The 288,358-nt window shown below is 32.6% G+C and overlaps 10 protein-coding genes, 1 non-coding gene and 3 pseudogenes across 13 annotated transcripts; 2 read left to right on the forward strand and 12 right to left on the reverse strand.

Annotated features, from left to right (window-relative positions):
• Window positions 1–20,545: 20,545 nt before the first annotated feature.
• On the reverse strand, window positions 20,546–22,454 carry LOC130820324 (maturase K-like; annotated as a pseudogene).
• A 3,968-nt stretch (window positions 22,455–26,422) lies between these two features.
• Window positions 26,423–26,510, reverse strand: TRNAS-GCU (transfer RNA serine (anticodon GCU)). The gene has a single exon. It is a non-coding gene; the product is annotated as a tRNA-Ser (tRNA).
• A 1,758-nt stretch (window positions 26,511–28,268) lies between these two features.
• On the reverse strand, window positions 28,269–29,792 carry LOC130820333 (ATP synthase subunit alpha, chloroplastic-like). Its single transcript, XM_057685671.1, has one exon. It carries the CDS (start codon window positions 29,790–29,792, stop codon window positions 28,269–28,271), a length of 1,524 nt encoding a protein of 507 aa, XP_057541654.1.
• An 82-nt stretch (window positions 29,793–29,874) lies between these two features.
• On the reverse strand, window positions 29,875–31,352 carry LOC130820342 (ATP synthase subunit b, chloroplastic-like). Its single transcript, XM_057685683.1, has 2 exons — window positions 31,102–31,352; window positions 29,875–30,284 (listed from the first exon to the last, which is right to left on the reverse strand). Exons 1-2 carry the CDS (start codon window positions 31,244–31,246, stop codon window positions 29,875–29,877), a joined length of 555 nt encoding a protein of 184 aa, XP_057541666.1. The 5' UTR covers window positions 31,247–31,352.
• Window positions 31,353–31,404: 52 nt separating this feature from the next.
• On the reverse strand, window positions 31,405–32,308 carry LOC130820351 (ATP synthase subunit c, chloroplastic-like). The gene has a single exon (XM_057685694.1). It carries the CDS (start codon window positions 31,932–31,934, stop codon window positions 31,689–31,691), a length of 246 nt encoding a protein of 81 aa, XP_057541677.1. The 5' UTR covers window positions 31,935–32,308; the 3' UTR covers window positions 31,405–31,688.
• Window positions 32,309–41,635: 9,327 nt separating this feature from the next.
• Window positions 41,636–58,070, reverse strand: LOC130820355 (beta-D-xylosidase 1-like). Of its 3 annotated transcripts, XM_057685716.1 has the most exons (8): window positions 57,650–57,787; window positions 53,954–54,071; window positions 53,790–53,877; window positions 51,468–51,637; window positions 51,262–51,359; window positions 49,431–49,781; window positions 44,313–44,726; window positions 41,640–42,636 (listed from the first exon to the last, which is right to left on the reverse strand). In XM_057685716.1, exons 2-8 carry the CDS (start codon window positions 53,977–53,979, stop codon window positions 42,035–42,037), a joined length of 1,749 nt encoding a protein of 582 aa, XP_057541699.1. In that variant the 5' UTR covers window positions 53,980–54,071; window positions 57,650–57,787; the 3' UTR covers window positions 41,640–42,034. The 3 variants fall into 3 exon arrangements, with proteins under 3 accessions (XP_057541690.1, XP_057541699.1, XP_057541682.1); XM_057685699.1 differs by having other exon boundaries at window positions 41,643–42,636; window positions 53,790–54,071; window positions 57,650–58,070; XM_057685707.1 differs by lacking the exon at window positions 44,313–44,726 and having other exon boundaries at window positions 41,636–42,636; window positions 53,790–54,071; window positions 57,650–58,070.
• Window positions 58,071–67,274: 9,204 nt separating this feature from the next.
• Window positions 67,275–70,299, reverse strand: LOC130820374 (uncharacterized). The gene is made up of 4 exons (XM_057685726.1): window positions 70,117–70,299; window positions 69,486–69,587; window positions 68,780–68,860; window positions 67,275–67,737 (listed from the first exon to the last, which is right to left on the reverse strand). The coding sequence occupies exons 1-4, from the start codon at window positions 70,286–70,288 to the stop codon at window positions 67,424–67,426; spliced, it is 669 nt and encodes a 222-aa protein (XP_057541709.1). The 5' UTR covers window positions 70,289–70,299; the 3' UTR covers window positions 67,275–67,423.
• A 12,281-nt stretch (window positions 70,300–82,580) lies between these two features.
• LOC130810125 (uncharacterized) lies at window positions 82,581–83,594 on the forward strand. Its single transcript, XM_057676081.1, has 2 exons — window positions 82,581–82,707; window positions 82,879–83,594. Exons 1-2 carry the CDS (start codon window positions 82,581–82,583, stop codon window positions 83,592–83,594), a joined length of 843 nt encoding a protein of 280 aa, XP_057532064.1.
• A 32,715-nt stretch (window positions 83,595–116,309) lies between these two features.
• On the reverse strand, window positions 116,310–159,123 carry LOC130810141 (putative beta-D-xylosidase; annotated as a pseudogene).
• Window positions 159,124–159,973: 850 nt separating this feature from the next.
• On the reverse strand, window positions 159,974–177,257 carry LOC130810149 (beta-D-xylosidase 1-like; annotated as a pseudogene).
• Window positions 177,258–186,954: 9,697 nt separating this feature from the next.
• On the reverse strand, window positions 186,955–189,545 carry LOC130810158 (uncharacterized). The gene is made up of 4 exons (XM_057676120.1): window positions 189,392–189,545; window positions 188,745–188,846; window positions 187,497–187,577; window positions 186,955–187,271 (listed from the first exon to the last, which is right to left on the reverse strand). The coding sequence occupies exons 1-4, from the start codon at window positions 189,543–189,545 to the stop codon at window positions 186,955–186,957; spliced, it is 654 nt and encodes a 217-aa protein (XP_057532103.1).
• A 15,683-nt stretch (window positions 189,546–205,228) lies between these two features.
• Window positions 205,229–210,272, reverse strand: LOC130810169 (uncharacterized). Its single transcript, XM_057676131.1, has 3 exons — window positions 210,213–210,272; window positions 207,007–207,012; window positions 205,229–205,711 (listed from the first exon to the last, which is right to left on the reverse strand). Exons 1-3 carry the CDS (start codon window positions 210,270–210,272, stop codon window positions 205,229–205,231), a joined length of 549 nt encoding a protein of 182 aa, XP_057532114.1.
• A 12,344-nt stretch (window positions 210,273–222,616) lies between these two features.
• Window positions 222,617–225,249, forward strand: LOC130810182 (uncharacterized). The gene is made up of 2 exons (XM_057676156.1): window positions 222,617–222,748; window positions 224,740–225,249. The coding sequence occupies exons 1-2, from the start codon at window positions 222,617–222,619 to the stop codon at window positions 225,247–225,249; spliced, it is 642 nt and encodes a 213-aa protein (XP_057532139.1).
• Window positions 225,250–267,400: 42,151 nt separating this feature from the next.
• Window positions 267,401–273,624, reverse strand: LOC130820244 (acetate--CoA ligase CCL3). Its single transcript, XM_057685542.1, has 3 exons — window positions 273,307–273,624; window positions 269,920–270,504; window positions 267,401–268,564 (listed from the first exon to the last, which is right to left on the reverse strand). The coding sequence occupies exons 1-3, from the start codon at window positions 273,511–273,513 to the stop codon at window positions 267,668–267,670; spliced, it is 1,689 nt and encodes a 562-aa protein (XP_057541525.1). The 5' UTR covers window positions 273,514–273,624; the 3' UTR covers window positions 267,401–267,667.
• Window positions 273,625–288,358: the final 14,734 nt, after the last annotated feature.

The following is a 288,358-nucleotide window of genomic DNA, read 5'->3' on the forward strand; positions in this document are numbered from 1 at the left end:
GGATATGATGTTGATGACAACAACATAAGTACTAATTAACTAATTAACCAACAAGTATATAAAGACATTAGCAAATAAAATTAATTTTTAATAATCCAAATAAACTTTATGAAATTAAATAAATAAAAACAAATTTTTAATAACCAGGAACATACCCTTACTATCAAATGGCAATCATACAAAAGAAATTCAGCCTGGTCTACATACATGTAACTAACAATTGGAAATTGAATACAAATACAAGTTAATTAAGCATTATAATATACTTAATTATAATAATTAATTGAATAAATTAAGATTTGGCATGTCTTCATTCCGATAAAAATCAATCCATGGATAATTAAACATCAGGCAACCAACAATTATTGCGGTCATTTTGGAGACAACATTGACCGAATTCAACATTGTTTTTTAGAATTTGGTCGCAAAATTGGCCTTCGCAACAATCTTCAATAAGGTATGATGAATTATTAATTGCTTTGAATGGAATTCTACATACATTTCCTTTGGTTAAGCATTTCCCTTTTGCCGCACGCTTCAGTTCTTTGGAATCTACCATTAATGTTCTTTCGGGAACTTCATTCGTAATATTCATATGATTACCATTTATTATAACTTCCGTTATATTTTGCACATTATTTATTATTTCTTCTGGCATCGGCTCTGCAAGTTTTAGAGCATTACAACAAATCAACACAAATCCCATTAATTAATCAGATATTTAAGTCATAATTTATTTGTCTTTTGTTTGGAGAGGTTCATTCGTACCATGACATTATGTCACAGGCGGATGCAAGTCCTAACAATTTTGTTGGAAATACTTTATATATAAGAAGATTCCACACCATTAAAATATATGAACTTTCCATACAATACTTGGTGGTTTAGGGAAAGGATAACATAAACAAGTGTGTATACAAGTGCACCGATCACACGGATGCCCTATAGGTATGTCCACACAGGTGGGCACGTGAGGTGATTAGGTGCTGAATTGTCACGGCTTCACAATTGTTCATTGAAAGCATTTATTTTTTATATTAAATCATATACCAATACTAATACCAATACTAACATGTGTTGGTTGAGTTAATTGAAATTTGACATATTTTGATTTTATACTCTTTCTGTTTTAGTATTTTTGTCCTATTTATTTTTTGATACTATGTGCAATTCACTCTTATTTTTTATTTTATTCTTAACCTATAAGTTAAAATATAATCAAGTAGGTTTTTTTTGATTCGTTTGAACGCTAAGATTATTAATATCAACTTTTTTTAAATAATTTTTAGTTATGCACCATTAGAAATATTAAGACTTAAAATTTACGTAGGATTAAGAGTTCTTTTGTGATCACAAAGTAGATGACTTGATTTATCAGCTAATCACATTCTTGTTTCGTATTACCAACCATTTTTATTTATATCTAAAGTTTACCTGCTGTTGGTGATGTTGGTTGTGGAAGACATTGTGCTGCAGTGCATTTGAATTCATCCATTGTTTTGTATTCTGGAATTTTTGCAATTTTTTTATTTAATAATAAAGTTTATTAGAAAAAGTAGAAATTATAAGCATTAAAAAAATAATATGATATATAAATTTAGTAAAAAAATATGAATACCGCAATTTTTAAAAAAATATTTTAATAAAAACAGTTTTATTGTGTGGAGCCATAACCATTAATAAAGAATGTATAAAATAGTACAGTTGATATAAAACTAAAAAAAGTTGCCAAATGCCAATTATTAATACTTTCTTTTTTTGTCATTGTAATTATTTTACTTTTTTGATTCAAACAAGTTGAAATTTAACTGTTAATATCTTATAAATTTATTATTAATTATGTGATAAAAATATCATAGATTAATTTGTATTGATATACATTTTTAAAAAAAACAATTTTTAGAAACGCATAATTTTATTTATTTAGGGCTAGTAAAGAAATACAAAGCATGAAAATACAGTAAAAATTAAAAATTTAAATAAAAAACCAAATTTACCTGACAAGATTTTTTTGTATATAGGTTGGCATGCTGTGTGTGAGTCGTTTATGCATTTTCTCTTTTTATTGAATAGAGCTTGTGGACTTAGGCCTTCATTGCCTTCATTAATGTCATTGGGAAATTAATATTGTCATTTGGAAATTTAGCATTAATAGTCGCTTTCAAGTTATAAGTTGAATTGATCTCAAATGTATATAGTTTCAAACCGCCAATTGTTAAAATTGTTATGTTAGACTTAACTTATAATGAATGCAAGCATATTTAAGAAAAATATGAGCTGCAAATACTTTATCGTCAGGGAAATACTATTTTAAATTCATATGATAATGGGAGGAAGGATATAATAAGTTATAAAGTGTGTACACCATCTTAAATTCATCGATGTAAGATAACCAATTTAACAACAATCAACAAAAAATAAATAAACAAATAAATCAACAAATAAATAAAACAACATCAACGCCTATGAGGACCTTGTGTTTGCATAACAAATATACGACAAAGAAGAATAACTTTAGAAGATAAGAACAACAAATAGAACAAATCAAAATGAATAATAAAAACTTATTTAAAAAACGGTGAGAATAGACAACAAGCGAAAAGAAAAGAGTAAAAATTGAAATACAGCATAATAAGTGCTAAATTTACCTTTTGGCATGCATGATGATTGTTTTTCGTCTAGGCAAATGAAATATGGACTCAATTCAGGTTGTCAACGAACATGTACAACAGCATAATAATATACATTAAAGTATAAAAAATAATCTATACTAATTACAATTTATCAAGGACAAATATTAGCAAGATACGCGGCAATCTTGTCTTTTAATTCGCGCATCTCAAAGGGCGTGTTTCCCTCGAAATGTCGTTTAAAACCTATAATATAATATAAAAATAAAAGATTAATATATAAACATTAGATTTTACCAATAATTATTTAAGAACGTAACAAATACTTACGGCATCTATATTTTCGACTCCAAACTCCTTCATGGATTTTACAATATCGTCCATATACTTCAGCGCGTAGTAGCCACATTCAACGGAAGAAGAAGGTTGTCGAAAGCACTAAGAGAAAATAGATGTTAGTGTCAAAAACGGTTAAAAACGCATAAAATGGCAACTTAACACGTAATTTCTAGCATATGACTACAATTTTCAATTCTAACCACTTCAACACATTAATATATACCAAATAGTGTTGTGTGCCAATTTTCGTGCAAAACAAACCAAGTTTGAGCTACTTTACGCGCGACAGTTCCAAAAACGGTTAAAAACGCATAAAATCGCAACTTAACACGTAATTTCTAGACTATGAATATGATTTTTGTTGGACCTCTTGAGTTTTGATGATGACTACACTTTAGCAAATATGTGTTTAGAGATTTTGTGCAGGTCGATATCCGATTAATTGTGATCGTTGATAGTACCTATGGCTTAGTTCATGAGAATATACATGTCAAAAGGTTTCAAGAGATGTTAGAAGAGTATATCACGTGGGATGTAAAATGGAGACAGGAAGTCTACTGTTCCCAGGTTTGATGTTCTAGCAAGTTGGAATTTGGAGACAGCGCAGTGTTCCCAAACTGAAGTCAATTTGCGTTAGCTAATAAATTCTATCTTTTATTTTTTAGTTAATGTATTTAAATTAATTGGTTGCATTAGTTTATTAAAGTTAATTGGCAAAAAGAATTTTTAAAATTCCTTACGTGGTGGTTTCAAGATTAATTCCTTATTTTTAGGAGATAAACTTGGATCTACTAAAAAGTAGGAACAGCAGTTAGGTCTTAATTATTTTTGGATTTTCTGAAAAATAATAAAATTAATCTTTTCCTAAAAATAGTAAAAATAACCATTTTCTAAGAATTAGTCAAAAGATAACCGTTTTTAGAATTAGTCAAAAGATAACCGTTTTACTAAACCGTTTTCTAAAAATAGCATGAAGTTCCAGCCATTAATTTGGGGAACAGGAATTACTACTGAAGAAACTGCTACTTTAGGGAACAGCGGTTATCAGGGAACAGCGGTTATCAGGAAATAGCGGTTACTGATTGCCTTAACCGTTTGTTTGATTTATTCAAAGGCTGAAGTATTAACCGTTTTGTGATTCATTCAGCATCATTCATTGATCCATGACTAAGGATAACGGGTTGGAATATTTTTCTATTTTTAGAAATTTATTTTATTATAAATAAGCTAACTAGCTCGGTTTTTTGAAAGGAAAAAAAACGCATGCTTTAAGAGAAAAATAATTTTTGCGTTTGATTTTGAAATTCTACAAGTAATATTTTGTGCTTTTAAATTGCCAATTAATTCATAATATTTACTTGTGCAACTCTTTGATTTATTTTAGAGAATTTCTATCCTTTTTGTAAGGGATTTTGAGAGTTTATGTAATTAGACTCGGGTGAGTCTAAGGGGGAAGTTAGATAGCTTTTAGTGAAGCTAGAGAGGATTAGCTTATTGTAAAGCTAAGTTTGTTGCTTTGAGTAAAGCAATTAGAGAGTGAAGAGTTGGCCTAGTTGTTTCGCTTCGAGTGAAGTAAGGTGTTTATTGTAATTGTAACTAATTGCCTTAAACATAGTGAAGTTGTTAGAAATCCCAAGTGGTCGTGGTTTTTCCTTTTGTTTAGGCCCAAAAGGTTTCCACGTAAAATCGTGTGTCTCTCTTATTATTTTGCTCTTAGTTTAAGCTTTATTTATTTTGAATAATTCCGCAAAAACAGGGCACAATCGCTTAAACTTGCAACAACAACAATTCACCCCCCCCCTCTTGTTGCTGTTCCCGTTCCTAATTGAATCAACAATTGGTATCAGAGCCCTGTTCCCAGAAGATCAGGAAACCCTGAGGGCAGATTCTGGTGTTCCCGAAAAATGTCAATTATGAACGAGCGAATGGAAGAAGGGTATTCAACTCAAAGACCGCCAATGTTCGATGGAAAATTCTATACATACTGGAAGAATAGGATGGAGATCTTCATCAAAGCGGAAAATTATCAAGTTTGGAGAGTCATAGAAATTGGAGATTTTGAGGTAACCACTACTAACTCCAACAATGAAATTGTTCCCAAACCTATAACCGAATATGAAAAAGAAGATTTTCAGAAAATGGAATTAAATGCTCTTGCTATAAAATTACTTCATTGTGGTCTTGGACCAAACGAGCATAATAGAATTATGGGGTGCAAATCCGCTAAGCAAATTTGGGACCTGCTTGCTGTTACCCATGAGGGAACAAGTGAAGTAAAACGGTCCAAAATTGATTTGTTAATGTCTGAATACGAGAGATTTGTTATGGAGCCAAGAGAAAGTATCCAAGAGATGTTCACTAGGTTCACCAACATAACAAATGAGCTTGTCTCTCTTGGAAGAATAATTCCCACTGATGAACAAGTAAGGAAGATTCTTAGGAGCCTTCCTCAAGATGAGCGCTGGAGGGCCAAGGTTACTGCTATACAAGAGTCCAAAGATTTTACAAAGTTTAATCTAGAGGAGCTGGCTGGTTCCCTAATGACACATGAATTGCATTTGGGAACAGCAGACAGTTCTAGGAACAAGGGACTGGCTCTGGCAGCGGGGGAACAGGACGAATCAGAATGTGATGAAGAAGAGGCTGCTTTGTTGGTACGAAAATTCAAGAAGTTCTTCAGGAACAGCAGGTATGCAAATCAAAGAAACAACAGAGAAAGAAGAACAAAAAATCTTGAATGCCACAAATGTGGAAGTACCGAACACTTCATCAAGGATTGCCCAACATGGAAGAATGAAAAGGGCAAGGGAAAGACAAGAGATTCAAGAAGACCGTTGAACAAAGAAAATTTTAACAAGACTGACTTTCGTAAGGCCATGATTGCTGCATGGGGAGAAACTGAAAGTGAGAATGAAACTATTGTTCCCGAAGAAGAGGAGACAGCTAACCTATGTCTCATGGCTACACATAAAGGCAAGGAGAAGCAGGTAAATATTTCTAATTCATTTTCTGACCATTCATTCAATCCAAGTAAAAATGAATTAAAAGAGTTGTTAAAAGAGGCACAAGTTAAACTTGAAAATTGCAATGATAAGTGTCTCAAGTTAGAAAAGGAACTTAAGGTAAGCAAAGACCATGTCTCATACATAAACACCTTTAGACATGATGTCCAAAACAGATTTTTCGGTTTGTTGGACCAAAATATAATCCTAAAGGAAAATATGGAGAGACTTAAGAAGGAAAATGTTATTCTTAACATTGAGCTATCGCAATACAAATTATTAGGCTTAAATGAGGAATTGATAGATGCATCTACCAAAGATTTATGCAATGATTTTCAATATTTAAAAATGAATTCGGAATCCAACCGTAACAACAATAACAATCTTGAATTAAATTCAAGAGAAAAAGGGAAAATCAAAATAACTCCCAAATGGATTCTAGATGCTAAAAGTAAGAAATCACAAGGCCTAAAATATTTTAAGAATAACAAAAGTAAGAAAGCTTACGTTGATCTTCCTAGAGACAGGTACTGTACCTTCTGTGGAAAAGCTGGCCATCTGAAGGAACAGTGCACCAAAAGGGAACAATATACTGTCTCTAACAGAAACTATGTCGATAACATTCAAATTGATAAATATGATTCATGTAAGATCGACAAGGAACCCAAGAAAGTCTGGGTTCCTATAATTAACAATTAATTATCTTACAGGTCCAAGTGAGGGGGAACAGCTCATGGTATCTCGACAGTGGGTGTTCCAAGCATATGACGGGTCACAAATCTAAATTTCTCTCACTTGAAGCCTATGATGGGGGAACAGTAACCTTCGGTGACAATATGAAGGGTGAGATAATCGCCAAAGGAAAGGTTGGAAGGTCATGTTCCCACGCCATTGATAATGTATTTTTAGTCGAGAATTTGAAACACAACTTACTCAGCATTTCTCAATTTTGTGATAAGGGTAACTCTGTAAACTTTACTTCTGAAAAGTGCATTATTTCTAGGAATGACACTGGAGACATCATTCTTGAGGGAAACAGAAAAGGGAACACTTATGTAGTGGATCTGGACACTGTTCCCAAAGCTAGTCTAACGTGTCTAAGTGTTATAGAAGATGACCCACTTCTTTGGCATAAGCATCTAGGTCATGCTAGTTATTCATTGATTAATACATTAAGATCTAAAGACCTAGTTAGAGGACTACCATCTATAAAATTCCTTAAGGATGAAATATGTGATCCTTGTGCCAAAGGAAAACAAGTTAGGTCATCTTTTAAACCAAAGAATGTTGTGACCACTTCAAAAACGCTTGAATTATTACATATGGATTTGTGTAGACCTATGAGAATACAAAGCCGTAGTGGCAAGAGATATGTGTTTGTTATTGTTGATGATTATAGTAGATTTACATGGACTTTATTTCTAGTTAGTAAAGATGAAGCCTTTAATGAGTTTGTTTCTTTCGCTAACAAAATACAAAAATCTACCAATAATCAAATTGTTCACATAAGGTCAGATCATGGTAAAGAATTTGAAAATTCAAGTTTTATGAGTTATTGCAATGAACATGGAATAAGTCACAATTTTTCCGCCCCTAGAACACCACAACAAAATGGTGTTGTAGAAAGGAAAAATAGAACTTTAGAAGAAATGGCTAGAACTATGTTAATTGCTAGTGGTTTACCTAGAAATTTTTGGGCCGAGGCTGTTAATACTGCATGTTATATTTTAAATAGAGTATTGATAAGACCAATCACTTCTAAGACACCCTATGAACTGTTTAAAGGTGTTAAACCAAATATTGCCTATTTTCGTGTGTTTGGATGCAAATGTTTTGTACATGTTAATGGAAAACGGAATATAGGTAAATTTGATGAAAGAAGTGATGAAGCAGTATTTCTTGGCTACTCATCTCAAAGTAAGGCATATAGAGTCTATAACAAAAGAACAATGGGTGTGGAAGAATCCGTTCACATAATTTTCGATAAAACTAACTTTTTGTCAAGTGAACAGGATACAAATAATTTTAAGATAGGTCTTGCAAATCTAGAGGAAGATGATGAAGAATTGAAAGTGCATGATCAAGAAACAGCTGGTGAACAGCCGGTTCCAGCAGAAGCAGAAAGTACTGATCAAGTTCAGGAACTGCCAGAACATCAGGAACAGCAGACTGTTCCCAATCCAGCTGTTCCCACAGATGAGCAGAACAATCCAGTAGCTGAACAGAATGTTAATCAAGCTGATGAACCAGAACATGCTACTGTTCCCACAAGAGATTTTGTGCCAAAACCTTGGAGATATCAAAAATACCATCCTCTTGATTTGATTGTAAGTGATTTGAATAAAGGAACACAAACTCGATCTCAAATGAGAAATTTTTGTGCACATTTTGCGTTCCTATCATCACTTGAACCCAAAAATCACGAAGAAGCTCTAAAGGATTCGGAATGGGTCATAGCCATGCAAGATGAATTGAACGAATTTGAAAGGAACAAAGTATGGCATTTAGAACCCAAACCAAAACACAAGAAGGTAATTGGTTTGAAATGGGTATTTCGAAACAAACTAGATGAGCATGGAATAATTGTAAGAAACAAAGCAAGGCTCGTGGTCAAAGGGTACAATCAACAAGAAGGTATTGATTATACTGAGACATTTGCTGCAGTAGCAAGGTTAGAAGCTATTAGAATTTTAATTTCTTTTGCTGCATTTATGAACTTTAAATTATATCAAATGGATGTGAAATGTGCTTTCTTGAATGGTTTTCTTGATGAAGAAGTTTTTGTTGAACAACCGCCTGGCTTTGAGAATACCTCGTGTCTTGATCATGTCTATAAGCTTGATAAAGCTCTTTATGGGTTGAAACAAGCTCCAAGGCAATGGTATGAAAGACTATCAAAGTTTTTGATCCAAAATGACTTTATTAGAGGTAAAATTGATAAAACCTTATTCTTTAAGAATAAAGGTTCCAATATATTAGTTGTTCAAATATATGTTGATGATATTATTTTTGATGCCACAAATGAATTGCTATGTAAAGAATTTGCTAACCTTATGAGCACTGAATTTGAAATGAGCATGATGGGAGAATTAAATTTCTTTCTTGGTTTGCAAATTAAACAAACTGCTAATGGTATCTTTATTCATCAACAAAAATATATAAAAGAACTTCTTAAGAAATATGGCTTGAATAACGCTAAAACCAACCATACACCCATGGCTACTAATGTAAGATTAGATGAAGATACAAATGGAACAAATATTGACCAAACTATGTATAGAGGCATGATTGGATCTTTATTATATCTCACTGCTAGTAGACCCGATATTGCATTTAGTGTTGGTCTATGTGCGAGATTTCAATCTAACCCTAAAGAATCACATCTAACTGCAGTGAAACGTATTTTGAGATATCTAAAGGGAACAGATGATTTATCATTATTTTATCCTAAAAGTGATGTCTTTGATTTGAAAGGCTTTAGTGATGCAGATTATGCAGGAGATCTTGTTAATAGAAAAAGCACGTCAGGTATGGTACAATTTCTTGGCTCATGTTTAGTTTCGTGGAGTTCCAAGAAACAAAACACTGTTGCATTATCAACTGCTGAAGCTGAGTACGTAGCAGCAGCAGCTTGCTGTTCCCAAATGATATGGATAAAGCAGCAGCTAAGAGACTTTGGTATTAAGTATGCATGTGTTTCTATTTATTGCGATAATACCAGTGCCATATGCATATCCAAAGATCCAGTGCATCACTCACGAGTAAAGCACATCCATATTAGGCATCATTTTCTTAAGGATAATGTTGAAAACAAAAATATTATTGTTAAGCATGTAAACACTAATGAGCAAATAGCAGATATCATGACCAAACCGCTTCCAAGGGAACAGCATGAGAAAATGAGATTGGAACTTGGCATGATCAAGCTGCATTAAAGGAAGTGTCATATATGATTCTTAGAGACAAAATAAAAATTGAAAATGATCAATCAACCACAATAAACTTGATTGAAAGATCAATTATCGAAAGGATCAAGTACGCATTTTTTAAAGGTATATACTTTGGATGTTCTTATGATTGCATGATTATTTTGATCAAACGGTAGTAGCATAATATTATCATTTTCTTATTATAAATATATAATAAAAATAAAAAATAAATAAAATAAATAAATAAAAATTTTTTTTTTCCAGCATTTTTTTTTGGAAGTAGGAGTTGAGTCATCATAATTCTTCACTCGTTGTGTTCCACTTTCATAATTCATATACATATGCATCTATTGAAAAACTGCCTCAGCCAAACTGGTTCAGCAAGCAACGTCATTTCATTCAGTATATTTACTCCCTCACGTTCCATCTTTCATTTCATAATCACTACCCTTTCTCTTTCACTCAACCCTAAACCGTCATTCTCTCCATTTCTCTTGCTCTTCTCTTCCAAAACTTCCATGAAAATCAAAAACCAGAACCCTAAAATGAAGCAACCTGTACCTCTTCAAGTCATCTACCCACCTTCTCACACTCCTAAGCCTGAGTCTTCATCAAAAGAACAGGAAGGAACCCCCATCTCCCCGAAAATACATGCAAGCAGTAAGAGATCAAGAGGATCCAAGAAACCTCCAACACGTTCTGTAAAGAAAATGAAGGTAACCCACTACTTAAACGCTGAGGAACTTTCCAAAGAAATGTCAGTTGGCTTTGGCCTTGACAAAGAGTGGTATGAGACTACAAACTTTCCTCAATTTCACAAAATTCTACAAACTCAACATTGGGAATCACTCATGTGCGATTACTGCTGCAATCCCATTTACCCAGAAATTATGCGTGAGTTCATCTCTAATTTTTCTATTCATGATGGAGTTTGTTCTAGTTCAATTAAAGAAATTGAAATTGAATTTGATAGTTTGACGTTAGGAGAGTGGCTAGGAGTGCCAGCCACTGGTTTTGATGTTTACTACGTTGGGTCTAAAATTGCGTTTTCTGGAATTGATGAGAAGGATGTTTGGAGATGTTTAGGTGTTAGGCAAAAGAGAGGTAAAGTGAGTCACAATGTTTTGTCCCCCTTACACAAGTTACTCTACAACATTGCTCGAAGGTTTATTTTACCACGAAATTCAAAACGTAGTGAGGTAAGTCTTCGAGATGCCACTTTGATTTACTGTATGGTGAACAATATAAAGATTAATTTTCCTTCCTTGATGATTTCGCATTTAAATGATTGTATAGCCAAAAGATGTATGGTAGGCTATGGTGGTTTGTTGTCCTGGATTTTCTCCAAATTTGATGTTCCACTTGGTGATTATAATTTTCCAATGGGTCCCAGTAACATGATAGGTGCAAAATGTTTGAGCAATTTGCGCCTTCAATTAAATGAGGAAGGGATCCTTGAAAATGCTGTGGAACAGGTTGAGATTGATTCTGATGATGAGGAACAGGAGGAAGAGGAGAAGGAGAAGGAAAAACAGGAGGAAGAAGGGAAGGAAAAGGAGGAACAGGAGGAACAGGAGAAAGAAGTTGAAAAGGAGGAACAGGAGAAAGAAGGAGCTGGAGTTAAGGAACAGGAGGTTGTTCCTTCTGATAAGGAGGAAGAAGACAAGGGGATGGGACCTGAAGTTACTCTTGATGATGAATCTAGGGCTGAACCCAGTCATTTTCCCTCACCAAAGCCAACCACTCCACCATCCCATCATTTCCCATCACCACCACCATCACCAACACCAAGATCACCACCACCTGTTCAACCGTTTCAAAAACAAAGCTTTGATCAGACAACCATTCCTACTGCTCCTTTATACTCTATTCTCCTTAAGCTTGATGATTTGCAGGATCGCTTCTTCAAATTTCAAGATGAAATTCGTGTTTCCTTAACCTCATTAGCTGACCAGATGACTCAAATGGAGGCTCGTCTTGGTGCTAAATTGGACACAGTGGAGGTGGAAACAGAATATATTGATGAAGATGCTCCTGCTTCCTAGTTCTCCTTTAATATCTTTTATGTTTCATTGCTACTATCTCTGTCACCAAACAATTTCTTTGTCTTTAGTACCAGCTGGGGTACATATCTTAAACATTGTTAACTTTGTTGAACCTTTTTACATATGCTACTAACTGTTAGGTTTGATTAGTCATTGCTTATCATGCTTGCATTCATTGTTATTGCTTTTTAATTTGTGCATCCTTATTCTCTCTTTGACTATAACTATATGTTTAGTGCTGTGGTTTGATTGCTTATCTTCTTTTTGAATGATGTCAAAAGGGGGAATATTTGGCACAAACTTAAATAATGCTTGAGCATGTTTGAGATCTAGTTAAATCTATTATGTTGGACTTATGGATTAAGGTGCTGGTTTGGTTTCTGATGTTTGGTTTCGGATGTTTGTGTTGCTAGCTGTTAGTTGTTGCTCATTGATATTGAAACTAGGTTTTCTATTGAGTTAAGGATAATTTATGCTGAAATAATATAAAGTTGTTGTTTTGATTATTTCTAGAGTAACTTGTTTCATGACATTTAGTTAAGAAGAGTTGTTTTGATCTCTAACATACTCTTCAACATTGGTTTACTCTATTTTGTTTTTAAGTTTGTTTGAAAAGTTTGTCATCATCAAAAAGGGGGAATTTGTTGGACCTCTTGAGTTTTGATGATGACTACACTTTAGCAAATATGTGTTTAGAGATTATGTGCAGGTCGATATCCGATTAATTGTGATCGTTGATAGTACCTATGGCTTAGTTCATGAGAATATACATGTCAAAAGGTTTCAAGAGATGTTAGAAGAGTATATCACGTGGGATGTAAAATGGAGACAGGAAGTCTACTGTTCCCAGGTTTGATGTTCTAGCAAGTTGGAATTTGGAGACAGCGCAGTGTTCCCAAACTGAAGTCAATTTGCGTTAGCTAATAAATTCTATCTTTTATTTTTTAGTTAATGTATTTAAATTAATTGGTTGCATTAGTTTATTAAAGTTAATTGGCAAAAAGAATTTTTAAAATTCCTTACGTGGTGGTTTCAAGATTAATTCCTTATTTTTAGGAGATAAACTTGGATCTACTAAAAAGTAGGAACAGCAGTTAGGTCTTAATTATTTTTGGATTTTCTGAAAAATAATAAAATTAATCTTTTCCTAAAAATAGTAAAAATAACCATTTTCTAAGAATTAGTCAAAAGATAACCGTTTTTAGAATTAGTCAAAAGATAACCGTTTTACTAAACCGTTTTCTAAAAATAGCATGAAGTTCCAGCCATTAATTTGGGGAACAGGAATTACTACTGAAGAAACTGCTACTTTAGGGAACAGCGGTTATCAGGGAACAGCGGTTATCAGGAAATAGCGGTTACTGATTGCCTTAACCGTTTGTTTGATTTATTCAAAGGCTGAAGTATTAACCGTTTTGTGATTCATTCAGCATCATTCATTGATCCATGACTAAGGATAACGGGTTGGAATATTTTTCTATTTTTAGAAATTTATTTTATTATAAATAAGCTAACTAGCTCGGTTTTTTGAAAGGAAAAAAAACGCATGCTTTAAGAGAAAAATAATTTTTGCGTTTGATTTTGAAATTCTACAAGTAATATTTTGTGCTTTTAAATTGCCAATTAATTCATAATATTTACTTGTGCAACTCTTTGATTTATTTTAGAGAATTTCTATCCTTTTTGTAAGGGATTTTGAGAGTTTATGTAATTAGACTCGGGTGAGTCTAAGGGGGAAGTTAGATAGCTTTTAGTGAAGCTAGAGAGGATTAGCTTATTGTAAAGCTAAGTTTGTTGCTTTGAGTAAAGCAATTAGAGAGTGAAGAGTTGGCCTAGTTGTTTCGCTTCGAGTGAAGTAAGGTGTTTATTGTAATTGTAACTAATTGCCTTAAACATAGTGAAGTTGTTAGAAATCCCAAGTGGTCGTGGTTTTTCCTTTTGTTTAGGCCCAAAAGGTTTCCACGTAAAATCGTGTGTCTCTCTTATTATTTTGCTCTTAGTTTAAGCTTTATTTATTTTGAATAATTCCGCAAAAACAGGGCACAATCGCTTAAACTTGCAACAACAACAATTCACCCCCCCCCCTCTTGTTGCTGTTCCCGTTCCTAATTGAATCAACAATTTTCAATTCTAACCACTTCAACACAATAATATATACCTAATAGTGTTTTGTGCCAAGTTTCGTGCATAACAAACCAAGTTTGAGCTACTTTACGCGCGAAAGTGACAAAAACGCTTAATAACGCATAAAATCGCAACTTAACACGTAATTTCTAGCATATGACTATGATTTTCAATTCTAACCACTTAAACACAATCATATATACCAAATAATGTTGTGTGCCAAGTTTCGTGCATAACAAACCAACTTTGAGCTACTTTACGCGCGAAATTGACAAAAACGCTTAAAAACGTATAAAATCGCAACTCAACACGTAATTTCTAGCATATGACTATGATTTTCAATTCTATCCACTTCAACACAATAATATATACCAAAGAGTATTGTGTGCCAAGTTTCGTGCAAATCTGATACAAATGTGGTTGTATGAAATAAAGATACCAAAGGAGCCCACACAAGGCTGCATACAGAGCTCACGACACAGCAGCAAACTAGTGATCAGACCACCTTGCACGACACATGGAGACTAAACTTATGCATCCAGGACCTAGGCTAAAGTGGAAATGGAATCTCGGTACTTGGATCTAGCTATCAAGGTCCTTAAACCATTCTAACAATCCCCGTGGACTCAAAGAAGCTGAGCTGAAGGAGGGCTGCACACAAGGCTGCATACAGACCTAACGACACAGCTGCAAACTAGTGACCAGACCACCGTGCATGACACGTGGAGACTAAACCTATGCATCCAGGACCTAGGCTAAAGTGGAAATGGAATCTCGGTACTTGGATCTAGCTATCAAGGTCCTTAAACCATTCTAACAATCCCCGTGGACTCCTAGAAGCTGAGCTGAAGGAGGGCTGCTCGACAGTTTGCTAGATCACAATTGTCTAAGTGTTTGTGGTTGTTTCGTGTTCTTTTCATGATCATTTGTAGTTTTTGTCTGTGTCATTAATCAAAACTTCCGCACAACATTAATCCTTGCATAACCAAGGCCTTAATCAGCCCCGGTTTCGCATCAAAACCAAGTTTGAGCTACTTTATGCGCAAAAGTGTTAAAAACGGTTAAAAACGCATAAAATCGCAACTTAACACGTAATTTCTAGCATATGACTATGATTTTCAATTCTAACCACTTCAACACAATAATATATACCAAATAGTGTTGTGTGCCAAGTTTCGTGCATAACAAACCAAGTTTGAGCTACTTTACGCGCGAAATTGACAAAAACGCTTAAAAACGCATAAAATCGCAACTTAACACGTAATTTCTGGCATATGACTACGATTTTCAATTCTAACAACTTCAACACAATAATATATACCAAATAGTGTTGTGTGCCAAGTTTCGTGCAAAACAAACCAAGTTTGAGCTACTTTACGCGCGAAAGTGCCAAAAACGGTTAAAAACGCGTAAAATCGAATTTGTGTACCTTTATTGCTGTCCATTTTGGAAATGTTGCTCTGGATGTAGATCCCATTTGTCCACGCACTTTTTTCATTGTGCTGAAACGCATGGGAAAAGTAATACTATTTATATATCTATATAACACTTAATTAAATCAACTTGGTAATATAATTAATATTACGTACGCATTCAACAACGCGTTGAATTTTGTGTTACGAGGCGGGCTTTGAGGTTTTTGTAATGAGTGGAATACGTGTACAGTGTTCGTTAAAGGACATATGACCAAAAGTGTCCAATGCAAACTACAAATGCAAATTCAAAATCAACAAATTAGAGATTAGGTGACTTTAAAAATCAAAAGATAAGTTCAATTTCAAAAATAAAACTTACTCTTCCATATATGGAGCCAGAATGAACGTGTGTTTAGATGCAAGAGAATTAGTCAAAGCAGTCTGAATGTATGCTCTGACGTCATCTGGATCATCTACACATATACTACCCGAAATCGACTCAGGACAAAACCATCCAATTTTTATTGGAGGTTCGCAAGAATTTAGCTCCTCGTAAGACGCACTAAACTCACAAATAAGAAAATGTTGTTAGTAATTCGGTTATAAAAACAATTAAACAACAATGCCTAACTTGTAAGATAATGAACATCACCTCATGTAAACATGGAAAAGAGCTACGTTCAGCATCTCTCCTCTCAAAAATTGCCCGATGTCACTAGGACCAATAATTACAAACGGGCTCTCTAAAAAAGCAGTATTGCTCCTTCAGCAGGTTCAGAATGAGTGGGCCCTCCTCATTTATGCGAGATGCACATAAGAGCTACGTTCAGCATCTCTCCTCTCAAAAATTGTCCGATGTCACTAGGACCAATAATTACAAACGGGCTGTCTAAAAAGCAGTATTGCTCCTTCAGCAGGTTCAGAATGAGTGGGTCCTCCTCATTTATGCGAGATGCACAATAATGCATCCATTTGCAATCTTGAGAGAGATCTTTTAGCTCCTCATCAGTCAAAATTGGAGTGCTTGGCATCGACTTTGACCCAGTCGACAACTTTGCTGAGGAACCGACCTCTCTCCAAGATCCCTTTGGACTCTTTTGCTATTTCAATTTATACAATTAGATTAGTGTTAGCATGCAAATAAAAAACAAAAGAATATAAGGTACAAATGATTCATACCATGTTAGTGAATCGGACCCAAGCATATGGCCATGTGATGAAACTACCTAGAGCGTGTGAGAGTTTCTCAAGGCTCCATGCTGGCATTGGAACCGGGAGTGAGAAATCTTCAAACCCCTTTACAATAGTTTCCACGGCCACACTGATGTGGCCACTTGAAATAGGCATTGAATGCACTGTTTGGCCCTCTTTGTTTGGCTGGGCCACACCATATGCAACCACAGTTAAGTCGCCATCACTAGCAACACCTAACTGAGGCAGCAAAAGAGAACAAGGAATCGTCTCCTGAAAATTGTGTCGTTTAGTATAATAAGCATCATAATAAAATATTAAAACGCGTTGCAGTTTAAATTAATAAGTGCTTATATATTTAAAAACTATGTACCTGTAGCACTGACTCTAGAGTTGGCTCCGGATTTTGAGCAACGGAGTTTATGTTCTCCGGTGTGGGGTTTTCCCCTTCAGGGGTATTATTAATGAGCTGGGGTGCTACGGGGTTAATGGGCTCGGGTTTGGCTCGACCGAAGCGTTAGGATCCCCATGTTGAATTTCCTGATCCTCGACAATCAGGTTTGCCAAGTCAACAATGGGTGCTCCCATCTTCTGCAACACGGCGGCCAGCTTGGCGAGAACATCCTTCATAATCTCCACTCGGAGGGTTGCTACTTCATCCCGCAGCGCCGTTCGGGATTGAGTAGCAACACACTCTTTGCCGAATGCCTTCTGTAACCCCACGCGGACGCCTCCTTTTCCGACTACCCGCCCACTGTGGTCTTTCCCTAAGACCATATGCAATGCGTCAACATTGCCTCTTGGGGTGAACTCCCCGTAGCTTCTTTTTCCTTCTAGCCCATCTGTTCAAATAAAAAGTGACATATATAGCAATTAGTATAAGTACATCAAAGCCAAAGAATACAAAACAAATCAAGAATATACTTAATAATTTCAAAACTCACCACAGCATCAGCAACCTTCTTCGTTCTCGGATCATTAATGGTAAATTTACCACTTGCATCTCGGGAATGAAGCCCACAATACCAATCACGCACCCGATCTCCAGCAGGAGTATTCACGGATGCGGATGTAGTCGTAGAAGAGGGCGTGGATGAACTTTGATTGGGGTATAAACCCGCATCCACCCACTCTTTTCGGACCTCATCATACGTTTTCTGGCCCAAGCGATGGTAAAACTTCCTTTGGCTTGCAGAATCAGAAGCTTTACCACGCTTTTCCTAATTAATCAATAGAAATCGAATGTCATGTATTAGTTTAATGACTAAATCAAAAGAAGTAATTCAAATTGGTAAATCATAATATAATATGAAATACTTACAACTTCTATGGGAGTTGTTCTTTTGGCAACAAAGGCCTCCCAATCCCTCTTCGATATGTGACTCCATATTTCATAGGGCATCTTCGAAGGTGATTGCTCTCCACCTTCGTTTCCCGTTTTGACCTTTTCGGTCGTACGGGCACGCCTCTTCGTAATCCAGCCAGTTGCTAGCTTGGATTTGAAATCTCTGAATCTTTCAGCAACAGCTGAAATAAACACATTCTTCTTGTCTTCATCGCTCTCAATGTGGAAAAGATTCTACAAAAAAAATTTATATTTATTACTGTCAATCAAATTAATTTTAAAATGAAACTAAATGAGTAAAAATAGTAAAGTTGCTTACCACAGTATCATTCCATAGAGAGTTCTTCAAACCCTCTGGAACCTCATTCCATGCGTGCAATATGGAAAGCTTGCGGATACATAGACCCACTTGTTTTCCATATTGCCTACGCCATTTTCCGCAGGGTTGACCCAATGCATTGTATTCCAAATGCATGGGTTCTGTGACTTTGAGGTTTTTCGTAGGACCTCGCCCTTTTCTTTTCTTACTGGTAGTGGGAGCATCCATTGGTGGGGCGTCTTCAGTCTCAAAATCATTGTCAATCGGTGGAGCGTCTTCAGCCATACGCTCGTATCTCACAATTTCGTCCTCTTTGCTGTCATAACTACGATGCTCAATATCCGAGGTCTCAATCTCGGGGACAATTTCATCTCTATATAGATGCATTGTATATCAGTACCTGAAAGAGTATGAATAGAAATATATTAGAACATAAGCTAAGTAATATTAAGAATATGACTATGATTTACAATTCTAATATATTCAACACAATAATATATAACAAATAGTGTTATGTGCAAAGTTTCATGCAAAACAAACCAAGTGCCAAAAAAACTTTAAAAAGCTTTAAATTCATACCTTGTGAATCACTTAATTCAAATGTATTCCTTCCGTGTGATCTACACGCATATAACCAACATCTACATCATCTACATCATCTTGATCCACTGATTTTGGATTAATAAAGGGAGGGGAGTCTTCAAAAGCTTCATATTCTTCCTCATCCTTAACATCACCTATACCAAGGATGCTTCTTTTTCCCAGTACAACAATAGACCATTTTTTATCAGACGGGTCTACAATGTAGAATACTTGCTTGGCTTGTGTGGCTAGTATGAATGGCTCCTCACTATCACGCAAACGAGTTAAGTCTACAAGAGTGAATCCACAAGGGTCGTCATTTTTTATGCATCGTCGATTATTATCTACCCACTTACATTTGAAAAGACCAATATTGAAAGTAGAGTAGTCAAGCTCCCATATTTCATGTACCCGCCCGTAGTATACCAATTTAGCATCAACCGGCGCTTGATCCTTCGCACTCGCGTAAAATGTAGATGACGCCAAAATAGAAACCCCACTATTTTGTATATACGATGACTTCTTATCTTGACCCTCAGTCAAAAATGTGAAGCCATTGACATCGTAACCCTCATATTTGTTGACATCATCACGAGGACCAAAAGCTAACCACTTAACAATTTCGGATACACCCTTGAGTTCTTCGCAGATTACTCGATTATGAAACCAATTAATAAACGTCTTATTATGCAACTGCATCAATGCCCTATCCCTTTTAGAAGGATGTTTTGCGCGCAATATATCAAAATGCTCACTCAAAAAAGGATGAATTTCCGGAATATGATGCAATACATACAAGTGTGCTTGTAGAAGGCTTTCTCGAGGAGGTGTGACCGATTTGGAGCCAATTGTTCCTTTTCCCTCAAGCCTTCCTTCATGTCTAGAGGTGGGAAGTCCAATAGGTTTTGCCATGGCCAAATACTCAGCTATAAAGTTACTAATCTCATCGCTCACAGTGCCTTGAATCATACTCCCCTCGGGTTGTGCTGGATTCCTCACCTTGTATTGTAAAACACCCATGTGTCTTTCAAAAGGATAACACCACCTTAAAAAAACTGGACCCAAAAGCTTGATCTCACGAACGAGATGGACAATAAGATGAACCATTATGTCAAAGAAAGAAGGTGGAAAATACATCTCAATCTTGCATAAAGTTACAATCACGTCGAGTTGAAGTCATTAAGTTTAAAGGGATCAAGAACTTTACTACAAATTGTGTTGAAGAACGAACATAGCTCGGTAATAGCATATCTCACATGTTTTGGCAGTATTCCACGGATTGCAATTGGTAAGAACACTTGCATCATTACATGGCAATCGTGAGATTTCATGCTTCCCAACTTCAGTTCACCATTTAGGCTTACAAATCTCTTCATGTTGGATGAGTACCCAGACGGAACCTTAATGCCATACAAACACTCACAAAATGTCCGCTTCTATGCTTTGGACAATGTGTAGCAAGCTGGAGGGAAATAAACTTTGTCATTACTCATCTTCTTCTTACTGCTACCAACTTCATCAGCTCTATTTCTTTTCTTAGTCACCTTAACATGTGCCCACAACTCCGGACGAAGACCCTTACATTCAAACCAATCTAAGTATAAACATTTCGGTATAGAAATGAATGAATAATATTTTTTATCTTATACCTCCATTCATTTAGGTATAATTTCCATTCCATTTAGATAGTCTTATAACCAAAATCATTCATCATTGGCCAAATTATGAATACAAATAATATCCAAATACCAAACACGCCCCCTATAGACTCCTGATAAAGTAGAAGAATCTCTTGGTAAGATCAAAGAAAGGACTTTTTCTTCCGCCGTAAAGAATTCTTCCAAAAATTCTGAACCTAATCTTTTCAAAAAAGCACGTACAGTACTTTATGTTTACGAGACAAAGTTCTAGCACAAGAAAGTCGAAGTATATATTTTATTCGATATAAACTTTTTTTTCTTGAAGAGCCACTATAATAATGAGAAAGATTTCGGCATATACGTCCAAATCGGTCAATAATATCAGCATCGGATAAATCGGTCCAGACCGACTTACTAATGGGATGACCTAATCCATTACAAAATTTTGCTTTAGCCAACGAGCCAACCAGAGGAATAATTGGAACTATGGTATCAAACTTCTTAATAATATTATCTACTATAAATGAATTTTCTAACATTTGACTCCGTATTACTGAAGAATTGAGTCCCACATTTGAAATAAAACCCATAAAGTCGAGGGAATAGTTTGATAATTGATTGATATAGATTCTTCTTGGTTGAGACCACACAGAAAAATGTCATTGCCAGAAAGCAATAAAGTAATATTTCCATTTATACATCAGAAAGGATGTCCCTTTTGAAGCCAGAAGGCATTTTCCTTGATACCGAACATAATGCAGAAAAGGTTCTTTGAAAAGCCATAGGATAACCCCAAAAACCTTAACTTTGACTTTTACTAGATATTTTAGCTTTCCGTAAAAATGGATTCGTTCAAGAAGGGCTCCAAAAGACGTTGATCGTAAATAAGAGGATTGCTTGCGTAGAATAACAAAAAGGGATTCGTATTCATATACAACAAGATTATATAGGAACAAAAATAATCTTCGATTCCTTTTTGAAAAAGGGGAAATGGATTCTTTTGGCCGAATAAGACTATTCCAATTACGATACTCGTAAAGAAAGTATCGTAATAAATGCAAGGAAGAGGCATCTTTCAACCAATAGCGAAGAGTTTGAACCAAGATTTCTAGATGGGCAGGGTAAGGTATTAATATATCTAACACATAATTTAAATGTAAGAATTTGTCCTCTAAAAAAGGAAATATTGAATGAATTGATCTCAAATTTTTAGATTCTACTATTTCTTTTCCTTCTAGGGACGATATTAATAGTAGGGAAAATGGAATTTCCACAATGACTGCAAAACCTTCTGTTATCATTTGGGAATACAAATTCTTTTTGTGTTTGTGCCCAAAATTTTCATTTTGGTTCGAATCATTAACAGAAAGAATAAAATGATTCTGTTGATACATTCGAGTAATTAAAAAATTTTCCAATTAGTAAACTGTATTTCTTGTCGATCGCATTTTCCAACAAAATCAATTTATTTAAAGCATGATCATATGCAAATACATAAATATATTCCTGAAAGATAAGTGGATAGAAAAAGTTATGTTGCCAAGACCTATCTAGTTCTCTATGTCCTTGTAATTTTTCCATTTCAATTTAGACCGAAAACAAAAGTAAAAATAGAGGGTTTCTTGGATTATCAAATGATACATAGTGCGATACAGTCAAAACAAGGCATTTTATTACGAAAAAATGGATACCCCGGAAACGGGTAAATGCATCCGCGGACTTTTCTACCTTTTTCCATCTAATTGGTTTTTTTCTTTTTTTTATAAGATAAAAGATGGTTAGAAATCCTTTATTTTTTCAACCCAATCGCTCTTTTGATTTTGGAATTAAAGTATTTTATCAATATACTCTTTCTTCTACACATTCATTTCCATCTCTTTAATGGTAGGATTCACTATAAAAAAACAAAGGATCCACTCATGGGAGAATCCTTTCCCGCATCAGGCACTAATTTTTTTTAACGTCTAATTAGATCGGGAAATCATTCAAATTATGAAGATAAGCTCGTTGTTCTTTCTTTCCTCAGAATTTGAACCCTAGGGCTCGATCCATTTATTCAATCGACCCAACTTTGCTTTGAAGTCCTTTCGTTCCCTTCCAAAAATTCAAATAGAATTTTGTACCAATTTGGTAAGAATGAAATATTCTCCGAATTTTATATTTTATATTGATACGACATGCTCTTTTTTCCATTCATTTCCGTTCAAGATCAGTCGTGGTCTTATAAACTAAACTCTACCGATGATGTAGACGAATTCCTTGCTTCATCCGAATATGTAAAAGATTGTAGCCGCACTTAAAAGCCGAGTACTCTACCATTGAGTTAGCAACCCGAAAAAGAGATATGTTATGTAGATACAATCGAGATAAAAATAAAATGAATTGGAATCAAAACTTTGAATTAGCAAGAAATCAAAACAAAAGTTGCTAATTGAGTCAGAACTTAAAACCAACCAGATCCGATGACAATACAAAAAATTTTTAGAGAAAATACATTTTTAAAACAAATATTCTCCTTTTTTTGGATACAAATTATATATCGCAAAAAATTCAACCTATTTATTGGGCGGAAGACAGAAAGAAACCATTTCATTTTTTTTATTTCATTATTTATTTTGACTTCAAAATTGAATTATATTTGTTCAATATACTCTTGTCAATATGAATATTAAAAAAATTTAATTACAATTTTAAGTACAACGTAGAAAGAAAAAAATGCAAATGAAATTCAAAATACAACTTTCTTTTTAATTTCTTTTTAGAAGGAGAAATATATATAAATAGAAAATAGAATAATATATTTTACTAAATATATATATATTTTAAGATAATAATTATTATTAACGTAATTAATATTATTAACGTAATTAATATATAAAATATATAGAGAGATTTTCGTTAGTTATTAGTTAATAGAATAATTTTATTATTATTATTTATAGTATTATTAATATTAAAATTATAGAAATATGATATTGTATATATCGTATTTTAAAAGAGAAGTACAAACAAAAGGGAAATATATAAGAAAATTTTTGTGTTGGATTGGCACTACATAAAAAAAAATAGACAGGACGAGAATAAGGAATAAAAAAATTCTACCAAACTACCACCACATTATCTTTGTTTTTTAGTTCATTAAGTGAACTTTGTTTGATTAAGGCGAAATTCCTTAAAAACCTCCGCCCTCTTGAAAATATCATAGACAGTCTCTGTAGGTTGAGCACTTTTTTCAAGAAAATCTAGAATAGCAGGAACATTTAAATAAGTTTGATTTTTGATCGGATCATAAAAACCCACTTTCTGCAAATCTCTTCCCTCTCTTCGGGACCGAACATCAATTGCAACAATTCGATAGACGGCTCATTGGGATAGATTAGATCAACAATACCCCCCCTGGAAACGTATAGGAGGTTTTCTCCTCGTACGGCTCGAGAAAAATGATTCAAGGTTTAGGTATATAAATAATTAAATAAATCCCTAAAATACTGAAATGAATTAAACTACGAATTTAATCCTTGTCATTTCTTTATTTCCTAAAAAATCATTTGTATACTCATAACTCTTAAATAGCTCAAAAGAAAATCCTTTGGCATTTCATTTAATGAGCAGTCTCAAATACCCTTTTGTCTCATTTAGAATCCATTTGAATTCGGTATTCTGATCCAAATCCAATTATTGCGACAATTAACAATTAAAAAGGGTATTTTCTTGTTCCGGAAATCTTTATCTTTTTTTTTTGAATCATTGGGTTTAGACATTACTTCGTAGATTTTTAATCCTTTCAAAAATGGCAGCAACATGCCTTTTTGTTATTTCTTTCTATCAAAAAATCAAATCATACGAACGGCGGATTCCCCACGATATATATCGAATAAGGTCTTATCAATTCCAACAAAAGATTTTCTTTTAGGATTTGAAACTTTTTTTTATTTTAATCCTTTCGATTTCTCTGTCAAAGATATCCTTACGAAGTTGTTAAAACTTATTGATTAACACTAACCCTAGACCCTTCTCTTTTCCCTTGAGAAATAACTCAATACTTTACTACTCGAGCTCCATCATGTACTAGTTCCATTACATCCGAACAAAAAATGCAATGCCGCTTCGAGTGGAACAGAGCAAAGGATGTCGAGTCAAGAGCATCCTTTCTTATAGAATAGAATGATGGATATAATAATCCACACCAGATCATGTCCTTCAAGTCGCACGTTGCTTTCTACCACATCGTTTCAACCGAAGTTTCACCATAACATTCCTCAAATTTGGAACCGGTATGCGGTTGATTCAATTATGGAATCATGAATAGTCATTGGTTCAGTCAGGACAGTTAATACATATATATTATATGGAATATATCTTAAGTTATTATATTATTTAGTAATGGAATGTTTATTTAGTAATGGAATGTTAATTTTTTTTACAATTTACAATACAATAAAAATAGCGATGACATCGCTAAGCAATCAAAATCTATCTTTTTTTTTGAGTTTAATATAATAAAAATAATCAATAAAAGAAATCGAAATTGAATAATATATTAGATTGGTATTAGATTGGAAAAATCCAAGTTCGTTTCCAGGATGAAGCAAAAAAAACTAAATTAACTTCGTAACTTCTATTTCTATATTATATATGTCTATATTATATATGAATATTTATAGAGGATGTATATCTGATTAAAGGAATACTTTTTTTTGGAATTCAAATTTGATGAAATGTGAAAAAAAAAAAGATAAGATTCATTTTCGTTAAAATCATTAGTAGTTAGTAGAAAGAATACAATTCTATTTTAAACCTTATAAACAGAAAAATACAATCTTAAATTACATATATTCTGGGACGGAAGGATTCGAACCTCCGAATAGCGGGACCAAAACCCGATGCCTTACCACTTGGCCACGCCCCAATTCGATTTCTATTCAACATTAATAAACCCTAATATTGTTATTGATTGTTCGTCAATTCCAGCCTAACTATCAAAACACAAAAAATCAACTTGATTCTGTTGTTAGAATTTTGACACGTGTAGATATAGAATTCAAATGAATTTATTGATCATTACACAGAATTCCATTAAGATATTGTATGAAAGTAAAATTTCTTCTATTCTCCATTGAGAATAGAAGGTTTTTTGATTGAGTGAGTAAGTTAAAAAAAAAGAACGATTTTTTTCTTCATTTTTTTTTATATCAATAACTCAACCAAAATGCAATAAAAAAAAATGTCTGTTATGCTTAATATCTTTAGTTTGATCTGTCTTAATTCGGCCCTTTATTCGAGTAGTTTTTTCTTTGCCAAATTACCGGAGGCCTACGCTTTTTTGAGTCCAATTGTAGATTTTATGCCAGTCATACCTCTACTCTTTTTTCTCTTAGCCTTTGTTTGGCAAGCTGCTGTAAGTTTTCGATGAGATCTTTCATCTTGTCCTAAAAAAATGAATGATTTTTTCGAGAAAAATTATTCTAATATTAGATAAAAATTCTTTTAATATTAGAATAATAAATATCATTTCAAATTCTATTTTATATTATAGGATATATGGTATAAAAATAGAGAATCTATTCTCTTTTTTCCAAAAAAAATAATCTTGGAGATTGTGTAATGCTTACTCTCAAACTTTTTGTTTACACAGTAGTAATATTTTTTGTTTCTCTTTTCATTTTCGGATTCCTATCTAATGATCCAGGACGTAATTCTGGGCGCGAAGAATAAGACTAAAAAAGGGGTTATTTGCTTTATTTTTCATCTATCTTTTTTTTTTTTTCAAAATAGAATTATATATAATTCTATTTTGAAAAAAAAAGATAGAATAAATTCAAAAGAGAAATCAAATAATAAGATTTAGTTATCAATGGAAACGGAAAGAGAGGGATTCGAACCCTCGGTACGAATAACTCGTACAACGGATTAGCAATCCGACGCTTTCGTCCACTCAGCCATCTCTCCCCGTTGAAAATAGTAATAGTCAAATATTAAATAAAAAATTTTGAAAAATTTGAAAATTATGTAAAAAATATGTAATAAACTCAAATTAATTAGACTAAAATAAAAAAATTCAAAATATATATAATCTATATATAACCAAAATATATAATATATATATATATAACACAATATTATATATAACATAATATATATATACAAAATATACAAGTTGTATTGTGTAAGACAACATTAAGTACAAGTTTTATTTGAAATTTTCATAATTATATTAAAAATTAAAAAGAAAAAAAAGACTGAATATTTAATATTAATTAATAGAAAAATAGAATATTTAATTAAATACTTCTTCGCCCGAAAGGGACTTTTTTTTGATTCCCACGGCCTGGCCTGATCAATACCTCGCCAGGCCCTTTTTGTTTTAATGAATTCTAGGGATTCTATAGAATAAAGAAAATGATTTAGTTGATAATGATCATAAAAATTCCTTCAAGAAAAAATAGAACTTTTTTTTTTTTAGTTATTTAACTATAACTTTTTAAAATCTGATTAAAACTCATAAAATCCTCCTACAAAAAGTGTCAATACTCTAAATTTCATGATTCTTTTCGAATCCTGTCTTGATTACATCCAATTTCAGTGTTCGACAAAAGTTTTATTTGGATACAATAATCCAACTGTAGCGGGTATAGTTTAGTGGTAAAAGTGTGATTCGTTCTATTAACCCCTTAATAGTTAAGGGGTCTACCGGTTTGATTACTATTCCGATCAAAAACTTTATTTCTTAAAGGAATTAATCCTTTCCCTCTCAATGAAAAAATTGAGGAAAATTATACATTCTCGTGATTTGGATCCAAAACTCAATTATATTAGAAAGTGGAATTTTTGGATTATGAAGTTACGAAACATAAAATTTTGTTGAATTGGATGAATACTTCCAATTGAATGAGTATAAGGAAGAGATCTATGGATAAAGATAGAAAAAAGGGTTTCTAATCGTAACTAAATCTTCTAGTTTTTTATAGAGAAGCAAAATAGCTATTAAATGATGACTTTAGTTTACTAGAGGCTTCAATCAACATATTTCTTTTTTTAGCTTAGCTCGGTAGAAACAAAAGAATTTTCCTTAGGATTCTCTCAAATAGAAATAGAGAACGAAGTAACTAGAAAGATTGTTAGAATCGCCTCTTCTAGAGGGATCATCTAGAAAGTAAGTTGTTTTGAATTGAATGCATTCATGCCAAAAACTGACATAGATGTTATGGGTGATTTTTTCTTTTGTAATTTTATTCCCGCCTTAGATTAGGGTCTGGGAATTGCTCCTTTTTCCATAAAGGAGCCGAATGAAACCAAAGTTTCATGTTCGGTTTTGAATTAGAGACGTTAAAATTCATAAATCAATGTCGACTATAACCCCTAGCCTTCCAAGCTAACGATGCGGGTTCGATTCCCGCTACCCGCTCCATTCTGTATTAATTAATGCATCATTGAATTAAATACGCAATTCAAACAAAAAATTCACATCTCCCATCACATACAATCTGATTCTTTTTTGGAAACACAAAATAACAAAAAAATCCGAAAAATCGGAATGAAAAGCATCCATAGTCTAATGGATAGGACATGGGTCTTCTAAACCTTGGGTATAGGTTCAAATCCTATTGGACGCAATTTATTTCCATATATTTTTTTAAGATATCCATGTGAAAAAGGGTATTTTCTTTTTTATTTAATAATACAAAAAATTCAGAGGGATGGATTTCTTTACGCTTGTTCCTGATGTCGAAAGCGTTCCATCTGTTCTTGAATAGCTTCTTTTAAAAGGGCTTCTGCGTCTTCAGTAAATGTCTTGGTAGAAGATATAATTTCTTGGAACTCTGGTTTATTAGTTTTTACATAAGTGCGTAATTCAACAATAAATTTCCTTACTTGCTCAAGTTCTAATGAATCAAGATAACCATTCGTTCCGGTATATATAGTCAATACCTGTTCTGCGACCTTGAGAGGAGCTGATTGGGGTTGTTTCAGTAATTCACGTAATCGTTGCCCTCTTGCCAACTGATTCTGAGTAGCTTTATCAAGATCAGAAGCAAATTGGGCAAAGGCTTCTAATTCTGCAAATTGGGCCAGTTCCAGTTTTAATTTACCAGCTACTTGTTTCATAGCTTTAATTTGAGCTGCGGACCCCACCCTAGAAACAGAAATACCCACATTAATTGCTGGTCTGATTCCAGCATTGAATAGATCGGCGGATAAGAATATTTGTCCATCTGTAATGGAAATTACATTCGTAGGAATATAAGCCGAAACATCTCCTGATTGGGTCTCGACTATTGGTAAAGCAGTCATACTTCCTTCACCTAAACGAGAACTTAATTTAGCGGCTCTTTCCAAAAGTCGTGAATGCAAATAAAAAACATCTCCTGGATAAGCTTCACGACCAGGCGGTCTTCGTAATAGAAGAGACATTTGGCGATAGGCTTGTGCTTGTTTGGAAAGATCATCATAAATGATTAAAGTGTGTCGTTCACGGTACATAAAATATTCCGCCAGCGCCGCTCCGGTATAAGGAGCCAGATACTGTAATGTAGCGGGGGAATCCGCTGTTTCGGCTACCACAATAGTGTACTCCATTGCTCCCCTTTCCTGGAAGGTAGTAACTACCTGCGCCACAGAAGATGCTTTTTGACCAATAGCTACATAAACACATATTACATTTTGTCCTTGTTGATTAAGAATCGTATCTGTGGCTACGGCTGTTTTACCAGTTTGTCTATCCCCAATAATTAATTCTCGCTGGCCACGTCCTACAGGGATCATTGAATCAATAGCAATAAGTCCGGTTTGAAGAGGCTCATATACAGAACGTCTCGAAATAATACCGGGAGCGGGAGATTCAATTAACCGAGATTCCGAAGCCGAAATTTCACCCCTACCATCAATAGGTTTAGCTAGGGCATTTATAACACGACCCAAATAAGCTTCACTCACAGGTATCTGAGCAATTCTTCCTGTTGCTTTTACAGAACTTCCTTCTTGTATCAGCAAACCATCACCCATTAATACAACACCAACATTATTGGATTCCAAATTCAAAGCAATGCCTATTGTCCCCTCTTGAAATTCTACTAATTCACCTGCCATTACTTCATCAAGACCGTGAATACGAGCAATGCCGTCACCTACTTGAAGTACGGTACCGGTATTTACAACCTTTACTTCTCGATTATATTGTTCAATACGTTCACGGATAATATTGCTAATTTCGTCTGCTCGAATGGTTACCATGAGTCTTTCTTAATTCTTTATTTCTTTCTTTTTTTTTTATTATTGGAAACAAAAAAATAATACCTACAATCGAATAGAAGGACTAATCGGTTATTTCGTTCATCGCACCAAACATGCCAATATTAGCGTTGATGGTCCGTAAATGTAATTCGTTGTTTAAACAACTATTCAGAGTTCCTAGAGCTCCTTGTAAGGCTTGTTGGAAAACCTGTTGTCGGACTTGATTAATCGCTTTTTGTTGTTCAAACTGAATGGTCTCATTTTTGTAATTTTCTAATTGTTCTAAAGTTTTATAAGTTGAATTAATCAAATTTATTTTTTCGCGTTCTATTTCAGAATATCCATTCACTCGAAACTGATCCGCTTCCATTTCGACTTTTTTTAAACGAGCCCTGGCTTTTTCAAGCTGTTCAATGGCTTTTCCGCGTAGTTCTTCTGAATTTCGAATAGTACTCAAGATTCTCTGTTTTCGATTATCTAATAAATCATTTAATGAAAGTAGATTATCTTTCCATTCATTTCAAAACGTTCATGATCCCTTCCCGAACCAAACTTGAATCTTTCAATTCATTTGGCTCTCACGCTCAATTACTTCAATTATTTCGGGCAAATTTCCATACCTTTTTTGAATGTAATGAACCTATCCTCTCTTCTCTGGTCATGTTCCACAAAAAATGGAAACAAATCACTAATCAAGACTAGAATATTTGGAGGACTCTTCTGACCCAAACAAAAAAATAGAAATATATTTATATATTTTAAGTATTAAATATAAGTATTAAGTAATTGTCAGCAAAGTTGTTTTTTTTCTTCAAATCCAATTTTTTTTTACTTTATACGTAGGTCGTCGACTCAGCCTTTGGCATTTATTTACTTAAAATATATTCTTAAGTAAATAAAAAGGATAAACCTTTTTCCAATACCAATAAAAAAAGAAAAAAAGGATTCAAATCTTTTTATCGACATGAGTGTTATATATCGAAAAATTTATAACGATTTTTAATTTAAAATACGTCTCGGTATTAAGTATCAATATAATGGTAGTAAAGAATACCCTGCTGTGCTTCAACTTCAAACAATTTAAGCTTTAACCATGTTAATGGTCCTACATTATTGGTTAATAGAGAATCAAAGTATATTTTCCAACAAATCACGAAATGCTATGGTTCTTACATATGATTTCTTTATTTATTATTGATTCAGAAGTCATTCGTGAAATCATGCACCTTAGAATTTCGCTTTAATTATAAAGACAAAAACAGGTACAGTTGGTTGAATCCAACCTATTTTTGAAATAAACAACCCGCACACACTCCCTTTCCAAAAAAAATCAATACATCAAGAACTACACTTAGATTTATTAGATTTGTTGCTAAAATATCGGTATTAAACCCGAAACTCCCGGCGGATGGCCAGTGACCCAAGAAAACGAAAGAATCGGTTACATTTTTCATATGATCTCCTCTTATAAATAAACTACAAAAATCATTGTATTATTTCACTTCGTTGGTACTTAATAAATATAAAATAAATAAAAATAGTTTTGAAAAATTATTTTTTATTTATTTTATATTGAGATTCTCTAATTTCCAATAAGAATAATACTTAATTTTTTGGAATAGAATTCTTAATATTAATTAGGTACTAGGTTTCATGCGAATTGCGAAATACCTCCTTTGTTGCAAGACTTCGCCTTGGAACTTACGAAGGGGAAGGAAGGAAGAAAGCGAGTGGGTAACACTAATTCTTCATCCTCAAATAAGTCCTTCCCGTGGGTTATTTTCGCAACGAATGAGTAATTGTGTAGGAGCGATATTTTACTATAAATGTGAAAAAGCAACCTGCAAATCCAAGACTATAAAAGAAATATGTATTTATATTATTTCTTTTTTGAGATTAAACAAAAGGATTCGCAAATAAAAGCGCTAATGCTACAACCAATCCATAAATTGTTAAAGCTTCCATAAAAGCTAAACTAAGTAATAAAGTACCTCGTATTTTTCCCACTGCTTCGGGCTGTCTCGTAATACCTTCTACAGCTTGTCCTGCAGCAGTACCTTGACCAACTCCAGGTCCAATAGAAGCAAGCCCTACAGCCAATCCAGCAGCAATAACGGAAGCGGCAGAAATCAATGGATTCATGATAAGTTCCTCACACACAAAAAAAAGAAATGGTTAATGATACAATCAACCAATGCATTAGGACTTAATTATTCCGTTAGTAATATTCATCCAGTCGAAATAACTAAAATAAAAACGCCAAATTGAAATAATAAATAATAATATTATTGAATCATTCGATCATTAGAAAGACTTAATCTTTTTTTAGTTCCTATTTGTTGAGTCTTTCTGAATTAATACAACCCGAGTTTTCCATTTATTTTTTCTAATCATTAATCATTCTTCGATCTTTTTCGTTATTTGATCTGTTTATTCATTCAATTCGCAGTCCTAAACAAAACGGAAGGACTTCAGTTTGGTATCCGAAATTTAAGAAATTTAAGTAAGGCAAATGAAATATTCATTCATATATAACTTGCCAATCTCTAATATAAAATATACATATGTTTCTTCAATAACGTAAGCACGGCCCTAACATCCTTTGTCTTACCCGGAATGTTCATGAGAGTCCCGAGTATGGCATCGCATACATTTTTCTCTATATGCATAACGTCAAGACAATGCCTAACCTGTAGATCTCTCCAATATGGAAGCTTCCAAGAGATTGATTCTTTTTTCCATAATCGGTCTTCACCCCACTTGCCCCGTTTTACCAAATACAGTCTCAACTCCCTTAACCTGTTCATAAACCTCATAACCGGTCAACGGTCGACGAGCTACACGGTCCTCAACCTCCCCGTTGAACAACTTCTTCTTACGATGTTGGTGGTCTCGTGGGAGGAACTTTCGATGGTGCATGAATACGTGTTTGCACTTAGGAATCCACGTGGATTCCATGTCATTGATACATATTGGGCATGCTTTCTTCCCTTTATTCTTATACCCCGATAAGTTGCCATATGCCGGAAAAACATTAACGGTGCATAAAAGCATTGCACGCAAAGTGAACTCCTCATTAGCATATGCATCAAACACTGAAACGCCTTCATCCCACATCTTTCTCAAATCCTCAACGAGAGGTGCAAGATACACATCTATGTCATTGCCAGGTTGTTTAGGATCCAAGATAAGATGCGAAAGCATTATGTACATACGCTTCATACACAACCAAGGTGGCAAATTATAGATCACTAAAAGTACCGGCCAAGTACTATGTTGAGAACTAAGATTGCCGAATGGGTTCATTCCATCCGTACACAGTCCGAGCCTTAAATTACGAACCTCATCCCCAAAAGTCTTATGCAACCTATTAATACTCTTCCACTCCGGAGAATTAGATGGATGTGTGAGCAAGTGACCTTTCTTCACCCTATCTGCATGCCACCTCAAATTTAACGCATCTTTCTTTATAGAAAACAAGCGCTTGAATCTAGGTATTATTGGAAGATACCACAATACCTTAGCCGGGGGCCCTTTAGCATCCCGAGCCCCTTTACGCTTGTAGCGCGATAACCCACACGTAGGACACTCTTCTAAGTTCTCGTTTTCATTCCAATACAACACACAATCATTCGGACACGCATGAATCTTTTGGTACTCTAAGCCGAAAGGACACATGAGCTTTTTGGCATAATATGTCGACTTTGGAAGTTCATTTCCCTCAGGAAGCATCTCACCTAACGCTTCTAATAACATTGTGAAACTAGCGTCACTCCAATTGAACTTTGACTTAATGTTGAAAATTGTCAACACTGCTGTTAGTTTGGTGAACTTTGTACATCCAGGGTACAAAGGCTTTTGAGAAGCCTCTGTCAACAAGTCAAAAACACGAGGACTTTTTCCTAACTCATCCTCGACTCCCTCCATCATCTCATCAACACGATCCACATCCTCATTGACATTCTCTTCATTTGTCTCATACCCATCAACATGATCTACTACATCCTCATTGACATCGGCCACATTATTGACGTCCTCAACAACATTTTTCTCTTTGTAAACTCCCTCCTTACCATGCCAAACCCAAACATGATATTGAGGCCTAAACCCACGTCGAAGTATGTGCTCCCTAAGGATATCAACACTATCTACCTTTGATACATTGCCACAAGTGACACATGGGCAATAAAAACCAACTCCCCCCGTCCTAACTTGATGTTCAACCGCAATACTACAAAATTCTAATACGCCATCAATAAATTCCGACGATTCAATGCTTCCATACATCCAAGAACGATCGTTTGTCATCCTAATTAGTGTGATTAATTGATTCAAAACAAAATTAATACAATTTTTAAACATATATACTTAACGAACTCTAACTAACCAAAAAATTAAGTAATAATCGTTCATTTAACACTAATTAACCCAAATAATAACACAATGTTTTTAAACTGTCCAAATGATGTTTATTGTAGTAACCATAATTAATATTTATATATATTAACAACATATAAAAACAATAAAAATAAAATCACATTCATAAACTTAGACAACTAATTAACATTCATATCAACAACTCATTCATTTAACCATAAACAACCCTAATTAAACCTAATTTACAAACTAGAAAAAAAATTACGATAAATTTAAAACTTAAAAACCACACACATTCATAAATAAAATAAATTGCTTAAAACTATAACAAAATATGATATATATATATATATATATATATATATATATATATATATATATATATATATATATATATATATATATATATATATATATATATATATATATATATATATATGATAAATTTAAAACTTAAAAACAACAACAAGATACACATTCATAAAGTATAACAAATTTAAACCTAATTTACAAACCACACACAAACCACATTCACAAATAATTACTAAATATGCAAATAATTAATTAACAAACCACATTTTTAACTAAATTACTAAATTCGTGAGTTTTGAAGATGAATTTTTGTCTTTTATTTTTGTGATATTAATTGATTTTTATGGGTTAATGACGGTAAAAAAACTAGAACAAAGAGGTGATTTTTAAGGCATCATGTATGTTATTATTATCATTATGCCCCGTACATCCCATTCACATTAAGTATGATTGAAGAATGATGATGATGATGAACAAGAACACAGTAGAAGAATAGTAGGGGTTTATGAAAATTTGAAGTTTGATGATGAACAAGAACAGCAGCAAGGATTTACCTTCAGAAACCATTTGTGAAGATGAACAGCAACAAGAATGATGAACAGCAGCAAATGACCGTTTGTGAAAATGAAGATGAACACAAGAAACGAACACAAATCTTGATGCTTAATCTTATACGTTTGTGAAGATGAAGAAGAGGAACGAAGCAAATGAAGATGACGATGAAGCGTTTTTTCAATGAGGAACAAAGCAAAGTACTGTATAAATGTATTTGAGAAGGGATTTGTGAATTAAAAAGAAACTGGCGGGTTTTAAAAAAAATTTGTCCAATGGTCATTTGTTGCGGTTCAAAACAAAACCGGAGCAATTAGAAATTTTGTGAAGGGTTATTTGCTGCGGTTCAAGCAAAACCGGAGCAATTAGCATTTTCATTAAGAGTTATTTGCTGCGGTTTAATCAAAATCGGAGCAATTAATATACTTTTTAATAGTTATTTGCTGCGGCTGTGGAAAAACCGAAGCAATTAATACAGTGTGAAGGGTTTTTTGTTGCGGTCAATTGGAAAACCGCAGCAATTAGAATATATTTTTTTTTCTGATCCATTTTCCTATTTTTTGCTGCCAATACACAAAAACCGCAGCAAATGATGAGCAGCAAATACATTTTTTTTCCACTAGTGTAGTGAGTCACATAAATAGGCATAAAGCGATATTAAGCTTTAAAATTAACGTTTGCTAAAGTTTTATGTGTAAAAACTTCAAGGTGGAACACTTTGGTAAACCTAAGTATTACCGTGTGAATGTTTTTAAAAATTTTGATTACCACGTGGAATTTCTACAAATTATAATGAGAAGTGAAATCTCTTTAAGTTTGACTTGTGGCAATCCAGCGAAGTTGGAGTTGTTTGCATGTTTAAAACTTTGAAACTAAGAGTTCACTAAATATTTGAATATCTAAAATAAAACAAACTCAAATATTCAGTGATAGCAACGTGGACGTTTGCAAGGGTTATTATAAAAATTTGTCAAAATCTTTTTAGCCTATTTAAACCTACAAAAATCTCAAATTATTAGTATATTTTGTGAAGATAATTTGAATGGTTGATTAAGAAAATACTTTCTTTGTTTTTTTTTACTTTGACTTAGTCAAATTAATGCAACTTTAGATCATTAATCATCTTAGAAATAATTAATAATTATGTAATAAAGTGTATGTGTCAGGATCAGAAACCCTAAATCATGGTTAAAAATAATTGTTAATAAATCTTTCAGAAGCAACAAAGTGGAACCTAATTTAGAAAAGAAACTATATTTTAACAGAAAGGGAATCAAAGAGAGAAAAAAGGACGGTGCATTACATCTACAGATCACTCAAATGCTAATACCAAAGGGTTACTTTTTCGATAGTGGGACACGTTTCACACACTAAGGAGGGTAATTCTAATTAGGGCAGTAAATGCACCGCTAAGAGACCAATAATAAACGCGACGCGCCAGTAATTGTTTTAATCGAAACAAAGTGGTATTTTTGAAATTGCTAAAGATATTTGCTGAGGGTATTTGGGACATTCCTTGACAGCCTAATAATGGGCCATAAATACTTCATTTATGCCATAAATAAGGAAACAAATTCTCTACAAAAAAGTACAACTTAACTCAAAGCATAAGAATTGCAATTTATTACTTGTGCATGAATAAGAACTTATCCATTAAATTCCATTGATCTTCAAAAGATAATTTGAAGATAAAGAACATTTATTGAATAAGACAAGGTTTTATTCATTAAATTCATAGAAAAGGCACACGATAAAAAAAGGCGATAAGCAATAATCCACATTATTGGGATTGTGCACTTGGAAGGACTTGTTAGACACCTTACATCATTAACGCAATGATTGTGTATGCTCCTAGAAAATCATTCCGGGCCTTCCTAACCCTTGTTGGTTGTGTAGGTTATTAAGGCATTTTAAAGAGTGATCTTACTGCAAGATTTAGCTTGATCGCAAGAACATACCTCTAATTCAACTTAAACCTTCGCTTAAGGATAATCCTTGGACTACTCTTGACTTAGTTCTTAATTAATTGTGTCTCATAAAATACAAGAACAAAAAGTATCATTAACAATATAAATTAATATATAGAAATATTTTCATTACTATAAATTTATGAACATATAAATTCATATATTTAGAGCTAGTAATGATCAAATTAAACATTTTTAATTTAAAAACTAAAGTAATAACAAAAAATAATGGAGAGAGTAGGTTAGATTCCAATCCATAGCATGTAAATGTGATGTATTCTCTATGCGTATATAGCATTTGGACCGATAAATTGAACCATATTGGTTCAGATCTTGGTAGCTTTGCATAAGTGGAAGAATGGACGTGTAGCATATTGTAATTGAACCATGTGCATATGCATCTTCCAAGTCATGTACACCTTCTAAGCACAATTCAGCCCATGATTCAGCAATTGAAGATACCTATGAAGATGTAAACCATGTAACAAATAATAAACATCACAAGCAAGAGCATCCCCACTGAAACCAACATACAGAACAAATTCTGACATCAGAACAACACAGCAGCACAACCAGCGAACAGCCCACCTTGCATGACACGTGGAGGCCAAACTTGTGCATCCAGGACCTGGGCTACAGTATAAATGGAATCTTGGCATGTGGACCTAGCCATTAAGGGTCAAGAACCCTATTAATAACTCACACAACTCTCTGAAATCTGTGTGCAAGGTCGTGTAGTCAGCAGCTGGTTCGAAACAAAACAGCACTGATCTTATGACTAGCTGACCTTGTGAGCCTTGGCCTGAACGTACCTTTTGATCTACGGGACCACCAAGGGTAGAAATGGAATCTCTACACTAGAAGCTTGCTACCAAGACTCTTAGTGGCCATCATCAACCTTGGGAAGAGCACACGAAAGTGGGTGGAAGGTCGCCTGGTCAGCAGCCCTTCTGTCAGAATTTCAGAATACTTTTGTAGCTTGTTTTTATGTTTTTAATGAAGCACATGTTGTGCACGTGCTCCATATGACCGTTAGTGGTAGTTACCTTGCGTGTATTATTCATTCCTTGCTTTACTCATGTATCTTAGGCTTATAAATAGAAGGTTTGATCAATGTAAAAATCAAGTTATGAATGAGAATGTCCTAAAATTCATTAAGTGAATTTTCTTTCAATTGCTTTGCAATTGGGTTACCTTGGGCCAGTTTTTCCCATCCTTGGTGTACGTGTTCTTAAGCGTCCTACATCACCCTATCCATAGATGCTGTTAACTCCCTTGCAGATCAAAGGAGGAAGCGTAGAGTTGAGTGATAAGGAGTCCGGCAGTCCGGTTCTTACACCTATTCTTCGTGTCAGTTTCTTGGAATATCCCCTTGTGTTTTTGTATTAAATCCCATTCGTGCGTAATTTCTTCAACCACCACGCGTACATGGATCATTAATTAAAACGATCTAGATTGTGAGCGCATATCATTTGCAGAGGCAGAGCAAATTAATTCGTGCTCCAATTTATTTATCATAAATTTTTAAACATATGACCTTCTACAATAAAAATAGGGATTTTTAAAACCAAAATAAAATTTAAAAGTAATGGATTAATGAAAAATTATAGAAAAAGCGTAAAAGTTTATAAAATTTAAAATTAAGAAGTAAATATTGATTATTTTTATATTAAGTTTGTAATTATTATTGTTTAACGAATGAGTGAAAAGTAAATAATACTCCCTCTGTTTTCAAATGTTCTTCCTATTCACGTTTTTTTGCAAATCTCAAAGCAAACTTTAAAATCAAATAATTTTTTAATTGTGAGTTTTTAAAAATTCTAAAAACTTCATATGTAGAAATTATACATTGAGAAGAATCTAACAAGATCCCACGTGAATATGTTTTTTTTATAGATCGATGAGAAATCGTAGTCAAAGTGTGACACTAAAATTCGTAAATTCTATCTAAGAAAAACATATATGAAAACCGAGAGATTATAAGAGAAGGTATTCGGGAGTTAAAAAGGGTTGCTTTAGAAATAAATAAAAGAAAAGAGAGAAATAGAAAGTATTGAATAAGATTTGATCCTATTCTCTCTTGATATGTTGAATAAAACTCCAACCAACTACTCTATCTCATTAGTACATAATATGAATATGATTTATTTATATAAGGCTCTTCAGGTTTAGGGGCTCAATGGCGAAACATAGTTGGGGGCAGGTCGGATCGTGGGGCTCAATGGCCAAATTTTTTCAGAGTACAATCGGGGTTTTATATTTTTATAATTTCAGTCAAGCAAATAAAAGAAACACAATAAAAAGAAGAAAATAATTGAAAAAAATAATTTTACTTTGAATAAGTGATCACTTGAATCAATGAGAACTCATACAATAAAATAATCAATTATGAAGATAGTGAAAATAAGATTTTGTAACAATATGGGCAACTAATATCTTGCTGATAGTTTTGTAATATACATTGAGAGACAAAAAGCAAAGACATATAGTGTCAATAAGATTATGAATGATTTTAAAGCGTTAAAAGAGCGTTGAGTTTTACTTTGATTAAAAATTTACATTATGACCTTTGATTGTATTGATTGGCCATATTTTGATCGAATTCAATTTTGTTTGATAACTCCCTTTAATATTTTGTTTAAATTTCCCCGCATGTCACTAAGCCGCCGCTGATCATTTGTCTCAATGATCTGTTAATCCCATTTTCTCTATGGACTCAACACTTACTTTTATGCACTCTTTAATGATTAGTTAGGTGTATATAGAGGTGCTTATTCGGGTGATCTGGTCGGTTTTGGACGGGTGTCATTCGGTTTGATTGAATTTCGGATCGGTTATTAATCAGATGCGTGTTACGGCGGGTCACATTCGGGTCGAGTCGGTTAGTCATGGTTTGGTTAAAGATTAGTTATTCGAGCTATAGCGTTTGCATCAGTTCGGTGTCGGTTGAAGTTTGAGTCGAGTGTCAATCGGTCTCGGATTGTTATCGGTTAACAATTGGTTCGGTTTTATCGGGTACAGATCGGATCCGGATATTTTTTTTCAAGTAGATTTCGGCTACGAGTTACTAATTACTATCGATCGAGTCAATGTCACATTAAGTTGCTAGTCATTTTTTAATTCATGACAATATTCTCTTTACTTAAGGGAAATAGTTAAAATGCAAATCAATAAGTAATTATTACTTTCTTACTTTTACTTGTTTGACTGTAAATTAAAATTAATGTTCTATTATTTTTCATCCAATTTGATTAAAAATAGTTTATTAGACATTAATCATTGATTATTTACTCTAAATATATTAAATCATGTATTTTTAAAATTTAATTTATGAAATACCTATCGCTTTATGAGATTAACTAATTAGATGATTGAATATGAGTTGATCATACTTCTATGTTAGAAATTGGTTCATGTTTACAACAGTTCGATTAAAATTGGTTCGGGTTAAGTTGGTTATAGCCAGGTTGAGTTCGGTTTCGAGCATGATACGGGTCGGATAGGACTCAGTTCGGTCACTATTAGGTTCGAGTAATTTCAGTTAACGGTTACATGTCGGTCATAAAAATCGGTCGCAGTTCGAATTCAGTTTCCCATTTTCGGTTGTCAATCGGTTCGGGTAGTGTCGGTTCAATAAATCTAAAAAAGATACGCATTTTCGAGTCGGATAACTTTCGGTTTCGGGTTGGATTTTCGGGTCGGGTCACATTTCAACAGCTCTAGGTGTATATAAAGTTTCACTAATTCTTAATCAAGATGGTTTTATGGTGAGACAATTTGTATTGGGCTGGTCCGATACATATTTTTTGTCTTAAAGTGATTAATTATAACGTTAAAGCGATCACTTATAATTTTAAAATAATCACTATTTTTAGTCTTAGAGTGATTACTCATACCCTTAAAACGATCACTTATGATCTTTAAGTAATCAATTAAAAAATGGACCAATTATATGGGACTGTCTCATAAAAGACAAGCCGATAAAGTTTTTGTGTTGAGGAATTAAACAGGAGTAAATTCTAAGGATACTTCAAAATACTTTGCCAATAATAATATTTCTTTTGTTCTAAAAGACACGTTAAATTGCATATTATCTCTTATAATAAACCAATAATATTATGATTATATGATTTCTGAAATTTTTATGGGATATATTATTTGGCGCTACCTTTTTCATTTTGTTGTTATTTTTCATAAATTGAATCTGTAATATTGTCATAACTTATTTCATACTTCTCTCTAGTTTCTCTTTAAAAAACGCTCTTAACTAAAATTCAACATGAAAACAATATGAATGATAAAATTGATCACCAAACCGATTCGGTAAATATTGATTTCAACTGGTACATCAATTTTCGTGATAAATTGAATGAAAAAAAAAGACAATTGGAAGTTGCACAAAACGTTCAATTGGGCCTAGGTCAATTAAACCCAGTTTAAGTCACGTATTTTGTGCGATTACTATCTGTATTTTTTATTATTTTTTATATTCCTTGGATTATTAATTTTTTTATTTAAATCTTCCTTATTAATATATGTAAAATAGGTTTAAAAACTTATGTGACGATATAGATTATTCAACCAGATTTATTATAGATAGACAATTAGAATCAGTAGATGAATTACATGTTTGGGGGATGAAGTTGCAATTGAAATCAGTTTACAATTACTCATGCGTAAAAAAGGGTCGTTCTACTATTAGTTTATATCTACACTGTCATCGTAGTACAACGTGATAAGTTTAGATATCAATTGGATGATTTAGCTAACACCTCTCTCTATAAACTACAGACTTGTAACTCTGTAAGATACTCCTTGAATAATTTAAAGCATCATTCCAATTAGTTATTTTCAAATTGTTATCAAACAAAGCAAACCAAACTAAAAATCACATTTTCTGTATACTTCTGAATAATGATTCTATGTATAGCACCAGGTACTTCACCTTAATTAGTTTATCAACACTTAGCTTGTGGCAAACTTTAAAAATATATAATTTCCTACTAGCCTTAAAATTACCATATAAGATCTTAATCAATTTCCTAAATCAACTTGAACAGAAATCTGATGTTTGAGATCATACCCAATGTGAATTATATGTTCACCCATTGAGATTCTTCTAATCCCAAATTCATCTGCCCTACTAAGATGCTTGCAAACGTGTAAATTCATCCTAACTCGTTGCTGCGAACCCGCCGACACGTGGACTTTCTCGAACCCAATGAGGTGCTTCTCAGTTGACTGGGCCCCATTGGGTGGGGTCGAGTACACGAGGACGGTGTGGGACCCGTCCATCTTACCCATATTCGTTACATCAATGTGGAGGCTTAGGGAAGGTGTAGAGTCACAATTTGTGTGTAACACCCTTATGGCATTGTTTGTGTGCAATTTAGAAATATTTGTATTAGGAATTTGGTTTTTAAGGGCTAACATCATTTTTGTTGGTGCTTGTGCCAAAGAGTGAGTAAAGCTAGTGTAACTTAACCCAAATCCAAATGGGAATACAACGGGCCCTTTATAGAAACGGTATGTTCGGCCCGGATAACCTCTTGCTGGGTTGGCCCGCATTGCAAGGTCTGCCATTGAGATTTTTGATACATAGTCTTGTGGATACCATGTCATTGGAAGCTTTCCTCCTAAAAATAAAATTAAACATATAGAATTCAACATAATTATTGAAAGTTTAAAAATGGAAAAAATGGTAATTTACTATCACAAATTCTCTGCTGAGGCTATCTTACTATGAGATAACTTTAATAGGTCAGCCAAATTATTTTTAAAAAAATAAATTTTCTTCAAATGAAAATTCAGTTTTTATTTTTTTAGTTTTTTTTTATTACTAATGAGCCTTTTGCATGGACCAAACTCACAGTGAGACGGTCTCATACAAGACTCACAGTATCTTTTTAAACCAAACTACTATAGTAAGATTGTACAAATATTTATTTATTTACAAAACTTTAGTATAAAATTTAAAATTATTGACAATTACTAATCAATATTTATTACTTTGTGTTAAAGTTAAACTATAGATTATATTTAGAGATCAATTTTTATTTTTGAATATTATATTATCTTTAACTTTTTTTAATTTATTAAAAATTTTATAGCTTCAATTTTATAATATAATAATCAATAGCTGAGATTATGTTGCTATAGTCATTGGCAGACAGAGTAATAGGTGTGAGAGCTTTTCAGCATCAACATAAATTATAAATTATACTTATACTCAAAGGAAAAGTTTTTAAAATTTTTTCATCTTGACTACCATGACCCCTACATTTTCTTGATTTTGTCTTATTATTATAAATAATAATTCTGGAGACCTCGTAAGAAAAATATAATTAGCTGCTGATTGCATTAATTTTATGGTCCATTTGATTAGTTGTACTAAATAGTGGTAATGAAAATAATTTATAGTGTAAAATTTATCAAAAGTTATATATCATTCCCATGATAATAAAACTTCGATCAAAAAAAGTTTTTTTGTTCTATATCATTCCCATGAAGAAAAAAAATTGATTGGAGTTGGACAAGCATGACCATCAAGGTAGCTAAGAAATTTTCAACTAAAATTACACTAATTTTTCATTTTCATAACCACCGTTAGGGGTGTTCAAAAAAACCCGGTTTGTAAAACCCGACCCGGATTATCCGGTATCCGGTTTACAAAATCGGATAATTAACCTGGTTTGTCAAAATCAGGCATCTCGGACCAGGTATTCGGTTTATAAACCGGGTATTTGGGTTGGATCCGGATATCGATTTTAGTAAAACCGGGTACTCGGTATTCGGTTTTCTGATATTTAAAAAAAAAATAATTATGCTTATTCTTAATATATCTAATATAATTAATATATTATAATCATTTAACCCTAACAAAAATTAAATGTGTTAAAATTCAAAGTAATGTGTTAAATTATATTCTATTATTGTCCTTAAATAATATTTCAAACGGCGTATTTCAAAATACATTAATATTTTGCATAATTTAGCTCCAATTTAAAAAAAAACACAATTTTTTCTTAAAAAAATCATGTTAGCGACCCGGTATATAAAAAAATAAAGAAAAAAATGTTAAAAGAAATAAGGAAAAAAAACACAATTTTTAGGAAACAATCAAAATCGGGTATCCAAAATCAGGATATCCGGTTTAACCTGGTCGGATCCGGGTCACAATTTTAGGTACCCGAATTGGAACACCCCTAACCACCGTTAATTACTACCTACAAAACGGTCTATTAATGATTTGGTTTTAAAAGTCAATCATTATAAAATTACGCCCCACAAAAATGGAATTAGTAAAACTAACCTGGATTAGTGGTACCAAAGAGGACATCAGCAATAGCAGTACCACCTGCTTGACCAGGATAACCTATCCACAAAATGGCACTTATCTTTGGGTCATTTTTAGCAAAGGATACATCAACAGGCCCACCACACATCAAAACCAAAATAGTTGGGCCTCTAGAAGCCATGGCCACCCTTGAAATCAATTCTTGTTGGTGGCCCGGTAAAAGAACAGACTTTCTGTCTAGGGCTTCGGCCTCAATAGATTGGTCCAGGCCCATTACTAATACTGTTGCATCCGCGTGGGTTGCTGCTGATATTGCTGCCCCAAATTGTTGGTTGCTATTGCAAGCTACACCTATGCATCCTGCTTCATGTATTGTTTTTGCGTATCTTGATATGCCTTGCAATGGAGATGTGTATCCACATGCCACACCTAAAATTACATCAACCACAATGTTTTTATTTCACAATTTTATTAAATTTTTGTAGTTCTGTTTCTTTGAGTTTGTCACACTTTTCTTTTTAGTTAGGGGGTGTTTGATTCGTAGCTTTTTCATTGGTTTTTTGGTTGGCTTTTGACTTTTGTTTTGTTGATTTGTCAAACATCTAAAAAAACTGTTTGGTAAAAAGCCAGCTGTAAAGCTCGCTTTTAAACCAATATTAAAAAGTTCTCCAGCTAACTCTTTTTGTTAGCCTATTGGCTTGTTGGGCTCACTTTTTCTCTAAAAAACAGCCAACAGTCAATACATAATTTTATTAAATATCGTCATAAAATGCTGGCATTTTCAGCTAGCTTAAAAGCCAACAAAAACCGCCAACACTTCCAACTGGTCAAACAAACCAACCTAAAAAGCCAACAGCCAACAGCTAACAGCCAATTGCCAAACACCCTCACTATCTTTTAATTTTGTAACTTTTTACTTTATGAAAATGCCCCACCACTTTAATTAGTTCTCATCAAACATTTATGTTATTATAATCTTATCCATACAATTTAAATGTTTTCAACACATTGATAATGTTTGTGCCAACACCCTTTATCGCAATTGCAAAGGGATAGAGAGAGTACTTAAGGAAGGTTGACAGCATGCAGAGGCAGATCTAATGGGGGGTCAACGATGTCAACTGACATCACTTAAATTTTGAGAAAAAAATTAGTATTATAGGTCATGTTGGCTAAGTTGGTGAAGGAATGGACTTTTAACCAAGAGATCACAAGTTCAAACCTCTCTAACTTAATTTATTTTGGCTTTTTCTGATTTTCATAATAATATATCCTGGCCCACATTCCCATGCTAGCTGACTATCATTAATTCCTTTTGTAAAAAATATCAGTATTTTTCTCTGCCATTTTCCCACCCACTATTTCAATTTCAAAATCCAAAGAACCAAAGTTAACTTCCCTCCCATTTGAACACTGAACTAACGAATAACGATATTCAAGAAGCAACAACCGCCCGTAGCCGAGTTGCACTGTAGGCCTGTTGCAGCAGCGCCGGCCATCTTGACTCAATCAGACACCGGCGGCAATCAGTGGACTAGGTAAATAAATTAGGGCTTTCAAGTTTATCCTTTTTAATTCTTAATTCTATTTGTAATTTGTTTATCTCTAATCAATTTATTTATGAGTTTATAAATTTATCTATTTGTTTAGAAATTAGGGCTTTTATATTTATATGTTTATCTAATTAGATAAATTAGAGTTTTTAGTTTTATAATTTTCTTAATAATGATTAGGTAAATTTAGGGCTTTTAAAAAATTAGGGTTTTTTTAAAATTTTTTTTTTAAATTTTCTTAGCAATTACTTATTTAACAAATAGCAATTGATAATTTCGATTAATTATTTAGATAGTTTAAACTTTAAAGGTTTTATAATTGTGATTTATTAGTTATTTAGTATTTTAGTAATTTAGTTTAAAAGTTCAAGCGTGAATTTGTGATTGATCTATTTGATCATGTTATTACAGTTCAAATGGATAGGTATTTTAAAAAATTATCTTTTGGTTGTCGATTGTCAATACTAGTTTAAGATTCTAAAATTCACCAACTCCCCCAAGAGGAAGCTAGATCGCATCAACAACATACCCCTTCTACTCAAAAACGTAGAATTGATGTAAGTGTTCTTCCCTCTGATCCTGCTGATAGATGGCCAATTTCAAATTATGATGTGAATGATCGCAATGAGGTAAGAAGAGCTTATAGTCAAAGAGGTCCCTATCAACCCCCACATGATACTTATCCCCAAACTATATTGTCTGGATACGCACGTCGATTTAACAAGTCTTGGTATGATAAGTATTCTAATTGGTTAGAATATAGTCTTAAGAATGATGCTTGTTATTGCTTGTGTTGTTATTTGTTTGCAACTAAAAGTGAAATTGCAAGTCACTATGGAGGAGACACATTCATTAGTAAAGGTTTGAGACTTGGAATAATATCAAAAGATCTGATAAACATATTGGGGAACCGAATAGTATTCATAATCAATGTGTGAAAAGATGTGAAAATCTTATGATGCAAAAGCAATCCATACAAGTTGCTTTTCACAAACAATCAGATCAAGCTAAAGTTGAATATTGAAATCGTTTGAATGCATCCGTGGATAGTGCTAGATTAATTTTCTATTCAGGATTACCTTTTTGAGGTCATGATGAAAGTGAAACATCTAGTAAGAAAGGTAATTTTCTTACTTTCTTAGAGTTTTTTGCCAAAAAGAATGAAAGTGTTGGTAATGTAGTTTTAAAAAATGCTCCTGGTAATAATCAAATGACATCTCCTTTGATCCAAAAAGATATTGCCAATGCTTGTTATAAAGAGACCATTAACGCTATTCTTGAGGAACTTGGGGATGATTATTTTGCTATCTTAGACGATGAATCCCGTGATGTCTCTTGTAAGTAACAAGTGGCTCTTGTTTTGAGATATGTTGATAAAAGGGGTTTTGTGATGGAGCGTTTAGTTGGTCTTGCCCATGTTACTAGCACTACTGCTGAGTCACTCAAAGGAACAATATATTCTATGCTTGCTCAGTTGTCTTTGAGTCCATCTCATATAAGGGGGCAAGGTTATGATGGAGCAAGCAACATGCGAGGTCATATTAATGGGCTAAGGACTTTAATCCAGAATGATTGTTTATTTGCACATTATGTACACTGTTTTGCTCACCAACTTCAATTGACTCTTCTTAAGGTTGCACACAAACATGTTGATGTTGAGCGTCTTATTGATTTAACCAATCTTGTATTGAATACTATTGCTGTTTCTTATAAACGTAGAGATGAGTTTTGACAAAAACAAGCTGAGATGGTTGAAAAAGCCTTATCTGAAGATGAGCTATTAACTGGAAAGGGTTTAAATTAAGAAGTTGGTCTTCAAAGACCTGGGGATACTCGTTGGGGTTCTAATTTTAAAACTTTCTCCAATTTCATTCAAATGTTTTCTCCAAAGTTAATGTGCTTGATGCTCTTGTAGTTGCCGGAGATGATGATATAGCTAGAACTCAAGCTATTTTGGATGGCATACAAATTTTTGATTTTGCTTTCATGATTTATTTAATGAAATTAGTATTAGGGATCTCTAATGAACTAAGTCTATCTTTGCAAAGAAGAGATCATGACGTTGTAAATGCTATGTCCTTGATTAGTACTACTAAGAGGCGATTTCAAAAGACTAGGGATGAAAGATGGGAATCTATGATGAGTGAAGTGAAATCTTTTTGTGTACAACATGACATTGATATTCCTAAAATGTATGAGTTAGCCCCTTTACGTGCTCGAGGAAAGTCGAAACGCAGACTCTCAGATGTGATAAATGAGCACTATTATCGTGTTAATGTTTTCTACACGATTATTGATATGCAAATGCAAGAACTTGATTGTCACTTTCCTGAGATTAGTACAGATTTACTTATTGGAGTTGGTTGTTTGAATCCTGCTAGTTTATTTTCTGATTACAACAAAGAGAAGGTATTCAAAATGGCAAAGTTGTATCCGGATGATTTTGATTATTTTGCCTTAGATTGTCTTAGTTTTGAGTTGGATACTTTTATTGATAATTTCTCTACCGATGAGCGGTTTTCAAGCTTAAGTACTCTTGGTGAATTCTCCAAAACATTAGTTCAATCTGGTTTGTATAAGTCTTGCCCATATTTTTATAAGCTTTTGAAGTTGGCGTTTATTTTTCCAGTATCTACAGCAACAGTTGAAAGAGTGTTTTCAGCAATGAGATTATCAAAACTGAGTAGCGCAATAAGATATCTGATGAGTTTTTAAATGATACTGTTGTAACTTATTTTGAATGTGATTTGTTTAAAAATTTGTCAAATGATGATATTATGCGCCGTTTTCAGAATATGAAAACTCGGCGTGGACAATTACCTTAATCAATTCTTGTTTAATGTAATTTTTAACGCAATTGATTTAATTTTTTTTTCAATTATCGACATCCCTCGTCTATTTTCTGGTTCCGCCCCTGACGACATGTGCAACATACTCGACTTTACAAATTAACCCAAAAATTAGGAAGCCTCATGCACTATAGGATACATAGTAAATTTTTTGTATTTTAAAATAAAATAAAGCAACTTGTAGAAGGATTTAACATAAAAAGAATATGAGGGGTCAAATATTAAAAATGCACTAGGTCTTATAAATATCATAAATTCTTGTGAGAGACGGTCTCTTTGAGAGACTATCTCTAATTGGGCCGACTTATTATATAGTTTTTTAAATATTGTAAGTAGCCATTAAGAATGATGTAAGTAAACATTTAAGATATTGAAAGTAGGCATTAAGGATACGGTAAGTAAGCATTAAAGATAATACAAGTAGGCATTAGGAATACGGTAAGTAGACATTAATCTTTAGTGGGTTAGACTTGAGATACGTCTCTCAAGAGACTAGTTGAATAAAAAATTTGGTTGCATTTAAAATGGTGATAGTGATGTATGGTGAGGAAAACCGTTACTTATTGGGCAAAATTTATGATGCTAATGGTACTAATTGAAATACTTCTTTTCATGTTAATTTGTGTAAATAATAAGAGATAATAATTATGTTAGTTGGGCTAATTCAGCCCATGTATAAAAATTATCTCACGATAAAACCGTCTCACACAAGCATTTATGTAAAAACTTACCGGCGTAGTTTCCGATCATGGTAACGGTAGCATCAGCATTAGGCCCAATAACAGCAATAGTAGGATGTTGGTCTGCGGACAACGGCAGTGATCCAGGCCTGTTTTGGAGAAGAACTATTCCTTGATGAGCTGTCTGAAGGGCCAGATCTTGATGGGCTGGAGTGCAAACATCTTTTGGGCCCAAGTTTCCAAATGGTTGAGCTGATGGTTCACCATCAAACATTCCTAGTCTCATTTGGACAGTTATGGTGTTGGTCAAGGCCTGGTTTACATCAGCTTCTGTCAATAGTCCTTTCGTTATTGCCCCTTCGGTGTGCACTGCTAAAAAGGGCCCACAGTCCAAGTCTAAACCTGAATTTAAAGAAAAAGTTATGTATTCACAAACAAATGTATTGGGTTATTAGAGAAAAATCAATATACTTTTAAATGTCCAATTACAACAGACTTTCCCTCAATACTGTTAAAGTTTGCGAGATAACATCGCTACTTGAGATAGCGTTTTGGTATTTAATCCAAACCGCTATCTCAGATAGCAGTTTTGTTTGGCTGATTTTTCTTTTTTATAATTTTTATTAATAACCAAATCACTCGTATAATGAATATCTGTGAAAGAGCAAACTGTCATCTGAGATGGCAGTTTGTTTTTCTTATTTTTTTAAAAAATATTGTCTATAGCAAATCACCATCTAAGAAAGTCATTTGATTTTAAATACAATCAAATCGCTTTCTCAGATGGCAGTTTGGTAAAAAAATTCTTCCAGCCCATTCTACGTGGACGGTAACATGGAAATTCAGTTTTTCATGGAAGTAGGATGGAAAATAAAATTCCAATTACTAACATTTTTGTGAGCAAAGATTTCAATAACAATCAGCTAAAAAGAAAAGGGAAATTTGCAAAGAAACACCTTTTAAAACCCCTTTTTTGTAAAGAAACATCTTTTATAATTTTTTTTTGTAAAAAAATACCTTTTAAGAGACTTTTTTTTAAAATAGACACCTTAATTCAATTTCCGGTGGCTTTTGTGTAATTTCCGGCGTTGACTATGCCTGTTGACCTCCAAAAATTTAAAAAGATTAATTTTTTTTTATATTTTTATATTTTTATTATTAATATTTATTTTTTATATTATTATTATTATTATTATTATTATTATTATTATTATTATTATTATTATTATTATTATTATTATTATTATTATTATTAATTTTTTTTTAAAAAAACTTTTAAAATTTTTTTTTGTTTTTGTTTTTATTTTTATTTTTATTTTTATTATTAATATTATTTTTTTTAATTTTTATTTTTATTATAATTTAAAAAAAATTTAAAAAAAATTAATAATAATAATAATAATAATAATAATAATAATAATAATAATAATAATAATAAAAAAAAAAAGTAAAAAATATAAAATAACAATAATAATAATTAAAAAATAATAATAATAATATTAAAAATAAAAATAAAATTAAAAAAACAACTATAATAATAAAAAAAAATTTTAAAAAAAAATAAAAATAAAATAATAATAATAATAATAATAATAATAATAATAATAATAAAAATAAATAATAATAATAATAAAAATATAAAAAAAATTAATCTTTTTAAATTTTTGGAGGTCAACAGGCATAGTTAACACCGGAAATTACACAAAAGTCACCGGAAATTGAATTAAAGTGTTTATTTTAAAAAAAAGTCTCTTAAAAAGTGTTGTTTTACAACAAAAATTATAAAAGGTGTTTCTTTACAAAAAAAAAAAGGATTTTAAAAGGTATTTCTTTGCAAATTTCCCAAAAGAAAATAATATATTAAATCGAATATAAAGCTAACCCGCTTTGATAGTGTCCGCAGCTGCTTCCTCCGGTGTGCGAGTGTAATGTTGAGAATCGTACATTACACCAACTGAGTCACAATCCGATACAATATACCTAACCCAAAATTAAAAAATCAATATTTAAGAAAGGAGTACATAATTGGTTAAAAGAAGATAATAAATAATGATTGAAACTTATAAAGGAAAATAGTGTATAGTGTACCCATTAAGGCGCCACTGGCCACGAATAGTGTTACGTAGTAGATCAACATCAGCACAAGTAGGCTTGCCATTAACTTGGTTGTAGGAACACATGACACTAGCAACTTGTCCTTCTTCTACACATGCTTTAAAGGGCACATTGTATGTGTCCTCCAAGTCTTGCTTACTCACCTATCCACCCGCCCCCATTTAGATTGTTATTTTTATTGTTTAAATAATAAATAAAAAAATATTGATTTCCAATAAGTAATTTGAAGTAATTTAGTATATCACATTTATAAAGATACACTAGGTATGATTATGATGATGAATAATTTATAAATATACTATTTCGTTTTGGCCGTTTTGCCCAGTTGCTTTTTGGCTAACACAGAGATTAAGAATTTAGGTAAAATAAGTTAAATTAATTGAATATTTAGAAATAAAAAGGAAAATATAGAGAGTAAAATAATTGGGTTATATTCCAAAATAAAATTAAAGAAAATTTATTTAGACAAAATAATATATAAAAAAATGTGGGAAATTGAGTGAGAGATAGGAGTATATTATTATAGGCATCATATATCAAAATCAAATAAGCAAATATTAAATTAATATTGTCAATGAAGATTTATCAAGATGATTAGATTGTTATTAGAAACATTGCCCTCGTTGACCAATCATAAAGAAAAAGTTGTATACGAAAGTTGATAATAATATAGTCGTAGTTCCTTATACTTATGTCTAATCAATTGGTTTAACAGGTTCAATCATGTATCTGCTACGATAAATGATTATCATGATTTTAAATTTTCAAAGTTAATATACTCATTGTTACATTCATTTTGCAACTAACAATTTAGTAATCAGTAATAATTAATGGTAATGAGAATAATTAGTAGTTTACGAACATTTCTGTAATATGTATCATGATTACATATTTTCATTATAAATTATAATGAAAGTTTGATTATAAAAAGTTTTAGGAAATTCCATATAGTGACCTTGAGTTTTTAGTTTTTCCACATGCAGGTAGACAATAAATCTACATGGTGACACTGAGCTTCTAACTCTTTCATTTGCTAAACAAAATGTTAAATTTTTAGTTAAATTAAGTATTCAATTTCGACTGGATTTCGAAATATGTGGCCAATGAATTAGGTGATTACGACGTCTATTTTTTGAAAAAAAAAGGTCATTATGTTTGGGAAAATAGCGTAAAGTTACCAAAAACACTTTTCTTTTGTCTACCATGTAGAAACGTTGGAACCTTAAGGTCATCATGTGGATTGAAAAAAATATTTGCCTACCACATGGAAAAGCCGACAACTCAAGGTTAACACGTGAAATTGCCTGAAAGTTTTTTTGTTCAAGTTTTTTATTACAACCTAGTATCATATTTTCAACGGTAATGCATTGGAAGAATTTTGTAAAGAAAATGAGATTATACGTTATACCAAAATAAGCATGACTATTAAATTTATTAAGAGATATTTCTTTTAAAATTACACTAACTATTTATTAATATTTTCACCATTTAATATCGATTATCAGATAAATCGATTCAGCTTTTTCAAGTTATATAAAATAAGGGAGACTAGGAATTGAAGGTATGAATATTGTTGCGTGGAAGAATTGTAGATAAGATTAGCAAAATTATGAAGATTATTATCCATGTTGCGACTTGCATATCCTCATGCTTTTAAGTCCCATCATTTATTTTGAGGTATTACACTTTACATTAATTCTTTAACTTTTCGTTCTCACTTCCACATCACCAACGTAGCAATTTTCTAATCCATTTCTTGGGAAGTTGAAGTATGTTTCAAGTAATAGTATGTACTACTTCCTACGTTCTAAATTACTTGTAACATTTATCTATTATTTTTTATTTGTTATTAATTTTTAATCTATAAGTTAAAATATAGTCAAGAGAGATTGTATTTGATTCGTCTCAATGTAAAGATTATTAATATTAAATTTTTATAATTTTTTATTATACATTATTAAAGATATTAAGAATTAAATTATACATTAACTGCATAAAAAAGCAAACGTTATCACTAATTTGAAACTAAGAAAGCATCTTACGTAACTTTATCAAATTGTATAAGTCGTCTACCAATGATGAATGGGGCTCAATGGCTGTTCTATTTTGACTATGTCATTGACTACGAGTAGTGTTGCTTAATTCCCGTAAATATTTGTTGTAGGAACTTTATTAGAGAACGGAGGGCCTATATATTAAAAAACAATCAAAAATAGAAAAGAAAAAGAAAAAGAAAAATCAAAGTAATAAAATAAAAAAAGAAGAGTATTAAGTGGATACATAAAAAGGACTTACTCGAGCATTAAAGTGGTAACGATCAATGCCATTCCAATTATCAAGATCATAAGCAGTATAATGCTTGCAACAAGCAGCAACCTTTAACCTGTTCTTATTGTAATGACCTTGAAGACCTTGAACATAACTAGAAGCATATTTGGCAGCTAAAAAAGGGTCCTCACCAGGAGTTTCTTGGCCTCTTCCCCATCTTGGGTCTCTAAATATATTCACATTTGGACTCCAATATGTTAATCCTGCTGTTCCTCCATTATACATTGCTCTTGCTTCATCTGATACCACCTGTTTCATTTTAAATACAATTCAATTCTAACCTCAAATCATTATTTGTACTCTTCTTATATTCTTCTTTTAATATTACTTTGTCTTAAAATCTACTGCTCTCTCACTTTTAATTAGTTGCAAAATTTTTAAGAAAAATGTTGATACTTAGTAATAAATGAATAGAGTGAATAAATTATATGGATGAAATAAATAAAAATAAGTTAAAATATACAAATGAGATTAAAAGAAAGTAATGGGTCATTCTCTATATATAGAAATGACGCAAAATGATAGAAATCGACAATCTAAAATTAAAAATAATACTCCCTCCGAACCATTATAGATGTCCCATTTTCTTATTTGGCAAAATCTTTTTAGTTGTCCCATTTCTATTTTTGTCAATCTTTTTTTACCTGAATATCATTAGTTCACACAAGTAAATACGAATATACCCCCATATAACTTACTTATCCAACTACTCTTCACTACTTACCCTTCACTGTTTACCCTTTTTAATGGATCCCACATCATTTTTAATAACCGTGCCCAAGCAAATAAGACATCTATAATGGTTCGGAAGGAGTACTAAATAAGAGAGACAGAAGGTAGTAATTAATTCACATAGAAGGCTACTAGTATGCATTTACTTGAGAAATACACTTATGAATGGTAACATTATTCAAATTGATTGACATAGCTATTTTAAGAGTTTAGGAGCATTTTTTCCGCCCTTTCCCTTGAGAGGTTATGGTATGATAGCTCCACTATCTTTTTTCTTTTAAATTTTAATTTTATGTGGGACATTGGACTGATAATGATAATCATGATTATAGTCAACTTGAAATGAAATATTTATTTGAAAATGAATGTTTAATTCATTTACAATTATGAAAAATAAAAAAATATTTTACTATATTATAACGAAAAAAAGCTAAAAGCTTAAAGATTATATATGCTACACATGTATACTCATTCGAGTTTATCATCTTGCTACTATTATTGGATATCAATACCAATAAAGTTCCCTTTTGATGAGAATTGCAAATTTAAAACTTAATGTCCAATTATATGCACTTAATGGGGCCGAGAGAAGCTTAGTACCCTTCTAATCCTCTAGTTCCAACAAGATAATTAAATTAAGTTAGTTAAAAATTAATTAAGAGTAAAAAGCCATCAAAAAAATAGATTTTTACAAATACTTTCTCTGGTTTTTTAATTGTTATTACATTTCTGTTTTTCACTTTATTCAATACACGATTATAATCATTAATATCTTTAATTTTATATAATAAAAAATTCTAAAAAGTTAACATAATGAAAATTTGCATTAAGACGAATAGAATAAAATCCCACTTGACAGTAATTGCTATAAAAACTGTAGTAACTATTAAAATGTCAAAAGAAGTATATAAGAATGAAAAGGATTAAAGATGATTCAATCATAAGAAATATAATAGCATTTGATGCATATGATATGGTGGGGCAACATAATTATAAAGGATTAAAAAACGAAAGCAACAAACAAATAAAGAACAGAAAAGGATAAGTTGAGCATGCTATTTCCATCCTCTACGCATCATTTATATTACAACTTCAGCCCACATGCCTGTCACTATTTGCCAATTTCCGCCAATTAAAGGTGCCCATAAAACATTTGTTTCATTCTATTCTCCACTTTTCTCAATTTATAGACTATATATTCTTAGGAAAAGACAAAATTCCCTTGTTCAAATATTTTTCATCTCCTATTCCTTTTACTTGGAAATTTTAAATATTATATAATAAAAAAAACAAGTAATATTAATTGTTAGACCATGATTAAACAATTAAACGGGAAAAATAAAAAAAATGGTAAATGTACCAATTGGCCACTCATACGTTCATGCAAGATATTATATGATGTGCAAAATTTTTATACGACTAAAATATCTTGAAGAAGCATATACTTTTTAAAAAGTAAAGGCAAAATTGACATTGTAAATATGAGATCTTTTTTATTTAAATTGTAACTTAAATATTTCCATCAAGTGATTCTAAATCAAGTTTTTTTGGGCAATCAAAAATGAAATATTTAATATATTGCATGATTTTAATTGGCTGAAGTGTACAACAAAAAATAAGCTAACTAGTGGAGCATATAGAATTATTTTTTTAAATGAAAAGGAAAAAACCGACATTATGAATATACTTTCTCTGATTTTTTTTAGTTGCCCTCAAGTACACTTTTACACGTCTTGATACATTAATTCAATCGTTAATATCTCTAATTGTATGTAACAAGAAATTATAAAAACTAAAAATCAATTAAATTCACATTGAAACGATTCAAACAAGATCTCATATTACTATATTTTAACTTATAGATTAACAACAATATGAAAGTTAAGTGATATTGATGAATAGTGTTAAAGTACATATATTTGATTGCCAGTGAATAAAAACTGAAAAAATATAAAGTAAATTTATTGTTAGGATAATGAATAAAATACCAAAGAAAATGATACTCCTAATATGTTACACTATTATACCTTCAAATTAGCTATTGAAAATAGAGAAGTGTCATTCTCTATTACAAACTTAAAGAAAGTAAGAAAGTGAGGGAGTAATTTATTGGTTAACTTCAATAATGTTTGTCAAGTTTCCATGAGTCACGAGCACTGCTTTTTTGTTATTTGTTTTTAGCATTAGAATGACTTTTCAGTCATATCTGACGCTATTTTTCTTCACTATAAGTCTACAACTACCCGCTACCAATTGTGGATTACGTGAATGTGACTACGTGAGTGTCTATGTTGCAACTTGCAACATTTTTCATCCCTAAATTCTTTAGTCACTCATTAACTATAATTAATAGTATTTGTTTTAATGCTACAACTACTACATTCTCTTATTCATTTGATAACCAAAACAAATAATCTATCTTAATTAATATTTCTTTAGTGAACATACTTAAAAACTTTATATTTTTTTAATATTTATTTACAATGTTTATTATTGAGATAATGGTAGATTGTAATCTTCAGACAATATTAGCTTTTTCAGAAAATCAAATATTGAGATAATGAATTTTCTTATAAATCCAGATAAGCATAACACTAATGTTATGACATATCTTGTAGTTTCAACTATCAGCTAAAGTTTTTAGCAGAGTTAGACAATTTAAATTGAAAATAGTCTAAGTCAAAGAACATGCAAATCAAAAACTTGTACCTTTCTTTTACTCAAACATGTACAACTTAATTTTGATTAAGCATGCATCTTTGACATTTAGTTGAATCTAATAGACCATACACACATTGATTTCCGATGAAAATACTAAATGTCTTTTTTATCTAACAACTAAAAACATTAATAAATTTAAAACCCGAGAAAACATTTAATCCATAAAAAATACTTGTCTAAAAAAAACTTTAAAGAGTATTATATACAAATATATCACAAATATCTAGCGTGAAACCCGCATATAATAATAATAATAATAATAATAATAATAATAATAATAATAATAATAATAATATTGCCAAAACATTAATATGAAACAAAACAAATTCACAAATTTTATTTTATTTTTTCTCTTTGTGTGTTTATTATCTTACCTCTCCAATAGCTTGCCAAAGAGTGGCATTGAAAGAAGCTGCGGAGGTGATGACTTGAGGAAAACTAGTAGCGCCCGGGAAAGCCCCTTGGAACTTGGTTCCGGGTCCCACATCGGATACTCCATGTAGAGCCTCCGACCACCACTCGTAACCTTGAATTCCAAATCTCGGCACTCCCGCTGCATTATTTACTAACAACCTTATTTTTTCTTGTAAGTTCAACCTTCCGATAAGGTCTTGAACCCTTACTTTAATCGGGAGGTTGACCTTACAGAAGCGCATAGACCTTGTTAGCCCATTTCTTGGATCACAAGCAAATGGGGCGCGGGCTTCTGCACTTAGAATAAGACAAAGGAAAAGAAAGAAAAGAAAAAAGTAGTTTCGTGACATTATTTTTTGTTGATTTAGAAATTTGGGTGTGATGAGGAAACTTGGGGAAAAGGGAGGGATATTTATAGGATAAAGTTGCGTAGGAAAGGGTGGAAATGATAAAGAAATCAGAAGTGGTTTGACGGCCCTATTTGGTAATCAGTATTAAATGTTAATTAACAATGTTAGTGAAAAGATAGTGTAATTTTGGTAGGTATGTCTTGATAAATTTAATGGTCATGCTTATTCACCTTCAACAATATTATTTTATTCATAAAATTCATTATAATGCGTTACCATTTGAACATGTGGTATTAAGTGGTAATAAAAAATTGTAAAAAAAAAAATATATTATAATCATACTTTCATTACCATGAAATAGCATTATAGTCCCTCCGTTTCTAAATGTTCTTCACATTTACTTTTTGCACAGTTTTCAAAGTAAATTTTGAGCTTTAATATATGTAAATATGCATAATAAAAAATTACAAAAAATATATAATAAAAAGTATACATTAAGACGAATCTAAATCTTACATGGATATATTTTATAATCTATATATGTCTTAAAATTCTTAATCAAATTTCTCTCTCCAAAATAAAATATTCTAAACGAGAAGAACATTAGGAAATAAAGGGAGTATATAACATGAAAATTTAAAATACAAATCATTTATATTACCATACCATTTAATTAGTACCGTTAACCAAACGGACGCAAGGTTATTGATGATTGATTTTCCACGTATTTGAGATAGTAATAATAGAAAGATATGAATGGAGGATGAAAAGAGATTGCAAGTTGTGAAAGAAAAGGAAGTAATGATCGAGAAGAGAATCAGTGAGAAAGTGAGGTTAATGAGTGAGACAATATGACACGCAGTTAGCAGTTGTTATGATAACTACTCTTAGTTTTTTAAGTAGGACAGAATACACTAAATTTGTTAGCACCTTTCACTTTTGGAGTACATAGTAGTCCAATGGAATAGTGACTTATTCTTATTTATTCTCTTTTTATCTCTAATAGTCACGGATGTTAAACAAAAATTTAGAGGGTTATGGATTAATGTTAATGTAAAATATTATATATGGCTAAAACAAATTTGTGTGATCAAATTAAAGTAAAATCTTTCAACCAATTAAAAATAATTAGACAGGGATCAAGCCGTTCTAGCTGGCCGATTAAAAGATGGTACATACTTGGTGGGAGCTATTAGCTGTATCTGTTAATTAATTTGAATATTTGAAAATATTAATTGATTTGTTAGTTGTTTAATTTAGTTGTCATATGGAGCTTTTTTGGTAAAAATTAATTTTTAATTGCTGATTAGATGTTAGAGTATAAGTGTGTAAAAAGCTATGTATACTCCCTTCATTTTCATATGTTCCTCTCAATTAGTGTTAAACTTTTACTATGATTTCTCATCGATTTATATGAAAAAACATATTCATGTGAGATTTTAATAGATTCGTCTTGATATATATTTTCAAAATATCAACTTTTTAGAATTTTTGAAAACTCACAATCAAAATTATTGACTTCTAAGTTTGCATTGCAGGATCTATACAAAACGTAAATAGGAAGAACAAATGAAATCAGAGGAAGTAAAAGATAAAACAAAAGGCTACCTTTAATTTTTACGTTTGGCTTAAAAGTTAGCTTTGGACGGTTTGAATTTTATTTGTTAAATACTTTTTTGAGTATTTGACCTAACTAAAGAGTTATAAAGGTAAGAAGTCAACCAAAAATTCAAGACAAATTCTCAAATAATACAATATCATGGTGAAATCATCTCCATTAGGCTAACCCAATTAATATATATTTATAGTCTCATAGTGATTACTTATAATTTTAAAATGATTACTTATAATCTTCAAATGAGCCAATTATAACTTTAAAGTGAAATCTTAAATTAATCACTTATAACTTAAAGTAATTATAGTGTGATTAATTAGAAGAATTGGTTAATTATATGGGTCCGTTTCATGATGATCAAGACGGTCTTATAGAAGACTTGCGTGCTGAAAAACCCAATAAAAAAAAACCAATCAAACACACTTATGGTCTTTCTTGCTCAATAAACACTTTTATCCGACAACAGATTTGACAGAAATGATAAAAAGTTTAAAATAATGTAAGAATCAAATTCATCATCTTATTTCTGAGAGTGAGCTCTTAGGAAAAGAATTGTGAAAAATATTGGACACAAATGTCAAATTCTTGGCCCATCTTTTGGAGAATTTATATGCATCTAGACCATTATGTCATTATATGGTTGTAAATTTATTTCAAGATTCATCAACTAACCAAAAAAAGGAATTTGTTGGATGAATTATTTGGCCGCGTTATTGATCCTTTATACTTATAAGGTAACCTACAATGGAGATGGCAAATATAGTGACTAGTAAGCCATCATATTCTACCACCAAAATTCACACATTTAAGTTTATGAGTAAAAAGGAAAACAGTTAAGCATCAATTATCAATCATCAATCATAGGAGTAGTATGTTAATTAGCATGGTATTCATATAAATTTATTACAACTTAATTCTATTACCATAAAAACTTACTATCAAATCCTATTGAAAGACAATGATAGAGTATAATGAAATTTTATACTATAAATCATTCTCATCACTACCATTTAGTACCACTGACCAAGCATACCATAAGCGTATTGAAATTCTAGGTTAGTTCATATATATGCTATCACGTCTATTCATACAACGAGAAACTTTTGGATTAAAAGTCTGGATACAACTCATACTTTTATCATATTTGGTGTTAAATATTACTGATTAATCGAGATACAAATTTGTGATTATATACATTGGTTTTAATATCATATTAAATATTCATTTCAACAAAAAATATTAAGCTTTAAGATTGAAGTCTCACAATATAAGTTATATGTTCTTTTAGGTTGAATTGTGAGTTTGAATCTACTAACAGATGATTAAAATTGTATCATTATATGGCAGTTAGTGCCATTGACTAAGTTTCTAAGGACATGCATGCATGCATGATCATTATTGTCTCTAATATTATTTTATTTATTGTATCAAATACAAAATGGTGACGGTCACGGACGAGAAAGTGAGAGCATCATTTTCAAGGAGAAATGACGAAGAGCATTGACTAAACAGTCCTACGTAATACTCCTTACAAATGTTCTTGCTCATATTTATCCATTATTTTTTTAAGAGTAATTTAAAAGGTACGCGATAAAATGAGAATAACAATATGGAAATCACAAATTTTTAAATTAGACATGTTTTATAGTAAGATTATTTTAATTGGACTAACTCGTGTTACTACAAATAATAGTGTTAATTATGACATTTAAGGTATTAATATCATGTCATTAATCAAATGTCACCAAAATACTTAGTGACACTTGTAGGAAGTGTCATAATTTTGAGATTGAAATATTACGATGATATTCTAAGAATAGTGACATTTTGATGAAGTGTCAAAAATATTGTGTTATAATTGAACCTTTGTTATAGTGTGTATATTTAGTGTACTGTTCAATTTATCACTTATAAATTTAAAGTGATTAATTAGAAAAATGAGATAATTGTATTAACTTGTCACATAATAAGATGGTCTCGTACAAGACAACCTGCTTTGTAATTTGTATTTGGAGACCACAATATGATAGGCAAAATTTGTACGCCTCCAATGACTATTACTTTACATGGTAATTTGCACCTTTATAAAAGTTCCCATCCGAAGAAAATCATCTTTAAAATTTGGACCAGCAATGCTAATTCTTTAACAAGGAATTAAAATTTCATATATATTCGCTTATTCAAATTTTAAGTGAAGAATTAGATATCACTAATGCTGAAAATATTGTACTCTTGTCACATTTTCGTTGATTGTTTCTTTTGAATTTATGAAAATATGGTTTTCTTTTAGCTTTTACAGTAAAATCTTTACGGCCCGTTTGGTACATGGTATTAGAGGGCGGTAATGGTAATAAAATTAAGTAATGAAAAATTTGGTTGTTTGGATGCCTTCAATGGTAATGGATGGTAATAAAATAAAATAATGAAATTACCAAAAAGGGGCATTTTTATTACCATCAAACAACCTGGTATTAGGCGGTAATGGTAATGAAGTATTACTGTGGTAATAAAATAAGGTAATGTTGTTTCGAGCCGAAAAAAAAATAATGAAGAAAAAAAGGTAATGTATATAATTATCTAAATAAATATTATTATTAAAAAAAGAATCATTAGATGGAATAATTTAGATACAATAATGCTTTTAGATACAAATATACAATAATGAAACTAAGAGTCATTACCATTTTTTATTACTAACAACCAAATACAATCAATGGAATATTATCTTCCATTACTATTCTTTAGTCATGCACACCAAACAAAGGAATCTTTATTACCAATTCTCATATCCATTCCTTCATTACTATTGCCATTACAACATTTCATTTCCATTACTTCATTACCATCAACCAAACGGGCCGTTAAGTCAATACTTATATTCAAATTGTAAATATATCGTACTCTTGAAGCAATTTAATTATACTAGAGTAGTTATGTTTCAAATTGAATACTTCAACAAGAGGAAGCAAATATAATGTGCATCATCATCGTATTCAGTGTATTGTGTTCATAGAAAACTATCATCTGGATTTTTGAAGGGAATTTAGGAATGCAGCAACCCATACGCATAAAGCAGGATGTGACAATAAAGTCCCCTGGCTCGAACGAGATCCTCAGAATGGTAGGTTCCTGCAACAAAAAAAACTTAACGAAATCGAATCTATCAGCTTACATCTTACTATACAAGCTTGACCCTTAATCATAAAACTAGCTATAAATAAATAAAATACATGTAAATAAAATAAAAATAGCTTGATAAGTATTCAAATGATGACATCACAGAGTTTTACTAAATGAAACAACATGTTATAATATAAGTACATAGCATTCAAAAAGATTTTATTACATTGAATATTTCAAAAATAATTTTTTCATCAAATCAAATATGTATTTAAAAACATTACCTATTAATGCATGATTTGGTAGCAACTAAGTACTTTACACGCAATAATTTGATTCTGAAATATAAATTATTTTATATATAAATATATGTTTTTTATCATATAAAATATTTTATCTATTTATGAATGTGAGGTTGTTTGATAAATAGCAGTTAACGTAAATTGTTGTTTGAAGTTGTTAGTTGATTTTGTCAGCTTGAATTATTTGCTTAAAAGTCACTTGTTCCAGAAATTTCAGTAAAAATTATGTTTGTTGTTGGTTGTTGGCTATTTATTAGATAATAAGTAGGCCACAAACTAAAACTCAATTAAAAAAGTTAGTACTATGAATAGCTTTTTAGTTTTGGCTTATAGCTTATTTTCCAGCTCGATTAAAAGTTATTTATCAAATATTTTTAAAACAGTTTAATCTTGTTTATATATGATCTGAACGCGAATCCGAACCCAACTCAACCAAATATATTTCACCAGGCATACTAAATTCACAAATTCCTGTATGAGACGGTCTCATCATAAGATATGCCTCATACTTGATGTAATAGCCCAATAATAGAAATTTTTGACTTAATGAACTTATTTTAAGATCGTCTCACCTTGAGACGGTCTCATATAGGACAAGTTGTACTAAATTTAATTAAAAATTGAAGAGTTTAGTGAGCACGTGAAATGTGGTGAATCTGAGCCCCAAACAAATTTCTATCACGGTTTATTTTTTTTCCCCACATAATTTGTAGCATCTGAGCATATCTCTGACTCTCATGGACCATGGTAACTACGAGGGACGAGAAGTGAGAATGACATTACGTACTAATATATTATATAAATAATTTATTATTCAGATTTCAATATTAAGATTTAGAGAAGGTTTTACTTTTACTCCATCTAAGTTCCGCTCACATTAAAGCATTAGTAAAAAATATATTTTTGCAAGAATGAGTTTAAAAATTACAAATCCAATAGGGGCTTGAAATGGGTAAATGATTAAATTTTTAGTGATAAATTTTGAATATATGTAGTTAAATTAATGTGTTGGAATAAAATATTCAATAGATAGAAATATTTATGCAACATAATAAAAATAAATTTCCATTAGGCTTATGCTCGTCCAATCCCAATGAATTTATAACACAGAATAGTAGCACATATATTAAAAATTGTTTGGACTATTAAATTGTATGGATACAATCAAAAGTAAAAGAAAATTTATGGATAAAGATTAAAGTAATGGTAGAATTATTATCCAAAATAAAAATATTGCAAAATATCAGTGATAGATCCAGAAACAAAAAACAAGTGATATTAAAGATTTAAATTTAAAAATTTACTTTTAACAAGCTTTTCATAAATGTAATTGTATATACCGAGTCTTGGTATTCTAAAAACGACACATAATATCAACTGTTGATAAATTTAAATTAGTAAAAACACAATCATTTATGATGGGAGTTAAAAGAGAGACATTAGTTTACAATAGGGGAAGCAAGCACTATTAAGAGATCGTCTTTAGGAAAGACGGCTTTCAAGAGTCCAGCCCAATGTATTTTAGGTTTATTTAAATAATAAAACTGATGCTTTACATTTCACAAGCGCATGTGAAAGGGAATGTGATGTTGAAAAAGACAACAATGGTGGAAAATAGTAATGTTAAAGAATACATTAATGTCTATTGTTTTTGAAGAAGACAACAATGGTGGAAAACAGTGACGTTGATAAAGACAACAAACATCTGATTTTTTTAAATTAAGCTTCATCAATGGTGGAAAACAGTGAAGTTGAAAAAGACAACAATATCTACTATTTGGGAAAAGGTAAAAAAAGCAATTGTGGTTATAAATTCATATATTTAGGAATATAACCAAAGATAATTGATATATAACTATGAACATTTGACAAAGGTTGACTGAACAAAAATTTTTCTAAATTTATGAATATAATTCTGTTTTTTTACCGTACTATGTGTTATAGTTGTAATAATAATACAAAAGATTGTTTATAAGTGATTATAAAGCAAATTGCTAACACCCTATTCTTGGTACTATAGCATACTCATGGTAGCATACTCTTCTACTCTACTGGTTTAGCCACGCGCAATAACGTTTCACTCAATAAAAAAGGTTACTTAAACATGAAAAGTTACTTTAGCCTCACATATAAGCGTGGAAATTGACATTTTTAAGTGTGAAAAGATGCAATCTTTTTTATAGTGTATATGATTTTTTATATTTATAAAAAGCGTTGAACCGATTGTCCGATCTACCCAAAGTTGAACTGTTAGGAACAACCTCATCTATCGTCAAGGAACCATCTGGAATAGCCTAGAATCATGATAAACCTCGTTTTTACCTTCTATTTGGGCATGATATTTATTGACTATTCCTTGGTTTCCGTGCATTTTCATTGCGTTTGGTTGGTGTTATGCTCTTTTGTAAGGTGGCATGTTTGTTGCTCGTTTTTGCAGAATGATCATCTATTTTGGAGTTTTAAAGCATGCTAGTTTGGTGGTGACATGGATCAAAGCTGAGGAAAAAATGAGGCTAAGAGGTGGAGAAAAATCCAAATCGAGCAAAGAAAGATGCATCATTTATGGAAAGTCAACTTAAGTGTCGATGGAGGTCAACTCACTCAGATTTTGGTGCATATCTTTATGGAAGATAAAGTTAGATTTGTTAGCTTCGAATCGACTGGTCACACGTCGAATTTAGAGTTATAACATAAGAGATAAAGGTTTTTCAAAATGACATGCCAAAAGAGAAGGAAAATCGTCCGATTGATCCATATAGACCGACCAATCGATCTTATGAGGGTGGTGTTCCAAAATGTTCGTGAAATTTACATTGGAGATCGATCGATCGATCGACCCAAGCGGATACACCTTGCATTTGTGATACACCTTCCCGCGAATTTTATATAACATGTACCTTCCTGGCCCAATTTCAGTAATGTTCAAGCATTAGGTGGCGATAAGAAGGCAGTAGCAATTTTCTAATTTTTAGCTTCTTCTTTCCATTCTCTCCCTTTTTACACTTATAAACCCTAGCTTTTTTTCTTAATTTTCTTGCGTTAAATTAAATTTTTTCAATAAAACATTATTTTATAGATTAATTTAGTTAATTACATTTATTTATTAGCAATTGTTGGTAATTATATCAAGCTTTCAAGCCATAATCATGGAGGTTGAGAGTTGATTTTTTGTGGGTTTTTATATTTTTGTTCTCCAATCGTTTTCATCGTTTGCAGGTATCTTCTAATGCTTCTCCTTAGTTATTATTGACAGTTTGTTCCTATTTTTGTGCTTGTTTGTGGTTTTCACCATTATTTCTCAATATTTGTATTATTTTTGTTCTTGTGTTTGTTGATCATTCAATATCTAATTTCACCATTATAGGGTTGGGGTTAACTCCACACTTGTTATGAATTGATGATGATGAAACTTTAGTTAATTTTGGGTTGATTAAAGGCTTGGGGGGTTGTTCTACCCATTGGCTAATGATAGTTATGATTGTTTCAAAAGTACCAACGAGGGTTGGATTTTGAGTAATCTGATCTTTTATTAATGGATTGAATCTCGCATCCACCCTCGTATCTAAGTGCTTTATCCCCCTACTACTAGAGTAGGGAAGAATGAGAAAATAGCGGACAATTCATAGCCCAAGCCCTTCATCTTCACTCACGAGAGTGAGGATGGTGAAGAGCTTATAGAGGTAATCCCAAGCACGATCAAGGAACAGATTGCTGCCCTTAGTACAATTTGCTACCATTTATGACTCTTAAGTACTAGTGTATATCCATCGAATAGTCATCATGAATGAGTTAACCCCACTCCATCTTTATCATTGATTGTTTAGCCTTCTTTTTATATACTCTTTGTTATTGTTTGCAATAAAAAACCCTTTTATATCTTGACTAATTGGTTATAAGTTGTAGGCTTCTAGGTAATTGTAGTTTCTCTCTCTTTAAAGACCCTTCTCGAGTCAAGGGACTCTTTGACCGCACTCTCCTCTATAGGTATGAGCTGCCGTCTTTCTTCGCTCTTCAGATCCTGACCATAGTTTTCTATAAGTGAGATACACCGGGTATGATGATGATGACGACAACATAAGTACTAATTAACTAATTAACCAACAAGTATATAAAGATATTAGCAAATAAAATTAATTTTTAATAATTCAAATAAACTTTATGAAATTAAATAATAAAAACAAATTTTTAATAACCAGGAACATACCCTTACCATCAAATGGCAATCATACAAAAGAAATTCAGCCTGGTCTACATACATGTAACTAACAATTGGAAATAATTAAGTGAATAAATTAAGATTTGGCATGTCTTCATTCTGATAAAAATCAATCCATGGATAATTAAGCATCAGGGCAACCAACAATTATTGCGGTCATTTTGGAGACAACATTGACCGAATTCATCATTGTTTTTTAGAATCTGGTCGCAAAATTGGCCTTCGCAACAATCTTCAATAAGGTATGATGAATTATTAATTGCTTTGAATGGAATCCTACATACATTTCCTTTGGTTAAGCACTTCCCTTCTGCCGCACGCTTCAGTTCTTTGGAATCTACCATTAATGTTCTTTCGGGAACTTCATTTGTAATATTCATATGATCACCATTTATAATAACTTCCGTTACATTTTGCACATTATTTATTTCTTCTGGCATCGGCTCTACAAGTTTTAGGGCATTACAACAAATCAACACAAATCCCATTAATTAATCAGATGTTTAACTCATAATTTACTTGTCTTTTCTTTGGAGAGGTTCATTCGTACCATGACATTATGTCAAGTCCTAACAATTTTGTTGGAAATACTTTACATATAAGAAGATTCCACACCACTAAAATAGCGCGTTATGAACTTTTCATACAATATTTGGTGGTTAATCCTCCAACTGCTACTATATGGTTTAGGAAAAGGATAACATAAACAAGTGCGTATACAAGTGCACCGATCACACGGATGCCCTATAGGTATGTCCACACAGGTGGGCACATGAGGTGATTAGGTGCTGAATTGTCACGGCTTTACAATTGTCCATTGAAAGCATTTATTTTTTATATTAAATCATATACCCATACTAACATGTGTTGGTTGAGTTAATTGAAATTTGACATCTTTTGATTTTATACTCCTTCTGTTTTAGTATTTTTGTCCTATTTACTTTTTGATAGTATGCGCAATTCACTTTTAATTTTTATTTTATTCTTAAGCTATAAGTTAAAATATAATCAAGTAGGTTTTTTTGATTCGTTTGAACGCAAAGATTATTAATATCAACTTTTTTTAATAATTTTTAGTCATGCACCATTAGAGATATTAAAACTTTAGTATATATCTTGACAAAAACCCAAATGAAATAGGACAAGAAGTCACTGAAATGGAAAGAATACAATTTTTGAAAGTGTGTATGCAAGTGTTTTCTCATTACGAAACCTAAGGTTTTATGATATGTTTTTTTTTTTAAATTACTCCGATCAATGCGCCACTCTTTGCTTTCATTAAATTAAAATTTAATTATATTGAGAGTTGATTGAGTTAAATGGAGAAAATAATAAATGAAAAAAACTTAATTAGTTTGAAGTAGACTAATTATAATGTTATGTAGGATTAAGAGTTCTTTGGTGATCACAAAGTAGATGACTTGATTTATCAGCTAATCACATTCTTGTTTCGTAATACCAACCATTTTTTAATAATTAAAGTTTACCTGCTGCTGGTAATGTTGGTTGTGGAAGACATTGTACTCCAATGCAATTGAATTCATCAATTGGTTTTGTATTCTGGAATTCTGCAATTTTTAGAGCATTACAACAAATTAACACAAATGATATAAACATCTTTTTTAGAAGTACTTAATTACCATTAACAATATTTTTCCTTATAATATACTCTTTCCGTCTCTATACATATTCTCATACGCAATATTCATAAAAATTAAGAAATATTAAATATTTAATAATAAAGTTAATTAGAAAAGTAGAAATTATAAGCATTAATTATTGATATAAATTTAGTAGAAAAATATTAATACCACAATTTTTAAAAAAATTATTTAAATAAAAATAGTTTAATTGTGTGGAGCCATAACCATTAATAAAAAAAGTATAAAATAGTACAGTTGATATCAAACTAAAAAAAGTAGCCAAATGCCAATTAATAATACTTTCTTTTTTTGTCATTGTAATTATTTTACTTTTTTGGTCAAACAATTTGAAATTTAACCGTTAATATCTTATAAATTTATTATTAATTATGTGATAAAAATATCATAGATTAATTTGTATTGATATACATTTAAAAAAAAATAAGTAATTTTTAGAAACGCATAATTTTATTTATTTAGGGCTAGTAAAGAAATACAAAGCATAAAAATACAGTAAAAATTAAAAATTTAAATAAAAAATCAAATTTACCTGACAAGATTTTGTTGTATACAGGTTGGCATGCTGTGTGTGAGTCGCTTATGCATTTTCTCTTTTTATCGAATAGAGCTTGTCGACTTAGGCCTTCATTGCCTTCATTAATGCCATTGGGAAATTAATATTGTCATTTGGAAATTTAGCATTATTAGTCATCAATTAGAATAAGGAGAAAGTATAAATTGAATTGATCTCAAACGTATATAGTTTCAAATTGCTAATTGTTGAAATTGTTATGTTAAATTTAACTTATCATGAATTCAAGCATCTGATAAGGAAAATATGAGGTGCAGATACTCTATCGTCAGGGAAATACTATTCTAAATTCATATGACAATGGGAGGAAGGGTCTAATAAGTTATAAAGTGTGCACACCATCTTAAATTCATCGATGTAGGATAAACCAATTTAACAACAATCAACAAAAAAAAAAAGATCAACGCCTATGAGGACCTTGTGTTTGCATAACAAATATATGACAAATAAGAGCAATTTTAGAAGATAAGAACAACAAATAGAACAACCCAAATTAAATAATAGAAACTTATTTAAGAAACAGAGAGAATAGACAAGCGAAAAGAAAAGAGTAAAAATTGAAATACAGCATGAGAAGTGCTAAATTTACCTTTTGGCATGCATGATGATTGTTTTTCGCCTATGCAACTGAAATATGGACTCAAGTCAGGTTTTGGAGGTTCTTGAAATACAGCATCATCTAAGAGAGGAATGCAACTAATTAACTCAAATGCAATGAAGAAGAAGAGAGCACCAAACATGACTTTCTTCATTGATGCCATTTTCTAATTATGATTATTGTATGTTTAATTAATTAATTAGCAATTTGATTAATTTTAATTCACTATTAAGCTTGCTATTTATAATGGTTTTCCATAATAATAAATCAATTGTGTTATAAATAAAGTAGTGTTAAGCCTCTTACTTAATTAGTTGTTACATAATGTTCATCACGTTTAATACAACCCTGGCCGGCCTAATCTTTGTTAATTAAAGTATCAACTTAATCTAATTATCAATACTAATCATCTCAGCTAGTAAATTATATTGTGGACTTTTATATTTTTGTTTTATTAGGAGATAATATTGTTTAATAAGAAAAATATGTTTCTTATTCTACGTTTAGAATTAGTCTTAGAATAATTCTTTTATGATCCAAAATTTATGGAAATCCAGTCTAGTATTTAATATTACTCTTTCAATTCTTTAAAGTTGTTTTCATTTGTCATTTTGTGTCGTTTCACTTTTTGTTCATGTGATAATGTAGTGTGTAACGGAGTAATTACACTAGTGATTACCAAATTCTCAAATCAGAATAATTCTCATAATGAGATTATTTTTATTAGACTGACCCGATGTACACTTTTAATCTTAAATTGATAACTTATAATTTAATGTAATCACTTATAATCTGCCAATTATAACCTTAAGTGCTGGCTTTATATAATTTTAATTAAAGTCACCCAATACAAATTTTCAGTTTTTTAAAAATTTGCCAATGTATGCAAAAAGTAAAGTAGAAAAACAATAAGTAACGCAGGGAGTAATAGATATTAACATTATCTAAATAAAATTTATTGGAAAATCCACGTGGTAACCCTAAGGTTTTGGGTTTTCTATATGGTAATCAAAACTTTAAAAAAATTCATGTGGTAACTCTGTGGTTTACAAAATTGTTCCATCTTTGAATTTGGGAGAATAAATATGATTCGGATGAAAGATGGTAGAGTTAGGGTTTATGTTTTAGGATAAAAGGTTGAAACTGATAGCATTTGAAGTGATGAGTCACATAAATAGACAAACAGCAGTATTAAAGCTTTAAAATTAACGTTTGCTAAAATTTTATGTGTAAAAAGATCAAGATGAAATACTTTGGTAAATCTAAAAATTAACGCGTGAATTTTTTTAAAAATTTTGATTACGACCTCGAATTTCTACAAATTATAATGAGAAGTGAAAATCTCTTAAGTTTGACTTGTGACAATCCAGCGAAGTTGGAGTTGTTTGCATGTTCACAAAATATTTGAATATCTAAAATAAAACTAACTCAAATATTCAGTGATAGCAACGTGGACGTTTGCAAAGCTTATTATAAAAATCCGTCTAAATCTTTTTAGGTTATTTAAATCTTTGTGAAGATAATTTGAATGGTTGATTAAGAAATTACTCTTTGTTTTTTTTTTTACTTTGACTTAGTCAAATTAATGCAATCTTAGATCATTAATCATCTTAGAAATAATTAATAATTATGTAATAAAGTGTATGTGTTAGGATCAAAACCCTAAATCATGGTTTAAAATAATTGTTAATAAATCTTTCAGAACCAATAAAGTGTAACCTAATTTAGAAAAGAAACTATATTTTAACAGAAAGGGAATCAAAGAGAGAAAAAAGGACGGTGCGTTACATCTACAGTACATAGGTCACTCAAATGCTAATACCAAAGGGTTACTTTTTCGATAGTGGGACAAGTTTCACACACTAAGGAGGGTAATTCTAATTAGGGCAGTAAATGCACCACTAAGAGACCAATAATAACGCGACGCGCCAGTAATTGTTTTAATCGAAACAAAATGGTATTTTTGGAATTGCTAAAGACATCTGCTGAGGGTATTTGGGACATTCCTTGATAGCCCAATAATTGGCCATAAATACTTCATTTTATGCCATAAATAAAAAAACAAATTCTCTACAAAAAAGTACAACTTAACTCAAAGCATAAGAATTGCAATTTATTACTTGTGCATGAATAAGAACTAATCCATTAAATTCCATTGATCTTCAAAAGATAATTTGAAGAAGATAAAGAACATTTATTGAATTAGACAAGGTTTTATTCATTAAATTTATAGAAAAGGCCCACGGTAAAAAAAGGCGATAAGCAATAATCCAAATTATTGGGATTGTGCACTTGGAAGGACTTGTTAGACACCTTACATCATTAACGCACTGATTGTGTATGCTCCCAGAAAATCATTCCGGGCCTTCCTAACCCTTGTTGCTTGTGTAGGTTATTAAGGCATTTTAAAAAGTGGTCTTACTGCAAGATAGTGAAGATAGTGAAGAAAATCAATGAGAACTCATACAATAAAATAATCAATTATGAAGATAGTGAAGATAAGATTTTGTAACAATGTGGGCAACAAATATCTTGCTGATAGTTTCGTAATATACATTGAGAGACAAAAAGCAAAGACATATAGTGTCAATAAGACTGTCGGTGATTTTAAAGCGTTAAAAGAGCATTGAGTTTTACTTTGATTAAAAATTTACATTATGACCTTTGATTGTATTGAATGGCCATATTTTAGTCGAATTCAATTTTTTTTGTTAACTCCCTTTAATATTTTATTCAAATTTCCCCATAGGAAAACTCTATGCAATTGAGCATCCCCGCATGTCACCAAGCCGCCGCTGATCATTTGTCTCAAAGATCTATTAATCCCATTTTCTCTATGGACTCAACACTTTACTTACTTTTATGCACTCTTTAATGATTAGTTAGATGTATATAGAGGTGTTCATTCGGTGATCTGGTCGATTTTGAACGGGTGTCCTTCGGTTTGATTGAATTTCGGATTGGTTATTATTAGATGCGTGTTACGGCGGGTCACATTCGGGTCGGGTTGGTTATGTTGTACGACAGCGGAAGCAAGGTCGATGAACAACAATGAAAAAACAAGAGATTCAATGCAAACAATAAGAAAATGACACAAGAAATTAACGTGGTTCACTATCAACGTGATAGCTACATCCACCGGCACCGAGAATAAACTTTTCACTATAAACAAAGAGATTACAAGATGAACACGAGAAACCAAAACAATGGCTCTCCAAGCTTTTTCTCTCTTAGTTTTCCTCACTTTGTATTTTTCATTGCATCCTCGTAGTGCTAACAAGCGAGGTATTTATAATTAAACCAACTTGAAAGACGGTTTGGGCTCTAACTAACCACAAATAACCGACCACATATAAAGGTAACCGTCCCAAAAGACGTTTCCCGTGAAAAGAAACTTCAATTACGCGACCCGTGTAAAACTACGCGAGCCGCAGAGTGAGATCGGAAGCAACTCTGCGCCCCGCGGAGTATTACGCGCCTCGCGGATCAAAGCAGGAGCAACTCCGCGCCCCGCGGAGGTATCTATGACCCATTTCCTCTTCATCCCATATAACGACTTGTTCGAGTCACTATATTTCAACAATCTCCATCTTGACGAGAACATGTAGTCAACCACTACCTCATCAAACCATACTGAAGCATAACCATTCTCAAGCCAAAACCACTACCTTCTCTACCATCATTACTAACTGTTCATCAGTCCATCCGTTTCTAGATCCCGACGTAGACGCCGCACTCTTTGGGATCAACGGACGCAAAATCTACAATTGCTTTAATAACGCCTTCATCTTAATCTGCCATAGCCCAAAGCTATTCTTCCCATTAAATTTCTCAATCCTTATTGTAGAATCTCCTACCATTGTTTCCTTCAAAAACTCTTCCTAGGATTAAACTTGAGCTCTGATACCAATTGTTGTGCGACAGTGGAAGTAAGGTCGATGAACAACAATGAAACAACAAGAGATTCAATGCAAACAATAAGAAAATGACACAAGAAATTAACGTCGTTCACTATCAACGTGATAGCTACATCCACCGGCACCGAGAATAAACTTTTCACTATAAACAAGGAGATTACAAGATGAACACGAGAAACCACAACAATGGCTCTCCAAGCTTTTTGTCTCTTAGTTTTCCTCACTTTGTGTTTTTCATTGCATCCTCATAGTGCTAACAAGCGAGGTATTTATAATTAAACCAACTTGAAAGACGATTTGGGCTCTAAGTAACCACAAATAACCGACCACATATAAAGGTAACCGTCCCAAAAGACGTTTTCCGTGAAAAGAAACTTCAATTACGCGACCCGTGTAAAACTACGCGAGCCGCAGAGTGAGATTAAAAGCAACTCCGCGTCCCGCGGAGTATTACGCGCCTCGCGGATCAAAGCAGGAGCAACTCCGCGCCCCGCGGAGGTATCTCTAACCCATTTCCTCTTCATCCCATATAACGACTTGTTCGAGTCACTATATTTCTACAATCTCCACCTTGACGAGAACATGTAGTCAACCACTACCTCATCAAACCATAGTGAAGCAAAACCATTCTCAAGCCAAAACCGATACAAAGCTCAAGCATAAGCCATACATCCCGACAAGTCTCCAACCAAGACCCATCCCGATAAGTCTTCAACAAAGACCCATCACACACTCGTTTCCAAGTATAACAACTCATAACGCTCAACTAGCATCACAAGCTTACTCATAATGCTCCATCTGCATCACGAGTACACGAGGCAAGCTCCACCTTGAGGTTGTGCACAATCTCCACCTGTGAGCTCCCTCACACCGCCCCTAAGGGCCTATGCTAATGAATCCAACATAGTAAAGAATCTACTAGGACTGTCAGACCATCCTACCTTCTTTACCTCTATCTTCATGTACGTGCATTCCGAATGAAATCTAACTACACTGTGCTTCTCCCAAACATTAAGTACCTGATCACTAAACACACAATCGTAGTACACAAAAGCCAACCAAGGTTGATCACAAAGAACCATCACCGAGATCAAGACATAATTAAACTCAGCGAACACAACCCAAGCTTCAACCGATGTAACAAAGCACTTAATATCATTCCCGTACATAAGAAACACAACAGCTGATCCAAGCAAACCGTAGAGAGAACAAATCTCTACCTGCCAGTGCCCCCACCCAGGTTGAGTCACAAACCTGCAAATGACACTTCTGGCATGCGCAAAACAAGTACACATCACAACATACTTCAAACACCGAACCATTAATCTAGACATGTAGACCGACTTAGTCTCAAAATGAGGTGATGTAATTGAGCTAAGTAACACTACCGGTCCATACAACAGTTCCCACACTCTGCTCATGCGTAAAGTCATAGCAAACCACTGCGCCCGCTCACTATACTCTACTACGTGCTTATAAGTTGGTCCAAGTGACTCCATAAAATTGGCTACCAACCTTGCCAATCCCACAAGGTTCAATGCATAACCTTTCACACTTATAGCAACCAAAACAACACTCCCTACAACCAACCTATTAGACTTCTCGAGAACACATATAGGCTTTTCGTGAAACCCTTTAGATCGGCGGAATGTTCCCTGTATTGACTCCTTTAAACTATCCACAGAGATTAAGATAACACCAAAAATCACAGTCAGAGGGATACCTGGGGTAGCATCAACATCATCAATCTGGGGTCGAACAGAGATGGATGAGGAGTTAACCTCATACTCCACCTCAAACTCTGTACCACTATCTCCATAACCAGCTGCTGCAAAATACACAACAACACACCAAAGCCCTAACAAGACTCCAAATATGAGATAGCACGATACCCTACTGAGCCACACCACACACATACTAGGCACCTCTAATCCCGTGTGTAAACCCCGATCGAACAAACTAATCCAGTATCTACTCAATAACCAAGTATCAGAGAGCATGCATAAGACTCTTCCTAACAAGGTCCAATTTGCTATTCCTATAACACCGTCCTGCAATGGTGTTATCCCATAGGTATGATTCCACAAAATACCTAAAACACAGAACATAACAAATCCACAAAACGAACTATCCAAATGTAGCCAACTAACCATCTTACCATACAAGTGATCATGAGCTTCAATGCTAAGCTCACACCCGTGTTTAAACCCAAAAACCCAACGCTTGTCTTCCTCAAGGTAGGCATCCTTGACACATGTAAGACGATTCTCAATGGACAATTCTAGCCCTTTACTTTCACCCGTATGACCATGCCTATCAAAAATCGTCATCTCTTAGTGACAAGTAGAAGCACTAACAACAGAACTAGGCAGCGTAACACCCTGAAAGACATACAGGGATTTCGCCTTGACACCCTTAAGTATCAAATTCGAACCCTTAAAGAAACTCACTTCCCCATTGCTAAACTCACCCTTGAGCCCCAAATCATCTAAGGTCCCAAGCGATATCAAGTTCTTCTCCAATGCAGGAACATGCCTCACCTTAGTCAAAGTAACCCTTCTCCCATCTCTAGTCCGAAGTCTCATGGAACCAATACCTAGTACTTCACATGGAGTACCGTTAGCAATCGTAACTGAAGCCCCAAAACAAGACTCATAAGTATCAAACTAGTCCTAACGAGGACTCATATGGAAAGAACTGCCAAAATCAAGAATCCAGCTATCAACCAATTTACTAGACTCAACACAACTGATTAATGCTAAATCTTCCTCCGAATCATAGCTCTTGTTCTGTTTACTTTCGTCTACTATGGCATGAGATTTATTCTTTAATTCTGGACATTTAGACCTAAAATATCCTGATTCTTGACAGTGATAACATATTATGGTCTTAGTGTTGCTAGACCCATCTCTACTATTACAAGTATCCGACCTAGCACCGTTACTATTGTTAGACCCCTTATTCTTTCTAGAATTTCTACCCTACCTAACAACTAACCCACTGCCATAATTCTCATTATCACCTGTCGCCTTTTGACGCAACTCCCTAGTATAAAGTGCTGCCTTCACTTCTTCTAGGGTCAATGAGTCTTTTCCAACCACAAAAGACTTCACAAAGTTTTCATAACTATTCGGTAGAGAAACAAGCAAAATTAACGCTGCATCCTCATCATCTATCTTAACTTCTAAATTACGCAAATCTAGTAAAATAGAATTAAGATTTTCTAGATGATTCCTTAATGGCATACCTGACTGCATCCTGAGGCTAAACAACCGCTGTTTCAGTAGTAATTTGTTGGTTAAAGATTTTGTCATGTATAGTGACTCCAATTTAACCATAATTCTGCGACCGTCTCCTAATCAGCAACCTCCGTGATGATACGATCATCAAGACTTAGTAAAATGGTAGGATGAGCCTTCTCTTCCATCACTACTAAGTGTTCATCAGTCCATCCGTTTCCAGATCCCGACGTAGACGCCGCACTCTTTAGGATCAACGGACGCCAAATCTGCAATTACTTTAATAACGCCTTCATCTTAATCTGCCATAGCCCAAAGCTATTCTTCCCATTAAATTTCTCAATCCTTATTGTAGAATCTCCTACCATTGTTTTCTTCAAAAACTCTTCCTAGGATTAAACTTGAGCTCTGATACCAATTATTGTGCGACAGCGGAAGTAAGGTCGATGAACAACAATGAAACAACAAGAGATTCAATGCAAACAATAAGAAAATGACATAAGAAATTAATGTGGTTTACTATCAACATGATAGCTACATGCACCGGCACCGAGAATAAACTTTTCACTATAAACAAGGAGATTACAAGATGAACACGAGAAACCACAACAATGGCTCTCCAAGCTTTTTCTATCTTAGTTTTCCTCACTTTGTGTTTTTCATTGCATCCTCAAAGTCCTAACAAGCGAGGTATTTATAATTAAACCAACTTGAAAGACGGTTCGGGCTCTATGTAACCACAAATAACCGGCCACAAATAAAGGTAACCGTCTCAAAAGACGTTTCCCGTGCAAAGAAACTTCAATTACGCGACCCGTGTAAAACTACGCGAGCCGCAGAGTGAGATCACAAGCAACTTCGCGCCCCGCGGAGTATTACGCGCCCCGCAAATCAAAGCAGGAGCAACTCTGCGCCTCGCGGTCTTCTACGCGCCCTGCGGAGGTATCTCTGACCCATTTCCTCTTCGTCCCATATAACGACTTGTTCGAGTCACTACATTTCAACAGGTTAGTCACGGTTCAATTGAAGATTAGTTATTCGAGCTATTTGGTTTGCATCAGTTCGGTGTCGGTTGAAGTTCGAGTCGAGTGCCAATTCTCGGGTTGTTATCGGTTAACAATTAGTTCTGTTTTATCGGGTACAGATCGGATCTGGGTATTTTTTTTCAAGTAGAATTCGGCTACGAGTTACTAATTACAATCGATTGAGTCAATGTCACATTAAGTTCCTAGTCATCTTTTATTTCATGACAATATTCTCTTTTCTTAAGGGAAATAGTTAAAATGCAAATCAATTAGTAATTATTACTTTGTTACTTTTACTTCTTTGACTGTAAATTAGAATTAAAGTTCTATCATTTTTCATCCAATTTCATTAAAAATAGTTCTTTAGACATTAATCATTGATTATTTACTCTAAATATATAAAACCATGTATTTTTAAAATTTAATTTATGAAATACCTATCACTTTATTAGATTAACTAATTAGATGATTGAACATGAATTGATCATACTTTTATGTTAGAAATTGGTTCAGGTTTACTGCAGTTCGATTAAAAATTGGTTCGGGTTAAGTTGGTTATAGCCGGGTTGAGTTTGGTTTCGAGCATGATACGGGTCGAATATGACTCGGTTCGGTCACTATTAGGTTCGGGTAATTTCGGTTAACGGTTACATGTCGGTTATAAAAAATTGATCGCAGTGCGAATTCAATTTCCCATTCTACGTTGTCAATCGGTTCAGGTGCAACTTCGGTTCGGGTAGTGTCGATTCAATAAATCTAAACAAGATACGCATTTTCGAGTCGGATAACTTTCGGTTTCGGGTTGGATTTCCCAGTCAGGTCGCATTTGAACAGCACTAGGTGTATATAAAGTTTCACTAATTCTTAATTAAGATGGTTTTGTGGTGAGACAATTTGTATTGGGCTGGTCCAATACATATTTTTTGTCTTTAAGTGATTACGTATAACGTTAAAGCGATCACTTATAATTTTAAAATAATCACTATTTATAGTCTTAGAGGGATTACTCATATCCTTAAAACGATCACTTATGATCTTTAAGTAATCAATTAAAAAATAGACTAATTATATGAGACTGTCTATTGAGACAAGCTGATAAAGTTTTTGTGTTGAGGAATTAAACAGGAGTAAATTCTAAGGATGCTTCAAAATACTTTGCTAATAATAATATTTCTTTTGTTCTAAAAGACACGTTAAATTGCATATTATCTCTTATAATAAACCAATAATATTATTATTATATGATTTCTGAAATTATTAAGGGCTATATTATTTGACGCTGCCTTTTTCATTTCATTGTTATTTTTCATGAATTCAATTTGTAATATTGTCATAACTTATTTCATACTTTTCTTTAGTTTCTCTCTAAAAAACGCTCTTAACTAAAATTCAACATGAAAACAATATGAATGATAAAATTGATCACCAAATCGATTCGGTAAATATTAATTTTAACTCGTACTTGAATTTTCGTGATAAATTGAATGAAAAAAAAAGACAATTGGAAGTCGCACAAAACGTTCAATTGGGCCTAGGTCAATTAAACCCAGTTTAAGTCGCGTATTTTGTGCGATTACTATCTGTATTTTTTATTATTTTTTATATTCCTTGGATTATTAATTTCTTTTTAAATTCTTCCTTATTAATATATGTAAAATAGGTTTAAAAACTTTTATGACGATATAGATTATTCAACCAGATTTATTACAGATAGACAATTAGAATCAGTATATGAATTACATGTTTGGGGGATGAAGATGCAATTGAAATCAGTTTAGAATTTACTCATGCGTTACATAAGCAAAAAAAAGGTCATTCTACAATTAGTTTATATCTACGCTGTCATCGTAGTACAACGTGATAAGTTTAGAGATCAATTGCATGATTTAGCTAACACCTCTCTGTATAAAATACAGACTTGTAACTCTGTAAGCTACTCCTTGAATAATTTAAAGCATCATTCCAATTAGTTATTTTCAAATTGTTATCAAACAAAGCAAACCAAACTAAAAATCACATTTTCAGTACACTTCTGAATAATGATTCTATGTATAGCACCATGTATTTCACCTTAATTAGTTTATCAACACTTAGCTTGTGGCAAACTTTATGGTATATAATTCCTACTAGCCTTAAAATTACCATATAAGATCTTAATCAATTTCCTAAATCAACTTGAACAGAAATCTGATGTTTGAGATCATACCCAATGTGAAGTATATGTTCACCCATTGAGATTCTTCTAATCCCAAATTCATCTGCCCGACTAAGATGCTTGCAAACGTGTAAATTCATCCTAACTCGTTGATGCGTACCGGCCGACACATGGACATTCTTGAACCCAATGAGGTGCTTCTCGGACGACTGGGCCCCATTGGGTGTGGTCGAGTACACGAGGACGGTGTGGGCTACCATGACCCCTACATTTTCTTGATTTTGTCTTATTATTATAAATAATAATTCTTGAGACCTCGTTCAATTAGCTGCTGATTGTATTAATTTTATGGTCTGTTTAGTTAGTGGTACTAAATAGTGGTAATGAAAATAATTTATAGTGTAAAATTTTATGAAAAGTTTTATATCATTCCCATGATAATGAAACTTCGATCAAAAAAAATTTATTTGTTTACTAATTTTCGTTACCACCTAATACCACCTCTCCAAATGGTACTGCATTAGAATGAATTTTATGAAGAAAATAAATTGATTGGAGTTGGACAAGCATGACCATCAAGGTAGCTAAGAGATTTTTCAACTAAAATTACACTAATTTTTTATTTTTATAACCACCGTTAGGGGTGTTCAAAAAAACCCGGGTTGCAAAACCCGACCCGGATTATACGGTATCCGGTTTAAAAAATAAGATAATTAACCCGGTTTGTCAAAATCGGGTATTTTGGACCAGGTACCCGGTTTATAAACCGGGTATTCGGGTCGAATCCGGATATCGATTTTAGTAAAACCAGGTACCCGGTATCCGGTTTTGTGATTTTTTTTTTTGAAAAAAAAAATTAAAATGCTTATTCTTAATATATGTGATATAATTAATATATTATAATCACTTAACCCTAAAAAAAATTAAATGTGTTAAAATTTAAAGTAATGTGTTAAATTATATTCTAATATTGTGCTTAATAATATTTCAAACGGCGTATTTTAAAATACATAAATATTTTGCCTAATTTAGCTCCAACACAATTTTTTCTTATAAAAATCATGTTTTCGACCCGGTATATAAAAAAATAAGGAAAAAAAACACAATTTTTAGGAAACAATCATAACCGGGTATCCGAAATCTAGATACCCGGTTTAACCGGGTCGGATCCGGGTCACAATTTTAGGTACCCGAAAAAGCGGGTTCCCGGATTTTCGGATCTGGGTCGATACCCGGTACCCGGTTTTGAACACCCCTAACCACCGTTAATTACTACCTACAAAATGGGCTGTTAGTGATTGGTTTTAAAAGTCAATCATTATAAATGACGCCCCAGAGAAATGGAATTAGTAAACTAACCTGGATTAGTGGTACCAAAGGGGACATCAACAATAGCAGTACCACCAGCTTGAGAAAATTTGAATAAAATAAGATGTTTTAACAACTTAATTCAAAAAATAAGCTTCGTGAAAATTTAATTACCAAAATAAGCATCCGTACATCCAAACCTAGCCTTGGAGTAAGTCGCTGTTACTAACAGCTACTTAAAAAAAATTTTTTTTAAGTCGCTGTTAGTAACAGCGACTTAATGAATTTTAAGTTTTCAATTCTCAGTTACTTCCTTATTCAAACCTACGAGATTAAGGAGTTGATCAGTTAACCTTAAAGTTGTTGTTACTAACAGCGACTTAAGGAGTTGACTGGTCAACTTCCTAAGTCACTGTTAGTAACAACGACTTATGACTTTTAATTTTTTTTTCTTGTCTTTCGTTGTTAGTAACAGCGACTTACTCCAAGGCTAGGTTTGGATGTGCGGACGCTTATTTTGGGAATTAAGTTTTCATGAAGTTTATTTTTGGAATTAAGTTGTTAAATAATCTTATTTTATTCAAAATTTTAAACCAGGATAACCAACCCACAAAATGGCACTAATCTTTGGGTCATTTTTAGCAAAGGATAGTGCTAGATTAATTTTGTGTTCAGAATTAGCTTTTCGAGGTCATGATGAACGTGAAACATCCAGTAGGAAAGATAATTTTCTTACTTTTTTAAAGTTTTTGCCAAAAAGAATGAAAGTGTTGGTAATGTAGTTTTAAAAAATGCTCCTGGTAATAATCAAATGACATCTCCTTTGATCCAAAAAGATATTGCCAATGCTTGTTATAAAGAGACCATTAACGCTATTCTTGAGGAACTTGGGGATGATTATTTTGCTATCTTAGTCGACGAATTCCGTGATGTCTCTTGTAAGTAACAATTGGCTCTTGTTTTGAGATATGTTGATAAAAGGGTTTTTGTGATGGAGCGTTTAGTTGGTCTTGCCCATGATACTAGCACTACTGCAGGGTCATTCAAATAAATAATATATTTTATGCTTGCTCAGTTGTGTTTGAGTCCATCTCATATAACATGCCAAGGTTATGATGGAGCAAGCAACGTGCAAGGTCATATTAATGGGCTAAAGACTTTAATCCAGAATGATTGTTCATCTGCACATTATGTACACTGTTTTGTTTACCAACTTCAATTGACTCTTGTTAAGGTTGCACACAAACATGTTGATGTTGAGCGTCTTATTGATTTTATCAATCTTACATTGAATACTATTGGTGTTTCTTATAAACGTAGAGATAAGTTTCGACAAAAACAAGCTGAGATGGTTGAAAAAGCCTTATCTGAAGGTGAGCTATTAATTGGAAAGGGTTTAAATCAAGAAGTTGTTCTTCAAAGACCTGGGGATACTCGTTGGGGTTCTCATTTTAAAACTTTCTCCAATTTCATTCAAATGTTTTCTCCTATAGTTAATGTGCTTGATGCTCTTGTAGTTGCTAGAGATGATGATATAGCTAGAAGTCAAGCTAGTTTGGATGGCATACAAACTTTTGATTTTGCTTTCATGATTTATTTAATGAAATTAGTATTAGGGATCTCTAATGGACTAAGTCTATCTTTGCAAAGAAGAGATCATGACGTTGTAAATGCTATGTCCTTGCTTGGTACTACTAAGAGACGATTTCAGAAGACTAGGGATGAAGGATGGGAATTTTTGATGAATGAAGTGAAATCTTTTTGTGTACAACATGACATTGTGATAAATGATCGGTTAATGTTTTTTGCACTATTATTGATATGAAAATGCAAGAACTTGATAGTCGCTTTCCTGAGATTAGTACAAATTTACTTATTGGAGTTGGTTGTTTGAATCCTGCTAATTCATTTTCCTATTACAACAAAGAGAAGGTAATCAAAATGGCAAAGTTGTATCCCGATGATTTTGATAATTTCTGTACTAGATGAGCGGTATTCAAGCTTAAGTACTCTTGGTGATTTCTCCAAAACATTAGTTCAATCTGGTTTGTATAAGTCTTGCCCACATTTTTATAAGCTATTGATGTTGGCGTTGACTTTTCCAGTATCTACAGCAACAGTTGAAAGAGTGTTCTCAGCAATGAAGATTATTAAAACTGAGTTGCGCAAAAGATATCTGATTAGTTTTTAAATGATACTGTTGTAACTTATTTTGAAAGTTGTAACTTATTTTGAAAGTGATTTGTTTTAAAATTTTTCAAATGATGATATTATGCGTCATTTTCAGAATATGAAAACTCGGCGTGGACAATTACCTTAATCAATTCTTGTTTAATGTAATTTTTTAACGCAATTGATTTAATTTTTTTTTTTCAATTATCGACATCCCTCGTCAATTTTTCTGGTTCCGCCCTTGACGGCATGTGCAACATACTCGACTTTACAAACCCCAAAGTTAGGAAGCCTCATGCACTATAGATACATAGTAAATTTTTTGTATTTTAAAAAAAATAAAGCAACTTGTAGAAGGATTTAACATAAAAAGAATACGAGGGGTCAAATATTAAAAATGCACTAGGTCTTATAAATATCATAAATTCTTGTGAGAGACGATCTCTTTAAAAGAATATCTCTAATTGGGCCGTCCTATTATATATTTTTTTAAATATTGTAAGTAGCCATTAAGAATGATGTAAGTAAACATTTAAGATATTGAAAGTAGGCATTAAGGATACGGTAAGTAAGCATTAAAGATAATACAAGTAGACATTAGGAATACGGTAATTAGACATTAATCTTTAGTGGGTTGGACTTGAGATACGTCTCTCAAGAGACTAGCTGAATAAAAAATTTGGTTGCATTTAAAATGGTGATAGTGATGTATGGTGAGGCAAACCGTTACTTATTGGGCAAAATTAATGATGCTAATATACTAATTGAAATACTTATTGGGCAAACCGTGTATAAAAATTATCTCACGATAAAACCGTTTCACACAAAAATTTATGTAAAAACTTACCGGAGTAGTTTCCGATCATGGTAACGGTAGCATCAGCATTAGGCCCAATAACAGCAATAGTAGGATGTTGGGTTTGCGAGATAACATCGCTACCTGAGATAGTGTTTTGGTATTTAATCCAAACTGGTATCTCAGATAGCGGTTTTGTTTGGCTGATTTTTCTTTTTTATTTTTTTTATTAATAACCAAATCGCTCGTAATGAATATCTGTGAAAGAGCACACTGTCATTTGAGATGGCGGTTTGTTTTTCTTATTTTTTTTAAAAATATTGTCAATAGTAGATCACCATCTAAGAAAGTCATTTGATTTGAAATACAACCAAACTGCTTTATCAGATGGCGGTTTGGTAAAAAAATTCTTCTAGCCCGTTTTACGTGGACGGTAACATGGGAATTCATTTTTTCATGGAAGTAGGATGGAAAATAAAATTCCAATTACTAACATTTTTGTGAGCAAAGATTCCAATAACAATCAGCTAAAAAGAAAATAATGTATTAAATCGAATATAAAACTAACCCGCTTTTATAGTATATATATATGTATATATATATATATATATATATATATATATATATATATATATATATATATATATATATATATATATATATATATATATATATATATATATATATATATATATATACATATATATATATATATATATATATATATATATATATATATATATATATATATATATATATATATATATATATATATATATATATATATATATATATATATATACATATATATATATATATATATATATACATATATATATATATATACATATATATATATATATATATATATACATATATATATATATACATATATATATATATATATACATATATATACATATATATATATATATATATATACATATATATATATATATATATATACATATATATATATATATACATATATATATATATATATATACATATATATATACATATATATACATATATATATATATATACATATATATATACATATATATATATATATATATATATATATATATATATATATATATATATATATATATATATATATACATATATATATATATACATATATATATATATATATACATATATATATATATATATATATATATATATATATATATATATATATATATATATATATATATATATATATATATATATATTGTAACATCTCGGAATAACTCGGGTCGTACGAAAAGAGAAAATGACCTTTTAAAAACGAGACAACTATAATCCGAGTCAAACCGGAATGTCAGAAAACAGTTTAAAACGGTTTTGAAGTTAAGGAAAACGTGCGGATCGAGTTCTATTAGCGTTATTATGAACTACTAGATAATAAGAAATTCTTAGCAGCGGATAAGAACGAAAAGTTAAATCTACTTATTACAACTTGAGAACGAAAGTCGCCTCATAAAAACCAAATGTTCTTTAAACTAAATTTTGAAATTCTTATTAAGACTTCTCTACCCTAATAATTTATTTCTTCAAGGGACAATCCTCACTCCCCAGACCTGCAACTTAACTTACTGCTAGTCATTGCCCAGATAGGTAACAACATCATCGCAGGGTCGTTAAGACCAAAAGTACACGTCAGCAAACGTCGCATACCAAATAAATAATAACATAAGAGAAAGATTTAATTAATTAACTGACAATTCACAGAACCTTACGCTTCGATCATGCTTATTAAGAATATCTATTTTCATGTAAAGGTTAGTCAGCCATACTGCTGTACTATCCGGCCATACTGCCGGTACACTCCAAACTCCATAAGTGAGACAATACATTAGGGGGAGCTAACCCCTAAGCAAGTCTCTACCATAGACACTCGCCTTACTTCGGTGCCTATGGTTAAGTATGCATACCCCCGCGGTGGCTCATAATGCCCTCATAAACCGCGAGTAATTCATTTCCACCAATTGACGTCATACTACGTCCACTTTAAAGTTAGTGAGGTCATACTACCTCTGCTTATCAAACAATGTATAAAAAAATTATTGATTCGAAAGATAACATTATCCGTACTATATATCCATGCTTTACTTTTGTATACCATTATTATATGATACATCGGACTAATGCGAACCACACTGCGTGTACATACCTTAAGCAAAATAACCAACTCGCAAGCGTCTTAATCAATTCCCAGTCACGAATCGACTTCCTACAAGGTTCAATCGTATTCGGGAAATAAGCACACATACACATTTTCCTCAAATCATCTATAGCACACATATACAATCACATCCATACCTAGAATACTACACACAACATGAACATCCATCACATACTATAACATGGTAAATACACAAAACAGGACAGCCTATACAATCTGTCCAGAAACTCAACTTAAAACTGTCAAATTAAAAATCCGACTTCACCGTTGCGTCCGGAAGGCGTCAAAACCCCCGGGTACCAATTTTCATAATTTATAACATATTATAAGTATTTTTAACTTAATTTCAAAGCCAAAAATGCTCCAAAAACACATTTTTTTCACCATTTTCAAAACCTACGGGATTTCATTTTTTTATCACAAAAATATAAATTTCAATGCTTTATTTCCTATTAAATCTAAACAATAAAATTTACATAATTTTCATGATCACATACAAAAATAAATTTTAATTAATTATATATTTTTTTCCTCAAAAATAATTCTTTTTGCACAAATGTACACACACAAACACATCACATATATACATGTATATTTCTCTACCAACATTATAAATTTCTTCTTTTAATCAATAAAAAAAATAAAAATAAATTTCCATCACCACATACATTTTTTATATGAGCAACCATTTTTTTTTATGTATATATATATATATATATATATATATATATATATATATATATATATATATATATATATATATATATATATATATATATATATATATATATATATATATATATATATATATATATATATATATATATATATATATATATATATATATATATATATATATATATATATATATTTTCAATCATTCATCAAACAATTCTTCACACACATGTAAACATATCCAAAACCCTAAAAACCATACATTAATTTAGATAGAAAAACATCATACTTCCACACATGAATTTTAAATCATGAACAAATCATAAACTATAAAATAACACACATAAAAATCATAGAAATTTAAATTAAAACTTAAAAATAAAAACTAGATTAAGAATTAATCACAATTGCTCAAGAACAAAACACCAAAATTGATGAACCAAAAGGAGGATTAGGCGTGGGAATTTGAGGGTTTAGGGAGTGTTTTTCTTACTTGCAATGGCTTGGAATGAAAAGATGTAATGAAAATTAAGAGATTAGGTAAATAAGGCAATTAAGGAAAATTAAGGCAATACTTATAGAAGGTAATAATTCCTTGATCTTTCAATCTTCCTAAGAAGTTACTAATCCTTCTTAATTCTCCATATGGCCGGCCAAATCCAATCACCTTCCCACTTTAATTTTTTTTTGTTTTTTTTTTAAAATTAAAGATAGATTAGGAAAAAGGTTTGGACTTAAAATGGTTTTAATTGCCTTAAAAGTTGAAGTCTCATGATTTAATCTACTAACAAAATAAATAATATAAAGAAATATATTTTTCTAAAAAGAATAATAATAATAAAAATAATAATATTACTAGCAAATCATTTAATATATCGGGAAAATATCGGGGTGTTATAGACTACCCCCCTTAAAAAGGTTTTGACCCCAAAACCTCAACGTACAAACATAAACACACAACAATCAAACACAAAACACACAACAATCATACACATAAAAAACGACAAAACAAGCACACAACAAAAGAAATAGATCAAAATAAACCTCAAAGCGCACAAAATTCTACCGCTTCCTACCCCCCTTAAAAAGTTACGTCCCCGTAACTTACTAACCTGAGGAAAAAGATGCGGATACTTTTCTCGCATTGAAGCTTCTGTTTCCCAAGTTGCCTCTTGTGACCGATGATTTGACCATAGAACCTTAACCATTGCAACATCTTTTCGCTGAGTACTGCGAACCTTTCTATGTAAAATCTGAACAGGTTGCTCTTCATAGGTGAGGCTTTCATCAAGTTCTAACGGTTCCGGGTCTAAGACATGCGAAGAAGCCGCAACATAACGTTTTAACTGGGAGATATGAAAAACGTCATGAACTTTACCCAGCGCATTAGGTAACGCTAACCGGTAAGCTAACTTCCCAATCCGCTCCACAATATCATAGGGGCCGATGAAATGCGGGCTTAACTTCCCACGAGCACCAAAACGAACCACACCTCTCATCGGAGACACACGGAGTAGGACTTTGTCGCCCACTTCGTACTCATCAGGCCAACGTCGGAGATCGGCGTACGATTTTTGTCTATCCTGGGCTGCCTTCATTTTATCGCGAATTAACTTTACTTTCTCAGTCATTTGCACAAGCATATCAGGTCCTAAGGTGACAGATTCAGTAAAATCATCCCAACATACAGGACTACGGCACTTACGACCATAAAGTGCTTCAAACGGAGCCATTTGAATTGTTGCCTGATAACTGTTATTATAAGAGAATTCCACTAAATCCAAATGTTCATCCCATGAACCTTGCCATTCCATGGCTATTGCTCTCAACATGTCTTCTAGTATCTGATTGACACGTTCAGTCTGACCATCCGTCATAGGATGAAAAGACGTACTATGAAGAAGAGTGGTTCCCAAAGCCTGTTGTAATGACTTCCAAAAATGTGACAAGTATCGAGTATCACGATCGGAGACAATAGTACGAGGTATTCCGTGATATCGAACAATGTATCTAATATAGGCACGAGCAAGTTGTTCCATATCCCACTTACAGTTCATCGGAATAAACCTTGCAGACTTAGTAAGCCTATCCACAATCACCCAAAGAGTATCATTACCAGCCTTAGTTCGTGGCAACCCTAACACGAAATCCATAGATATGTCATCCCACTTCCAGACCGGGACTTCTAGAGGTTGCAGTAACCCAGCTGGTCTTCGATGTTCACTCTTAACCTTTTGACACGTTAAACACTTGGAAACAAAATCAGCAATATTCTTTTTCATACCAGACCACCAAAACATGCATTTTAAATCTTGATACATCTTATCCCCACCAGGATGAACCGAGTATCTAGAATAATGAGCTTCGTTCAATAATTTTTCCTTCAAGGAGTCACACCCATCCGGCACACACCACTGTCCTTTAAAACGAAGACTACCGTCCTCATGAATTGTAAAACCTTCAGCTTTCCCTTCACTGATCTGCTCCCGAAGTTTTATGAACTTTGGGTCTTCCAGTTGCTTAGCCATAATCTCTTTGAAAAAGGTAGGTTGAATAGACAAGGCACTCAACTTGGCTTCCAATTCCCCTTCTTGGATTATCTCCAAGTTCATTTCCCCAAACTCCTTACACAACTCCTCAAAGGTTATTAACGCTGAGACTGAATGCCTCGATTTTCTACTCAAAGCATCAGCGACTACATTCGCACGGCCTTCGTGATAGGAAATCTCCAAATCATAATCACTGATAAGTTCTAACCAACGTCGTTGGCGCAAATTCAACTCGGATTGAGTGAACAAAAATTGCAAGCTTTTATGATCCGTAAAGACCTTGCATTTAACACCATAAAGATAATGTCGCCAGATTTTCAATGCGAAAACCACAGCCGCTAACTCCAAGTCATGTGTTGGATAATTCACCTCATGAGTCCTTAGTTGACGTGAAGCATACGCCACCACCTTTCTATCTTGCATTAAAACACAACCTAATCCATGTTTGGAAGCGTCACTGTAGACAGAGTATTCCAAGGATGGATCAGGTAAGGTCAACACAGGGGCTGTAGTTAACTTTTCCTTCAATAACTGAAATGCCTTCTCACACTCTTCAGTCCATTCGAACTTCTTTTCCTTCTTCATCAATGCTGTCAGTGGACGAGCGATGCGAGAAAAGTCCTTCACAAAACGACGATAGTATCCTGCTAATCCCAAGAAACTCCGGATATCTGTAACATTCCGAGGTGTAGACCAATCTCGAACAGCTGCTACTTTTGCTGGATCAACGAAAATTCCTTCCTTAGAAACAATGTGACCCAGAAAAGCCACTTGTTCTAACCAAAATTCACACTTCGAAAACTTAGCATACAACTGATTCTCTCGCAAAATCTGCAAGACTATCCTTAAATGCTCTCGATGTTCTTCTTGGTTCTTGGAATATACCAAAATATCATCAATGAACACCACCACACACTTATCGAGGTACGCGTTAAAAACCCGATTTATCAACCCCATAAATACTGCGGGTGCGTTGGTCAACCCAAAAGGCATCACGGTAAATTCGAAATGTCCGTATCTGGTTCTAAAAGCTGATTTACTAATATCCTCCTCCTTGATACGTAACTGATGATACCCTGACCGCAGATCAATCTTGGAAAAGACTCCTGCCCCTTGCAACTGATCAAAAAGATCATCGATCCGTGGTAACGGGTACTTATTCTTAACAGTGACTTTATTAAGTTCTCTGTAATCAATACAGAGACGCATCGTTCCGTCCTTTTTCCTTACAAACAACACTGGGGCTCCCCAAGGCGACACACTAGGTCTTATATAACCCTTCTCTAACAACTCCTCCAATTGAACTTTCAATTCTTCCATCTCCTTTGGGGCCATTCGGTAAGGAGCTTTTGAAATTGGCCCTGTCCCAGGGATTAAATCAATCGAGAGGTCCACGTCCCTTCTTGGCGGCATACCAGGAAGTTCTTCTGGAAAAACATCCCTAAAATCACATACCACTGGAATGTTCTCAAGCTGCAACTCCCGCTCCCCTACTTTACTGATACTACACAGAAACCACGGTTGCCCTTGCTTGATTAACTTCCTGACCTTTATTGATGATACGATTTTTATCCTCGGTCCTTTAGGAAGACTCCTATATTTAACCTTCTCCCCCCTAGGTCCACTTAAGGTCACTGACTGTTCTTCACAATCTATTGTCGCTTTGTATCTACTTAGCCAATCCATCCCAAGTATTACATTTAAATCATCCATTTCTAGAGAAAATAAATTACTTGGAAATTTCACTTTCCCTATCTTAACCGGCACTTCACGAAACAACGTATTACATTGAAAAGTCTCCCCAGAAGGAGTAGAGACTGAAAAAGATGTTTCCTCGGGGTTCTCCAATTCTAAATCCTTAACTCTATACTTTGAAACAAACGAGTACGATGCACCAGAATCAAAAAGTACTTTAACGGATTTTGTATTAATACAGAACGTACCTATGACCACATCCGACGCCTGCGCTGCCTCCCTCGAGTTAACTGCCGAAAGCCTGCCGTCGTTCTGGGTAGAAGTAGCAACACCTCCTTGATTACCACGTTGGCTTGAAAAGAAATTCTCGTTTCTAGCATTTCCCGGTCGTTGCTGAACACCGGAGTTATTTCCCGAAAACCTTGGGTTTGAGGCACTTCCTAAGTTTCGGCCAAAACTTCCACCATTATGATTCCCCCTACCAGCTTCATTACTACTCCGTCCTTTAGTGATTCTTTGTTGTTGGAAACCTCTATGATTTCCCCCTTGCAACTCTTGTTGTCCTATGCGAGTATAACACTCGTACATTCTATGGCCCGGCTTACCACAGTAAGAACAGTCCACTAACGCACCCCGGCAGTCCCTTCCTGGGTGATTCTTTTGACATCTCCTACAGTTGAAGATTCTTTCCTTCCCATTACGATCATACAAAGGCTTCTGCATTCTAGCCTCTAGTCTCGAATTTCCCCCATTCTTGCTGTTTTGACCAGAATGGAAACCATTCTCCTGAAAGCCTCCAAACGGTTTGTGCTTCTTAAATTGATTTTGGACTTGATTACTCGCATTCGTATCATTCTGAAACACGGGTTCTTTTCTCTTCTCTCCGCTATGGCCCAACTTCTCTTTTTCCTTCCTGATAACATTTCCAATCTGCGCAGCTCTCTTGTATAGCTGGTCTAACGTATCATATCTATCAGTCTCAATGTGTTTTTGGATCTCATATGATAGACCTAACTCAAAACGCTGTATTTTCTTTCCCTCAGTTGGGACATCATCAGGGCAAAACTTCAAGTATTCCATAAATTTCTGATAATATTCATCTACCGTTAGGTTTCCCATTTCGAACCTAGCAAACTCATTTGATTTGTCCTTCCTAACATGAGGCGGATAAAATTGGTCCCTTAACGCCCCCTTAAAACCTTCCCAGCTTAATTCACCGTCGTTTTCGGTTATCAACCTCATCTTACTATGTGTCCACCAATAGTCAGCGTCTTCCACTAGGAAAAACGCGGCTTGGTCAACCATGAGCTCAGCAGGACATCTCACCACACTAAAAAGCTTGTCAAATTCTCTCAGCCAGTTTTCCAACATAGAAGGTTCACCTTTTCCGCTATAAGTCGAGGGTTTACTCTGGGCTATTCTCTTACTAATTGACGAAGCCTTTTCCTCCAAGGATTTCGGTCTCGGATTCCTTGCACCAGCTAGGGCCTTCACTAGGTTTCGAAGCACGCGATCAGAGTTTCCTCTTGGCACGGACCTTTTCAAAAAGGGTGGCATGATGGCAGGTATACTGCATTAGGTTAAACAAGGTATGTAAATACATTACTACAGCGTTCGTGGTTAAGGAGAAAAACTCATTCTGTTATAGTTCTAAAATAAACAAGGTAGTAGCCCCAAAGGAAAAAGGGTTGAACAATGAGTCTATAATCAAATCTATTTTTTTTTTCCATAAATACAATACTGAATCGATTCTACTTACTAATGTTAAACTTTAAAAAACAAAATTCAAATTCAAAACAATAATACCATATAATTCCAATCTAAAAGAAATAATTGGGTCTAGATTCCCACATAATCATTGTTCAAATACTACAAAAGTCCGAGAGAAACAACCAAATCATTTAACCAACAAAATTGTTCACAATTATTCTACTAAGGGACTAGACATACGAACTCGTACACATGCATAATCAAATAAAATAAAAACAATCAGGCAAATAAAGGCGACGCATCCATACGGTCCCGATCCTCCATGTATTGATCAGGGTCAAAATCAGCATCATCAGAGTCATCGCTAGACGCGCTATCGGAATCAGAAGGGGTTCCTACAGATAAGGAATCACTCATAGTAAGTCGCGCTACGGAATCAGAAAGCTCTACAATTATTGGCTCAGGTGGTTCCTCCTCCCACATCATGATTTCACTCTCTTCCTCACTCATGAGATCCTCTCGCCTCACCGGCCAACCGCCTAGAATAATTACCCCGCTATCATTATCACTCAACATTCCATCTCTATCAGCTAGTTCCCCCTCCTCATCAGCATTATATCCATCCCCTAAGTTATCCTCATCAGGCTCTTCTACCACTCCTAAAGAATCCTCCTCCATGAATTCTCCCTGCTCCTCATCAGAATTTCCTTCGAAATCCTCCTCAAATTCCTCTTCTGGGTCCTCATCGGGGTCCTCCTCCGGGTCCTCTTCTGGATCCTCCTCGGGATCCCTCTCGAAATCCAGCTCATCGAAGATTATAAATGGCACTGAGTTTGGGTTTACTACGGGAATATCCTCCTCATTATTATCTCTCCTTGCCCCACTAGGTTCTGGAACGTCAACTCCGTCCCGACCCTCAGTTTGCACTGCTCTTACCCTTCTGTCAATCTCTAGGTGAAACTGGTCACTCCTCTCTTTCAGTGCAATCATCTCCTCCTCCATTATTCTTTCATACACTAGTTTGGACTTTTTGTAGATCATTTCCATTCGTCGGGTGTAATCCAAATCACTTTCCCCCTCTTTTCTATCCCAAATTCCCAGAGCATCTATTTCTGCCCAAGCTGGGGCATTAACTAAAGCTCTCCAGGGTTCCTCTCGGGTATTAATTCCCTCTTCGGCCGGTCTTTTTCCTTTATCCATGAAAGAAAGTAATAATCGAACTTCCTGATTCACAAAGAAAGAAAACAAGACAATTAATTTCTGAGATAAGACAAAGATAGATAATTCAGAGCATCAGAGATATAAACACAAAAATCCTATCATGCACACATCAAAGTTATCCATAACATCATACTTAAAGACACCAAGCACAACACATCATATCCCCTTAATGTCTACCCCTTTTTACTCTCGTCAAATTTTTTTTTTTTTCTACGTTAGTCTATCAGTACAGATAAATAACACTAAATAAAACTCCCGCTCTGATACCAGTTGTAACATCTCGGAATAACTCGGGTCGTACGAAAAGAGAAAATGACCTTTTAAAAACGAGACAACTATAATCCGAGTCAAACCGGAATGTTAGAAAACAGTTTAAAACGGTTTTGAAGTTAAGGAAAACGTGCGGATCGAGTTCTATTAGCGTTATTAAGAACTACTAGATAATAAGAAATTCTTAGCAGCGGATAAGAACGAAAAGTTAAATCTACTTATTACAACTTGAGAACGAAAGTCGCCTCATAAAAACCAAATGTTCTTTAAACTAAATTTTGAAATTCTTATTAAGACTTCTCTACCCTAATAATTTATTTCTTCAAGGGACAATCCTCACTCCCCAGACCTGCAACTTAACTTACTGCTAGTCATTGCCCAGATAGGTAACAACATCATCGCAGGGTCGTTAAGACCAAAAGTACACGTCAGCAAACGTCGCATACCAAATAAATAATAACATAAGAGAAAGATTTAATTAATTAACTGAAAATTCACAGAACCTTACGCTTTGATCATGCTTATTAAGAATATCTATTTTCATGTAAAGGTTAGTCAGCCATACTGCTGTACTATCCGGCCATACTGCCGGTACACTCCAAACTCCATAAGTGAGACAATACATTAGGGGGAGCTAACCCCTAAGCAAGTCTCTACCATAGACACTCGCCTTACTTCGGTGCCTATGGTTAAGTATGCATACCCCCGCGGTGGCTCATAATGCCCTCATAAACCGCGAGTAATTCATTTCCACCAATTGACGTCATACTACGTCCACTTTAAAGTTAGTGAGGTCATACTACCTCTGCTTATCAAACAATGTATAAAAAAATTATTGATTCGACAGATAACATTATCCGTACTATATATCCATGCTTTACTTTTGTATACCATTATTATATGATACATCGGACTAATGCGAACCACACTGCGTGTACATACCTTAAGCAAAATAACCAACTCGCAAGCGTCTTAATCAATTCCCAGTCACGAATCGACTTCCTACAAGGTTCAATCGTATTCGGGAAATAAGCACACATACACATTTTCCTCAAATCATCTATAGCACACATATACAATCACATCCATACCTAGAATACTACACACAACATGAACATCCATCACATACTATAACATGGTAAATACACAAAACAGGACAGCCTATACAATCTGTCCAGAAACTCAACTTAAAACTGTCAAATTAAAAATCCGACTTCACCGTTGCGTCCGGAAGGCGTCAAAACCCCCGGGTACCAATTTTCATAATTTATAACATATTATAAGTATTTTTAACTTAATTTCAAAGCCAAAAATGCTCCAAAAACACATTTTTTTCACCATTTTCAAAACCTACGGGATTTCATTTTTTTATCACAAAAATATAAATTTCAATGCTTTATTTCCTATTAAATCTAAACAATAAAATTTACATAATTTTCATGATCACATACAAAAATAAATTTTAATTAATTATATATTTTTTTCCTCAAAAATAATTCTTTTTGCACAAATGTACACACACAAACACATCACACATATACATGTATATTTCTCTACCAACATTATAAATTTCTTCTTTTAATCAATAAAAAAAATAAAAATAAATTTCCATCACCACATACATTTTTTATATGAGCAACCATTTTTTTTTTTATGTATATATATATATATATATATATATATATATATATATATATATATATATATATATATATATATATATATATATATATATATATATATATATATATATATATATATATATATATATATATATATATATATATATATATATATATATATATATATATATATATATATATATATATATATATATATATATATATATATATATATATATATATATATATATATATATATATTCTTTTTTCAATCATTCATCAAACAATTCTTCACACACATGTAAACATATCCAAAACCCTAAAAACCATACATTAATTTAGATAGAAAAACATCATACTTCCACACATGAATTTTAAATCATGAACAAATCATAAACTATAAAATAACACACATAAAAATCATAGAAATTTAAATTAAAACTTAAAAATAAAAACTAGATTAAGAATTACTCACAATTGCTCAAGAACAAAACACCAAAATTGATGAACCAAAAGGAGGATTAGGCGTGGGAATTTGAGGGTTTAGGGAGTGTTTTTCTTACTTGCAATGGCTTGGAATGAAAAGATGTAATGAAAATTAAGAGATTAGGTAAATAAGGCAATTAAGGAAAATTAAGGCAATACTTATAGAAGGCAATAATTCCTTGATCTTTCAATCTTCCTAAGAAGTTACTAATCCTTCTTAATTCTCCATATGGCCAGCCAAATCCAATCACCTTCCCACTTTAATTTTTTTTTTTTTTTTAAATTAAAGATAGATTAGGAAAAAGGTTTGGACTTAAAATGGTTTTAATTGCCTTAAAAGTTGAAGTCTTATGATTTAATCTACTAACAAAATAAATAATATAAAGAAATATATTTTTCTAAAAAGAATAATAATAATAAAAATAATAATATTACTAGCAAATCATTTAATAAATCGGGAAAATATCGGGGTGTTACATATATATATATATATATATATATATATATGTATATATATATATATATATATATATATATATATATATATATATATATATATATATATATATATATATATATATATATATATATATATATATATATATATATATATATGTACATATATATATATATATATATGTACATATATATATATATATGTATATATATATATATATATATGTATATATATATATATATATATATATATATATATATATATATATATATATATGTATATATATATATATATATATATATATATATATATATATATATATATATATATATATATATATATATATATATACATATATATATATATATATATATATACATATATATATATATATATATATATACATATATATATATATATATATATATATATATATATATATATATATATATATATATATATATTTATATATATATATATATATATATATATATATATAATTTCGTATGAATTTGTTTTGTTTAATTAATTTAATTTTTAAGTTATTGTTGTTTAATAAATGTTGTAATGCATTATATTCTGATAATGTTATTGTAAGTGTCTTTTTAATTTAAATTTGAGAAAAAGGAAAAAAAAAATTTAAATCTAGTTGCACAAAAAGTGCAACTGGATTTATTCTTAATTTTTTTAAAAAAATTTCGAATGAAAGTTTTTATTTTATTTTCTTTTTTTATTTTTAAATTTCGAATGAATTTATTTATTTTTTTTAATCAATTTATTAAATTTTAGTTGTTTAAATATTTATGAATATAATAATTGTTGATTTTTGTAATTGTGAATTATTTTGGTTGGTAATAATTTATATGATTGTAAGTGTTTGTAGTAAATTAACTTAAATGTTTATTAAGTCAATTTTGTAAGTGTAATTAAAATGAATATAACTTAATTTAATTTTGTATGCTTTTAATTTTTTATTAATAGTAATTAAAATATGAAAATTGTAGTAAATGGCTGCAAATCAAGGAAAAGGTAAAGGGTTTTTTAGAGGGTTATTGAGCGGCAGTAGCTCTAGGCCGACTTTACTGAGAGGTGATCCCCATGAGAGGGGGGTTGCGGGATATGCAAGGCGAGCAAGGCAAGAACAGGCGGCCAGACATAGTCAGGCCCAAAGTTCAACAACCCTAGAGCAAGTGCGTAGTCGCTTTCAGAGCCAGAGTAGCCTGCATAGTCATACGGTCAGGAAGAGTCTTTCGGTCAGGATGAGTCTGCCGGTCATCCTGTTGATTGGACGATCATCAGAGGCCATGCCGGTCAGTTTAGGATTAGAGGGCATAGCGCGGCTGGCACTTCTGATCACGCAGGAGCCAGCCAGGTTGAGGATGCGACTCAACGGGGGAGGAGGCGCTCACAGTTCGTGGACATGGACTGGTTGATCACATCACCCCAGCCCGGGGGCCCTGTTCACACCACTTTAACACCCAACTACAGTGGGCACGTAGCAAAGTTTATATTTGAGGGTTCGGAGCGCACCCCTCCGATTTTGGAATGTCGTCCTAGGAAGAGGACGTTGGATGCAATCATCAGACTTCAGGACATGTCTGATGAACTGTACGGGGTGTTACCTGCCACTCCTCTTAGTCGTTTGCCGTATATAATGCACCAGCACATTGATAGTGCTCTCATTACGGAATTTGTGGAAAGGTAGCAGCCTGATACCAACACCTTCCACATGCCGTGGGGGGAGATGACCATAATGTTGCACGACGTGCAACGAATCTTAGGAATTGGCATTGATAGTTCACTTCCCGTTGAACCGTCTGATCGTGAGTGGAAGCTTGGCCTGGTCGGCCTGTTTGGGGAGCCATTGTCGGAGCTGCGTGGGTAGGGGCACTTCACCAGCGGCAGCATTAACGTTGGTGCACTGTTGCAGCTATGCCACTGTTCTCAGTCTATGGAGACTCAGGCTACTGCGTACTACATGGCTATAGTGGGTTCCACGCTGCTCGTGGATAAGACTAGAGTCGGGATGCGGCCTTACCATATTGTTGCTGTCACTGCTGATCAGCATGACATTGCTTGGAGTGCATTGACGCTTGCTCACATGTATCGCCAACTGGGTATAGCGACAAGGACTGGGTGCAAGACTATTGTTGGTTGTCTGACACTATTGCAGACATGGATATACGAGTACTTCCCAGCCTTCCGCCCCCATCCGCGCCAAGCTGACATGCCGAACAAGACTAGGGCACAGATGTGGTCGCTGCAGAAGCCAATCCGTGAGCTGAGCAGTTGAGAAACTGCAGGAGCATACTGGAGACCATGACAGAGACACAGGTTTTATACATGACCTCACACATCGTTGTACTAAATATTTTAATTTATATTATGTTGTTTATGTTTATTTTCTTTGTAAGCAGGTGGAGTGGACTCCGTACATGAGTTCTGCTAGGGCTTTATTGAACAACCACCCACACACCTCCTATATCGATTGTATCACCTGTTTTGATATCATGGAGGTCTATTTGCCTGAGAGCACAGTCAGACAGCTCGGGTTTGCACAGTCCATTCCCCCCCCCCTCCGCTGAGACCTACCCAAACTGTGCGACCGGCATAGGTGTCCTACTCAGTGACATTCGCTTCTCCGTCTATGTACACGGAGATGTGGAGTAGGTTCCCCTATTGTGCCCACGTAGTTGAGCAGGCACTGCGTCGGGCATCGGTTCCATCAGAGGCTGCCCCTGAGTACATTGATTGGTTTAGAGTGTCTTCCCACTCGTTTCTCATCCCATGTGAAGAACCTACTGCTGCGTTCAATGTTGCAGACAACAAAGTCGAATATGTTAGCGTTTATGTTTATCTATTACATTTTTATGTGTCATTACCGAAATTAACTGTCTAAATTTTTGACAATGTAATTGTTTAGTTTTTACAGTTTGCGGCTAAATTTCCAAATAGACTCACGTCATTGCTTAGGATGCCATCTATTGTGCAAATGACGCCTCGGGAAAGACATGCTGCTGATCTAGATGAACTGAGAGAGTCGTTTGAGGAGTGCCAAGCATTTAGAGGGCACAACCTTAATAGACATTTGTGGAATTTGTATTGATGAACAATTTTTTTTAAACTTTATTGATGAAAAATTGTTATTATTATGTGTTGCGTATGATTCATTTACACATTTATTGACTAACTTACTAATGGAATGAATAATATAGATATAATAACTACAATGAATACAATTAATAAAATGATAACAACAAGTATAATCAGTACAAATAACACTAAGGAGTATCTAAATTGACCGCGTCTTTGACGGTGTTATTTTGTTGTCGTTGTATGCTGCACATTCTATTCCAAAGTAATATCCTGTTGCGATACTATATCTCTAAATCTTTACATGAATTGTTAGCTGCTACTCTCCAATTTTGCTGGACTGGCGGCAGTGGAGATGAATCATCGTTCATTAAAAGCTGAACATAATGATTCCTATTAACCCAAAGAATATGTATAAGTTTGTTTACGCCATGCATTCCCCCTGTTCTCCTTAACGGAAGCACTAAACAGTTGTATATTGAATTACCATCAGCAGAGCCATAATACGCAATTGTTATGTTCAGAAACGTTGCGGCGGAATATAATGTTGTCATTTCCATCCAGTGACTGTACAAGCAGGTCCTTTGTTGTGGGCACCAATTCTGTATATAGCTTCCTCCACCAAATCATCTGATAGATACACGCGTGCATATTGCTCTCTATGCGTTTCCATTTCCAAACTCATTCCACGTCGTAAAATAGGCCATGCTTCCTCTCCCCCTAACTATGTGGCATTAATGGCTCTAAATCCACAATTACCATCACCTATCACATCAATCCAGTCAAACAGATATGGCGGAAGAATAAACAGAATGTTATTTGGTCACGGAAAAAGTGAAAAATCACGTCCTGCTGAACCATCTGAAATAATAACAGTATATTAATAAAATTCATTTCATCTAAAACATATAAGATTATACGAAAACAAATAAGGGTACCAGATAAGTTGAAACTGAAGTTAATTCCAACTGACGATTGGTGCGATCGGCTGCTAGATCTACCACTAGATCTCCCGCGTGATGAAGACCTGGATCCGGCGGCCCCTGGAGGACGATCTGCTGTACTCAAATGCACTTTTGTTTCTCCTCAGGGTTCTGCTTGTCATTGGTCTTCTCTTCCTCAGTGGACGTGCTTGTGGCTCAGGTATATCTGCTCCATCAGGGTGTAGTTCATGTTTAAGTACTTGAGACACGCGCCGTACAACAAAGGGGTCGATTTTTAAAACTTCATCCACCAACGATTGAAAGTACTCTTTATCATCGACGTTTGCGTGCCTTACTTCTTCGTTGGCGTCTTCTTCTGGCTCTAAGTACTTTAAATTTTTCCAAAACGGATGTATATCGTCCAAGTACAAAGCACCATGAGACCTGATTGACAAGTAATAGTAACACGCGCATGGTAATCCATGGGTTTTTCGAATGACACAACCGCATTTTTCAAAACGACAACTACCCAAGTTTAACATACGGTTGTGCTCCATTATCAATTGTTCCAAGGCAAAATGGAAGCATGACGATACGATGGTCTGAGAAAATTAAGTCGTGACGTCCTTGAAATGAAATTCTTAGATTCCTCCAAAGCTTGTCTTATCCTTGACTGCTGATTCGTTATTTGTGCGTGTGCCATTTTAAATAGCGTATCAAATGAGCTATTACCGCTACCCAAGTAGTACTTGAAGGAAGAGTGTTGGCTTTCACTCTACTGGTAGTCTGGTTACCCAAGTGCAAACAATCATTCATCCACGCACGCACAAATTTCTCTTTGTGAGGAATCCATGTTCCAGCTAAGTATCGCACGAGCCTCCTGTTTCTAATTGACCAAGAAGACACAATCCCTTCCCATCTGTTTTCAAATTCAGGGATCGTCACACTGTTAACTAAGGGGTTCCATTTTGTTTGCCTGAATATCTGCCCCTGTTGATTTTTCTTCCCGCCGCACAATTTATTGATCATGTTCTCCACATCATTGCCTATATGCCATACGCATAATAAATGTCGTACATCTACATTAAACATAAATTTAAAATTAATTGAGACATATATACATAGGTCGACAATAATTAATAATAAAAACCTGTTCACCTGGAAAGACAACACTAATAGCTACAGACAAACCCTCATCCCGATCTGTTATGATTAGGTCGGGCATCTGGACTCTGCAATAAATATCCCTCAACCTCTCCAACACCCAAGAATATGACACAGCCGCCTCATCTCGCATCAAACAAAACGCAACCAAGAAGTTATGATTCGTTGGCGTCATTCCAATGATTTCGTATAGGGGCCACTTTTTCTTATTCGTTTTGTACGTTGTATCTATCAACACAACATGGGGCCACGAACGTATCATCTGGCTAGATGTTGGATTCGCCATCAATAATCTACTCAACTGCCCCTCACTATCCAAGTCTGTCCAGACTACATAATTATGCTTCGTGGCCATATATAGACAGTGTTGAAGAGGAGTCCTACCATCCATCTCTTCTCTCCTTATTGATTGTCTTACATTGTAAATTTGATTCATACTAGCTAAAAAACCAGGAAAATTCCTTCTAATTGAAGTCATTATAAACGCTGGTTGGATGCCAGTTGCACTCAGATCTCGTGTGTGCTGCCTAATATCGACACTCATCCTATTTACTCTTATTTAACCATCTCTGTACTTGAAGAACGGGTGGTTATGTCTTCCTTTTTCACCAGGAAACACTCTAACCGTCTAAAGTCTTTCCCCTGGTTTACGACTACTTCCTATAATCATAAATTTACAACCACAAGCCCTACTTTTGGAACCAAGTCGGGCAGCATTGTCTAAGTTATGCAAATCATCCCTTATATTATCGTAGCGGTGACATCTTGAGTACAAACTCACTCTAGATCGTCCTTCCTTTTGTTTATATGAAGCACATGTAAATTGAAAACCAATTGTTAGTGCTTTCTCATCAGCCCAAGCATGTAAATCATCTACAGAATCAAATTCTCTATCGGTAACAAATCTATCAGAATAATCTACATTACCACCTAAGTTTTCAAAGTCCTACAAATAATAAGGGTGTTATTATAATAATTTTATCGTAATATAATAATATATTAAAGTGTATGAGTAAATAAAATCATTTACTTTAATATTTAATAAATAATAATAACTTCTAAAATACTTATAACAAATAAGAAGAAATAAATTTTCAAAAAAATAGTTAAAAATTTAAATAAATTAATCCCTCCAATTTAAATTTAATTTTGATAATAACATTAACATATAATTTAATACATTAAAATAAAACAATATATTACAACATTTATGAAATAACAATAACTTAAAAAATAATTTAACTAAACAAAATAATAATTCGAAGTTCAAAAAAAAAATAAAAATAATAATACCAGTCGCAAAAAAAGTGCGACTATTATTATTATTATTATTATTATTATTATTATTATTATTATTATTATTATTATTATTATTATTTTATTTTCGAATTTTTAATATTCAACACTATTACACTTATTATTATAATAACATTATCATAATATAATAAATTAAAAATTATTCAACACTAGTTCGAAATTCAAAAAAATAAAAAATGAATAAATAAAAAATGAATTATTTAAACCAGTCGCACAGAAAGTGCTACTGGTTCAAATGACTTTTTTTTTAATTTCGAATCGATTAATTACTTACCGAATCGTTATCATGCTCGTTTTGGTATGCCATTGTCGTTCGATGTAGAGTTCTAACTTATTTAACTTAACGTAGTGTTTTTAGATAGTTTTAGAGAGATAGTACCGTGTTTGAATTCGTATATATACTACAAGAACGTCTCTGAAAAATCAATATATATAGAGTTCCGATAATATTGTTATTAGGTGATAATAGTGTTATTAATTGCGATTTACAATTGTTAAACATGTTTTAAGTACAGTGGTATTTTTGTAATTTTTAAAAGTGTAGGGGCAAACTCATAATTTCATTATGAGGAGTGTCGATAAAATAAAAAGAGTGGCGAAGAATAATAAAAACACTCTATGAGGGACGAGAAGTGAGAATGACATTACGTACTAATATATTACCACTGTTCTTCCACACTTGGGTTTGCAAATTTGTAAGGTACAATATTTATGCTCTTTATTTAGAAATTAGAACATTAGATCCAAATTACATAAATAATTTATTATTCAGATTTCAATATTAAGATTTAGAGAAGGTTTTACTTTTACTCCATTTAAATTCCGCATCACATTAAAGCATTAGTAAAAAAATATTTTTGCAAGAATGAGTTTAAAAATTACAAATCCAATAGGGGCTTGAAATGGGTTAATGATTAAATTTTTAGTGATAAATTTTGAATATATGTAGTTAAATTAATGTGTTGTAATAAAATATTCAATAGATAGAAATATTTATGCAAAATAATAAAAATAAATTTCCATTAGGCTTATGCTCGTTCAATCCTAATGAATTTATAACACATAATAGTAGCACATATATTAAAAATTGTTTGGACTATTAAATTGTAAGGATACAATCAAAAGTAAAGGAAAATTTGTGGATAAAAATTAAAGTAATGGTAGAATTAAACCCAAAATAAAAATATTGCCAAATATTAGTGATGGATCCAGAAACAAAAAACAAGTGATGTTAAAGTTTTAAATTTAAAAATTTACTTTTAACAAGCTTTTGATAAATGTAATTGTATACACCGAGTCTTCATATTTTAAAAACGACACATAATATCAACTGTTGACAAATTTAAATTAGTAAAAACACAATCATTTATGATGGGAGTTAAAAGAGAGACATTAGTTTACAATAGGGAAAGCAAGCACTCTCTTGAAAGATCGTCTTTAGGAAAGACGACTTTTAAGAGTCCAGCCCAATGTATTTTATGTTTATTTTGAATAATAAAACTGATGCTTTACATTTTACAAGCGCGTGTGAAAGGGAATGTGAAAAGTTTTATTCTTAATTGTCTTTCTTCCACTTTCCCATGCAATATACATCCTCAAATGAATCTGGAATAGCCTAGAATCATGATAAACCTCATTTTTACCTTCTAATTGGGCATGATATTTATTCACTATTCCTTGGTTTCCGTGCATTTATATTGCGTTTGGTTGGTGTTACGCTCTTTTGTACGGTGCCATGTTTGTTGCTCGTCTTTGCAGAATGATCATCTATTTTGGAGTTTTAAAGCATGCTAGTTTGGAGGTGACAGGGATCAAAGCTGAGGGAAAAATGAGGCTAAGAGGTAGAGAAAAATCCAAACCGAGCAAAGCAAGATGCATCATTTATGTAAAGTCAACATAAGTGCCGATAGAGGTCAACTCACTTAGATTTTGGAAGATAACAGTTGAGTTGTTAGCTTCGAATCGACTGGTCATACGTCAAATTTGGAGTTATAACATAGGAGATAGAGCTTTTTCAAAATGACATGCCAAAAGAGAAGGAAATCGTCCGATCGATCCATATAGACCGACCAATCGATCTTATGAGGGTGGTGTTCCGAAATGTTCGTGAAATTTACATTGGAGATCGATCGATCGATCGACCCAAGCGGATACACCTTGCATTTGTGATACACCTTCCCGCGAATTTTATATAACATGTACCTTCCTGGCCCAATTTCAATAAATTAAAATGTTCAAGCATTAGGTGGCGATAAGAAGGTAGTAGCAGTTTTCTTATTTAGCTTCTTCTTTCCATTCTCTTCCTTTTTACACTTATAAACCCTAGCTTTTTTTCTTAATTTTTCTTGCATTAAATTGAATTTTTCAATAAAACTTTATTTTATAGATTAATTTAGTTAATTACATTTATTTATTAGCAATTGTTGGTAATTATATCAAACTTTCAAGCCATGATCATGGAGGTTGAGAGTTGATTTTTTGTGAGTTTTTATATTTTTGTTCTCCAATCATTTGCATCATATGCAGGTATTTTCTAATACTTCTCCTTAGTTATTATTGATAGTTCGTTCTTATTTTTATGCTTGTTTGTGGTTTTCACCATTATTGCTCAATATCTGTATTGTTTTTGTTCTTGTGTTTGTTGATCATTCAATATCTTATTTCATTATCCATTATGTTGTTTTTAAGTAAAGAATGAGTTGTGAGTAGTTTTATAGGGTTGGGGTTAACTACACACTTGTTATGAATTGATGATGATGAAACTTTAGTTGATTTTGGGTGGATTAAAGGCTTATATGGGGGGTTGTTCTACCCATTGGCTAATGATTGTTATGATTGTTTCAAAAGTAACAATGAGGATTGGATTTTTAGTAAATTGATCTTTTATTAATGGATGGAATTGGGTGTAAGGGATCAATGAGGATTGAATCTAGCATCCACCCTTCTGTCTAAGTGCTTTATCCCCCAACTACGAGATTAGGGAAGGATGAGAAAATAGCGGACAATTTATAGCCCAAGCCCTTCATCTTCACTCACGAGAGTAAGGATGGTGAAGAGCTTAAAGGTAATCCCAAGCCCGATCAAGGATCGGATTGCTCCCCTTAGTACGATTCGCTATTGTTTATGACCCTTAAGAACTAGTGTATAGCCATCGAATAGTCATCATGAATGAGTAAACCCTACTCCATCTTTATCATTGATTGTTAAGCCTTCTTTTTATATACTCTTTGTTATTGTTTGTAATAAAAAGCCCTTTTATATCTTGACTAATTGGTTATAAGTTGTAGGCTTCTAGGTAATTGTAGTTTCTCTCTCTTTGAAGACCCTTCTCGAGCCAAGGGACTCTTTGACCACACTCTCCTCTATGGGTATGAGCTACTGTCTTTCTTCTCTCTTCAGACCCTAACCATAGTTTTCTATAAGTGAGATACACCTAGTATGATGATGATGATGACAACATAAGTACTAATTAACTAATTAACCAACAAGTATATAAAGATATTAGCAAATAAAATTAATTTTTAATAATCCAAATAAACTTTATGAAATTAAATAAATAAAAACAAATTTTTAATAATTAGGAACATACCCTTGCCATCAAATGGCAATCATACAAAAGAAATTCAGCCCGGTCTACATACATGTAACTAACAATTGGAAATTGAATACAAATACAATTTAATTAAGCATTATAATATACTTAATTATAATAATTAAGTGAATAAATTAAGATTTGGCATGTCTTCATTCTGATAATAATTAAGCATTAGGCAACCAACAATTATTGCGGTCATTTTGGAGACAACATTGACAAAATTCAACATTGTTTTTTAGAATCTGGTCGCAAAATTGGCCTTCGCAACAATCTTCAATAAGGTATGATGAATTATTAATTGCTTTGAATGGAATTCTACATACATTTCCTTTGGTTAAGCACTTCCCTTCTGCCGCACGCTTCAGCTCTTTGGAATCTACCATTAATGTTCTTTCGGGAACTTCATTCGTAATATTCATATGATCACCATTTATTATAAATTCCGTTACATTTTGCACATTATTTATTATTTCTTCTGGCATCGGCTCTGCAAGTTTTAGGGCATTACAACAAATCAACACAAATCCCATTAACTAATCAGATGTTTAACTCATACTTTACTTGTCTTTTCTTTGGAGAGGTTCATTTGTACCATGACATTATGTCACATGCGGATGCAAGTCCTAACAATTTTGTTGGAAATACTTTACATATAAGAATATTCTACACCACTAAAATAGCGCGTTATGAACTTTCCATACAATACTTGGTGGTTAATTCTCCAACTACTATATGGTTTAGGGAAAGGATAACATAAACAAGTGTGTATACAAGTGCACCGATCACACGGATGCCCTATAGGTATGTCCACACATGTGGGCACGTGAGGTGATTAGGGGCTGAATTGTCACGGCTTCACAATTGTCTATTGAAAGCATTTATTTTTTATATTAAATCATATACCCATACTAACATGTGTTGGTTGAGTTGATTGAAATTTGACATCTTTTGATTTTATACTCCTTCTGTTTTAGTATTTTTGTCCTATTTATTTTTTGATACTATGCGCAATTCACTCTTAACTTTTATTTTATTCTTAACCTATAAGTTAAAATATAATTAAATAGGTTTTATGCATATGTTTTTTTTTTAAATTACTCCGATCAATGCGCCCCTTTTTGCTTTCATTAAATTAAAATTTAATTATATTGAGAGTTGATTGAGTTAAATGGAGAAAATAATAAAAATAATAATAATAATAAAATATTAAGACTTTAATGTTACGTAGGATTAAGAGTTCTTTGGTGATCACAAAGTAGATGACTTGATTTATCAGCTAATCACATTCTTGTTTCGTAATACCAACCATTTTTTAATAATTAAAGTTTACCTGCTGCTGGTAATGTTGGTTGTGGAAGACATTGTACTCCAATGCAATTGAATTCATCAATTGGTTTTGTATTCTGGAATTCTGCAATTTTTAGAGCATTACAACAAATTAACACAAATGATATAAACATCTTTTTTAGAAGTACTTAATTACCATTAACAATATTTTTCCTTATAATATACTCTTTCCGTCTCTATACATATTCTCATACGCAATATTCATAAAAATTAAGAAATATTAAATATTTAATAATAAAGTTAATTAGAAAAGTAGAAATTATAAGCATTAATTATTGATATAAATTTAGTAGAAAAATATTAATACCACAATTTTTAAAAAAATTATTTGAATAAAAATAGTTTAATTGTGTGGAGCCATAACCATTAATAAAAAAAGTATAAAATAGTACAGTTGATATCAAACTAAAAAAAGTAGCCAAATGCCAATTAATAATACTTTCTTTTTTTGTCATTGTAATTATTTTACTTTTTTGGTCAAACAATTTGAAATTTAACCGTTAATATCTTATAAATTTATTATTAATTATGTGATAAAAATATCATAGATTAATTTGTATTGATATACATTTAAAAAAAAATAAGTAATTTTTAGAAACGCATAATTTTATTTATTTAGGGCTAGTAAAGAAATACAAAGCATAAAAATACAGTAAAAATTAAAAATTTAAATAAAAAATCAAATTTACCTGACAAGATTTTGTTGTATACAGGTTGGCATGCTGTGTGTGAGTCGCTTATGCATTTTCTCTTTTTATCGAATAGAGCTTGTCGACTTAGGCCTTCATTGCCTTCATTAATGCCATTGGGAAATTAATATTGTCATTTGGAAATTTAGCATTATTAGTCAATTTCAAGTTATAGTTTTAAACCGCCAATTGTTAAAATTGTTATGTTAGACTTAACTTATCATGAATGCAATCATATGATAAGGAAAATATGAGATGCAGATACTTTATCGTCAGGGAAATACTATTCCAAATTCATACGACAATGGGAGGAAGGGTCTAATAAGTAATAAAGTGTGCACACCATCTTAAATTCACCGATGTAGGATAAACCAATTTAACAACAATCAAAAAAAAAAAGATCAACGCCAATGAGAACGTTGTGTTTGCATAACAAATATATTTAACTTTAAAAGATAAAAACAACAAATACAACAACCCAAAATAAATAAATTAGCAATGCAATAAATTATATTGTGGACTTTGTACTTTTATATTTTTGTTTTATTAGGAGATAATATTGTTTAGTAAGAAAAATATGTTTCTTATTCTAGATTTATAATTAGTCTTAGAATAATTCGTTTATGATCTAAAATTAATGGAAATCCAGTCTAGTATTTAATATATAATTTTTCCATTTTTTAAAGTTATTTCCGTTTGTTATTTTATGTCGTTTCACTTTTTGTTCATGTGATAATGTAGTGTGTAACGGAGTAATTACATTAGTGATTACCAAATTTCAAATCAAAATAATTCTCATAATGAGATTATTTTTATTAGATTGACCTGATGTACACTTTTAATCTTAAATTGATAACTTATAATTTAATGTAATCACTTATAATCTACCAATTATAACCTTAAGTGCAAGTTTTATATAATTTTAATTAAAGTTACTCAATATAAATTTCAATTTTTTTAAAATTTACCAATATATGCAAAAATTAAAGTAGACAAACAATAAAGAACAGAGGGAGTAATAGATATTAACATTATCTAAATAAAAATTATTGGAAAATCCATGTGATAATCCTAAGATTTTGGATTTTCCACATAGTAACCAAAACTTTTAAAAAATTCATGTGGTATCCCTAGGGTTTACAAAATTGTTTTATTTTTGAATTTGGGACAATAAACATGATTTGGATGAAAGATGCTAAAGTTAAGGTTTATATTTTAGGGGAAAAGGTTGAAACTGATAGCATTTGAAGTGTTGAGTCACATAAATAGGCATACATCGGTATTAAATCTTTAAAATTAACATTTGCTAAAGTTTTATGTGTAAAAAGGTCAAAATGGAACACGTTGGTAAACCTAAGAATTACTGCGTGAATTTTTTTAAAAGTTTTGATTACCACGTGAAATTTCTATGAGAAGTGAAAATCTCTTAAGTTTGACTCGTGGCAATCCAGCGAAGTTGGAGTTGCATGTTTAAAACTTTGAAACTAAGAGTTCACAAAATATTTGAATATCTAAAATAAAACTAACTCAAATATTTAGTGATAGCAACGTGGACGTTTGCAAGGGTTATTATAAAAATTTGTCAAAAATCTTTTTAGTTTATTTAAACCTACAAAAATCTCAAATTATTAGTATATTTTGTGAAGATAATTTGAATGGTTGATTAAGAAAATACTCTCTTTGTTTTTTTTTTTTTACTTTGACTTAGTCAAATTAATGCAACTTTAGATCATTAATCATCTTAGAAATAATTAATAGTTATGTAATAAAGTGTATGTGTTAGGATCAGAAACCCTAAATCATGGCTAAAAATAATTGTTAATAAATCTTTTAGAACTAACAAAGTGTAACCTGATTTAGAAAAGAAACTATATTTTAATAGAAAGGGAATCAAAGAGAGAAAAAAGGATGGTGCATTACATCTATAGTACATAGGTCACTCAAATGCTAATACCAAAGGGTTACTTTTTCGAAACAAAGTGGTATTTTTGAAATTGCTAAAGACATCTGCTGAGGGTATTTGAGACATTCCATGAAAGCCCAATAATGGACCATAAATACTTCATTTTATGCCTAAATAAGGAAACAAATTCTCTACAAAAAAGTACAACTTAACTCAAAGCATAAGAATTGCAATTTATTACTTGTGCATGAATAAGAACTGATCCATTAAATTCCATTGATCTTCAAAAGATAATTTGAAGAAGATAAAAAACATTTATTTAATAAGACAAGGTTTTATTCATTAAATTCATAAAAAAGGCCCACGGTAAAAAAAGGCGATAAGCAATAATTCACATTATTGGGATTGTACACTTGGAAGGACTTGTTAGACACCTTACATCATTAACGCACTGATTGTGTATGCTTCCAGAAAATCATTTTAAAGAGTGGTCTTACTGCAAGATTTAGCTTGATTGCAAGAACACACCTCTAATTCAACTTAAACTTTTGCTTAAGGATAATCATTGGACTATCTTAACTTAGTTCTTAATTATTTGTGTCTCATAAAATACAAGAACAAAAAGTATCATTAACAATATAAATTAATACATAGAAGTATTTTCATTAATATAACTTTTATGAACATATAAATTCATATATTTAGAGCTAGTAATGATCAAATTAAACATTTTTTATTTAAAAACTAAAGTAATAACAAAAAATAATGGAGAGAGTAGGTTAGATTCCAATCCATAGCATGTAAATGTGATGTATTCTCTATGCATATATAGCATTTGGACTGATAAATCAAAACGATCTAGATTGTGAGCGCATATCATTTGCAGAGGCGGAGCAAAGTAATTCGTGGTCCAATTTATTTTTCATAAATTTTTAAACATATGACCTTCTATAATAAAAATAGGGATTTTTAAAACCAAAATTAAAATTAAAAGTAATGGATTGATGAAAAATTATATAAAAAGCGTACAAGTTTATAAAATTTAAAATTAAGAAGTAAATATTGATCATTTATATATTAAGTTTGTAATTATTGTTGTTTAACGAATGAGTGAAAATTAAATAATACTCCCTCTGTTTTCAAATGTTCTTCCTATTTACTTTTTTTGCAAATCTCAATATAAACTTTAAAATCAAATAATTTTAATTGTGAGTTTCTAAAAATTATAATTCATATGTAGAAAAGTATATATTGAGACGAATCTAACAAGATCCCACGTGAATATGTTTTTCTTATAGATCGATGAGAAATCGTAGTCAAAGTGGGACACTAAAATTTGTAAATTCTATTTGGAAAAAACATATATGAAAACCGAGAGAATATAAGTGAAGGTATTCGGGAGTTAAAAAGGATTGCTTTAGAAATAAATAAAAGAAAAGAGAGAAATAAAAAGTATTGAATAAGATTTGATCCCATTGTCTCTTAATATGTTGAATAAAACTCCAACCAGCTATTCTATCTCATTAGTACATAATATGAATTTATTTATATAAGGCTCTTCAGGTTAGGGGCTCAATGGCGAAACATAGTTGGGGGCAGGTGGGACCTTGGGCCCCTTACCTCTCGAAATTTTCGCCAAATTTTTTCAGTGTACAACCAGGGTTTTATATTTTAATAATTTCAGTGAAGCAAATAAAAGCAACACAATAAAAAGAAGAAAATAATTGATAAAAAGAATAAACAAGTAATACCGTAGTATCAAATTAGGAACAAAATTATTATATAACACTTGAAAAAAAAAAAGAAAAAGAAAGAAAGCAATTGGGAGAAATCGACAAAATTAAAAATTAAGCTTACCATCCAATTAAATGATAAAGGTTTATTTTTATATTTTGATTAAATTTTCTTATCTTTATTTAATAATTAGTTTGAATAAGTGAACTTGAATCAATGAGAACTCATACAATAAAATAATCAATTATGAAGATAGTGAAGATAAGATTTTGTAACAATATGGGCAACGATTATCTTGCTGATAGTTTTGTAATATACATTGAGAGACAAAAAGCAAAGACATATAATGTCAATAAGATTGTGGATGATTTTAAAGCGTTGAGTTTTACTTTGATTAAAAATTTACATTATGACCTTTGGTTGTATTGATTGGCCATATTTCAGTCAAATTCAATCTTGTTTGTTAACTCCCTTTAATCTTTCCCTATAAGAAAACTCTATGCAATTGAGCACCCCCGCATGTCACTAAGCGGCCGCTGATCATTTGTCTCAATGATCTATTAATCCCATTTTCTCTATGGACTCAACACTTTACTTACTTTTATGCACTCTTTAATGATTAGTTAGGTGTATATAGAGGTGTTTAGTCGGGTGATCTGGTCGGTTTTGGACGGGTGTCATTCGGTTTGATTGAATTTCGGATTGGTTATTAATCAGATGCGTGTTACGGCGGGTCACATTCGGGTCGGGTCGGTTAATCACAGTTCGGTTGAAGATTAATTATTCGAGCTATCGGGTTTGCATCAGTTCGGTGTCGGTTGAAGTTCGAGTCGAGTGTCAATCGGTCTCGGGTTGTTATTGGTTAACAATTGGTTCGGTTTTATCTGCTACAGATCGGATTGGGTATTTTTTTCAAGTAGAATTCGGCTACGAGTTACTAATTACTATCGATCGAGTTAATGTCACATTAAGTTGCTAGTCATTTTTTAATTCATGACAATATTCTCTTTACTTAAGAGAAATAGTTAAAATCCAAATCAATAAGTAATTATTACTTTATTACTTTTACTTATTTGACTGTAAATTAAAATTAAAGTTCTATCATTTTTCATCCAATTTGATTAAAATTATTTTATTAGACATTAATCATTGATTATTTACTCTAAATATATAAAACCATGTATTTTTAAAATTTAATTTATGAAATACCTATCGCTTTATGAAATTAACTAATTAGATGATTGAATATGAGTTGTTCATACTTCTATGTTATAAATTGGTTCGGGTTTACAACAGTTCGATTAAAATTGGTTCGGGTTAAGTTGGTTATAGCCGGGTTGAGTTCGGTTTCGAGCATCATACGGGTCGGATAGGACTCGATTCGATCACTATTAGGTTCGAGTAATTTTGGTTAACGGTTACATGTCGGTTATAAAAATCGGTCGCAGTTCGAATTCAGTTTCCCATTTTCGGTTGTCAATCGGTTCGGGTAGTGTAGGTTCAATAAATCTAAAAAAAATACGCATTTTCGGGTAGGATAACTTTCGGTTTCGGGTTGAATTTTCGGGTCGGGTCACATTTGAACAGCTTTAGGTGTATATAAAGTTTCACTAATTCTTAATCAAGATGGTGTTGTGCTGAGACAATTTGTATTGGGCTGGTCCAATACATATTTTTTGTCTTAAAGTGATTACTTATAACATTAAAGCGATCACTTATACTTTTATAATAATCACTATTTATAGTCTTAGAGGGATTACTCATACCCTTAAAACGATCACTTATAATCTTTAAGTAATCAATTAAAAAATAAGCTAATTATATGGGACTGTCTCTTGAGACAAGCTGATAAAGTTTTTGTGTTGAGGAATCAAACAGGAGTAAATTCTAAGGATGCTTCAAAATACTTTGCCAATAATAACATTTCTTTTGTTCTAAAGACACGTTAAATTGCATATTATCTCTTATAATAAACCAATAATATTATAATTATATGATTTCTGAAATTATTATGGGCTATATTATTTGGCGCTACCTTTTTCATTTTGTTGTTATTTTTTATAAATTAAATTTGTAATATTGTCATAACTTATTTCATACTTCTCTCTAGTTTCTCTCTAAAAAACGCTCTTAACTAAAATTCAACATGAAAACAATATGAATGATAAAATTGATCACCAAACTGATTCGGTAAATATTGATTTCAACTCGTACTTGAATTTTCGTGATAAATTGAATGAAAAAAAAGACAATTGGAAGTCGCACAAAACGTTCAACTGGGCCTAGGTCAATTAAACCCAGTTTAAGACACATATTTTGTGCGATTACTATCTGTATTTTTTATTATTTTTTATATTCCTTGGATTATTAATTTTTTTATTTAAATTCTTCCTTATTAATATATGTAAAATAGGTTTAAAAACTTATGTGACGATATAGATTATTCAACCATATTTATTACAGATAGACAATTAGAATCAGTAGATGAATTACATGTTTGGGGATGAAGTTGCAATTGAAATCAGTTTACAATTTACTCATGCGTGACATAAGCAAAAAAAAGATTGTTCTATTATTAGTTTATATCTACGCTGTCATAATTTAAAGCATCATTCCAATTAGTTATTTTGTTACAATGTGATAAGTTTAGAGATCAACTGCATGATTTAGCTAACACCTCTCTGTATAAATTACAGACTTGTAATTCTGTAAGCTACTCCTTGAATAATTTAAAGCATCATTCTAATTAGTTATTTTCAAATTGTTATCAAACAAAGCAAACCAAACTAAAAATCACATTTTCTGTACACTTCTGAATAATGATTCTATGTGTACTTCACCTTAATTAGTTTATCAACACTTAGCTTGTGACAAACTTTATGGTATATAATTTCCTACTAGCCTTAAAATTACCATATAAGATCTTAATCAATTTCCTAAATCAACTTGAACAGAAATCTGATGTTTGAGATCATACCCAATGTGAAGTATATGTTCACCCATTGAGATTCTTCTAATCCCAAATTCATCTACCCTACTAAGATACTTGCAAACGTGTAAATTCATCGTAACTCGTTGTTGCGAACCGGCTGACATGTGGACTTTCTTGAACCCAATGAGGTGCTTCTCGGTCGACTGGGCCCCATTGGGTGGGGTCGAGTACACGAGGACGGCTTGGGACCCGTCCATCTTACCCATATTCGTTACATCAATGTGGAGGCTTAGGGAAGGTGTAGAGTCACAATTTGTGTGTAACACCCTTATGGCATTGTTTGTGTGCAATGTAGAAAAATTTATATTAGGAATTTGGTTTTTAAGGGCTAACATCATTTTTGTTGGTGCTTGTGCCAAAGAGTGCGTAAAACTAGTGTAACTTAACCCAAATTCAAATGGGAATACATAGTCTTGTGGATACCATGTCATTGGAAGCTTTCCTCCTATAAATAAAATTAAACATATAGAATTCAACATAATTATTGAAAATTTAAAAAATGGAAAAACTGGTAATTTAACTATCACAAATTCTCTATTAAGGCTATCTTACTATGAGACAACTTTAATAGGTCAGCCAAATTATTTAAAAAAAAATCATTTTTTCTACAAATGGAAATTTAGTTTTTATTTTCTTAGTTTTTTTTTTTATTACTAATGAGCCTTTTGCATGAACCAGACTTACAGTGAGACGGTCTCATACTAAAAGGATTATTTTACTATAGTATCTTTTTAAACCTAACTACTATAATAAGATTGTACGAATATTTATTTATTTACAACACTTTTGTGTAAAATTTAAAATTATTGACAATTACTAATCAATATTTATTAGTTTCTGTTAAAGTTAAACTATAGATTATATTTAGAGATCAATTTCTATTTTTAAATATTATATTATCTTTAACTTTTTTTAATTTATTAAAAATTTTATAGCTCCGATTTCATAATATAATAATCAATAGCTGAGATTACATTGCTATAGTCATTGGCAGACAGAGTAATAGGTGTGAGAGCGTTCAGCCCCAACATAAATTATAAATTATACTTATTGTCAAAAGAAAATTTTTTAAAATGTTTTCATCTTGACTACCATGACCCCTACATTTTCTTGATTTTGTCTTATTATTATAAATAATAATTCTAGAGACCTCGTAATAATAATATTCGATTAACTACTGATTGTATTAATTTTTTGGTCTGTTTGGTTAGTGGTACCAAATAGTGGTAATGAAAATAATTTATAGTGTAAAATTTCATCAAAAGTTCTACATCATTCCCATGATAATGAAACTTCGATCAAAAAGTATTTTCGTTTACAAAAAATTTTCATTACCATCTAATATCACTTCTCCCAGTGGTAATGCATTAGAATGAATTTTATGAAGAAAATAAATTGATTGGAGTTGGACAAGCATGGCCATCAAGGTAGCCAAGAGATTTTTCAACTAAAATTACACTAATTTTTCATTTTCATAACCACCGTTAGGGGTGTTAAAAAAAACCCGGTTTGCAAAACCCGGCCCAGATTATCCGGTATCCGGTTTAAAAAACCGGATAATTAACCCTATTTGTCAAAATCGGGTATTTCGGACCAGGTACCCGGTTTATAAACCGGGTATTCGGGTCAGATCCGGATATCGATTTTAGTGAAACCGGGTACCTAGTATCCGGTTTTGTGATTTGTTTTTTTTTTTAAAAAAGAAATTTAAAATGCTTTTTTTAATATATCTGATATAATTAATACTCTCTCCTATTCAGGAGAAGTGTCCCATTTGACTTTTCACGGATTTTAAGAAAAGTCAAAATGGGACCCTAAGGGAGGAGAGAGAGTAGTATTATGGGTTTTTAATTGTAAAGATTAAGGTATTAATGATTCCCACCAATTTAGCCCAATTTAAAAGCTGATTTTTTTTGGCACCAAAAGTTTGAAAATTTTTTGCGCCAAAATTACATCGATAATTTAATTAAGTCCTAAATTACATAATTAAGTCCAACGTTAACAATAATTTTTGGAAATTACATAAATTTCTCAAGAGTACTAAAAATTAAATACATCAATTATGGTATCTCCGAGAGCCTTCTCAATTCTTCAACAGCTTCGGTGTAGTTGCAGTCGTTACTGATCATGTGAGTGCGAATTTTTTTGCGATCATTGACTTCAGATTTTCCAAATTACCCAAAAAATGCATTAATAATTTCTTAAATAGCCTCCAATTTATAAACAACCAATTTTTCAAAATTGAAAAAATCATCACAGTACCCAAACACTAGTGGAAAAAACCTCGTTTGCTGCGGTTTTTTTGCCATTATTTGCTGCGGTTTTGGCCCCCAGCAATAGTGATAGCAGCAAATGTCCTACTTTAAATGCTGCGGTCATGGGGAAAAACCGCAGCAATAAGTGTGGCATTATTTGCTGCGGTCAGGCTTAAAACCGCAGCAATAAGTCTCTTTTTTTTTCTTTTTCCGTTTAATCCTTATAATAATGCAATAATATTACAATGTAATAACAGTGATTAATCCAATGATAATCACAGATAATCAACATTAATCTCTTTGTAATAATAAATTCTCGCTCGTATATATATATATAATATAATATGTACGTACATATATATATATATACATTAAATAAACTATAAAAAATAATCAATATATACTAATTACAATTTATCAAGGACAAATATTAGCAACATACACGGCAATCTTGTCTTTTAATTCGCGCATCTCTTCACTTCTCAAAGCGCGTGTTTCCCTCGGAATGTCGTTTAAAACCTATATTATAATATTAAAATAAAAGCTATTAATAAAGAAACATTTAGATTTTACCAATAATATATTTAATTAAGAACGTAACAAATACTTACGGAATCTATATTTTCGACTCCAAATTCCTTCACGGAATTTATAATATCGTCCATAAACTTCAGCGCGTAGTAGCCGCAGTCAACGGAAGAAGGAGGTTGTTGAAAGCACTAAGAGAAAATAGAAGTTAGTGTCAAAAACGGTTAAAAACGCATAAAATCGCAACTTAACACATAAATTCTAGAATATGACTATGATTTTCAATTCTAACAACTTCTACAAAATAATATATACCAAATAGTGTTGTGTGCCAAGTTTCTTGCAAAACAAACAAAGTTTGAGCTACTTTACGCGCGGAATTGACAAAAACGCTTAAAAACGCATAAAATCGCAACTTAACTTCTAATTTCTAGCATATGACTATTATTATCAATTCTAACCATTTCAACACAATAATATATGCCAAATAGTGTTGTATGCCAAGTTTCGTGCATAACAAACCATGTTTGACCTACTTTACGCGCGAAATTCACAAAAACGCTTAAAAACGCATAAAATCGCAACTTAACTTCTAATTTCTAGCATATGACTATTATTATCAATTCTAACCATTTCAACACAATAATATATGCCAAATAGTGTTTTGTGCCAAGTTTCGTGCATAACAAACCATGTTTGACCTACTTTACGCGCGAAATTGATAAAAATGCTTAAAAACCCATAAAATCGCAACTTAACTTCTAATTTCTAGCATATGACTATTATTATCAAGTATAACCATTTCAACACAATAATATATGCCAAATAGTGTTGTGTGCCATGTTTCGTGCATAACAAACCATGTTTGACCTACTTTACGCGCGAAATGGACAAAAACGCTTAAAAACGCATAAAATCGCAACTTAACTTCTAATTTCTAGCATATGACTATTATTATCAAGTCTAACCATTTCAACACAATAATATATGCCAAATAGTGTTGTGTGCCAAGTTTCGTGCATAACAAACCATGTTTGACCTACTTTACGCACGAAATTGACAGAAACATATATTCGATGAACAGCAACAAGAACAGCAAGAAAATTCGTTTATGAAAATTCGAAGTTTGATGATGAAATAAAAATAAAAATAAAAACAGCAAAAGTTCAAAATAAAATTAAAAATAAAAACAGCAACAAGAAGCAACAAGGACTTACCTTCAAAACACAAGTTTGATGATGTACAGTAGATGAAAAGAAGCAACACGAACAGCAACAAGTTTGTGAAGATGAATAGCAACAAGTTTGTGAAGATGAAGAAGATGAACAACAACACGAACACGTACAAATGAAAATGAATAACAGCAAATGAATAAAAGAGCGTTTGTGAAAATGAAGATGAACACAAGAAACGAACACAATATGAAGCGTTTGTGAAGATGTTGAAGAGGAACGAATTGCAAATGAAGATGAAGCGTTTTTTCAATGAAGAACAACTGTATAACGTTAACGTATTTGAGAAGATATGAGAAATAAAAAGAAATGGCGGGTTTTATTTGTGCAAAGGTCATTTGCTGCGGTTCATTAGAAAACCGGAGCAATTAGTCCAATTTTGCTAGGGTATTTGCTGCGGTTGTGCATAAACCGCAGCAATAAATGCATGATGCTAGGGTATTTGCTGCGGTCCTTAGGATAACCGCAGCAATTAGAGTATTTTTTTTTTTCCAATACGTTTTTCTATTTTTTGCTGCTAATACACAAAAACCGCAGCAAATATTGAGCAGCAAATACATTTTTTTCCACTAGTGAAATTAATTTGAAACCCCAAATTAAAATGTCCAAAAAGAAGGAATTCATTACATAATCAGAAACTGCCGCCAAGAATTCAAGAAAATTTTCAAAGCCCACAGCATAAATTGAGAAAACAGAAAGTATGGCGCCAAAAATGAAATGTGCAACAAGAACAAAAAATCAATCATTACATTACAGAACAGAAAGCATAAATAGACAATGACAATGGTCATTTATTACACATTCATCTAAAACAATGGCTCCTACAAAAAACTTAAGTACACAACAAAGAGAACGCATAATGTAGAAGCTGCTGTCTGCATTAAATAAGAAGGGCAAACCAGCGCAAGGCACCATCAACGCACTTGCGATTGAGTTTGAGATTTGTAGGAAAACAATTACACGATTGTGGAATGATGTCAAGAAGCAGATGACAAACAACACCACAGTCATTAACCTCAACAGCAAGAGAGGGGGGAAAGAAGCAGCAAACAAAATAAAATTCGATGAAGAAAAATTTAAGGCCATCAAATATGAACTCAAGGGTACTCAGCATTCAGTAGCAAAGCAGATGGAAGTGTCACAATCAACGGTGTGTAGGTGGAAGAGGAACAAAGTAATAAGAAGGCACACAAACGCAATCAAACCGACTTTGAATGAAAACAACAAGTTACACAGGTTAAGCTTTGCATTATCTAAATGTCAATATGATGAACAAAATGATGCATTCAAGTTTAAGCCATATACTAACGTTGTTCACATAGATGAAAAACACTTCTATCTAACCCGAGAGACACAGAGTTATTATCTAGCTCCGGGTGAAGTAGAACCACATAGAGAATGTCAATCAAAAAGGTTCATACCAAAAATCATGTTTATGTGTGCTGTAACAAAGCCTATATTTACAACTGAAGGTGATGTTTTTTTTGATGGTAAGATAGGCATTTGGCCATTTATTACACAGGAGCCAGCAAAAAGAAGCTCAAAGAACAGGAAAAGGGGGAGATGGAAACTAAGCCAATACAATCAATCACAAAAGAGCACATTAGAGAAATGCTTATCACTAATGTGCTGCCAACCATTAGAGCAAAATGGCCTGCAGAATTGTCCAAGCATATTTACATTCAATAAGACAATGCCAAACCTCATATAGCACACAATGACAGAGGGTTTTTAGAAGAGGCAATGAAAGATGGATTTAATATACAATTAGTGCAACAACCTCCAAATTCCCCTGACATGAACGTGCTAGATTTAGGTTTTTTTAGATCAATTCAAGCTTTGCAATATCAAAAATCTGCTTACAATGTTAAAGAGTTACTTAAGGCTGTGAATAATGCATTTCAAAATCTGAGTCCACAATGTTTAAGGTTTGTATTCATCACTTTACAAGCTTGTATGATAGAGGTCATGAAAAAACAGGGGGGGTTTGACTATCACATTCCTCACATGAACAAAACAAAGGCAGCAAGGGAAGGGACTTTACCAGATTACCTGACTATTGACAAACAATTGGTTGTTGATTCACTTCAATATTTATTCACAAAGCTAAGTACAGAAAAAATGAATCAGCTTGTGGAACTCATTGGGTATGCAGGGGGATATGATGAAGGGGATTTGAATGTAGAAATCTCAGAAGTAACCAACAACCAAACTCAACAAATTTCAGCAGTTGCAACAGAAAGCATCGTATGATCAAAAGAACAGCAACCAACAACATTTTTTGGGACACAGAGGAAAGCAACAACAGCACAGAAGATCAGCCAACACAACCATAACCAGCATAGCTACATGTTTGAAATCTAAATTCCTTTTGAATTTGGACATATTTTTGGGATCTTTAACATGGGATATTTCAGATGCAAACAACAAAAATTTTATGTTGTTTTCAATGAAACATTTTGATTCAAATATACATTACTGAAAAAATTGGTTGTTTTAGAACTCTCAGGTAAATTTTTTTTTTTTTTTAAATCATTGAGTACAAAATCGAACATCTTTGTGCATTAAACGTTGGAAAACAATCCAAACCCCCTTTGTTCGATTTTTTGGTGGCTAAAACTGCTCTCACTTTCAGATCACAGAGGAATGAAATTAAATGCATGAAAAAACGTTTAACTTAAAAATCATCATCAGTCAAAATGAACATGCACCAACACAAACAGAAACTCACTTGAGAAAGGACCAAGCTTATAAAGCCAATCTTCTTCTTCACAATCAGTATTCGAAAAAACAGCATCAATGGAAGAATATTCACGATCAGGATACATATCAGGCTCAGGTGTGTAAATGGGTTCACCTTCAGAGTCAAGTTCTCTTCCCCACTTAGGATTAGTCTCAACAGAAGTTGAGTCATCATTGTAATCATAAGACTCTTCCTCAAACGATTTCAGTCAAGATCTAGGGTTTCCATCATCGAACCCCTTAAAGTCTATCTTAGAAGGCGATTTGTAAGGAGATTTGGGGATTCTCAAAAGTAAAGAAGTACGCGAGTTAGGGTTTTTCATGGGTGAGTCGATTGTCGAGTTAGGATTCTTCAGGGGGATTTAAAAGGCGAAGTGGAGTTTGCCATGACAACAACACGAAAGAAATTAAGGAAGATGGTGAAGCTTCAACCCAGATTTAGGGTTTTCAGAGAAGAACAAGAAAGAAGATAAGGAAGAAGGTGAAGCTTTCAACCCAAGATTAAGAGAAAACGGCACGATGAATGGGGAATGGGTAGGATTTTAGGTTTATAAAGGGAGGGAATGTGTAAATGGGTGGGTATTAATCAGGATTTAAGTATGTAGATTAATTATAAGGGAGGGAAAATTAGTAAGGGTAATAGAGGGTATAATTGAAAATAGGATAAAGTACTAAGGGTATAATAGTCAAAAATCCATGCCAAAAATAGAAATGAGACATTTAAGGTGACTTGACCATAAAAGGAAATGGGACACCTGAGCTGAATAGGAGGGAGTATATTATAACCATTTAACCCTAAAAAAAATTAAGTGTGTTAAAATTCAAAGTAATGTGTTAAATTATATTCTATTATTGTCCTTAAATAATATTTCAAACGGCGAATTTCAACATACATAAATATTTTGCCTATCCAATTTTAAAAAAACACAATTTTTTCTTAAAAAAATCATGTTTTTGACCCAGTTTATAAAAAAAATAAGGAAAAAAAGTTAAAAGAAATAAGGAAAACAACACAATTTTTAGGAAACAATCGAAACCGAGTATCCAATTTCCGACTCGGTTTAAACCGGGTATCCGAAATTTGGATACTCGGTTTAACTGGGTCGGATCCGGGTCACAATTTTAGGTACCCAAAAAAGCGGGTTCCCGAATTTCCAGATCCGGGTTGACTCGGTACCCGGTTTTGAACACCCCTAACCACCTTTAATTACTACCTACGAAACAAGTTGTTTGTGAATGTTTTTAAAAATCAATCATTATGAAATTACGCCCCAGAGAAATGGAATTAGTAAACTAACCTGGATTAGTGGTACCAAAGAGGACATCAGCAATAGCAGTACCACCAGCTTGACCAGGATAACCAACCCACAAAATGGCACTAATCTTTGGGTCATTTTTAGCAAAGGATACATCAACAGGCCCACCACACATCAAAACAAAAATACTTGAGCCTCTAGAAGCCATGGTCACCCTTGAAATCAATTCTTGCTGGTGGCCCGGTAAAAGAACAGACTTTCTGTCTAGGGCTTCGGCCTCGATGGATTGGTTCAGGCCCATTACTAATACTGTTGCATCCGCATGGGTTGCTGCTGATATTGCTGCCCCAAATAGTTGGTTGCTATTGCAAGCTACACCTATGCATCCTGCTTCATGTATTGTTTTTGCGTATCTTGATATGCCTTGCAATGGAGATGTGTATCCACATGCCACACCTAAAATTACATCAACCACAATGAATTTATTTCACAATTTTAGTAAATTTTTTGTAGTTATGTTTCTTTAAGTTTGTCACGCTTTTCTTTTTAGTAAATTTTCAGCTAGTTTAGAAGCCAACAAAATTATCATTTGGATCGTCGATTCGCAATACTAGTTTAAGATCTAAAAATTCACCAACTCCCCTAGAGGAAGCTAAATCGCCTCAACAACATACCCCTTCTACTCAAAAAAGTAGAATTGATGTAAGTGTTCTTCCCTCCGATCCTGCTGATAGATGGCCAATTTCAAATTATGATCTGAATGATCGTGATGAGGTAAGAAGAGCTTATATTCAAAGAGGTCCCTATCAACCCCCACATGATACTTATCCCCAAACTATATTGTCTGGATATGCACGCCGATTTAACAAGTCTTGGTATGATAAGTATTCTAATTGGTTAGAATATAGTCTTAAGAATGATGCTTGCTATTGCTTGTGTTGTTATTTGTTTACAACTAAAAGTGAAATTGTAAGTCACTATTGAGGAGACATATTCATTAGTAAAGGTTTGAGACTTGGAATAATATCAAAATATTTAATAAACATATTGGGAAACCGAATAGTATTCATAATTAATGTGTGAAAAGATGTGAGAATCTTATGATGCAAAAGCAATCCATACAACTTGCTTTTCACAAACAATCTGATCAAGCTAAAGTTGAATATAGAAATGCTTTGAATGTATCTGTGGATAGTGCTAGATTAATTTTGTATTCAAGATTACCTTTTCGAGGTCATGATAAAAGTGAAACATCCAATAGAAAAGGTAATTTTCTTACTTTCTTAGAGTTTTTTGCCAAAAAGAATGAAAGTGTTGGTAATGTAGTTTTAAAAAATGCTCTTGGTAATAATTAAATGACATCTCCTTTGATCTAAAAAGATATTGCCAATGCTTGTTATAAAGAGACCATTAACGCTATTCTTGAGGAACTCGGGGATGATTATTTTGCTATCTTAGTCGATGAATCCTGTGATGTCTCTTGTAAGTAACAAGTGACTCTTGTTTTGAGATATGTTGATAAAAGGGGTTTTGTGATGGAGTGTTTAGTTGGTCATACCCATGATACTAGCACTACTGCTGAGTCACTCAAAGAAACAATATATTCTATGCTTGCTCACTGGTCTTTGAGTCCATCTCATATAAGGGGGCAAGGTTATGATGGAGCAAGCAACATGCGAGGTCATATTAATGGGCTAAGGACTTTAATCCAGAATGATTGTTCATCTGCACATTATGTACACTGTTTTGCTCACCAACTTCAATTGACTCTTGTTAAGTTTGCACACAAACATGTTGATGTTGAGCGTCTTATTGATTTGATCAATCTTGCATTGAATACTATTAGTGTTTCTTATAAACGTAGAGATAAGTTTCGACAAAAACAAGCTGAGATGGTTGAAAAAGCCTTATCTGAAGGTGAGCTATTAACTAGAAAAGGTTTAAATCAAGAAGTTGGTCTTCAAAGACCTGGGGATACTCATTGGGGTTCTCATTTTAAAACTTTCTCCAATTTCATTCAAATGTTTTCTCCTATAGCTAATCTGCTTGATGCTCTTGTAGTTGTCGGAGATGATGATATAGCTAGAACTCAAGCTATTTTGGATGGCATACAAAATTTTAATTTTGCTTTCATGATTTATTTAATGAAATTAGTATTAGGGATCTCTAATGGACTAAGTCTATCCTTCCAAAGAAGAGATCATGATGTTGTAAATGCTATGTCCTTGCTTGGTACTACTAAAAGGCGATTTCAAAAGACTAGGGATGAAGGATGGGAATATTTGATGAATGAAGTGAAATCTTTTTGTGTACAACATGACATTGATATTCCTAGAATGGATGAGTTAGCCCCTTTACGTGCTCGAGGAAAGTCGAAATGCAGACTCTCAAATGTGATAAATGAGCACTATTATCGTGTTAATGTTTTCTACACGATTATTGATATGCAAATGCAAGAACTTGATTGTCGTTTTCCTGAGATTAGTACAGATTTAATTATTGGAGTTGGTATTTTGAATCCTGCTAATTCATTTTCCTATTACAACAAAGAGAAGGTATTCAAAATGGCAAAGTTGTATCCCCATAATTTTGATTATTTTGTCTTAGATTGTCTTAGTTTTGAGTTGGATACTTTTATTGATAATTTCTCTACTGATGAGCGGTTTTCAAGCTTAAGTACTCATGGTGAATTCTCCAAAACATTTGTTCAATCTAGTTTGTATAAGTCTTGCCCACATTTTTATGAGCTTTTGAAGTTGACATAGATTTTTCCAGTATCTACGGCAACAGTTGAAAGAGTGTTCTCAGCAATGAAGATTATCAAAACTGAGTTGCGCAACAAGATATCTGATGAGTTTTTAAATGATACTGTTGTAACTTCTTTTGAATGTGATTTGTTTCAAAATTTGTCAAATGATGATATTATGCGCCGTTTTCAGAATATGAAAACTCAGCATGGACAATTACCTTAATCAATTCTTGTTTAATGTAATTTTTAACGCAATTGATTTAATTTTTTTTTCAATTATCGACATCCCTCGTCTATTTTTCTGGTTCCACTCCTGACGGCATGTGCAACATACTCGACTTTACAAACCCCAAAATTAGGAAGCCTCATGCACAATAGGATACATAGTAAATTTTTTGTATTTTAAAATAAAATAAAGCAACTTGTAGAAGGATTTAACATAAAAAGATACGAGGGGTCAAATATTAAAAATGCACTAGGGCTTAAATATCATAAATTCTTGTGAGAGATGGTCTCTTTGAGAGACTATCTCTATTTGGTCCGACTTATTATATATTTTTAAATATTATAAGTAGCCATTAAGAATGATGTAAGTAAGCATTTAAGATATTGAAAGTAGGAATTAAGGATACGGTAAGTAAGCATTAAAGATAATACAAGTAGGCATTAGGAATACGGTAAATAGACATTAATCTTTAATGGGTTGGACTTGAAATACGTCTCTCAAGAGACTAGCTGAATAAAAAATTTGGTTGCATTTAAAATGGTGATAGTGATATATGGTGAGGCAAACCGTTACTTATTGGGCAAAATTTATGATGCTAATAGTACTAATTGAAATACTTCTTTTCATGTTAATTTGTGTAAATAATAAGAGATAATAATTATGTTAGTTGGGCTATTTAGCCCATGTATAAAAATTATCTCACGATAAAACCGTCTCACACAAGAATTTAGGTAAAAACTTACTGGCGTAGTTTTCGATCATGGTAACGGTAGCATCAGCATTAGGCCCAATAACAACAATAGTAGGATGTTGGGCTGCGGACAACGGCAGTCATCCAAGCCTGTTTTGGAGAAGAACTATTCCTTGATGAGCTGCCTGAAGGGCCAGATCTTGATGGGCTGGAGTGCAAACATCTTTTGGGCCCAAGTTTCCAAATGGTTGAGCTGATGGTTCACCATCAAACATTCCTAGTCTCATTTGGACAGTTATGGTGTTTGTCAAGGCCTGGTTTACATCAGCTTCTGTCAATAGTCCTTTCGTTATTGCCCCTTCGGTGTGCACTGCTAAAAAGGGCCCGCAATCCAAGTCTAAACCTGAATTCAAAGAAAAAGTTATGTATTCACAAACAAATGTATTGGGTTATTAGAGAAAAATCAATATACTTTTAAATGTCCAATTACAACAGACTTTCCCTCAATATTGCAATTTGGAACATATTTCCTGCTTTGGGAAACTTAATTTCCATGGTTCCTTCCACGTAAGACCGAGTTTTTTGTTAAAGTTTGCGAGATAACATCGCTACCTGAGATAGTGTTTTGGTATTTAATCTAAATCGCTATCTCAGATAGCAGTTTTGTTTGGCTGATTTTTCTTTTTTATAATTTTTATTAATAACCAAATCGCTCGTATAATGAATATCTGTAAAAGAGAAAACTTTCATCTGAGATGGCGTTTTGTTTTTCTTATATTTTTTTAAAAAATATTGTCTATAGCAAATCACCATCTAAGAAAGTCATTTGATTTGAAATACAACCAAACCGCTTTCTTAGATAGCAGTTTGGTAAAAAAATTCTTCCAGCCCGTTCTACGTGGACGGTAATATAGGAATTCAGTTTTTCATGGAAGTAGAATGGAAAATAAAATTCCAATTACTAACATTTTCATGAGCAAAAATTCCAATAACAGTCAGCTAAAAAGAAAATAATGTATTAAATCGAATATAAAACTAACCCGCTTTGATAGTATCCGCAGCTGCTTACTCCGGTGTGCGGGTGTAATGTTCAGAATCGTACATTACACCAACTGAGTCACAATCCGATACAATATACCTAACCCAAATTTCAAAAATCAATATTTAAGATAGGAGTACATAATTGGTTAAAAGAAGATAATAAATAATGATTGAAACTTATAAATGAAAGATAAAGGAAAATAGTGTATAGTGTTACGTAGTAGATCAACATCAGCACAAGTAGGCTTGCCATTAACTTGGTTGTAGGAACACATGACACTAGCAACTTGTCCTTCTTCTACACATGCTTTAAAGGGCACATTGTATGTGTCCTCCAAGTCTTGCTTACTCACCTATCCACCCGCCCCCATTTAGATTGTTATTTTTATTGTTTAAATAATAAATAAAAAAATATTGATTTCCAATAAGTAATTTGAAGTAATTTAGTATATCACATTTATAAAGATACACTAGGTATGATTATGATGATGAATAATTTATAAATATACTATTTCGTTTTGGCCGTTTTGCCCAGTTGCTTTTTGGCTAACACAAAGATTAAGAATTTAGGTAAAATAAGTTAAATTAATTGAATATTTAGAAATAAAAAGGAAAATATAGAGAGTAAAATAATTGGGTTATATTCCAAAATAAAATTAAAGAAAATTTATTTAGACAAAATAATATATAAAAAAATGTGGGAAATTGAGTGAGAGATAGGAGTATATTATTATAGGCATCATATATCAAAATCAAATAAGCAAATATTAAATTAATATTGTCAATGAAGATTTATCAAGATGATTAGATTGTTATTAGAAACATTGCCCTCGTTGACCAATCATAAAGAAAAAGTTGTATACGAAAGTTGATAATAATATAGTCGTAGTTCCTTATACTTATGTCTAATCAATTGGTTTAACAGGTTCAATCATGTATCTGCTACGATAAATGATTATCATGATTTTAAATTTTCAAAGTTAATATACTCATTGTTACATTCATTTTGCAACTAACAATTTAGTAATCAGTAATAATTAATAGTAATGAGAATAATTAGTAGTTTAAATTTCTGTAATATGTATCATGATTATATATTTTCATTATAAATTATAATGAAAGTTTGAGTATAAAAAGTTTTGGGAAATTCCATATAATGACCTTGAGTTTTTAGTTTTTCCACATGCAGGTAGACAATAAATCCACATGGTGACACTGAGCTTCTAACTCTTTCATTTGCTAAACAAAATGTTAAATTTTTAGTTAAATTAAGCATTCAATTTCGACTGGATTTCGAAATATGTGGCCAATGAATTAGGTGATTACGACGTCTATTTTTTGAAAAAAAAGGTCATTATATTTGGGAAAAATAGCGTAAAGTTACCAAAAACACTTTCCTTTTGTCTACCATGTGGAAACGTTGGAACCTTAAGGTCATCATGTGGATTGAAAAAAATATTTGCCTACCACATGGAAAAGCCGACAACTCAAGGTTAACACGTGAAATTACCTAAAAGTTTTTTTTGTTCAAGTTTTTTATTACAACCTAGTATCACATTTTCAAACGGTAATGCATTGGAAGAATTTTGTAAAGAAAATGAGTATACGTTATACAAAAATAAGCATGACTATTAAATTTATTAAGAAATATTTATATTAAAATTACACTAACTATTTATTATTATTTTCACCATTTAATATCGATTATCAGATAAATCGATTCAGCTTTTTCAAGTTATATAAAATGAGTGAGACTAGGAGTTGAAGGTATGAATATTGTTGCGTGGAAGAATTGTAGATAAGATTAGCAAAATTATGAAGATTATTATCCATGTTGCGACTTGCATATCCTCATGCTTTTAAGTCCCATCATTTATTAATATTTGTAATATTTATCTATTATTTTTAGTTTGTTATTAATTTTTAATCTATAAGTTAAAATATAGTTAAGTAAGATTGTATTTAATTCGTCTCAATATAAAGATTATTAATATTAAATTTTTATAATTTTTTATTATACATTATTAAAGATATTAAGAATTAAATTATACATTAACTGCATAAAAAAGCAAACGTTATCACTAATTTGAAACTAAGAAAGCATCTTACGTAACTTTATCAAATTGTATAAGTCGTCTACCAATGATGAATGGGGCTCAATGGCTGTTCTATTTTGACTATGTCATTGACTACGAGTAGTGTTGCTTAATTCCCGTAAATATTTGTTGTAGGAACTTTATTAGAGAACGGAGGGCCTATATATTAAAAAACAATCAAAAATAGAAAAGAAAAAGAAAAAGAAAAATCAAAGTAATAAAATAAAAAAAGAAGAGTATTAAGTGGATACATAAAAAGGACTTACTCGAGCATTAAAGTGGTAACGATCAATGCCATTCCAATTATCAAGATCATAAGCAGTATAATGCTTGCAACAAGCAGCAACCTTTAACCTGTTCTTATTGTAATGACCTTGAAGACCTTGAACATAACTAGAAGCATATTTGGCAGCTAAAAAAGGGTCCTCACCAGGAGTTTCTTGGCCTCTTCCCCATCTTGGGTCTCTAAATATATTCACATTTGGACTCCAATATGTTAATCCTGCTGTTCCTCCATTATACATTGCTCTTGCTTCATCTGATACCACCTGTTTCATTTTAAATACAATTCAATTCTAACCTCAAATCATTATTTGTACTCTTCTTATATTCTTCTTGTTATGGGGTCAAATAAATAAACCCGTAATTTATTTAGTCAAACCCTAACCACCCAGCTCGGTTCAATAACTTCTTAAAATAACTACCCACTACTCATCATAACCTACCACTCACCCATCATACCCATGATTCCCACATTAATTCACCATCCAACCTCCATTCTACCATTATAAATACATGTCGCGTACATCATTTGCACCGGACTAAGTTTTTATATTGTTATCGTTACACCACAATAAATATTCACCCTCCTACGTACAATCTATACTGAACCAAATATTCCTTCAATTGATCTGAACTCATCCTACAATCCGTTAATCTTGTATTCATTTATTATCATATATTCATTACTTTCTGTCTCTCGATCTGACTTGAGCGTCGGAGGGGTTTTCCGGGAAATAACCCCCCGGACAAGGCTAACGTTGTATTGCAGGATTTGAGGTCTCATCAGCGGAAGGATCATATACATTTTCAGCATATTGATGGTTGTACCCGATTACACCTATCTCCAGTTATTTTAAGTGACTTTTGCACTTTCTCGTTTCATGACCGAAACAGTTTGGCGCCGTCTGTGGGGACTGAACGAAAAGTCATGGCTTCCAAAAGAAATCCAACACAAACCGCTACCGTGCATAGCACAGATACAGACACTTCAGTGGGTCACGCTAACAATCAAGCCGTGACTCGCCGTGATCTGGACATGCTAGCACGAAACCTCACTGCCGCCTTTTCCGAACAACTCCGCAGATACCCAATTTTATGGCGTATAACTATCTCATCATTTTTTTTCGGTGGGTATAAGTCAGGAACTGTAATGGAGTAATGTTTGGGAGTATTTGCTATATCTTTTGCTGGTTGGATTTATATAAAAAAAAAAAAAAAAAACGTCCAAGTTAATATTTGGATCGTCCTTTGAAATCTTCTTGCATCACAAGCTAACGAAGTGAAATAACCGTCTTGGGGTATTATTGCATTATTAAAACTTTATTAAAGTTCAGCTATTATTCTTTATATTCATAATAACATTATTAGGGCTGAAAGTTATTAGATTTTTCATTGCAAGATCAGGATTCATATTCAACTCAATCAATTGAGTTAACAATCCAATAGAGAAGAAGCTTAATCCAACTTCTTTTATACTGAGAATTGGATGCAATTATTAATTCCTATCAGTAATTAATTCCCATTAACATGTACTTTCCAATCATGATTATATTTTGTATATCACCAAATTCATTCGGCTATCACCACTCAACAAACCAAATCATCAGATTTCCTTTCAGCTTACGGACCCGGTCAAGTCTTGCCTAAACCCGGTCGGGTCCTGCGATTTCTCTGGAAACTCTCAACATACGGACCCGGTCCGGTCCTACTTTAATAACCGTTTTTCCGCACGGTTTTTATTTTATGATGAGGAATGTAACAAGCAAAAAAAGAAAACATTTTTTTTTCTCTATCTCCAGATACTATTAACTCTTCACTTTTGGGAGAAAAACTTGATCGAGAATATTTGGGCCAAATCATTTCAAGTGTTTGTCATTATTCAAGGATATAAAGTTGGATCTTATTGCTCTTATTCATCAATGTATACCGTTTCAATGGTTAGTTCAGTTTGATGCACCTTCTAAAGGGTTATTAGATCCGTAGAACGTTTCCAAACCAACTTCAATCGACTAAAAATTTCAGTCCTAATGTTGAAGTTCGGTTTGATGCACATTCTAAAGGATTAGATGACCCATAGAACGTTTCCAAACTAGCTTAAACTAAGTGGTTTCGGTCTAAAGGACCATCATCTTATCTTTACTGTGCCGTATGTGAATATTTCTTGAATTTTTCTCGGCACCCATTATTTTTGGGGATTCGGAAATTATTTGTTAATGATAAAGATTTGATTTGAAGATCATTTTGCTATGAGGAAAAGAAGGTTCCCACTCGTGTGTGACCGTCTAATTATGTGATATATTATATCCAGCTCTTTAATTTCACCATTTTTTGTCAACTCCAGCTATGTGACCGTCTAATTAATAAGCTATATATCATAAGCGATTCGGATGCGATGAGTCATTTTGTACCATCGAATAGCCGGATTCTCTTGTCTAAGGTTATTATACAAGTTTTGTCTTTTGCCGTATCATCAATTTGTCCGAAATATTAAAAACTCGGACCCCCCCCAAGGGCCTCCAATAATTTCGCAAAATTGTCTAAGTATTGAAAGTAGCTGAGTTATGCTACATCCGAATCATCGAAGACCCGGTTGAGTAATTGTCATGACGTATTATCATAAATTCGGACCCAAATTTGGTTTGATGCACCTTCTAAAGGGTTATTAGATCCATAGAAAGTTTCCAAACCAACTTCAACTGACCAAAAAATTCAGTCTCATTGTTGAAGTTCGGTTTGATGCACTATCTAAAGGATAAGATGACCTGTAGAACGTTTCCGAACTAGCTTCAGCTACGTGATTTCAATCTGAAAAAATTACTCCAAATATTGCCCAATTCAATGTATTGGCTGAATCCGAATATGATCCGACGGTGGTTCAATCTGAGGTGACTCGATGCATGGAGAAAAATCATCATCCTCGCCTTCTAATGAAATGCTACATAAAGGATGCAAATCTTTGATTAGTATTGCCAAGTGAAGAATATATTATATTAATCTGATGATGATCATATGGTTATTCTTACTTTTATTCATCAACGTATATCGGGTGTTCCGTATTTGTTGTATTCATGGGTCGATATGGAAAGTGATCAAGTATGATATTGACACCTATTAAAAGAATTATTTATTATTTATGCGTGGAAATTCAATACTTCACCATTATTATTCTTAATATATTGGGTTTTACTTATATGTGGTTTTCAATGATGAGTGTATAAAGTCATCTGAGCTTTCACCTAGTTTGAAAGTCATATTATTATTAATGTCCCAACATGTGGGCATTATTCGTCATATTATGGAATCATCTAAGCTTTCATCTAGTTTGAAAGTCATATTATTATTGAAGTCCCAAAATGATTGATTTTGGGCGATATTTTCAAAGTATTTATCTTGATTATCAAACTTTCACCTAGTTTGAAAGTGAAATCCTTGCGAGTGTCACCTAGCTTGGTAACTCGGACTCTTATTAAGCCCCAAAACGAGTGATTTTGGGCGTTATTTGTCAATGTATTCATAGCGAGTATCACCTAGCTTGATAACTCAATCACTTATTAAGCGGACCTATGTCCGATCAATATATTCATCAATGTTTTCGAAGGATTCACCTAGTATGATTCCTTATCTAAGTTCCGGATGATTGACACCCGATCAAAATATTCATCAATGTTTTCAAAGGATTCACCTAGTTTGATTCCTTATCTAAGTCCCGAATGATTGACGGCTGGGCAATGCGGACTTATGTCCGATCCAAATATTCCTTAAATGCAGACTTATGTCTGATCCGAATATTCATCAATGCTTTTGAAGGATTCATCTAGTATGATTCCTTATCTAAGTCACAGGTGTTTGACTGTCAGGCCGTATCGTCATATCAAGCTCAAATGTCGAATCATCATATCAGGCTCAAATGCCGAATCATCATATCAGGCTCTAAAGTCGAATCATCAAAAGTGGCCCAAAGGCCAAACATTTATAAAATCTGTAGTAACTATTAAAATCCAAAAGAAGTATATAAAAATGAAAAGGATTAAAGATGATTCAATCATAAGAAATATAATAGCATTTGATGCATATGATATGATGGGGCAACAGAATTATAAAGGATTAAAAAACGAAAGCAACAAACAAATAAAGAACACAAAAGGATAAGTTGAGCATTCTACGCATCATTTATATTACAACTTCAGCCCACATGCCTGTCACTATTTGCCAATTTTCGCCAATTAAAAGTGCCCATAAAACATTTGTTTCATTCTATGCACCTATTTTTCTCCACTTTTCTCAATTTATAGACTATATATTCTTAGTAGACCTGCGAAAATTTGATCCGACCCGAAAATGAACCCGGGACCCGACCCGACAAAACCCGAACCCGACCGACCCGAAAGCGACTTAATCCGAAACATGACCAACCCGATAATTACCCGACCGAAAATGACCCGACCAGAAACCGACCCGTTTTGACCGATTTTACATCAATTTTTAGAGTAATTTCAATGTTAGAATTCATTTCAAATAAAATTTTAGTTTTCAAAGTATCTCAACATATTGAGTATATCACTTGAACCCTAAAACTCATCAATAGATCTCAAAAAACACGTATTTAACGTCTTTTTAGCCATCGTAATTATTTTTCTTTAAAAACAGGACATTATAATCATCTTAATTGAATACATGTATCTTGTTAAATCAGTCAAATGAGTTTTTAATTCTTCTACATTTCAGTAAGCAAATCAATATAATTTATACGAACGTTTCGCACGTTTGAATGAGCTTTTCAAAAAATGAATGTCGCTACCCTAAATTATAAAACGCGTATCTTATAAGACGAAATAAGTACTTAGTTAGTTGTATATCTTTCCAACATGAAAATTGTGAAGATAATTTTAACGTCATTTTTATCTAACGTTACAATTATAATAAATAAAATAACTTTTATAAAGCGCGTATCTTACAAGTCTTTCAAAATAAGTATTAATTCCCCTATTTTTCTTGCACTTAAATGAACCTGACATACCAACTATTTTTTGAAAATCGTACATGTAATTTCTCTAATGATTTTTTTTAGACATTTTAATGATTTTTTTTAATGTTGAATAAGTCGATCGGATATTCTAATGTTTTATGGTAACTCGTTGGGTCAATCCGAACCTACCCAAAACCCAGAGTGATCCGACCTGAAACTGACCTGATCCGAAACTGACCCGACCCGAAAATGACCCGACCGAAATTGATCCGACCCAAAACCCGACCGTCCGACCGTTTTCCCAGGTCTAATTCTTAGGAAAAGACAAAATTCCCTTGTTCAAATATTTTTCATCTCCTATTCCTTTTACTTGGAAATTTTAAATATGATATAATAAAAAAACAAGTAATATTAATTGTTAGACCATGATTAAACAATAAAATGGGAAAAATAAAAAAAAAATGGTAAATGTACCAATTGGCCACTCATACGTTCATGCAAGATATTATATGATGTGCAAAATTTTTATGCGACTAAAATATCTTGAAGAAGCATATACTTTTTAAAAAGTAAAGGCAAAATTGACATTCTAAATATGAGATTTTTTTATTTAAATTGTAAGTTAAATAGTTCCATCAAATGATTCTAAATCAAGCTTTTTTGGGCAATCAAAAATTAAATATTTAATATGTTGCATGATTTTAATTGGCTGAACTGTACAACAAAAAATAAGCTAACTAGTAGAGCATGTAGAATTTTTTTTTAAATGAAAAGGAAAAAACCGACATTATGAATATACTTACTCTGATTGTTTTTTTAGTTGCCCTCAAGTACACTTTTACATGTCTTGATGCACTAATTCAATCATTAATATCTCTAATTGTATGTAACAAAAAATTATAAAAATTAAAAATCAATTAAATTCACATTGAAACGATTCAAATAAGATCTCATATTACTATATTTTAACTTATAAATCAACAACAATATGAAAATTAAGTGATATTGATGAATAGTGTTAAAGTACATACGTTTTATTGCCAGTGAATAAAAACTGAAAAAATATAAAGTAAATTTATTGTTGGATAATGAATAAAAATACCAAAGAAAATGATACTCCTAATATGTTACACTATTATACCTTCAAATTAGCTATTGAAAATAGAGAAGTGTCATTCTCTATTACAAACTTAAAGAAAGTAAGAAAGTGAGGGAGTAATTTATTGGTTAATTTCAATAATGTTTGTCAAGTTTCCATGAGTCACGAGCACTGCTTTTTTGTTATTTGTTTTTGGGTGATGCTATTTTTCGCCACCCCTTTTCATTTTATCGCCACCCCCCTGTAAAATTACATTTTTGCCCCTGTATTTAAAAAAATTACAAAATTGCCACTATACTTAAAATTTAATTAATAAATGTAAATCACGCTTAATAACACTAATAAGAATTTAATGCGTAAGATTTGTCTATATATATGGAATTCTGAGATGCGTATGAAATACGAATTCAAATACGGTACTATCTCTCTAAAACTGGTATTATCTCTCTAAAAAGTGTTAAAGAAGTGGTAACCCGTAATTGGTTAAATATGGCTAACGAAAGCGACTATGAGTCGGATGCGGTACGTAAAGTTGTCATTGGAAAATTAAAAAAAAAAAAAAAAAAGGCGCACAAATCTGGGCGGCTGAACCATGGTTCAGGCGCACAGATCTGTGCGCCTGTGAATTTTTTTTTTTTTCGTATTAATTTTTTTTAAATTATTATTATTATTATTGTTAGTACTATTTTTTATTTTCCGTATTAATTTTTTTTTATTTTCCGTATAAATTTTTATTGTTGATAAATGTAAATTTTAAAGATTTTTTTATTTACGTAATGTTTTTAATTTGTTGTTGTTGTTGTCATTATTATTATTATTATTATTATTGTAGTCATTAATGTACTTAATTTATATTATTTATATTTCAAATTTGCAGGAGTTAGAAAACTTTGGAGACAACGTAGACTACTCCGGTAGCTTTGTTACGGATAGGGAATTTATCTCCTTAGATGAGTTACATTGTTGGGCCGATGCGATAGCAATAACAATCGGTTTTCAATTTACACGTGCTTCTTATAAAAAGAAAGAAGGACGTTCTAGAGTTAGTGTCCATTTAAGATGTCACCGCTATGGTAATATTAGGGGTGATGTACATAATCTAGATAATACTGCCCGACCTGGTTCTAAAAGTAGAAGTTGCGGGTGTAAATTTATGATTGTAGGAAGTAGTCGTAAACCACCAGAAAGACCTTGGACGGTAAGGGTGTGTCCTGGTGAAAAGGGAAAACATAACCACCCGTTCTTGGTGTACAGAGATGGTCATGTAAGGGCAAATAGGATTAATGTCGACATTCGGGAGCACATACGACAGCTTAGTGCAACCGGAATGCAACCGGCCTTTATTATGAATTCTATTAGAGATAATTTTCCTGGTTTTTATGCTAGTCTGAATCAGATATATAATATTAGACAATCAATAAGGAGAGAAGAGATGGAGGGTAGGACTCCCCTTCAACACTGTCTTCATATGGCCACAGAACTTAATTATGTGGTATGGACAGACTTGGATAACGAAGGGCAATTGAGCAGACTATTAATTTCAAATCCTACCTCTATCCAAATGATACGTACGTGGCCGTATGTTGTGCTGATAGATACAACGTACAAAACGAACAAACAAAAGTGGCCACTATGTGAAATGATCGGAATGACGCCAACCAATCACAATTTCTTGGTTGCGTTTTGTTTGATGCGAGATGAGGCGGCTGTGTCGTATTCGTGGGTGCTGCAGGGATTGAGAGATATTTTCGGCACTGCTCAGACTCCTAGCGTCATTGTAACCGATCGAGACGAAGGTTTATCTGCAGCTATTCGTGACGTCTTCCCAGGTAAAAAGGCTTTGCTGATTCATTATTGTGGTTATATCTAATGATAATGTCTTAATTACGTTCAATGTTTTGTTTAATGTAGATGTGCGACATTTGTTATGCATCTGGCATATTGGCAACGACGTTGAGAACATGGTGGACAAGTTGTGTGGCGGCAAGAAAAATCAACAAGGGCAGGTATTCAGGAAAAGTAGATGGAACCCCTTGGTTGAAAGTTCTACGATCGAGGAATATGAAGATAAATGGCAAGTGATCGTCAGTACGTGGTCGGTTAGGAACAAAAAGATCGTTCAGTATTTGACTGGAACATGGATTCCACTGAGAGAGAAATTTGTCTGTGCGTGGACGAATGATTGTGTACACTTGGGTAACCGGACTACCAGCAGAGTTGAAAGCCAACACTCGTCTTTTAAGTATTACCTTGGTAGCGGTAATACGCTCGGAGCCGTCATAAATAAGTTTAGCTATGTGCCCGCCATAGCTAGGGATCAGTCGCGTATCTGTCGGCCCACCGGGCTGGGGTGATGTCACTAACCAGTCCGTGTTAGTGGACTGTGAGGGCTGATTATCGACAAAACTACGTCCTGCGCGCTCAGATGCGGCAGAAGAACTCGGGCCGCCCCACGCAAATCTGCCGACGGGGTCGCGAACAACAGCCCAGTCCACTTGGCGACACTCAGTACCTTGGAACTGAACATCATCAGTGTAGACTCAATTAGGAACGGGAACAGCAACAAGAGGGGGGGTGAATTGTTGTTGTTACTAGTTTAAGCATTTTTGCCCTGTGTTTTGCGGAATTGAATAAAATAAATAAAGCTTAAACTTAGAGCGAAATAATTAAAAGAGACAAACGATTTTTACGTGGAAACCTTCTAGGCCTAAATAGAAGGAAAAACCACGACCCCTCGGGATTTCTAAATTCTCCACTATGTTTAAGGCAACTCGTTACAATTACATTAAACATCTTACTTCACTTGAAGCGCATCAACTAGGCCAACTCTTCTCTCTCAAATTGCTTCACTCAAAGCAACAAACTTAGCTTCACTAAAAGCTAATTCTCACCACTAGCTTCACTAGAAGCTTTCTCCTTAGCTTTACTCAAAGCTAATCTCTTCTCTAGCTTCACTAAAAGCTATCTAATTCCCCCCTTAGACTCACCCGAGTCTAATTACAAATTCTCTCAAAAACCCTTACAAAGGATAAAAACTCTCTAAAAATAAAATCAATGAGTTGCACAAGAAAATATTATAAATTAATTGGCATTTTTAAAACAAAATTTTCTTGTAAAAATTCTCCCATAATTACGTATGATTTAATGGCTCATACTAAGGCGAGTTTTGAAGAATAACCGAGTCCACTATTTATAGAGCTAAAGTCCCTAATAAAAAGGAATATTCCAATCCATTATCCCATTATCAAAAAGATCATGGGAGTAATGTGGATAAAGCAACCATACGGTTATTTGATTAAGTCAAACCAGACAGAAATAACCGATGTTCCCATTTGCCTTAAAATAACTTCTGTTCCCTTTAAGCAGCAGTTTCTTCAATAGCTGTTCCTGTTCCAGTATTAATTGCTGGAACGTGTTTGCTATAAATAGTAACGGTTATGCTTATTACGAATGGTTACTTGCTAACTTGTAGGTATAAAGACGGTTAAGAATGATAGCTAAGACCCATTCAACAACAACTAATTCTATTTTTAGTAAATCCAATATTTACTAAAAATAGATCCTAAAATAAAGGATCTTTATTTAGAGGCTCATACGTAAAGTAATTTTTAGAAAACTTTTTGCCAATTAATTATAATAATTAATAAATGCAACAAATTAACTTTATTTAATACATTAACTAAAAATAATAATTATAAATAAATAACCAGAATTTCCAGTTAACGTAGGCTGACTCCAGTTCAGGAACAGTGCGCTGTTTCCAGAATCCAGTTTTGCTAGAACATCCAACTTAGGAACAGTAGACCTGCTGTCTCCATTTTACATCCCAAGCGATATACTTCTTCTAACATCCCTTGAATCCTTTTGACACGTGCATTCCCATAAACTAAGCCATAGGTACTATCAACGATCACAATTAATCGGATATCGACCTGCACACAATCTCTAAACACATATTTGCTTAAGTGTAGTCATCATCAAAACTCAAGAGGTCCAACAAATTCCCCCTTTTTGATGATGACAAACTTTTAAACAAACTTAAAATAAAATTAGAGTAAAATCAATATTATAGAGCATGTCAGAGATTAAAACAACTCTACATAACTTAGTAAATTAACTCGTTACAATATAATTTACCAAGCAATCATAGCAACACAGTTTACTCCATATAGTATAAAAACACAATATAAAATATATGTTTTTAAATAGTTTCCAAAAATAGTTAACATAAATCACTAAGTATTTCAAATGTAATAACTTTGAAATCAGAACAATTAATCATATAATTAGAGCATATATCTTATACTCCTATCAACAGAACATTCAAAACAATTATTAGAAAATTCATCATCAGAGTCATTAGAGCAACAATTCATCAAATAACTTCTATTATCAGAGCAATATAAATCAATCTTGATCATAAGTATCAGAGCATTAAGCATTAACAAAAGGTGTTAACTATATACTGACAATAGATTAACTATACTTTGACAATCACAGCAAAATCAGCAAGCAATAAACAAGCAATAAACAATCATCAGCAGCACACAGCCAAACAGCCTTAGATCATGAATCATAACCTTAATCCTAAAGTCCAACATAATAGATATTATCAGAGCTAAGCATACTCAAGCATTATTTAAGTTTGTGTCAAATATTCCCCCTTTTGACATCATTCAAAAAGAATCGGAGCAATCAAAACCACAGCACTAAGCATATAGACATAGTCAAAGAGAGAATAAGGATGCACAAAGTAAAAAGCAGTAACAATGAATGCAAACGAGATCAGCTATGATTAATCTTCACAGGTAGTCAGTAGCATAAAAGAAAATGTAGTTGATAGTGTGAATTAGATAAACAGTACCCCAGCTGGTACAATTCAAAAACAAGAAAAGATTGTTTGATGATAGTGATGGTAGCAACAAATAAGAAAATATGATGATTATCAGGAGAAATTAAGATGCAGGATATTCTTCATCTATATATTTTGTTTCCACCTCCACAGTATCCAATTTTGCACCCAGACGAGCCTCCATTTGAGTTATCTGGTCAGTCAGTGAGGCTAAGAAAACACGAACTTTATCTTGAAGTTTAAAGAAGCGATCCTGCAATTCATCAAGTTTTAGAATGGAGTATAAAGGAGCTGTAGGAACTGTTGTCCGGTCAAAGCCTTGGTGTGGAGATGTGTGAACAGGTGGTGGTGATGGGAAATGATGGGATGATGGAGTGGTTGGCTTTGGTGACTGTGTGGCAGGTTTAGGTGAGGAAGGATGGCTTGGTTCAGCTGTTGTGTATGAGGCTGAGTCATCATCAATAATAACAACAGGTTTCTTTTCTTTGGAAGCTAGCCTACGACTCTTCCTAAGGTTTGAACCAGGTAAGGAACTCTCCTCATCTTTTTCTTCTTCTTCCTCCACAGCATCCTTCACAGTTTCCTTCTCAACTTCCCCCTTACATGAATTTTCCTCCTGTTCCTCTTCAGAATGCCCTTTTCGGTTTCCTTCTCATTATCAGAATTAACATTGATTGTTTCAACAACGTTCTCAAGGGTCCCATTCTCATTTAATTAAAGGTGTAAGCTATTTAAGCACTTGGCACCTATCATATTGTTCGGACCCATGGGAAAGTTTTGTCCTTCAAGTGGAACACCTATCTTCCTAAAAATCCAAGTCAGCAAACCTCCATATCCAATTACACAACCTTTAGAAATACATTCACTTAAGTGAGAGATCATCAAAGAGGGAAAATTGATTTTAATATTGTTAGCCATGCAGTAAATTAGGGTTGCATCTCGTAAACTTACTTCACTGCGTTTGGAATTTCGCGGCAAAACAAATCTACGATGTTATACAACAATTTGTGTAAAGGGGATAGTGCATTATGGCTGACCTTCCCTCGTTTTTCAGTGATCCCTAAAAATTTCCAGACATCCTTTTCATCTATTTCAAAGAAAGTTATCTTTGATCCAACATAATAAACATCAAATCCATTTGCGGGCACACCTAGCCATTCTCCCAATTTCTGACTGTTAAACTCTTTTTTTAACTTCTTTAACAGAATTCGAACAAACACCCATTTTTTTTATTTTTATTTTTTTTATTTTTGTCTAAACCAAACCTAACCATCATTTTTGAAGTGGTCGGTCTTTTCCTCTTGTTCCTTGCTTTCCTTTTAGTGCCACCAGGAGTGTCCTGCTGTTCTTTTGAAGATGACTCTTGAGCAGTTAATAAAGGTGTTGGGTGGATAATTCTTAAAGGCTTGGGTTGTTTCATTTTGGGTGTACGGCTATTGGTTTTCATGGTGATTTGATGAGTTGATGGAGCGAGATTTTGCAGGAAATGTGAGAAGATGAAGATGATTTTGGAATTTAGAGTTGATTGCGTTTGAGGATGAAGGGTTTAGGGCTTGGCGTGCGAGAGTGTATAAAATGAATGTGAGAGGACGTGTGTTTAGGTGATTCATGTTCCTTATTTAATTCGCGCATATGGACACAAAATGTGAAATGAAAACAGACGGATTTAGTGAAGAACTGTGATGATTCAACTCCTACTTTTCAAAAAAAATTGCTGGAGAAATATATATATTAAATATTATGAAAATTTTTTTTATGTAAATAAAAAATAAATGGAAATTTTATGCTACTACAATCTGATCAAATCAAACAAGCAATCATATGAGCATTCACAGTATATACTTTTAAATGGTGCGTACCTGATCCTTTCGATAATCGATTTTCAATCAAGATTTTGTGGTTGATCGACCTTTTCAATTTTCATTCTGACTTTAAGGATCACATATGTCACTCACTTCAATGCAGATTGATCATGCCAAGTTCCAATCTCATTTTTTCATGTTGTTCCCTTGGAAGCGGTTTAGTCATGATATCTGCTATTTGCTCGTTGGTGCTTACATGCTTTAAAATAATATTTTTATTTTCAACATTATCCTTAAGAAAATGATGCCTAATATGTATATGTTTTACTCTTGAATGATGCACTGGATCTTTAGATATGCATATGGCACTGGTATTATCACAATAAATAGGAACACATTCAAATTTAATACCCAAATCTCTTAGCTGCTGTTTTATCCAAAGCATTTGGGAACAGCAAGCTGCTGCTGCTACGTATTCAGCTTCGGCAGTGGATAATGCAACAATGTTTTGTTTCTTGGAATTCCATGAAACTAAACATGAGCTAAGAAATTGTACCATACCTGAAGTACTTTTTCTATTAACTAGATCACCTGCACAATCTGCATCACTGAAACCTTTCAAATCATAAACATCACTTTTAGGATAAAATAAGGATAAGTCGTCTGTTCCCTTCAAATATCTCAAAATCCTTTTTACTGCTGTGAGGTGTGATTCTTTAGGGTTTGATTGAAATCTAGCACATAAACCAACACTAAATGAAATATCGGGTCTACTTGCAGTTAGATATAATAAGGAACCTATCATGCCTCGATACATTGTTTGATCTACGTTAGTTACTTTTAGGTCTTCATCTAATCTAACATTTGTAGCCATAAGTGTGTTGTTGATTTTAGCATTATTCAAGCCATATTTCTTGAGAAGTTCTTTTATATATTTTTGTTGGTGAATGAAGATACCATAAGCAATTTGTTTAAATTTGCAAACCAAGAAAGAAATTTAATTCTCCCATCATGCTCATTTCAAATTCAGTGCTCATAAGGTTGGCAAATTCTTTACACAACAGTTCATTGGTGGCTCCAAAGATAATATCATCAACATATATTTGAACAACTAAAATATCCGAACCTCTATTCTTAAAGAATAAGGTTTTGTCAATTTTGCCTCTTATAAAGTCATTTTGAATCAAAAACTTTGATAGTCTTTCATACCATTGTCTAGGAGCTTGTTTCAAGCCATAAAGAGCGTTATCAAGCTTGTAGACATGATCAAGACAAGAGGTATTTTCAAAGCCAGGGGGTTGTTCAACAAAAACTTCTTCAACAAGAAGGCCATTTAAAAAAAAAACACATTTCACATCCATTTGATATAATTTTAAGTTCATAAATGCAGCAAAAGAGATTAAAATTCTAATAGCCTCTAACCTTGCTACCGGAGCAAATGTCTCGGTGTAATCAATACCTTCTTGTTGATTGTATCCTTTGACCACGAGTCTTGCTTTATTTCTAACAATTATTCCATGCTCATCTAGTTTATTCCGAAATACCCATTTCAAACCAATTACCTTTTTGTGTTTCGGTTTGGGTTCCATGTGCCATACTTTATTTCTTTCAAATTCATTTAATTCATCTTGCATGGCTACAACCCATTCGGAATCCTTTAGAGCTTCTTCATGATTCTTGGGCTCGAGTGATGATAGGAACGCAAAGTGTGCACAAAAGTTTCTCATTTGAGATCTAGTTTGTGTTCCTTTATTCAAATCACTTATAATCAAATCAAGAGGATGATAACTTTGATATTTTCAAGGTTTGGGCACAAATTCTCTTGTGGGAACAGTAGCATGTTCTGGTTCATCAGCTTGATTGACATTCTGTTCAGCTACTGGATCAACTTGCTCGTCTGTGGGAACAGCTGGATTGGGAACAGTCTGTTGGTTCTGAAGTACTAGCTGTTCCTGATCAAGATCGTTCCTTTCTGCCTCTTCTGGGATCAGTTGTTCACCTGCTGTTCCTTGATCTTGCATTTTCATTTCTTCTTCATCATTCTCTAGATTTGCAAGACCTATCTTAAAATTATTTGTATCCTGTTCACTTGACAAAAAGTTAGTTTCATCGACAATTATGTGAACGGATTCTTCCACACTCATTGTTCTTTTGTTATAAACTCTATATGCCTTACTTTGAGATGAATAGCCAAGAAATACTGCTTCATCACTTCTTTCATCAAATTTACCTATATTTCGTTTTCCATTAACATGTACAAAACATTTGCATCCAAACACACGAAAATAGGAGATATTTGGTTTAACACCTTTAAGCAATTCATAGGGTGTCTTTGAAGTGATTGGTCTTATTAATACACGATTCAAAATATAACATGCAGTATTAACAACTTCGGCCCAAAAATTTCTAGGTAGACCACTAGCAACTAACATGGTTCTAGCCATAACCTCTAAAGTTCTATTTTTCCTTTCTACTACACCATTTTGTTGTGGTGTTCGTGGTGCCGAAAAATTATGACTTAATCCATGCTCATTGCAATAATTCATGAAACTTGAATTTTCGAATTCTCTTCCATGATCTGAACTTATGTGAATAATTGATTAATGGTAGATTTTTGTATTTTGTTAGCGAAAGAAACAAACTCATTAAAGGCTTCATCTTTACTAACTAAAAATAAAATCCAAGTAAATCTATTATAATTATCAACAATAACGAACACATATCTTTTGCCACTACGGCTTTGTGTTCTCATAGGTCCACATAGATCCATATGTAATAATTCAAGTGGTTTAGAGGTGGTCACAACATTCTTTGGTTTAAAAGATGACCTAACTTGTTTTCCTTTGGCATAAGGATCACAAATTTCATCCTTAAGGAATTTTATAGCTGGTAGTCCTCTAACTAGGTCTTTTGATCTTAATGTATTAATCAATGTATAACTAGCATGACCTAGACGCTTATGCCAAAGAAGTGGGTCGTCTTCTATAACGCTTAGACACGTTAGACTGGTTTTGGGAACAGTGTCCAGGTCCACAACATAAGTGTTCCCTTTTCTGATTCCCTCAAGAACGGTGTCTCCTGTGTCATTCCTAGAAATAATGCACCCTTTTTGAAGTAAAGTTCATAGAGTTACCTTTAACGAAAAATTGAGAAATGCTTAGTAAGTTATGTTTCAAATCCTCGACTAAAAATACATTATCGATAGCATGGGAACATGACCTTCCAACTTTTCCTTTGGCTATTATCTCACCCTTCATATTGTCACCGAAGGTTACTGTTCCCCCATCATAGGCTTCAAGTGAGAGAAATTTAGATTTGTCACCCGTCATGTGCTTGGAACACCCACTGTCGAGATACCATGAGCTGTTCCCCCTCACTTGGACCTGAAAGAAATAAATTGTTAGTTATAGGAACCCAGGCTGTCTTGGGTTCCTTGTCGATTTTACAAGAATCTTTTTTCTTAATCAGAATGTTATCGACATAATTTCTGTTGGAGACAGTGTACTGTTCCCTTTTGGTGCACTGGTCCTTCAGATGGCCAGTTCCTCCACAGAAGGAACAGATTCTTTCACTAGGGAGATCAACGTAAGCTTTCTTCTTCTTGTTATTCTTAAAGTAATTTAGGCCTTTTGAATTTTTACTTTTGGCATCTTAAATCCATTTGGGAGTAATTTTGATTTTCCCTTTTTCTCTTGAATTTAATTCAAGTTTATCATTATTGTTACGGTTAGGTTCTAGATTCAACTTTAAATTTTGAAAATCATTGCACATATATTTAGTAGATGCATCATTCAATTCTTTATTCAAGCCTAATAATTTCTATTGCGACAACTCAATATTAAGAATAACATTTTCCTTTTTAATTCTCTCCATATTTTCCTTTAGAATTATATTTTGGTCCAACAAACCGAAAAATCTGTTTTGGACATCGTATCTAAAGGTGTTTATATAGGAGACATGGTCTTTGCTTACCTTGAGTTTCTTTTCTAATTGGAGACACTTAACATTACAACTTTCAAGTTTAGCTTGTGTCTCCTTTAGCAACTCTATTAATTTATTTTTACTAAATTTGGATGGATGAAAATAAAATGAGTTAGAAATATATACCTGTTGCGAGTTTGAGAACAATTTCATTGTTGGAGTTAGTAGTGGTTACCTCAAAATCTCCAATTTCGATTACTCTCCAAACTTGATAATTTTCCGCTTTGAAAAAGATCTCCATCCTATTTTTCCATTATGTATAGAATTTTCAATCGAACATGGGTGGTCTTTGAGTAGAATACCCTTCTTCCATTCGCTCGTTCAGAATTGACATTTTCGGGAACACCAGGATTCTGCCCTCAGGGTTTCCTGATCTACTGGGAACAGGGCTCTGATACCAATTGTAGACTCAATTAGGAACGGGAACAGCAACAAGAGGGGGGGGGGTGAATTGTTGTTGTTACTAGTTTAAGCGTTTTTGCCCTGTTTTTGCGGAATTGAATAAAATAAATAAAGCTTAAACTTAGAGCGAAATAATTAAAAGAGACAAACGATTTTTACGTGGAAACTTTCTAGGCCTAAATAGAAGGAAAAACCACGACCCCTCGGGATTTCTAAATTCTCCACTATGTTTAAGGCAACTCGTTACAATTACATTAAACATCTTACTTCACTTGAAGCGCATCAACTAGGCCAACTCTTCTCTCTCAAATTGCTTCACTCAAAGCAACAAACTTAGCTTCACTAAAAGCTAATTCTCACCACTAGCTTCACTAGAAGCTTTCTCCTTAGCTTTACTCAAAGCTAATCTCTTCTCTAGCTTCACTAAAAGCTATCTAATTCCCCCCTTAGACTCACCCGAGTCTAATTACAAATTCTCTCAAAAACCCTTACAAAGGATAAAAATTCTCTAAAAATAAAATCAATGAGTTGCACAAGAAAATATTATAAATTAATTGGCATTTTTAAAACAAAATTTTCTTGTAAAAATTCTCCCATAATTACGTATGATTTAATGGCTCATACTAAGGCGAGTTTTGAAGAATAACCGAGTCCACTATTTATAGAGCTAAAGTCCCTAATAAAAAGGAATATTCCAATCCATTATCCCATTATCAAAAAGATCATGGGAGTAATGTGGATAAAGCAACCATACGGTTATTTGATTAAGTCAAACCAGACAGAAATAATCGCTGTTCCCATTTGCCTTAAAATAACTTCTGTTCCCTTTAAGCAGCAGTTTCTTCAATAGCTGTTCCTGTTCCAGTATTAATTGCTGGAACGTGTTTGCTATAAATAGTAACGGTTATGCTTATTACGAATGGTTACTTGCTAACTTGTAGGTATAAAGACGGTTAAGAATGATAGCTAAGACCCATTCAACAACAACTAATTCTATTTTTAGTAAATCCAATATTTACTAAAAATAGATCCTAAAATAAAGGATCTTTATTTAGAGGCTCATACGTAAAGTAATTTTTAGAAAACTTTTTGCCAATTAATTATAATAATTAATAAATGCAACAAATTAACTTTATTTAATACATTAACTAAAAATAATAATTATAAATAAATAACCAGAATTTCCAGTTAACGTAGGCTGACTCCAGTTCAGGAACAGTGCGCTGTTTCCAGAATCCAGTTTTGCTAGAACATCCAACTTAGGAACAGTAGACCTGCTGTCTCCATTTTACATCCCAAGCGATATATACTTCTTCTAACATCCCTTGAATCCTTTTGACACGTGCATTCCCATAAACTAAGCCATAGGTACTATCAACGATCACAATTAATCGGATATCGACCTGCACACAATCTCTAAACACATATTTGCTTAAGTGTAGTCATCATCAAAACTCAAGAGGTCCAACAATCAGCATCATTATCATCATCACTATAAACCCCCCAACTACTCTGGAGGCTGTCAGCCTGGTCATCAATAGGAGTACGCACTTGGTTCAGCGTACTCGACCTTTGGGCCTCACTGTGTCTGACAGCCTCTTCATGCCTAGCCCTCCTAGCAGAACCCGTCACCCCCCTCTCATGCGGGTCCCCTCTAAGTAAAGTAGGCCTTGAACTATTACCTCTCAACAATTGCCTAAAAAAACCTTTTCCTTTTCCTTGATTACCAGCCATTTTCTACAATTTTTACAGTTTTATTCAAAGATAAATAATAATTTAACAACAAAAAAATTAACATACAAATTTACACTAATAATTTATAAAACAACACATGAACATATTTATAATAATAAAAAAAATAACAATCACATTAATAATAACATAATTAATTATAATAACATTAACATATATTTAATAAAAAAAAATACAATCACAATAATAATAAAAATAAAATTAATAATAATAACATTAACAACAATAATAACATACTTCAAAATTTAAATTAATTATTCCTAAATATAACGAAAAAAAAAATTAAAAAGGGAGGCGCCCAGATCTGGGCGGCTGGACCCCGGTTCAGCCGCCTAATTTTAGGTGGCTGAACTGGGGTCCAGCCGCCCAGATCTGGGCGCCTCCCTTTCAATTTTTTTTTTCTTTTGCATTCAAAACAATATACATAATTTACTAAAAAATATTAAAATTACACATTACAACATACAAATTTACAATAATAATTCAAAATTTATATTAATTAATCCTAAATACACGGAAAAAAAAAATCACAACGAGGCGCCCAGATCTGGGCGGCTCTACCCCGGTTCAGGCGCCTGAACCGGGGTAGAGCCGCCCAGATCTGTGCGCCTCCTTTTCAATTTTTTTTTTTCTTTTGCATTCAAAACAATATATAAAATTTACTAAAAAATATAAAAATTACACATTACAACATACAAATTTACAATAATAATTCAAAATTTATATTAATTAATCCTAAATACACGAAAAAAAAAAAATTAAAAACGAGGCGCCCAGATCTGGGCGCCTCTACCCCGGTTTGGGCGCCTGATTTTGGGCGCCTGAACCGGGATAGAGCCGCCCGGATCTGGGCGCCTCGTTTTGAAATTTTTTTTTTTTCTTTTGCAACTAATTAAATTAAAATAACTTACCTCGATTAATAATTTGGGGATTGTACTTAATTTTTGCTCCGAGATTTAGCTTTAGTGAGTTGTATTTAGTTGTAGTGAGAATAATTTTAGGTGGAGTGTGGTATATATAGGAATTTCACCCTTAATGGCAATATTGTTATTTTTTTATAAAGTAAGGGTAAAATGGTAATTTACTCAGGGGGGTGGCGATAAAATAAAAAGGGTGGCGGAATACAAGGATTGGGTTTGTTTTTAGCATTAGAATGACTTTTCAGTCATATCTGACGCTATTTTTCTTCACTACAAGTCTACAACTACCCGCTACCAATTGTGGATTACGTGAATGTGACTACGTGAGTGTCTATGTTGCAACTTGCAACATTTTTCATCCCTAAATTCTTTAGTCACTCATTAACTATAATTAATAGTATTTGTTTTAATGCTACAACTACTACATTCTCTTATTCATTTGATAACCAAAACAAATAATCTATCTTAATTAATATTTCTTTAGTGAACATACTTAAAAACTTTATATTTTTTTAATATTTATTTACAATGTTCATTATTGAGATAATGGTAGATTGTAATCTTCAGACAATATTAGCTTTTTCAGAAAATCAAATATTGAGATAATGAATTTTCTTATAAATCCAGATAAGCATAACACTAATGTTATGACATATCTTGTAGTTTCAACTATCAGCTAAAGTTTTTAGCAGAGTTAGACAATTTAAATTGAAAATAGTCTAAGTCAAAGAACATGCAAATCAAAAACTTGTACCTTTCTTTTACTCAAACATGTACAACTTAATTTTGATTAAGCATGCATCTTTGACATTTAGTTGAATCTAATAGACCATACACACATTGATTTCCGATGAAAATACTAAATGTCTTTTTTATCTAACAACTAAAAACATTAATAAATTTAAAACCCGAGAAAACATTTAATCCATAAAAAATACTTGTCTAAAAAAAACTTTAAAGAGTATTATATACAAATATATCACAAATATCTAGCGTGAAACCCGCATATAATAATAATAATAATAATAATAATAATAATAATAATAATAATAATAATATTGCCAAAACATTAATATGAAACAAAACAAATTCACAAATTTTATTTTATTTTTTCTCTTTGTGTGTTTATTATCTTACCTCTCCAATAGCTTGCCAAAGAGTGGCATTGAAAGAAGCTGCGGAGGTGATGACTTGAGGAAAACTAGTAGCGCCCGGGAAAGCCCCTTGGAACTTGGTTCCGGGTCCCACATTGGATACTCCATGTAGAGCCTCATATTTTTATCATATTTGGTGTTTAATATTTCATTTAAAATGTTGGGAATTACTGATTAATCGAGATACAAATTTGTGATTATATACATTGGTTTTAATATCATATTAAATATTCATTTCAACAAAAAATATTAAGCTTTAAGATTGAAGTCTCACAATATAAGTTATATGTTCTTTTAGGTTGAATTGTGAGTTTGAATCTACTAACAGATGATGAAAATTGTATCATTATATGGCAGTTAGTGCCATTGACTAAGTTTCTAAGGACATGCATGCATGCATGATCATTATTGTCTCTAATATTATTTTATTTATTGTATCAAATACAAAATGGTGACGGTCACGGACGAGAAAGTGAGAGCATCATTTTCAAGGAGAAATGACGAAGAGCATTGACTAAACAGTCCTACGTAATACTCCTTACAAATGTTCTTGCTCATATTTTTCCATTATTTTTTTAAGAGTAATTTAAAAGTTACGCCATAAAATGAGAATAACAATATGGAAATCACAAATTCTTAAATTAGACATGTTTTATAGTAAGATTATTTTAATTGGACTAACTCGTGTTACTACAAATAATAGTGTTAATTATGACATTTAAGGTATTAATATCATGTCATTAATCAAATGTCACCAAAATACTTAGTGACACTAGTAGAAAGTGTCATAATTTTGAGATTGAAATATTACGATAATATTCTAAGAATGGTGACATTTTGATGGAGTTATCACTTATAAATTTAAAGTGATTAATTAGAAAAATGAGATAATTGTATAAACTTGTCACATAATAAGACGGTCTAATACAAGACAAGCTGATTTGTAATTTGTATTTGGTGACCACATTATGCACCTTTATAAAAGTTCCCATTCGAAGAAAAGCGTCTTTAAAATTCTTTAACAAGGAATTAAAATTTCATATATATTCGCTTATTCAAATTTTAAGTGAAGAATTAGGTTTTAAAGTAAAATATTGTTTCTTTTGAATTTATGAAAATATGGTTTTCTTTTAGATTTTAAAGTAAAATCTTTAAGTCAATACTTATATTCAAATTGTAAATATATCGTACTCTAGAAGCAATTTAATTATATTAAAGTAGTTATGTTTCAAATTGAATACTTCAACAAGAGGAAGCAAATATAATGTGCATCATCATCGTATTCAGTGTATTATGTCCATATGAAACTATCATCTGGTTTTTTGAAGGGAATTTAACAATGCGGCAACCCATACCCATAAAGAAGGATGTGACAATAAAATCCCCTGGCTCGAACGAGATTCTCAGAATGGTAGGTTCCTGCAACGAAAAAAACTTATCAGCTTACATCTTACTATACAAGCTTGACCCTTAATCATAAAACTAACTACAAATAAATAAAATACATATAAATAAAATAAAAATAGCTTAGTCAGTATTCAAATGATGACATCACAGAGTTTACTAAATGAAACAACATGTTATAATATAAGTACATAGCATTCAAAAAGATTTTATTACATTGATTATTTCAAAAATAATTTTTTCATCAAATCAAATATGTATTTAAAAACATTACCTATTAATGCATCATTTGGTAGCAACTAAGTACTTTACTCGCAATAATTTGATTCTGAAATATAAATTATTTTATATATAAATATATGTATTTTATCATATAAACTATTTTATACTATTTATGAATGTGAGGTTGTTTGATAAATAGCAGTTAACGGAAATTATTGTTTGAAGTTGTTAGTTGATTTTGTCAGCTTGAATTATTTGTATATAAGTCACTTGTTCCAGAAGTTTTGGTAAAAATTATGTTTGTTATTAGTTGTTAGTTATTTATTAGAGAATAAGTGGGCCACAAACTAAAAGTCAATTAAAAAAGTTAGTACTATGAATAGCTTTTTAGTTTTGGCTTTATACACTACTACATTAACGAGCAATGGCGACGCTCTATTGCGACGGTTAGTTATGAACCGTAGCAATAGATACTCTATTGCGACAGTTAGGACCCTATTGCTACGGTTATTTTTAAACCGTCGCAATAGACCACTTATTGCTATGGGACGGATACCTATTACTACGGTTGTGTATAAACCGTCGCAATAGACCTTGAATTGATGAAATTATAAAATGAAAAATAAAAATTTCAAATCAAAAACCCATTTTCCCAATTCCCATTTACTTCTCGCCATTCTCCTTCTTCTTCCTTCTCATTCCTTCTATTTCTTTCTCATGAAAACTGACCTTCTCTTATCTCTAAATCCTTCCCTTTTCCTTCTTCTTCTTTCGTATAATCAAGGTATCATCTTCACGCCATTTTCAAGCGAATTCCATCTCTTCTTCCATTCAATTTCCATTTGAAATTAGGGTGGAGAACGGTTCTTTTGGGCTTCGAAATTTAGGGCAAAAACAAGCTTCAATCACCTTATACATCCGAATTCACAAGAGACCACATGTATTTCTCAATCTCCTTCTTCTTCCTCTGAATTTCGAAAAGCTGCGTGAAATCAGTGAATTTTCTTCCCTTCGTGATTTCTAAGTAATTATTCTGTGGGTATTTTTTTGGGAATTTATGAAAACATTTGGAATATAATTTATAGCTTTATCAAGGCGTTGTAATAGAGAGCCATTACCATCGCCATAGACCCATTGGAACGGATAAAACATGGGGTTGCAATAGGTTGCAATGACCGTCGCAAAAGACTTAATATAACAGTTGCAAAGTGACCGTCGCAATAGGTCTATAGCGACAGTGATAAGAACCTATTGCTACGGTTATAGTGAGACCGTAGCAATAGATCTAAAGCGACGGTTATAAGAAGCTATTGCTACGGTTATAGTGCGACCGTAGCAATAGGTCTATAGCGACGGTGATAAGAACCTATTGCTACGGTCAAAGTGTAACCGTCGCAATAGATAGCTCAACCGTTGCAATAGACCTATACCTACGGCCACAAATGCGACGGGTATGGAACCGTCGCTATAGACCTATTGCAACGGTTATTGAGCCTATTGCTACGAGTATTTGGGGTAGTAATAGCTCATTAATGTAGTAGTGATAGCTTATTTTTTAGCTCGATTAAAAGTTATTTATCAAATATTTTCAAAACAATTTAATCTTGTTTATATATGATTTGAACGCGAATCCGAACCCAACTCAACCAAATATATTTCACCAGGCATACTAAATTCACAAATTCCTGTATGAAACGGTCTCACCGTAAGATATGTCTCATACTTGAGTTAAATAGCCTAATAATAGAAACTTTTAACTTAACAAAATTATTTTAAGATCGTCTTACTATGAGACAGTCTCATACAAAACAAGTTGTACTAAATTTAATTAAAAACTGAAGAGTTTAGTGAGCACGTGAAATGTGGTGAATCTGAGCCCCAAACAAATTTCAATCACGGTTTATTTTTTTTCCCCACATAATTTGTAGCATGAGCATATCTCTGACTCTCATGGACCATGGTAACTACGAGGGACGAGAAGTGAGAATGACATTACGTACTAATATATTACCTAGCTCCACTGTTCTTCCACACTTGGGTTTGCAAATCTGTAAGGTACAATATTTATGCTCTTTATTTAAGAATTAGAACATTAGATCCAAATTACATAAATAATTTATTATTCAGATTTCATATTTTTAGGAATATAACCAATTGTGGTAAAAAGACAAAAATATCTACTATTTGAGAAAATGTAAAAAAAGTAATTGTAGTTATAAATTCATATATTTAGGAATATAACCAAAGATAATTGATATATAACTATGAACATTTGACAAAGGTTGACGGAACAAAACTTTTTCTAAATTGATGAATATAATTATGTTTTTTTACCGTACTATGTGTTATAGTTGTAATAATAATACAAAAGATTGTTTATAAGTGATTATAAAGCAAATTGCTAACACCCTATTCTTGGTACTATAGAATACTCATGGTAGCATACTCTTCTACTCTTCTGGTTTTACCACGCGCAATAACGTTTCACTCAATAAAAAAGGTTATTTAAACATGAAAAATTATTTTAGCCTCACATATAAGCATGGAAATTGACATTTTTAAGTGTGAAAAGATGCAATCTTTTTTATAGTGTATATGATTTTTTATATATATAAAAAGCGTTGAACCGATTGTCCGATCTACCCAAAGTTGAACTGTTAGGAAGAACCTCATCTATCGTCAAGGAACCATCTGGAATAGCCTAGAATCATGATAAACCTCGTTTTTACCTTCTATTTGGGCATGATATTTATTGACTATTCCTTGGTTTCCGTGCATTTCCATTGCGTTTGGTTGGTGTTACGCTCTTTTGTAAGGTGGCATGTTTGTTACTCGTTTTTGCAGAATGATCATCTATTTTGGAGTTTTAAAGCATGCTAGTTTGGAGGTGACATGGATCAAAGCTGAGGAAAAAATGAGGCTAAGAGGTGGAGAAAAATCCAAACCGAGCAAAGCAAGATGCATCATTTATGGAAAGTCAACTTAAGTGCCGATGGAGGTCAACTCACTCAGATTTTGGTGGATATCTTTATGGAAGATAAAACCTGGGTTTGTTAGCTTCGAATCGACTGGTCACACGTCGAACTTGGAGTTATAACATAGAAGATAGAGCTTTTTCAAAATGACATGCCAAAAGAGAAGGAAATCGTCCGATCGATCCATATAGATCGACCAATCGATCTTATGAGGGTGGTGTTCCAGAATGTTTGTGGAATTTACATTGGAGATCGATCGATCGATCGACCCAAGCGGATACACCTTGCGTTTGTGATACACCTTTCCGCGAATTGTATATAACATGTACCTTCCTGGCCCAATTTCAGAAAATTAAAATGTTCAAGCATTAGGTGGCGATAAAAAGGCAGTAGCAATTTTCTTATTTTTAGCTTCTTCTTTCCATTCTCTCCCTTTTTACACTTATAAACCCTAGCTTTTTTTCTTAATTTTTCTTGCGTTAAATTCAATTTTTTCAATAAAACTTTATTTTATAGATTAATTTAGTTAATTACATTTATTTATTAGCAATTATTGGTAATTATATCAAGCTTTCAAGCCATGATCATGGAGGTTGAGAGTTGATTTTTTGTGGGTTTTTATATTTTTGTTCTCCAATCATTTTCATCGTATGCAGGTATCTTCTAATACTTCTCCTTAGTTATTATTGATAGTTCGTTCTTATTTTTATGCTTGTTTGTGGTTTTCACCATTATTGCTCAATATCTGTATTATTTTTGTTCTTGTGTTTGTTGATCATTCTATATCTTATTTCATTATCAATTATGATGTTTTTAAGTAATAGAATGAGTAGTGAGTAGTTTTATAGGGTTGGGGTTAACTCTACACTTGTTATGAATTGATGATGATGAAACTTTAGTTGATTTTGGGTTGATTAAAGGCTTAGGGGGTTGTTCTACCCATTGACTAATGATTGTTATGATTGTTTCAAAAGTACCAACGAGGGTTGGATTTTGAGTAATCTGATCATTTATTAACGGATGGAATTGGGTGTAAGGGATCAATGAGGATTGAATCTTGCATCCACCCTCCTATCTAAGTGCTTTATCCTCCAACTACGAGAGTAGGGAATGATGAGAAAATAGCGGACAATTTATAGCTCAAGCTCTTCATCTTTACTCACGAGAGTGAGGATGGTGAAGAGCTTAGAGGTAATCCCAAGCCCGATCAAGGATCGGATTGCTCCGCTTAGTACGATTCGCTACTGTTTATGACCCTTAAGAACTAGTGTATAGCCATCGAATAGTCATCATGAATGATTTAACCCTACTCCATCTTTATCAATTATTGTTAAGCCTTCTTTTTATATACTCTTTGTTATTGTTTGCAATAAAAAACCTTTTTATATCTTGACTAATTGGTTATAAGTTGTAGGTTTCTAGGTAATTGTAGTTTCTCTCTCTTTAAAGACCCTTCTCGAGCTAAGGGACTCTTTGACCGCACTCTACTCTATGGCTATGAGCTGCCGTCTTCTTCCCTCTTCAGACCCTGACCATAGTTTTCTATAAGTAGGATACACCGGGTATGATGATGATGACGACAACAACATAAGTACTAATTAACTAATTAACCAACAAGTATATAAAGTCATTAGCAAATAAAATTAATTTTTAATAATCTAAATAAACATTATGAAATTAAATAAATAAAAACAAATTTTTAATAACCAGGAACATACCCTTACCATCAAATGGCAATCATACAAAAGAAATTCAGCCTGGTCTACATAAATATAACTAACAATTCGAAATTGAATACAAATACAAGTTAATTAAGCATTATAATATACTTAATTATAATAATTAAGTGAATAAATTAAGATTTGGCATGTCTTCATTCTGATAAAAATCAATCCATGAATAATTAAGCATCAGGGCAACCAACAATTATTGCGGTCATTTTGGAGACAACATTGACCGAATTCAACATTGTTTTTTAGAATCTGGTCGCAAAATTGGCCTTCGCAACAATCTTCAATAAGGTATGATGAATTATTAATTGCTTTGAATGGAATTCTACATACATTTCCTTTGGTTAAGCACTTCCCTTCTGCCGCACGCTTCAGTTCTTTGGAATCTACCATTAATGTTCTTTCGGGAACTTCATTCGTAATATTCATATGATCACCATTTATTAAAACTTTCGTTACATTTTGCACATTATTTATTATTTCTTCTGGCTTCGGCTCTGCAAGTTTTAGGGCATTACAACAAATCAACACAAATTCAATTAATTAATCAGATGTTTAACTCATAATTTACTTGTCTTTTCTTTGGAAATACTTTACAGGAGGATGCATGTCCTAACAATTTTGTTGGAAATATTTACATGTAAGAAGATTTCACACCACTAAAATAGTGCGTAATGGACTTTCCATACAATACTTGGTGGTTAATCCTCTAACTACTATATGATTTAGGAAAAGGATAACATAAACAAGTGTGTATATAAGTGCACCAATCACACGGATGCCCTATAGGTATGTCCACACAGGTGGGCACGTGAGGTGATTAGGTGCTGAATTGTCACGGCTTTACAATTGTCCATTGAAAGCATTTATTTTTTATATTAAGTCATATACCCATACTAACATGTGTCGGTTGAGTTAATTCAAATTTGACATCTTTTGATTTTACACTCCTTCTGTTTTAGTATTTTTGTCCTATTTATTTTTTGATACTATGCGCAATTTACTCTTAATTTTTATTTTATTCTTAACCTATAAGTTAAAATATAATCAAGTAGGTTTTTTTTGATTCGTCTGAACGCAAAGATTATTAATATCAACTTTTTTTTTAATAATTTTTAGTTATGCACCATTAGAGATATTAAGACTTTAATGTTACGTAGGATTAAGAGTTTTTTGGTGATCACAAAGTAGATGACTTGATTTATCAGCTAATCACATTCTTGTTTCGTATTACCAACCATTTTTAATAATTCAAATGTAATGTTGGTTGTCGAAGACAATGTTGTCCAATGCAAAAGAATTCATCAATTGCTTCTGTAATCCGGAATTCTGCAATTTTTAGAAGTACAATAAACACAAATACAATAAACACAAATGATATAAACATCTTTTTAGAAGTACTTAATTATCATTAACAATATTTTCCTTATAATATACTCGTTCCGTCTCTATAAATATTCTCATAAGCAATATTCATAAAAATTAAGAAAAATTAAATATTTTAGATGGTTAATGTATTTTTTTATTTAATAATAAAGTTAATTAGAAAAAGTAGAAATTATAAGCATTAAAAAAATATTATGATATATAAATTTAGTAGAAAAATATGAATACCACAATTTTTAAAAAAATATTTAAATAAAAACAGTTTAATTGTGTGGAGCCATAACCATTAATAAAGAAAGTATAAAATAGTACAGTTGATATCAAACTAAAAAAGGTTGCCAAATGCCAATTATTAATACTTTCTTTTTTTGTCATTGTAATTATTTTATTTTTTGGTCAAACAAGTTGAAATTTAACCGTTAATATCTTATAAATTTATTATTAATTATGTGATAAAAATATCATATATTAATTTGTATTGATATACATTTAATAAAAAAAAAATTTTAGAAATGTATAATTTTATTTATTTAGAGCTAGTAAAGAAATACAAAGCATGAAAATACAGTAAAAATTAAAAATTTAAATAAAAAACCAAATTTACCTGACAAGATTTTGTTGTATATAGGTTGGCATGCTGCGTGTGAGTCGCTTATGCATTTTCTCTTTTTATCGAATAGAGCTTGTGGACTTAGGCCTTCATTGCCTTCATTAATAGTTATGTTAAATTTAACTTATCATGAATGCAAGTATCTGATAAGGAAAATATGAGGTGCAGATACTCTATCGTAAGGGAAATACTATTCTAAATTCATATGACAATGGGAGGAAAGGTCTAATAAGTTATAAAGTGTGCACACCATCTTAAATTCGTCGATGTAGGATACACCAATTTAACAACAATCAACAAAAAAAAAAAAAAAAAAAAAAAAAAAAAAAAAAAAAAAAATCAACGTAGAGTATAGACAACAAGCGAAAAGAAGAGAGTAAAAATTGAAATACAGCATGATAAGTGCTAAAATTACCTTTTGGCATGCATGATGATTGTTTTTCGTCTATGCATTTGGAATATGGAATCAAGCCAGGTTGTATAGATTCTTGACGATAACCTAAAAGAGGAAAGCAACTAATTAACTCAAATGCAATAAACAACAAAAGAACACCAAACATGACTTTCTTCATTGATGCCATTTTGTAATTATGATTATTGTATGTTTAATTAATTAATTAGCAATGTGATTAATTTTAATTCACTATTAAGCTTGCTATTTATAATGGTTTTCCATGATAATAAATCAATTGTGTTATAAATAAAGTAGTGTTAAGCCTCTTACTTAATTAGTTGTTACATAATGTTCATCACGTTTAATACAACCCTGGCCGGCCTAATCTTTGTTAATTAAAGTATCAACTTAATCTAATTATCAATACTAATCATCTCAGCTAGTAAATTATATGTTTAATAAGAAAAATATGTTTCTTATTCTAGATTTAGAATTAATCTTAGAATAATTCTTTTATGATCCAAAATTTATGGAAATTCAGTCTAGTATTTAATATATACTCTTTCAATTTTTTAAAGTTGTTTCGATTTGTCATTTTGTGTCGTTTCACTTTTTGTTCATGTGATAATGTAGTGTGTAACGGAGTAATTGCACTAGTGATTACCAAATTCTCAAATCAGAGAATAATTCTCATAATGAGATTACTTTTATTAGACTGACTTGATCTACTCTTTTAATCTTAAATTGATAACTTATAATTTAATGTAATCACTTATAATCTACCAATTATAACCTTAAGTGTTGGTTTTATATAGTTTTAATTAAAGTCACCCAATATAAACTTTCAGTTTTTTTAAAATTTGCCAATGTATGCAAAAAGTAAAGTAGACAAACAATAAGGAACGGAGGGAGTAATAGATATTAACATTATCTAAATAAAAATTATTGGAAAATCCACGTGGTAACTCTAAGGTTTTGGGTTTTCCACATGGTAACCAAAACTTTTAAAAAATTCATGTGGTAACCCTGAGGTTTATAAAATTGTTCCATCTTTGAATTTGGGAGAATAAACATGATTTGGATGAAAGATGGTAGAGTTAGGGTTTATGTTTTAGGGAAAAAATATTGAAATTAATGGCATTTGAAGTGGTGAGTCACATAAATAGGCATACACAGTACTAAAGCTTTAAAATTAACGTTTAAAGTTTGAAGTGTAAAAAAGTCAAAGTGAAACACTTTGATAAATCTAAGAACTACCGCGTAAATTTTTTTAAAAGTTTTGATTACGACATAAAATTTCTACAAATTATAATGAGAAGTGAAAATCTCTTAAGTTTGACTAGTGGCAATCCAGCGAAGTTGGAGTTGTTTGCATGTTCACAAAATATTTGAATATCTAAAATAAAACTAACTCAAATATTCAGTGATAGCAACGTGGACGTTTGCAAAGCTTATTATAAAAATCTGTCTGAATTTTTTAGCTTATTTAAACCTACAAAAATCTCAAATTATTAGTATATTTTGTGAAGATAATTTGAATGGTTGATTAAGAAAATATTCTCTTTGTTTTTTTGTTTTACTTTGACTTAGTCAAATTAATGCAACTTTAGATCATTAATCATCTTAGAAATAATTAATAATTATGTAATAAAGTGTATGTGTCAGGATCAGAAACCCTAAATCATGGTTAAAAATAATTATTAATAAATCTTTCAGAACCAACAAAGTGTAACCTGATTTAGAAATGAAACTATATTTTAACAGAAAGGGAATCAAACAGAGAAAAAAGAACGGTGCATTACATCTACAGTACATAGGTCACTCAAATGCTAATACCAAAGGGTTACTTTTTCGATAGTGGGACACATTTCACACACTAAGGAGGGTAATTCTAATTAGGGTAGTAAATGCACCGCTAAGAGACCAATAATAACGCGACGCGCCAAAAATTGTTTTAATTGAAACTTTTTGATCTTTGAGATTTAGTTATGCCTCGCACCCGCCCGGTTTTCCACATACCCGGCCGGGTCAAGCAGTTATTTTTTTTTAGTAACTTCCGTATCCTCCGATCTCTTTGGAGGAGGATATAAATAGCTTTTGAGGGGAATTTCCAGGGGGTTAGTTTTTTTTTTTTTTTTTTTTTTTTCTGTTTTGAGGGTTTGATATTGAAGAGATTTCTCATATTACTTGCCATGGGGGATTGTTAATCAACACTTGAACATTGTAATTTTAATTATATTGAAGGTATTAGTTTCAATTCTAATCTCTTGTTCTTGTTTATCATTGTTATCTTTGAATGTTTGTTTCTCCATTAAATTTGAATTTGATTTTCTCCATGAATTTAATTGTTGAATCTCTTGTTAGTTTTAACATGCTTAGTGAGAAATTTTATTTCTAGGGTTTGGTGAAACTATGCAAAAGGTCATGATTCTTGTTTGATTTTAGGATTTAAATTTGGTTTGTCTAGGCAATTCAATTGATGGGTTTTAGATTGATTGCATGTTTGGCCAATTTGTAAGTTTTATTCGCTCAACTCTATAAGCGAGAGTTGCGAGTTTGAGTGAACGATTTCCTTCTTTGAACAATTAAGCTTTAATCGCGATAGCTTGTTTTATTGTTTGATTGTCGAATTTGTTTGCGAGAGCAACATCTTCCTTCGCCTATATTCATTCCTATCCCAATTGTTGTTCATGAATCATGATCGATGCATAGTGAATCCTTTTAGCCCTAGGTTTTTAATTATTGAATTTTATTCATCTCTTGTTTTTTGCGTTCTACTTAGATAAACAAAAATCCAACATTTGATCGTTAGCAATAGTGAACTTGGTTCAAATTGTGACTTTATTTGTCCTTCCACAGTGGTTCGACCCTACTTTCCCAACTATACTAGTTAGGTGAATTAGGAATTATTTTTGGTAGTAAAACGACCTATCAGGCAACGAATATCTTGCTGATAGTTTTGTAATATACATTGAGAGACAAAAAGCAAAGACATATAGTGTCAATAAGATTGTGGATGATTTTAAAGCGTTAAAAGAGCGTAGAGTTTTACTTTGATTAAAAATTTACATTATGCCCTTTGGTTGTATTGATTGAGCATATTTTAGTCGAATTCAATTTTGTTTGTTAACTCCCTTTAATATTTTGTTCAAATTTCCCCATAAGAAAACTCTATGCAATTGAGCACCCCCGCATGTCACTAAGCCGCCGCTGATCATTTGTCTCAATGATCTATTAATCCCATTTTCTCTATGGACTCAACACTTTACTTACTTTTGTGCACTCTTTAATGATTAGTTAGGTGTATATAGAGGCGTTCATTCGGTGATCTGGTCGGTTTTGGACGGGTGTCATTCGATTTGATTGAATTTCGGATCGGTTATTATCAGATGCGTGTTATAGCGGGTCACATTCGGGTCGGGTCGGTTAGTCACGGTTCAATTGAAGATTAGTTATTCGAGCTATCAGGTTTGCATCAGTTCGGTGTCGGTTAAAGTTCAAGTCGAGTGTCAATCGGTCTCGGGTTGTTATCGGTTAACAATTGGTTCTATTTTATCGGGTACAGATCGGATCCGGGTATTTTTTTTCAAGTAGAATTCGGCTACGAGTTACTAATTACTATCGATCGAGTCAATGTCACATTAAGTTGTTAGTCATTTTTTAATTCATGACAATATTCTCTTTTCTTAAGGGAAATAGTTAAAATGCAAATCAATTAGTAATTATTACTTTGTTACTTTTACTTGTTTGACTGTAAATTAAAATTTAAGTTCTATCATTTTTCATCCAATTTGATTAAAAATAGTTTATTAGACATTAATCATTGATTATTTACTCTAAATATATAAAACAATGTATTTTTAAAATTTAATTTGTGAAATACCTATCGCTTTATTAGATTAACTAATTAGATGATTGAACATGAGTTGATCATACTTCTATGTTAGAAATTGGTTCAGGTTTACAGCAGTTTGATTAAAAATTGGTTCAAGTTAAGTTGGTTATAGCCGGGTTGAGTTCGGTTTCAAGCATGATACGGGTCGGATATGACTCGGTTCGGTCACTATTAGGTTCGGGTAATTTCGGTTAACGGTTACATGTCGGTTATAAAAATCGGTTGCAGTTCGAATTCAGTTTCCCATTTTCGGTTGTCAATCGGTTCAGGTGCAACTTCGGTTCGGGTAGTGTCGGTTCAATAAATCTAAAAAAGATACGCATTTCGGGTCGGATAATTTTCGATTTCGGGTTGGATTTTCCAATCGGGTCACATTTGAACAGCTCTAGGTGTATATAAAGTTTCATTAATTCTTAATTAAGATGGTTTTATGGTTAGACAATTTGTATTGGGCTGGTCCAATACATATTTTTTGTATTAAAGTGATTACTTATAACGTTAAAGCGATCACTTATAATTTTAAAATAATCACTATTTATAGTCTTAGAGTGATTACTCACACCCTTAAAACGATCACTTATGATCTTTAAGTAATTAATTAAAAAATGGGCTAATTATATGGGACTGTCTCATAAAAGATAAGCTGATAAAGTTTTTGTGTTGAGGAATTAAACAGGAGTAAATTCTAAGGATGCTTCAAAATACTTTGCCAATAATAACATTTCTTTTGTTCAAAAAGACACGTTAAATTGCATATTATCACTTATAATAAACCAATAATATTATGATTATGATTATACCTTTTTCATTTTTTTGTTATTTTTCATAAATTGAATTTGTAATATTGTCATAACTTATTTCATACTTCTCTCTAGTTTCTCTCTAAAAAACGCTCTTAACTGAAATTCAACATGAAAACAATATGAATGATAAAATTGATCACCAAACCTATTCGGTAAATATTGATTTCAACTCGTACTTGAATTTTCGTGATAAATTGAATGAAAAAAAAAGACAATTGGAAGTCGCACAAAACGTTTAATTGGGCCTAGGTCAATTAAACCCAGTTTAAGTCGCGTATTTTGTGCGATTACTATCTGTATTTTTTATTATTTTTTATATTCCTTGGATTATTAATTTTTTTATTTAAATTCTTCCTTATTAATATATGTAAAATAGGTTTAAAAACTTATGTGACGATATAGATTATTCAACCAGATTTATTACAGATAGACAATTAGAATCAGTAGATGAATTACATGTTTGGGGGATAAAGTTGCAATTGAAATTAGTTTACAATTTATTCATGTGTTACATAAGCAAAAAAAGGTCCTTATACTATTAGTTTATATCTACACTGTCATCATAGTACAACGTGATAAGTTTAGAGAACAATTGTATGATTTAGTACAAAATACAGACTTGTAACTCTGTAAGCTACTCCTTGAATAATTTAAAGCATCATTCCAATTAGTTATTTTCAAATTGTTATCAAACAAAGCAAACCAAACTAAAAATCACATTTTCTGTACACTTCTGAATAATGATTCTATGTATAGCACCAGGTACTTCACCTTAATTAGTTTATCAACACTTAGCTTGTGGCAAACTTTATGGTATATAATTTCCTACTAGTCTTAAAATTACCATATAAGATCTTAATCAATTTCCTAAATCAACTTGAACAGAAATTTGATGTTTGAGATCATACCCAATGTGAATTATATGTTCACCCATTGAGATTCTTCTTATCCCAAATTCATCTGCCCTACTAAGATGCTTGCAAACGTGTAAATTCATCCTAACTCGTTGCTGCGAACCGGCCGACACGTGGACTTTCTTGAACCCAATGAGGTGCTTCTCGGTCGACTAGGCCCCATTGGGTGGGGTCGAGTACACGAGGACGGTGTGGGACCCGTCCATCTTACCCATATTCGTTACATCAATGTGGAGGCTTAGGGAAGGTGTAGAGTCACAATTTGTGTGTAACACCCTTATGGCATTGTTTGTGTGCAATGTAGAAATATTTGTATTAGGAATTCGGTTTTTAAGGGCTAACATCATTTTTGTTGGTGCTTGTGCCAAAGAGTGAGTAAAACTAGTGTAACTTAACCCAAATCCAAATGGGAATACAACGGGTCCTTTATAGAAACGGTACGTTCGGCCCGGATAACTTCTTGCTGGGTTGGCCCGCATTGCAAGGTCTGTCATTAAGATTTTTGATACATAGTCTTGTGGATACCATGTCATTGGAAGCTTTCCTCCTAAAAATAAAATTAAACATATAGAATTCAACATTATTATGGAAAATTTAAAAATGGAAAAAATGGTAATTTTACTATGACAATTTCTCCATTGAGGCTATCTTACTATGAGACAACATTAATAGGTCAGCCAAATTATGTTTAGAAAAATCATTTTTTCTACAAATGGAAATTCAGTTTTTATTTTCTTAGTTTTTTTTTTATTACTAATGAGCCTTTGGCATAGACCAGACTCACAGTGAGACGGTCTCATACAAGACAGATTATTTTACTATAGTATCTTTTTAAACCAAACTACTATAATAAGATTACAAATATTTATTTATTTACAAAACTTTAGTATAAAATTTAAAGTTATTGACAATTAGTAATCAATATTTATTAGTTTGTGTCAAAGTTAAACTATAGATTATATTTAGAGATCAATTTCTATTTTTAAATATTATATTATCTTTAACTTTTTTTAATTTATTAAAAATTATATAGCTCCGATTTCATAATATAATAATCAATAGCTGAGATTACGTTGCTATAGTCATTGGTAGACAGAGTAATAGGTGTGAGAGCGTTCAGCCCAAACATAAATTATAAATTATACTTATTCTCAAAAGAAAATTTTTTTAAATGTTTTCATCTTGACTACCATGACCCCTACATTTTCTTGATTTTGTCTTATTATTATAAATAATAATTCTAGAGACCTCGTAATAAAAATATTCAATCAGCTCCTGATTGTATTAATTTGATGGTCTGTTTGGTTAGTGGTACTAAATAGTGGTAATGAAAATAATTTATAGTGTAAAATTTCATAAAAAGTTTTATATCATTCCCATGATAATGAAACTTTGATCAAGAAAATACCACCTAATACCACCTCTCCCAATGGTACTGCATTAGAATGAATTTTATAAAGAAAATAAATTGATTGCAGTTGGACAAGCATGACCATCAAGGTAGCCAAGAGATTTTTCAACTAAAATTACACTAATTTTTCATTTTCATAACCACCGTTAGGGGTGTTAAAAAAAACCCGGTTTGCAAAACCCGACCCGGAATATCCGGTATCCGGTTTAAAAAATCGGATAATTAACCTGGTTTGTCAAAATCGGGTATTTCGGACCAGGTACCCGGTTTATAAACCGGGTATTCGAGTCGGATCCAGATATCGATTTTAGTAAAACCGGGTACCCGGTATGCGATTTTGTGATTTTTTTTTTTAGAAAAAAATAAAATAAAATGCTTATTCTTAATATATATGATATAATTAATATATTACAATCATTTAACCCTAAAAAAAATTAAATGTGTTAAAATTCAAAGTAATGTGTTAAATTATATTCTATTATTGTCCTTAAATAATATTTCAAACGACGTATTTCAAAATACATAAATATTTTGCCTAATTTAGCTCCAATTTTAAAAAAACACAATTTTTTCTTATAAAAATCATGTTTTCGACCCGGTATATAAAAAAATAAGGAAAAAAATTACAATTTTTAGGAAACAATCAAAACCGGGTATCTGGTTTCCGACTCGGTTTAAACCGAGTATCCGAAATCCGGATACGCGGTTTAACCGGGTCGGATCTGGGTCACAATTTTAGGTACCCGAAAAAGCGGGTTCCCGGATTTTCGGATCTGGGTCGATACCCGGTACCCGGTTTTGAAGACCCCTAACCACCGTTAATTACTACCTACGAAAAGGGCTGTTAGTGATTGGTTTTAAAAGTCAATCATTATAAATTACGCCCCAGAGAAATGGAATTAGTAAACTAACCTGGATTATTAGTACCAAAGAGGACATCAGCAATAGCAGTACCACCAGCTTGACCAGGATAACCAACCCACAAAATGGCACTAATCTTTGGGTCATTTTTAGCAAAGGATACATCAACAGGCCCACCACACATCAAAACCAAAATAGTTGGGCCTCTAGAAGCCATGGCCACCCTTGAAATCAATTCTTGTTGGTGGCTCGGTAAAAGAAAAGACTTTTTGTCTAGGGCTTCGGCATCGATGGATTGGTCCAGGCCCATTAGTAATACTGTTGAATCCGCATGGGTTGCTGCTGATATTGCTGCCCCAAATTGTTGGTTGCTATTGCAAGCTACATTTATGCATCCTGCTTCATGTATCGTTTTTGTGTATCTTGATATGCCTTGCAATGGAGATGTGTATCCACATGCCACACCTAAAATTACATCAACCACAATGTTTTTATTTCACAATTTTATTGAATTTTTGTAGTTCTGTTTCTTTGAGTTTGTCACTTTTCTTTTTAGTCAGGGGGTGTTTGATTTGCAGCTTTTTCATTGATTTTTTGGTTGGCTTTTGGTTTGTTGATTTGTCAAACATCTAAAAAAACTATTTGGTAAAAAGCCAGCTGAAAAGCTCGCTTTTAAACCAATATTAAAAAGTTCTCCAACTAACTTTTTTTGTTGGCATGTTGGCTTGTTGGGCCGACTTTTTTTCTAATAAACAGTCAACAATCAATACCTAATTTTACCAAACATCGTCATAAAACACTGGCATTTTCAACTAACTTAAAAGCCAACAAAAACAGCCAACACTTCCAACTGGTCAAACAAACCAACCTAAAAAGCCAACAGCCAACAACTAACAGCTAACAGCCAATTGCCAAACACCCTCACTATCTTTTAATTTTGTAACTTTTTGCTTTATGAAAATGCCCCACCACATTAATTAGTTCTCATCCAAACATTTATGTTATTATAATCTTATTCATACAATTTAAATGTTTTCAACACATTGATAATGTTTGTGCCAACGCCCTTTATTGCAATTGCAAAGGGATAGAGAGAGTACTTAAGGGAGGTTGACGGCATGCAGGGGCGGATCTAATGGGGGGTCAACGATGTAACTGACATCACTTAAATTTTGAGAAAAAAATTAATATTATAGGTCATGTTGGCTAAGTTGGTGAAGGAATGGACTTTTAACTAAGAGATCACAAGTTCAAACCCCTCTAACTTAATTTTTTTTGGCTTTTTCTGATTTTCATAATAATATATCCTGGCCCACATTCCCATGCTAGCTGGCTATCATTAATTCCCTTTGTAAAAAAATATCAGTACTTTTCTCTGCCATTTCCCCACCCACTTTTTCAATTTCAAAATCAAAAGAACTAAAGTTAACTTCCCTCCCATTTGAACACTCAACCAACGAGTAGCGATATTCAAGAAGCAACAACCGCCCGTAGCCGAGTTGCACTGTAGGCCTGTTGCAGCGGCGAGCCGGCCATCTTGACTCAATCAGACACCGGCGGCAATCAGTGGAATATGTAAATAAATTAGGGCTTTCAAGTTTATCCTTTTTAATTCTTAATTCTATTTGTAATTTGTTTATCTCTAATCAATTTGTTTATGAGTTTATGAATTTATCTATTTGTTTAGAAATTAGGGCTTTTATATTTATATGTTTATCTATTTAGATAAATTAGAGTTTTTAGTTTTATAATTTTCTTAATAATGATTAGGTAAAATTAGGGCTTTTAAAAAATTAGGGTTTTTTTTTTATAATTTTCTTAGCAATTACTTATTTAACAAATACCAATTGATAATTTCGATTAATTATTTAGATAGTTTAAACTTTAAAGGTTTTATGATTGTGATTAATTAGTTATTTAGTATTTTAGTAATTTAGTTTAAAAGTTCAAGCGTGAATTTGGGATTGATCTATTTGATCATGTTATTACAGTTCAAATGGATAGGTATTTAAAGAAATTATCTTTTGGATCGTCGATTGGCAATACTAGTTTAAGATCTGAAAATTCACCAACTCCCCCTAGAGGAAGCTAAATCGCCTCAACAACATACCCCTTCTACTCAAAAAAGTAGAATTGATGTAAGTGTTCTTCCATCCGATCCTGCTGATAGATGGCCAATTTCAAATTATGATGTGAATGATCGCGATGAGGTAAGGAGAGCTTATATTCAAAGAGGTCCCTATCAACCCCCACATGATACTTATCCTCAAACTATATTGTCTAGATATGCATGTCGATTTAACAAGTCTTGGTATGATAAGTATTCTAATTGGTTAGAATATAGTCTTAAGAATGATGCTTGTTATTGCTTGTGTTGTTATTTGTTTGCAACTGAAAGTGAAATTGCAAGTCACTATAGAGGAGACACATTCATTAGTAAAGGTTTGAGACTTAGAATAATATCAAAAGATTTGATAAACATATTGGGGAACTGAATAGTATTCATAATCAATGTGTGAAAAGATGTGAAAATCTTATGATGCAAAAGCAATCCATACAAGTTGCTTTTCACAAACAATCTGATCAAGCTAAAGTTGAATATATAAATTGTTTGAATGCTTCGGTGGATAGTGCTAGATTAATTTTGTATTCAGGATTACCTTTTCGAGGTCATGATGAAAGTGAAACATCCAGTAGGAAAGATAATTTTCTTACTTTCTTAGAGTTTTTTTCCAAAACTAATGAAAGTGTTGGTAATGTAGTTTTAAAAAATGCTCCTGGTAATAATCAAAAGACATCTCCTTTGATCCAAAAAGATATTGCCAATGCTTGTTATAAAGAGACCATTAACGCTATTCTTGAGGAACTTGGGGATGATTATTTTGCTATCTTAGTCGATGAATCCCGTGATGTCTCTTGTAAGTAACAAGTGGCTCTTGTTTTGAGATATGTTGATAAAAGGGGTTTTGTGATGGAGCGTTTAGTTGGTCTTGCCCATGTTACTAGCACTACTGCTGATTCATTCAAAGAAACAATATATTCTATGCTTGCTCAGTTGTCTTTGAGTCCATCTCATATAAGGGGCAAGGTTATGATGGAGCAAGCAACATGGAGGTCATATTAATGGGCTAAGGACTTTAATTCAGAATGATTGTTCATCTGCACATTATGTACACTGTTTTGCTCACCAACTTCAATTGACTCTTGTTAAGGTTGCACACAAACATGTTGATGTTGAGCGTCTTATTGATTTGACCAATCTTGCATTGAATACTATTGGTGTTTCTTATAAACGTAGAGATGAGTTTTGACAAAAAAAAGCTGAGATGGTTGAAAAAGCCTTATCTGAAGGTGAGCTATTAACTGGAAAGGTTTGGTCTTCAAAGTCCTGGGGATACTCGTTGGGGTTCTCATTTTAAAACTTTCTCCAATTTCATTCAAATGTTTTCTCCTATAGTTAATGTGCTTGATGCTCTTGGAGTTGCCGGAGATGATGATATTGCTAGAACACAAGCTAGTTTGGATGGCATATAAATTTTTGATATTGCTTTCATGATTTATTCAATGAAATTAGTATTAAGGATCTCTAATGGACTAAGTCTATCTTTGTAAAGAAGAGATAATGACGTTGTAAATGCTATGTCCTTGCTTGGTACTACTAAGAGGCAATTTCAGAAGACTAGGGATGAAGGATGGGAATCTTTGATGAATGAAGTGAAATCTTTTTGTGTACAACATGACATTGATATTCCTAGAATGGATGAGTTAGCCCCTTTACGTGCTCGAGGAAAGTCGAAACGCAAACTCTCAGATGTGATAAATGAGCACTATTATCGTCTTAATGTTTTCTACACGATTATTGATATGCAAATGCAAGAACATGATTGTCGCTTTCCTGAGATTAGTACAAATTTACTTATTGGAGTTGGTTGTTTGAATCCTGCTAATTCATTTTCCTATTTATATGACAAATTTTGAACAAAAATAACCTTATTATCCTTACTTTAATATTCTTATAATGCTTATGCACCTTACATTTCTTTAACGAACTTCATTTTAACATTTTTATACTTTTTATGGTCTCCACATGTTTCCCACTGACTATATAAAAATATTTTTTTATTAGTTATGGTCCCTACATGTTTTCTACGAACTTTATTTTAATGTTTTTTAATGCTTATAGTCCATAGTTTTCTCCAATCAAATTTATTGTTCAATTAAATAATTTATCCACTATCTAAAATATTCTATTTTTCTTAATTCCCGTAAATATTTCTTGTAGGAACTTTATTAGAGAATGGAGGGACTATATATTAAAAAACAATCAAAAATAGAAAATAAAAACAAAAACAAAAATCAAAGTAATTAAATAAATAAAAAAGAGTATTAAGTGGATACATAAAAAGGACTTACTCGAGCATTAAAGTGGTAACGATCGCGAGATAACATCGCTACCTGAGATAGTGTTTTGGTATTTAATCTAAACCGCTATCTCAGATAGCAGTTTTGTTTGGCTGATTTTTCTTTTTTATAATTTTTATTAATAACCAAATCGCTAGTATAATGAATATCTGTAAAAAAGAGCAAACTTTCATCTGAGATGGCGTTTTGTTTTTCTTATATTTTTTTTTAAAAAATATTGTCTATAGCAAATCACCATCTAAGAAAGTCATTTGATTTGAAATACAACCAAACCGCTTTCTTAGATAGCAGTTTGGTAAAAAAATTCTTCCAGCCCGTTCTACGTGGACGGTAATATAGGAATTCAGTTTTTCATGGAAGTAGAATGGAAAATAAAATTCCAATTACTAACATTTTTGTGAGCAAAAATTCCAATAACAATCAGCTAAAAAGAAAATAATGTATTAAATCGAATATAAAACTAACCCGCTTTGATAGTATCCGCAGCTGCTTACTCCGGTGTGCGGGTGTAATGTTCAGAACACATTACACCAACTGAGTCACAATCCGATACAATATACCTAACCCAAATTTCAAAAATCAATATTTAAGATAGGAGTACATAATTGGTTAAAAGAAGATAATAAATAATGATTGAAACTTATAAATGAAAGATAAAGGAAAATAGTGTATAGTGTTACGTAGTAGATCAACATCAGCACAAGTAGGCTTGCCATTAACTTGGTTGTAGGAACACATGACACTAGCAACTTGTCCTTCTTCTACACATGCTTTAAAGGGCACATTGTATGTGTCCTCCAAGTCTTGCTTACTCACCTATCCACCCGCCCCATTTAGATTGTTATTTTTATTGTTTAAATAATAAATAAAAAAATATTGATTTCCAATAAGTAATTTGAAGTAATTTAGTATATCACATTTATAAAGATACACTAGGTATGATTATGATGATGAATAATTTATAAATATACTATTTCGTTTTGGCCGTTTTGCCCAGTTGCTTTTTGGCTAACACAGAGATTAAGAATTTAGGTAAAATAAGTTAAATTAATTGAATATTTAGAAATAAAAAGGAAAATATAGAGAGTAAAATAATTGGGTTATATTCCAAAATAAAATTAAAGAAAATTTATTTAGACAAAATAATATATAAAAAAATGTGGGAAATTGAGTGAGAGATAGGAGTATATTATTATAGGCATCATATATCAAAATCAAATAAGCAAATATTAAATTAATATTGTCAATGAAGATTTATCAAGATGATTAGATTGTTATTAGAAACATTGCCCTCGTTGACCAATCATAAAGAAAAAGTTGTATACGAAAGTTGATAATAATATAGTCGTAGTTCCTTATACTTATGTCTAATCAATTGGTTTAACAGGTTCAATCATGTATCTGCTACGATAAATGATTATCATGATTTTAAATTTTCAAAGTTAATATACTCATTGTTACATTCATTTTGCAACTAACAATTTAGTAATCAGTAATAATTAATAGTAATGAGAATAATTAGTAGTTTAAATTTCTGTAATATGTATCATGATTATATATTTTCATTATAAATTATAATGAAAGTTTGAGTATAAAAAGTTTTGGGAAATTCCATATAATGACCTTGAGTTTTTAGTTTTTCCACATGCAGGTAGACAATAAATCCACATGGTGACACTGAGCTTCTAACTCTTTCATTTGCTAAACAAAATGTTAAATTTTTAGTTAAATTAAGCATTCAATTTCGACTGGATTTCGAAATATGTGGCCAATGAATTAGGTGATTACGACGTCTATTTTTTGAAAAAAAAGGTCATTATATTTGGGAAAAATAGCGTAAAGTTACCAAAAACACTTTCCTTTTGTCTACCATGTGGAAACGTTGGAACCTTAAGGTCATCATGTGGATTGAAAAAAATATTTGCCTACCACATGGAAAAGCCGACAACTCAAGGTTAACACGTGAAATTACCTAAAAGTTTTTTTTGTTCAAGTTTTTTATTACAACCTAGTATCACATTTTCAAACGGTAATGCATTGGAAGAATTTTGTAAAGAAAATGAGTATACGTTATACAAAAATAAGCATGACTATTAAATTTATTAAGAAATATTTATATTAAAATTACACTAACTATTTATTATTATTTTCACCATTTAATATCGATTATCAGATAAATCGATTCAGCTTTTTCAAGTTATATAAAATGAGTGAGACTAGGAGTTGAAGGTATGAATATTGTTGCGTGGAAGAATTGTAGATAAGATTAGCAAAATTATGAAGATTATTATCCATGTTGCGACTTGCATATCCTCATGCTTTTAAGTCCCATCATTTATTTTGAGGTATTACACTTAACTTTAATTCTTTATGTTTTGGTTCTCACTTCCACATCATCAACGTAGCAATTTTCTAATCCATTTCTTGGGAAGTTGAAGTATGTTTCAAGTCATAGTATGTAGTACTTCCTACGTCTAAATTACTTGTAATATTCATTTATTATTTTTAGTTTGTTATTAATTTTTAATCTATAAGTTAAAATATAGTTAAGTAAGATTGTATTTAATTCGTCTCAATATAAAGATTATTAATATTAAATTTTTATAATTTTTTATCATACATTATTAAAGATATTAAGAATTAAATTATACATTAACTGCATAAAAAAGCAAACGTTATCACTAATTTGAAACTAAGAAAGCATCTTACGTAACTTTATCAAATTGTATAAGTCGTCTACCAATGATGAATGGGGCTCAATGGCTGTTCTATTTTGACTATGTCATTGACTACGAGTAGTGTTGCTTAATTCCCGTAAATATTTGTTGTAGGAACTTTATTAGAGAACGGAGGGCCTATATATTAAAAAACAATCAAAAATAGAAAAGAAAAAGAAAAAGAAAAATCAAAGTAATAAAATAAAAAAAGAAGAGTATTAAGTGGATACATAAAAAGGACTTACTCGAGCATTAAAGTGGTAACGATCAATGCCATTCCAATTATCAAGATCATAAGCAGTATAATGCTTGCAACAAGCAGCAACCTTTAACCTGTTCTTATTGTAATGACCTTGAAGACCTTGAACATAACTAGAAGCATATTTGGCAGCTAAAAAAGGGTCCTCACCAGGAGTTTCTTGGCCTCTTCCCCATCTTGGGTCTCTAAATATATTCACATTTGGACTCCAATATGTTAATCCTGCTGTTCCTCCATTATACATTGCTCTTGCTTCATCTGATACCACCTGTTTCATTTTAAATACAATTCAATTCTAACCTCAAATAATAATAATAATAATAATAATAATAATAATAATAATAATAATAATAATAATAATATTGCCAAAACACTAACATGAAACAAAACAAATTCACAAATTTTATTTTTTTTTTCTCCTTGTGTGTTTATTATCTTACCTCTCCAATAGCTTGCCAAAGAGTGGCATTGAAAGAAGCTGCGGAGGTGATGACTTGAGAAAAACTAGTAGCGCCCGGGAAAGCCCCTTGGAACTTGGTTCCGAGTCCCACATTGGATACTCCATGTAGAGCCTCCGACCACCACTCGTACCCTTGAATTCCAAATCTCGGCACTCCCGCTGCATTATTTACTAACAACCTTATTTTTTCTTGTAAGTTCAACCTTCCGATAAGGTCTTGAACCCTTACTTTAATCGGGAGGTTGACCTTACAGAAGCGCATAGACCTTGTTAGCCCATTTCTTGGATCACAAGCAAATGTGGCGCGGGCTTCTGCACTTAGAATAAGACAAAGGAAAAGAAAGAAAAGAAAAAAGTAGTTTCGTGACATTATTTTTTGTTGATTTAGAAATTTGGGTGTGGTGAGGAAACTTGGGGAAAAGGGAGGGATATTTATAGGACAAAGTTGCGTGGGGAAAGGGTGGAAATGATAAGGAAATCAGACGTGGCTTAACGGCCCTATTTAGTAATCAGTATTAAATGTTAATTAAAAATGTTAGTGAAAAGATAGTGTAATTTTGATATATATGTTTTGATAAATTTAATGGTCATGCTTATTTACCTTCAATAATATTACCTTCAAGATAGTGTAATTGTGAAAGAAAAGGAAGTAATGATCGAGAAGAGAATCAGTGAGAAAGTGAGGTTAATGAGTGAGACAATATGACACGCAGTTAGCAGTTGTTATGATAACTACTCTTAGTTTTTTAAATAGGACAGAATACACTAAATTTGTTAGCACCTTTCACTTTTGAAGCACATAGTAGTCCAATGGAATAGTGACGAGGATTTGGTTATTCTTATTTATTCTCTTTTTATCTGTAATAGTCACGGATGTTAAATAAAAATTTAGAGGGTTATCGATTAATGTTAATGTAATTTATTATATATGGCTAAAACAAATTTGTGTGATCAAATTAAATTAAAATTTTTTAACCAATTAAAAACAATTAGACGGGGATCAAGCCGTCCTAGCTGGCCGATTAAAAGACGGTACGTACTTGGTGGGAGCTATTAGCTGTATCTGTTAATTGATTTGAATATTTGAAAATGTTGACTGATTTGTTAGTTGTTTAATTTAGTTGTCATATGGAGCTTTTTTTGGTAAAAATTAATTTTTAATTGCTGATTAGATGTTAGAGTATCAGTGGGTAAAAAGCTATGTATACTCCCTCCATTTTCATATGTTCCTCTCAATTAGTGTTAAACTTTTACTATGATTTTTCATCGATTTTTATGAAAAAACATATTCATGTGAGATTTTAATAGATTCGTAGTGATATATATTTTCAAAATATCAACTTTTTAGAATTTTTGAAAACGCACAATCAAAATTATTGACTTCTAAGTTTACATTGCAGGATCTATACAAAACGTAAATAGGAAGAATAAATGAAAACAGAGGAAGTAAAAGATAAAACAAAAGGCTACCTTTAATTTTTAGGTTTGGCTTAAAAGTTAGCTTTGGACGGTTTGAATTTTATTTGTTAAATACTTTTTTGAGTATTTGACCTAACTAAAGAGTTATAAAGGTAAGAAGTCAACCAAAAATTCAAGACAAATTCTCAAATAATACAATATCATGGTGAAATCATCTCCAATAGGCTAACCCAATTAATATATATTTATAGTCTCATAGTGATTACTTATAATTTTAAAATGATTACTTATAATCTTCAAATGAGCCAATTATAACTTTAAAGTGAAATCTTAAATTAATCACTTATAACTTTAAAGTAATTATAGTGTGATTAATTAGAAGAATTGGTTAATTATATGGGTCCGTTTCATGATGATCAAGACGGTCTTATAGAAGACTTGCGTGCTGAAAAACCCAATAAAAAAAAAAACCAATCAAACACACGTATGGTCTTTCTTGCTCAATAAACACTTTTATCCGACAATAGATTTGACAGAAATGATAAAAAGTTTAAAATAATGTAAGAATCAAATTCATCACCTTATTTCTGAGAGTGAGCTCTTAACCCACCCAATAGGAAAAGAATTGTGAAAAATATTGGACACAAATGTCAAATTCTTGGCCCATCTTTTGGAGAATTTATATGCATCTAGACCATTATGTCATTATATGGTTGTAAATTTATTTCAAGATTCATCAAATCCTATTGAAAGACAATGATAGAGTGTATAACATATTTTTAAATTATAAGTTATAATCTTAACGGTCCTTGTGGTAGGTGGTATTAAATGATGATTTTGGGAATGAAAATTAGAGTAGTTTTAGTTGAAAAATCTCTTGGTTACCTTGATGGCCATGTTTGTCCAACTTCAACCATCTCATTTTCTTCATAAAATTCATTACAATGCATTACCATTGTGGAAGATGGTATTAGGTGGTAATCGAAATTTGTACACAAATTAACCTTCTTATGATCAAAATTCCATCACCGTGGGAATGACATGAAAATTTTAATGAAATTTTACACTATAAATCATTCTCATCACTATTATTTAGTACCACTGACCAAGCATACCATAAACGTATTGTTGAAATTCTAGGTTAGTTCATATATATGCTATCACGTCTATTCATACAACGAGAAACTTTTGGATTAAAAGTCTGGATACTACTCATACTTTTATCATATTTGGTGTTAAATATTACTGATTAATCGAGATACAAATTTGTAATTATATACTTTAGTTTTAATATCATATTAAATAATCATTTCAACCACAAATATTAAGCTTTAAGATTGAAGTCTCACAATATAACTAGATGATGAAAATTGTATCATTATATGGCAGTTAGTGCCATTGACTAAGTTTCTAAGGACATGCATGCATGCATGATCATTATTGTCTCTAATATTATTTTATTTATTGTATCAAATACAAAATGGTGACGGTCACGGACGAGAAAGTGAGAGCATCATTTTCAAGGAGAAATGACGAAGAGCATTGACTAAACAGTCCTACGTAATACTCCTTACAAATGTTCTTGCTCATATTTTTCCATTATTTTTTTAAGAGTAATTTAAAAGGTACGCGATAAAATGAGAATAACAATATTGAGATTGAAGTATTACGATGATATTCTAAGAATAGTGACATTTTGATGAAGTGTCAAAAATATTGTGTTATAATTGAACCTTTGTTATAGTGTGTATATTTAGTGTACTGTTCAATTTATCACTTATAAATTTAAAGTGATTAATTAGAAAAATGAAATAATTGTATTAACTTGTCACATAATAAGATGGTCTCATACAAGACAAGCTGCTTAGTAATTTGTATTTGGTGACCACATTATGATAGGCAAAATTTGTACGCCTCCAATGACTATTAGTTTACATGGTAATTTGCACCTTTATAAAAGTTCCAATTCGAAGAAAATCGTCTTTAAAATTTGGACCAGCAATGCTAATTCTTTAACAAGGAATTAAAATTTGAATTCATATATATTCGCTTATTCAAATTTTAAGTGAAGAATTAGATGTCACTAATGCTGAAAATATTGTACTCTTGTCACATTTTCGTTGATTGTTTCTTTTGAATTTATGAAAATATGGTTTTCTTTTAGCTTTTAAAGTAAAATCTTTACGGCCCGTTTGGTACATGGTATTAGAGGGCGGTAATGGTAATAAAATTAAGTAATGAAAAATTTGGTTGTTTGGATGCCTTCAATGGTAATGGATGGTAATAAAATAAAATAATGAAATTACCAAAAAGGGGCATTTTTATTACCATCAAACAACCTGGTATTAGGCGGTAATGGTAATGAAGTATTACTGTGGTAATAAAATAAAGTAATGTTGTTTCGAGCCGAAAAAAAAAATAATGAAGAAAAAAAGGTAATGTATATAATTATCTAAATAATTATTAAAAAAAGAATCATTAGATGGAATAATTTAGATACAATAATGCTTTTAGATACAAATATACAATAATGAAACTAAGAGTCATTATCATTTTTTATTACTAACAACCAAATGCAATCAATGGAATATTATCTTCCATTACTATTCTTTAGTCATGCACACCAAACAAAGGAATCTTTATTACCAATTCTCATATCTATTCCTTCATTACTATTGCCATTACAACATTTCGTTCCTATTACTTCATTACCATCAACCAAACGGGCCGTTAAGTCAATACTTATATTAAAATTGTAAATATATGGTACTCTTGAAGCAATTTAATTATATTAGAGTAGTTATGTTTCAAATTGAATACTTCAACAAGAGGAAGCAAATATAATGTGCATCATCATCGTTTTCAGTGTATTGTGTTCATAGAAAACTATCATCTGGATTTTTGAAGGGAATTTAGGAATGCAGCAACCCATACCCATAAAGCAGGATGTGACAATAAAGTCCCCTGGCTCGAACGAGATCCTCAGAATGGTAGGTTCCTGCAACAAAAAAAACTTAACGAAACCGAATCTATCAGCTTACATCTTACTATACAAGCTTGACCCTTAATCATAAAACTAGCTATAAATAAATAAAATACATGTAAATAAAATAAAAATAGCTTGATAAGTATTCAAATGATGACATCACAGAGTTTTACTAAATGAAACAACATGTTATAATATAAGTACATAGCATTCAAAAAGATTTTATTACATTGAATATTTCAAAAATAATTTTTTCATCAAATCAAATATGTATTTAAAAACATTACCTATTAATGCATGATTTGGTAGCAACTAAGTACTTTACACGCAATAATTTGATTCTGAAATATAAATTATTTTATATATAAATATATGTTTTTTATCATATAAAATATTTTATCTATTTATGAATGTGAGGTTGTTTGATAAATAGCAGTTAACGTAAATTGTTGTTTGAAGTTGTTAGTTGATTTTGTCAGCTTGAATTATTTGCTTAAAAGTCACTTGTTTCAGAAATTTCAGTAAAAATTATGTTTGTTGTTGGTTGTTGGCTATTTATTAGATAATAAGTAGGCCACAAACTAAAACTCAATTAAAAAAGTTAGTACTATGAATAGCTTTTTAGTTTTGGCTTATAGCTTATTTTCCAGCTCGATTAAAAGTTATTTATCAAATATTTTTAAAACAGTTTAATCTTGTTTATATATGATCTGAACGCGAATCCGAACCCAACTCAACCAAATATATTTCACCAGGCATACTAAATTCACAAATTCCTGTATGAGACGGTCTCATCGTAAGATATGCCTCATACTTGATGTAATAGCCCAATAATAGAAATTTTTGACTTAATGAACTTATTTTAAGATCGTCTCACCTTGAGACGGTCTCATATAGGACAAGTTGTACTAAATTTAATTAAAAATTGAAGAGTTTAGTGAGCACGTGAAATGTGGTGAATCTGAGCCCCAAACAAATTTCTATCACGGTTTATTTTTTTTCCCCACATAATTTGTAGCATCTGAGCATATCTCTGACTCTCATGGACCATGGTAACTACGAGGGACGAGAAGTGAGAATGACATTACGTACTAATATATTATATAAATAATTTATTATTCAGATTTCAATATTAAGATTTAGAGAAGGTTTTACTTTTACTCCATCTAAGTTCCGCTCACATTAAAGCATTAGTAAAAAATATATTTTTGCAAGAATGAGTTTAAAAATTACAAATCCAATAGGGGCTTGAAATGGGTAAATGATTAAATTTTTAGTGATAAATTTTGAATATATGTAGTTAAATTAATGTGTTGGAATAAAATATTCAATAGATAGAAATATTTATGCAACATAATAAAAATAAATTTCTATTAGGCTTATGCTCGTCCAATCCCAATGAATTTATAACACAGAATAGTAGCACATATATTAAAAATTGTTTGGACTATTAAATTGTATGGATACAATCAAAAGTAAAAGAAAATTTATGGATAAAGATTAAAGTAATGGTAGAATTATTATCCAAAATAAAAATATTGCAAAATATCAGTGATAGATCTAGAAACAAAAAACAAGTGATATTAAAGATTTAAATTTAAAAATTTACTTTTAACAAGCTTTTGATAAATGTAATTGTATATACTGAGTCTTGGTATTCTAAAAACGACACATAATATCAACTGTTGATAAATTTAAATTAGTAAAAACACAATCATTTATGATGGGAGTTAAAAGAGAGACATTAGTTTACAATAGGGGAAGCAAGCCCTATTAGAGATCGTCTTTAGGAAAGACGGCTTTCAAGAGTCCAGCCCAATGTATTTTAGGTTTATTTAAATAATAAAACTGATGCTTTACATTTCACAAGCGCGTGTGAAAGGGAATATGATGTTGAAAAAGACAACAATGGTGGAAAATAGTAATGTTAAAGAAGACATTAATGTCTATTGTTTTTGAAGAAGACAACAATGGTGGAAAACATTGACGTTGATAAAGACAACAAACATCTGATTTTTTTAAATTAAGCTTCATCAATGGTGGAAAACAGTGAAGTTGATGAAGACAACAATATCTACTATTTGGGAAAAGGTAAAAAAAGCAATTGTGGTTATAAATTCATATATTTAGGAATATAACCAAAGATTATTGATATATAACTATGAACATTTGACAAAGGTTGACTGAACAAAACTTTTTCTAAATTTATGAATATAATTCTGTTTTTTTACCGTACTATGTGTTATAGTTGTAATAATAATACAAAAGATTGTTTATAAGTGATTATAAAGCAAATTGCTAACACCCTATTCTTGGTAATATAGCATACTCATGGTAGCATACTCTTCTACTCTTCTGGTTTTGCCACGCGCAATAACGTTTCACTCAATAAAAAAGGTTATTTAAACATGAAAAATTACTTTAGCCTCACATATAACCGTGGATATTAATTTTGGTGTATATGAGTTTTTATATTTATAAAAAGCATTGAACCGATTGTCCGATCTACCCAAAGTTGAACTGTTAGGAACAACCTCATCTATCGTCAAGGAACCATCTGAAATAGCCTAGAATCATGATAAAACTCGTTTTTACCTTCTATTTGGGCATGATATTTATTGAATATTCCTTGGTTTCCGTGCATTTCCATTGCGTTTGCTTGGTGTTACGCTCTTTTGTAAGGTGGCATGTTTGTTGTTCGTTTTTGCAGAATGATCATCTATTTTGGAGTTTTAAAGCATGCTAGTTTAGAGGTGATATGGATCAAAGCTAAGGAAAAAATGAGGCTAAGAGGTGGAGAAAAATCCAAACCGAGCAAAGCAAGATGCATCATTTATGAAAAGTCAACTTAAGTGCCGATGGAGGTCAACTCACTAAGATTTTGGTGGATATCTTTATGGAAGATAAAACCTGGGTTTGTTAGCTTCGAATCAACTGGTCACACGTCGAATTTGGAGTTATAACATAGGAGATAGAGCTTTTTCAAAATGACATGCCAAAAGAGAAGGAAATCGTCCGATTGATCCATATAGATCGACCAATCGATCTTATGAGGGTGGTGTTCCAAAATGTTTGTGAAATTTACATTGGAGATCGATCGATCGATCGACCCAAACGGATACACCTTGCGTTTGTGATACACCTTTCCGCGAATTTTATATAACATGTACCTTCCTGGCCCAATTTCAGAAAATTAATATGTTAAAGCATTAGGTGGCGATAAGAAGACATTAGCAATTTTCTTATTTTTAGCTTCTCCTTTCCATTATCTCCCTTTTTACACTTATAAACCCTAGCTTTTTTTCTTAATTTTTCTTGCGTTAAATTCAAATTTTTTAATAAAACTTTATTTTATACATTAATTTAGTTAATTATATTAATTTATTAGCAATTGTTGGTAATTATATCAAGCTTTCAAGCCATGATCATCGAGGTTGAGAGTTGATTTTTTGTGGATTTTTATATTTTTGTTCTCCAATCATTTTCATCGTATGCAGGTATCTTCTAATACTTCTCCTTAGTTATTATTGATAGTTCGTTCTTATTTTTATGCTTGTTAGTGGAATTATTAATTGCTTTGAATGGAATTCTACATACATTTCCTTTGGTTAAGCACTTCCCTTCTGCCGCACGCTTCAGTTCTTTGGAATCTACCATTAATGTTCTATCGGGAACTTCATTCGTAATATTCATATGATCACCATTTATTATAACTTCCGTTATATTTTGCACATTATTTATTATTTCTTCTGGCTTCGGCTCTGCACATTTTAGAGCATTACAAAAAATCAACACAAATCCCATTAATTAATCAAATGTTTAACTCATAATTTACTTGTCTTTTCTTTGGAGAGGTTCATTCGTACCATGACATTATGTAACAGGCGGATGCAAGTCCTTACAATTTTGTTAGAAATACTTTACATATAAGAAGATTCCACAACACTAAAATAGTGCGTTATGAACTTTTTTTACGATACTTGGTGGTTAATCCTCCAACTATTATATGCTTTAGGAAAAGGATAACATAAACAAGTGTGTATACAAGTGCACTGATCACACGGATGCCCTATATATATGTCCACACAGGTGGGCACGTAAGGTGATTAGGTGTTAAATTGTCACGGCTTTACAATTGTCTATTGAAAGCATTTTTTTTTATAATAAATCATATACTTATACTAACATGTGTTGGTTGAGTTAATTTAAATTTGACATCTTTTGATTTTATACTCCTTCTGTTTTAGTATTTTTGTCCTATTTATTTTTTGATATTATGTGCAATTCACTCTTAATTTTTATTTTATTCTTAACCTATAAGTTAAAATATAATCAAGTAGGTTTTTTTTTTATTCGTCTGAACGCAAAGATTTTTAATATCATCTTTTTTTTAATAATTTTTAGTTATGCACCATTAGAGATATTAAGACTTTAATATATATCTTGACAAAAACCCAAATGAAATAAAACAAGAAGTCACTGAAATGGAAAGAATACCATTTTTGAAAGTGTGTATGCAAGTTTTTTCTCTTTACAAAACCTATAAACTTTGCGCTTTTTAATCCTTAGCTTGTTGCACGGCCTAAGGTTTTATGCATATGTTTTTTTTTTTTTAAATTACTCCGATCAATGCGCCCCTTTTTGCTTTCATTAAATTAAAATTTAATTATAATAAATGAAAAAAAAAAATTAGTTTGAAGTAGACTAATTATAATGTTATGTAGGAATAAGAGTTCTTTCGTGATCACAAAATACCAATGAGGGTTGGATTTTGAGTAATTTGATCTTTTATTAATAGATGGAATTGGGTGTAAGGGATCAATGAGGATTGAATCTTGCATCCACCCTCCTATCTAAGTGCTTTATCCTCCAACTACGAGATTAGGGAATGATGAGAAAATAGCGGACAATTTATAGCTCAAGCCCTTCATCTTCACTCACGAGAGTGAGGATGGTGAAGAGCTTAGAGGTAATCCCAAGCCCGATCAAGGATCGGATTGCTCCGCTTAGTACGATTCGCTACTGTTTATGACCCTTAAGAACTAGTGTATAGCCATCGAATAGTCATCATGAATGATTTAACCCTACTCCATCTTTATCAATTATTGTTAAGCCTTCTTTTTATATACTCTTTGTTATTGTTTGCAATAAAAAACCTTTTTATATCTTGACTAATTGGTTATAAGTTGTAGGTTTCTAGGTAATTGTAGTTTCTCTCTCTTTAAAGACCCTTCTCGAGCCAAGGGACTCTTTGACCGCACTCTACTCTATGGCTATGAGCTGCCGTCTTCTTCCCTCTTCAGACCCTGACCATAGTTTTCTATAAGTAGGATACACCGGGTATGATGATGATGACGACAACAACATAAGTACTAATTAACTAATTAACCAACAAGTATATAAAGTCATTAGCAAATAAAATTAATTTTAATAATCTAAATAAACATTATGAAATTAAATAAATAAAAACAAATTTTTAATAACCAGGAACATACCCTTACCATCAAATGGCAATCATACAAAAGAAATTCAGCCTGGTCTACATAAATGTAACTAACAATTGGAAATTGAATACAAATACAAGTTAATTAAGCATTATAATATACTTAATTATAATAATTAAGTGAATAAATTAAGATTTGGCATGTCTTCATTCTGATAAAAATCAATCCATGAATAATTAAGCATCAGGGCAACCAACAATTATTGCGGTCATTTTGGAGACAACATTGACCGAATTCAACATTGTTTTTTAGAATCTGGTCGCAAAATTGGCCTTCGCAACAATCTTCAATAAGGTATGATGAATTATTAATTGCTTTGAATGGAATTCTACATACATGTCCTTTGGTTAAGCACTTTCCTTCTGCCGCACGCTTCAGTTCTTTGGAATCTACCATTAATGTTCTTTCGGGAACTTCATTCGTAATATTCATATGATCACCATTTATTATAACTTCCGTTACATTTTGCACATTATTTACTTTTTCTTCTGGCTTCGGCTCTGCAAGTTTTAGGGCATTACACCAAATCAACACAAATCCAATTAATTAATCAGATGTTTGACTCATAATTTACTTGTCTTTTCTTTGGAAATACTTTACAGGGGGATGCAAGTCCTAACAATTTTGTTGAAAATATTTACATGTAAGAAGATTTCACACCACTAAAATAGTAAAGTTGTCTCGTTTCGTATTACCAACCATTTTTATTTATATCAAAAGTTTACCTCCTGTTGGTAATGTTGGTTGTGGAAGACATTGTTGTCCAATGCAATTGAATTCATCAATTGGTTCTGTATTCTGGAATTCTGCAATTATATAAACATCTTTTAGAAGTACTTAATTATCATTAACAATATTTTCCTTATAATATACTCTTTCTGTCTCTATACATATTCTCATAAGCAATATTCATAAAAATTAAGAAAAATTAAATATTTTAGATGGTAAATGTATTTTTTATTTAATAATAAAGTTAATTAGAAAAAGTAGAAATTATAAACATTAAAAAAATATTATGATATATAAATTTAGTAGAAAAATATGAATACCACAATTTTTAAAAAAATATTTAAATAAAAACAGTTTTAGTGTGTGGAGCCATAACCATTAATAAAGAAACTATAAAATAGTACAGTTGATATCAAACTAAAAAAAGTTGCGAAATGCCAATTATTAATACTTTCTTTTTTTGTCATTGTAATTATTTTACTTTTTTGATTCAAACAAGTTGAAATTTAACTGTTAATATCTTATAAATTTATTATTAATTATGTGATAAAAATATCATAGATTAATTTGTATTAATATACATTTAAAAAAAAAATTTTAGAAACGCATAATTTTATTTATTTAGAGCTAGTAAAGAAATACTTCCTATGTTCTGTATTACATGCTACATTAGCATGGGCACAAATATTAAGGATTCTGATCACCTACAATGTAGGTTACTGTTCACTTTATAGGATATAATATTTTATTGTTGTTAATTTAAAAAAAAGGAAAAATAGTTTAGTTAATAAACATAATTTCAGATTAAGTTTAGATTTCAGTTTCATTTCCCCCCAAAAAAAGATTTTCCCACCCAATTATTAGAAGTTGGGAAGGTTGGTTTAAATGGGAGAAATAATTAATTGAGATAGTGTATTTAAATGGAGAAATAATTAATTGGGATGGTGGATTATGGGAGATTAGGTGATTATTTAATGAGAATAATAAATATGGAGGGAATATTAATTTTTATTGGGAATAGATAAAGATTAAATAATGATAGGTAAAAAAGTTAAAGAGGTATAGAATAGGATAAAAATAGGGATAGGTAGAATTTTAAATGATTGTTTTATTATTAAAAATAAAAATGTAGCAAGTAATATGAAATTGCCAAAAATGAAATATGTAGCAAGTATTATGGAACGGAAGTACAAAGCATGATAACACAATAAAAATTAAAAATTTAAATAAAAAACCAAATTTACCTGACAAGATTTTGTCGTATATAGGTTGGCATGCTGTGTGTGAGTCGCTTATGCATTTTCTCTTTTTATCGAATAGAGCTTGTGGACTTAGGCCTTCATTGCCTTCATTAATGCCATTAGGAAATTAATATTGTCATTTGGAAATTTAGCATTATTAGTCATTTTCAACTTATAACTATATTCTCATCAATTAGAATAAGGAGAAAGTATAAATTGAATTCATCTCAAACGTATGTAGTTTCAAATTGCTAATTGTTGAAATTGTTATGTTAAATTTAACTTATCATGAATTCAAGCATCTGATAAGGAAAATATGAGGTGCAGATACTCTATCGTCAGGGAAATACTATTCTAAATTCATATGACAATGGGATGAAGGGTCTAATAAGTTATAAAGTGTGCACACCATCTTAAATTCATCGATGTAGGATAAACCAATTTAACAACAATCAACAAAAAAAAAAAAAGATCAACGCCTATGAGGACCTTGTGTTTTCATAACAAATATATGACAAATAAGAACAATTTTAGAAGATAAGAACAACAAATAGAACAACCCAAATTAAATAATAGAAACTTATTTAAGAAACAGAGAGAATAGACAAGCGAAAAGAAAAGAGTAAAAATTGAAATACAGCTAAATTTACCTTTTGGCATGCATGATGATTGTTTTTCGCCTATGCAATTGAAATATGGACTCAACTCAGGTTGACGATCATCTAAAAGAGGAATGCAACTAATTAACTCAAATGCAATGAAGAAGAAGAGAACACCAAACATGACTTTCTTCATTAATGCCATTTTCTAATTATGATTATTGTATGTTTAATTAATTAATTAGTAATGTGATTAATTTTAATTCACTATTAAGCTTGCTATTTATAATGATTTTCCATAATAATAAATCAATTGTGTTATGAATAAAGTAGTGTTAAGCCTCTTAGTTAATTAGTTGTTACATAATGTTCATCACGTTTAGTTAATTATATTGTGCACTTTGTACTTTTATATTTTTGTTTCATTAGGAGATAATATTGTTTAATAAGAAAAATATGTTTCTTATTCTACATTTAGAATTAGTCTTAGAATAATTCTTTTATGATCCAAAATTTATGGAAATCCAGTCTAGTATTTAATATATAATTTTTTCCATTTTTTAAAGTTGTTTTCATTTGTCATTTTGTGTCGTTTCACTTTTTGTTCATGTGATAATATAGTGTGTAACGGAGTAATTACACTAGTGATTACCAAATTCTCAAATCAGAATAGTTCTCATAATGAGATTATTTATATTAGACTGACCTGATGTACACTGTTAATCTTAAATTGATAACTTATAATTTAATGTAATCACTTATAATCTACCAATTATAACCTTAAGTGCTGGCTTTATATAGTTTTAATTAAAGTCACCCAATATAAATTTCAGTTTTTTTAAATTTTCCAATGTATGCAAAAAGTAAAGTAGACAAACAATAAAGAACGGAGGGAGTAATAGATGATGAATGTATTTTTTTTATTTAATAGTAAAGTTAATTAGAAAAAGTAGAAATTATAAGCATTAACAAAATATTATGATATATAAATTTAATAGAAAAATATGAATACCACAATTTTTAAAAAAATATTTAAATAAAAACAGTTTTATTGTGTGGAGCCATAACCATTAATAAAGAAAGTATAAAATAGTACAGTTGATACCAAACTAAAAAAAGTAGCCAAATGCCAATTATTAATACTTTCTTTTTTGTCATTGTAATTATTTTACTTTTTTGGTCAAACAAGTTGAAATTTAACCGTTAATATCTTATATATTTATTATTAATTATGTGATAAAAATATCATAGATTAATTTGTATTGATATACATTTTAAAAAAAACAATTTTTAGAAACATATAAATTTATTTATTTAGAGCTAGTAAAGAAATAGAAAGCATGAAAATACAGTAAAAATTAAAAATTTAAATAAAAACACAAATTTACCTGACAAGATTTTGTTGTATATAGATTGGCATGCTTTGTGTAAGTCGCTTATGCATCTTCCGTTTTTATCAAATAGAGCTTGTGGACTTAGGCCTTCATTGCCTTCATTGCCTTCATTAATGCCATTAGGAAATTAATATTGTCATTTGGAAATTTAGCATTATTAATATTGTCATTACCTGGGAGTCCCTCTTCACTCCAAGAAGCTGAACTCTACAGACTGCAGACTTTTGATAGACAAGATCGTGGGGAGGATCAAGTTTTGGTCCTCTCGTCTGCTATCTTACGCAGGTAGAATCCAACTCGTTCGAAGTGTCATAGGGGGTATGAAAAACTTTTGGGCTCAAATCTTTTGCCTCCCAAAGAAGCTTATTAAGATGGTAGATGATGTCTGTAGATCCTTCATCTGGACAGGGAAAGAGGGGTTATCTAGGAAAGCTGCGGTAGCTTGGAGCCAATTAGTCTTACCCTACTCCAAGGGAGGACTGAACTTGAAAGATATGTACAATTGGAACAAAGCGGCTATGCTCAAACAACTATGGAACATAGCTCGGAAAAAGGAAAATCTATGGGTAAAATGGGTTCATAGTTATTATTTGAAATTGCAGGATGTAACTGAAGTGCAAGTTTCCATTCATGCTTCATGGCTTTTTAAGAAGATCATCAATCTCAGAACTGTCGTAGACCGACTAGGGGGATGGGAGGAAATTACTAAAGGGAGCGAGTACACTATAGGAAGAACATATGAGATGCTAATTGCAGATGCTCCCAAAGTTCCATGGAGCAACATCATGATCAAGAACATAGCCAGTCCAGGAGCAAGGTTCATCACATGGCTTGCAATACAAAATAGACTGGCTACTAAAGAACGAATCGAGAATTGGAAGGTGATCGTGGATGCAAAGTGTGTATTATGTAGTGGTGCAATTGAATCTACTCAGCACCTGCTCTACGACTGTCAGTTCACGCAAAGTGTCCGAAACTGCCTTTTTAGTTTCCTTAAGTACAGGCCAGAATCTTCAAATTTCCAGGAAGAGATCCAAAAATGAACAAAATCAATAAGAAGAAAACTGATCGAGCAAAGCTGATTGTGGGGATCTGGACAGAAATGATATACAGCATATGGATGCACCGCAACAGGAAGATTTTTGATAATCGATCTTGTAATATGAAGGAACTTACAAACTACATTGTATTTAGATTAGCTGGAAGGGTAAAAAATAGAATGAAAGAGATGCTTGTAACTAGATAGGGGTTGTTTCTTTTGGGGTAGTTTCAGATTTTCGCTCGTATTTTGTCTTGAGCGTGGTCTAGGTTTTGGAGGCTTTAGGTGGGGTTAATTTCCAGCTAAAGGTTGTACCTTGATATTTTTGTTCTGGTATATAATACTCATACTTGACCAAAAAAAAAAAAAAAAAAAAAAAAAAAATATTGTCATCCAGGAGAAATTATAAATTGAATTCATCTCAAACGTATATAGTTTCAAACCACCAATTGTTAAAATTGTTATGTTAGACTTAACTTATTATGAATGCAAGCATATGATAAGGAAAATATAAGGTATAGATACTCTATTGTCAGGAAAATACTATTCCAAATTCATATGACAATGGGAGGAAGGGTCTAATAATAAAGTGTGCACACCATCGTAAATTCATCAATTTAGGATAAACCAATTTAACAACATCAAAAAAAAAAAAAAACAAAACAAAAAACAAGATCAATGCCTATGAGGACCTTGTGTTTGCATAACAAATATATGACAAATAAGAACAACTTTGGAAAGTAAGAACAATAAATAGAACAACCCAAAATGAATAATAAAAACTTGTTTAAGAAACGGAGAGAATAGACAACAAGCGAAAAGAAAAGAGTAAAAATTGAAATAGTAAACACTTGTTTAAGTGCTAAATTTACCTTTTGACAAGCATGATAATTGTATTTCGCCTATGCATTTTAAATATGAACTCAATTCAGGTTGTGGACGAACAGGAAAGCAACTAACTAACTCAAATGCAATGAAGAAGAAGAGAACACCAAACATGACTTTCTTCATTGATGCCATTTTGTAATTATGATTATTGTATGTTTAATTAATTAATTAGCAATGTGATTAATTTTAATTCACTATTAAGCTTGCTATTTATAATGGTTTTCCATAATAATTAATCAATTGTGTTATAAATAAAGTAGTGTTAAGCCTCTTAGTTATATTGTGGACTTAGTACTTTTATATTTTTGTTTTATTAGGAGATAATATTCTTTAATAAGAAAAATATGTTTCTTATTCTAGATTTAGAATTAGTCTCAGAACAATTCTTTTATGATCCAAAATTTATGGAAATCCAGTCTAATATTTAATATATACTCTTTCTATTCTTTAAAGTTGTTTCGATTTGTTATTTTGTGTCGTTTAACTTTTCGTTCATGTGATAATGTAGTGTGTAATGGAGTAATTGCACTAGTGATTACCAAATTCTCAAATCAGAATAATTCTCATAATGAGATTATTTTTATTAGACTGACCTGATGTACACTTTTAATCTTAAATTGATAACTTATAATTTAATGTAATCACTTATAATCTACCAATTATAAACTTAAGTGCTGGTTTTATATAGTTTTAATTAAAGTCACCCAATATAAACTTTCAGTTTTTTTGAAATTTGCCAATGTATGCAAAAAGTAAAGTAGACAAACAATAACGAACGGAGGGAGTAATATATATTAACATTATCTAAATAAAAATTATTGGAAAATCCACGTGGTAACTCTAAGGTTTTGGGTTTTCTACATGGTAACCAAAACTTGTAAAAAATTCATGTGGTAACTCTGAGCTTTACAAAATTGTTCCATCTTTGAATTTGGGAGAATAAACATGATTTGCATAAAAGATAGTAGAGTTAGGGTTTATGTTTTAGGAGAAAAGGAAAATTAATGTTTGCTAAAGTTTTATGTATAAAAAGGTCAAGATGAAACACTTTAGTAAACCTAAGAATTATTAAAGTATCAATACTAATCTTTGTTAATTAATTTGATCACCACCCTGGCCGGCCTAATCTTTGTTAATTAAAGTATCAACTTAATCTAATTATCAATACTAATCATCTCAGCTAGTAAATTATATTGTGCACTTTGTACTTTTATATTTTTGTTTTATTAGGAGATAATATTGTTTAATAAGAAAAATATGTTTCTTATTCTACGTTTAGAATTAGTCTTAGAATAATTCTTTTATGATCCAAAATTTATGGAAATCCAGTCTAGTATTTAATATATACTCTTTTAATTCTTTAAAGTTGTTTTCATTTGTCATTTTGTGTCGTTTCACTTTTTATTCATGTGATAATGTAGTGTGTAACGGAGTAATTACACTAGTGATTACCAAATTCTCAAATCAGAATAATTCTCATAATGATATTATTTTTATTCGACTGACCTGATGTACACTTTTAATCTTAAATTGATAACTTATAATTTAATGTAATCACTTATAATCTACCAATTATAACCTTAAGTGCTAGCTTTATATAGTTTTAATTAAAGTCACCCAATATAAACTTTCAGTTTTTTTTTAAATTTTCCAATGTATGCAAAATGTAAAGTAGACAAACAATAAGGAACGGAGGGAGTAATAGATATTAACATTATCTAAATATAAATAATTGAGAAAATTCCACGTGGTAACCCTGAGATTTTGGGTTTTCTACATGGTAACCCTGAGGTTTTCTAAATATAAATATAGATATTAACATTATCTTTGAATTTTGGGGAATAAACATAATTTGGATGAAAGATGATAGAGTTAGGGTTTATGTTTTAGGGAAAAGGTTGAAATTAATGACATTTAAAGTGGTGAGTCACATAAATTGGCATACAGCGGCACTAAAGCTTTAAAATTAACGTTTGCTAAAATTTTATGTGCAAAAAGGTTACGGTGAAACAATTTTTAAAAATTTTGGTTATCACGTAAAAACCCCAAAATTTCAAGATTGCCGAGTGGAATTTCCCTAAATTATAATGAGAAGTGAAAATCTCTTAAGTTTGACTTATGGCAATCCAGCGAAGATGGAGTTGTTTGCATGTTTAAATCTTTGAAACTGAGTTCATAAAATATTTGAATATCTAAAGTAAAACTAACTCAAATATTAGTGATAGCAACGTGGACGTTTGCAAAGCTTATTATAAAAATTTGTCTAAATCTTTTTAGTTTATTTAAACCTACAAAAATCTCAAATTATTAGTATATTTTGTGAAGATAATTTGAATGATTGATTAAGAAAATACTCTCTTTGTTTTTTTGTTTTACTTTGATTTAGTCAAATTAATGCAACTTTAGATCATTAATCATCTTAGAAATCATACATTCTATTAATTTTACTGTATAATAACAAAAAGGAAGTTTGATTGTAAACATGTCATTTGTTTTTTTTCGGCTAGTATTAATGGAATTTGATTGATTTGCATTTTTTACACTTACCATATTTACAAATTTATATTTTCGGAAATACTCATATATTAATGGATGCAATAAATCACAATTATTCCAATTACGAAGTTGTATATAATGCACTGTTTAAAAAATTGTAATGGAAAATATATAATGTACGTACAAAATTATACTACAGAATAAATTACATTTATTCCAGTATATGATGATGATGGACGAAATCTCTAAATTTACACTACAAAAAACGGAGCATTATCGACTACCCAAAACAGTCAGAAATTAGTCGGCAAAGCTTCATACCGACTGAATTCAAACTGTTGTGGGGTAGTCAGATTAAAATGGTCAGAAATTCATTTTAATAGGAAAACAGTCGGAATTTCCGACTAACAAAGGTTCGTCGGAAAGTTAGTCGGAAATTCCGATTAACTTGGTAGTTGAAAATTAATCGGTATACACTATTTCAGAATTCAACCCAAAATGACATGAAAAAAGATTTTTAAAAGCTCACTGACTAATTTTTCGACCAAATTCCGACCGCCAAGTTTGTCTGAAAAGATAAAGAAAAAATTTTTTTTGCTGAAATGTTTGCCATATCATGCCTACATCACACACACGTGGATCACCACCTTACACACTTGCCAAGTCAGCAATCAGTAACAATCCTTCCACACAAATGCTGTAGGTAAAATTACAATTCCAATAGGGGCTTGAAATGGGTTAATGATTAAATTTTTAGTGATAAAAATTTTGAATATATGTAGTTAAATTAATGTGTTGGAATAAAATATTCAATAGATAGAAATATTTATGCAAAATAATAATAATAAATTTCCATTAGGCTTATGCTCGTTCAATCCCAATGAATTTATAACACAGAATAGTAGCACATATATTAAAAATTGTTTGGACTATTAAATTGTATGATACAATCAAACGTAAAAGAAAATTTGTGGATAAAAATTAAAGTGTGGAAGAATTATTACCAAAAATAAAAATATTGCAAAATATTAGTGATGGATCCAGAAACAAAAAACAAGTGATGTTAAAGTTTTAAATTTGAAAATTTACTTTTAACAAGCTTTTGATAAATGTAATTGTATATACCGAGTCTTCATATTTTAAAAACGACACATAATATCAACTGTTGACAAATTTAAATTAGTAAAAACACAATCATTTATGATGGGAGTTAAAAGAGAGACATTAGTTTACAATAGGGGAAGCAAGCACTCTCTTGAGAGATCGTCTTTAGGAAAGACGGCTTTCAAGAGTCCAGCTCAATGTATTTTAGGTTTATTTAAATAATAAAACTGATGCTTTAAATTTCACAAGCGCGTGTGAAAGGGAATGTGAAAAGTTTTATTCTTAATTGTCTTTCTTCCTCTTTCCCATGCAATATACATCCACGAATGAATCTTAGATGCAAGACAACAATGATGTCATGAAAGGTATGTGATGTTGAAAAGGACAACAATGGTGAAAAATAGTAATGTTAAAGAAGACATTAATGTCTATTGTTTTTGAAGAAGACAACAATGGTAGAAAACAGTGATGTTGATAAAGACAACAAACATCTGATTTTTTAAATTAAGTTTCATCAATGGTAGAAAACAGTGAAGTTGAAGAAGACAACAATATCTACTATTTGGGAAAAGGTAAAAAAAATAATTGTGGTTATAAATTCATATATTTAGGAATATAACCAAAGATAATTGATATATAACTATGAACATTTGACAAAGGTTGAATGAACAAAATTTTTCTAAATTTATAAATATAATTCTGTGTTTTTACCTTACTATGTGTTATAGTTGTAATAATAATACAAAAGATTGTTTATAAGTGATTATAAAGCAAATTGCTAACACCCTATTCTTGGTACAATAGCATACTCATGGTAGCATACTCTTTTACTCTTCTGGTTTAGCCACGTGCAATAACGTTTCACTCAATAAAAAAGGTTATTTAAACATGAAAAGTTACTTTAGCCTCACATATAAGCGTGGAAATTGACATTTTTAAGTGTGAAAAGATGCAATCTTTTTTATAGTGTATATAATTTTTTATATTTATAAAAAGCATTGAACCGATTGTCCTATCTACCCAAAGTTGAACTGTTAGGAACAACCTCATCTATCGTCAAGGAACCAACTGGAATAGCCTAGAATCATGATAAACCTCATTTTTACCTTCTATTTGGGCATGATATTTATTGACTATTCCTTGGTTTCTGTGCATTTCCATTGCGTTTGGTTGGTGTTACGCTCTTTTGTAAGGTGGCATGTTTGTTGCTCGTTTTTGCAGAATGATCATCTATTTTGGAGTTTTAAAGCATGCTAGTTTGGAGGTGACATGGATCAAAGCTGAGGAAAAAATGAGGCTAAGAAGTGGAGAAAAATCCAAACCGAGCAAAGCAAGATGCGTCATGTATGGAAAGTCAACTTAAGTGCCGATGGAGGTCAACTCACTCAGATTTTAGTGGATATCTTTATGGAAGATAAATTTGGGTTTGTTAGCTTCGAATCGACTGGTTTCACGTTGAATTTAGAGTTATAACATAGGAGATAGAGCTTTTTCAGAATGACATGCCAAAAGAGAAGGAAATCGTCCGATTGATCCATATAGACCGACCAATCGATCTTATGAGGGTCATGTTCCAAAATGTTTGTGAAATTTACATTGGCGATCGATCGATCGATCGACCCAAGCGGATACACCTTGCATTTGTGATACAGCTTCCCGCGAATTTTATATAACATGTACCTTCCTGGCCCAAATTCAGTAAATTAAAATGATCAAGCATTAGGTGGCGATAAGAAGGCAGTAGCAATTTTCTTATTTTTAGCTTCTTCTTTCTATTCTCTCCCTTTTTACACTTATAAACCCTAGCTTTTTTTCTTAATTTTTCTTGCGTTAAATTCAATTTTTTCAATAAAACTTTATTTTATAGATTAATTTAGTTAATTACATTTATTTATTAGCAATTGTTGGTAATTATATCAAGCTTTCATGCCATGATCATGGAGGTTGAAAGTTGATTTTTTGTGCGTTTTTATATTTTTGTTCTCCAATCATTTTCATCATATGCAGGTATCTTCTAATACTTCTCCGTAGTTATTATTGACAGTTCCTTCTTATTTTTATGCTTGTTTGTGGTTTTCACCATTATTGCTCAATATCTGTATTATTTTTGTTCTTGTGTTTGTTGATCATTCAATATCTTATTTCATTATCAATTATGATGTTTTTAAGTAATAGAATGAGTAGTGAGTAGTTTTATAGGGTTGGGGTTAACTCTACACTTGTTATGAATTGATGATGATGAAACTTTAGTTGATTTGGGGTTGATTAAAGGCTTGGGGGGTTGTTCTACCCATTGGCTAATGATTGTTATGATTGTTTCAAAAGTACCAACGAGGGTTGGATTTTGAGTAATCTGATCTTTTATTAACGGATGGAATTGGGTGTAAGGGATCAATGAGGATTGAATCTCGCATCAACCCTCGTATCTAAGTGCTTTATCCCCTAACTACGAGAGTAGGGAAGGATGAGAAAATAGCGGACAATTTAGAGCCCAAGCCCTTCATCTTCACTCACGAGAGTGAGGATGGTGAAGAGCTTAGAGGTAATCCCAAGCCCGATCAAGGATCAGATTGCTCCCCTTAGTACGATTTGCTACCGTTTATGACTCTTAAGAACTAGTGTATAGCCATCGAATAGTCATCATGAATGAGTTAACCCTACTCCATCTTTATCATTGATTGTTAAGCCTTCTTTTTATATACTCTTTGTTATTGTTTGAAATAAAAAACCCTTTTATATCTTGACTAATTGGTTATAAGTTGTAGGCTTCTAGGTAATTGTAGTTTCCCTCTCTTTGAAGACTCTTCTCGAGCCAAGGGACTCTTTGACCGCACTCTCCTCTATGGGTATGAGCTACTGTCTTTCTTCTCTTTTCAGACCCTAACCATAGTTTTCTATAAGTGAGATACACCTGGTATGATGATGATGACGACAACATAAGTACTAATTAACTAATTAACCAACAAGTATATAAAGACATTAGCAAATAAAATTAATTTTTAATAATCAAAATAAACTTTTTGAAATTAAATAAATAAAAACAAATTTTTAATAATTAGGAACATACCCTTACCATCAAATGGCAATCATACAAAAGAAATTCAGCCCGGTCTACATACATGTAACTAACAATTGGAAATTGAATACAAATACAAGTTAATTAAGCATTATAATATACTTAATTATAATAATTAAGTGAATAAATTAAGATTTGGCATGTCTTCATTCTGATAAAAATCAATCCATGAATAATTAAGCATCAGGGCAACCAACAATTATTGCGGTCATTTTGGAGACAACATTGACCGAATTTGTTGAAATACAAATAGATGGTCGAATGCAACAAGAGGGGGGGGTGAATTGTTGTGTATTAAGCTTTAAAAATTTGACTCTAATTTTGCGGAATTTTAATAATAAAAATAAAGCTTAAACTTAAAATACAAAAGATAAAAAGGAGACAAAGATTTTACGTGGAAACCTTCTTGGCCTAATAAGAAGGAAAAACCACGACCTCCGGGATTTCAAAATTCTCACTATGTTTTAAGCAATTAGTTACAATTACATAAAACGATTTGCTTCACTAAAAATTAAAACAAAGATCCTAATTAAAAGGAGATTCTTTTTCAAAAAGAATAATTCTTAAGCTACTTTTAGATAACCTAAAAATAGTTTTGCCAACCAACTTATTAATTAAATTAAGCAATTAATTTAACTCTTAACCGTTACATCAACTTAAAAACAGAAAATAAAATATTTGCAATTTTCAAGCTGATGTTTTTCTCCAGACCTGCTACGTGGGAACAGTGTACCGTCTCCATATTCAACTTCTGTCAGATAGTCCACTTTGGGAACAGTAGACTGTCTATCTACTATTAACATCCTAAGCATTTTTCTAACTTCTTGGATATTTTAAGACATGTACAATTTCCACGAACCAAGTCATAGGCTTCATCAACGATTTCTACAAAATCGGATATTCACCTACAAAACAATCTCTAAAACATGTTTGTTTATTTAAAAGTGAAGTCATCATCAAAACCTAAGAGGCCAAAAAATTCCCCCTTTTTGATGAAGACAAACTTTATAAACAAACTTAAGTAAAATAGAGTAAAACAAAATTCTTAGAGCATATTAGAGATTTAAAGCAACTCCAAATAACTTAGTAAATCAACTAGTTACAATATAATTTACCAACTATACATAGTAAAACAATTTACTCCATATTGTATAAAAACATAATATCAAATATATATGTTTTTAAATAACTTTCCAAAAAAAATAATTAAACTAACACAAATTACTAAGTATTTTCAAAAATAACAAAAACAAATTCAGAACAAACAAAAACATTATCAGAATGACTATCTTGCATATAGCACATTATCTTCCATAATGGAAGCAATATAAATCAATCAAGATATGGAGATTGTGTATTCACAGCTTCTCTTAAGTTTGTGCATATTTTCCCCCTTTTGTCATCAATCAAAAAGAATTTGGAGTATCAAACCACAGCACAAACCATATAGATTTGTCATTGAGGAAAGCAAGAAACAATAAATGAAAGCAAGCACCATGAAAAGCAATCCAAATCTGCACATAATTAATCATCACAGACCAGAAATAAAAACAAGAAAGAAATTGTAGCAGTTGTTCAACAAAACAAATACAATTTTGTACCCCAGATGGTACAAAAACAAAAGTGAAATTGTTTGATAGATGTTTGAGCCAACAAATCATTAAAAACATGGGAAGAGGAATCAAGGAGCAGTCTCTTCTTCATCTATGAACTCGGTCTGCACTTCAACTGTATCCAAATTTGCACCAAGACGGTTCTCCATCAGGGTAAGTTGATCAACAATTGAGGCAAGTAAGACGCGAATTTCATCTTGAAAAGCAGTAAATTGAGACTGTAGGTCATGGAGCTTGGAGAGTATGGAGTTTGAAGAAGCTGCAGGAACAGAATCAGGATTAGCACAATCAGTACCTGGAGAAGTGTGTGACTGAAATGGTGGTGGTGTAAAGTGAATAGGTGATTGCGGTGGTGATGGAATTTGATGTAGTGGTGGAGTGGTTGGCTTGGGAGAAGGAGGTTCATTAGATGTAGACTCAGGCATGGTGTCAGATGTGGTGTCATCAACCATAGTAGCCTTGCGTTTCGAAGCTAACCTCCTACTCTTCCTCTGAATTAACTTAGCCTTTTTCCTCATTGCTATCACAATCTCTTCATCACTTGAATCACTACAGAGATTGTGATGAACATTATCTTCCAAGGCTTCCTCTTGTTCTTCTGTTTCCCCCTTACTTGCTGCTCCGTCCTGTTTCCCTTTTTCTGCTGTTTCAATGTTTTCAGTGGGACCAGGCTCTTGTTCCTTTTCCTCCTTATCCTCCTTACTTGATTTCTCCTTTTCTTCCTCTACCCCTTCCTCTTCTGATCCAACTTCAAAAACCTCCTCTAAATCATGCATTAATATCCCTTCATCATTTAGTTTTAGGTGCAAATTTTGTAAGCATTTAGCACCTATTGTCATGTTAGGACCCATTGAGAACTGCAAACCATCTAGAGGTACACTAAATTTATTGAAAATCCATGTTAACAGCCCTCCATATCCCACAAAACTTTTCTTTTCAATGCAATCCGACAAATGAGAGATCATTAATGAGGAAAAATTTATTTTAATGTAATTGGCCATGCAATAAATTAAAGTAGCATCACGTAAACTCACTTCACTTCGTTTGGAGTTTCGTGGTAAGTGAATCTACGAGCAACATTATACAATAATTTATGCATGGGAGACAGGATGTTGTGACTTATTTTTCCTTTCTTTTGATCTATCCCTAAAAATTTCAGAATAGTTCGTTCATTAATCCCAGAAAATGCTATCTTCGAGCCAACATAATAAGTGTCAAATCCAACATTAGGAACATTGAACCATTCCCCCAACATAACACTATTAAATTCTATTTTCACATTCTTAACAGTACTCGAACACATCCCACAATCATTAGAGAAATTTAAAATAAACTCTCGCATAAGGTTTGGAAAAATTGAGTTGCAACTAAAATTGGACATCAATACCTCCCATTCTTGATTTTGTTAAATGTCATGCAGTTGAGGAAAATGAGTAGAATCATACCAGTACTTGTCTAACCCGAACCCTACAGACATTTCTTTTGAAACTTCTTCAGCACTATTAGGGTCAGCATGCTTCGAACGTTTGGCTATTCTAGAAGATGAACCACCTTTTGGAGTGGAGATTTGGCGTTTGGTACCGGCATGCTCATTGGAGGGTTTAGGCGTTTCATTTGTAGTTTCAGTAGTTGAGGATGGTGCAGCATCAAGTAGAGGTGGAGGACGAACCACACTGAGAGCTTGTGGTTGTGAAATTTTACCGGATTTTGGGGTTTTCTTACTGGAGTTTGAAGATCTTGGGGTTTTCATTTTGATTTTGAAATGCTTTGAGAGAAAAGGAAGATGACGGTTGCTGAGGAAAATGAGAAAGCGTAAGGATTGTGATGTAAGAAAAGGGTTTAATAAAGGGTTGAAGTGAAGGTTACCCAAAGGTCCAATCCTTTTAATGCTTTAATCATTACATTTGAATTCAAAGGTTTGATGAAAAGTTGGGACAAATCCAAATAAACCAATTCCCATTATTTTATGATTTAGGTTGACCATATATTAATAAAAACAAAAAAAAAATAAAAAGTTGAATGATATTATTATATTATATTATATTAAGAAAAATAATGAACACACGCTGCTTTGGTCTCATCAAATCAAGACATGCAATCAAGGAGACATTCATAGTACAAACTTTATAAATTGTTTACGTGATCCCTTCAATAATTGATTCACAATTAAGATATTGAGGTTGATTTTTGACCTTTTTTCAATCTCATGATGCTTCATGGGGAATTTTATGCAAACAACTTCAGTGGAGCTTGATCATACCAAGTTCCAATCTCATCTTTTCATATTGTTCCCTTGAAAACGGTTTGGTCATGATATCTGCGACTTGTTCATTAGTGTTAACATGCTTTACTACAATATTTTTATTTTCAACATTATCCTTAAGAAAATGATGCCTAATGTGAATGTGTTTTACTCGTGAGTAATGCACTGGATCTTTAGATATACATATGGCACTGGTATTATCACAATAAATAGGAACACATTCAAATTTAATACCAAAATCTCTTAGCTGCTGTTTTATCCAAAGCATTTGGGAACACCAAGCTGCTGCTGCTACATACTCAGCTTCTGCAGTAGATAATGCAATAGCGTTTTGTTTCTTGGAACTCCATGAAACTAAACATGAGCCAAGAAATTGTACCATACCTGACGTACTTTTTCTATTTACGAGATCACCTGCATAATCTGCATCACTATAACCTTTCAAATCATAGATATTACTTTTAGGATAATATAGAGACAAGTCATCTGTTCCCTTCAAGTATCTCAGAATTCTTTTTACTGCTGTAAAATGTGACTCTTTGGGGTTGGACTGAAATCTAGCACATAAACCAACACTGAAGGAAATATCGGGTCTACTAGCAGTTAAAGATAATAAAGAGCCAATCATGCCTCTATACATAGTTTGATCAATATTTGTTCCATTTGGGTCTTCATCTAATCTAACATTTGTAGCCATGGGTGTATGGTTGGTTTTAGCGTTGTTTAGTCCATACTTCTTAAGAAGTTCTTTTATGTATTTTTGTTGATGAATAAAAATACCATTTTCAGTTTGTTTAATTTGTAACCCAAGGAGGAAATTTAATTCTCCCATCATGCTCATTTCAAATTCAGTACCCATTTGGTTAGCAAATTCTTTGCATAATAGATCATTTGAAGCACCAAAAATAATATCATCAACATAAATTTGAACAACCAAAATATCAGACCCTTTATTTTTAAAGAATAGTGTTTTGTCGATTTTTCCTCTAACAAAGTTATTTTGAATTAAAAACTTTGATAGTCTTTCATACCATTGTCTAGGAGCTTGCTTCAAGCCATATAAAGCTTTATCAAGCTTGTAGACATGATCAGGACAAGAGGTATTTTCAAAACTTGGAGGTTGTTGAACAAAAACTTCTTCATAAAGAAAACCATTTAAGAAAGCACATTTCACATCCATTTGATATAATTTAAAATTCATGCATGCAGCAAAAGAAATTAAAATTCTAATTGCCTCTAACCTTGCTACCGGAGCAAATGTCTCGGTATAATCAATACCTTCTTGTTGATTGTATCCTTTGACCACGAGCCTTTCTTTGTTTCTTATAATTATTCCATGCTCATCTAGTTTGTTCCGAAACACCCATTTTAAACCAATTACCTTTTTGCCTTTTGGTTTGGTTTCTAAATGCCATACTTTTTTTCTTTCAAATTCATTTAATTCATCTTGCATGGCTACTATCCATTCGGAATCCTTTAGAGCTTCTTCGTGATTTTTGGGTTCAAGTGATGATAGGAACGCAAAATGTGCACAGAAGTTTCTCATTTAGGATCTGGTTTGTGTTCCCTTATTCATATCATTTATAATCAGATCAAGAGGATGATAACTTTGATATTTCCAAGGTTTGGGCATAAATTCTCTTGTGGGAACAGTAGCATGTTCTGGTTCGATAGCTCGATTGACATTTTGTTCAGTTACTGGATCATTTTGCTCATCTGTGGGAACAGTTGGATTGGGAACAGTCTGCTTGTCCTGATGTGCTGGCAGTTCCTGGACTTGGTCAGTTTCTTTTGCATCTTCTTGTATTGGCTGTTCACCTGCTGTTCCTTGATCTTGCACTTTCATTTCTTCATCATCATCTTCTAAATTTGTAAGACCTATTTTAACATTGTTTATTTCCTTTTTTTTGAAAAAGGTAATAAAATTCATTAAAATAGATAACGAGTCAAGACATACAGTACATTAGGAAAAACTAGTTAAAGTAGATGCAATCATCGCACCTACCAAGTAAACCTCAGCTAAGCAGCCTAATCATCCAGGTTCTATTACTATCACTAACCTTCCTAGGCATAACACCCATGATTCTGTGCATACACAGATTTTTAATACGTTTAACCACAGTCCTAGGATGACAGAGTTTAGCATTCCATATAACATCATTTCTCTGAGACCAAATACAATAAACCAAAGCACAAAAACAGCTCCTGATGACACTGCTGCGAAATCTACCCACCACGGGCTTCTTCATCAAATCAGCCAGTTGGTCCAAGGAAACAAAGTGATTTTGCAGGTCCAGCTCCTTACATAGCAGCCTACTACAAGCATCAGCATAATCACATGAAAAGAAAAGGTGATTAATAGTTTCTGGTTCCTTCTCACAGAGAGGGCAAAAATCTTCACTACACAAGCCAAATCGCTTAAGTCTATCTCTAGTGGAGAGTCTCTTCCACATAGCAACCCAAGTAATGAAACTCGTTTTAGAGATGTTGTTTATTTCCTGTTCACTTGTAGAAAAGTTAGTTTCATCAAAAATTATGTGAACAGATCCTCTACGCACATTGTTCTCTTATTATAAACTCTGTAAGCTTTGCTATGTGATGAATAACCGAGAAAAACTGCTTCATCACTTCTTTCATCAAATTTACCTATATTTCGTTTTTTATTCACATGAACAAAATATTTACATCCAAACACATGAAAATAGAAAATATTTGGTTTAACACCTTTAAGCAATTCATAGGGTGTCTTTGAAGTGATTGGTCATATTAATACTCGATTCATAATATAACAAGCAGTATTAACAGCCTCGGCCCAAAAATTTCTAGGTAGACCGCTAGCAATCAACATAGTCCTAGCCATTTCTTCTAGGGTTCTATTTTTCCTCTCTATCACTCCATTTTGTTGTGGTGTTCTAGGAGCGGAAAAATTGTGAATTATTCCATGTTCATTGCAATAATTCATAAAATTTGAATTTTTAAATTCTTTACCATGATCTGATCTTATGTGAACAATTAGATTATTGGTAGATTTTTGCATCTTGTTTGCAAAAGAAACAAACTCATCAAAAGTTTCATCTTTGCTTATTAAAAATAGGGTCCAAGTAAATCTACTATAGTCATCAACTATGACAAACACATATCTTTTGCCACTGCGGCTTTGTGTTCTCATAGGTCCACATAGATCCATATGAATTAATTCTAGTGGTCTAGAGGTAGTTACCAAATACTTTGATTTAAAGGATGATCGCACTTGTTTTCCTTTAGCACAAGGATCACAAATTTCATTTTTGAGGAATTTTATTGCTGGAAATCCTCATACTAGGTCTTTTGATCTTAAAGTGTTAATCAATGAATAGCTAGCATGACCTAGACGCTTGTGCCAAAGAAGTGGGTCCTCTTCTATAACGCTTAAACACGTTAGACTAGTTTTGGGAACAGTGTCTAGGTCCACAACATAAGTGTTCCCTTTTCTGATTCCCTTGAGCACAGGGTCTCCTGTGTCGTTCCTAGAAATTATGCATCGTTCAGAAGTAAACTTAACAGAGTTACCTTTGTCACAAAATTGAGAAATACTTAAAAGATTGTGTTTTAAATTCTCGACTAAAAATACATTGTCAATGGCATGGGAACTTGACCTTCCAACCTTTCCTTTGGCGATTATCTCACCATTCATATTATCACCGAAGGTTATAGTTCCCCCATCATAAGCTTCAAGTGAGAGAAATCTAGATTTGTCACCCGTCATGTGCTTAGAACACCCACTGTCGAAATACCATGAGTTGTTCCCCCTCACTTGAACCTGCATAGCAAATTAAAAGTTAGGATCAGGAACCCAAATATCCTTGGGTTCCTTGTCGATAATACATGAATCATATTTCTTAATCCATATGTGTTCGACATAGTTTTTATTTGCTTTGGTATGCTGTTCCCTTTTTACACATTTATTTTTCAGGTGTCCGGTTTTCCCACAAAAGAAACATATTTTACTACTGGGGAGATCTACATAGATCTGTTTCTTTCTATTAGTCTTAACATAACCTAGCCTTCTTTACTTTTTGTTTTAGCATCTAGAATCCATTTGGGAACTTTATTGATTTTCCCTTTTCCTCTTAAGTTCAATTTATTTTTCAAATATTCATTCTCTTTTTCACAGGATTCTAACTTTAATTTCAACTTTTGAAATTCAGTGCTAAACATGTGAGTGGATATATCATTTACGTCCCTTCTTAATCCTAGCAATTTATATTGATTTATTTCAACATTAAGAATAATAAATTCCTGCTTCATTTTTTCAATAGATTCTTTCAAAATAATATTCTGATCCAGCAGATTAAAAAATCTGCTTTGCACATCGATCCTAAATGAATTTAAGTACGAAACATGATCTTTGCTTGAATTGAGGTCTTTCTCAATTTGGAGACTTAGTATTTTGTTCATCTAATTTCTCTTGTGTCTCCAAGAGCAACTTAATTAATTTATTCTTACTGAATTTAAACGGTTGTTTAGGAAATGAGCTAGAAGACATTACCTCCTTTTCCTTAGCTTCTTCATCCTTGCTGTGATGAGATGCCATGAGGCACAGATTTGCAGTTTCTTCTTCCACTGGAGCTTCCGTTTCAGCCTCGCTTTCAGTATCACCCCAAGCTGCAATCCTTGCCTTCCGAAAGTCTGTTTTGAAGTTTCCCTTCTTATTTTGTCTTCCAGCTTCTCTTGCTTTTCCCTTGCCCTTATCATTCTTCCATTGAGGGCAATCCTTGATGAAGTGGTTAGTGTTTTCGCACTTGTGGCATTCAAAATTTGTCTTCAAGTTAGCAGCTCCTCTTTCCTTGTTATTTCTTTGGTTTCCATATCTGCTGTTTCTGAAGAATTTTTTGAATTTTCTTGCCAACATAGCAGCCTCCTCATCATCTGTTTCTGATTCTTCATGATCATTTGCTGCTAGAGCCAGCCCTTTATTTCGGGAACTGTCAGCTGTTCCCAAATGCAATTCGTGAGTCAGGAGGGAACCAGCCAACTCTTCCAAATTAAACTTGGTGAAATCTTTTGATTCCTGGACGGCTGTGACCTTAGCTCTCCAGCGTTCGTCTTGAGGAAGACTCCTAAGTACTTTCCTAACTTGTTCATCAACGGGAATAATCTTACCAAGTGACACAAGTTCGTTTATTATATTCGTGAACTTGGTGAACATCTCTTGAATGTTCTCCCTAGGTTCCATGACGAATCTTTCATATTTGGACATCAGCAGGTCAATCTTGGATCGCTTTACTTCACTAGTACCTTCATGGGTAACTTCCAGCAGGTCCCAAATCTACTTGGCAGTTTTACAACCCATAATACTATTGTGTTCATTTGGTTCAAGACCACAGTGAAGTAATTTGATAGCAAGAGCGTTTATCTCCATCTTTTGAAAATCTTCTTTCTCGTATTCAGTGATTGGTTTTGGAATAGTTTCGTTATTGGAGTTTATGGTCGTCACCTCAAAGTCTCCAATTTCAATAACTCTCCATACTTGGTAATTTTCAGCATTTATGAAGATTTCCATTTTATTTTTCCAGTAAGTATAGAACTTTCCATCAAACATGGGTGGCCTTTGCGTGGAGTACCCTTCTTCCATGCGTTCGTTCATCTTCAACATCTCTTTAGAGAACAGGATACTGCTCTCAGGGTTTCCTGATTAAATGAGGAACAAGGCTCTGATACCAATTGTTGAAATACAAAGAGATGGTCGAATGCAACAAGAGGGGGGGTGAATTGTTGTGTATTAAGCTTTAAAAATTTGACTCTAAATTTGCGGAATTTTAATAATAAAAATAAAGCTTAAAATTAAAATGCAAAAGATAAAAAGGAGACAAAGATTTTACGTGGAAACCTTCTTGGCCTAATAAGAAGGAAAAACCACGACCCCCCGGGATTTCAAAATTCTCACTATGTTTTAAGCAATTAGTTACAATTACATAAAACAATTTGCTTCACTCGAAGCTTCTCTACTCTAGGCCTACTTCTCTTTTCTTCTTTTTCTCCTTCTCTTTCTCTTCTATTCTCACGCTTCACTAGACGCTTCTTTATTCCCCTAGACTTCTCTTAAGTCTAGTTACAACAAAACACTCAATTACCCTTACAAGGCCAAATTCTCAAGAGGATAAAAATTAAATAATTGCTTAAGAAAAATATAACAAATTAATTGGCATTTAAAAACTGAAAATATTTTTCTCAAACGATCTCCCTTAATGGACACTCTTGAATTAATTAACCGGTTTGAGCATAGTCCCTCCTATTTATACTGGGAATAGCCGTCAGTTACCTTAAGCATACCTTCCACTAACTTACATGTTCTTAGTAGAAACGGTAGTGGAATGCTAAACGTGGGATCCGGTTACTAATTACTAAAAATAGAAAACGGTTCCTTCAAGCTAAAAATAGCATAGGTATTAAAACAAAGATCCTAATTAAAAGGAGATTCTTTTTCAAAAAGAATAATTCTTAGGCTACTTTTAGATAACCTAAAAATAGTTTTGCCAACCAACTTATTAATTAAATTAAGCAATTAATTTAACTCTTAACCGTTACATCAACTTAAAAACTGAAAATAAAATATTTGCAATTTTCAAGCCGATGTTTTTCTCCAAACCTGCTACGTGGGAACAGTGTACCGTCTCCATCTTCAACTTCTGTCAGATAGTCCACTTTGGGAACAGTAGACTGTCTATCTACTATTAACATCCTAAGCATTTTACTAACTTCTTGGATATTTTAAGACATGTACAACTTCCACGAACCAAGTCATAGGCTTCATCAACGATTTCAACAAAATCGGATATTCACCTACAAAACAATCTCTAAAACATGTTTGTTTATTTAAAAGTGAAGTCATCATCAAAACCTAAGAGGCCAACAGAATTCAACATTGTTTTTTACAATCTGGTCGCAAAATTGGCCTTCGCAACAATCTTCAATAAGGTATGATGAATTATTAATTGCTTTGAATGGAATTCTACATACATTTCCTTTGGTTAAGCACTTTCCTTCTGCCGCACGCTTCAGTTCTCTGGAATCTACCATTAATGTTCTTTCAGAACTTCATTCATAATATTCATATGATCACCATTTATTATAACTTCCGTTACATTTTGCACATTATTTATTTTTTCTTCTGGATTCGGCTCTGCAAGTTTTAGGGCATTACAACAATTCAACACAAATCCAATTAATTAATCAGATGTTTGACTCATAATTTACTTGTCTTTTCTTTGGAAATACTTTACAGGGGGATGCAAGTCTTAACAATTTTGTTGGAAATATTTACATGTACGAAGATTTCACACCACTAAAATAGTGCGTAATGAACTTTCTCTACAATACTTGGTGGTTAATCCTCTAACTACTATATGGTTTAGGTAAAGGATAACATAAACAAGTGTGTATATAAGTGCACCGATCACACGGATTCCCTATAGGTATGTCCACACAGGTGGGCACGTGAGGTCATTAGGTGCTGAATTGTCACGTCTTTACAATTGTCCATTGAAAGCATTTATTTTTTATATTAAATCATATACCCATACTAACATTTGTTGGTTGAGTTAATTGAAATTTGACATCTTTTGATTTTATACTCCTTTTGTTTTAGTATTTTTGTCCTATTTATTTTTTGATATTATGTGCAATTCACTCTTAATTTTTATTTTATTCTTAACCTATAAGTTAAAATATAATCAAGTAGGTTTTTTTTGATTCGTCTGAACGCAAAGATTATTAATATCAACGTTTTTTTAATAATTTTTAGTTATGCACTATTAGAGATATTAAGACTTTAATGTTACGTAGGATTAAGAGTGAAGACATTGTTGTCCAATGCAATTGAATTCATCAATTGGTTCTGTATTCTGGAATTCTGCAATTATATAAACATCTTTTAGAAGTACTTAATTATGTTTGCATGCTTGTTATGATGGTGTTTTTGGGTAAGAACAATAGGGGCTTTTGGTAGAGAGTTTGGTGGAGTGTGCAAGTGAGTTTTGGGGCTAAAAGAGGGCTAGTATGGCAGCTAGGGGCTGCTGTTTTGGGGCTGATTTGAGGTGATTTATATCCTCAATTTGGTCTAATATGGTGTAAGAAAGGTTTATCTAAGATAGTTTAAGCTTTGGGTAAAAATTGTTGTACATGTAACAAGTTATGTAACTTGTACTTCATGTTTAAAAATTCACTTGTATATGTATGAAATATTTAATTTACTCCCATCATGGTTATATAATATGCTTGGGTAATAATTAAAATTTTCTCGAACTGTTATGGGTAGTTGCTTAACTTTAAATTTTACCTCCAAAGTTTACGTTACTTGTTACGATTCATAATCACGTTACGAATTAACAAGTTTCTAATCATTGTAGAGAATTTTCAAATTACTACCATCACTAATTAAATTATAATTCGTAACGAACAAATATATAAGAAAAATTAGGCACTAAAAACGACTAATGAAATCTCCTAATAATACGACTGTTTCACAGACTGAGTAGTGAGCAGTTTTATAGAGTTGGGGTTAACTCCATACTTGTTATGAATGGATGATGATGAAACTTTAGTTGATTTTGGGTTGATTAAAGGCTTATATGGGAGGTTGTTCAACCCATTGGCTAATGATTGTTATGATTGTTTTAAAAGTACCAATGAGGGTTGGATTTTTAGTAAATTGATCTTTTATTAATGGATGGAATTGGGTGTTAGGGATCAAGGATTGAATCTAGCATCACCCTTCTATCTAAGTGCTTTATCCCCCAACTACGAGAGTAGGGAAGGATGAGAAAATAGCGGACAATTTATAGCCCAAGCCCTTCATCTTCACTCACGAGAGTGAGGATGGTGAAGAGCTTAAAGGTAATCCCAAGCCCGATCAAGGATCGGATTGCTCCCCTTAGTACGATTCGCTACAGTTTATGACCCTTAAGTACTAGTGTATAGCCATCAAATAATCATCATGAATGAGTTAACCCTACTCCATCTTTATTATTGATTGTTTAGCCTTCTTTTTATATACTCTTTGTTATTGTTTGCAATAAAAAACCCTTTTATATCTTGACTAATTGGTTATAAGTTGTGTGCTTCTAGGTAATTGTAGTTTCACTCTCTTTAAAGACCCTTCTCGAGCCAAGGGACTCTTTGACAGCACTCTCCTCTATGGGTATAAGCTTCCGTCTTTCTTCCCACTTCAGACCCTGACCATAGTTTTCTATAAGTGGGATACACCGGGTATAATGATGATGACGACAACATAAGTACTAATTAACTAATTAACCAACAAGTATATAAAGGCATTAGCAAATAAAATTAATTTTTAATAATCCAAATAAACTTTATGGAATTAAATAAATAAAAACAAATTTTTAATAATTAGGAACATACCCTTACCATCAAAGGGCAATCATACAAAAGAAATTCAGCTTAGTCTTCATACATGTAACTAACAATTGGAAATTGAATACAAATACAAGTTAATTAAGCATTAAAATATACTTAATTATAATAATTAAGTGAATAAATTAAGATTTGGCATGTCTTCATTCTGATAAAAATCAATCCATGGATAATTAAGCATCAGGCAACTAACAATTATTGCGGTCATTTTGGAGACAACATTGACCGAATTCATCATTGTTTTTTAGAACATTGTCGCAAAATTGGCCTTCGCAACAATCTTCAATAAGGTATGATAAATTATTAATTGCTTTGAATGGAATTCTACATACATTTCCTTTGGTTAAGCACTTCCCTTCTGCCGCACGCTTCAATTCTTTGGAATCTACCATTAATGTTCTTTCGGGAACTTCATTCGTAATATTCATATGATCACCATTTATTATAACTTCCGTTACATTTTGCACATTATTTATTATTTCTTCTGGCATCGGCTCTGCAAGTTTTAGGGCATTACAACAAATCAACACAAATCCCATTAATTAATCAGATGTTTAACTCATAATTTACTTGTCTTTTCTTTGGAGAGGTTCATTCGTACCATGACGTTATGTCACAGGTGGATGCAAGTCCTAACAATTTTGTTGGAAATACTTTACAAATAAGAAGATTCCACACCACTAAAATAGCGCGTTATGAACTTCCATACAATACTTGGTGGTTAATCCTCCAACTGCTTCTATATGGTTTAGGGAAAGGGTAACATAAACAAGTGTGTATACAAGTGCACCGATCACACGGATGCCCTATAGGTATATCCACACAGGTGGGCACGTGAGGTGATTAGGTGCTGAATTGTTACGGCTTCACAATTGTCCATTGAAAGCATTTATTTTTTATATTAAATCATATACCCATACTAGCATGTGTTGGTTGAGTTAATTGAAATTTGACATCTTTTGATTTTATACTCCTTCTGTTTTAGTAGCTTTGTCCTTTTTATTTTTTGATACTATGCGCAATTCACTCTTAATTTTTAATTTATTCTTAACCTATAAGTTAAAATATAATCAAGTAGGTTTTTTTTGATTCGTCTGAACGCAAAGATTATTAATATCAATTTTTTTTAATAATTTTTAGTTACGCACCATTAGAGATATTAAGACTTTAATGTTACGTAGGAATAAGAGTTCTTTCGTGATCACAAAGTAGATGACTTGATTTATCAGCTAATCACATTCTTGTTTCGTATTACCAACCATTTTTAATTATATCAAAAGTTTACCTGCTGCTGGGAATGTTGGTTGTGGAAGACATTGTTCTCCAATTCAATTGAATTCATCAATTGGTTTTGTATTCTGGAATTCTGCAATTTTTAGAGCATTACAACAAATTAACACAAATGATATAAACATCTTTTAGAAGTACTTAATTATCATTAACAATATTTTCCTTATAATATACTCTTTCTGTCTCTATACATATTCTCATAAGCAATATTCATAAAAATTAAGAAAAATTAAATATTTTAGATGGTAAACGTATTTTTTATTTAATAATAAAGTTAATTAGAAAAAGTAGAAATTATAAACATTAAAAAAATATTATGATATATAAATTTAGTAGAAAAATATGAATACCACAATTTTTAAAAAAATATTTAAATAAAAACAGTTTTAGTGTGTGGAGCCATAACCATTAATAAAGAAACTATAAAATAGTACAGTTGATATCAAACTAAAAAAAGTTGCGAAATGCCAATTATTAATACTTTCTTTTTTTGTCATTGTAATTATTTTACTTTTTTGATTCAAACAAGTTGAAATTTAACTGTTAATATCTTATAAATTTATTATTAATTATGTGATAAAAATATCATAGATTAATTTGTATTAATATACATTTAAAAAAAAAATTTTAGAAACGCATAATTTTATTTATTTAGAGCTAGTAAAGAAATACTTCCTATGTTCTGTATTACATGCTACATTAGCATGGGCACAAATATTAAGGATTCTGATCACCTACAATGTAGGTTACTGTTCACTTTATAGGATATAATATTTTATTGTTGTTAATTTAAAAAAAAAGGAAAAATAGTTTAGTTAATAAACATAATTTCAGATTAAGTTTAGATTTCAGTTTCATTTCCCCCCAAAAAAAGATTTTCCCACCCAATTATTAGAAGTTGGGAAGGTTGGTTTAAATGGGAGAAATAATTAATTGAGATAGTGTATTTAAATGGAGAAATAATTAATTGGGATGGTGGATTATGGGAGATTAGGTGATTATTTAATGAGAATAATAAATATGGAGGGAATATTAATTTTTATTGGGAATAGATAAAGATTAAATAATGAAAGGTAAAAAAGTTAAAAAGGTATAGAGTAGGATAAAAATAGGGATAGGTAGAATTTTAAATGATTGTTTTATTATTAAAAATGAAAATGTAGCAAGTAATATGAAATTGCTAAAAATGAAATATGTAGCAAGTATTATGGAACGGAAGTACAAAGCATGATAACACAATAAAAATTAAAAATTTAAATAAAAAACCAAATTTACCTGATCTTGTCGTATATAGGTTGGCATGCTGTGTGTGAGTCGCTTATGCATTTTCTCTTTTTATCGAATAGAGCTTGTGGACTTAGGCCTTCATCGCCTTCATTAATGCCATTAGGAAATTAATATTGTCATTTGGAAATTTAGCATTATTAGTCATTTTCAACTTATAACTATATTCTCATCAATTAGAATAAGGAGAAAGTATAAATTGAATTCATCTCAAACGTATGTAGTTTCAAATTGCTAATTGTTGAAATTGTTATGTTAAATTTAACTTATCATGAATTCAAGCATCTGATAAGGAAAATATGAGGTGCAGATACTCTATCGTCAGGGAAATACTATTCTAAATTCATATGACAATGGGATGAAGGGTCTAATAAGTTATAAAGTGTGCACACCATCTTAAATTCATCGATGTAGGATAAACCAATTTAACAACAATCAACAAAAAAAAAAAGATCAACGCCTATGAGGACCTTGTGTTTGCATAACAAATATATGACAAATAAGAGCAATTTTAGAAGATAAGAACAACAAATAGAACAACCCAAATTAAATAATAGAAACTTATTTAAGAAACAGAGAGAATAGACAAGCGAAAAGAAAAGAGTAAAAATTGAAATACAGCATGAGAAGTGCTAAATTTACCTTTTGGCATGCATGATGATTGTTTTTCGCCTATGCAACTGAAATATGGACTCAAGTCAGGTTTTGGAGGTTCTTGAAATACAGCATCATCTAAGAGAGGAATGCAACTAATTAACTCAAATGCAATGAAGAAGAAGAGAGCACCAAACATGACTTTCTTCATTGATGCCATTTTCTAATTATGATTATTGTATGTTTAATTAATTAATTAGCAATTTGATTAATTTTAATTCACTATTAAGCTTGCTATTTATAATGGTTTTCCATAATAATAAATCAATTGTGTTATAAATAAAGTAGTGTTAAGCCTCTTACTTAATTAGTTGTTACATAATGTTCATCACGTTTAATACAACCCTGGCCGGCCTAATCTTTGTTAATTAAAGTATCAACTTAATCTAATTATCAATACTAATCATCTCAGCTAGTAAATTATATTGTGGACTTTTATATTTTTGTTTTATTAGGAGATAATATTGTTTAATAAGAAAAATATGTTTCTTATTCTACGTTTAGAATTAGTCTTAGAATAATTCTTTTATGATCCAAAATTTATGGAAATCCAGTCTAGTATTTAATATTACTCTTTCAATTCTTTAAAGTTGTTTTCATTTGTCATTTTGTGTCGTTTCACTTTTTGTTCATGTGATAATGTAGTGTGTAACGGAGTAATTACACTAGTGATTACCAAATTCTCAAATCAGAATAATTCTCATAATGAGATTATTTTTATTAGACTGACCCGATGTACACTTTTAATCTTAAATTGATAACTTATAATTTAATGTAATCACTTATAATCTGCCAATTATAACCTTAAGTGCTGGCTTTATATAATTTTAATTAAAGTCACCCAATATAAACTTTCAGTTTTTTTTAAATTTTGCAATGTATGCAAAAAGTAAAGTGGACAAACAATAAGAAACGGAGGGAGTAATAGATATTAACATTATCTTAATATAAATAATTGAGAAAATTCCACGTGTTAACTCTGAGATTTTGGGTTTTCTACATGGTAACCCTGAGGTTTATAAAATTGTTCCATCTTTGAATTTTGGCGAATAAACATAATTTGGATGAAAGATGATAGAGTTAGGGTTTATGTTTTAAGAAAAAGGTTGAAATTAATGACATTTAAAGTGGTGAGTCATATAAATAGGCATACAGCGGCACTAAAGTTTTAAAATTAACGTTTGCTAAAGTTTTATGTGCAAAAAGGTTACGGTGGAACAATTTTTAAAAATTTTGATTATCACGCAAAAAACCTAAAATCTCAAGATTACCGAGTGGAATTTCCCTAAATTATAATGAGAATTGAAAATCTCTTAAGTTTGACTTATGGCAATCCAGCGAAGTTGGAGTTGTTTGCATGTTTAAATCTTTGAAACTGAGTTCATAAAATATTTGAATATCTAAAATAAAACTAACTCAAATATTAGTGATAGCAACGTGGACGTTTGCAAAGCTTATTATAAAAATTTGTCGGCATTATCGACTACCCTCCCTACTATCATGACCCTATAAAAATTTGCAAAGCTTATTATAAAACAAACTCAAATATCTAAATTTACACTACAAAAAACGGAGCATTATCGACTACCCAAAACAGTCAGAAATTAGTCGGCATAGCTTTATACCGACTGAATTCAAACTGTTGTGGAGTAGTCAGATTAAAATGGCCAGAAATTCATTTTAATAGGAAAACAGTCGGAATTTCCGACCAACCAAGGTTCGTCGGAAATTCCGATTAACTTGCTAGTTGAAAATTAATCGGTATGCACTATTTCAGAATTCAACCCAAAATGACATGAAAAAAGATTTTAAAAGCTCACTGACTAATTTTTCGACCAAATTCCGACCACCAAGTTTGTCTGAAAAGACAAAGAAAAAATTATTTTTGCTGAAATGTTTGTCATATCATGCCTACATCACACACACGTGGATCACCACCTTACACACTTGCCATGTCAGCAATCAGTAACGATCCTTCCACATAAATGCCGTAGGTAAAATTTGAACCCAAGACCTCCTGGTTGATATACCAACAGTCCAACCACCAAGCCATAAGTTATTTAGAGATAATCAAAGTAATGTTTGTATAATTACAACATAACACTTCTACCACTTAGTGTTTTATTATTATTATTATTATTATTATTATTATTATTATTATTATTATTATTATTATTATTATTATTATTGTCAAACGATTTTCTATTAACACAAAACAAAAAACTTTACAAACAGGGTATAAACCCAGATATTCAAGGTTCTCCCTATCAATTGCATCAGTGTGAAAGTGGGGCCCACCTTCTAGAAAGAGTTTTCCCACCTCACTCTTCATGTGCACGGGAGAAACCGGGATATCCCAAAAAAAGCCACACACGGAATTACAAGAATTTGGCCTAAATAGCTACGACAAAAGGAACAAGCAAAACAAAAATTAAGCCAACAAGCAAAAAAGCTCAACTACAAGCTCCTCAACTAGAGCGTAGTGGCCCCATTTGGAGATAGAGAGGCGAATCTAATTTTAGAATCAGCTTTGATGGTGTCGACTACCCTCCCTACTATCATGACCCTCTTCTGTCATACCGCATCGTTTCTTACTTTCCAGATAGCATATACAAGGTTGCTGAAGATTACATCTATGAGTCGTGATTTTTCTTTGGGTAAACGACGTTTTCGAAGTATGTCTTTCATGTTCCCAATGTTCCACTTGACGCCTATTCATTTTATAAGTGCTTTCATGCATTGAAAGCTGAAGTTGCACTTGAAGAAGAGGTGTTTAGTCGTTTCGGTATGTGTTCCACAAATGGGCACAAATCATCATCCACCACTCCCATGCTTTTGAGCCGTTGTTTTGTTTTGAGTCTTTCATGGTAGAAGAGCCAAACCACAAAGCGGCTTCTGGGGATGACAGCTCGGTTCCACACTACGATTGCCCAGTATACTTTATCTGTGGTCCCCATAAGATCTTTTTAGGCGACGTCGATTGAGTATTTCGAGTCTTTCATCTAGTCCCTCAGAGTTTCCTTCACCCCACACAGCTTTTTAATCACCCAGCTCCCAGTGATGGGTGCATTGAAAAGATCCCATTTGTCACCTTTCATATACACCTCATGTACCCATTTTACCCAAAGGGATTCCTGCATTGTGCTGATGTGCCAGGCTATTTTGCCTACAGCTGCTAATTTCCACAGTTGTAGGTTCCGGATTCCGAGCCCACCCTCCTTTTTAGGCCTACAAACCTTCTCCCAGTTCATATTCCCTGAGGCTCTGTTGGTTGTTTCCCCGTGGCAAAGGTATGAGCAATACACCGCATTGATCTGGTTTATGACTCTTTTGGGAAGAATAACAGTTTGACTCCAGTAGTTAGATATTCTTATGAGGACCGAGTTGACCAGCTGAAGTCTGGCTGTCTCGGAGAGCTTCTTGGCAATCCATGAACGAATCCGACTAGTCATCTTATCCACAAGGTATTCACAATCTGGAGCTGTATACCGTTTGGAGGTGAGAGGCATGCGTAAGTATTTTACAGGTAGGCTCTCAAAAGTAAAGTCTAGGGTGCTAGTTGCATGCATCCTGAAGTTATCGCTGACCCCTACGAGGTGGATACTTGATTTTGTGTAATTGGCTTCTAGACTCGAACTTGAGGAGAAGTGTTGCACCCCTTGGCAGAGGATTTGAATTGATTGCATATACCCTTTACAAAACAACATCAAGTCATCCGCAAACATGAGGTGGTTTAGATTCAGTTTGGAGCATCTGGGGTAGAACATGAAATCCTCAACTTCACCTACTGCTTTGAGAATCCTCAAAAGGTACTCCATGCCTATGACAAATAGTAGAGAAGACAAGGGGTCACCTTGCCTAACTCCACGTTTAGCCTTGAAGGGTTCCAAGGGGTTACCATTCATGATTAGGGAGTATTGGGAGGAGGAAACACAGATCATAACTCTCTTTTTTGAAATCGGGTAGGGAAGTTGAGAGCAATCATCATGTCCTTTAGGAAGTCCTAGTTCAGAGTATCATAAGCCTTCCGAAGGTCCATTTTAATGAGGCAACTAGGCATGCAGCTTCGTCTTCCATAGTGCTTTACCACGTCTTGGCATAGGAGCATATTGTGTAAAATGCTGTGACCTTCCACAAAAACCCCTTGATTGGGGTTGATGATGGCCCCTAGGACTAGCTTGAGTCTACTACATATGAGCTTGGTGATGCATTTGTAGATGACATTACAGCAAGAGATAGGTCAGTAGTCCCCTGGGCCTTTTGGGCACTGTGTCTTTGGGATTAGAGTGATTACCGTCACGTTCCAAGCCTTCGGAGGACCCCAAAATCAAAGAGCTCCTGGATTGTTCTGGTTACGTTCGTACCCACCAGTGGCCAAGAAGCTTTGTAGAAGCCACTATTTAACCCATGGTCTTTATCCTTTGGGATGCTCCATAGTGCCTTTTTGATTTCTGCCTCGGAGAACGATAAGGAAAGAAGATTTTGTTAGGCTGCTGTGAGGAATTGACCCTTGTGAACAATATTCATGTTGATAAGACGTCTACTCTCAATATCGTTGCATAAGAGATGTGTGTAGTATTTTTGAAAAATCTCTTGGATCCTAGCCTTGTCACTTATGATCTCCGACCCCATGTGAAGCACATTGATGGTGTTTGATCTATGTCTGTGCTTGATGGACTGATGAAAGAACTTGGTGTTTTCATCTCCCATGGTAAGCCAGGAAATTTTGGCTTTTTACTGTAGTGCCGAATCTCGATCCTCCTTTTCCTTCTAAAGAAGATCTGTCATTTTACATTCAAGGTTAATAAGATGAACATTAGTTGGGTTAACATGTACCTCCTCTTGGGATTTTAGAAGGTTGTTCTCTGCTAGGATCACTGTAGTCTGCTCATCCTTCTTAAATTTCTGTTTGCATATAGTCTGGACAAGTTTGAGTTTATGAATTATTTGGTGACTCATGAGCCTCTGGATCGAGGTGTTCCATATGTCTTGGATTACCCCGAAAGATCCTCTCGTTTCCCCCAGTGGTTGAAGAACTTAAAAGCACGGCTCCTTCTATGCTTCTTAAAGAAGTGGACTAACATCGGTGTATGATCAAAGTCCCCCTCTGAAAGGAAAACAACTTCAGATGTGGGGAAGCTAGTTTCCTAACAGTGATTGCCCATAACTCGATCAATTTTGCTTAAGACTCTCGCAGAACCCTCTTGCTTGTTGGTCCAAGTGAAGAGTCTCCCAATACTCTTCAAATCATGAATCTCACAAGTCTCCATACATCTCCGTCATGGATCCAGCTCACTGCTACGGGGTCTTTGACCTATTCTTTCATTTATATTGGCAATGCAGTTGAAGTCACCCTTGCGGAGCCACGGTCCTACAATGTTGTTCTTAATGCTCTCAAGCTGAGTGAAGAGGTCTTATCTCCCTTTCTTATCGATAGCACCATAAACAAAGGAGCACGAGAATTTATCACCATTTAGAGGGTTCACATCCACATGAATTTTCTGACTGCTACAATGTCTGATATCCACACTTATCTCATCACTTTTCCAAGCAACTATGATGCAACGTCCTTTATGTCAATCCAAATTATGTGTGAAGCACCAAGAGGGGCATAGTTACCGTGGTTTCGAGGAGGCTAAACAAGCTGATGTTGTGGTTAGAGATGAATCTCGTCACTTCTGTCTGTTTACTTACCTTGTGGTGTTGATTTTCTTTAGGAGTCCTTACTCTAGGGGGATCTGCTGATCCTTGGATTGCTTGGTATCGTAGCCCCTCCTGTTCCTGGGTAGCAGGCTTTTTTTTCACTACATACTGTTTCCTGACTACCATCTAGTATCCATCTTTGTCTTTTCGCGGTCTAGTGTCATTTTTTGGGGCCTTCTAGGTCTCTTTGTCACTCCTGCACCCCTGTTCATTGTGACCCATTTTTTTTACATTTATTGCAGAGAATAGGCTTCCATTTATAGACCGCTTATTGAGTAACCAATTCATCCTTCACATTGGTGAAGTGAATTTTCTCTAGGAAGTCATCATTGGTATTCATTTCAACTAAGACCCGGGCGAACCTTAGCCTACCTTTCTGATGTGTGGCATTGTCCGCTTTGACAACGTCTCCCACAATAGCCGCTAAAGACTCCTTTCACTCCTATACTCCACTTTAAGCTTGGATAGTTGGATCCAAACGGGCATTAATGATAGGCTAGTCTTTTCAGTTGACATTTCTGGAGTTCATGGTTTGATCACAAAGGGTTTATTATCGAACAAGACACCATTCGATTCATAAGCCTTATCTCTAGACTCAACTGATTTCATCCTAACCATATAGACTCTTTTGTCCACCATACCTGTTGTGTCTATGTCTAGGTCTTTCCAGATTCTGCGCATATAACCATCTATAAGTGTAAAGCTGGTTTTCCCCGACCACAAAACACACCACAGCTGTCTCCCAATATCGAATTTCATCCTCAATGTCAGATAATTCAATTTTAACAAGATTGGGTTTTAATGGTATATTACCTTCAGTTTCTGTTTCTATGGCTAAGGTTTTTTGACCTGCACGAATTGGAGTGCTCGCTGCTGCCTGTGGCTGAATTCGGTTGTCTTCCATGTTGCTGCCATTACATTCAAGGGGAAACAAACCTCCATTGATAGATTCACCATTGCTGCTGCACTTGTCAAGGGGAATCGCGTTGGGGTCTTCGCTAACTACTGCTGCCCGGTTCAATTGGGCCACCATCGATGACGCCTCGGTCTAGGTGGTTGACATGGCGGGTTTCTGGGCTTCCGTTTTTCTTTGCCGACCCAAGCCTCGTGCCTTGGCCGGTTCCACCATGGTGGTGGCGATGGGAACCAGAGGTCGAGAGCCGTTTAGAGAGGGAAACCTGATTCTAGAGAGAGTTTTATTTATTATTATTATTATTATTATTATTATTATTATTTTATTATTATTATTAGCATAGTATTAAATTTAGTACGTCGTAATTAGTCATCTTAGTGTAGTATTAGTATGTTAGTAGTAGTAGTAGTAGTGTATCATTAGAAAAAATTAGTTGTATTAGTATATAATTAGTCGAATTAATGTAGTATTAATATATTATTACTCGTATTATTGTATTATTAGTTGCATTAGTATATTATTACGCATATTAGTTTTATTAGTTATATTAAAATAATATTAGTCGTATTAGTGTAGTATAAGTATCTTATTAATTGTATTAGTTTATAATATTAGCCGTATTATTCATACTAGTGGCCTTATTAGGGTAGTATTAGTATCTTATTAGTTATATTAGTTTATAATAAGTCGGAATAATGTATTATTTGTAATAATGTAATAATTTATAAAACTATTCAAACAAAGTATACTTTCGTGCTCAGAAAAATTAAACTAGTAAGACAAGCTAAACAAAATAAATATACAGGAGTAGTGTACTTTAGTCAAAGGGTTGCGCATTAGCCATACGAAGACCAAGTATTTGCGCTGTGACTTCAGTGGGACATCAACGGTAGGTAAACCAGAGGTGTCCATAGATGAAACGGTTGCTAAAAGTACAACCAAGTACAAGTATTTGGGATCGATCATTCAACGGAATGGGGAGATTGACGAAGATGTAAATCATCGTATACAAGCGGGTTGGCTCAAATGGCGTGCAGCCACCGCAGTGCTATGTGATAGGAAATTCCCAAGCAAGTTAAAAGGAAAGTTCTACCGGGCGGCAATCAGACCGGCTATGCTTTATGGGACCGAAGGTTGGCCTGTAAAGAAGATTTTTGAATACAAGATAGAAGTTACAGAAATGCGTATGCTAAGGTGGATGTGTGGGAACACATTGATGGATCGAATTAGGAACCAAGAGTTTAGAGAAAAACTAGGAGTAGCCCCTATATCTGGAAAATTGCGCGAAAATAGATTGAGGTGGTTTGGGCATGTGCAGAGAAAAACTTTCGACGCCCCTGTTAGTAGGGTAGAAAGCATTATAGTAGAGGGTAAGAGGAGTTGACGAAGACTTAGGAGAACTTGGGATGAGCAAATAAGCATTGACTTGCATGAGTTAAACCTCTCTGCGGACCTGACTAGGGATAGGAGTAGTTGGAGACGACATAATGTCTTAGATTTCTAATGTCTTAACCTCTTGCTTTTCTCATTTACTTTCTATTAGTTCTTTGTTTTCTTTTTGTAGTGGTTTTGCTTTTGTTTTATTTATAGGCCTTTAAGTTATCTTTCCCGTGGTTATTACATCTATTTATCTTCCTTGAGCCGGGGGACTCCTTTGGTCGCGCTCTCCTTTATGGGTATGAGTTGCCATTGTCTTTCCCTCCCTAAACCCTGTCCTCATTCTATGAGTGGGATACACTGGGTAGGATGATGATAAGTGCATTTTAGTCAAACAAAATAAATAAAGTTAATACAAACCAAAGTAAATAAATACAAATTTCTCAAAACATAAAAAAGAAATTACAAACGAAAATTAATAAAACCAATTAACTAAACAAATGAATTTACAAACCCAAACAAAATAATGATTCACTAGAAATTTAGTCAGAATTTTCGACTAACGCCTATCAGTCGGAAATTTTCTACTGTTTCGGGTTAGTCGGAATTGAGAATTTTTTTGTAGTTTTATCTGGGAGAGTCTACCATGGTGCATGCTATTCGCTGACGATATCGTTCTAGTCGCGAAAATAAGGAGGCTAATAGAAAATTGGAAGAATGGATGGCAATCTTAGAGGATAGAGGAAGGTGCATAAGTTGTACGAAGACATAATATTTGCGATGCAACTCCAATGGGACAGAACCGATAGGTGAACCAGAGGTGACCATTGGGGGAGAACCAGAGAAGTTGTTGCATGTACGTCCAAGTTCAAATACTTGGGATCGATAATTCAGAGTAATGGGGAGATTGACGGAGATGTTACTCATCGTACACAAGCGGGTTGGCTAAAGTGGCGAGCAGCGACCGGGGTGCTTTGTGATAAAAAGTTTCTTAATAGATTAAAAGGTAAAACTTTCCGCGTTGCAATTAGGCCATCTTTATTGTATGGGAAAGAATGTTGGTTCGTAAAGAAGGTTTTCGAACAAAGGATGGATGTTACAGAATTGCGTATGTTGAGGTGGATGTGTGGGCACACAATGATAGATAGAATTAGAAATCAGGATTTTAGGGAGAGTTTAGGGGTTGCACCTCTCTCTACAAAGATGCGTGAGAACATATTGAGATGGTTCAGGCATGTGCAGAGAAAAACGTATGACGCTCCAGTGAGAAGGATCGAAAGCATCATTTTGGAGGGTAAGAGAAGTCGAGGAAGACCTAGGAAAACATGGAAGGAACGGATTAAAAGTGACTTGCATGACCTACACCTCTCGCAGGACCTGACCAGGGATAGGGTTAGTTCGTGACGCCTTATTCACGGCGTCTTAGATTATTGAGTCTGTTCTAGTTACATGTCATTGCATTTGTTCCTAGCCTTTTACATATTGTTCTTTTTCGCTTTTATATCTCAACCTTTCTACTTTTATTTATATTTGTGTTGTTTATTTTTATTTGTATTTTATTTTTTCTTTTTTTTATTTTCTTTTAAGCATTGGTATTAATCATAATGTGTGTAAGTTACAGGCTTTGCGAGTGGTTGCACATTCTTGACTCGAGGGACTCTTTGACCGCATTCTCTTTTATGGGTATGATTTTTTGTCTTCCTTCCATTCCTAGACCCTGATCATAGTTTTCCTATGAACGGAATACACTGGGTATAATGATGATGAAGAATAAAAGTTATGTGCGTGCCTAGAAACGTAATGGTGTTACTGAGAAAATCCTAATCAATCATTGGATTTGTAAATCACTATAAAAGACAAAAAAACATACTAATAAAATAAGAAAAATACAAAAAGATAAATTACAATTTAGAAAATGTCACCCTATTAAATCCCTCCAAATGAGTGTGATTTGCCAAGTTGGCAAATAACAGTTATTAACCTAGAGTTGCTCTGAGTTACTAGGAGATTGTATATGGACATGTCACAATGTAGCTAGATGCTACCAATTGTAGGCGATAAGTTGGCTCAAGGAAGTAAAAATTTGTTCCCCTTTTCGAAAATTTTTGGGAAATTCCACCGTGGTAACAAAAAATTTTAAAAAATCCATACGGTAACCCTAAGGTTTACCAACTTTTTCCACCGTGACCTTTTTGCATAGAAAACCCTAGCAAACATTAACTTCAAAGCTTAAAATTTGTTGTACGTCTTTTATGCGACTCACGATTTTAAATTCCATCAGTTTTAAGCTTTTCCCCCAGAACATAAACCTTAATTCTACCATCTTTCATCTAAATCACATAACCCTAATTTGGGGAACAAATGTGATTTGGTTGAAAAATGGTAGAGTTAGGGTTTAGGTTTTGAGGGAAAAGGTTCAAACTGATGGAATTCGAAGGTTTGGGATGTGTAGCAAACGATTCAAGGTCTATTGTGATACTCCATTTAAAGCTTTGGGATGTGTACTTATGCAAGACGTAAATGTCATAGCTTATCTATTGAGGCAGTTGAGGGCAGATGAGGTGAATTACCCTGTGCACGACATTAAACTTGTTGTAGTAATCCTTGCTCTGAAGTTGTGGAGACATTATTTGTATGGGCTACCGTGTAAGATCTACAGCGATCTCCAAAACTTGAGGTATGTCTTCAAATAGAAGGAATTTAACATGCGCCAAAGGCTATGGTTTGAGGTTATTTGGATTATGTCTTGAAATTTTATACCAACCTAGGAAGGTGAACAAGTTGTCTTATTTTTTGAGGAGGAGACTAAGAGTGTCGAATCTGTACCTTGGGAGTTTCACCGTGAAATGCAGAGTTTGAGATTAGAGATTTGTAACCAATATGAAGTTAGACGGTATTTGGGGGCAATGACCATACATACAAACTTTGTTTGACCATATCAATGAGAAATAACTTTAGAATCCAGAGATTATTGAGTTGATCCATAGAGATTACTACTCCAATTTCAATTAAAGTACCTAATTTTAAAGATTTATACAATGAATATGGAATAATGTTAATTGAAGCACCTAAGTCTAACATGGCTATTTGTAATGTAATATCACCATTGACACATAGAATAGTAAACATACTTGGATCTCCACATTTTAGAGGAAGTTTTTGTTGAAATATGGCGAAGACATGCTCGCTCACCTTTACTTTTTGTATTACTTTCAACCTTTTCTTCCTCTTTGTAGTGCACAATTCCTTTAAAAATTTTGCATACCTAGGGATTTGCTTCAAAGCATCTAAAGTGGAATGTTCACTTCACATTTCCGGAAGACATCATAGATATCCTCGTTATTGTCATATTTTTGACCTCCTTTTAATGCTTCTGGGAATGGTGCAATTAGCTCGTATGAAATTGATGGTTTTGATGTTAATGCCTGTTGTTCTTCTCCTTTTTCTTGTGGCTCTTCAACTACAACTTCTTCTTCAATTTCCTTCTCGTTACCAAGGGTTTCTTCTTACTTACTAACTCCTTACCACTCCTTAGGGTAATGGCACTCACATTGGGGCGAGAGTTTGGCTCGATTTGTGATGGCAATCGATCAGACTCCTTGGCTTCTAATTTACTAACTGCTCCAGAGATTTGGTCGTTTTGCCTTTCAATATTTTTAATGCTTGACCTTGTTTCCTCTTGATTCTGAAGAAGCTCAGTTTGCATATTTGAAATATTTTGAGTCAATACCCTTAACATGTCTTCAGTGGTCATGCTAGAACTCGGGTCATGCACACAATCTCTTGAATCTCTCCCAATACTCATAAAATGACTTATCTGACCATTACTCTATGTTGCTAATTTCCTTCTTCAAAGTTGATGCTTTGGAAGCTAGGAAATATTTTTCCAAAAAGCGTCTTTTCATATCAGTCCAAGTAGTGATACAACCCGGTGGTAAGTAGTACAACCAATCTTTCGCGGAATCTTTTAACGCAAAAGGAAATGCCCTAAGTTTGAAAACATCATCGGAAGCTGTCGTTGGCTTCATACTACTACAAACCACATGGAATTCAGAAAAGAACTTGTTTGGATCTTCACCATTGGAACCATGATAGGTAGGCAACACATGGTTAAGCCCTGATTTGATCTCAAAAGTAGAACCCTCCCCTTGTGCAGGAAACTTGTTTAAATTGATTAAAAACAACTAATAAATATTATGTGGTTGTAAACAGATAAAAACGATTCTTGAGTACTTGTTAGTATTCCAAATTCACACATTAATTTCCAATCATCCCAAATCAACACAACCAACTAGTCTATTGAAAGGAAAAGCATTCTTATCTTGATTATAAATGCATAAATGAAAAGCATCAAATGTTCATCATAACAAGTCAATAAACTTATTGAATTGTAAACTAAAGCAAGATTACAATTAACCAAAATCATAATCCTTCTTAAACAACTTATAAACTAAAGCAAGTTTTATAAATTATTCAAGTTGCTACTACATTCAAATTAAACAAAGCAATCCAATTCAATAGCATGTGAATAACCAATTAGAGAACCTATTTGTAACTAAGCATTCCAATCAAACCAATTCAATTCATATTCAAGAGTAAAGAGAATATCAAAGATGATTGTATTAATAAAGGGAAAGACTTACCATTTAATGGCAAAAGAGGATAATAACTTTCCTCAAGATGAGATCCGAAGCCAACAATGGCCATTTTTAACAAAAGCATGATGAAGAATGAGTTTAAAGATATTCTTAAATTACAACCCTAATACAATTTAGCAAAATTTTTTCTAATTCTCCCCAAAAACTCTCTACTAACTATTACAATCCATCCCCCCTTTATACTAATTTACAAAAGTTTACTTACTTAAGAGGAGAAGAGAAGCATCATTGCTCTGATTCGAGCCATCTTCTTCTCCAACCTTGCTGCCTTTTGCATCCAATCATCTTTAAAAGTGAAATGTGAAGGCGGCAAGTTTTTTTTAAAAAGCTGGGGCGCTCAGGTCGCAGGCCGCGACTAAACTTGCGAGCCGCGACATGCTTCTGATGTGTTTTCTGCTCCAATTCTTTCCCTCTTTCTTGATTTTAATAGTAATACTACTAATAATAATAAAACTAATAATAATAATAATAGTAATAATAATAATAATAATAATAATAATAATAATAATAATAATAATAATAATAATAATAATAATAATAATAATAATAATAATAATAATAATAATTAGTAGTAGAAAGGAAATAAAAATAACAGAATAAAATAAAAGTAAAGCTCTAGCAGGGTGACGACTCCCACCACAGTTAGAGTTTAGGACTATGATCCTCACCTAACCAGGCCTTACATATATCAGGTGTCATATTGATGTGCTTGTTGATCAGTGATAAACTTGATTAGTGTTGATGCTATGATGCATGGTACGGTTATGAATATTAACCAAATCAACTTACTTAAGTGTTAAGATTACTGAAATGTATAAATGGTAGTAATGTACTTCTGTCAGGATTGAGAATGGTATCTTGATGACTTAAAAGTATGAAACAAAAAAGAATATGGTAAAAGTATAACGTGATGTCAATTAATTATAATTTTGTACTTAAATTATTATTTTGTAAATGTAGCGTATACTTTTCGTATTTTGAGCTGGATAGGATGTTATGCTCAACGTTATGCGCTAACCGATTCAATCGGCTGTCATCCGTATCATGGATGGCAGCATTTTGCAGGATTTAGTTCAGGTTCCGATTCAGGCTGCAGCAATTACTATTTATCGAGAACTTAGTTGCTTTTTGTATCTTTATTGATGACTTGATGATGATGTATTTTTTTTCATTTTGAGCAAACAATATTTCTTATCAGATGTTATATTTTACTTTTGTTTAAACACTTTTAGTTTTTATGATTTAAAGTTTTTAACAGTTTGGCATTTTGAGACTTCCGCAATGTTTTTGTATTAAACATTATTATTATATGTTAATTATGTATCGAGATTGCCGCTCTTGTTACATCAGGGTCACCGCGTGGATTTTTTAAAAGTTTTGGATTATTTAGAATTATTCTGGACAATTTTTCCTTGTTTTAATTATGCACTAGTAGGGTACATTGCATTCATTTGGTCCAAGTAATTACTTGGGCATTGAATTACTTTCATTAAATCCTTATTGTGTTGGCAAAATAGAGATTTCGCTTGGTTATTACTGAATTCTAATTAGTCTTTTGCCTTTATACTTAAGTGTTATTACAAATGCTTATTTTATCAAATATAGAATAATCTTATAACATATAAGGAAAAATTATGTAGAATAATCTAATCTTTACTAATTTTGCTACAATAATCACAACTTTTAATTAACCATGAATAGTCTCAATTAAAAGGGGTGCTCACAAAGAATGCACCAAGATAACCTCTTACCTATACAATGTTCACCGTTGGTAGAAGGAGATCCAATTCCTTTCATCTAGGGGCGTATCTAGATCCGTGTTGACATGGGCTACGATCCGGGTCATGAAAAATAAAATAGTATGTTAAATTGATGTTCGATGTTCGAAATTATGAAAGTAATGAATAGGGTTGGATATTAATTTATGTAAATTTTAATTTTTTAGGTTTTATTATAGAGTTTATTCATGAATTTTTTTTTATTTTCTCTCACTCAATGAGACATCATATAATATTAGTGCAGATAATAAATTTAATTTTAGTATAGTTGGCCCTGCTTTCATATGGTTCTTGGTATCGCAAACAATTTTTTAATCCTCACTATTCCGATTATGCTATATGTAATTGTTCGAAATTATCAATGCCCCTTTATGATTATTGGCATGGTTGATATTTTCCTAATGAAGTGACCAATCTTGGAAGCCTATAGAAGTTGCCAAGTTGTATCGTACACGTAGTGATGGCCACGGTTCGGGTTGGGCCGGTTTCGTTCCGATTCCATCCGGTTCCGATTCCACCCGGTTCCGGGTCCATGTGGAACCTGATTCGAAAATTCCGGTTCCGAGCGGTTCCAAACGGTTCCTTGGCGGTTCATGAGGCGGTTCCGACGGTTCCAACTCGCGGGTCGGACCATCGGTTCCATTCTTATTTTTCCTTTAAATATAATATAAAAATACAATAATAAGGCGGACGTATCTTTGATGATTACTTGATTATTAGTGAAATTCATTGCTTGTCAGCGTTATTAAAATATTTACTAAAAGTAATGAAAAAAATAAATTAATAAGAAACGATAAAGATGATTAATAAAAAAAAAAGGAGAAAATGGACTTGAACCTAGTACCTGAAGGAATACTAAAATATTATAGCTACCTTGGTCAATTTCAAAATGATGTTTAAGATAATTATTTAATTCTAAATATGAAGTGGAAGGTGACGAAGAAGATGGTCCTACAAAACTATCATCTTTGCTTATTATGTTAGCTATTACGGGATTATAATAAGTGGGAGGTGCCGAGACGCTAGCACGCCTAGACGTATCGCGACTTGTGTTATATACACTAGCATAGTAATCATAAAGTTCTGCTAAATGTTTTTTACAATTTCCAACATAATTATGTACATCACTAGGCGGGCAATCTAATGATTGGTAGTAAAATCCAATTACTTTAGTAAGGATTTCCGTCTTAAAACATGGGTCTAAAATTATCGCAATTCCACAAATAAAAGGAAAATCAGTAAAATACGTCTTCCACTTGTCCATCATATCTGCAAGAATCGGCTTTAAATATATGTTAGTATCAACATGCGAATGTTTAAGAAGATAATAAAAAATAGTAATACATTCACTTATTACTAAGTGGACGTTTGGTTCGTAAACATATGAAAAAATCTTAGTTGCGTGGACATATGCTTCTAATATTTTCTATACGCCTATAGCTAGTTCCCATGTTTCATCAATTATATGGCTATCTGTACACTCACTATACAGTTGTGTTATAACTGGACGATAAGTATAGCTTTTTTTAATAAATCATGTGTTGAGCCCCAACGTGTAGGAGTATCTAATGACCAATACACTTTTTTTAGTTGATAATGGTCACATAATTACTTATATCTTCTCTTTATATGTCCAACCTTAAGCCACTTCACTATGTCTCTAATGGGATCTAATAAACCACTTAGTTGTCTAATACCTGCTTGGCAAGATAAGTTAAATATATGAGCACAACAACGTACGTGTAATAATCTACCACCAAGGATAATACTAAAATCAGGTTCGTTATACAAAAGTTCGATGCATTTAATGTTGCCGGTTGCATTATCGGTAGAACAACAAAATATCTTATCTAACAATCCATTCTTTACATATCTCTATTAGTCTGTATTTTATGTTTTCACCCGTATGTCTTTCGAGCATTACCTCAAAAGCAATTATTCTATTTTGAATAATCCAGTTTTAATCTATCTAATGTGCTGTTACACACATATAAGGTTCTAAATGTGGGGGAGCAGACCAAATATCAGTTGTTATGCTTACCCTACCATTAAAGATTTGAACATTTCTACTAATTCATAGCGCATTGATTCATATAATTTTACTATGCGTCGTTTAAGAGTGTTCCTAGGGATTACTCTATATTGTGGTTGCAAAGATTTTCTAGTGTAATGCTCGTATGCCCTACTTTCACCATGGTTAAATGGCAATTCATCACAAATTACATAATTAGAAAATTCATCAATCATATCATTATGATTATATTTAAAAGGCATACCTCCGCTGGGAATGTCCCACTGTCGGCTTCCACTTGTGGTCCCACTGCCGCTTGCTGCATGAGTTTCTTTTGTGATTCCATGCTTCTTTGCCAAATGTTTGTTAAAAGATCCTGTACCACTACCTAACACGTATTCACAAAACACAATAAATGAATTTTTAATACATTTTTGATTTATAAAATATAAATATCATGTGTGTATAAAAACTTAAAAAGTATTTACCTCTGCTGAAATTGTATGAAACTAAGGGATTTACTCCTTAACTTTCACAAATTTAACAAGTGCATAAGAAAACATCCAGATTGTCGGTTGGTTCTTTTGTAAATTACGACCACACATGTGAAACAGCTCTACCACTAGGAGGTGGCATTGCCGGAAAAGGTTGTCTTATTGATTTATCTTCATCTAAATTTAAATATAAAGACATACTCAAATACCACAATATATAAATAAATAATAATTTAAAATTTAATCAATTTGAAGAATAAAATTATAAAACTAACCGATAGTTTGGAAATTAACTCGTTTACCACAAGCTTGTCTTTGTTGTTGTTGTTGTAGTTGTTCTTCATGTGATCTTGTTGATGACTGTCGAGATCTATGTATCCCAATATGGGTCGTTGGTTTCTCTTCTTGTTCTTCTTCTTAATCAATTTGTATTTCTCTTTCCACTTCTTCTGCATAATCGTGTAATTCTTGGTCGTACCCTTCTGGATAATATTGGTTCATAATTATAATTACTAATCGAAGGTGTTGTTGATACCGACGGAGTTGAAGTGACCTTTCTTTTGGAGCTAGAACCTCCCAATGATTTTGCCACTTTAGTAACTTTTTAGAGACTTTTTTCAAAAAAGAAGACATGATAATATTTAAATAATAATGGAATTAAGAAATAAATAAATAATTAATAGACTAATTATGTAATTAAGAAATAATTAAAAGACTAATTATGTAATTAAGAGAATAATTGCGTAAGTAATTAAGTAGAGAGAGGAGGAGAAGAGATGAGTTGGGAATGAAAATGATTGAAAGTGTGGTGTATTTGTATACAAAATCCCAACGGCTAGTTTTTGGCCTATTCCAAAGAACCGCTAGGCCGGGTGAACCGCCCAGTTCCAGGTCCGATTCCGATTGCGGTTACGGTTCCAAGGAACTGTTAGGCTGGTTCACCCGGTCCGGTCCGGTTCACGGTTCCGGCGGTTCCTTGGAACCGGTGGTCCGGGTGAACCGGCCCGAAGTTTTTTGATCCGGTTCAAGCGGCTTTTTCCAGCGGTTTCACGGTTCAGCGGTTTGGGCCGGTTCGGAACCTGTCGCGAAGGTTTTCGGTTCCGGGACGGTTTCAAGCGGTTCGAGACCGGTTCGGTTTCGGGTAAGCCGCTCCGTGGCTAGGGATGGCAATTCAGTCCGAATCCGACCCTAGTCCGACTCGATCCGAGAAATATAATCCGATTCGACTCCGACTTCACGATCCGAATCCAAGTTAGTGATGGACCGGAGTTGGACCTTATTAAAAATCCGACACTCCGACCCTGAAGGAAATCCGACTTTGAATTTGACTTTTAACCCAATATTTTGTTTCCATTAAAACTCTAGACGTGACTAATTCAAGCTCTCTCTCATTCTAATTGTAATTTTCAATTTTGAAAAACTACTTGGTATTTTTATTTAGATCAATCAATCAAAATACGACAAATCAGATCAAGAGAAATAAAATACACCAAATCAAAATGCGAGAAATAAATTGTAGTATTAGGAATATTTCTCATGTTAAACTTGAATTCAAAGTACATATTTTTTTTGTTAAATTGTATTTGAAAAATAAATTTTGTTAACTTCGTATGCTCTAAATCATTAGTACAATATCACAACGATAAAGTTTGATAGTAATCCGACTCCGTTGGAGTTCCGAGAGTCCGAGTCGGGGCAAAATTGGAGTATGCATAATCCGACTCCGAGTGAAGGTGGACTAAAAAAAAAAGTTCAACTAAAATACCCAGCAAAGTCGGAGTATGTATAATCCTAGCCGAGTCCGACACATTGTCATCCCTATCCGTGGCCATCACTACGTACACGTATAAAAAAGAATTGACAATATAACTCTAATTTAATTAATGATACATAAGTTAAAATTCTTCACGATGAGTTATGCCTAGAGGCAAAATTTAAAGAGGGTGAGAAAGGCAGATACCCAGATCTCGAGGAGGTTGCAATTGAAGAGTACCTCTCAACTCGAGTATAGTCTGGCATATGAGGTCCTTATAAAGAAAAGACGGAGCTTACTGCTACCTAATAGAAGTTACCTTATACTTCCTCCGTTCCATAATACTTGCTACATTTTCTATTTTTGGCAATTTCATATTACTTGCTACATTTCCGTTTTTAGTAATAAAACAATCATTTAAAGTTCTATCTACCCCTATTTTTATCCTACTCTATACTCTATACTCTATAATAAAATATATACTATACTCTATAAAGTAACTAACAACCTATTTTTCCTTTTTTTTTCCAATTAACAATAATAAAATACTATACTCTATAAAGTAAACAATCAGCTACAGTGTAGGTCAATCACTTTTCTTAATTCCCGTGCCCATGCAAATGTAGCAACAATTATGGAACGGGGGAAGTAGTTTAGGAAGAAACTTCACTTAAAATTAATTTTTTAAATATAATATAATATATATTTGCAAATCCACATGAATGAATTTAATATCTAGAAGACATGGAGGTAAGAAGACAGTTGTGCCAACTAAGCTACACAAATCAAAATCCAACAAAGAAATCAAAATGTTATCATCTTTTATTCTCCAAATTGAATAGGAACCTTAGACTAATGGTATGGCGATATCTGTATATTGTCTACACAACACTATCAAGCGACAACCTAACAATAGTAGCCCGGGTAGCATTAAATGGATCATATCAATCAATAAAGAGATGGCTTCCGATTTCATTGATATGCACATTTGTGCAACAGGATGTCCAAAACAGACTCGATAATCCGATATGCATTAGAAATTTAAATTGAACTCGACTTTGATCCGACATCAAAATAAATTTAAAACAATGTAAAAATCAATGTGGATATAAGACCGGATTCTAAAAAGATCCAAAATAACCGATCAAAAACGATCCGAATCTAGTTAGATTGTGTTAGTTAGTAATATCGAACACGAGAAAATATAATTATACAATCAAGTAAAATTTTATTCGCTATCACTAACAATGAACAATTCTTCATCATAGTTTTTCCATTAAAAAGTCATATTTTAAACAGTTAAAAATTATTTATTTACTTATTCACTGTTATCAACAGAAAACAAGACCTAATAAGAGGCTCAGATAAAAATGCATTTATTTTAAAAAAGAATTTCAAGATAAATACTTATTTATAATTTTTTTATTATAAAAATTTATTTATTTCAAAAGTTCACCTAAGATTTCAAAATTACTTGGCCCCTTTATTGGACATTTTGGTACAATCCCGTTAAATATATTTTACAAGCCTATTAAAGTTCTTGTAAATATTTTATACTAGTTCCTTATTGAAGATGTCTCACCGTGAAATAACTTTAATTGGGTCATTTCAAACTATTTAAAAAAATAATTACTTCCTGTACAAGTAGAAGTTTAGTTTCTATTGTTTTTTTAATATTTTTTTTACTAATAGGACTTTTATATGAACTCGTCTCACGGTGAGACGGTCTCATGCAAGACTGGTTGAATATTTTAACCCTTAAAAATATTTTTAATAGTGACTTTTTGTTCCAAAATGTAGACATTGGTTAAACAACAAAAAAAATTATCTCACAAATTTTTATTTGCGACGGTCTTACCGTATAGCTATACTAAATAAATTAACTAAATATTCTCACAGTTAATTAAAATATTCCCTTTTGCACTTGAAAACTTTTTATTTATTTAGTCTCTTTATATGGTAATATGGACTTGTAGACGATCTCATACAAGATTTACTAAAAATACATATAGCAAGTCTTGCAAGAGATCACCCAACGATGAGACTACTCATATAAGAATAGCTCAAAAGGCTCAATTTTTATTTTTATAATACACGATCACTAAATTCATCAAATTAACGTCATAATTGATACATTTAAGGTCAAATTAATGCCTTTAAAAAGTTATAACTAATCATTTAAAATTTATTATTTGAAGATCAGTATTGTAAAATTTGGAAAATTAATAATTTAAGACGAGTGAGTTAGAATTATCAATGCGAGAATGATCTTAAATTACACATGACATAAAATATTCTCAATTTAATTTCTCTTCTATTCCTTTCTCTTATAAATTTAAAAAAAAAAGAAAAAAAAAACAACAACAACAGCAAAAAATAAACACTCAAAACCTTCTTCCTTCTCCCTTGCTTTAAAGCTTTAAACCCGACATTCTATTGCTCTAAACCCGACATGCCCTTCTTCCTCATTCTCAACGGCATAATCGAAGACAACGCGCGTTACTCCTCAATCCTCTTCTTCCTCTGATCTTTGAAGGATTTGGGCTGCGAAAAATCAGTTGATTTTCCTCTCTTTCGTGATTTTTTTCAAGGTAAATGATCAATTCTTCTATATTCTTGATTGTTTGTATAAGTTATGGTTAATTGATCTTTCTTTCTCACTGACCTTTGAATTCGAACCACAAGGAGTGTTGTAGCAGCCGAAATCTTCCTTCCTTTACTTGCTGTTGTTTAAGCATCAAGATTCAAGTTGAAAAACCAAATTTCGAAATATGTTCTTTTTCCATTTACTTGCTGCTGTCCGGAGAGGTACATCCTCTCTGATTTTCGATTACTAATCTTTATTATTTATTCTCATTCATATAAGGTTAATTGGTATGATTCTCTATTAGTGTAACACCCCTGAATTTCCAACCCCTTAAACGAAACCAGAATCGTGAAGGAAGGGAGGAAATTCGGGTGTTACATAAAAAAAGGGTAAATAATTAAAATAAACGCTAAAGATTAATTAGAAAGGTTAGTGAGTGAAAATTTCAGCAGCATCTCTGCCGAAAACTGAGAATGTGACGAGAATATATAAATGGATAACATAACCAAAATAATCTAAGGCCTTTAATGCCTTCAAGAATACGTCACGACGGAAAGAATCATCGTCGGCTTCTCAAATCATCAATTCTAATGAGGATCATGGTTCCAGTGGTAATGCATCGATCTAACGGATACTAAAGGGGTATTCTCACTACTATACATCTAAAAACAACGCAGCGGATCTATGGATCATACAAGGAGTCACATGGCTCTATACAAAAGAGATTATACAACCCCAAAGAAAACTTTACAAGTGATATAGAAACTACAAGCATTGACAATCTGTACACAATTGATACGATCGTACTCCGCTCTTTCCCCTAATGAAAAGCAAAAGAAGCTCCTATACCTGTCATGTCAACATATGATCCTCCTGCTGCTCCACATAATGACCATAGTCAGATGTGTCATAGCAGGAACATCATAAAGAGTCATGAGCAAACAACAACAAATACAGACACGCCAGTAATTAATAAAAGTATAACAATTAGAGTCATTGAAAAAAACTATAGACAACGATCTAGTATGGCAATAACGAGTCTACTCATCTATCTAAACACCTCCATTTACTCATAATTTCTCCTTAGAACTACTAATCTCTCAAAGTATATTCAAGGGTAGTGGATCCTTTCTCTATTCATGGCAAAGTGACACGGCCAAGGGCGTTATCGGCCTCCCGGCGCCCATGGCAAAGTATGAGCTCATGCCCCCTCCAGCTGACCCTCTCGGGTCCTACCTTCGGAAAAAACTAACACACTGGGGTACTAAACCAGTGAAGAGGCCACCATATTGGGGTTTGCAAGGCCCGCATGGTAACACCTCGGTCAAGGGGTGTTATCGGCCTCCCGGCGCCCAATGACCCAAGCATGCTCATACCCCCCCTTACGGTGGTCCCGTCGAACCTCACCTAGGGGACTATTAAATCAACCGGACATAATCCAGTTGAGTCACGCCAACTAATCATACATCAAGGCTCAATAAGTAGGAAATCACTTCGATACCACACACAACCATGGTGCATTCTCTACTATTTAGAAATCTGTTCTCATAGTCTCCTAATGTTTTCATTCTACTTGCCTATATCACTATTATGACTATACGCTAGCATAGTTCACTTTCTGGCGTTCTATAATTCTAATGCAATGCATATAATCATGAAATATGGATAATACTTTGAAACAATGAATATGATAATTAATTACTGCGTGTACGTACCTGCGAGCGTCACTGCACGACCACAAGTTACAAAAATCACCCAACTAAGGGTCTACTTTCCTCTTATAAACTGGGAACCTATACAAGTTAGGAATAGAACTTCTAAGTTCTCTTAACTACTATCATCCATTCACGACAAGTTTTCGACTACTTCTAGCACGTACGCATCTCATTCAACACCAAGCATAATCGTCAATTCAACAATAACACAAGTTTTCCCATCGGCAAAGAATAAAAGGATTATGTCGACTGCTTCATTACACCAACTAACTTTGAGTTATCACGGTTTACATCATCTTAATATAAAGCGACGATTCACACTTAATGTTGATGTAGTGCTAATATGACGACTATTATCATCTTAATAATAATAATTATTATTATTATTATTATTATTATTATTATTATTATTATTATTATTATTATTATTATTATTATTATTATTATATTTATATATTTATTTATTTTTCATCTCGATTTATTTTCTTACGAGGCCCAACTAAGAGATTCACCTTCGTGGGCTCACACATTTTAATTAAATAATCATTTTGATTCGAACCTCTTTATTTAAGAAATCGTAACTATATTTTTGATATATATGTATATAAGTTAACATTTAAATTCATGTATGCAAGAAATTTATTAAAACTAATTTCAGAAATAATTAAATATAATTGTAAAATCTTTATAAACTATTAAAATATTAAATAATTACGTCATTAAAATCTCGGGGTGTTACAGACTACCCCCCTTAAAAGGAGTTTCGTCCTCGAAACTAGCGCGACCAAGGTACTAATTGTGAAAATTTATATTTCTAATAACTCAAGAAGGTGTCTTAACGATTTTAAGCCTAAGGAATTAACTCAAAGATTGTGAACTTATTAACACTATTATACTCACTCTGTCCAAATATTCATACGTATTCGTTTCGAGCATTCATAATCATTTAAATTAACTCAACACCCAATCGAAACATGTAAATGTCACACAATTAACTTAACACAATCAATCAAAAGCATGTAAAAAAATCATACAATTGACTCGACACGATCATTCAAAAGCATGCAATTTGTCATAGGTCGGTATCATAGAGGAGAAAATGCGTGCAAAACGCGCGAAATTCTATCACATTCTACCCCCCTTAAAAACTTAGTTACGACCCCGTAACTTACTAACCTCAAGAAAAAGGTGCGGGTATTTGTCACGCATGGAATCCTCAGTTTCCCACGTTGCCTCCTGTGTGCGCAGGTTAGCCCATAGAACTTTCACCATCTTTATATCCTTTCTCCTTGTACTACGCACCTTAGAATCTAAGATCTTGATAGGCTTCTCTTCATAAGATAAATTCTCATCAAGGTCTAAGGGCTTAGGGTCTAGCACATGAGATTTATCGGGAACATATCTCTTCAACTGCGAAATGTGAAACACATCATGGACCTTACCTAACTCATTGGGTAATGCTAGTCTGTAAGCAACCTTTCCTACCTTCTCTGTGACCTCATAAGGTCCTATAAACTTTGGGCACAACTTCCCCCTCTTGCCAAACCTCATGACTCCCTTCATCGGTGAAACTCTCAATAACACATAATTACCTACGGCGAACTCATCAGGTCTCCTCTTAAGATCTGCGTAGGACTTTTGTCGATCCTGGGCCACTTTAAGTCTTTCTCGAATCATTTTTACTTGATCAGTCATCTCCTCTAACATAGTCGGTCCTAGAGTGACAGATTCACTGAAATCGTCCCAACATGCTGGATTACGACAACAACAACCCGTACAAAGCTTCAAAAGGTTCCATTTGAATGCTTGCCTGGTAACTATTATTGTATGAAAATTCCACCATGTCTAGGAACTCATCCCAAGATCCTTGCCTATCCAAGGCTACTGCTCGCAACATATCTTCAAGTGTCCTATTCGTGCGTTCAGTTTGCCCATTAGTAGCCGGGTGAAAAGATGTGCTCCTAAGAAGTTCTGTACCCAAAGCTTTCTGAAATGCTTCCCAAAATTTTGACACGTATCTAGTATCACGATCAGACACTATGGATCTAGGGACACCGTGGTATCGTACCACATTCTTAAGGTAAGCTCGAGCCAACTGATCCATATCCCACTGATTATTCATCGGAATAAACTTGGCACTCTTGGTGAGTCTATCCACGATCACCCATAACGTATCATTTCCTTACTTAGTCCTCGGTAAACCCAAAACAAAATCCATAGATATGTCATCCCATTTCCATACAGGAATATCCAAAGGTTGGAGTAAACCTGCAGGCCTCTTATGCTCGCTCTTTACCTTCTGGCAAGTCAAACACTTGCAAACAAACTCAGCAATATCTCTTTTCATCCCCGACCACCAAAATGTCTGCTTTAACTCTTGATACATTTTATCTCCTCCCGGATGAATAGAGTACTTTGAGCTATGAGCCTCTGTCAAGATCTTATCCTTAAGCTCTGTGCAAGTAGAAGGTACACACCATCGACCCTTATATCGAATGCTACCTTCCTCGAATATCATGAATCCTTCAGCTTTCCCTTCTTTAACTTGCTCTCTCGTTTTCTCCAATAAGGACCTCCCCAAAAATTGAAGGTCGGATGGATAAGGCTACTAACCGGGACTCTAGCTCCCCATGCTGTATAATCTCGAGATTTAATCCTTCAATGTCTCTCTGCAACTCTCTAGGAACAGTCAAGGAAGCTAAGGAATGACTGGTCTTTCTACTCAAAGCTTCAGCGACCACATTGGCCTTACCCTCATGATAATTAAACTCCACATCATAGTCGTTAATCAACTCTAGCCACTCTTCATCAAATTAGTCATCGGTCGGGCAATCTTCGAGAAATCCTTCACAAATCTTCTATAGTAACCAGCCAAACCCAGAAAACTTCGAATCTCGGTCACATTTTTCGGTGTAGGCCAATCCCTCACCGCCTCAATCTTAGTTGGATCCACGGTAACTCCCTCTTTGGATACAAAATGCCCCAGAAAAGATACTTTTTCAAGTCAAAACTCACACTTAGAAAATTTGGCATACAATTGATTCTCCCGAAGTATCTGCAACACTTGCCTCAAATGTTGCTCGTGCTCTCCCTCATCCTTTGAATACACCAAGATATCATCAATGAAGACCACGACGAACTTATCGAGGCATGCACTAAATACCCGATTCATCAAACACATGAATGCTGCTGGTGCATTTGTCAGCCCAAATGGCATCACTGTAAACTCAAAATGCCCATAGCGAATCCTAAAGGTCGTCTTGGGTACATCTCTCTCCGCTATTCTCAATTGATGATAGCCAGACCTCAAGTCAATCTTCGAAAACATTCCGGCTCCCTTAAGCTGGTCAAACAGGTCATCAATTCTCGGTAGAGGGTATTTGTTCTTCACAATAACCTTGTTCAACTCACGGTAATCTATGCATAGTCTCATACTCCCATCCTTCTTGCGAACAAACAACACAGGTGCCCCCCAGGGCAAAACACTCGGTCGTATGTACCCTTTCTCCAACGACTCTTCTACTTGCTTTCTCAATTCTTCCATCTCTGCTGGTGCCATCCTATAAGGCGCTTTGGATATGGGTCCCGCCCCCGGTACTAAGTCTATGGTAAATTCAAAGTCCCGAGTAGGTGGCATTCCCGGTAATTCGTCTGGGAAGACGTCCATAAACTCGTTTACGACAGGAACGATCTCAAGAGCCAAAACCTTATCCTCTATCCTTCGAACGTGACACAAGTAACAAGGTAATCCCTGCCTCAGTAATCTCTTCATTCTCAAGGAAGATACCATTTTAGCCCGTAACCCCGAAGTGCCCTTGTTATACTTTACCCTTTTTCCCTTAGGTCCCACAAGCCTCACTTCTTGTTTGTCGCACTCAATTTCTGCCTTGAAATGACTTAACCAATCCATCCCAAGATGATGTCTAAGTCATCCATGTCGAGCTCATAAAATTTACTAGGGAAAACAACTTCTCCTATAGTTAAAGGAACTCCTCTATATAACCTAGTACACTGGAATAACTCCCCCGATGGAATCGCTACGACATTAGAAGTGGATACAGGGCTCTTTAATCCTAACTTCTCGATCTTTGATGTGCATACAAAAGAATCAAATGCCCTAGTATCAAACAATACTTTAACAGGTACAAAATTCACATGAAACGTACCTGTGACCACATCCCTCGCCGACTCTGCCTCCTTGCTGTTAATAGCCGTCAACCTCCCCGTAGTTGGATGAGTTACCGCCGTGCTGGCTCCTCCATTGCCATTCCGGGTGTTGTTCCCATTAAGCCCTCCAGGCTTGAAGCTACTTTGAGTTGTGCGGTTTCCATTCCAATCCCTCTGGTGGTTCAGCTTCCTACCATTTTCCCATCCTTGTTATTTCTGAAATTCCCCGGTCTGGAGCTTTGTTGCCCATTATGTTGTTGAACTGGATGTCCATGCTTTGCGAAGCACTCATACCCTCGGTGTCCCAGCTTGCCACAATATTTGCACTCTACCAAATTCCCACTACAGTCTTTCCCCGGGTGATTGTTGGGACACTTAGAGCAAAATAAGACTCTCTCCTTGCCATGACGATTCTTGATCACCTTTCGATCACTGGCACCTCCCAGCTGAGGCTTACCATTTCTCCCATTTCCGAGGTGTTGGTCATTGAAGCTGTTGTTGATGAAAATTCTCCTTCCTCTTTTCCCCACTAGGGGCTGCCCCACTACTAATCTCAGGCCCTTTTCCCTTGTCCAACTTAAGCAAGCTTCCGACTTGAGCAGCTCTCTGATACATCGCATCCAATGTGGTGTACCTGTCGCTATCAATGTGAACTTGCACCTAATTCACTAATCCCAATTCAAATCTTTGCATCTTCTTTTCTTCGGTAGGGACGTCGTCAGGGCAGTATTTGACATATTCCATGAATTTCTTATAGTATTCATCCACGGACATTTCCCCCATCTCAAGCCTAGAAAATTCATTGGACTTCTGCTTCCTGATATGCGGTGGGTAAAACTTTTCTCGAATCATCGTCTTGAAATCCTTCCAACTTAGCGGATTATCGGGATCACTCATCACACTATCTCTTGCATTCGACCACATAATCTGCCTCTTCTTGAAGGTAGAATGCAGCCTGGTCTACCCTCAAGTGCTCCAGGAATTGCACAACGTTGAACAGTTTGTCAAATTCTCGTAACCAACTTTCCAAAGCTGCAGGTTCCCCAGTCCCTGAGTACGTAGGAGGTTTATTCTGAGAGATTCTCTTGCTCATAGAGGAAGCTGTCTCTACGGTCGGCTTGGACTTTGACCTCCTCTCCGCAGCCAGTTCCATAACCAGCTCACGTAGTGCCTTGTTAGAAGAGCGTTGTCTCAAACGTTTGCTAGATAGAGGAGGCATTTCCTGTTATCATCATCCAACACGAATATAAGTTTATTTCCCATCTATTCCAAAAAAGATGAGAAAGTGTGGGGTCGAAAACTTAACTCACGATCTAGCTTATCTACATGTGTACTCCTACCTCTATGATAATCAACCTCAAACAGTACTACGCTTATCTTAAAGAATTTCGTAAATGAACACTTAAAAGACGGAATTCGCGTATAAGAAGTGAATATTGTCATATATAGATTCTCAAGTACCCAATCACGTAACGTATTAACCTTCTCATACCAATAAGGTTCAATTAACATCACATTTAAGCATTATTATACAAATTTAGTACATTGTACCAAAAACTTCACTAACACTAAATAATACTTAATATTGTAGAGAACGTAACTAGCATCTGTTAAACAAACCCTTGTTCATAAGGGAGTCATAAGTATGAGCAACTTACACTTATGAATCTAATATCAAATTACTTAACTTATTCTACTTATGCACATGCAATAATCACCACAACGTAAAACATAAGTCGTATATCTATCCTAAATCTAACCCAGTTCTCGCGCGTGACGTTAACTTCAAACAATTCCTTAAAGACTTAAAAATACGAGCGTCAAAGTAGGAACCACTGGCTCTGGTAACCACCTGTAACACCCCTGAATTTCCAACCCCTTAAACAAAACCAGAATCGTGAAGGAAGGGAGGAAATTCGGGTGTTACATAAAAAAAGGGTAAATAATTAAAATAAACGCTAAAGATTAATTAAAAAGGTTAGTGAGTGGAAATTTCAGCAGCATCTCTGCCGAAAATGGAGAATGTGACGAGAATATATAAATGGATAACATAACAAAAATAATCTAAGGCCTTTAATGACTTCAAGAATACGTCACGACGGAAAGAAACATCGTCGGCTTCTCAAATCATCAATTCTAATGAGGATTGTGGTTACAGTGGTAACGCATCAATCTAACGGATATTAAAGGAGTATTCTCACTACTGTACATCCAAAAACTACGCAGCGGATCTATGGATCATACAAGGAGTCACATGGCTCTATACAAAAGAGATTATACAACCCCAAAGAAAACTTTACAAGTGATATAGAAACTATAAGCATTGACAATTTGTACACAATTGATACGATCGTACTCCGCTCTTTCCCCCAATGCAAAGCAAAAGAAGCTCCTATACCTGTCATGTCATGCTATGATCCTCCTGCTGCTCCATATAATGACCATAGTCAGATGTGTCATAGCAGGAACATCATAGAGAGTCATGAGCAAACAACAACAAACACATACACTTCAGTAATTAATAAATGTATAACAATTAGAGTCATTGAACAAAACTATAGACAAAGATCTAGTATGGCAATAACGAGTCTACTCATCTGTCTAAACACCTCCATTTACTAATAATTTCTCCTTAGAACTACTAATCTCTCGAAGTATATTCAAGGGTAGTGGATCCTTTCTCTATTCATGGCAAAGTGACACGGCCAAGGGCGTTATCGGCCTCCCGGCGCCCATGGCAAAGTATGAGCTCATGCCCCCTCCAGCTGACCCTCTCGGGTCCTACCTTCGGAAAAAACTAACACACTGGGGTACTAAACCAGTGAAGAGGCCACCATATTGGGGTTTGCAAGGCCCGCATGGTAACACCTCGGTCAAGGGGTGTTATCGGCCTCCCGGCGCCCAATGACCCAAGCATGCTCATACCCCCCTTACAGTGGTCCCATCGAACCTCACCTAGGGGACTATTAAATCAACCGGACATAATCCAGTTGAGTCACGCCAACTAATCATACATCAAGGCTCAATAAGTAGGAAATCACTTCGATACCACACACAACCATGGTGCGTTCTCTACTATTTAGAAATCTGTTCTCATAGTCTCCTAATGTTTTAATTTACTTGCCTATATCACTATTATGACTATACGCTAGCATAGTTCACTTTCTGGGGTTCTATAATTCTAATGCAATGCATATAATAATGAAATATGGATAATACTTTGAAACAATAAATATAATAATTAATTACTGCGTGTACGTACCTGCGAGCGTCACTGCACGACCACAAGTTACAAAAATCACCCAACTAAGGGTCTACTTTCCTCTTATAAACTGGGAACCTATACAAGTTAAGAATAGAACTTATAAGTTCTCTTAACTACTTTGTCATACCAGCTAGAAACCAAAGTAACACTATCATCTATTCACGACAAGTTTTCGACTACTTCTAGCACGTACGCATCTCATTCATCACCAAGCATAATCGTCAATTCAACAATAACACAAGTTTTCCCATCGGCAAAGAATAAAAGGATTATGTCGACTGCTTCATTACACCAACTAACTTTGAGTTATCACGGTTTACATCATCTTAATATAAAGCGACGATTCACACTTAATGTTGATGTAGTGCTAATATGACGACAAGGACGAATCTTAAAGTTATTACATCGCAATATCATTCATTATATTCTCCAAGGCTAGAAAGAACTAAAATCAAGACATCATACAAGTAACTTTAATAATTCTTAACAGTTGACACTATGTTCATAGCTCATTACAATTATGTATTTATGATTTCAATAACAACCTAATGAGGTATTAGTAACTCTCACAATTAAGTCATTAACAATTAGCAACTACTACTCCCAACTAACAACCAAAACCATTTCTATAGTCAACTATAATCCAAATCATCACTAATTACCACAACGATAATCAACCAAGTCTTAAAACAATTTATAAGGTTATTCAATTAATCACCACACCACCAAAGTAGCATACACCACACACACTACTAGAAATCTCATTTCTAAATCAAACTCTAATTATATCATGTTCAAAGATAACACTATTTCTATTACCTATGATAAGATTAAACCAAACTAATACACAATCAACACACATCCCATAATTTCTAATCACACTTCTAACCATAAATCATGAATATGTTCAATTCATCAATCAAAATCTTACCCACAAAAGAATTCAATGAAAAATAACACAAAAATCAACATCACACTCATAAACTTTATAAAACTTTTAATTGAAAACAACAAGAGTCAAGTAGAAGAAGAGGAGATGGCTTACAAGGATTAAACTAGCAAGGATGGTGAAGAGGTGAAAGAGGGTTGTAGTGGTAGTGCACAAGGGCCAAGAATGGCTAGGGAGAAGGCCAAAATCGGCCAGCAGCTGCCGTTTGCTCGCGAGATGGCTGCCGGCTGTTTAGTGCGAGGGAGGAGGGAAAGGGAGGCTGCTGGTTTCTGCCGTGAAGAAGAGAAGAGAGGCCGGCGTTTCTGTGGGGCCGTGCAGCAGGCTGTGGTGGGACGGTTGCTCACTGGCGGCGCAAGAGGAGAAGGCAGAAAGAAGGAGAAGGGGGAGGAAGGAAAGTGACGGCTCTCTCTCTTGAGTGTTTAGGGTTTTCACGGTTTTATACTCGTTATTTCTATTATTATTATTATTATTATTATTATTATTATTATTATTATTATTATTATTATTATTATTATTATTATTATTATTATTATATTTATATATTTATTTATTTTTCATCTCGATTTATTTTCATACGAGGCCCAACTAAGAGATTCACCTTCGTGGGCTCACACATTTTAATTAAATAATCATTTTGATTCGAACCTCTTTATTTAAGAAATCGTAACTATATTTTTGATATATATGTATATAAGTTAACATTTAAATTCATGTATGCAAGAAATTTATTAAAACTAATTTCAGAAATAATTAAATATAATTGTAAAATCCTTATAAACTATTAAATATTAAATAATTACGTCATCAAAATCTCGGGGTGTTACAATTAGCATATTCTTAATATCATGTGTTAAACCCTAAATTTTAGTGAATCTTGAAATTTATATAAATTAATTAGATGAGTCTTGTTGATTGAGATTAGTAGTTGGATATGTAATATTGAGTTGTTGAATTACTGTTAGAAATTTGGAGTTTATGGCAAGTAATGATAATGGCAAATAATCGAATAAATTGATGCTCTTAGATGAAATACTAGACACTTGTGAACTTGACGATTATAGAGAGAATACTTATTTTTGTGTCTATAATATGTAAAATTGGACAACCTAGGATATAATGGAAAGATGATGTTTATTGAAATGAATTCGTAGAATATTGATGGTTTATACGTAGTGGTGAGGATTGGGATTTGAATGTTGTTATTGATAAATATAGTTCAAAGTGGTGATATGAACCTAATTGTGGAATTGTAATTGTAGTAAGAACTAATTCTAACAACTAAATTTGAGTAGCTTAGTGATCTTGGATGTGTAGTAGTCTTTTCGAATATTTTGATGGACTAAAATGGTTATATTTGTTAGTTAGATGTATGAAGAAGATAATGAGTATTGAGAATCCTCTAGGAGAATGTAAACAACCTTAGATTCTTTTAATTGTTTAGAAATGACCTCATGGCATGAGTTGTTGGAATATTAAGAATAAAGGTGCGGTTACTAGGAGGAGATGCAATGAGTTAAATAAACCTAGATTGTGAATGCTTTGTTGTGATGTTATGTTTGTTATGCTCCAGAAGACGACGTCTTCGAGGAACCTTGCTAGTGATCACGGAGAAATGGACTTACCTCCTTGAAGCATCTTTGGTGAGTAGTAGTAGTCCCTTAAAGGGTCTGGTCAGACTACTGTTTTGAAAATATTTTCTTTGTCAAATTGTTTTGAATTGATGATTATTGCTGATGAATTGCTTATGAATGATTATGTTGATATTGATATGGTTAATGGATCGGGCTCACGAGCTGGTCATTGACCTCGAGGGAAAACCTCCCTTACTCCCTATTTTGAGGTGAATTGTCATTCAAATATTGACTAGCCTCACCCGAGAGTGACATAGCCTTAGAGCTATGGATGTTCCTCTCAACTAGACTCCCTGTGCGCACATAGATCTAGGAAACTGATGTTGCTTTTAAACCTATGTTTTGAAATACTGTATTTTTTGGTTTTGGATTGTTACTTCTCATTCAGTTTCAACTGACTCCCTGTTGTTTCCATCATTTAGATTGATTATAGATCGGTAGCAGCCGGGAAAGAAGGGATATCAGAGGTGATGAGAGAGCGCTAGCAGTTCTCTTTGATTGAGGATTTGATCGCTTGCGTGAGTTAGATTAGTTCGTTGTAGAATTGTGTAATAGAATTGACTTTGTAGTTTTGAGTACCCATATACTTTGATTTTTTGTTGGTTTGGATCTTGTATAGCTGGTGAGATTGAGGCTTCTGTCACAGATGAGGATTTGGATATTTATGATCCGATTTTATAGGACATTATTTTGAATTTGACTTCATTTTCTTGGGTTTATGAATACAACAAGACTTCTCTTACTTGGTTTAAAAGTAAGTCGGGTTGTTACAAGTATTCACCACTTTAGATTATAATTGATTATTTTAAGGTTATAATAAACCTCATTAAAATTATAAGTTATAGTTGATCACTATATAGGTGATGACTTATACTTTAGCACTATAAGCTTTAAAGCAATTGGTTGAAGCAAGGAGGTGTAATGACAGGATTATGCTAGTTAGGATAATAGTGGAGAAAGATATTGTATCCATTGTCAGTGCGTACGGGCCCCAAGTTAACCTAGGAGACCTCATGAGAACTATCTCGGAAGATAAGAAAGTTTTCTTAGGAGGAGACTTAAACGGATATATAGGCAGAGACGCAGGCAACTATAACTCAGTACATGGAGGGTTTGGTTTGGGGGCAAGGAATGAGAGTGGGGAGAATTTACTGGAGTTTGCGCTAGCAAAAGAATTAGTTATAGAAAACTCGATTTTTAGAAAGAAAGATGAGCATTTGATCACATATAAGAGCGGCGGGCATGCAACCCAATTTGACTTTTTCTTAGTGTGCAAGGGAGATCAGGCCTCATGCTTGGATTGTAAGGTGGTGTTGGGTACAGAGATGCCCACCCAACATAGGCTTTTAGTATTGGTTTTTAGGATGAGGAAGACAATCTTAGAGAAGAAGGTCGAGTCCAGGGGAAAGATCATGTGGGGGAGACTCAAAGGGGATATGCTCATAACCCTATCAAGCAAGATAAGTTTAATGGGCTTCCCAAGTCAGTCAGAGGATGCGAATGAAATGTGGGCGAACCTGGCAAAAACCATTAGAAAAGTAGTAAAAAGGACCTTGGGGGTGTCGTCGGGTAAGCCAAAAGGGTTCAAAGAGTTGTGGTGGTGGAACGAGAAGGTGGAAAAGAAGATAAAGGATAAAAACAAGAGATTTTAAGAACTTATGGCATGGACGGAAGAGGAGGATACGATAGAAAAGAAAGTGAGCTATAAAGAAGCAAAGCGGGCGGCAAAGAAAGCGGTAACGGAGGCAAAAAAAACCATGTTCATGAGGACTTTTATCGGAAGCTTGATACCAAAGAGGGGAAGAAGCAGATTTTTAAGTTGGCAAGGACTAGGTCCAGGCAGCGGCAAGACTTAGAGGCAGTGAAATACATCAAGGATGAGGGAGGACGAGTTATCCTGAGACAAGAGGAAATTAACACCAGATGGCTCCAGTATTTCTCTCAGCTATTCAATGAGTCTAGGGGGCCAAAGGAGAAGGATAATCAATTTTCTGGTGTCCAAAGACCACTGGAAGATGGATCAACGAGTGATATTACCACAGAAGAAGTAGGAGAAGCTCTAAAAAAAATGGGGAGAACGAAGGCAGTCGGGTCAGATAACATCCCGATTGAGGTGTGGAGGGGTTTAGTATAAGATGCCAGAAGAATTGAGGAACAGCACACTCATACCTCTGTTTAAAAACAAAGGCGATACGCAAGTATGCGGGAACTATAGAGGTATCAAACTTCTAAGCCATACAATGAAATTGTGGGAAAGAGTGATAGAGAGGAGAATTAGACAGGAAACGGTGATTAGAGAGAACCAATTCGGTTTTATGCTAGAAAGGTCAACCATTGAGGTAATTCATATTTTGCGGTGACTGATGGAGAAATATAGGGAGCGAAAGAAGGATCTGCATATGGTGTTCATTGACTTGGAGAAAGCGTATGATAGCATACCAGGACGCGTCATCTGGGATAGCCTCAAGCCTAGAGGTATTTCTTCAGTGTACATTGAGGCTATACAGGATATGTATGACAAAGTGTCGACTAGCATTCAAACACCGGTGGGGAAAACAGAGCCTTTTCCGGTTAAAGTTGGGCTACATCAGGGATAGGCTCTAAGCCCTTTCATTTTTACTGTCATTATGGAAGAGATTTCTAAATCTATTTGGGAGACGGTACCGTAGTGCATGCTATTCGCTGACTACATAATGCTGGTAGCAGAAACTAGAGAGGAGGTTAGTAATAAATTAGATGAGTGGAGGGAAGCTTTAGAAGGTAAAGGGTTGCGCATTAGTCGTACCAAGACCGAGTATTTACGCTGTGACTTGAGTGGGACATCACCGGTAGGTGAACCAGAGGTGTCCATTGGTAAAGCAGTTGTTAAAGGCACAACCAAGTACAAGTATCTGGGATCGATCATTCAAAGGAATGGGGAGATTAACGGAGATAAATCATCGTATACATACGGGTTGGCTCAAATAGCTAGCAGCCTCCGCGGTGCATTGTGATAGGAAATTCCCAAACAAGTTAAAAGGAAAATTTTACAGGGTAGCAATCAGACCTACTTTGCTATATAGGACCGAATGTTGGCCTGTAAACAAGATTTTTGAACATAAGATGAAAGTTACAGAAATGTGTATGCTGAGGTAGATGTATGGGCACACATTGATGGTCGAATTAGGAACCAAGAGTTTAGGGACAAAATAAGGGTAGCCCCTATTTCTTGAAAAATGCGCGAAAATAGATTGAGGTGGTTTGGACGTGAGCAGAGAAAGACTTTCGAAGCTCTTGTTAGGAGAGTAGAAAGCATTATAGTAGAGGGTAAGAGGAGTAGAGGAAGACCCAGGAGAACTTGGGATGAGCAAATAAAAGTTGACTTGCATGAGTTAAACCTCTCTGAGGACCTAACTAGGGATAGGGGTAGTTGGAGGCGCCATATCCATGTTTTAGACTACTGATTTCCTCTTAGATTACTTTTTGATGTTCTTGCCCTCTTACTTCTTTCATTTCTTTTTATTATTAGTATTATTGTTTTCTTTTAATTTTATAGTGGTTCTAATTATTTATCTTATTTATAGGCATTTAATTTATTTTTCCCGTGTAGATACGTCCCTTTATCTTTCTCGAGCCGGGGGACTCCTTTGGCCGCGCTCTCCTTTATGGGTATGAGTTGCCGCCGTTTTTCCTTCTCCTGACCCTGTCCATAGTTTTTCTATGAGCGGGATACACTGGGTAGGATGATGATGATGATGATGACTTCTGTAGAAACAGTTAGAGATGGTGAATATCAACAAGAGGGGGATTGAATTGTTATTTGATAAGTTTAAGTATTTTTGCCCTGTTTTTGCAGAATTATACTGCGGAATAAAAACTTAAACTTGATGCGAAAAATAAGAAAGAGACAAAACAATTTTACGTGAAAACGTTCTACGCCTAAATAGAAGAAAAACCACGACTCCCCGGGATTTCAAAATTCCCTACTATGTTTTAGGCAATTAGTTACAATTACATAAAACAAATAAACAAAACTAGGCCAACTTCTCCTTCTCCTTCTCCTTCTCCTTCTCCTTCTCTTTCTCCTTCTCTTGCTTCCCTCGAAGCTTCGCTCTTCTCTCTTAGACTTCCCCAAGTTTAGTTACAATAATTCTCTCAAAAAAAACATTTACAAAGGCCAAATTCTTAAGAATAAAATTAATAAGTTGCACAAGAAAATATTTTAAGTTGATTGGCAATTTTTGAAGCAAAAATATTTCTTGTTAATTTTTGATCTCACGTATGGACACTCCACCTTTCTCAAACCGGTTGAAAAATAACTCCCTTTTATATAGGAGCTCATGTAGCTAGTAAAAGAAATAATTACCTGCTACATCCTTATTCTTAAGATTAAGGAGAAGTAAGTGGATCTGAAGAGCAAGTAAAATAGCCACAGTTACTTTTCTAAAAAAAAGGCAAGGTAGTTTGTCTTAATTAAACTCATATTACAAGCCTATTTATGTGGAGAAAAATAAAGAGAAGTTTTCTCCACTTTAGAAAAGGTACGGTTATTTTTCTTTAATATTGCCAATTAACTTATTAAATATGCAACAAATTAATTTTAACCAATACAACAACTAAAAATCAGAAAACTATATTCTACAAAATTTTTAGCTGACGTTGAGTCTTCCAGACTTCAGTCTTGGGAACAGAGCACTCTCTCTATCAACAAGTATCATCAGATCATCAAACTAGGGAACAGTAGACCTCCTGTCTACATTTGACATCCTAAGCGATCTTCCTTATCTAACTTCTTTGGATACATTTGACATATACACAGTTCATGGACTAAGTCTTAGGCACTATCAACGATCTTTATCAAGATCGGATATCGACCTGCACACAATCTCTAAAATACAGTCGTTTATATTAAGTGTACTCATCATCAAAACCTAAGAGAGTCAACAAATTCCCCCTTTTTGATGATGACAAACTTATAAACAAACTTAAACAAAATAGAGTAAAATTAATGTCATAGAGCACGCCAGAGATTAAAGCTATTCTACATAACTTAGCAAATTAGATCATTGGAATAGAATTTACCAAGTACATATGATAAAACAGATTACTCTAATAAAAGCATAATATTTTTAAATAATCCTAAATTAATCAATATAAGTTACTAAAATACTAAGATACTAAGTGCTAACAAAATAAGAGCAGAGCAAAATAGTAACTGACGACTATGAAACTAAGCCTAAGCAAAATTCTATCAGAGCGTACATATCAATTTAAATATAAACAACAAAGCATGAAATTGATACCACTAACCAATTAGACCATAATTCCTAATCAGAGCATTACACTATGTCATACACCAAGCATACCTCTTAAGTTTATGCAATTATTCCCCCTTTTGACGTCATTTAAAAAGGAGAGGAGCATTCAAACCACAGCACTAACAATATGTGTATAGCGAAAAGAAGGTAAGCAAGGAGCAGTGAAATAAAGTAAGTACTAAGAGATGCAATCAAGTTCATGCAATGAGTAAACGTCACAGACCATAGTAATAAAAGTAGTAGTTTTCAAAAGTATCAAATTACAACATTGTACCCAGCTTGGTACATCAAAAACCAAAATAAAATTGTTTGTTTGTTAGATGGAGTAGCACATGAAAAAGATAATAATGAGATGGATCAGGCAGCAGGTTCTTCTTCGTCCAAAATTCGATCTGCACCTTCAATGCATCAAGCTTAGCACCTAGGCGTGCCTCCATTTGAGTGAGCTGGTCAGTGATGGATGCAAAAGTGACACGAACTTCATCTTGAAAGGAATAGAACTGGGACTGAAGATTCTGGAATCTGTTGGGGACAAGGTCTAAAATAGCTGCAGGAACTGAGGAAGCAATAGAGAAACCAGCAAAACCAAGACCTGGTGAAGTAAGTAGAAGTGGTGAAGCAGGTGTAGTAGTTGTTGGTGGAGGTGTGGAAGGAATAGGTGAAGGTGGAGGAGATGGTATGTGGTGGTAGGTGGTGTGGCCGATTTTGATGAGAGAGGTGCAGTAGGTTGAGGCTCAAGGGTGGTGTGTGAGAAAGAGTCATCATCCAAACTAACTATTGGACGTTTTCTCTTGGAAGCTAGCCTACTACTTTTCCTTGGAGTCACAATGGGCTTCTTCTTCACAAGCATCCGTACCTCCTCATCACTAGATGAATCATCATCATCCGGTTCCTCACCTTTTTCTTCCTTAGAGGCTTCCCCCTCACTTAAGGCTTCCCCCTGTTCTCCTCGTTCCTGAACTACCTCTTGTGCCCCCTGGGAACCAACTTCTGCCTCGTCATGAGTGGTAGTGGGAACAGTCTCCTGTTCCTCCTCAGCAGCCTTTTGATCCTTCTTTTCTTTTTCTTTTTCCTTTTCTTCATCTTTTTCTTCATTGGAATCCTCTTCCTCCTCATCCTCAATAGAAGCTTCCTCCATAATTCCCTTATCAGATAATTTGAGGTGCAAATTAGTGAGGCATTTTGCACCTATTTTTTTATTAGAGCTCATGGGGAACTGCAGTCCTTCCAATGGGACTCCAACCTTTTTAAAAATCCAAGTCAACAAGCCTCCATACCCTACCATGTACTTCTTCTCAATATAGTCAAACAAGTGTGAAATCATAAATGAAGGAATTAAAATTGATTTTAATATGGTTAGCCAAGCAGTAAATCAGTGTGGCATCCCTAAGATTTACTTCACTACGCTTGGAGTTGCGTGGCAAAATAAATCGTCGAGCGATGTTGCAGAGCAGTTTGTGCAAAGGGGACAGTGTATTGTTACTTATCCTACCCTTTTTCTCATTAATCCCTAAAAATTTCAGCATTGTCTTTTCATTTATCCCAGAAAATACAATTTTTTTAACCGACATAATATGTATAAAATCCGACTGCAGGAACTCCAAACCATTCGCTTAACTTCATGCAATTAAATTCAATTTTAATCTCCTTGACTACACTCAAAAAAACCCCATTTTTAATAGAAAAATTTGAAATGAACTTATGCATAAGGTTAGGGTAAATTGGATTGCACCAAAAATAAGACATTAGAGTTTCCCAATTTTGATTTTTAAGAATGGCGTGAAGTTGGGGGAAAGGAGTAGAATCATACCAATACTTGTCAAGGCCAAAACCAACGGACATTTCTTTAGCAACTTCATCAGAACTGTTGGGATCAACGTTCTTACTTTTCTTGGTAGGCCTGGATGATGAGCCTCCTCCTTTTGGGGTTGTGTTAGGGCGTTTAGAACCAGCATGCATGGTTAATGAACTCGGTTGATCGGATGGTTTTGTTGAAGAGGATGATGATGGTGGTGCATTGATCAATGGTGATCGGTGAATGACTTTTAGCGGCTCTGGTTCAATTATTTTAGAGGTCTTCTTGCTCGATTCCTTGGTTGATTTTGTGGTTTTGGGAGTTTTCATGGTTGGGTTAATGAAACAGAGGAAAAAGGAGTGTTCATGGTGAGTTAGTAATATTGACGGTTTGGAGGAGATAAGTAATGAGTAGTGAGTAAAGTGATGTGAGGGTTTAATGTGTGATGAAGTAATGTGACGTGAGGGAGTGGGGGTGTGAAGTTAACTTTTATAAGTCTGTATGGACGGTTTCATGGGTTACTCAAGAGATTAATTTGTCATTCAATTAATTTTAAGTGTGAACAAAGATGGATGATGAAGAGTTAGTGGGTAAGTTCATGGAATAGGCGGTTAGTAACGATTTTTCGAAATAGTTCACTTGGTGATGATCCGACTCCCACTATTTTAAATATTTTACGTTGACCATCTTAATTAATGAGTACTTATGCTAGCCAATTTTCGAAACATAATGATGTTGGGATTTTTTTAAATAAGATCGAAAATAAGAAATAAAAATATCCTCGTTTTTCCTTCCTTTTTTTTAATATGAGGACTATAACACATAAAACAAACAAATGTTGCTTTGGTCTGATCAATTTAAACATGCATTCAAAAAAGCAACCATAGCATATACTTTAAATAACTGCATACCTGAACCTTACAATGATTAACTTCTTAATCAGGATTTTTGTGGATGAATCAACCCTTCCAATTTTTATTTATCTTTAAGGGGAATGCTTGTCATAAACTTTTGTGGAGCTTAATCATTCCAAGTTCTAGCCTCATCTTTTCATGTTGTTCCCTTGGAAGTGGTTTAGTCAAGATATCTACTATTTGCTCATTAGTATTAATATGCTTAACTGATATATTTTTATTTTCCACATTATCCTTAAGAAAATGATGTCTTATATGAATATATTTAACCCTAGAATGATGCAGGGAATCTTTAGATATGCATATGGCTCAAGTATAATCACAATAAATAGGAACACATTCAAACTTAATACCAAAGTCCCTTAGCTGTTGTTTGATCCAAAATCCAAAGCATTTGGGAACAGCAAGCTGCTGCTGCCTCATATTCGGCTTCCACGGTGGATAATGCAACGGTGGTTTGTTTCTTGGAACACCAAGACACTAAACAAGAGCCAAGGAATTGTACCAAACCTGAGGTGCTTTTTCTGTTTACAAGATCTCCTGTATAGTCTGCATCACTATAACCTTTCAAATCATAGACATCACTTTTTGGATAAAATAGGGACAAGTCATCTGTTCCCTTCAAATATCTCAAAATTCTTTTCACTGCTGTATGATGTGATTCTTTGGGATTTGATTGAAATCTAGCACCCAAACCAACACTAAACACAATATCGGGTCTACTAGCGGTTAGATATAATAAAGATCTAATCATGCCTCTATACATAGTTTGATCAACATTAATACCATTCGTATCTTCATCTAATCTAACATTTGTAGCCATCGGTGTGTGATTTGTTTTAGCATTATCTAAACCATATTTTTTAAGAAGTTCTTTTATGTATTTTTGTTGATGAATAAAAATTCCATTAGCCGTTTGTTTAATTTTTAAACCAAAGAAGAAATTTAATTCTCCCATCATACTCATTTCAAATTCAGCACTCATTAGATTAGCAAATTCATTACATAGCAATTCATTGGTGGCACCAAAAATAATATCATCAACATAAATTTGTACAACCAAAATATCGGAACCTCTATTCTTGAAAAACAAGGTTTTATCAATTTTACCTCTAACAAAATCATTTTCAATCAAAAACTTTGATAATCTTTCATACCATTGCCTAGGAGTTTGTTTTAGCCCATAAAGAGCTTTATCAAGCTTATAGACATAATTAGGGAAAGAAGGATTTTCAAAGCCAGGGGGTTGTTCCACAAAGACTTCTTCATCAAGAAAACCATTCAAGAAAGCACATTTCACATCCATTTGATATAACTTAAAATTCATAAAAGCAGCAAAAGAAATTAGAATTCTGATAGCCTCTAACCTGGCTACCGGAGCAAATGTCTCTGTATAATCGATTCCTTCTTGTTTATTATACCCTTTAACCACGAGCCTCGCTTTATTTCTTACTATGATTTCATGTTCATCCAATTTGTTTCTAAATACCCATTTTAGCCCAATCACCTTTTTGTGTTTTGGTTTTGGCTCTAAATGCCACACTTTATTTCTTTCAAATTCATTCAATTCATCTTGCATGACAACAACCCATTCGGAATCTTTTAAGACATCTTTGTGATTTTTGGGTTCTAATGTTAAGAGGAATGCAAAACGTGCACAAAAATTTCTTATTTGGGATCTGGTTTGTATGCCCTTATTTAAATCACTGATGATCAAGTCAAGTGGATGATATTTTTTTATGTTTCCACAGTTTGGGCACAAATTCTCTTGTTGAATTAATTGTGGAAACAGAGTCACTGACTTGATTGACATTCTGCTCAGCTTCAACCTGATCATTATGTTCATTTCTGGGAACAGCTGGATTGGGAACACCTTGCTGGTCCTCATTTACCGGTTGTTCTTCTTCCTGGTCAGGTACTTCGGTTTCTTCTTGAATTTGTTGTTTTCCAGTTGCTCTTTGTTCTTGCTCTCTAGTTACATCTTCATCATCTTCCAAGTTTGCAAGACCTATTTTAAAATTACTTGTTTCTTGTTCACTTGTCGTAAAATTAGTCTTATCAAAAATAATGTGAACAGATTCTTCTACGCACATAATTCTCTTATTGTATACTCTATAAGCTTTACTATGAGATGAATAGCCAAGAAATACTACTTCATCACTTCTTTGATCAAACTTTCCTATGTTTCTTTTTCCATTAACATGAACAAAGCATCCACATCCAAACACACAAAAATAGGAAATATTTGGTTTTACACCTTTAAACAATTCATAAGGTGTCTTAGAAGTGATAGGTCTGATTAGTACACGATTTAAAATATAACATGCAGTATTAATAGCTTTGGCCCAAAAATTCCTAGGAAGACCACTAGCAATTAACATGGTTCTAGCCATTTTCTCTAATGTTCTATTTTTTTCTTTCTACCACACCATTTTGTTGTGGTGTTCTAGGTGCGAAAAAATTATGACTTATGCCATGCTCATTGCAATAATCCATAAAGCTTGAATTTTCAAATTCTTTACCATGATCTGACCTTATGTGAATAAGTTGATTATTACTAGATTTTTGTATTTTATTAGCAAAAGAAACAAACTCATTAAAAGCCTCATCTTTGCTAACTAAAAATATAGTCCACGTAAATCTACTGTAATCATCAACAATAAATAATACATATCGCTTACCACTACGGCTTTGGATTCTCATAGGTCCACAAAGATCCATATGGATTAATTCAAGCGGTTTTAAGGTGGTCACCACATTCTTAGGTTTAAAGGAGGACCTCACATATTTTCCTTTGGCACAAGGTTCACAAATTTTATTCTTTTGGTATTTAAGGGATGGCAAACCTCTTACTAGGTCTTTTGATCTTAAAGTATTAATTAAAGAAAAGCTAGCATGACCTAGACATTTGTGCCAAAGAAAAGGGTCTTCTTCTATGACACTGAGATAAGTCAGACTCGATTTGGGAACAGTGTTGATGTCCACAACATAAGTGTTCCCCTTACTGATTCCTTCCAAAATTGTGTCTCTTGTGTAACTCCTAGAAATAATACATTTTTCAGAAGTGAAGTTTACAGAATTACCTTTGTCCCAAAACTGAGAAATACTTAGTAAATTATGTTTTAAATTCTCGACCAAAAATACATTATCAATTGCATGGGAACTTGACCTTCCTACTTTTCCTTTGGCTATGATTTCGCCTTTCATGTTGTCACCGAAAGTCACGGTTCCTTCATCATAGGTTTCTAATGAGAAAAATTTCGATCTATCACCTGTCATGTACTTGGAACACCCACTGTCGAGATACCATGAGTTGTTCCCCCTCACTAGAATTTGCAAAACAAATTGATTGTTAGAATCGGGAACCCAGTCTTCCTTGGGTTCCTTTTCGATTAGACATGAATCATATTTCTTTATCCAAATGCGATCGACATAACTTTTGTTAGATTTATCATGTTGTTCCCTTTTGGCACATTAATATTTTAGGTGTCCAGTTTTTCCACAAAAGGTACATACTTTACTACTTGGGAGATCGACATAGACCTTTTTCTTTTTATTATTCTTATTGTAACCCAGGCCTTCAGTACTTTTTATTCTAGCATCAAGAATCCATTTATGTACATCTTTGATTTTTCCTTTTCCTCTTGAATTTAATTCAAGCTTCAAATTTTCATTTTGGGATTTACTGGATTCTAGGTCAATTTTTAATTTTTGAAAATTAGTACTAAAGTCATGAATAGGTATGTCTTTAAAGTCCTTGTTTAACCCTAATAATTTATATTGGGTTAACTTAACATTAAGAATGATGTTCTCTTATTTTACCCTTTCCAATATTTCCTTTAAGGTGATGTTTTGATCTAACAGATTAAAGAATTTATTTTGAACATCGAATCTAAAAGAGTTTAGATAGGAAACATGGTCTTTACTAATCTTAAGGTCTTTTTGGAGACATTTAACACTATTTTCTTCCAATTTATCTTGTGTCTCCATAAGCAACTCAATTAATTTATATTTATCCAAACTAAATAGTTGATTAAGAAATGAATTAGAAGATATTACCTCTTTTCCTTTAGACTCTTCATTCTTGCTGTCGTGTAAAGCTATGAGACATAAATTGGTTGTTTCTTCCTCTACGGGGATCTCTCTCTCAGCTTCACTCTCGGATTCTCCCCATGCAGCAATCATGGCTTTGCGAAAGTCTGTTTGATTGAGATTTCCTTTCATCGGAAGTCTTTCAGTTTTCCTTGCCTTTTCCTTGCCCTTTTCATTTTTTCATGTTGGACAATCTTTGATGAAGTGATCAGTACTTCCACATTTGTGGCATTCGTAGTCGGATTTGGAATTTGCAGATTTTCTTTCATTATTGTTTCTTTGATTGGCATATTTGCTGTTCCTGAAGAATTTCTTAAATTTTTGTACCAACATAGCAGCATCCTCTTCATCACATTCTAACTCTTCTTGATCAGTTACTGTCAGAGCTAAGCCTTTGTTTCTGGAACTGTCAGTTGTTTCCAAATGCAATCCGTGAGTCATAAGGGAACCAGCCAGCTCTTCCAGATTGAATTTTGTGAAATCTTTGGATTCCTGGATGGTTGTGACTTTGGCTCTCCAGCGTTCATCTTGAGGGAGAGACTTCCTAGAATTTTTCTGACCTGTTCATCAGCGGGAATATGTCTTCCAAGAGAGACAAGTTCATTTGTGATGTTTGTGAACCTAGTAAACTTCTCTTGAATGCTTTCTCTAGGTTCCATAACGAACCGTTCATATTTAGACATTAACAAGTCTATCTTGGAGCGCTTTACTTCACTTGTACCCTCATGGGTAACTTCCAGCAGATCCCAAATCTGCTTGGCAGATTTGCAACCCATAATATGGTTATGTTCGTTTGGTCCAAGACCACAGTGAAATAATTTGATGGTAAGAGCGTTCATCTCTATTTTCTGAAAATCTTCCTTTTCATATTCAGTTATAGGTTTAGGAATGATTTCGCTATTGGAGTTTGTAGTAGTTACCTCAAAATCTCCAATTTCGATAACTCTCCATACCTGATAGTTTTCGGCTTTAATGAAGATTTCCATTCTATTTTTCCAGTACGTGTAGAACTTTCCATCAAACATAGGTGGCCTTTGAGTAGAGTACCCCTTTTCCATTCGTTCATTCATATTTGAGATCTCTAAAATACCAAGATATTGCTCTCAAGGTTTCCTGATCAGTTGAGGAATAGAGCTCTAATACCAATTGTAGAAACGGTTAGATTGTGGAATTAAAACTTAAACTTAAACTTGATGCGGAATTAGATTGTGGAATTAAAACTTAAAATTAAACAAGAAGAGAGTGAATTGTTGTTTGATAAGTTTAAGTATTTTTGCGCTATTTTTACGGAATTAGATTGTGGAATAAAAACTTAAACTTGATGCTAAAAATAAGAAAGAGACAACACAATTTTACGTGAAAACTTTCTAGGCCTAAATAAAAGAAAAAACCATGATCCCCCGGGATTTCAAAAAATTCTCTACTATGTTTTAGACAATTAGTTACAATTACATAAAACAAATAAACAAAACTAAGCCAACTTCTCTTTCTTCTTCTCCTTCTCCTTCTCTTTCTCCACTCGAAACTTCTCTCTTCTCCCCTAGACTTCCCCAAGTCTAGTTACAACAATTCTCTCAAAAAAAAACTTTACTAAGGCCAAATTCCTAAGGATAAAATTAATGAGTTGCACAAGAAAGTATTTTAAGTTAATTGGCAATTTTTGAAGCAAAACTATTTCTTGTTAATTTTTGATCTCACGTATGGACACTCCACCTCTCTCAAACCGGTTGAAAAACAACTCCCTTTTATATAGGAACTCATGTAGCTAGTAAAAGAAATAATTACCTACTACATCCTTTTCTTAAGATTAAGGAGAAGTAAGTGGATCTGAAGAGCAAGTAAAATAGTCACGGTTACTTTTCTAAAAAAAGGCAAGGTAGTCTTTTCTTAATTAAACCCATATTACAAGCCTATTTATGTGGAGAAAAATAAAGAGAAATTTTCTCCACTTTAGAAAAGGTACGGTTATTTTTCTTTAATTTTTCCAATTAACTTATTAAATTAATAATGCAACAAATTAATTTTAACCAATACATCAACTAAAAATCAGAAAAATATATTCTACAGAATTTTCAACTGACGTTAATTCTTCCAGACTTCAGTCTTGGAAACAGAGCACTGTCTCCATCAACAAGTATCGTCTAAAAGTCAAACTTGGGAACAGTATACCTCCTCTCTACATTTGACATCCTAAGCGATCTTCCTTATCTAACTTCCTCGGATATATTTGACATATACACAGTTCACGGATCAAGTCTTAGGCACTATCAACGATCTTTATCAAGATCGGATATCGACCTGCACACAATCTCTAAAATACAGTCGTTTATATTAAGTGTACTCATCATTAAAACCTAAGAGAGTCAACAACTTCAAAGCTGTATATAAAGTTGTATACTTTAATGTGAAATTGATCACTTCAATATTAGAATTCATCACTTTTAGGTCAAAATTGATAACAACCGCAGCCATAGAAAACAATCTAAAAACCAACAAATTGAAAATGAGATTACCTTATGTGTTTGGTCTTACTTTAAGATAGTCTTTCTTGATATTTTGTGAACATCATACACACTAACGACCCGTTTAGTTAGTGGTACTAAATGATGGTAATTGGAATGATTTATAGTGTAAAATTTCATCAAAAGTTTAATGTAATTTCCATGGTAATGAAACTTAGATCACAAAAAAGTTTCTTTGTTTACAAATTTTCATTACCACCTATAATACCACCTCTCCCAATGGTAATGCATCGGAATGAAATTTGTGAAGAAATTGAGATGATTGAAGTTGGACAACTATGACTATCAAGGTAACAAGAGATTTTTCATCAAAAATTATACTAATTTTCATTCCCATTACCACCATTTAATACCACCTACCAAACGGGCCGTAATAGTAGAACTAAAAAACCAACGGACGATGTTTTCACAAAAAATACAGATCGTGGTTTATTTCATAACATATTATGAGCGTTTTCAAAAGGAATGGGCATGGGTCTTGAATTTTAAGGGTTTAGACTCCACCCGACCCTAATTTAAGAATCTGAATCCACCTATTTTTGATCCTAAGGGTCCAGGTCGAATTTGGATCCATGAGCGTAGGGTCTGATACATGTCCACACTTTTGAGACACAAATCCAACCCATATTGACTCTATTATATTTATTTTTAAAAAAAACGTATATAAAATAGTGTATTTGTTTGTTTGATTTGGAACTTTGTTAATTTATGTAATTTAAAAATGTAGTTGTTGCATTTGTACTTTGAAAATCGAAAGACTTAGTGAATATTTCATTTTAAGAACTTAAATGGTGAAAAACTTTGTATATTTAATCTCTCACTTAGTATAAAATATTAGAAATTTCTTGTTCATTAAAATATTTAAATAATTTTATATGAGTGGACAAAAATTATGTAAAATGATTTTTTGTATTTTTTTGGAAAAACAAACACAAAAATAACTTTTAGCCTAGATATAGACCTAGACCTGCTATAAGAATTTGGGTCAAAATCTAAATTTTCAAGACCCTAAGAATTTGGGTCCCTCTAGTATTTATCTTTTTTATATTGATTACTTGATTTTGTACAAATTTTTGGTTCCTCAATCTTTCTTTTTATTTTGTTGCAATTATTTTTTAGTTTCATATTTATTTAAAATTCTTGAATTCTTTACTTTTATATTTCTAATTTTTCATATTTTTGTTTTTCATTTCAGATTTATTCTAAGTTTTTATTGTTCTTTTGTAGATTGAGGAGTCAAATAAACCTATTTCTAAATTCTTAGTAGAATAATTTTGGGTTTAATGTATTTTTTTTTCATATTTTAGATGTGATGTATTTTTTCAAATTTTTTTCATGTTCTAAGTTTTTTATTTTCTCATTTTAGATTCAATGTTTTTTTTCAGATTGAGGTATTTTATTTCTTATTGTTATTTATGAATGTATTTATAAATTGTATTTTTAGTTTTTTTTTTTTAATTTAATTTTCATATTTTTCTGAATTTTGTTTGGTATCTGATATAATTCAATCTAATCAGTCTGATTCGGTGTAGCCAAAGTAATTTCAGTTTGGTGTTGAAGTTTTTTGATATAGATTTGGACTTGAAATATAAATATCAAATTTAGTTTGAATTGATTCGATTTTGCACGAAAAGCAAACAAAAAGTCGAATATATACCCCAATTTGTGGATACTACTCAATAAATTAAGGCAAAATGTTAAAAAACTACCTAGTATATGTCCCATTTTGCAAAAAACTACCTTAAATAAAAATTTTTGCAAAAAACTACCTTATATAATACAATTGTTTGCAAAACACTACCTTATAACGGATTGTGGCCTTTGACCGCTATCTTTAACCGTTGACCCGCATGTGAGACGCACGTGATGCATTACTGTACTTAATTTTTATTTTTTTTTTTTTAATTTTTGTTTTTATTTTTATTTTTATTTTATTTTATTTTATTTTATTATTATTATTATTATTATTTTTAAAAAAAATAAAAAAAATAATATAATAAAAATTAAAAATAAAATAAAAATAAAAACAAAAAAAAAATAATAATAATAATAATAAAATAAAAATTTTTAAAAAAATTTAAAATAAAATAAAAATATAAAGAAAAGTAAAAATAAAAAAATAATAATAAATATAAAAATAAAAAAAATTAAAAAAACTAATTTTTTTAATATTTTTTTATTAGTATTATAATTATTTTTTTTTTTTTTAATTTTAATTTTATTTTTATTTTTATTATTATTATTTTATTTATTTTTAATTTTAATTATTATTATTTTTTTTAATTTTTGTTTTTATTTTTATTTATTATTATTATTATTATTAGTATTATTATTATTATTATTATTATTTTTAATTTATTTTAAAAATAAAAAAATAATAATAATAAAAATTTTAAATAAAATAAAAATAAAAACAAAAAAAAGTAAAAAAAATAATAATTAATTTTATTTTAAATTTTTTTTAAAATTTTTATTTTATTTATTTTATTATTATTATTATTATTATTATTATTATTATTATTATTATTATTATTATTATTATTATTATTATTTTACTTTTGTTTTTATTTTTATTTTATTTTAAGTTTTTATTATTATTATTATTATTATTATTATAAAAAAATTAATAATAATAATAATAATAATAATAATAATAATAATAATAATAATAATAATAATAATAATTAAATACAGTAATTCATGTGCGTCTCACATGCGGGTCAACGGTTAAAGATAGCGGTCAAAGGCCACAATCCGTTATAAGGTAGTGTTTTGCAAACAATTGTATTATATAAGGTAGTTTTTTGCAAAAATTTTTATTTAAGGTAGTTTTTTGCAAAATGGGGTATATATTAGTTAGTTTTTTAACATTTTGTCATAAATTAATTATTTGAAAAATTCAAGCGAGGAATTGTTCGAACAAAGTGAATTTTCTGTTTTTTTCATGTGCGTCTTTTGGTATTTGTTATCATAAAATCTAATGAAATTTACAGTCTTTTACTACTGCTTTTGTTTCTTGATGTTCTTTTCATTTAAAATATTCTATTTTGGAGAGATAAATTTAATTAAAATTTTTAAGACATATATAGATGATAAAATATATTCATATAAGATCTCGTTAGATTCGTCTTAATGTATACCTTTTTATTATATATTTTTTATCATTTTTATGATGTATATTTAGAGATATTAAGACTCAAAATTTACTTTAAAAACTGTGCAGAAAGTAAACGAAAAGAATAACGGAGGATTTATTTGTTATCATAATAATATGTAAGGAAGGTTACAAAGCTTTCATTTGCAAAATATTTTGGTATTCGTTATCGTGATTTGTAACGTAAGTTCCAAACCTCTCATTTGCATCTCTTTGACTATATAAACTTCTTTGCAGCTCACAATATGATACATAAAATTAAAAAAATCATATTCTTTCTTCTATTGTTACTTGAGAAATACTGTAAAACTCAAATTTATATTTTGATGTTCGATGCCTAATAGTGTCGTGCAAACTACCAATACTTTATGAAAAACTATTTCATTCTGAGGACATCCCATTGTGATCATGCTAAATTTTGATAAAATTAACCTTGTTTTTCTTCGGTTATTTTTAACAACAAAATTAATAAAAATACTCAGTGACCGATTCAGACTTTTCGGAAGTCCTAACAAAGTACAAAATTAGAGGCCTTCATCTATATATCACTATGACTTTAATTTTCTTGTACTCAGTAATTTACAAATACAATTTTTCAACTACATAATACTTATTTTCCTTCTATTCCCATACAAGTCTTGAATAACTTGATCAATCTTACTACCTCTAAAAAATATAGAAATAGATTTTTGATAAATCGACGAATAAAACAAGAATTCATTTTTTATGAAATGGAAAGAGTATTTGTCCAATTTTTATGGAAATAGTAGTAATTTAAAAAACCAACCATCAAAATTACCACAATAAAATTACATGAGTACAATTTGTTCGGTCAATGTCACATCAAAAACAACACTTATAGCATTATATTACAACGACAAAGGCATTTTACAAAGACCGAACCATCTCTTTTTTTTTTTTTTTTTGCATATTCTCGGGGAGGGGGGAGAGTACAATGTTGTACCATAGCAATTCGCAAGCTCGTATTATTTGATCAATAAAAACCATTAAAAAAATAATTTAAAAAAGTTATAGTATACTTACAGCCGACTCTTCTTCACAGGTCCCATTTCTTTAGCTTTGGTCCTCAATATATGTTTCTGGATCTTTCCAGTTGCGGTCTTTGGCAATGGACCGAAAACAACAGATTTCGGAACCCAGTAAGCGGGCATTTTAGACCGACAAAACTTCATGATGTCATCAGCCACACGCTGCTGATCCTTTTGATCAATGTCAGGCTTCAATGTCACAAAGGCGCATGGAGATTCACCCCACCTTTCATCAGGTCTTGCCACCACCGATACTTCTAATATAGCCGGGTGGAAGTAGAGGATATTTTCTACCTCCACACTACTTATATTTTCACCACCAGATATGATGATGTCCTTTGATCTGTCTTTGATTTCAATATAGTTATCTGGGTGCTTCACAGCCAAATCCCCAGAATGGAACCACCCATTTGCAAAAGCCTCTGCATTAGCTTTTGGGTTCTTCAAGTAACCTTTCATAACTGCATTACCTCGGAAAACTATCTCTCCAACAGTCTTTCCGTCAGCAGGTACTGGTTTCATGGTCTGTGTATTGACTACATCGAGGCCTTCCAAACCAATGTACCTAACACCTTGCCTTGCATTAAGACGGGCTTGTTCATCTGGCGGGAGAGAGTCCCACTCGGGTTTCCATGCGCATATAGTAGAGGGCCCGTAAGTTTCAGAAAGCCCGTAGGTATGAGCAACACGGAAGCCACGACGCGACATTTCAAAGAGCACAGAAGGTGGCGGCGCAGCACCAGCTGTCATGACATGCACAACACGTGGCAGAGGAAGGATTGTGTCCTCTTTTCTTGCATTGACAATAGTGTTGAGCACCACAGGAGCTGCACAGAAATGAGTCACGCCATTGTTGGCAATGGCTTCATAAACCCCCTTAGCAGTCACCTACAGATAAAATGAAAGATTAGAAAGGAGTGTATAGATGAGAAACCATAAAATCATGTTAATCTTAATTAGCCAGACACCCAGAATTCTTCAACAGAAAGACATAATTTAGAAAAACAAACAGAATATTTCATATGAATCTTATCCCTAAAACTTGAAAGCTATAACTAATAATTACAATGCTGAACTGCCTGAACACAAGCCCCTGGTAACAGAAAGTTCAATAAGCCAAACACTTGGTTGGCAAATTCCATGTTAATATCAAACGACATGTTTTACTGAATTCAAAACTATTTGAATAAATAAAAGAGCTCCTCAAATCAAAGAAATATCAAAGAAGCAAGAGTACAACTTCTTTTAACAATTATCACATTATGACAAATTTAAGAGAGAATGGGGTCTGGCCTCCAGAAATGATACCTTCCTAAAGATTCTTTTATTATCATAAGACTGGAGGCTGAAATTTCTTTTACATTATGGTTAAAATCATACTAAGATCATACCCTGAAAAGTGGAATCAAGATTAAGACATACTGGTTGAAATTTCCATGGAAGATTGAGAATATGAATAATTGTTTAGTCAAAAGGGAACAACCAATAGTGTCATAAAATATCCAGATACAAATACATATAAGATGTACAAAGTCACATGTTAGGGAGCTACAGATCTAGAACCATTTAGCTAATGTTCAACTTATCCTCCATTAAGAATCAACAAGACTAAGATAATTTTTTATGAATACTTCTTATCCTAAATTTATTCCCAGCAAACAATTTTCATCATCAACAAAACATCAAGTTATTTCAATTACTCTACATGCGTGGGCTAAGAGGGAGTCAGACGAAAGAAATCAGACTCCTCAATAGAATAGAGTTTTAGTCCTCCATCTCCAACACATAATTAAAAGCACAAACATAATCGTGAGAAAAGGCGATAAAGAACATTTATTAAACAAAAATTGCTAAAGAAAATCAACAAGGTTGGTACGATGAGCATGAAGAAACCCAAAAAAAGAGTCCTGGTGTTGATCATTTGAAATTTATGAACAAAAAAAGAGCATAAAGCAAAAGAACACAACATTTAAATCATGATGAAATAACAAGGACAAACCCAAAAAGAGAACTGCTTTCAATTCCTTAGCTGCATTAGATATGAACGGATATTCATTTAAACAAAATCAAGAAGCTAGAATCAGTAAAATAGAAATTTTAAAACCCACAAGAAATTTGGAATATTGTGGTGACAAGTGACAACATTAGAATTCCAAGAAGCAAAGTAATTATTTTAGAGGAGGCGGAGTGGTAGGTTTTTCAGTTTACAAATATATGTCCAGAAGAAAAGAAAACTGAATTACCTGTCTAAGACATATACTTGTCCCGCAAACAGCAGCTAAAGTCCAAGTATAGCACCATCCGTTACAATGGAACATAGGTAGAGTCCAAAGGTAAATAGCTCCGTCAGTCATCCCCCAAACCATAGCACAACTTAAGGCCATGACATAAGCACCACGATGATGCAAGACCACACCCTTCGGGCTAGCTGTTGTACCAGAAGTATAACCTAATGTAATACTCTGCCACTCATCTTTTGGTGGTTGCCACGCAAATTCTGGATCGCCTGTCTCAAGAAACTTCTCATACTCAATGGCGCCTTTGCTCAATGCATAGTGGAGTGTTTTAGGGTCACAACTTTCATCACCTATGATAATCAGAATTGGTGGTTTAAAGTTTCCTTTATCAGATAAAATTTTTAAAGCTTCCTCTGCCAAAGTAAAGAATTCTTGATCGACCATTACAACCTCTGACGCAGAATGGCCGAGCAAGAAAGAAATAGTTTGTGCGTTGAGACGAATATTGACTGTGTTCAGCACCGCTCCTGACATCGGAACACCAAAATGAGCCTCATATATGGCTGGAACGTTAGGAGCAATTATTGACACCTGTTGTTAAAACAAGACCAATTCAGCATAATTCTTTTAGTCTAATGGAAAACATATTTAGTCTTTAAAAAAACTAATGTACATAGGATAAGCAGCCTGATGATAAAAATTAGTTCCATTGTCAAAAAAATACATGGAGTTTTGGCTCTCAGATTTTATGGTTATGAACTTTAAAACTTCCTCCAGTTTGAAGCATTCACAAAATTCCATCAAAAGAGATGTCTTGGACTCTTCACCAATGAATTTTTAAGGAAGACCAGAAACTTCCTAGCAGAATATACACAAGCTAAGATATGACAGGAAAATTTGTGAAAAAGCTGAATACAATAAATCAAGCAGTGACTAGCACTATGCATTAGGCTCATAATTTGTACCCTAATTCATACCCAGAGGCAAGATGACCAAAAGAGTTCATGTTACACATCTGCAAAGCTTTTAACCAACAAAAGAAAACTTCTCTTTACTTTCTATGGGACAATTTTCTAGGAATACCCATCATGAAGAACATTGCAAGGACAGTGTAGTTATCAAAATAAGCATCAACTACAGTTAAATTACAAATGAAGGTGAAGGCCAATTATTGAACAACCTCATATTTGCATCAATCAGTCATTTCCAGTTGCACAACAAAAATAAATAAAACACTCTTACTGATGATCATATGATCGACTCGAAGTATAGAACAATTAATAAACTGCTTATGCAACAACATGAACTTAATGATAAGTTCATAAATAAAATCTTGACGGTTTTCCTATATAACCTTCATAAGCATAACAAAGTTAAATACTGTCAAAGAAAACTAAATCACTAAACTCTTCTAAGTCACATAAACAATCAAAAAGCATCGCCAACTTATACAAGAAAAGATATTCAACCACAAAGTACCTAGACTAAAAGGGCTTGCTGTAACTTATCTGTCGATATTTTGGATCATAGAATTCTAATCAAGTCAGTTCAACTGAAAAGCTTTAAAAAAGTCAACAACTTGTTTTTTTGAAATAGCTTTTCTTTTCGGGATTTAATTAGTTATTCAATGTTTAGCAGCTCCAAGAGTCTATAGACTAAAGTAGTCGTATAAAATTAAGAAAAATATAATTCATGAAACATTTCAGAATTCAAATAATATCTTATGATCACTTCATGCCATTTCTCTCTTACTAGGAAAGGGTTCATAATACAATAATTTATAATCTGTCTAATGCCATTTAAAAAGATTTTTAAAAAAACAATAAAATTAGAATTGGTTGTACTACTTGACTAGAAAAGCTTATATTAGATCACACAACCAACGACAATGACACTTTCTTTGTTCACTTTACAGTGCAGATTTCAGATTATACGTCAAACTTTGCCCATTATCTTAGTAATAACATAATTCTATACAACAACACATTATTTCATTACTCCAATATCATAAAATGCCTCCCACCTAGGATGGAGATTTGGGGGTCAAATATACGCAACATTACCCTTATTAGTGATAACACATTAGTCATGTAGCATACATCATTAAGGCTCTTAGTAGCATACATCATTTGCAACTTACATATATAAGAAATGCTTATGATTTAATAACACATTTTATTATCGAATGTTATAATCTAAATTAAGGCTCAGTCATTGTCCTTGTTGTTTATAATCCGAATATAAAACTTTATCAAAATAGTATGGTGGAACATATTGGTCAATATTCATTCCAAAGGATAGGAGTAATCACTCATCAAAAGGCGGCTGAACTGAAGTTTATCCCTTGAGTTACCCTTTTAAAAAGAAATTATGAAGTGCTCCATCAATCATTCACAAGCCAACAAATTTGTTGGAACTATTTAATGGCTTTATAAGTCAAACACTAGATAAAAATTTAGTTTTTATTTCTAATCGTCCATATAATACAGCATTAGTCATCACCCCATAAGAACAAACAATATACATGACTAGAAGTTTATGTCATCTAAATTTTCACCCCAATCTTAAACGTCCTAATATTAAACCAATCAGTATTCATTAAACAAAAAGCATCTTCTATTGGTATTATGCTCCTTGAATATTCCAACAAAAACAGCAACATTAGGGAAGCAGTAGGAAGTAATAACAAAGTGAACAGAACCTTATCAAACAGTTTTGAACATTTAGGGGACCAGTTAAGCATTCGTTTCTACATGCATAGAAAACCAATTTCAAAAGCATTTTTCTACCTTATATGTTTACAATTCGATAGCTACAGACTCGGCTAAAAGAAATCATAATCTCACATTTTTCTTCCATTGATTAAATTTAAATATAAAATAATTTAAAAGGCAATGAACCTTTCTAAATACTTTTACAGATAAAGTTTTCTTGATTACTAAAAACACTAATAATATATAAGTAAAAAAAAAGTTAAATATAATCGGGGTCTATAATTACCTTCAGCGACCTCTCCCATTGAACATATTTCAAAACCCCTCTGTATTGAAAATAATACTAAAAGATTACTGGTATTTTTATAAGTCTACCATTGTAACTTCAGTTTTTTGTTCATTTCATTTGATGAGATTTTTTTATATAAAACCCAGTCCCGTGTCAATAGTCAGTGCTAAATACAGTAACAGCACTATAAACAGTAAAAATCGAATCATAAGTTTGTAACAAAACCATCAATGATAATGATTCCAATTTCTAATGAATATAATAAAATAAATTAAATCCGAATCAAATTGCCAAGATAGAATTGGAGTAATTAAAACCGATTAAAAAACAGGGGAAATAACAAAAAAAAACCAGAAAAAAAGGAAAAAAAACAAAAATAAATTGGTATACCGTCGAACCAGCACGAATAGAACGACGAGAAAGAGCGGATGCGAATTGGCGGCAGCGACGGTAAGTATCGCGCCAAGTGTAGCGAACGCGGCCATGGATGACAGAAGGTCTGTTGGGATGAACAGTAGCTGCTCTTTCTAAGAACCATAAAGGAGTTAAAGCTGTGTAATTTGCTGGATTTTTGGGTAGATCATCGATATCCTCCATTTTTGAATGAGATTTCTCTCTCTAGATGAATCCAAGAAATGCAGATAAAACGGATGAATGTAGAGAGAGAGAGAGAAAGTGAGGATGGCACCTTTTGGTGTAGAAGGAGAGGCAAACACCAGTGTTTATATATTGTTGCTCGTGTGACTTTGCGTTTTGTTTTACTCTTCGTCTTATCTGAAAATTGCATTATTTATTTTTAACTCAAAATTTGTAAATAATCCTATCAATGTTCATTAATCAAAATATTCCTAATTATTTTTTAATTCTATATACCCTACTTATTGAAATACCTAATATACTTATTATTTATGAGAATATAAACTCTTTCTTTGAAATCGTTTTATTGAGAGACAGTTCCACATAAGAATATTTGATAAAAGTAATTAATGTTTACCATTTTAATTTTAACGTCTTTTAATGCTCATGCTCAACCAATATATTTTACATTAAATTTATTTTTATATTTTTAATACATTTGGTAATTACATACTTCTATTTCTTGTTGGAAATACTTTACATGTGAGACAAGATCCCACATCGATAAAATAGTGGGTTGTGGACTTGTATATATATTGGGTGGGCTAATTTTTCCACTAACATATGATTTTGGGAAACAATGAACATCACCAAGTGTATGTGTAAGTCAACGCTCTTGACCCGTGGGTTTGTGGGTCTGAGCCCACGGGCATCTCGTGTCCACACGAATCAGTCGCGGTGAGATTATGTGATGAATTGTCACGGCCTAACATTGTATCAGAGCCAATGGTGGTTCCTTGGATATGATGTGGCTCACATGTGAAAGGGAGAAGGAAGTCCACTTCTACAAATACAACACATGATAGTTGTGATGAATCCTAAGGTAATTAAAGGGGACAAGCAGCACAAGCATTTACTTCGATAAGAATAATCACGTTTTGCTAGCCTACATAGACGCAGATTAGGCGGGAGATCGTGATGGCAGAAAGTCCACTTTTGAGTACGTTACCTTGATGGGTGGAAATCTGGTTACATGAAGATGTAAGAAACACAAAATAGTTGCCCTTTCAAGTGTTGAAGTAGAGTTTCGAGGAATTACTAAAGAGATAACAGAAATCCTATGGATTCGAACTCATGAATGAGCTTGGTTTTGCACAAAAGACAGTATGTGAACTTTATTATGATAACAAAGCAGCTATCAGCATTTCAAGGAATCCAGTTTAACATGATAGAACGAAACATGTCGAGATGATAGACATATCATAAAAGAAAACTTGAAGGGAAAATCATCAGTCTACCATTTGTTGGATCGATGGATCAACTTGCAGATATTCTCACAAAGGTCGTTAATTCTAAAGCTTTTGGTACAACATTGGGCAAGTTGGGCATTGGAGATCCTACGATCCAACTTGAAGGAGAGTGTAGGAAATAAAGTAGTACATCAATATATTTGTAAATTAGAAAAGTAGTATAACTTATTATTTTTGTTTCCTTTATTAGCTAAGTAAGTAATTCTTCATCAAACTCAATGCAAACCAAGTATTCAAACCTAAACCCTAATCTCAATATTTTTTTTACATTTTGATTTTATTTATTTCTCCCTAACTTTATTCTTAACATTTTTGTAAATTTTATAATTCTTACATGTTTCCATTACTTTTATTTTGACTTTTGAATGTAAATAATCTCCAAATTTTTTCCTTAACTTTATTATTTAATAAATTTTTCTCTTCTATTAATCTTATTATTAATTTTTTACCAAACCAAATCAGAGGGAATAGTATCGAGTTTGTTTTGCAATATTTTTTATCAAGAGATTCTCATTTTAATTAAACTTTTCATTGGCTTATTAATTTTTTTGTATTTTAATATCATCTTTGTAATTTAGTTTTTATTATTATTAATATTGTCTCAGCAATTATTAAATCAGTAGCTCATTTGATTCCCAAGCCATTTTAGTGGGACCAATGAGTATGTGTCACTAATTTGCCTTTTGGAGATTGGGGCACATATTAACGCAAGCTTATTAAGGATTATGAGGGGTGAGTGAATGAGAGTGAATTGATCAAGTGTGGAGAAAAATAAAGCCCACAAAAAGGGGTATAAAATGAAATAAAGGGGGGAAATTGATAAATTGAAGCCCACAAAGTGCGAAAAATCAATTGTTGTTGGGACCTATCTCTATTCTAGGGTCCAAATCTATTCTTCCCCATTTATTTTTTGATTTTTAAGTTCATTTATCAACTCTTTGGCACTTATAATATTCAACAATTTTTGTATGAAATTATCTTACGATGAGATAGATCTATACAAGCAGTGTAAATCATTTGTATTTAGAATAAATTTAATTCAAAGCTTAATCTAAATTATTTTTTGTACTTTTATAATAAATTAGAATTGGATCAGCCTATATTAAGTTGTCTCACATGTGACACGGTCTTAATAAATAATTTGTCTATAATATTTAATAAAATCTATGATAAAAAATATTTATTAAAATTCATTTCATAAAATTTAATAGAAATAATTTTAACTTAATAAAATAAAATAAATTTAATAAAATCTATTTACTTCAATAAATATAAATATAACAACTCCATTAAAAATAAATATTTTTTTAAATGAACAAGAGTAAGTTCTTTTCCCTAAAATAAGTCTAATTCAGTAATAAATTCATTTGATAAAAGCTTGGTGTTATTGAATTGAACATTAAAAACAACGTAAAACTAAGCATGATTCTAGACTCTAGTGAAAGGTAAAAAAATTGCAAATATGTGACTCTACCACCTTGGTATTTTTATTTGATTTCCAATTATTGGGTTATTTATCATCACTAAATTAATATTGTATTTTTATTCGAATTCTTATACAATAACTATGTTGTTATTATATAAGAATTCGAATAAAAATACAATATTAATACATTCGATTATTTTAGGTGGTTATAGTGTTTTGCTAGAAATCAACTATATATGATCTGTATTCAAATATGATTAGTTTACTATTATTATAATCGGGTCTTATAAGGTCACACATATGAATAATCGATCGGATATATGTTTGCACCAACACATAAGATGCTCATTTGATTCTTAGTATGAGGAGTTATACATAGATTGATTATATATTTAATTGTGAATTAAAGCATATACTTAATCATCATAAGTGTTACTTGAAAAGTGAAGAGTTACTAGTGGTTTAATTGTATGTTTTAATTAAGAATTAAAACAAACATTATTTATCTACATCAATACATCTAAAGGTTATATGTAATGAGTATATGAAGAGGTGATACATGATGTATATATAGATACACTTTGTTCATCTTTTTGATAAGCATTATCATTTCTAGTATTCTCTACACACTTATATTCTCCACCTAAAAAGTAATGAGAAAAGGGGTTTTTCTTATTTTGTACTAGTATGCGTGGTGATCCGTTTGATGCTTGTGAACCAACATTAGAGGAACGACATTTGACATTCTATTATCTCTATTTTGATATATTTCATACTCGAATATATAACGTGGAATTCACGAATTAAGGGTATGATATTTTTTTATATTTGATAATTCATATTATCATATGTATGCAATTCTATTTAGATGTCAAAAAATAGTTTCTTACAATTTCGCATTATGCATCTATTATATATATATATATATATATATATATATATATATATATATATATATATATATATATATATATATATATATATATATATATATATATATATATATATATATATATATGTTGGGATGAGTTATCCCACATCGATAAATTGAAAATGGTGTGCACGCTTTATAAGCTATTAGAGACCTTCTTCCCATAGCCATATGGTTTTGGGATGGTATATATCTCCTTGGCTTATGAAGTGTGTGCACTTGTGTCCCCCCGTTAATATGCTGGCATTCACAATAAGTCCAGCCTAATTTAACAATATATATATATATATATATATATATATATATGCTTTATGATGTTTAATATTGTTAGGTGTTGGTATTTTTATTTTGAATTTTAGTATAACAGCAATTTGCGATTATAAAAGTTTTTTATTTTTAAGAACACAATATTTTAATTTTTATATGTTATTGAGGAAACTAAAAACCATAAGAATAACATAAAAGTAAAATAAATCCATCCTCTATGTTGATATTTATTAAAAAAATTTTATTGGGGATTCGCAAAGTATCGTTTAAGATAGTGTATAGACAATATTGAAAAACACTCCTTATAACTAAAAACTAAAGCAAAAATTCATAATCAATAATTGTGATTTGCTTTAAATAGACAAAAATTATAATAATAAAATAAATAAAACCAAAAAAGATGAATTAAAATAACAAAACTCTCATCCTATCAAATTCTACCACATAAGGGTGATTTATTAATCTCACAAATAATCGTTATTTTCTAAGACCGTCTCCAGGAGCAAGGAAAAGTTATCGAAACTGGGAATATACTTGCAATCGAGCGACCAGTGTTTTGGCTTAATTCTCTTCTCTATCAGTGTTTTGGTTTTTCTTTTGATATATCAAGTCTTAATTTTTTAAAAAAAGTGAGCAAGAAGTAGGAGCAAATTAGTAGTATCATATTGTAGAATCTTACGATCCTACAAATAGCTTATATACGAAAAATTGTCTTTTACATGCTCATAATTATTAATTTTAAAAGTTTAATACTCACTCTAATTCACTAGTAATGTTCCATTTGTTTTTTGGACACTATTTATCTCTTACTCTTAATTTGTATTTTATTATTAATTTATAAGTTAAAACATAGTCAAGTGAGATCTTATTTGATTCGTCTCAATGCAAGAATTATTCATATCAACTTTTTATAATTTTTTAATTATGCACAATTAGAATTATTAAGAATTAAATAAGTGCATTTAATAGGATGAAAGCAAATGAAACATTACAAGTGAATTGGAGAGAGTAATAGGAAAATTTTATATGATGGCAAGTAGTTTTAGAGAAATGAGAGTGGTAAAACCTTATTTTGTTTTTTCCACGGCAACAAAGTTTCAACTTGACAAAATTCGTAGCAACTTTCATTAAAAAAAATCAAATTCTATCAACTTAAATATTATTTTAATTTTCTTTTAGTCTTTTTATTAAAAAAAGTCAAAACCCTCACTCCTAGTCCTAACCATACCACCTCTTCCTCACCGTGCCCATTCCCATTCATGGAGGCTTGGAGCTTTCTGTGACTCTTTATGTTTAACCATAAGTACATTTGCATACCCATTTCTGATTTTCCTTCATTTTCCTGTTGCTTCTCTTTCTATCTCTAGAAAAATGCACCAGGGTGATTCTTGAAGAAGATTCTTACAAGGAAGGGGATTGATAAACCCCATTTTGATTCCCTTTATGCGTGATATTTATCATGTTTCTATGCGGTTTTTTTTACATCTCAATCCATTTTCTAGAATTTACATTCCTTTTCAAGGGAAGCATGTATTTGTTCGTGTTTTTGTAGGTTTTCGACCTTTTTTCGAGCAAAAGCGTGTCAGACATGATGTTTCCTAATCTCTCGGAGGTTTTGAGAACAAATGAATCAAAGTTGAGAAAGAAATGAGTTCAAGAGGTGAAAAAAGAGTCCAAACCAAGTAAAGCAAGATTCATCGTTCATGGAAAGGCTCACTTAAGTGCAAATGAAGGTCTACTCACTTGGATTTTGGTAGATGTTTTGATGGAAGATAAAAGTTGGGTTCGTTAGCTTTGAATTGATTGATCACTCATCGAATTCGAAGTTATAATGAAAGAGATAGAGCATTTCCAAAATGACGTGCGGAGATCGACCAATCAATGTTATGAGGACGGTGTTCCAGAATGTTTTTGACATTTACATTGGAGATCGATAACCCAACACGCGTGCATCAGCAAGCTCCAAAAGTTTCGAACCAGCAACCACCAGGAAAGCATGCACCACTTAAGACCAACTGAGACTGCTCCTTCTTTTGTAACTTATTACAGCGCTAATTATATACACCTTAAGAATTATTGACGAAGCTTTACAAGAATCTAGAATAGCAAGCAGCAAAGGGAATAAGCGAGTAGGCAGTAGCTTTTCTTAGTTTCCTTCCTCTTTTCCCTACTTCACTCTTATAAACCCTAACTTTCTTTTCTTAATTTTTCTTAGGTTTAATTTAATGTCTTCCATCAACATTTCATTTCTATGATTTATTTTGTTTAGATTTTTGTTATTTTTATCTTTTATTGATATTTATTCAAAGTTTCAAGCCATTTTCATAGAGCATTGGTGATGAATTTTTATGGGTTTTTGTTATTTGCTCTTCAATCTTCCTTATATTTTGTGGGTAAATTCTAATCCTCATTATTTTTAGTACTTCACTATTTATTTGTTGATTTTAGTTAATTTATGATATTTCTCAATTGCTCTTAGTTATTTGCTCTTGTCTTCGTTTATATTTTTTCATTGGTGTTTGATTGAGATTTTTGTATATTTGCTATATTAATGATTTTGATGTTGATGATGATTATTAATGATATGATCATGCTTATAATTAGTGAGTAGTTGTCTAGGGTTAGGGGTTGATTCATCTTGTGCTAATGGATTGATTATGGTTAGAAATGGGTCGATGTTGGTTTGATTGTGAACCCGGAAATTGGGTCACTCCGCTTATTGAGTTGAGGTCACCGGATTGCCTTTCAAGCACCAACGAGAGTTGGGTTTGTTGGAGTTTCAAGCTCCTCTCAATGGGTAGAGTCAAGGGCAAGGGATCAACGAGAGTTGACCTTTGCACTCAACCCATGGAACGAGAATTTTACCCTTCACCTATGAGAGTAGGGAAGGATTGACGGGTTGTTGGATTTTTATTGCCCGTAGGTCTTGTTCTCTCTCACGAGAGTGATGGGAACGGGATTCTCGGAGGTGATCCCAAGCCCGATCTAGGATCGGATCGCTCTTTGTATTTGAATCCACACCTTTGCAATCAAGCCAAAGTAAACCCTGAGCTAACCATAAAAGGTTCGTTGCACACGAGTTAGCCCCTACCCCGATGCTTCTTTGTTTGTTGCTTTCATTGTGGTGACCATAGCTTAGACTATCATTTATCCCTAATTAAATGATACTCCAACACCTAATGAGGCCCTAAGTCTCGCAACTCATCTCCCTGTGGACCGACCCCCTACTTGCCGCTACACTTGTGTAGTTTTAGTTAAGGGTGTTTATAAATTTTGTTTGATTACAGGCTTTAGCAACGACACATAAAAAATCCTCTGTTAGGGATACTAAATTTGGTATGACTCCGATTGCGATTGAGCAATTGCCGCCGCCATAACCACCAGAAAACGATGAGGGTTTTCTTGGCATCCCAGGTGCTCGAATTCCACTTGAAGAACCCACGAGGAGTTCTGTTTCCATTAATGGAGACGGACCAATTCGTGGTGGAGCTTCTCAGACTGACTACTATTGTTATTTGTGGTCGAGGAGGATGAGTCTTGTTAGGACAAGCTCAACTCGAAAAACAGTAGTTGTTGTAGTTGCTGAGATGGATGAATTGAAAAATAGTGGTGAATCTAAGATTCTCCTTCTTGTGAGTTAACAATTTTTTTAACGAAATTTGATACGGATTTTATATTATTAAAATATTATTCCTACCATGCGGAAAAAACTAAAAAAAATACTACTACTCGTGTTTATCTAAAATGGATATGATACGAAATTCCTCAAACACTATGAAATTGTTTAGTCAGAAATCACAATAATAAATGTTAATTGTTGAGAAAATTAATTTTAATTGTGGCCAATTTAAAAATTTTAATAAAAAATTTTTGGGGCCCTCTTGGCTCTTAGCCGCAATAAAATTACTGATTGATATGATTTCTGATGCACGTTAATTAACTCTCAACTTTAGTATTGGTCAGTAATTTATGAACAAAAGGAACACACTTGCAACACTCGTCAACAACAATTATGTAGTAGACATATGTAGTAGACACATGCCACCTGTTTGATCATTGGTACTAAATAATGATAATAAAAATATTTTGTAATATAAATTTTGCTAAAATATATAATAAAATTTTGATAAAAAAAAAATTTTTTTTTCTTATAATTTTTAATTACTACTTAATATCACATTTTCATATAATAATACTTTGAAATGAGATTAATGAAGAAAATAAAAGAAAAATTAAATGACTACAAGTATGGTAAATGTTAATGTTATCCACATGATATCCCTAAAATTTAGGTCTTTTAATTTTTGCACCATGTCGAGTCATCCATGATTTGAGCCATAGAATCTAAAGGACTTCAAAAAACAAACTCATAATTGTGCATGCTTTTTAGTAAGTAATGAAGTGCAGAAGTAGAGGTTTTGGGCTTAAATCTTGCTCCTTCAGTCCTCTGTTTTATAAAATTGATAATTACTCATTTTATTCTGCCCTCTAATTTACAAGCCAAGATTTGTAACTGTAAACTTGGATCCAAAATCTAAAGAATTTCTTGCTAGAGCCTAGATGCGATCTACTTCACAATCCCTTTGAATTTCCTAGATAGTGACATATTGTAAGTACAGTTGTTTAAAAAAGAGTCGATGATCCGATATTTACCTGCCCATTAAATCGAATTCCACATTGACCTGACTTTAAATTGAATCTTAAATTATGTTAAATCCCATATGAATACAAAATCTGATTTTAAACCCATCTAAGGCACTTGATCCGAAATCAACCCAATACCAATTACCACAAACCTCTATTTTGTGAGAAAATTATCACTTTTAATGACAAACTCAGCAGAGAGAAAATAGTTACTCTAATTGGAATTTACATAGAAGTAAAATATTATACAACTAATCCCCGTACTTTTCTTATCCCATTAATTTGTTCAAATAATAATTGTTCCAATAATAATAATTTGGTTAACAATTACACAATTAATTAATACATGAAGGCTCCAAAGAATATCCAGATCCAAGTTAAGACATTACTATTCCACTATAATATTGCTAGTTTGCTACTACTACACTACTACCTACTCCGCCGTTTTATAAATTGATGTTTAGCTGGCCGATTAAGGTCAAATTTGTACTCTTAAGACTACTTTAATCCTCTCGTTAATAATTTGATTTTTGCCAATTAGCTTTACACAAATTCTTAGATGAGACGGTCTAATGATAAGACTATTTCTATTAGACTGACTCATGTACATTAAATCTATGAAAGTGACATTTATAATTTTAAAGTGATTAATAAAAATAATAGCTAATTATATATACATGTCACAAAATAAGACGGTCTTATATAAGATGAGCTGTTATTTTTATTATTTAAGTGTCATAGACGTCTATAATTGAAGTTGATTTCTAAATGCAACCTAATAAACATTAAGAAAACAATATATTATTAGTATAATTATTTAATAATCTCGAATAAATTCACATAGAAGTATTTTTCTACATTTTAGCATTTCAAGAATACATATTAGCAATCAATTGATTCAATTTGAATTACAATCATCATATTATCCATAATAATTAATAATAATTATCGTTGTATAAAAAATGATAAATCATATCAATAAAGACGGATGCAGCGAAAGAGGTATATAACAAAAATTTTTATATTAGTATCTTTTACATTGTCGTTACATTTACAATTATAATTGTTATATATAACACTAACATATTGATTAAAGAATTTTGGAATCACTTCTATATTGAGATATATCGATGCATAGTATATTGATTTTTATCCTAAGAATTTGATTAAGAAAAATATAATAGAACCTTTGACTAATACAAAACATATTTTAAAAAATCTAGAGCATTAATAAAATAACATATTACATCTGTTATATGTAATTTAACTTTTAAATGATAAATTTTGAATGTCAAAAACATTACTCCCTTCAATTTAGTCTATTAGTTCCATTTGTTTTGACATGTTTACCAATACAATATTTCTATAGTTAATATCTTTAATATTACATAATTTAAGAATATAAAAGGTTAATTTTAATAATCATTGTACTAGATTGAGAATTAAATATGCATTAAAAGTAATTGATGAATAAATAAAAAAATAGCCCATTTTATATGAGATTATCTCATCATGAGACATGTCGATATAATTAGTCCATTTCTTTAATTGATTACTTTAAAATCGTAAGTAATCATTTTAGGTTTATAAATAATCACTTTAAATCTTTAAAAAGTTATTATTTTAAAATTATAAGTGATCACTTTAATGTTATAAGTGATCACTTTAAGACTGAAAATGTATATTAGGCCAGCAAAATAAAGATGATCTCATCGTGAGACCGTCTCATTTAAGAATCAGTGATTAAAAAAATATACGTTATTTCTCTCATAACAAATACTCTCATAAATGGTTTCAATAAAAAAAATCATACATAAAATTGCCATTCTTATATAACCTAACTAGCAACTTCAATATTAGTTATTTCGAGAAATAACATGTTAAAGAAAAATTAACATTAAACAGAATTAATGATCATCATATATAATAAATTTAATACTAACAACTAAAAAAAAAAAAAATTCTAAGGTTCAAATGCGTTCTGTGTAGTTATTACTGTTTGTAATCATTTACCACTTAATTATTCAGATTTAAGCAAATAATAATACATTTGCGTAATACACAAGTATGTAAACAAGTATTTAAATAAAAATTAGTGATTAATAAGTAAATTTTTTCATTTCTTAAATTAGTGATTAATAAGTAAATTTTTTCATTTCTTAAATTTATTTATAAGAAAGGATTTAGATATTATTATTAAGAAATGATAATGCAAATACAAATTGTAATATGAGAATTTGTATTTCTCTTTGTTGATGGCTAAAATAAACTTACATAAAAGTACTAAGAAATAACTTGAAAATGATCTTTGTAATGACAACCGTTACCCGAAAACTTGATACTTGTTGTAGGCGTGTAATCACTTTCCTTTTGTGATATTTAATTCCCCCACAAAGGTACTTGGTTTTGACTTGAAAATTCACAATGAGATACAAACAACACAACACACTCTTAGTACTTAGGATATGAAACTTAACAACAAAGTGTTTGATAAATTACAAACTTTGAAAGTTCTAACAAGAAGTTTATAACTCTTTTTGAAAGAACACAAGTAAGAGAGAAAGTAAGGATATAAGAATTCACAAATTGAGTGTTAGTGAACATCTAATCACCCATTGATGATCAAGTATAAGGACCATCAATCAATACCATTATAACTATGGTATTCATGAGCATTATTTACACTATTACGCCACTTGTAACTCCATAATTAAAGTTGAACAAGAATATAATCTAATGCTCATTGATCAAAGAATACAAAATGGCACATTTTTGTTCCAATTTGTCTTTTGTCCTTCCCTTTGACCCCTTTGAACCTTGTATGTTTAGTACACTTTGTCCCACTACTATTTGTAATACTTGATGATAATTCTTAAAATTTAAGATACACAAAATGTTCAACAGTTATTACATGGTTTATAACGTGTCGGTTTAGTAATATAACCAGTTCGTAAATAATTATGCAATAATTTTATTTTTTATGTTACTTACAATATGATTTATTAAATATTAATATACAATTCAGTCTTATCTTTTTTCTAATATTATTTTTACGAGAATATAGATTAGTTAGATAAAAATCAATATTATAATTCAATCGATCAGAAAATGGATCCAATCATATATCGATCTTAATTTATGATTAGATTTGTTGATGAATGATTGACTTGTTTATAATACTAAAACCATTCAGTTAATTACTTACGAAAATAATACAATTAGATCATGAGATGTTTCAATTGATAAGTCAAATTAAGTGTTCCCATAATTGATTAATTTTTAATGAGTTTTAGTCTAAAAAGCTAGGAGAGTCGTAATGATTAATTTTTTAAATTTTTTATTTCATGGTAGGCTAGTAAATCCTTAGATTAGGTAATAGGAAAAAGGGATTTAATCAATATATAGATCAACTGTCTTTTTTGTTTTTCCGCTCTAAAGTGAAAGATAAATAAAGTCTCTAAAATTTTAAGGCGTAACAAATAATATGACACTAATTTTGCTTTGTATTGTTAATATTTTAATTATTTTGTATAAAAATCTTAATAACTCGTATTATATAGTAAAAAATGCAAATTATATCTAAATTATATCTATGTTAATATCAATGTCGTACGTGAATGAAATCTTTGTCATAATGTTAGAAAAACTCTCAACTGATCTACTAGATAAACCATATTATTCAATTATGATAATTGAACATGTAGGAATATAGATGCGTATAGAGGAATTGCAAGAAATTATTTCTTAACATCTAAATAGAATTGCATGCATATCATAATATGAATTATCAAATATACCCTAAATTTGTGAATTCCACATTATATAATCGGATACGAAATATACCAAAAAGAGATAATAGAATGCAGAGTCGGTCCTAGGCAAGGGCAAAACGGGCCTACGCCTAGGTCCCACTAAATAAAATTGTAATTTGTCTTTATGAGTATTTGAACACAAACCTATTATGTAAAAGATAAGATTGTTACCATTAAGCTAGGTCATAATAATTATACTCCCTCCAATTCAGCACTAACGTTCCATTTGCTTTTTGAACACTATTCATTTCTTACTCTTAATTTGCATTTTATTATTAATCTACAAGTTAAAACATAGTCATGTGGGATCTTGTTTGATTTGTCTCAATGCAAGGATTATTCATATCAACTTTCCATAATTTTTAATAATACACAATTAGAGATATTAAGGATTGAATAAGTGCATTTGATATAGTGCATAAAATAAATGGAACGTTAGTGCTGAATTGGAGGGAATATTATAGTGTGTACAATTGGAGTTACACAAAATGTAAGTGGACTTTAATTCATTAAACATTGTTTAATTTTCCAAATAAATACTTATTAATTTTTTGTGCATTTTCTTTTTCAACAATTATAAATCTATAAGTATACGGATTTTTCTTATATTTTCGATTTGCTTCCTTTTTTATTGTGCTTTGCTCATGTGTTTATTTGACTAATTTTATTTGTGTTAATTTCATATTTATTGGTGCGTACATTCAATAATATAGATATATTATTTTTTAATCTATATTTTATACTTTCTTCTTTTTTAGTTATATCTCACTGTGATTTTTTTTATCATAAAGTTGCAAGTACAAAAAACGAAAAAGATATATAGTGAGGGCCCATAATTTAAGTTTTGTCCTGGGCCCTAAAACTCTCAGGGCCGGCCCTGATAGAACGTCAAATGTCGTTCCTCTAATGTTGGTCCACAAGCATCGAACATTTTTCACCACACATGCTAGTGGGGAATAAAAAAAGAAACTCTTTTCTCATTACTTTTTAGGCAAAGAATATGAGTATGTAAAGAATACTATAAATGATATATCTTATAGAAAAGATAAACAAAGTATATTTATTTGTGCACAATGTATCACCTCTTCATATACTCATTATATGTAACCTTTACATGTATTGATCATGATGAAATAAGTTTGTTTTAATTCCCAAATATAACACACAGTTAAACCACTAATAACTCTACACATTTCAAGTAACACTTATGATGATTAAGTACATGTTTTAATTCACAATTAAACATATATTCAATCTATGTATATCTCCTCATACTTTAAGTATCCAATGAGCATTTTATGTTCTTGGTATAAATAATATTCAATCGATTACTTATATGTGTGACCTCATAAGACCCGATTATAATAGTATTAAACTAATCATATTAGATACAGATTATAATTAGTTTCTAGCAAAATGCTATGACCACCTAAAATAATTAAATGTATTTTATTTTCATAATTCGTCCCATTTATATATAGTAATTACAGGACACTAATTTCCTACGGTACATGTATTGACAAATTAAATAGTGTAATAGCAAAATTTGCTTATACCATATTAACTTTTTTTGTTGAATTTCACTTTGACGGTTGAACTCAAAAGTCTAGACCCGCCGGTATTATTGAGAAAAAAAAAGTTAACAATTAGCCAAGAATTAAAGGGCATTCTATTTTGTATTATATTTGTTGAAAAAATTATTCTAAATGTTCTTTGGGAATATAGAATTCATTTCAAAGTAGAAAATTTAAATTTCGTATTCAAATTTAAAAATTGTAAATGGCACTTATATACATGGAATTTGTAAAATTTAATACTTGACCCATTTTACATTGTTATTGAAATTCTATGAAATTAACCCAATTGCAACATTTTAAAATTTAAAATTTTCAATATTGTATTTGGGTCAATTTAATATTTAATAATAAATTCCAAATTACCAAACATATATACCATTAAAAAATTTGTGACATTGTACGTAGATTTTTAAAATTCATTGCCACAATTTCTCAATGGATCGAATTCGTCATTATTCGTATTTATTTTTATGATTTAGGAATATTCTTGAAGCTTGCTATGAAGTACATGGTTACTTAATTATTTCTTCCGTATATTTACGAAAGAGAACAGTTTTTTGAGTTTGTGTATATGTTTATTTTTAAGTGACAATAATAAAATATAATTTTATCTCATTAAATAAAGTACTAAATTATTCGATTACTCTATTAAAGAAGATACAACAAAATAATAACACTACTTTTTTAAAGGAATAAAATTACTAATCAATAATGAAAATTAATAAATCAAACAATACCTACTAGCTAGAAACGCAAAATAAATAATTATCAAGCTAACGAATCGTCTTCAATTATTAAAAAAGTATTGGCATAGTTTATATGAATAAACACATGCATTGCTGAATATACTATATTTTTTAATATAAAAGTAAAAATATAAATTTTTTTAGGCCCTTAAA

Source organism: Amaranthus tricolor, chromosome 1 (genome assembly GCF_026212465.1).
Source record: "Amaranthus tricolor cultivar Red isolate AtriRed21 chromosome 1, ASM2621246v1, whole genome shotgun sequence".
Taxonomy (NCBI): domain Eukaryota; kingdom Viridiplantae; phylum Streptophyta; class Magnoliopsida; order Caryophyllales; family Amaranthaceae; genus Amaranthus; species Amaranthus tricolor.

What these genes read in the sequence shown, in the direction of transcription:
- LOC130820355 (XM_057685699.1), bottom strand. Translation starts at nt 58,039, where the DNA reads ATGTCACGAAACTACTTTTTTCTTTTCTTTCTTTTCCTTTGTCTTATT. An exon ending in GGCCAGTGGCGCCTTAATGG is followed by an intron (nt 51,360 to 51,467) that starts GTACACTATACA and finishes ATTTTGGGTTAG; the next exon opens with GTATATTGTATCGGATTGTG. An exon ending in CTTTGGTACCACTAATCCAG is followed by an intron (nt 42,637 to 44,312) that starts GTTAGTTTTACT and finishes TTTTATTTTTAG; the next exon opens with GAGGAAAGCTTCCAATGACA.
- LOC130810182 (XM_057676156.1), top strand. Translation starts at nt 222,617, where the DNA reads ATGGCGGGTTTCTGGGCTTCCGTTTTTCTTTGCCGACCCAAGCCTCGT. An exon ending in GAAACCTGATTCTAGAGAGA is followed by an intron (nt 222,749 to 224,739) that starts GTTTTATTTATT and finishes TCGATAATTCAG; the next exon opens with AGTAATGGGGAGATTGACGG.
- LOC130820342 (XM_057685683.1), bottom strand. Translation starts at nt 31,246, where the DNA reads ATGAAAAATGTAACCGATTCTTTCGTTTTCTTGGGTCACTGGCCATCC. An exon ending in TTTTTTTGGAAAGGGAGTGT is followed by an intron (nt 30,285 to 31,101) that starts GTGCGGGTTGTT and finishes ATCTACTTTCAT; the next exon opens with TAAATGATTTATTAGATAAT.
- LOC130820351 (XM_057685694.1), bottom strand. Translation starts at nt 31,934, where the DNA reads ATGAATCCATTGATTTCTGCCGCTTCCGTTATTGCTGCTGGATTGGCT.
- LOC130810169 (XM_057676131.1), bottom strand. Translation starts at nt 210,272, where the DNA reads ATGGTAGATTCCAGAGAACTGAAGCGTGCGGCAGAAGGAAAGTGCTTA.
- LOC130820333 (XM_057685671.1), bottom strand. Translation starts at nt 29,792, where the DNA reads ATGGTAACCATTCGAGCAGACGAAATTAGCAATATTATCCGTGAACGT.
- LOC130810158 (XM_057676120.1), bottom strand. Translation starts at nt 189,545, where the DNA reads ATGGCATTAATGAAGAAAGTCATGTTTGGTGTTCTCTTCTTCTTCATT. An exon ending in ATCATCATGCATGCCAAAAG is followed by an intron (nt 188,847 to 189,391) that starts GTAAATTTAGCT and finishes GCATTAATGAAG; the next exon opens with GCAATGAAGGCCTAAGTCCA. An exon ending in ACCAACATTACCAACAGGAG is followed by an intron (nt 187,272 to 187,496) that starts GTAAACTTTTGA and finishes TAAAACTTGCAG; the next exon opens with AGCCGAAGCCAGAAGAAAAA.
- LOC130820244 (XM_057685542.1), bottom strand. Translation starts at nt 273,513, where the DNA reads ATGGAGGATATCGATGATCTACCCAAAAATCCAGCAAATTACACAGCT. An exon ending in CTATTCGTGCTGGTTCGACG is followed by an intron (nt 270,505 to 273,306) that starts GTATACCAATTT and finishes TTTTAACAACAG; the next exon opens with GTGTCAATAATTGCTCCTAA. An exon ending in CAAGTATATGTCTTAGACAG is followed by an intron (nt 268,565 to 269,919) that starts GTAATTCAGTTT and finishes TTTTATCTGTAG; the next exon opens with GTGACTGCTAAGGGGGTTTA.
- LOC130810125 (XM_057676081.1), top strand. Translation starts at nt 82,581, where the DNA reads ATGACATCTCCTTTGATCCAAAAAGATATTGCCAATGCTTGTTATAAA. An exon ending in CGAATTCCGTGATGTCTCTT is followed by an intron (nt 82,708 to 82,878) that starts GTAAGTAACAAT and finishes TAACATGCCAAG; the next exon opens with GTTATGATGGAGCAAGCAAC.
- LOC130820374 (XM_057685726.1), bottom strand. Translation starts at nt 70,288, where the DNA reads ATGGCATCAATGAAGAAAGTCATGTTTGGTGCTCTCTTCTTCTTCATT. An exon ending in ATCATCATGCATGCCAAAAG is followed by an intron (nt 69,588 to 70,116) that starts GTAAATTTAGCA and finishes GCATTAATGAAG; the next exon opens with GCAATGAAGGCCTAAGTCGA. An exon ending in ACCAACATTACCAGCAGCAG is followed by an intron (nt 67,738 to 68,779) that starts GTAAACTTTAAT and finishes TAAAACTTGTAG; the next exon opens with AGCCGATGCCAGAAGAAATA.